This window comes from Sabethes cyaneus, chromosome 2, assembly GCF_943734655.1.
Source record: "Sabethes cyaneus chromosome 2, idSabCyanKW18_F2, whole genome shotgun sequence".
In the NCBI taxonomy this organism is placed as follows: domain Eukaryota; kingdom Metazoa; phylum Arthropoda; class Insecta; order Diptera; family Culicidae; genus Sabethes; species Sabethes cyaneus.
The window spans coordinates 5352682-5641039 of record NC_071354.1 but is presented as its reverse complement, the minus strand read 5'-3'; the positions used below and the strand labels follow the sequence as shown (position 1 = coordinate 5641039).

The window sequence follows — 288358 nt, the reverse complement described above, 5'->3', positions numbered from 1 at the left end:
TTAGATCAACTCTCGTTCTGATTGAGTCGATAGTTGATCTTGCTGTATGCATATAAAAGTTAAATTGAGAATTGGTAAGTTCGCCTTGATGCTCTATTAATGTATCATTATTTGTTTTGTAAATAAATGTTCCATATTTCGTACACCTATTCAAAGATTTACGAATAGAGACTAAAAGTTCAATTTTAAAATCCAATTCTTTCATAATACATTATAAAAGGTCTCAATTATTCATAATATATGTAATTTGTTTATGATCATATGTTATATGTTTTAACTTATCTCTCTTGGGTGTTGCTGCTGGTGGCCTCTGTTAGCACGTTCGATAGCGAAACTGCGCGCTGGATGTCCCGTGATGTCCGTAAACGCTCATATCGGATGATTCCTCGGTAAATATAATACGCTGCTCCGACAGCTACTGCACCTACAGCCAGATATGCCAATATCTACGTTGCACTTGCCGCCTTATCCAAGTGCGATGTTTGTTGGACGTTCGCGTTGATGATCCTAATTACGTCTTCGTGAACTGCTGGCTTTTCTTTTGTCTCCTGGTTTCCCATTTCACTCGAACTATTGTTGTTTTTCACTGTTTACCTCTTCAATGGGCAAGGCAGTTGCCCTTCTTCTCTTCACACCACAGAGTTTCGTTGCATTTTGTTCATATACAGTCTGTTGGGTTCGTTTCTTTGGCAAAATTTTCGCACTTCACTATGTGGTTTGTTTATTTTTTTTTAGGTCGTCAGCCGTCCAATTGGCTCGTCGTGCTCATGCAGCAGGTGATTTATAAGCTCTTCTAGCTCTCGATATACGTCATCTAATGGTATATCCATGTTATATTCTTCGTCTGTTCCTCGCAACTTGATTTAGTTGCTGTTTGGTGCTGACAGTGGCACAGTTTAAACTATAGTATAGTAACTCAGTATTCTCCACAGGGTCCGGAGAGTCAACGCCACCAATATACGAGTATTATTTTCCTCGACTTAGTGTCTGTACGCTTGCGACAGGTCTTTTTACTTTCTTGACCTAGCGTGCGTCAAGAATTGTCACTTCCACCCCCAGTGGTAGAACTTGACGCAAAAAATCAACCAGACAGTTTGGTTGGATTGGAACCTTCCTTTGGTTTATACCTTTAGTTCGTGAGTTCAGTTATCTTGCTGTCCTCTCTGGATGGCCACCATTAAATGTTGCAGCGTGCAACATCCAGTTTGGCTATAGATGGTCTTAGCCGATGCTAGCTTGTTTGTTCTATCTCTAAAAGCGACAATGCCTCCAGCTAAGTTGTTTATTTTTAATTATTCCGCTCTAGCAGCGACAGTAACTAAACACGCGGCTATCACGTGTCACTGGCCCGCAATTGAAATTGTCGGTCACTTAGAGTACCTTAGACACTTAGCCTTTGGCTACCTGTCACGGTCGCCATGTAGGCAAGTCCTTTCGATCTGCTGATATCATCCGTTCTCATCTTGCCGAGCATGCTTTGCCATATGATTAGCGTCATTGTTAGTTCCATTTCACGCTGTCAGCATAGCTGTGCAATTGTCCTTCTTCCGTATTCACTGGGTTTTATTCTCTGTTTCTAAACAAGGTTTTGCACTTTTGGTTCTTATTGTTCTTACACAAGATTTTCACTTTTGGTTTTTATGGTTCATTTCGAGGTGCTACAGCGACTTTTAACTACAAAAGTGAAAACCTCCACTGTAGTTTACTATTAAGAAGTTCCCTGCGTTGCATACATTGACATTGTTAGAATAAGTTTCATTCACAGTATTTGTTGGTGGTTGGTTGTAAAGTGATTGTTACGTATTAAAACACTTGTGTTATTTTCGGTTGACTGTCACGTCAAGAATGATTATGATTTTATTGAACTGCTTCCAAACAGTTTTTATTTTATGGAAATACATAAAGTGGTTCGCTTATTTACATAATACTATGGGCGGTGCCCATCGTGGATTGATTTTGGGTCGGTGTGTGTGTGGAAGGAAAGAGACAAAGCGGACTAAACTGACTACACGTGACGCGCATTGTCACGTTGTCGTAGGTCGGCTTCGTTCTGTTATATATAGGTTAAAGTGGACTGTACTGAGTTTCGTAAAGGAAAGAACAAAATAAGGTGTCAGATTGCGCGTTGCGCAATCCGCTTGGATTGCTTATGGTTATTTATGATGTGTGGACGATTGTGGGTTCTGTTAAGCGATGTTGCAATGGATTTATTTAGGTTGGCAGGTGGTTAGCCTTTCGGTGATGCCACCCGGCTTGGCTTGGTATTGCTCAAGACTTATGGTGCTGAATCGGGTTGTGTGAACTGATATAGGATGATCTAGGTTTTGGAAAAGGTTGTTATTTGAGTATGCCAGATGAGTGGATGGGATTTTAGTTGTCTGAGATGGTTTAGCTAGCATCTGTGTAAAATCACATCACATGGTAAAAGGTATCTTTCCATGTACGAGATAAAAGTGACCCTGCCGATTAGAGATGTCGTAACGTCTGGTCCAGAAAGCAAATTTAAATTAAATGATATTCCATTCACCTTTGCTGCTGCGTCGAAAACCAATCTCGGTTTTAAAGGTACTAGTTTGTTTGGGTTTTGAACTATAAAATGTGGGAGATAAAACGTTCTCGATGCAGGTTTTACTAACTCAGAAGGAGTTAGTTTCCTCGCATACCCTTTCATCACATAATCTGCAAAGGTACCAATTGGCCACTGTTTCTACTCTGGAATTCTACTCTACCGCGAAATCCAATACATAGTCCATGCGGTGAGATGTCTTGCTTTATTCTTTCAGTCTTTTCCTTTTATAGGCACTGTTGTGCTTGTCCAAAATTTGTATTCTGAATTGGATGTCCCTGTTTACTGTGGATTTGGGCTGTTCATCAACTAGTTTAGAAATAGCTTACATGAAATACGACGTAGGTGTCCTGTCCTCTCGAAGACGCATTCCACTGTAGTTGCTATTAAAAATAAATCTCGGAACACGGCCTATTACCTTGATTACATATGTCAAGTTGTTAGCCTTGTAACTGTAAGCGAACTTACTCCAGACTTAGACGACAAGCTCTTAGAGAGAACTTGTCATTAGTAGGCGATGGCCCGAAGGTCAGTGGTATAATGGCTTATTTTATTTAGCAAAACTTTTCCTTTTATACTAATTTTGACTCTCGAAATAATCGTTACTATGAATCGATATTTTACTGATTCTAATATGTTATTAAGGCTAAAAAGAGATAGACCACTGGGACTGTATATAAAATCATTCTATGTTTAGTGTATTCGATGGTTAAGTTAAGTTAAGTTATTCAATGTTCACAAACATTGGCAGCTATTGTATCGATCCGTTATTCGGTCTTATTTTTAACTACGCTTCGCCTGTGTGGTGCCAGCGGCACGTGCCTGTTCGGAGCTGGAGCAAATGCGCACCGGCAGCGACGAGTCACATCGTCATCGCGGCGAGTGGCAACGTTCACTCCGCATCATAAACGCACATGCAGTATAACGCGGCTACATGCATCACACAGCAGCGGGCGTAAACCACTCGTAGGAAAAAGCGGTTTACCGTGTACTGTTTATAGTACACGGAGAGTGCGTATAGCACAAATTAACCAAATAGTCTGGGGAAGCTTTCACCGTTTGATTTATACCTTTGGTGTGGAGCTGGTCATCTCCGGCTTGCCACCAAGCAATAAGCCTGCTCGAACCAATGTTCCCAACAATGGGTTAGAAGTTTTTGCTCGAGTTGAACGGACGAAACCCGGGACTGAATGCGTAAACCATGTTAAATTCGTTTCAAAACGAACTGAAATTGCCTAAAGGTAGTCTACGATCGATTACAATTGGTGCCCCACCTCTGGGCTATTGTCAGTGGCGACTGGTGATCAATTTTCGCCAATTGAACAAAAAGATAATCGCGGACAAATTTCCTTTGCCGCGTATTGACGACATACACGATAATTATGTACTTAACAATTATTGTTAAAATTTCTATAATTATTATAATTTTTTCCGTCAAAATTATCTGATTATTATTAACAGATGATCTAAAAATAGATGCATTTGTTGAATCGTTATAATTTTCGTTTTCCAAAACAATATCTATTGCTTCGGAGAGGTTGTCGAATTTTCCGACTTTAAGAATCATTTTGGTATCGTCCTTTTTAGTTGCTTTGAGGAGAGGTTGTACTCCCGCCTTTTTTGACAAAGTTTTGGCTACCTGTTCCGGAATTTCATCGCGAAAACATGCTTGCGTTAATTTGCTGCATAAATCGTCGATATCTTCCGTGATTTCGTTGGGCTCACTTTTGGTTTTTAAATTTTTTAACTTAGATAAAATCAGATCTGTGTTGGTTTTATCAACCCAGTTTTGTTTTATTTCATTAACAATAATTTCGAAATTTTCAGGAGTCTCAGAGAATAATTCTCTGGCTTTTCCTGTTAATTTGGATAGGATTAATTGAATTGCATCTGTGCGCTGATTTGCTGGTACAATCTGCTGGATTAAACCCACGGCGTCAACGAACGACTTCTGCCCAGTTGGTTCTCCACCGTAGGCTGGGACCAACAAAGATAACTTTGCTGCCGTTTTTATATCTAACGTCATATAGTTTTTATAAAGATTTCTTAATAATATAGCGATTTTTAAATCGGTATAGTCACTGTCTCTTAGGGTGCCTTAGACACTTAGCCTTATTGGCTACCTGTCACGGTCGCCATGTAGGAAAGTCCTTTAGACCTGGTGATATCATAAAAGACTTCTGTACAAGAAGATCCGTTCTCATCTTGTCGAACTTGCTTTGCCCTATGATTAGCGTCATTATTAGTTAAATTTCACGCTGTCAGCATAGCTTTGTAATTGGCCTGATTTCGGATGACCGTTACATCGTAGTCTTCTGCTGCTTCGGCGTTTTCGGATTTCTTCCTTCCCGTTTTTAGAGGGTTTTATTCTCTGTTCCTATACAAGGTTTCGCACTTTTGATTTTTATTGTTCTTACACAAGATTTTCACTTTTTGTTTTAATGGTTCATTTCGACGTGTGCCTAACAGCGACTTAGAACCATCAAAAGTGAAAGCCTCCACTGTAGTTTACTATTAAGAAGTTCCCTGCGTTGCCTACATTGACATTGTTAGAATTAAGTTTCATAGAAACGTAGTTGTTGCTCCGTGTTGCAGCGTGCAACAGCTAGTTGTATATAGCAGAATTTCCTATTATTGATAAAGGTTTTCTTTTCTTGTTTGAATAAACCCGTTGCTTTCTTTGAACTTCATAGACTGACTTTATTACTGCTCCAACAGGTTAGTTTTATCTGATCAACTTATTTCCTAGTGTTAGTAAGTTTACAGGGTATTGTTGGAGGTGTGGCTTAATCTATTCAACCATGATGCAAAGTCTGAGTCGTGTCAATATGATTGGTCGAGAATGTCGTGTTAAGTCGGATACGTGAGATAGAACGTAAGTTAGAATGAGCGAGTTTGAATGAGTGTAGAGAGGGAGAATTGAATGAGTGTCGAGAGAGAGAATTTGTGATAGCGCGTCGGTGGTGAATATATCGTGAGTTCTCTTGGGTGTATGACGTGTGTAAAGTAGTTCAAGATCGCACGATGCACTTGAGCTTGTTGTTTGTATAGAGGAAAAATGTCGTGTCTGTTTCGTTTATTTTGATGAGGTGTGATCGTACATGGATCTGAGGCTGAGCTTTGTCTTGTAGGTTGTTTATGAGATTTGTACTTGATGTTTTCTAAGGAATCTTGTTTTAACGGTGTTTTGGTTCTGGTTTCGTTGTAAGGTGTCGGGTTATTCCGTGAATCTGATATGGGTTTCTTGTAAGGATTTAGAGTGGGTTTGGTATGAGTTATGTTCGTGGGAATTGTGGTTCGTAACATCTGTGGAATGTTGGTCGGTCATGTTTTTGGGAAAAGTCTGGTCTTTGTCATGTGTCATTGTAAATTCTAAAACATCGCTTAATGCGTATAGCATACCTTCCCTTTGAAGAGTAAGGTATGGGGTAGTAAAAAAAGGATGGGGTTTTTTCGTAACCTATATTGTTGTCATATAAAATTTTTGGTAAATTTGAAAAAGGTTGTTGATTAGTCGTTGGGTGTTGGATACTTATTCTAATGATAATTGTAAACTGTTACATAATATGTGATTGTTGTTTTGTTGCGTTTTTATCAATCTATTTTTGTGTACTATTGTCGATTTATTGGTTCTAATACATTTGATTTTGCAATTTGGATCTAGTAATTCTTCGACTATATATGGACCTTCATACCATGGGTCTAGTTTTCGTCTATTTTCTATTTTCAAATAAACTGTTTCGTTGATATTGAGTTGTATAGGATTAATATCGTTTTCTGCTGACTCTGTTCTTTTGATTTTTTGTGTGATTAATCTATTTCTAGCTATCTCGTTTGATTTTTGTAATTTAAATTTTAATTCTTTGCTGTATTGGTCAAAATTATAAATTGGTTCCGTTCCATGTTCGAAGATTTCCTGGGGTAACTTTGCTTTGGTTCCGAAAACTAATTCATGTGGTGTAAATCCGTGGTCTGAGTGTGGTGTTGTGTTGTAATTGAATGCATAAAATTTTAACCAATCATCCCAGTCAGATTGATGTTCATTGACGAAAGATCTCAGATACTCGTTTAGACATCTGTGATTTCTCTCCAATGAGCCAATTGTCTGTGGATGATAGGCGGTGCTAAATTTCTGTTTTACTTGTAGGGTTTTGCATATTTGTTCGAAGATTTCATTGTTGTATTCTGTTCCTTGGTCTGAACGTAAAATTAAAAATGAACCGTATGTGAGAAGAAAATCATTGACTAATGCTTTAGCAATGACGTTGGCCTCTTTTGTGGGTACTGGTATCAATACGATATATTTTGTTAAATCGCATTGGATACTGACTGCGTATTGGTTGTTATTATTGCTTTTCGGTAATGGTCCGATAGTGTCTATGGATATAATTTCAAATGGGTATGATGGTGTTGTAGTTACTATTTGTTTCTCCTTTGTGTGTTTTATGACCTTGTTTCGCTTACAAGATTCACATGCTTGAATATATTCTGCTATTGATCGTTTCATGTTATTCCAATTGTATAATTCTCTAATTTGTAGGTATAGTCTATGTTGTCCAACATGTCCTCCTGTTGGTGTGTTGTGGAAATCGTGTAATATTTTCTGTATAATTTCCTTTTGCGTCGTCACCGTTGTTGGTGGTTTGTATATAATAATTTGTATTGAATGCACTTGTGCATTTGAGATTGCTTTAAAGTTCTCGAGTGATATCATGTTGAATAATTCGTCTTTTATTGACAATGCTAATTTGCTTTGATAAATTTTTCTTGCTTCTTCCTCTAATTTTAGAAGAGCAGACTCTAAAGCCTGACTTCCATTTATATTTTGATGCACTTGTGCAACAATTTTGTTATTTTTCTTTATGATAAACTTCAATTCGTTTCCTTTATAAATTTTTGTCTCGAGTTTTGGTAATTTGTTTGTTTCAGAAGGGTTGTTAGTCATGTACGTCGAGAGGTGATCAGTTTCTCTAGGTACACTATTCTGAATTTTGTTTGTAGTTTCCTTCACGTTATTTTGCAAATTTCTGGTCATGGACCTTGTATTTACTCTTAAAATGTTTAATTGTTTTAGTTCGTCTGACGTTGTAATTATTCGTGACAATGCGTCAGCTCCTACGTTTCCTTTGCCTGGTATAAATTCCACTGTAAAATCGTATTCTTCCAAATCTAACCGTATTCTCGTTAGTTTTGAAGTGGGGTTTTTCATGCCGAACAGATACACTAAAGGTCTGTGATCTGTTTTAACAACAAATTTTCTTCCATACAGATATGGTTTAAAGTAGTTAATGGCCCAATGGATTGCCGTTAACTCTTTCAAAATTGTAGGTTTGTTTTTCTCACCTGGTGTAAATGATTTGCTTGCGAATGCGATTGGTAAGTTTCCGTTTTGGGTCTCTTGAGACAGAACTGCTCCACATCCAATGTCTGATGCATCAGTTGTAACTATGAAGTCTTTTGCAAAATCTGGGTATTGGAGTAGTTTCGGGGAAATTAGAGCATTTCTTAAGGTATCGAAAGCTCTTTGACAGTTAGCTGTCCAAATGAAATTTGTGTTTTTCTTTAGTAATTGATTTAGGGGGTGTGCTATTATTGCGAAATTTGGTACAAATTTCCTATAATAGTTGCAAAATGCTACAAATCGTCTGACTTCGTCAGCGTTTGTTGGAATTGGGTATTTTAAAATTGCATTAAATTTTGAATCATCGGGTAACATACCTTGGTCGGTAATTTTATGACCGAGATAAGTCACTTGTGTGCTGAAGAATTTGCACTTTTGGGCGTTGAGTTTTAGGTTATAAAATCTCAAACGTTCAAACACTTGTGTTAGATTTGATAAGTGGTGATTGACTGAGCATCCTATTACTACGATGTCGTCAATGTAAATGAAGGCTAATTCTGGCGTTAAACCTGCCATTGCTATAGTCATCATTCGTTGAAAACTGTTTGGGCTGATGTTTAATCCAAACGGTAATCGAGTAAATTGATAATGACCGTTTTTGGTTGAAAATGCTGTAAATTTTCTGGATTCCATATCGAGTGGGATTTGGTGGAATCCAGACATCAAATCTAATGTGGTGAAGAATTTGGCTCTTCCTAATTGGTCAAGTATATCATCTATCCGGGGTAGTGGGAATCGGTCTGCTAGTATCCTTTTGTTTAGTTGTCGGAAGTCTACAACTAAACGCCATTTTTTTGTGTTATCAAGTGATTTTTTCGGTACTAGTAGGATTGGTGAGTTATAAGGGGATACTGAAGGTTCAATTATGTTTCCTTCTAGCATTTTGTTTACTTGACGGTCAATTTCGTCATATTGGGAATGAATCGTTTTGTAGTTAGGAATATATACTGGGACGTTGTCACTAGCCGCTATATTTTGCGTATAGAAGTTGTTTTGACTGACTTCCTCTTCTGGAAGACAAAATATGTCTTGATATTGACTGATTAAGTTTTTGAATTTTTCTACAGCATATTTTGGAATTTGTTCAGTATTTATATTTTTGAGAATTTGCTCGTATCTGCTATTCTCATTTGTCTTATTTTTTATTGGTATAATATAATCTTTTAAATTACTTAATGTCGGCTTAAATTGCGTATATGCTATAAATGATGGGTTGTCGTTCGTATTTACAAATTTTACATAAGGTTTTTGTGGGGAAACTATGGTATTTCCACAAAAAATTCCTGGGTAGATCTCTTCGGAATGGACTACCATATCCTCTGAGATGCCCAAGTAAGGTATTCTTCTGATAACTTCGCTTCGGCTTGGTAACATGAAGCCTTCTTGCAAATTGTCTTCTATTGGTATTGCTATCTGTACATTTTGTATATTAAATGTAAGTAGCCAATATTCGTAATCTATTACGCATTTGTAATTTGTTAAAAAATCGCGACCTAAAATGCCGTCTGCTTTAATTGGTAAATTAGGTGTTACTAAATGAAATTGGTGATTTAATGTTAAACTATCATTAAAGCATAGTATTGTATTAACTATTCCTAAAGTTTCTATTGTATTCTCCGTTATTCCGGTTAATTTAATTTTATTTGCTTTATTTACAGATTGGTCAGGGCGTATATTTTGTGCTTTGAATAGTGAAATATCTGCTCCTGTATCGATAATTAAATTGCAAATTTTATTTCCAGTCATGTGCACTTTGACTCGAATAAAATTTGATGTATTTAAATTTATTGTTAATATGGGTGTGCCTGTCGGTAACAAGTGACCAGAGTGTCGACTTCTCTGGTCAATTGTTACTGTTGGGCGAAAAAATAGTTTTGGTCAGGTGGTGATAATGATGGTCGGTGGATTTGTTCCACTTGTTGATTGAAGGGTAGCATGTCTACGCCTTGATTAAGTGTTGGTTGTTGTACATTTGGTTCAACTTGCGTTACTTGCTGTTGGTTTGCTAAGTACGCTCGAGCGAATCTTTGTCCATTATTTTGTGGTTGTGTAAATCGTTGTCCGTTATTTTGGTATCCGCGTGCGTTACTGTGTTGATATCCGCGTCCGCGTTGTTGATAATTAGGTCTTTGATTTTGGTAATTGTTGTTTTGGAATCTTCGAGGTTCTTGACCTCTGAAATTCCTGTTATTCATTTCGAAGGGACGTCTGAAATTTGTTTGTTGATAATATCCTCTTCCTTGTCCTTGTCCTGAGACTTGCTGGTTGTTATATCGTCTGTTAATTTGTAAAACTGATGATGAGTGGCTTTCGCGTTTTTTCTGTTCGTTTTCCATCGCTACGTTGATGGCTTCTTCTATAGTCTCAAATTTTCCAATTCTAAGCATCATCTCAGTGGTACTGTTGCTGGTATTGTCGATCATGGCAGAGATGGCTGCTTTTCTGGCCATCTTTTGTGCTACTTCGTTCGGGATTTGTTCTCGAACGTAAGTTTGTTGGAGTTTTTCTGTGAGGATTTCTATTTGTTTGAAATCGTCAACTGTTTTGCATTTAATTCCCTTCAGACTGGTCAGTGCCAGGTCTGAGGTGCATTTGTCTGCACAATGTAGTTTGAGTTTGTTTATTATATCATCGATTTCCTGTGGGGGGCCTGCGAAAAGGTTTCTGGCTTTCCCACTTAGCTTAGTCATTATCAGTTGGATTGCGGAAACTTTGTTCTCGGCTGGTATTATTGTTTTTACTAACACCAAGGCATCCGTAAATGAATTTAAATTTTCACTATTTCCGTTGTAAGCCGGTAATAAACCTGCTAACTCGGAAGCTGTTTTTATGTTTAGGGCCATATTGCTTTTTCTTTGGCACCAGATAATGATTTTTGTAATAGTTTTCAATTTTAACTTCCTTTGTCTGAGGTTGATGGAACTATCAGCTCTCAGTAGGGAGTCTTCGGTTAGGAGTCTTCGTCTTAAGGTTTGCGGTTTGATTCTATGTTGCGTGGTTTCAGGATCGCTGTCGTATGCTCTTTTGGATATAACGGTATTATTTAATATTTTAATGCACTTTTCGTAAATTGTTTTTAGTGCGTTATAAGATTCGACCGCTTTATTCCAGTTCGAGGTGGACAACCTGTATTCGTAAGACCTTATAATTGTTTTGTATTCAGAGAAGCTATCTTGTAACTGAAGTTTCTTGGTTTCTATCCCTTGTAAAGTTCGTGTTCGAAGTTTACTTTTTTCTAGGTTCAAGTGTTCTCGTCTTATAAACGTTTCAATTATTTGTAATCTGTCCATTCGGACATGGTTGGTGTTACGGAAGGGTTAAAATTCGCACAAAGCACAAGAATTTCAAATTTAAATTACAAATGTCTATTTATTTTTAATAATTTCGTCGATTTCTATCCACATTTCCGGTGGTATGTCTTCTATCGTTATAAATATTTTCATCTCTCTCTTTTTTTTTGTTTTTTTTTTTTTTTGTTAATTACTATTACATTAATTGAATGACGTATAAATTTATAAAGGTAAGAATAAAATAAAAATGTTTTTCTTCTCCACTTGCCTTTGCTGCTGTCGTCGTTCGATGCCGATCGATTTGTTCCAATTTCCGCTGCTTCTCGTCGTTGCTGTTGATCGATTTATTCCAATTTCTGCTGCTTCTCGTCGTTGCTGTTGATCGATTTATTCCAATTTCTGCTGCTTCTCGTCGTTGCTGTTGATCGATTTATTCCAATTTCCATTGCTTCTCGTCGTTCTTTACTCGTTTTACGCTGGGCTTAATGCTGCTAGCGTTTTCGCTGCCTTTAGGGCTTGTCGCCTTAGGTGGCTCGTTACTAGTTTCACCAGTGTTACAGTTAATTGGATCACTGTTAATACCAAAATGATGTTTAATTTGATATTATTTTCTTCGAGTATCGACGTATGTACGGTTTGGGTTTGCACTACCGTCACGTCGTTATTTCCATTTATACGTGCACTGCGGTTTCCCATAGTTTTTTTTTTTTGACTTCAGTCCATAATTTGGTTTACTTCATTCGGTTTAAAGAACTAATCTTTTTCGGGTTCACACTTTGGAGTTACTTCATTCGGTTTAAGAACTAATCTTTTTCGGGTTCACACTTTGGAGTTACTTCATTCGGTTTAAGAACTAATCTATTTCGGGTTCGCACAAGACACAAATTTTACACTTCAGACAACTACCCACGTTTAGTCACTGCACTGTGCTTTTTCTCTTTTTATTCGCATCCGCGGATTGCACGCTCGAAGTCTACGGTCGCCATTTCCTATTATTGCTAAAAGGTTTTCTTTTCTTGTTTGAATAAACCCGTTGCTTTCTTTGAACATCATAAAACTGACTTTATTACTGCTCCAACAGGTTAGTTTTATCTGATCAACTTATTTCCTAGTGTTAGTAAGTTTACAGGGTATTGTTGGAGGTGTGGCTTAATCTATTCAACCATGATGCAAAGTCTGAGTCGTGTCAATATGATTGGTCGAGAATGTCGTGTTAAGTCGGATACGTGAGATAGAACGTAAGTTAGAATGAGCGAGTTTGAATGAGTGTAGAGAGGGAGAATTGAATGAGTGTCGAGAGAGAGAATTTGTGATAGCGCGTCGGTGGTGAATATATCGTGAGTTCTCTTGGGTGCATGACGTGTGTAAAGTAGTTCAAGATCGCACGATGCACTTGAGCTTGTTGTTTGTATAGAGGAAAAATGTCGTGTCTGTTTCGTTTATTTTGATGAGGTGTGATCGTACATGGGTCTGAGGCTGAGCTTTGTCTTGTAGGTTGTTTATGAGATTTGTACTTGATGTTTTCTAAGGAATCTTGTTTTAACGGTGTTTTGGTTCTGGTTTCGTTGTAAGGTGTCGGGTTATTCCGTGAATCTGATATGGGTTTCTTGTAAGGATTTAGAGTGGGTTTGGTATGAGTTATGTTCGTGGGAATTGTGGTTCGTAACCTCTGTGGAATGTTGGTCGGTCATGTTTTTGGGAAAAGTCTGGTCTTTGTCATGTGTCATTGTAAATTCTAAAACATCGCTTAATGCGTATAGCATAATGCTAAGAAATCTCTCCCTAAAATGCCATCTGTCATAATTGGAAAGTTGCTATCTACAATATGAAATCAAGGTTCATATTCAATAGATGTTTGATAGGTCACGGGTATACTCATTGTCTGCCTCCATCTCCAACCCCCTCTCTATTTTCTGTATTGCGATTTTCCGTGCTATCGGAGCCAAGCGATTGTTTGGATCCTCAGCAAAGTTTATGGGATCTATTTGATCACGGAGCTCAAACCACTTATCCACCAATCTACTCATTTTTTCCGTAAATTCACTGTCCGTGTTGCTTGTGTTGTAATGTCTGAACGAGGGCTCACACTTCTTGGCTATGAGAATTGCGGTTATAATGGAACGATTGGGTAATGATCTGTGGATCGGATGACATATTCATCTTGTGGCTTGAGTAATTTCACATAATAGCCACTTCCTTCCTGAGACTCCATAAACTCTAACATAGTGGCAACCATTTATTTCTTCATAAAGCTGTGTAAAATTTCTTAGTTTATTAGCAGTAGATTTGTATTGTTATTCATTGTTCTGAACACGATTACACAACTATTTTTATGTATTTTTGTCAATTGTCTATTACATTGAATGTTCTTCCTTTTTCCATATCTGGATTAACGCTGCCAGGGACCTTGCTGCTTTGAGCGCTTGGGCTCTTAAGTGTCCTCGTATAATTCGTACTATTTTGATAATTAGATGCACGATTATAATCACCAAAATAATGTTTAACTTGGTGCTGCCTTCCGATAGCATGGACGTATGTGTCTCTTGATTTTGGACAACTGTTACGTCGTGGTCCCCTGCCACTTTGGTGTTCTTAATTCCCATTTTGATTTACTTAGCACTTGCGAGTGTGGGGTCCATAGTTCTCAGTCTCTCCTTTCAAGTCCAGATTAGCAACTGTCACAGACAGAAGAGTAAGAACTCATTTAGCAGTCTTAATTTGGATTTGGAACATGCCCATCTGGTGCCAAATGCACCTTGATTATTCTTCCCTTTAGCCAGGTACTGCAGAATCTCGTATCAGTGCGGATCTTAGCGTTTCTGGTTTCGGAGTTCTGGCTCCAATGCAGTTAAGCAATACCTTTGAACAGTCTTTGACTGTTTTAATGAACCTTTCCCACGCTCCTCCAAATTGCTATGCAGCAGGTGGATTGAACGTCCAATAAATTCTCATTTTAGCAGCTTTTCCGGTATCGCTTTCAAATGACTTCTCGCTGATTGGTTTTGAGGTTAAAAAGCAATTCTCCTCTGGGAAAGCTTCTCATCCCTGTCAATACGGGCTACATACATATAACTAGTACCCTCATTAGTTTGCCGGGATATGGCTGTTTTCTGCCACTGAGCTGGATCCGGAGGGGGAATCACTCTATCAGCAGGAAACTCGACTTTTGGGATGAACCGCTGTCCTGAGACTCGTGTCAGGCCCTGTAAGGATTCGTAAGCAGCTCTTGAAAACATGTACTAACTGCAAGACTTTCGGTAATCGTGGCGCTTTCTGCCCAATTTTTATTGTTTTTAAACCAAACTTACCTAAACTTACTAATTAGTGGTTAAATATCTTATGATATACTTAGATTAAAACCTACGAATAGTAATGAATATTATTAGAGTTATTGTCTTACATCTTATCTGTTAAAGTGGGATATAAAGATGAAGGCGCTGAAGGTGTAGTATAACAGGACTCTCCACAACTGTTTCTTGGAGCATTGTATCATCCTCTTGAGTTCGTTTCTGGTCTTGTTTATTACCACGTTGAACTAAGAGGGTGCAAGCATCCCAGAACATTCCCATCATATACCAAGTACAGCCGTAAACCTCCATACTCTCTGACTAACAGATTTAGCGATGTGTTCCAAGGTATTCTGGTCTATTAAACTTTGTATACTGACTCCTTGAATGTTTGTGTTGATAGATGCTGATCCTCGTGAAATTATGTTTGTTATAGCGCTTCTCTCTGATGGAAACATGATTTCCTGTCGTAATCTATCAATAGATTCTTGATTGTAAATCCCTGCCTTAATCAATGCCCCTGGGTCAGTGTATTTCCATGTATCTCTTGCTTTAGGATTGAGACTTTGTGGTGATTTAGTTATATGAGGTCCGTCTTTTATTTTGTACCATTCATCTCCTACATAATAAGTGGGATACATTAGTTTATTACACTCTACTTGGGTTCCGTATTGCTGGATTAATCGAGATCGAGGGGGTGACATATAAGGATTTGTTCAGATATGTTATAGGTAATTCTTGATAACACTCCTTTGCCTCTCTCAAAACGACATCCACGGGTTGACATTGGATGATATATACCACTTCGCCCATTTGTAGCGCGCTGTAATCTGGGCCCCCCATTACTAGATATGCAAATTCTATGGGATTAATGCTTGCTAAACTTAGTCTGGTCTCTAGTACTGTCTTCTCAATGTCACATCTATGGGTTATATCTTTATAAAGCTCCGTCAAACTATTTTTGAAATGTTTTTCTATGTGTACGAATTTACTATTCATGTATGTGAACATATCTAAGTTCTTTACTGTTTTTACAGATCGAGAAAACGGGTATTCCTGTCCGGATGATATATAGATGAATGGGTTGGGATGTTCCGTAGCATAGCCTTCTAGATAACATAAGTTTATTTTATTTGTGACGACTAAGCTGAAGATGACATCACCGCTCTTGACTGTATACATAGTATTCGAGGTAGAGTTTGTGATTGTTTCTACTGTTGTTGATCTACCAGAATAAAGCACTTCGTATTGTCCTGTCAAGCAATTAGGTTCTGGTTTATATTCCCAATATGTGTTCCCTCCTTCAGAGTCCATGCATCCCTCATCCTTATACTTACAATTGTAACCTCCTCTTAAATTGACCATAGCTGAGTCCATCTCGACAGTCGTATCATAATCATAAAGGGTCAGCCCTATATTTACCTCTACTACTACATCAGTGTATGAGGCCCCATCTACTGTATATGCTCCTCCGGAACACCATCCATTAAAATTCGAGTCACCTGCTAACAAAACATGGAAGTTCTTAGTTGAGTTTGACTTCAGTCTGTCTATAAGACGCCCATGTATATTCCATGAAGACATGAAGTGGGTGATAACTGCTTAATTGGAGTAATTGGATAGTCTCTTCTTTTGTGATAAGATCCTCATTTAAGTCTGGACAGTCACCTATTACACGGATAGATAACGCCGTATAGTTAGACCTAGTGTGCGCACAGTCATAAGCTATCATTGCCATCCCAGTGGATGTTAAAATAGGTACAAGGTACCATAAACTCCATATTATGGTATTCCGTGATATGATCGTCATGAAATATTACTCGAGTATCTAGTATCTGTAGTGTGCCTTCTGTTATAGGTAAGGAAGCTACTCGTCGTGCGAACAATCTCCTCAATTGCAGACTCGACCTTGACCTCTACCTCAACTGGTGGTTTTCCAAGCTACTCAGATAGCTTCAACGACGCTAGAAATTCATCCAAATCGTCAAATCGACAATAGCTATCTCGTAGGGCGGCGTTCTTCGCTTTTATTTCGTCATATACATCTTGGTTCTTCTTTCCGCGAAAACGTTCAGCCTGCCTCTTCTTTGCACCAATGCCTTTACGGCCCGGTTGCTTACGCCTGATATCCTCTTCAGCTGGGGGAGCGGGTCTCTGCTTCTTGCTTTGGTTGTTTTGTCTCGTATTGAATAACACGAATTCGATAACACGACATAGTATGAGGATATGACCTGTCGCAGGGGGCATGGGCGTTGCAGAAGTCGACACAAAAAATCAACCAGATAGTCTGGGGAAGCTTTAATCGTTTGATTTATAACTTTATTATAAGTGCGAGCAGGTCCTTTCTGGCTTGTCACCATGCAGTAAGCCTGCTCGAAAGTGTTCCCAAAAATGGAATAGAAATTTGCCTTAACTGAAATTGCTTAAAGGTAGTCAACGAACGGTTTCAACTGGTGCCCCTCTCTGAGCATACCAGCGGCGACTGGAGATTGATTTTCGACAGTTGAACGAAAAGATAATTGCGGACAAATTTCCTTTATCGCGTATCGACGATATACTCGATAATTTGGGAAAAGCAAAATATTTTGTATCTGTAATTTTATGACCGAATTAAGTAATTAGATTGAAAGAGCCAAAGTATGGGAGGTATTAGTCAACTTTGTCTACCTCGTTGTTTAGCTGAGTGATTCTGACAATATCCTTTCCTCCGTTGTGGGTCCAGACCCATTTCACTGCAGCTAAATCGTGCGTTCACCGTTAATAACCGGATCTGGAAATACTCGTTCTGTTTTAACTTCCAGCTGTTGCATAACTGAGGTCTTGTGCCCACCCAGCCATTCTACTAGAAAATCCACTTGCTCTTGTCGTGCAAGTTTTTGGTAAAAAGTTTCCGAGGATCGAATCGAATTTCTGCCCAAGGGTAGTCCAATAGTCAACTCTCAGAGAGCTGTTGATCCTGTGTGGACTGAACAACAGCAGAATCAATCTTAGCCTCTCATTCGCATCCAACCCTGGGACATCACTAACAGGAGGGATTGTTTGTTTTGGGGAGATACCTCATACCCGGCCTTACCGATCCTAATCCGGAAACTGGTCCAATCCTCATCGAGCGCTTCTCTATCAATAGTCTAGCAGTATCCCCCAGGTGGCTGCACGCCATAGGGAGAGAGTGCAAACCCCTTTCTGATATTTTGACGACGCCGACGGGTTTGGAGGTGTTTGTCAAGAAGTAGGTCTCAGGGTACGTAACTGGGTATCCAATCCAACCCAATCCTCGACTTTGTGTCCGTCCGCTCACCGTCTGGGCGGGTGTCAGCATGACACTAAATTTCTGTTTTAGCGCCTCGATGGTGATAGCTTCCTGGCAGGATCGCCATAAATTGTGATATGATCTTGCATAACCGCTCACTACAACCCCAAAAACTTTTGTTGCGAAGCTTCCTTTCTCTAATTGACTTTTCCTCTTCTATAACTTCATCTATGGAGAACAAGTTTTTGGTGATAGTATTAAGGACCGCATGTTGGTATTCAGGGCCGCATATGCCCGGTTTTCGCGAGCTCTCAGTGTGTTATGAGTGTTGTCTGCCCTTTCTCGAGGAGGTTTTGCTGTAGCCTGACCGCTTCCGGATGATCAGCTTGTTCCCATAAGGATCGGATTCTGTTATAATGGACAATATGCATCCAGCCTTCCAGCCACTGGCGGTGTAACTTTCAATGGCGAGTGTCACCATCTGTATTTCCATTTCAGAGTTTTTCGTTATTGGGGATACTCTTTCAAAAAAGATTGATGAGGTTGAGGGAAGACCTCGATGAACCGACCTTCCCGAATAAACTTTGGACTCGGTATACTTACATACCATTTCCGGGTCCTTCGTTACGAGACGTAACATGTTCATGGCTAGAAAGGCTATACACTTTGAGGTATAGATTTTAATCTTTTCATTAGGACTATCAAGATTGTTAATTAGGTGCTTGATCCACTCGTGGGCCTGAGCTGTTAATATGGCAATACTGGTTGAGCGTCTCAGGACTTTACGAGACCCACCAGTGCCAAGGTGAATCTGCCTAAACTGCATAAATTTCCAATCCCAGATATAAAATCGACTACCGTTTTAGGCAGTTTGAGTCGTGGAGCGCTGACTAACTCGTTACATTTTCTTTAAGACTTTTTTGCAACCTGTAAATCTCTAAATCAGAGAAATTACCTTCATTCAAAAAATGGGGTAGCTCGATCTTCGATTGTTTCATCAAGAAACTATCGGTTGTTGAGTGCTTTTCACTGGAATTTCTACTAAATTTAAATCCAGGTCGACAAGTCCGTATAAAAGTTTTAATTCGGGCAATGTATTCCAATCCATCGATTCACGCTGTGCTCGGTGCTAGACTTTGTCCAAATCTAGTTTGCGCTAAGAATGATTAAACGATGTCAAACTGATGGCCAACAGTATAATCTTGGTACAATCGACCCCGCAGAACAGTAAACGCCAGCCGAAACCGGCACCGTATAATCAATCAGATTGGTATGTTCTGCTACCCCGATTTGAATCAGCAGTAGGGCGAGCGGCTGACCAAAAATTTCTGTGCGTTTCTAACCAAATACGGTCGCATCTCGACGAACTTCAGTTCAAGGGTCACGTGTCGCCATCAAATATGTTTCGGTTTGTAACAGATATGAAACGCACGATTCCGAGTTCACTTCATAATGAATGTATTTTTCTATTTCCTCGACAGTTTTGTTTGACTTAATTCTACGATCGATTTTTGGCCAACTGAACAAAAAGATAGTCGCGGACAAATTTCCTTTATCGTGTATCGACGATATACTCGATAATTTGGGTAGAGCAGTATCTGTAATTTTATGACCGAGATAAGTCACTTGCGTGCTGAAGAATTTGCACTTTTGAGCGTTGAGTTTCAAGTTATAGAATCGCAGGCGTTCGATTACTTGTTTTGAATTTGATAAATTACCATCCTACTACTACAATGTCGTCGATGTAAGAGGATGCTGATTCTGGCGTTAGGTCTGCCATTGCGATGGTCATCATTCGCTTGGAAACTGTTTGGATTGATATTGAATCCAAACGGCAATCTAGTGAATTGGTAATGCCGTTTTTTTTTGTAGAAAATGCTGTAAATTTTCTAGATTCCATATCAAGGGAGATTGGATGAAATTCAGACATCAAATCTAATATTGTGGAAAATTTGGTCTACCTAATTGGTCTAAAATATCATCAATTCTTGGTAACGCGAATTTGTCGGCTAGAATCTGGCTTATGTTAAGAATGATGGCTTATTTTAAAGTAGTAAAGTAAGATTAATTTTAGAATGATGGCTTATTTTAAAGTATCAAGCTTGCCAATTCTAAGCATCATCTTTGTGTCGCTGTTATTGGAATTGTTGATAATTGTTTGGAAGGTGGCTTTTCTTGCCTTTTTGGTAGCTACTTCGTTCGGGATTTGCTCTCGAACGTAAGTTTATTGAAGTTTACGCATTTAAGCTTTCTGAATTCCCATCACAGGCTGGGAGCAAACCTGCTAATTCAGATGCCGTTTTTATACTTAGAGCCACCTGTTTGGTTTTGGTTTTCTGAAACCAAATTAAAATTTTAACTAGCAGCTTAAGTCTGAATTTAAACCACCACCCTCTATCAGCTCGTATCCCTCTAGAACCGGCGGCGGAGGAGGTTCGAACTCGTCGTTTAGCTGGGTTTTTGAACTGTGCTTCGAACTCCGCACTCCGCAGGTAAGAGTCTACTTGTCTACTTAGTTGTTTGGCTTAGTGATTCTGACAATACTCTCTTCTCCGTTATTGGTCCAGTCCCATTTCACAGCAGCTGAGAGAGGTGATGCTGTGAGTATTTTCAACAGATCCAAGTTTCCAATACCTGCACTAATCGTGCATTCACCGTTCCTATCCGGAACCGGGAATACTCGCTCTGTTTAAACTTGTATAAAAACATATCGTACGCACAAACCAGTCTTGTGCTCACCCAGCCATTCTACTAGAAAATCCATTTGCTGTTGTCGTGCATGTTTTGGCTAAAAAGCTTCCGAGGAACGAATCGAATTCCTGCCCAAGGGTAGTCCGATAGTCAGCTCTCAGAGAGCTATAGATCCTGTATGGGCGTCTGTCGTACCCGTTTTATGTACGGCAATCAATATGGCATTTCTCTCTTTGCTTTCCTTCTTGTGCTTGTCAAAACACTTTCGCTGCCTCAGGAAATCAGCAAAAAAATTAGAATAAGACAAATAACCTGCTAGAAGCAAGAAGATTTTGCAACTCAAATCACTAAACATTACGTCCTTGCATTGCTGCTTGGGTCACGAATTTCACCAAATACTGAGATTTGTGCTCAATTAAAATTTTGATCTATTTTTTTTTGTATTCCATTTATCGAAGAGGCACTCACGTCAGACACAAGTGTCTGACTTACCGCGAGTGCTGTTTTTTTTAGAAAGAAATAATACAGATTTTGTTTATGGGGTGCATCTGGTTTTATGGAAAAAACTTCAATTCATTCTGTTCAACAGCGAACATTAAAATGCGACTGAAATTCTTTAAAGGTAGTTTACGAACAATTACAATTGGTGCCCATGCCTCTGGGCACACCAGTGGCGATTGGCGATCGATTTTCGACAGGTAGAACAAAAAGATAATTGCGGACAAATTTCCTTTATCACGTGTCGATGATATACTCGATAATTTGGGACGAGCAACATATTTTGTATCTAATTTTATGACGGAATTAAGTCACTAAATTGAAAGAGCCAAAGTATGGGAGGTAAAGGTCTACTTTGTCCACCTTGTTGTTTGGCTGAGTGATTCTGGCAAAATCGTCTCCTCCGTTATGGGTCCACACCCATTTCACTGCAGCTGGGAGAGGTAATGCTGTGAGTATTTTCAACAGATCCAAGTTTTCAATACCTGCACAGTTCACCGTTCCTAACCGGATCTGGGAGTACTCGTTCTGTTTTAACTTCCTTTTTCTGTTGGATACTTGAAAAAGCTTACGCGAAATCAACTGTGCATCTGCCGTACCAGTTTATGTACGGCAATCAGTATGGCATTTCTCTTTTTTCTTTCCTTCTGGTGCTTGCCAAAACACTTTCGTTGTCTCAGGAAATCAGCAAAAAAAATCAGAATAAGACAACTAACCTGCTAGAAGTAGGAAGATTTTGCAACTCAAATCACTAAACATTACGTCCTTGCATTGCTGCTTGAGTCACGAATTTCACCAAATACTGAGATTTGTGCTCAATTAAAATTCTGATCTATTTTTTTTTTTTTTGGTCTTCCGTTTACCGACACATGAGTGTCTGACTTACCGTGTGCTGTTTTTTAGACAGAAATAATACAAATTTTGTCTATGGGGTGCATCTGGTTTTATGGGAAAAACTTCAATTCATTGCGACGGCAGTCGTGAATCCATGGCGACAAGACTAGTTAGTTTACACGTAACCAAGGCTAAAGCGTTGTAGATATGAAGTGGTGCCAAACCCATGATATTTTTGCTGTGAAATTTACAAATCAGTTCAATAGCGAAAATTAAAATGCGATTCTATAAATCTGTTTTTAAAATTTTCTTTTGTTAATCTTCCTTCTTGTGTTCGGCTTTTATACATATACGTACTCCTAAAACGGGTATCAAAACAATGTGCCGTGCTGAATATCTTAATTCTAATCACCTGATAGTCCGTTATTTTTCCGTGTTTTAGCACGACCAGGTTCAGTTACTGACTTAGTTTAAACTCTAGTAACCTTGTGGTCTTGGAGTCTCATTGATTAGATCCCAGCTTATCGTCAGCTGTTTCTCTATGAGAAATATACCTATTACATACTACCACGCCTTCGCAGCTATTTTGAATTTCAATATAAAATACGCATGCACCTTGTTCATCCTTTACATGCCGGATCTACATCGTTTCATTCAGTTTGCATTCACTCGCAAGCAACTTTCCTTACCTAATCTGAATAACATCAATTCATGAATTTGTACTGAAACCACTTCTGCCAAAATAAGCTTTATGAATAAGAGTTTTATGCAATCTACGCCACACTGCTCTCGTATCGTTTTTTTTTATTTTATTTTTTCGCGAAAAAAAAATCATCATCAAGGCAAGCCGTGATTATCCGCTCCGATCCGATACCGAACCGAAAAACAAACGATAACAGAAATGTCATAAACCTCAAACAATTCGTCGTTCGAGCTAATTAAGACCCATACAAGAGGCTTCCGCCAGTACCGATTAGTAGTTTCCGGCTGGGATGGTTGTTGATCCCTTCTATAATCCCATTCGTGTAACACAAACCAGTGACAAAAAAAATTTTCGTCCGTACGTGCAAATATAAGCCGCCTGTAAATATCATATAATAGAGCATTCTTTCCAAGCCCACCCTATTTGTAAAAAAAAGAGAAAATAAAGTTGTACATTTGTAAATTGCTGTACAGTGTAAATAAGCGCTAAGTTCGGCGGCGATTCAAACCTTTACTTATGTAAAAAAAAAAAGCATAAATAACATGAAATGCTCCTTTCTGTAAATAATGCAACAAAAACTTGAAATAACACAAAATCAAACGACATGAAACATGGTGTAAAATAGTACAAATAGCTAATATAAATGAAAAATAAGAGAAATTTATTCTAAGCAAACAGCAGTGGAATATTGCAAGTAATATATTCAAAACACTTAAAGTGTAATAAAATATAACTACATTAATTAAATGCTAGCTCATATTTGTAAAGATAAAAGAAAAATTAAGCAAAAAAAAACTCAACATGGCTAATAATTAGCGAGTAGGAAACTAGTAAGCTATAAACACAAGTTTTAAAATGCGAAAGATCAAACCGTTCGTTCAAGTTGATTGGGGTAGCCCTTCTTGGCTTTGGGACGAATTGCGGCGAACACAGAAGAATAACCATTAATAAGTCGGCCCACAGCCGACACGAACTAAGCTATTGTTGTAAGTTAGTATAGTAAAAAAAAGAAGATAAAGAAGACCACAACATCCAGCTTGAACGAAGGTGCGAGTAGCAACGATTACAATTACTGATACAATGAATCGTAAAAAAAAAAAAGAAATAAAAACCAGAACTACTTGTTTAATTTTTGTTTTGACTTACGTTCTATCTTACCTGATCGATAGATTGCTACTGCTCGCAGCGTAATGTATAATATTTTTTAACCCTACACCTACTTCTAGATAGAAATCTTGATGCAGTGCGTTATAGAGATCTGCTAAGCTCCAAAATTGTGTACATAGAGTATAGTGACTAGAGATAAACTTCTAGCAAGTAAGATTAATTCAAGCAACAAACTCATCTGCATCCACAACTAGACAGACAGACACACAGAACCATGCATACACAAGAGGTAAACCATAGAGTATATTATGTTTAAATGTTCTTTTTTGTATATTTATAACATTTTTTAAAACAAAACGTGGTTATTGAAAAAACGACGAAAAAATACAGAAAAATAAAAAAAACTTGTACTATACAGAATGACGAATCGATCAAGATTAAAATAAAGAAATAATTAAAACAAATTTCTGTCTGCTGATTACTGTGCCGTCCGTCGATGACAATTTTTCCATGCCTTATCGGAACGAAGGTAGGTACTACGTTATTACAACTTGTTTTGCAGAAAAAGTACAATTTCATGCATTTTATACCCGGCAGGCAACTGGACGTGGTTCGTCAGAATCGCCATTAAGTAACAAGAAACTTGTGCAAATATTCAAAATGTCTGCAGGTAAATGTATTTATTTTAAATTGTTTTTATTTGCAGTGTCCAAGAAGCTTTATTCGTTTCAGATTTAATTGGTACCCTGGTCGTAGTGTCCCTTCAACCTTCATAGAAGCCTTCATACAGCACTCCCGAAGCATGCAGAAAGGTTAAAGATCCTAGTAATCCATGAATTCAATTAGTCTCTAAACTTTAACATTTGTTGTACCGTTGCTAGCCGACGTACATATTTCTATCAGGTTATAGACCCATAGTGACGTGCTAAACAAAGTGAAAAATTTTCCGGGAGCTTGCAGGTGGTTTGCAGTTTGTCGCATAAGGGACCAGGTTACATATATCGTATTCTGTCAAGGTGTTTCACCTTGAAGAATTTTCACCTAAGTAAGTTCAGTCCTTATCAAACTACTAGCTGAGGTGCAACTACGTTACTTTTGCTCGTCTTGAATGTAATCTGGTTTGATTGGTTTGAGTCTTTGCTTAATGTGGGCGATTATTACCGCGAAAATACATATCGCGCCCCTCGTTTTGGCGACAGACATAGGCCTCTTATATTTATGATGATTGTCGAAGCAACTTCGTTTTTTTTTAAATAAACCAATTCAACATTTGCTTAGTCCAGGTTTTCACTCTGCAACTTATAAGAGGTTATGGGCGCCCGCAGGAAACTGCACACGGAATTCCCCAATATTCCGGTGGATTAGGACTTGAGAATTGGAGTTTTCGGGTCCAGATGTTTCTAGACGCCGCGTCAGTGTTACAAGTGCTAACGGAAGATGTTCCTGCAGCGGAAGCGGAAAGAAAAATATTTCTAGATGCGGACCGAAAGGCGAAGAGTTTGATTGTTGGATTCCTGGCTGATGAGGTTCTGGAAGTAGTCCGAAATAAGCGTACCGCGAAGGAAATGTGGTCAAGCCTGTGTGAAGTTTTTGCTAAAAAGTCGGTGGCTAGCCAAACGCTACTGAGAAAGCAAATTGGACGACTGCGACTGAAGGAAGGAGACCCAATGCGACCGCACATTTTGGCCTTTGGTAATTTGGTGAGGCAGTTGAAAACGGCTGGTGCAGAGCTGGCTAATGCAGATCTCGTGGCACAGTTGTACCTGACGTTGCCAGATTCTTATGACACGGTAGTTACGGCGCTCGAAAATATGAAGGAGGATGATCTTACATTGGATGTAGTGAAACAACGACCCCTGGCCGAAGAGCAGAAACGTGCTGATCGTGTGCAAGATTCAACTGAAGAGACTCCGGCGGCATTTGCAGGTAATCAGCAGAACCAGTGTAGTGGCAAATTCAAGGGAAAATGCCACAAGTGTCACATGAGAAAGGACTGCAAACAAAAGGCGGCGCATGCTACTGAAAAGGAAAATGCAGTCAGTTTCATGGTGAGTCGTGATAGTGCAGCAAAGTCCGACGGAAGAATGATACACTTCAAACTAGATTCCGGAACATTTTTTGATTCCTGCGAAAGTCTGAGTACCCCGGTAGTGATCAACGTTGCAAAGGATGGCCAAAATCTACTGTGTTACCTGACTCATAACGCACCCCTATTTCCGAAATTCTAAAATTTCATGCTTTTATTTTTGGAATAAACATGTAATTTCTTATGTTATATAGTTATTATTTGTATGCTCTATTCGAATTTATGACCAATTAAACGAAAAACCACAAAGTTAGTGAGTTACGAGACCCTCCCTCGCATATAACGTATGTTCGTTATGAGTCAGGTAACACAGTAGTGGCAAAAGAAGGTGTGATCAACGGATACAGCAACCACGGCGTGTTACTGAATATACGGAAAGTGCTGTACGTGCCGAATCTTCGTGATAATTCATTATCAGTCAAGAAGCTGGCGGCAGTTGGTGTAGAAGTAACCTTCAAGCAAAACAAGGCTGTTTTAAGGAAAAAAAAACTATGATTTACCTCATGAAGCGGAAGTCGAAAGTTTACCAAAAGTTTTTGGAGTACGAATCATTAGTAACCGCCCAGTTCGGGACGCGTATTTCAAAGCTAACAGTGGACCAAGGCAGGGAGTATTTTCGGCGGTGCAGAAAAAGTTCTACAAGGCTAATGGAATTCAAGTTGAAACTATTGTAGCCTATATGCCTCAACAGAACGGCGTGGTAGAGCGATTCAACAGAACGTTGGTGGAAAAGTAAGAACAATGCTGATCGATTCGTCAATTCCGAAGCAAATGTGGAATGAAGTAGCTCTCGCAGCAGTGTATTTGATCAACCGCAGGTTATCGACAGCCGCGGCGGAAACGGCAACACTGGCTGAATGCTGGATGGGAATAAAGTCAGATCTATCAAAACTTCGTACTTTCGGATGCAAGGCGTATGCATGGGTTCCGGTCCAACTTCGTAAGAAGCTGGATGCCAAAAGTCAAGAAGCGATAATGGTTGGCTATGCTCCGAACGAATATCGTCTCTGGAACAGGAGAGGCAGGAAGGTTTTTATTGCTCGTGACGTTCGTTTCGATGAAATTTGTTTTCCATACGCAACTGAATCTAGAAAAGAGGAAAAACCGTTGTTAGTGTTACCATCGTACGAGTAAGAGGGGGAAGTGGAACCAGTGCAAGAACCTGTAATATAAAACTATGCTGACGAAGAAGACTCAGACCAAGAAAATTTCGAGGATCCAGTGGAAGCTGATCCAGCTGAGCAGTCATCCGGTGCGCTCCCTTCACACGAAACCAGTGGTGAGTCGTCGAGGCATAGTGAACGGAAGCGCAAGTTTCCGGATAAGTTGCTCGATTATATAACCGGTTACCAAGCAAATTCTGCTGCGTTATCTTCTATCACAGATGTTCCTGAAACCTACCAAGATGTCCTGAATCGGGAGGATCGAGACGAGTGGTTGAAAGCTATCGAAGATGAGCTGCATTCGATGGAAAGCAACCAGGTTTGGAGGCTGATGCCTTGCCCCGCGAACGTTAAACCATTGAAAACAAAATGGATGTTTCGGGTCAAGGAGGGCGATCGGTGCGGTACAAAGCTCGGCTTGTCGCAAAAGGGTTTCTGCAGAAACATGGGCTGGATTATGAACAAACCTACGCTCCAGTGGCCAGGCTTGCAACGATTAGGATATTGTAGGCGGTAGGTGTCCACGAAGGATTCTTCTTCCACCAGATGGATGTGAAGACAGCCTTTCTTCACGGTGACTTGAAGGAAAAGATTTACATCTGTGTACCAGAAGGTGTTAGCTCATCGCCGGGAATGACATGCATGCTGCAAGTCGCTTTACAGGCTTAAGAAACCGCCTCGATGTTTGAACCAGAAGTTCACTAGCGAGATTGAAAAGCTGAGTTTCATCAGGTCAAAGCGAGACTACTGCCTGTATGTCAGGTACTTTGAAGGTGACGAATTATATGTCATCCTTTATGTTGATGATCTTTTGATTTCTGGAAGAAAGTTGGAATCCATCAACAAATTGAAGATAAAGCTTTCTTCAGTGTTCGCAATGACCGATTGCGGAAAGCTAAGGCATTTTCTCGGAATTCGAATCGATAACCATAGTGAAGGCTTTCCATTTTTCGTACCGATTAAACCGTCATTTCAAATTTGGGCTTAGTCGGGAATGTCTCCGTTTTGGTCAAAGTGGCGCTTTTTGGCGAAAAAAGGGGAAATTTCCATAAAAAATACTTGCTACTTCGAGGGATACCCATGTTGCTATTTGATATTTGGGAATGTCGATCATAGATGGTGCTGGGATCAGGCTAAATGTGAGGTACGATAGTTTTTGTAGATTTTTCTTCAAAGAGTTATGTCTGTTTGTCTGCGGATGCACAGTATCCTGAACAGGGCTTGAAAAGGGATCGCAAGTTGAATGTGACTGCCGTGAATGCGAACTTTCCGCATTCAAACTCCGCTTTTTGAACGATCATTTGACTGTTTTTCTTATCCAGTCAATTTGCCGCTTGCGCTGCTGCCGTCTTACAATTCATGCGGCATGTCAGCAAAAGCAAACAGTCAATCTCCCGTTTTGCTTTGCGCTTTGAGAATATAACAGCAAACTGACTGGAAGCATACGGTGACGTATTTTTTCGTTTCTCTTTTTGTCTCCAAATCGGCTGCTCACAGTAATAGTTTGTCACCCAGACGTCGGTCCGACGCAAGCAAAATATTCGTTTGTATTGGACGGAGTCCGACCGACTTCTTCCATGCACATGTAGTGGTTGTTTTTTTGTAGTATTGAATCATACGATTGTGCGGTTGCTTTTCGTTAGCGTGGTGATTACCAGTCATTTGACTGTTTTCGCGTTGACGGCATTAAACGATCTCTTGCACACTCATAAAAATGCCCGTATGTACGTGTGGGTGAAAATCTGCCAAAATGTTTCGATCTCTTGCGCTCTTTAAGAAATTCTTATTCCGCTTCACCCCCACAGTAAACTTTTGGAGGTGGCAGCAGCTTACGTTCGTCAACGCGATTTGCAGTCATTCGCTGTTCCAAACGGTAAAGGCAACTTGATCGAAACGAAAATGTCAAAAAGCTTTAGAACACGTTCATTCTGTTGCGTGCATTCGGCGTTTGACTGAGCAAACTGCCAGTTGTGTTATGCATAGCGTTCGTATTCCACTTCTAAACGAACGGTGTGAACTTGAATGCGCGTTGGTGTGCCTGCGGTAGAAAAAAAGGATCGGTCGAAGCCCTGATCCTGAAGCAGTAAAAAGCAAACAACCGTTTCATTGTCATCAAGTGAAGCCGAATATGTCGCTTTAAGTGCAGCAGCAACGGAGGCCGTTTGGATAAATGGAATTCTGGACGATCTTCATATAGCTGTCAAGCCTGTAAAAATTTACGAGGACAATCAGGGTTGTGTCTTCATGGCAAATAATCTCGAAAGCAAGAGGACAAACATATAACATATAAACATAAGTGAAACATCACTTTATTAGGGATCTAGCGTCAAATGGTACCCTGGAAATCAAGCCCATCGGAACCCGTGATCAGCTGGCAGATTTGTTCACAAAGCCTCTGGAAGCCACCCGGTTCAAACTGCTGACGTCATACTTAGGATTGTCGGATTGAGTGGGGGTGTTGAACATTGTAACTCAGATTCATCGTAGCTAGCGTGACGCGTCGCTGTTATGTGATACCATACCCAGTAAACCATTTGGTTTGTATGTCTCGATTGCAACTGATGTATACGAAATCATATCTGAACGAAAAAGTTATATTTCACGCCATATAAGAACATATATGTACCAAAGTGGAGGCGATATACGTGCGAAAATTTTGACAACTATTTGTAATTCTATGTTGCGCAGTTTTTATAACACGCAACTAAATACTCCTGAATATAAGATTAAGGTATAATCAAATATTGCAAATGTCTATCCTGCTTTATAATTCACAGTCATGAATTGTATTTGAAGACACGCACGACTGCAAAACAACTTATTGTTCACTTCGATTTGACATGCTCTAATCATTATACAATTCCAATGTGAAATTGACATGAAAACGATTTAATGTGAACTTTCTATTACGATTTTGTGTTATCTGGGTAGCAACCAGTAAATAACGATGTCGAACATTGTCCCACAGTTACCGTTATATTAGCAACCAGTAAGAAGCGATGTTGTACATAGTGCCATGGTCACCGTTAGAAAGCATAGCAACGAGTATACAACGTAGAGAGTACAAATTAAGAATTTTCACCCAAGTAAGTTCAATCCTTATCAAACTATTGTCGAAGCAACTTCGTTTTTTTTTTAAATAAACCAATTCAACATTTGCTTAATCCAGGTTTTCACCCTGCAACTTATAAGAACCTTGGATAAATAGCCATATATATCGAGCTTTTTTCGAGCCATAACGGCGGACTGCATAATCCGTGTTCGTGATATACGAACAGCATTTTTCACAGTTTTTAAATACATCGCATATTTTCTTTCCGCGCGTTCACCGTAAAACTAAAGAAACGTGCGGAAAGAAAACGTACGATGTATTTATTAAATGTCAAAAAAGCTGTCCAAATATTACGGGCATCGTCCACCATTATGGGTCGTAAAAAGCTGGATAGAGCTTTCCAATTATGTGTGTGTTGGTGCTTCGTCTTCCGCTAGCTTAAATGCCAGCAAATTTTCAAAATGTGTGCTTGAATTTGAAACAAGATAAAAAAAAATAAAAAAAATGTGAATACATAGACAGGTGAGGAAGAAGACACAGTTTCTTGGTACTGGAGAAGTTTAAAATGAATGGTGGTTATCCAACTTTTTACGAGCCATAATGGCGGACATGTTCGTCATATTTGAACAGCATTTTGGACATTTTCCTAATACATCGCACGTTTTCTTTTCGTACCTTCCGTTTAGTTTTACCGTCACGGTAAAACCGTGAACGCTTGGAAAGAAAACGTGCGATGTATTAAGGAAAAGTCACATATTATGGCTCGTAAAAAGCTGGATAAGTTTTGAAACAAAAAGAAAGAAGCAACTAAATTGCTTGTGCCATTTTTGAAATATTTATGGTATCGACTGTGAAAACTTGGTTTAGAAAAAAACGGCGTTGAAGTTTTAATTCGCTGTGTCAGCGCGTTCCAGACATGCGCAGTAACTTTGTCAAATATTAGAATTCATTCAAACGGCTTCAAAATATACTTGCTCAAAATGTTAAACCACAGACAAACAGACGAGACACTCGCGTTAATTTCATCGTCCAATCAAAAATCACTCATTTTTCAAAAAAGCATGTTTCGCAACATGGTCACATGGTGACAAGCGAGTGATACTCCGAGTTTTCATCTAGTATAAAACCATATACAAAATGTAAAAACCCTACAGTATAAAACCCTACTAATCCAAGCTGCTCCGCAACGTGCATAACAGAGGGTGCTAGTGTGCAAGCAAAATGTGTAGGACGATGGTTTTTAAAGGGTTTTCTTCTAAGTGTCATGTCAGTTCGTTAGTGGTTAAACTTAAATGCTAATAAAAAAAATGATTTTAAGAATTGAACAAGTCTATGCCGCGCCTCTTTAAGCTCTTTTGAAAAAGTATCCGAGATTTTGCTGTCATGTTTAGAGTGACTATATACAGAGTGGCGCCAAGTCATCCCAAATGTATGCAATGCGGCTTATCCTAGGTTTTTCTTTCTCTTTCCTGCATACGCGTTGGATAGGTTGTCTGCTCGATTGGAATGACACTGACAGATAATTATCATTCCAATTTTGACATTGTCGCCACTCTGTATATAGTCACTCTAGTCATGTCAATCTTTTGAAAAAAAAAAGACTGGCATCCCGACCCACGAGCCCGCGATAAGAAGTTGTGTTTGTGTTGATATTTTGTCTGGTTTTTGTGCGAGAAAAAAAGAGAGCGAAGTAGTTTTGCTTTTGACATCACGTTTCTTCTGGGCATTTGTAAAAGTTCGAGCAGGCTTCAAAATCGTTTAGCTTCGTACTTCCGCTCCGCACCGCACCGAGTCCGACCGCGTTGTATTCCTGCCTGCGCCTCAGCTGTGTACGATTTAGTCAGAAACTTCCCCGGGTTCTCGTTCGCTCGCAGTGCAAAACATTAACTTGGTAACGTGGTTGTCTAGTGCTCACAGGAGGCTCGACTAGTAACCACCCGGAGGGTGGAGTTGTTTATTATCAAAAACGCACGCGTTGAATATTGTTGATTGTGGCTGCTAATTCTGTAAAGTGGAGCTTGAAGTATGGCTAAGTTGAGGTAAGCTACTATTTCATAATCAATTCCGAACAATGTACGGTACAGCTACAAGATAACACAAAGTAGTTGTCGAATAGTTAGTTGAGCTAATTGAGCGGAAGCTGCTAAATCATTTTTACTGCGGGTATTTTTGTTATGTTAATTTGCTCGAGAGATAACTCATGCGTCAGTCAGTCCGTTAGAAGAAAGGTCAAAGCGATAATCTTTGCTTCCCGGTGCGTTGCTGATTTTTTTTTTTGACTTCTAATTCTAGAGATGGTCTTCTGTTGGGTTGCGGAAATCCGCTGCTGGACATCTCAGCCACTGTGGATGAGACCTTTCTAGCCAAATATGACATGCTGCCGAACAACGCAATCTTAGCCGAGGAGAAGCACATGCCGATGTGAGTTGTCATGAAAATGTTTTGAAAATTTGGTATTGGTTAAGGAGCTACTTCTAATTTGCAGTTATAAGGAACTAATAGACAACTTCAAGGCGGATTTCATTGCCGGGGGCAGTGTCCAAAACTCCTTCCGTGTGGCGCAATGGATTTTGCAGCGACCTAAGGTTTCCGTTTTCTTCGGTTGCGTCGGTCGGGATCAATATTCGGAGATCCTTTCGCAGAAAGCAATCACCGATGGGGTGGACGTCCAGTATCAGTTCTGTCCGGATACTCCGACCGGCACGTGTGCTGTCTTGATTACCAACACGCAGCGCAGTTTGTGCGCTAATCTGGCAGCCGCCAACAAGTTTACGATCGATCACTTGAAATCGTCGGCCAGCGAGTCGCTACTGCAGAATGCAGAATATTTCTACATATCGGGGTTCTTCCTAACGGTTAGCGTCGAAAGCATTCTGACCGTGGCAAAGCATGCTTTGTCACGCAATCGACCGTTTATGATGAACCTTAGCGCTCCCTTCATTCCGCAGTTTTTTAGCGATAACCTTGCTCAAGCATTGCCATATATCGATATTTTGTTTGGGAACGAAACGGTAAGATGGAATTTTGAAAATTTTGTTATTTTCGTTAAATGCATGACTTGCGTTCCGTAGGAAGCGTTAGCCTTTGCCGAGCAGCAGAAAATGGGCACCGAAGATCTGAAACAAATTGGCCTTAACATTTCCAATTTACCGAAGCTGAACGCGGCTCGCCGCCGTGTGGTTATCATCACCCAGGGAAGCGATCCGGTTTTGCTAATACAGGACGATAAAGTGACCGAGTTTCCGGTGGAAAAGCTCGAACGCGAGCAAATCGTGGATACGAATGGAGCCGGAGACGCGTTCGTCGGTGGTTTCCTGGCTCAGCTGGTCCAGGAGGAAAGCTACGAAACGTGCATAAAGTGCGGCATCTGGACTGCTCGCCAAATTATCCAAAGATCTGGTTGCACATTCGAGGGCGTGCCTGACTTTAAGGCGTAGGAAAATTTCTCTAACGCTTGGTTTTTCTAGCAACGATTGTTTCAATAAATTTTGTTTATTTTTACTACTTACTTACCAATTTGTCCTACTGTGACACGGTGTACAGACTAGCAATGGCTGGATCTTCCGTTTCGTAGATGATCAGAACCCCGCGGAATTTGTCCACCAACTGAAGAAGTTGCGATCGTCTCAGATTTTCAAAGTACATAATTTCCTCCAGATGATGATCTCCCTTAAAGTAGCCCGCTTGCCAAAGCCGAACCATCAGAGCCAGATCGTCCGGGTTGGAAGCAGCGGGTATCTTTACAATTGTCTTTCGGTCACATTCGTCGAAAACCGACAGTAGTCGTTTGATTTTGTCCTCATCTTCCATGGATGCTATGCTCTCATCGTTATCCGTACTGGACGCTGTTTGACCAACGCTCGAGTGGCTAATGTTCGACCGGTGACTAGCGGACGACGGACGGGTGTTCGATGTTGTCGAAGCAAGCGTTAAACTGTCTGGGAACATGTCCTCAGTAAGAGAAATTTTGCGCTGTACCGGAACAGCTAGCGGTTGGCTTGACGTGCTCGGGGGAGAACTAGAAAGAAAAAAAAACGCAATATTGAAAAGTGGTAAAATTTCTAGCTTGCAGTAAAACCCTTACACCGTAAGCTTTCCTTGATTTGATGTGGATTCTTCCGCGGCGTCGCCGTTCGCCGGAACTTCGCAGTCTTCCTCTTCGTAGGAGGCAATGAACTGAACGTAAGTGTGCAGTTGCATGAGCAGATGATGCTGCAGCATCCAGAGAACCATCTGAGCTAGCCGCCCCTGGCGGGCGGGGTGCTGCAACGGTGTGGTCAGATGTCCAATGGAAGTTGGCAGTGAAAAGTCACTGATTACCTCAAACAGCGACATACCGGGGAATTTGGTGGCGAACTTATCGGGCAGGTTGGAATGTATGTTAAGTTGCGCGTCGGGGGCAATAACGTACACGTTTGTTTCACACAGGGGATAAATAATAGTGGCTTTAGCCCAATATACCAGATGACCGACTAACTGGTAAACGTGATCAATTACGAGATCTGCATCTGATGCCATATTTTGCAAACTTTTCAACGGATTGTAAGCTTCGATGAGCTGCAAAAGCATGCGGGCACCGGACGGCGGGACACAATCTAACAGCTCCGAAGGATCCACTAGCAGCAACATGCCGTGATAGGGTTTTAGTGCGTGGAGACACCTATCAATGGCTTCCGGTTCAACGATGACTCCCTTCTTATGAAACTGGTGTGCCTTTTGGGGCAAACAAAAGCTTAACGTAACCGACTGATTAAGGGTGACATTAAGCAAACCAGTAGTGCACAGATCCTGATAAATTGTTCTAATGAACTGTGCCAAACTGCTTTCCCTTAGGATGGCTTCAAACGCAATTGCATTGACGGTCGTTCCAGAGTCGTGCTCTTGAGCTGCTGCAGCAACCTCATCTATGCAGGCAACCATCATTTTCATCTCGTTTGACAGATAACTAGCCCGGCGTTCTTCATAGAGCAGGCCTACTCCGATTCGTTTACTCAGCTCGTAGTAACATTTTACGATAGAATAACTTGCCTGAGCATGCAATGCAAATACGATGTTAATCCGGTAAAAAACGGCATTCTTCTGATCCTCGCCGTCTATTTTAACTAATGTCGGGTGGGACACAAAGCGTACATCGTTAACTTTCAGTTCAAACTTCTGATTGCACAGTTCCGATTTAACGGCAAAAAGCGTCGCCAAAACGTCGTCGGGTATCCCATAAAGCTGATCTAACGGTCACACAAAAATATTAGAATTTTATCCTTGTTTTTTGAGTTTTTTGGAACTCACCGTAGCAAATGTTGGAGACTACAGGAGGAGCATTTTGAAGGATGTCGTCACTGCTGTTCATAATCGAGTAGGGAGTCTTCCGCACGAGGGCCACACTGGCTTGAAATTGCTGAGGAACATGGAATGGATAGCGGAACAGCAATCGATCACCCTTACTGTCCGATTTCACCATAATGATGCTCAGTGGATTTACCTCCATTGAGTGGCCGTTTCGACTAGTTATTCACGTACAAAAGGTCATTATTTTAACAAAACAAAGAGGGAAAATATGCTTTAAAATAATATTCCGTACAAACGAAACGACCGTGTGTTTATCATTATCACTTGACTTATCAGTAAAAATGGGCGACGTTAAAAATCAATATCGATACTTTAATCAAAAGTATCGATTACTTTAGTGCCAGACTCATTTTACGCCGATATGCAATTAAGTCAACATTTTTTCGATAAACCTGTTTAACACTCTATTAAATAAACCGATTTTATATAATTCACATCTTTAAAACCCAAAGAAGTAAATTTAGAGAGTAACCGTTTCATTTGGCATTCTTCACATTCTGCAGTTACGCCTTTTCGCAAGGTTGGTGATGATCCATCCCCAAATTTCAGATTATCAGAGCTCGCACGAGCCCAGAGGTTAAGAAACAAAACAATTTTTACCTTAAAAAACATTCTGAACGCATGTTGATTTACAAACTAGGTTTAATAAAAACCACACCGTATTATTTGCTTAGACTTTCTTTAATGGTTTCGAAATGAGTGTTTTTAAGCCTTCCAGCATTCGATAGATTAGAGTGACATTCGATTCCCCTCGGATAAACGACCCACACCCTGTCCCTTAAGGTTTCGTAAGCGCAATCTGGCTCTGGTACTGTCGCTGTAGTTTCTGCAGATTAGCTCGATATTTGTCCTGCTTCTGTTCGAGACTAGCGATGTTGTCGGTGCATTTTTTCAGCTCCTTATTGATGTACTCGATACGTTTGGTTACGTTTTGCTTGCTTTCCTCCAACTCCTGCTTTACCAGCACCGGTCCGTACAGTTTATAAACCTAGAAGAGAGTAAAAATGGAAAATTAGTTCCATATGGCATATGGCAATCGCCTATATGATAGGGAACATTTTCTTACCGTGTTGGTTGGCTTCAGCAGTTGGAGCTCCTCCAAAACATTCTTGTTCTCATTGTACTGGCCATCGAGAAGCTGCTGCTGTTGAACCAGTTTGTTGAAGTCTAAAAAATCGCATAAATTAAAACGAACCGTAGAGCAGAAAACGGGACAGTACTAACCTTTTTGGGCATCCTTGTAGTTTTTCAATTCGGATTCAAGTTTGCGCTGCAGCACGACTGTTTCTTTATCCATCTTGACTGGTATTTTTTAACGGATCGATTAGCCTTTGTAGGTGAAACAAATAATAATCTCAGTTCCTATGACGATGACCGCAATAATTCGCCAGACAATCTTGTCTTTTTCAGCAGTCGCAGTGCTCGTGGTCCTCGCCGAATTTGTAAAACTCACCGAAAAAGAAAACAAACCATCGAATGCCAAACTAGACAGATAAAGATGAACTAAACATTTTTAAAGACTGGCGAACACCTGGTGGGGCACGCAAGGGGTTTCCAGTAGGTGCAAAGTAATCAGAGATTACTTTTGTAATCTCTTAACAAGTCTTTTACGTCTTTTACGCTATTGCAGATTGCAAGAAAAATCCTCACATCGCGGTTATCTTGACAGTTGAACCAAACCATCAAAAGATCACCGCAGAGCAGATTTCTGCAATTTAATACATGAAAATTTACGGAATCAATCGTTTTTCATCAAAACCATGCTACAAAACTGTAATTTTGTAGAACTGCAAACCATAAAACCTAAATTATTATATTGCGTTTATCTCGCGGTTATCTCCTGAGCGCGTTATCACCGCCGCTGCATGCGGATTTTTCATAACCGCCGCAATATAATTCTGGCCAGTTTTTAGAATGTCGCAAAATGCATGCAATAGGTTTGATTATGCGACCCTTTGAAAACTAATGCCAGAATTAAGTAATCAATAGTATAACCGAAAATTCCGTTAAAGGACAGAGCTGGTCAGTTACTGAATGACCGTACAGAACAGCTCAAGCGATGGACTGAGCATTTTGAACACGTCTTCCGTGTTTCAAATGTCAGAGACCAACAAAATCAGCAGCGTATGACGCCAACAGTTCGTCGAATTAATCGTCAACTCTGAGACGCCATCACTGGATGAAATTGAAGCAGCCATCAAGAGTATAAAATACAATACAGCGCCAAAAATAGGCTCCCAATTTTTTTGAATAGTAGCTTGTTCAACCATTTGTACAGCCAATTACTAAGTAACAAACGTTTGACAAGCTGTTATTCAACTGTTAACCGAGATGCTCTGAGCTGAGCCATCTTTGTTAGCCCAGATGATGCATCAGCTTTTCAGCAATATATGGGAAACTGCAACTTTTCCGGACTGGATGCAGATTGGATGATCAAAGTCCCTAAAAAAGGAAACCTAACTGAATGCGGTAACTGGCTTCATGTTGCTTTATATTACTCTAAAAGTACTCTGTAAGGTTAGCTGTGAGGTAATCCTCAACAGGATCCAGGATAATATCGACGCTACACTCCAGCGATAGCCAACTGGATTCCGTGCAGTAACCGATCATGTGTAGACCATATCACAACGCTTCATAATATATTGGAGTAGATCAACGGAATAAAAGACTCTCTTCTGCTGATGTTCGTTGACTACGAATAGGCGTTCGATGTGGGATGCACTTAGGCGTAGAGGAGTTCCAGATAAGCTAGTCCATCTCATCGAGCCTTAGTACGAGGCGTTTACGGGCAAGGTTTTGTACAACGGCGTCTTATCCGACCCTATAAGGCTTACTGCTGGCGTGAGACAGAGATGTAATTTCTCACCGGTTCTGTTTCGCATTGTTATGGAGATATTAGTTGGAGCAATTAACAGAAGATCAAATCGAGGATCGCCCTCTGGAATTCTCTAACAAGCAGCTAAATGACCTCGACCGATCTAGCCGACGACATTGTCTTGCAAGCACAACGCCGAAACGATATGCAGAACACGTTAGACGACCTCTTCGAGAGCTCCCAGGCCGCAGGTCTCACTGATAATCCCACCAACTTGACAATAGCGGTACAAGTTGAGCAGGTGGAAGCCTTTGAATATCTTGGTAGCTAGATAACGCCCGATGGTGATACCAAGACTGATATAGCCACACGGATCAGGAAGGTCAGGGGGCCTTTGCAGGACTGTGAAACATTTGGCGCTCAAACCAGATTACTCTACATACGAAACCCCGAAGTTTCAATTCAAACGTTAAATCCGTACCTGTGTCCGTACTGATGCTGTATGCCTGCGAGACAACGCAAAAGCTGCAGGTATTTTGAATCGGTGCCTGGTGGTCTGACAACTGGATATCAAATGAGGAACTCCATCGTCGATTACATCAACAGCCGATAGCAACAGAAATACGTATCGACCTTTTCGCATGCATAATGGCGGCTAGTGGGCACAACTTTCGGAAAACGTTAGCATGGCTTTGGTAACTTTATTCACGTCAAGTTGATATTTCCAGTCTTGATTGTTGTTGTATAACTTTCAAGCGTACGCGAGCGGGGTTCCCGAAAGCAAATAAACGTTGTCGAAAAGTGTACCCACTAGCCGCCATTAAGCACGCGAAAAGGTGGATAGGTACGTAGGTGGAAGTGGATCGGGCACATCTTTTGGAAAGGAGCGAACGAGATCTGCAGAGAACGCAGAGAAGCACTCGACTGGAATCCGCAAGGACAGCATAGAAGAGGCAGACCCAGAGGCTCTTGGCGACGCAGCTTAGCCAACGATTGTAGACGAGAACTTATATATCCTGGCGACAGGTAAAAGCCACGGCGAGTAACTGTCGGCAGTGGATATCTCTGATTTCATTCCTTTTTACTGATGCGAGACCGGCTGACATGGACACATCAAAGGTAACTTTTTTCCCTTTCATCAAATGTGCGTAGTAATCATTACTGTTGGAGACCCCTTGCATGAAACCAGCGCAAAACATCCCCAGAAGCCAGAACAACCACCACCACCACCAGCCATCAGCGTTAAGTTCAAGTTACCGCGAAACTATTTTGTAGTTTTTTGAGAAAGTGCCTGAAAATGTATGATTTTCTTAACAAATGAAATGAAATGTTAATTACGAATAGTTTAAAAATATGCGAACATTTACAAAAATTCCTTAAGTAATAGGTAGTTCTAATAAGATGCAGAAAATGCAGTGATCTTGATGATTGGATTGCTAACCTATACAATAAACAATGGATTGTGACCCGAAATCAAATTGGCCAAATTTATTATTAAGTTATGGCTAAATTGCGTTTTAAAACTGCAACGTGATTAGTACTCAGTATGTTATGTTTATTCAATGGTCTGAATTTTCTTAACTTTTAACAAAGTTATCAACTAAGTGGGTGACATACGTTACAATGCAATTTAAAAGTTTGTTCTAAGCACGATTCCGTTGAGCGCGAAATAATATAAAAAAATATGTTGACTTTAAACTTGTTTGAACACTCATATTATTGTTACAGTTGCATGTCAAATTGGTGAAAAATTATTAAACTGCAAATCATTCTAAATTTCCAGAAAGAATTTGATAGACAGACTTAGAAAAAACCCACACACGAAACATTTTTAGTCTAAAACGTTAACATTCAAATCAAATTAAACGCTGTAATCCAAAGCAAAAGTACCTATAAGTGCTGATTCCATCAGGTAACGTTTTTACAGTATTGTCAATTGAAGAAAATGAATTTTTGGATCTTTTGCTTACATAAAATCAATCTTTGGCCAATACAAACATTACATACATCAATCTAGCTATCGCATTTAATCTTCTAAATGCGGGGCTCTTTCTGATTATCGTTGCAGTTAATCGTGAAAAATATTTGCTTATTCAGCAAATAGTTTCTTGCAGTTTTTATACCGTATACGATTTGTGCATTTTGCTTGTATGAAGTTCGACAAAATCTGATAACACATCTAGCCGGTATGGCGAAATTCGCTATCTCAGCTGGGCGCCGATCGAACGCGCATTTAGCATATGGATGGCATACAAGCGCAACATTCGGTCTATGACATTCAAAAGTTGCCGGTAGTTGAGAGAGAGCAAAATCGTGTTCAATTCTCAACTAGAAAATATGTTTTTCCTATGAGAATGTCAATAGTGTTGAATGTGTTAGATTCACGCTGGTTTTCTATGCAATACCAGTGGAAAAACACGCAGTTAGGTAATCGGAAGATTCTCTTTCGTAGAGCTCAATCTGCTTATATTTTTTTTTCTTTTCACCGGAGCACATCATACAGGAGCAAACGGACTAGAGAGCGCAAATAACGGGAAAATGAGTAGAATGCTACGCGAGGACATACTGACATTTCAGCGAGAGGAAATTTACGAAAAAAATAGACAACGACGAATGAGCAGTGAAACGGTGGTACTGAAATAGCACTTCAGTATCGAACATGCTAAGCCAGAGAATATTGTGGTTTTTACCGCTGTTGGGACGAACTCTTAGTTGTCGCCATCACCGTGGACAGAAGATTGTCAGAAAAAGTGTTGTATAATCATTCACTGACAGCAGTAGCAAGCACGGTCATTGTGGTGCATGCTTCCAGAAGATCTATTAGTGCATACTTGCCACCTACCGTGGAAAGCCGGGCCTGCTGGTATCGATTTTCCCCCTAGCTACGAACAATCCCAGTTATTTTGTACATGTTCGACCGGAATTCCGGAATCCAGTGCTCGTAAGTTCCGCTACCAGTAGTCAGTACTCAGTAGCAGGTACTATCGCTGCAGAAGAATAAAAATATAGTGTATAGTGTAACCTTCACTGACTCCAATCGCGAGCTTTTAATCCATTTCGAATTTATAAAAAAATATATTATCAACGAGTCCAGTCGGTTGTGTGTGGAGCGATAGGAAACTTAACAATACAGTGTAAAAATCGTCGACCGGAGTACGGCACCTATCGGCAAACAGAGGTCGAAAGTAGAACATTCTATTGTATTGATTATCGTGGATATCTCTTTGAAATTGTGTTAATAGATTGTTCCGATTAGAAGCTGCTGTCAAACGTTTAAGATTTGTTAGTGCGAAGTATTTCGGAGCGAGTAAGAGCACAGCTTTTGGAGCACGAGATTGCAGTTTTTAAATTACATAACACAGCTGATTGTGTCGATATAGTGTAGAAGCAAGGAAAGAGCTAGAAATTTCTCCACAATTTTGCCCGATCATTGCATTTGATGAATTAAATCCGCCGGTTTAGGTTCGCACGGACAAACTAGCAGCCGGTGAATCACCAAAGCAAGCCCGAAATTTACAAGGCCTAAGCATAGTTGATCTGAAGAAAAAAAGAATCACAGTGCAGTGGCCCTGTGTGCAAATTCATGTGAGGAGAGTGTATACATTTTGGCAGCGATTAGATTTTAGAGTATAGCATAGCCGACATCATCAGAGGCACGTGAGTCTCGTAGTCTAATTTATAGCCACACGCGGTGCGGCAGCGCAAGAGGCAACCACGACGGTTATGCAACAGCGAAGACGACAATGATGGCGATGATTATAGAAGTGTACGTTGGTTTCTGCTGATAGTTTACGAGAAAATATTTGCATACTCGTCAAAATAACAGTGTGTCCCTAAGTTGTGCCCTTGCTAAGTCAATCTATCTCACTTTTAGCTTATATTTATAGAGAAGACAGTTTATATATTTTGTGTGCACTGACCAAGTGAAAAAAAAAGAAAAAGTTTTGAAAACCCTTCAAACGTTCTGCACGAAGGAAACGACAGTGAATTGATTAAGTTTGCTGGTGCATTGCAACATTCACAACGGCGGGATCCGTTGAAGTAGCAGCATCAACAACAGCATCAGTTCCCTCAGGCCGCACTCAATGGCGAAGGGTGCCAGGAAAAAAACGAAATGGGTGTCTCTGTCATTAGCCAGTGCCACAGCAACAACGGATCCACCAGCAGTCGCTGACAACGAAGCCGGTAAGCTAAAGATACTGACTGAGATTTAAATTTACCCTCACTAGGTATTTTCTTCCAAACGTCAATCATGTCAATGCTCTTCCGAGGTCCATTTTGTGTTGAAAGCACATGTGTGTCGCGGTCGCCACACGAGAATTTAAAATCACATGGGTCCTGCCCGGTTTCGATTTGACAGGAAAGCGTGCTCGCATTTCACTTCTATGCATACGCTGCGCTGGACGAAAAAGTGATATCTTTACCTACACTTAAACACACTTTAGGTGCGAGGCGTGTTTGTATGCAGATGTAGGTACAAACGGACGAGCTAACCCGCAGGGGTGAGGCATTCAGCACGTTTTGTTGATTTTTCTAATTATTCGTGGCTTTTGATACACGATGTATGCTCTTCTTTAAGAACTGCGCGACTGCTTAATTTGAAGTGAACTGGATAACTTTAAAAATAACGCATTCGATTGTTAAGCCGAGGCCGCTCCCTTTCTGTGAAACATCTAGAAAAACTCAACATGAATCGATAATTTTATCTTTTGGCTGCGATTGGGTTAAAACAAAACCAACAATGTAACAACATTTAGTTCAATGATAGTCATTCTGTACCCATATAAATTCATCAGAAAAAAAGCATATGAAAAATTTTAGCCTGCTTGGATTTGAAGTGTCAAATCGCTGATGGACACTAGCGTGCCCAGACATAAACAAAAGGTGGGTCCCCCGACCTTTCAAAAGCATGTTTTGGGCTGGAAAACCGAAGTAATCGCAGGATGGCCAATCTACACTCAAAATATTCTGCAGTAAATTTCCATATGAAATCCCATATGATTTTCATGTGCCGCATATAAACACAATCCTCCCAGAACTACACATACAAATTATACCCATATGAATAGTATGTGCAATTATACACATAAAAATTATACGCATATGAAAAGTATGTGCAAGTTTTTCGATGATAACTGTTTGGCACATAAAGATCATTTACTGGGCACATTGCAAAAATCTATATGTGGGACACATAGAAACTATACGAAAAATTTTCTCAGTGTACTATTACTTATCTCAAAACTCCGGACTTTCAGGTGCAATTAGATTTAAAATCAAAGTTGAAATTAGACTTGACATAGAATATTAAACCAGACTTGAATTTGAACTAGTTTGGGCTTGAAACTTTACTTCATAGGTATTAAACTGGAAATTTGATTTGAAATTGGAGTTCATTTTGAAGTTTTTCGGGCTGCCAGTTTTACTAGGACATACAAATTGTCTTAAAACAGAACTAAAAGTTTTTATTTGAAATTAAACTCAAAATTTTATTATAAATTGAACTGGATTCGATTTAGAATTGAAACCGAACATGGACACAAAATCAAACACGAAGTTTTATTTACAATTAGAATTTACATTTTTCGTCTTATTCTGTCACAAGTTTTATCTCTTTTTATTCTGTTTATTTCCTTCTCCTTTTTAGTCCTTTTTTCACTTCTTGTTCCGTTTGTTTTTCTCCCCTCCTGTACCGTTTCCTTGGTTTTTGCTCTAACTTTTTTCCGTTTTTCCTCTTTATCTCTTGTTATCCTTTCTTCTATGCCATCTTTCCTTTCCTGTCATTATTCGTGTTTTACCGTTTCCTGTCCTATTTTTTCTAATTTTCCGTTCAGTTTTCCGTCATGTTTTTCACTCATTTTTTTAAATTCTTTCCGGTTTTCCGTCTTTTTCTCCCTTTACCGTTTTCTTTAGTCCGTTTTTCTCTTATTTTCTATATCTGTCCCATTATCTCGATTTTTGTTCCATTTTTCTCCTTTTATATCTCGTTGGATCACCGAGTTCTCCGTTTTCCTCGTTTCCTTTTGTAACCAATTATTAAAAACAACGTTTATTCGTGAACTTTTCGAATTCTACTAATCATTTTACAGTGAATGTCAATCTTATATATACTTCTACTCTACGCCATGCCTACTATATCTCCTACACTTTATCGGGTTTCTTTTTCGCTGTTGTGTTCTGTAAAATATTCCCTTTCCCCTTATCTCTCTTGTTCTTTTCCCTCGTTTCCTTCTTTTCCGCTTTTTTCTTTTTGTGTTGCATTTTCTTCCCAGTCTGTCACGTTTTTTCTTTCACTTTTTATTCGTGCCAGTTTTTATATTATTTGATTATTACCTCCTCTTCCTCTGTTCCGTTTCTCTTCTCTTCGTGTCCCGTTTTCGCCTTTTTCCTGAGTTCTGATTTTCCTCAGTTCCGTTCATCTTTTTTCGTTTTTTCTCGTTTTCAACCCAGTTTTTCTTCATTTTTTGTCATTGCCTGTCCGGGTTCTCGTCTTGTTTTCGCTTTTTAACTCATTTCCTATCCCGTTTATCGTTGTCTGTTCTGTGCTTCCTCTTATTATGTACTGCTGACCTTGGTCGCAAGCATGAAGTGTAATTTTCAAAAAGGTATGTATTCCAAACCAAAGTATACCAAGTTTTTGGAGCGTCTTAGTAGAATACGAAACCTGAAATTAAATAAAAAAAAGAAAACTTTTCCAATCAAATTCTACTAGTTATATTTATTCGCGACAGATACGTATTTCGCCTACGGCTTGCAGGTTTTTCATGAGTGTCTGTTTTCGAACTGTTTAACAAGGTTTCTCCGATCTACTCGTACCTGGCTAGCGCTCTCCAATTCCTCGGGCATCGTGTACTTTCCGCCAGATCTCGCTCCACCTGGTCTAACCATCTTGCTCGCTGCGCTCCTGGTCGTCTTGTCCCTACCAGACTTGGGGCAAACACCATCTTTGCAGCGTAGTTGTCTGGCATTCTTGCAACATGCCCTGCCCATCGATCGAATCCGTCCAGCTTTAGCTGCTTTTTAGATACTGGGTTCGCCATAGAGCTGTGCGAGTTCATGATTCATCGCGCGCCTCTATACTTCGTTCTCCTGTACGGCACGGGAGACCGTTCTTAGCACTCGTCTTTCGAAAACTCCAAGCACTCGCAGGTCCTCCTAGTGCATTGTCCATGTTTAATGCCCGTAGAGAACAACCGGTTTAATGAGCGTCTTGTACAGAATACACTGTGTACGGGGACTTAGTCTGCTCGACCACAATTGCTTGCAAGCACAACTTCCGCTGACAATACGCCTCCGAATCTCACGGTTGGTGTCATTGTTCATCGTTACCAGTGAGCCAAGGTAGATAACTACCTCAAACTCATCGCCGTCGATCGTACTACTGCCCAAGCGGCATCGGTCGGCCTCGGTTTCACTGGCCAGCATGTTCTTTGTTTTAGATGTATTTACCTGTAACCAATTCTTTTCTGCTTCGCGTTTTAGTGTGGTGTACTGTTCAGCTGATACTCTCAGATGATACTCTCTGTTTGATTCGAATGAATTTCCACCCGAAATCCGGCCACAGCACTAAGTACCATCCACCGTAGATTGAATCAGGTTGATGTGCTTGCTGGGGAAACTGTTTTCGTCCATGAATTTCCATAGCTTTGTCCGGTCGATGGTATCATATGCGGGTTTGAAGTCAACGAACAAATAGTGCGTAGCCACTTTGTATTCACGGCCCTTTTCAAGAATTTACCGCAATGTAAATATTTGATCCGTTGTAGACCGACCTTCGACGAAGCCGGCTTGATAAGTTCCCACAAATCTATTCGCAATATGTGATAGACGGCGGAAAATGATTTGGGACAGCACTTTATAGGCGGCATTGAGAACGGTGATCGCTCGATAGTTCTCACAGTCCAACTTGTCGCCCTTTTTATAGATCGGGCAGATAACGCCATCTTTCCAGCTGTTCCGTGTCCCAAATTCTAACAATTAGTCAATACAAAGTTTTAATAAGCTCCGCTCCGATGCCATCTTTTCCAGCTGACTTGTTGTTCTTTAGCTGCATGATGGCCTCCTTAACTTCGCCTATCGTTGGGGCTGGCACCTCTTCCCCGTTTGTTGTACCGCCGAAATTGTTTTCCCGGCCGCCATGGTTTTCCGGTCACCTTACGATCGTCGGTCAGAATACTGCCACTCTTATCCCGACACATTTCGTCTCGCGGCACAAAGCCTTTGCGAGATTCGTTCAGTTTCTGGTAGAACTTTCGCGTTTCCTAAGAACGATCCAGCCGCTCCAACATATTCATATGCATATTCCTACTCTTCCAGGTGGCGCTTTTCCAACCCCGGTGGAATAAACAAGCTTACTAGACTAGAATCTCTTTTTACTTCTATTGATATTAACGTCCTCTGTTTTTACGATCCTTTAACATATAACTCTGAGAGGGGTGGCTCCCATACAAATAACATTGTGAGAACTCCTGACCCCCCCGCCGTAGTCGCGCCTTTCATGCCTGCGTTCAACAGTCGTCCTGGTCCTACGTGCAGTTGCGGGGAACGAAGTTTCCAACATTGCATTCATGGCAAGTACCAACTTTCAAGCCTGCATCCCACCACTGATCCGCTCTGCGCTTCTAGGCCACTAAACCCCAACGAGCGAGGTGGACGATAACCGTCCAATGCGTTGTTACTATCAGAACGTGCGAGGATTACGGACAAAGGTAGACCCTTTCTTTTTGGCTGCTAGCGAGTGCGACTACGCACACATGGCTGGACGAATGTTTGTACAGTGCGCAACAGTTCGGCAATGGCTTTGCTGTCCATCGCACCGATCGTAACCCCTCGAAAAGTAGAAAAACCCGTGGCGGGGGTGTTCTGATTGCTGTTTCAACTCGATGGAACAGTTATATCGATCCAACGCCTGTGTCCAATGCTATAGAGCAGCTATGGGTCAGAATCGCTACACCTCGTCGAGTTGTGAGTGTGGGTGTCATCTATTTGCCCCCGGATCGTCGTAACGATATTAACAGCATTCATGAGCACGTGGACTCTATCGGTGCTGTTTTCTCCAACTTGGAACTCAGTGACTATGCTCTGCAGTTTGAGGACTATAATCAACCTCAGCTCCGGTGGTGCAAGTCGAGCGACGGGTCTTTCCAGGTCGACTCCCTAATGGCTTTATCTGCTGCCAGTTCTACACTTATCGACGGTTTTGCCCTACATGGGTTGATGCAAGTCAATGGTATTGCCTACAAAAACGTCAGATTTCTTGATTTAGTCTTGACTAACGAAGCCGCAACGCCAGTCTGCACCGTTTCGGATGGAATTGAGCCTTTGATCACTCTCGACGCAGACCATCCTGCTTTGGACGTTCGGTTGAATCTCCCACCCAACGCCGATCATTCTTGAGGATGCCTTCGGGTATGATGGTACACCGGACTTTCGCCGAGCTGATCATAATGGAATCAAATCCGCTATCTCTCGCGTTGACTGGCAGACAATAAACTCTGCTACATGTATTGACGACGCCGTCGATTATTTCCAGCGAACAATCTTAAACCTAATTAGTGAATTTGTACCCGACGCCCACCCGCCTTTATAACCTCCTTGGTCTAACAATCACCTACGCAGACTAAAACGGCTGAGGGCTAGAGCTCTACGAAGATACTGCCGGAATCGATCTCACCTTACAAAACAGGAATTCAACCGTGCGAGTAACGACTACAAGAAACTGAATAGATTTCTGTACCAACGATATGTTCTCCGTACACAGGCATCTCTGTGCAGGAATCCAAAGCGTAAATTCCAAGAAGAAAGAGGCTGGTCTGCCAGTGTCAGTTCATCTTGGGGAACAAGTTGCCAACTCTGAACTTGAGAAGTGCGATCTTTTCGTCCAACACTTTAGGAATTCGTTCAACTAACGCTCAGCCTCACCTGCACAAGTCGCCATTGCCATCAACGACTGTCCTAGTGATACTTTTGAGTTCCGTCCATTTCACATTAGTGAACAAATCGTAATGTCTGCACTCCAAAAGTTAAAGCTTTCTTATGCTGCTGGTCCCGTTCCGATGGCATTCCAGCGTCTATTCTAAAGTTGTGCTCGGAGGTGTTAATTACTCCACTTACAAAACTGTTTAACAGGTCACTGCAAGAGAACAAATTTCCTGAACTATGGAAATCCTCATTTATGTTCCCTGTTCTCAAGAAAGGTGATGAGAGAGACGTTCGGTATTACAGAGGCATCACCTCCTTATGCTGCTGTTCTAAAGTTTTTGAGATTATAATCAATGAGGCGCTTTTCTGCTCATGTAAGAATTACATTTCAACTGCTCAGCGTGGATTCTATCCCAAGCGGTCTGTTGCGACAAACTTGACCGAATTTGCATCACTATGCGTTCGCACAATGGACAACGGTGGACAAGTTGATGCTGTCTACATTGATCTCAAGGCAGCATTTGATCGAGCGGATCACGAAATACTGTTAAGGAAACTAGAAAAACTTGGAGTCAAAGATCCTTAGTCGCCTGATTCAGATCCTATCTGATAAACCGATCGCTTCGCGTTAAGATCGGAACTGCTAGTTCCGAAGTGTTTACGAATGTTTCGGGTGTTCCCCAGGGTAGTAACCTTGGGCCACTTTTGTTCTCGTTATTTATCAACGAACTTTCTGTCATACTGCCATCTGGATGCCGCCTGTTTTACGCCGACGACGTCAAAATATATAACACCATCAACAGTAGTAATAATTGCGGCTACTTGCAACTAAGTGTAGATCGTATGCAGTGTTGGTGCTCCCGGAATTTTTGGACACTTAGTATCAACAAATGCAATGTGATAACCTTTCACCGTAGACAGAAACCGATCATGTTTACTTATTCAATTGCTGGACACAGACTTCAACGGGTCTACCAAATTAAAAACTTGGGAGTTACTCTTGACTGTGAGTTGACCTTCAAACCTCACTCCAACGACATTCTGACCAAAGCTAGCAGACAACTTGGCTTTATATTCAAAATCTCCGAAGACTTTCGCGACCCGCTGTGCCTACTGGCGTTGTATTGCGCACTAGTCCGCTCAGTTCATGAGTTTAGTAGTGTGGTATGGTGTCCATACCAAGCGTGTTGGATTGCTAGATTCGAGAGAGTACAAAAAAAGGTTGTTCGCTACTCACTTCGTTGGCTACCATGGCGTGATGCTACGAACCTGCCTTCCTACGCTGATCGCTGCCGGCTACTTGAAATTGATACCCTAGAACGGAGAAGATTCATCTCACAAGCTGTCTTTGCTGCTAAGATCATCACTTCGGAAGGCGATTCGCCTGAACTACTCCGGCAGTTTTACTTCTATGCTCCAGAGAGAGTTATAAGTCAACGCAAGTTTTTACACCTCGTAGTCGACAATACGGACAAAATGTTTTTATGAGAAGACTGTCATGATCCTGTGTTCGTTTTATTTTTCATTAAGACAATATTTTGTCAGATGAATTTTATTCAATAAATAAAAATATCCGCATAACTCGAGAACTAATCAAGGAAATGGAACTAAATTTAGGAAATGTTCTCTAAGAAGGGGGGGGGGCTCCCATACAAATGAAACACAAACTTGCTCATAACTTGAGAACTAATCAACCAAATGGAACAAAATTGGGCATGTGGGGGTTTTTTGGAGGCAGAATTTTTCCATGGTGGTTTGAGACCCCTCCAGCCCCCGCTCCCGCAGAAACTACTTCTGTCTAGGTTTATTTGTTTTGCTAGATCTACTGATCTCTATTATTATTTCCTTCAGTTGGGTCCGAACGAGCAACAGCGAGACCCGCGAGATGTTTTCAGTGTAATGGTACTTTCTGTAACTAGGTTATACGGGAAATGGTATTCCGCGTTATGGTCAACCGAGATTTGGTTTTTTGCGGAATGGTATTCGGCGAAATGTTATACAATCACGGGAGCGTAGCAGTACGGAGATTTGTTTTCTGCGAAGAAAAATTTAAATTAATTTAAATTTAATTTAAACTTCCCATGTTTCATAGTTACGTAACTGTCAAAATGAATCATAAGGTTAAAGTCTCAGGGTCAGAGTTAAAGTACTCAGAAACTTACAAAACTCGAGATCGTGACAAAGATTATCCGAGATTTACAATTTATATACAGCACAGTTTAATTGCCACAGTTTAGTTTGCCGGGTCAGTTAGTAACAAATATAATTAATAAGATTTAATATATTTTCATAGTTTTATTGTGGCACAGTTGAGCAACCTTCTCGTTTCATTCACATTTCAGCAAGGTCATTTATGTTTAACATTAAAATGTAACGTAATTGTTGATTATGCAATTTGCTACAATTGCTGGCTTGCATAACGAAAAAAACTGAATTCGTCCCAAAAATAATTCCGATAATAATTAAAAAATACAGGCCACTTGAAATTTGCCCTGATGTGACCGGGTTGCATTTGCCAATCATCATGACTTGCACTAGTGTATAGTTCTCTCGTTCACCAAAGCAGGCCTTGCTAATTTCATTATATCATTGCAGATGAAAAACTCAAATCAGCATCTCGAGGGAGAAAAACTTACACGGCAGTTGTCAGCTCGGACGGCACTCGAAATTACCTTACGGTCGATGGATCGAACTCACACTATGACAGTGCCCCAAAGGAGGATGCCGGTGAGCACGGAGCAAACGTGAGCATAAATCGAGAAAGGCTAAACGACGAAGAACGAGGCCACTCTCCACATTCGAACGGTCGACTTCCCTACTCGCACAGGAATCACATGCGCTTTCCCAAAAATCACTTCAGTAGTCACAACAGCCACTATCACAACAGTAGTAGTAACGCTAACGGAAAGTCTCATTATAGTCATCATAATGGAGGCGGCAGCTATAGCAATAGAACTAGTGCACACTCCACCCATTATACTGCCGAAGCCAAGAACGAACAAAACGAAACCATCACTATAAACGAAGGTAATGTGGCTAATTGGTCAAACTCTAAAAAACAACTATTAATGTTTTAATTCTACAGAAGAATACACGAAAATAACCACCCCACGACAGGACGTCCTGTTCAAGAAAGGCTACCTGTCGCGACCGAAAAGACGCACAACGACGGCGACCGACAGCAGTGTTCTAAGTTCCTCTGCCAACGGTGGCACTCCGATCGATGGCAGTGACACCGCTACCGGCAGCGGAAGCGTTTCTACCGCCGAATCGGTCATGTCCGATTCGACTTACCTGACTGAAGGACACTTTCTAGAATATCCCACCCCATACTTTGGCTATTTCGACCAAAGTGGTGTGCTTGTGATGAATGGTAAGTGAAAGTTTCTTCTACTTAGTTTTTAGGATAATGTATTCAAATTAGACTATGGTTTCAGGGTTCGCAATCGATAACAATGGATTCTCATACATGAACGGTGGTCAAACATATATCTATCCTCCCAACTACAACTGCCAGGCATCGACCGTGTTCGACCAGGAGGAGCCAGCAGATCTCGAGCATGTGGACGAGCTACACGCTTGCAATCAGACCCAGATGCCGGACATGGTCAATACCGAGGATAATCCTGTTGAAAGTGCAATCAATCAGCCCGCCGCCGATGCGGCGGACAATGTAGACAGCAGCATGTTGTTTCCCGATAGTACTGCTTCCTATCCTGCGACGGAAGAATCTGCTCATCCAGCGTACGAGCAGGCTGGTGCGATTTGCGACGACGCTGTCGCAGCCGAACAGCAGCAGACTGTCGAGGAAGTGGAAGAAATCCTACCTGCGGGGGCTGACATGGAGCAATTCGTCCCGCAGCAGCCAATCTTATCGCCTTACGTAAACGCTTATGATTATGCTCAATTTTATAATGCTTACTACTATCCTGGCTGTGTGATGGCTCCATTTCCGGTGGCCGAAGACGGTACGTTTATTTTTTTCTAAATGGGAGTTACTAACTATAGAAAATAATTTGCTTCTAGCAGTCTATTATAACCAAGTCGGGTTCTTGAGTGAAGAAGAATACGCAAAACAGTTTAGTTTTAAAAAACGCAAGAAGTGGAACAGAGGCTGGGAGGAGGTAAGTGATTCGTTAGGTTAGTTCCTATGCCCTTAATAATTAGAAACAAATAATTTGTCTGTTCACAGTACTACATGGAAGTTCCTGTTGATGTACCTCCGGAGGAGGTAAGTCTGTCTTTAACTTGCATGTGACCTGACAATAATGGTTCCGTTTCCGTAGGTTGCTTTTGCTGAGCCTCACGAATTCGTGGCGTCCGAAGTACCCACCGAAGATACTGCTTCGCAAATTAATCACCAAACGCAAGCGCTTTCCAATCAATCACCCAACGTGGAGGATATCTCAAATATTCCTTCGCCATCCGCCGCAAAGCCAACCACCACTCCTACTTCACGAGCAGCACAAAGCTTAGACAGCATCCGATCTCAACCACCGAAGCCGGCGTCGGTGCCGTCGCAGGGTGGCAGGAAACTGCAGAAATCGCAGAACCGTAAGAAGGATCTTATCGAATCTACACTGGCGTTTGCCGAGCAGAACATCGATCTCACCAAAACGGGAAGCGTGAATGCACAGCAAGCCGAAAGCGCCAACGTTTGGCGAACGGTACGCCATGGTAAGGAGATAGTGGACGAGGATCGCGAGCTGCGCCACATTGACACACGCACCATGACCAAAATGGAAGCCATCCGCGAGGAAATATCGGAAGCATCTTCCGGGGAAAATGTGCTGTGCCTAACGCCGCAGCCATTGGAGGAACCTACTTTGTGTGGCAGTGCCAATTTTGCGACCAAGCAAGCTAAAAAAGACGAACGGATCTCGAAGAAGGGGAAAAAGACTGCCAAAAGCAAGGGAAAGAAACCGAAGAGAGGCAACCTCGGTCAGCAGCAGACAGGCTTTGAGGTAATTGAGCCGGAGTTTGTTGTTTCAGTCTCGAAATATGAGAAGGTGATAGAAGACGTCGACGAGGATGAAGATGAGGATTTGCCAAAAGCTTCTCCGCTTGAGGAACGTGAGGCTCACCAAGATGATGTGGAAGACATGCCGGAAAAATTGGAAACCTCATCACTTGAACAGGACGATTCCCAGCAGGAGTCTTGCCCCCTAGAAGAAAATACAAATGTGCTTGAAGATCCCGTTGAGTTTCCTGCTGAATTGTTGGAGAACCAAACGGATAATGGTGCTCTGTTGATGCTAGAATCGACCTTAAAAGATGTTCAGAATGACGACCCACCGCATGCTAGTGAGGTCTGTGATATGCTAATAAACAATATTCAATACAATTTGAATTTAGAATCCGTTGACATTAGTACTGGTACTGATTTCGCTACGACCAATGAAAGCACATGTTATGAGGGCTTGAAACAGGACAACCGAGAACAGTGTGATATCCTATTGACTGATGTAGTTTCTATTGAAAAAACAGAAGCAGCATCAAAAAGCGAACCGAAGTTAAACGGCTGCTTAGAGAAGCTAGCAGACAATAACGATCTATCGGAAGAATTTCCCGTTGCCCAAATCTCTGATGGCTGTCTAACGCCGCAGTCTAGCAAGCGGGACTCGCACTGTTCGGAAAATAAATCAGAGGAAGACAGCGAATGTAAGCATTTTAGCGAGAAGGAGTATTCCGAAGCCTACGATTCTGGTGTGCAGAGCCCGGCGGCCTGTACCGTTTCAACCGTCAGCTTTGGTGGAGAGGAACGAAAATCCTCCGCCAGTAGTTCCTACGCTGATAACGATTCGAATAATCTAACCGAAGCGGTAACCAGTTGGTTGTCGGAGACCTTGCGCAGCAAGCGACTGGATGAAATGTTCATTCTACCGGAGGATCCCAATCTACTCGGGCGGATTCATCAGTTTGCTGTTACGAGTTTTGATGACATTCTAGCCCTGTCTTCCGATACGTTTAGCAGCAGTGGCGAGGATGCCGAAGATGCTGACAGCGATTATATGAGCGATGTTCAGGTTAGAAATCGTCGAATCGATAACCAGCAGGCACAAGGGCACAATAATCGAAAGACAGAAAACGAGAATGATGAAAATTTTCTTGATAAGCAGACTGCGAATGGCCATCTCCATCATCATGGGGCGAACGGCGATGGCCATTCTAATCCTAAGCAAAAACGCTGTATTATTATGTAAAGACATATTAGGAGATTCGATCCTAACTTAATTGTTACTTAATATGAAACAATACACAAATAAGAAGAAAAAAAAACAAACTCGCGCAAACAATAACCAAAAAAAAAGTCATGCATCGTTAATCTACTTACGGAATATAACACATAACTTACGCCATAAACTACATCAAGTGCCGTTCTGTTTTTGTTTAAAATATTTGCATTCACTTGGATTTGACTGTGAAAAGCAAAGCGAAAATAAATATTGAACATTAAAGTTAAATAATTGTCCGATTCCGTCGGTTTTACGCGTCAAAAAAGAAAGCCCCTAAAATCTGTATGATTTGACACTTGAAAACGGATCCAAGTAACCATGTTTCGTGTTTCAAACAGAATATTTTCCATTTCGTAAACAAATAATTTTGAACTGTGTTTCCTCTTCTTTTGGGTACTTGTACCACTTACTTATGTGTCCATGTCCACCGGTTCGGCAGAACAAAGGGTTGAAATCAGCGATCTCCACTGCCGACGGTTACCTGTCTACAGTTCGGATGTTGTTTGCTAAATTGCGTCGCAATGAGCCTCTGGGTCTGCTTCTTCTAGGCTATTCACGCGCGTTCCAGTCGAGTGCGTCTCTGCAGATCTCGTTCGTTTCTTCTCTCAAGGTGTGTCCGATCGAGTCTTGAGATTTTCTGTTCGAATTGCTTGCGCTCTCCATTCCTGTCTAAGTCAATTGCGCGACGTGTTCCGTTCTGTCGCCCGCTGATCAGAATTCCGTACTTTGTTCAGCTCCTTCAAAGTGAGAGGCATCTCATTTTCCATTCTTCTTAAGGAACTTTGATTCCGTTTAAGCATGATCGAGACCTCTAGTCCATACGTCATCTCTGGCGTGACGTGGTAATGATACAGTCACTTTACCACATTCCACTCTAGAGTATGCTTTTTCAGGAACCCGCATAGGTGAAAGAAAGTCTTGTACGCTTCTTTATTCTCTCTACTTGAGGTGGTTGTCTGCCTTAGTAAGCTGCTCGTATTTGGCGAACTTTCTTGATGTATCTGGCGCTGCATTTGCGCTGTACTATTATAGGGATCCCTAAATAGGACCTTTGTTTTTTTCTCATTTATTTCCAGACCTACTAATGCTAACAAGTGGATCAGGTGAATTGGGAATGGAGCCATTTGGTTAATTAGTCGATTTAGCAGAATTTTTGCATATATTTGGTACGCCGTTAGGCATATGGTGATGTATCTGTACTCGTTTTTCGCTATAGCGATTTTCGGGATTGGAACCTGTATAAAGAAGTGGGGAGTGGAATCTAATTTTTGAGTTTTCACGCCGTTTCTAGCATGATCTATAACAATACTCTCCATCCAACCTAATTATCCTGGATTCACGCTGGATCTACGCCCATCACAAGGCACGTCCCGCGAAAGATATCCACAATAAAAGCCCCACACCTACGTTCCACTATTCATCTTGGTGTCTCGGCGACATTCGCCAGAGTACTGGAATAGGCCTCGGCAGCCCAACATCCTGCCCAACAAAGTATCCCACCTTTTACAACCACGCACGGAGATCCCCCCGGTAATAAAGCTGGACGGAAATCTACACCTCCGCCAGCATATACCTGTACAGTTGTCCATTTCTCAGGCATCTTGTTTAGTCTGAATGCTTGCTTTATCATTTCGGTTAGTTCCCTGCATGTTCTCTGTGCCATACTTCAACAGTTCATTGTTTATGTTGTCGGTTCCAGGCGTACTATTGCAAATTTTCCACATGATTTCTCCCCAAGCTGGTGCTGGTCTGTCTCTCTGCCATCGTCTTCCGGGAGAAGCGTTGCCTGAGTTTCTTTTTGCCACTGCTGTACACTTACATACAGGCTTCATTCTCGGTTTTTTGCTCAGTAGATGCTCATTTAACTGCAGCGCGTCAACTAAACAGAATTCGAAAAAGTAGTGTAAAGGGCATTTGTAGAGCTAATTATTATCTACATTATTGTTGAAGAAAGTATAGTTCTATCTTTCGTATTTATGGGGCTGCTACCCCGTTGGTAGCAAAAGGAGTGCTCATTTGGCTACCAACGGGGTAGCAGCCCCATAGCGCCGTAAGTACGAAAGATAAAATTATACATACTTTGTTCAACAATATCGTAGATAATAATTAGCTCTACAATTGCCCTTTACACTATGTTGCTGCAGAAAGCCGCATTGTAATATTCCCTGGCAGTTAGCTTCTATTGTCCTGCTGAATCTAGTCACACAAGACTATTATCCGTTGGATCGAACGTGAACGTGATATGCAGGAGCTATTGTTCTGAACGTGGAGAAATCTATTTACTTACACTTGTAGTAAAAGGCGATCAATAAATAGCAATCATATTCAGTGCACTAGCAGCCACCGCCATTGGCGGATGGTTGCCGTCAGACAATCTAGCGTTTTATTTTACTGTGAAGAATCCAGTCCCGTTGGTAACCGGCCTACTCTAACGACGATCACGAACACACTACTTTTTCAAATTCTGTTTAGTTGAGGCACAGTTGTCAAATTAGCATCTACTGAGCAAAAAACCGAGAATGAAGCCTGCTTACATATCGCTTCTTTTTCGTTTCTCTTTGTCGCTTATAGGTTTTGATGAATCTGAATGTTTTTGCCAATTGTGTACTAGGTCATTCTCGTTTTTCACATCCTCTAGAAATTTTTAGACCTTTTCTGCAAAGTACACTTCATAAGGCTCGAGTTTGTTAATGCTCGCCACCCTGGCTATCCTTTTCGGCTAAGAAAGCTGCTTAGCACGCACTTGTTCTGCGAGGAGTCGGTGACGAGTTATTCTTTTGCAGTATTGTTGCGGTTGATCCTGATATGGCTGTCTGTAAGTCGACTGTTTCTTGCTCTATCTCATTTCTGTCTAGCAACTGGTCTATCATCTTCTGGTATTTATCCCTTACTTGTTGGTCTTTCAGTTTCTCCAGGTCTAGTTTAACCCTCTTCGTACCGCATTGGCTCTTGTTTTCTTTGTTGGTACTTTGCTCTACATTTAGATGGATAGATTGAAGTATGATTTCTGTGTTTGCCTTGTGTTTGAAAACGCATTCCACCAGCCTGTAGTCGCTGATCGGTGCCGACTTGAAGTGAGCCCTCATACGTTAGTTTAAAAAAAATCAGTTGCCATGAATATTTGGTCTACTTGCGATGCGCTTTTTTCCATTTGACCAAGTTGTTTTAATCGAAGAGAAGGAGCTGAAAATAAGGCAATCTTTCATGCTGTAACTGGATATGAAGTTCTTTAGATCTATTTCGTTTGAGTTGAAGCTGTGGTGAAGATTGTTTCCAATGACGCCCTTTTCCCTCTCAGTAAGGCCTTGTGTTCACACGTTCATATCGCCAGTTATGATAATGTTTTTGATTAATACCTTGGGTAGCGACAGTATGTTTCTGGACAGGTTAACCAATTCATTGGTACTTATTCCTGTTATGCTTCGGATGTATGTTGAGATGAATATCGTTTTTGTGGTGAGAATTTCCACTACCATAGCGTATGAATCATGATCATTACTCACTTTTTTGAATCGGTTTGTGGCTACGATATGTTTGGCAACCGTAATCGCTGTCCCTCCGCCAATACTACTCTTGGCCTGTTCTAGGTTGACATTATACCAAATATAATTGAGGATCATGATGATGCATTGGGCAAGTCGAGTTTCCTTGGTGAGTTGGCGAGTCTTTTTAGAAAACTCTTTGTTTTGTCTCTGTCCGCGGTACCCACGGTATCGGTATATGTTTCACCACTTGCAAGCGAAGATTGCTTTTGCTTACCCTTTCTCTATGTTGTTCTGAACCCGGTTCCGTATGATGGAATTGACATATCAGGGCCGAGAAAAGACAGTGGCCGAACGTCTTTGCCGACTCAAGTGGTTGAACCGACCTAATTCTTGTAGTGTGGCTTTTCGATTCAAGCTCTAAATTCTAGAAGACACTCACCTCGATCGCTAATGTCGGTGCTTCCCCGCAAGGTGTGATGTGCCGATGATAGAGTTTTTATTGGCTTCTTTGCAGTATCTGACAAACGCCGCCGACTTCTTCAGTGGGAACTTCAAGAACACGACCGACGATATCTTGTTTGGTGAACTCTGTAATAGGAAAGCAATTACTGCTTGCGTTGACTAAAACAGCAGCTCTCGGAGAGTCATGCTTGCCATCATAGAATAACTTATATGTGCTTGTTTGAATACCTTGTATTTTTTCTTTGTAGACGCAGGGTTCAGGTCTACAGCGTCTTTGATAAACCTCCTGGAAAGTAGGCCCGATGCTGCTTGGGCTTGGGAGACTCACCTCGAGCCATGAGTGGCTTAGTACCATTGGACCCCTGATTCGCTTTTGATTTCGCTAGTACTGGTTCCACAGCTGAGTTGCGCCAAAATGAAAGTTAATGATGAAGTTTCTGCCAGCGAGCTGACGAATGGAAATTTCATCTACTGTTAGCGACCATTCCGTATTCGATTCGGATCAGATCGCTGCAGAATTCGTCATTTGTCGGTAACGAGACTATCATTTTTGACTTTCTATGAGTCTTCTGAGTCTCTCGTCATCGAATGACGCGCTTTGTACATGGAGAATTTCTGGACGGGGAATATTCTTTGCATTCAGAGCAACGAGTCTTGCTCCTTTCCATAGTGAAAAGCTTTACAGGAAAGAAACAGGTTCCAAGACATGCATGAATAGCCTTTACGTGACACAAAATCACACTGAGTCAGTACTTGCCCCCGTGCCTCCTGTGCAGGAAGTCCTGATGCAAGCAGACTCTTTAGTTTCCTTTTCTGTGCTTTTGTCAGGTTGCGTTTCCACGGAAAGTCACCCTCAGCTGGACCTTCTATTTTAGGTTCAGATCTAATTATGACGTTTATTCCGTAACTGCAAAGTTCTGCGTTTCATGTAAACCAGTTTTCTTGAGTTTTATAACAATGTTTACGTTTGCAATTTAGAATTGGTTGCGTTAATATAGTAGATACCCTGGTGAGTACTGCCCGATCAATGCTGAGAATTCTTAGACTAATGATAGGGAGACATTAAGAAAAAAATCACTGTTTCTTGTTTACTCTAGCACACCGGTTCAAGTTCTTTATTCAGATTGTTCAGTTTGATCATCAATCTCTTTTCGACAAACAACCGAATGATGTCGACACCCATTTTCGGATGTCGCCTTGCGATGGAATTTACCACATTTTCGATCACGTTTTCGTTTCTGTAGAAGGTAATATCGGTGACGTACTTTTCTAGTTTTTTTGCCTGCTCCGTCCACAGGCCGGACGGCTCGACCTGTCCCGTCGGCAACTCGGGCATCACGACATAGTTGTTATCTTTGCGTTCTATGACGAACGTTTGAAAGCCCAGGTATTCATACTTGCTCAGCAATTTCCCCGCAACGTAGTTGGTTAGGAATGAGCACGCTTCCTTCTCCGTAACATTAGCTATTTCGTCGTCCACTTTTACGCTGGCCCTGGACTGAGCCCGGAGTCCGGCATGCAAGCAGGCTCTGCTGAGTACCTTATTGGTCACCGACAGCGGATCGTGGTTTGCTATAGCTATGCTTAGCTGTTGTAGTATTGTATTTACAGGACAAAGTTGCTGTAGGTGCACTTTTTGGAAATGGCAAAAGATCCTTGTAAGGGTTTGGGACGTTAATCTAACGGTTGCTATTGATTCCAGGTCAGACGACTTCCTCACATCTGCCAGCAGCTTTCGCAGAGAGTTTATCGACACTAAAACAGCGTGCTGTAAATAATCACTTTGTGTGTTGATGCACTTCAAGGACTCCATGGTGTCGAACATTCCGTCCAATACAAGGTTTTGCTCATCGATGTTTCTTCCGTAGGGTTGGTGAGTGATAGACACATCCTTTTCTGTTTCTTGTTCCATAAATGGCACTTTAAACTGTTCATACCAATCACGAAACACTTCAAACATAGTCGCCATTACCGAGACAGATTCCTCGCCCTCCTCCGAAAGGATCTTGAGTGCACGGGTTGTTTCGTTCGATATTAATTGCTCAGACAGTTCAATGTTATCATCTTGAACAGCCTAGAATATAAAATACAAAAATTTAAACTACCTATCCTTACAATTACTTTCTCCGAACGAACAATACTAACCCCACTCGACAGATGGTGTTTCGTTATTTTTAAATTCTGCAGAATTTCCGGATGTTCGGAGTATAAAAGTTTTTCCAGCACATTTTTCTTAACGATCACATCATCCTGTACCAGAAAACCCCCTCGCAGGAGAACCTGATGAATAACGGCCAATGTGGTGATACTGCAGGCGAAAAGGTAGACCGGCTGCTCGGTTTTTGGGTGAGCGAAATAGTGATGGTCGACAGTTACGTCAAATTCAGCCCACAAATCTACCGTCTCTTGATCGCACGGTCCACTGATAGCCACCACGTTAAAACCAATCTCGTACAGCTGGTTTACTAGCGCAACCATTAGTTCAGCGGAATATATCAGATCAAAATCCACATAGATAATCTGGTGCCAGTCTGCAAACAGCCCCTGCACGCAGATGCAGTAGAAATAGCCATCATTGTCGATTATCTGATCCCGTGCTGAGTCGTAGGTATACTTTGGAGTGGCCTTTGTTCGTCCGAGCAATAGGACACATTCCTTGTCACGTTGCTCGAGATTACGCCCGAAAGCTTGCAGTACAGTGAGCACTGGTATCAGCAGGCCAGTCTGCAGATAACTATCATGAATCCACTGTTCCATCTCCGTCGTCGTAGGAAGCGGATACCGGAGCTGATCGGTCACATAGCTATACACATCCAAACCATATAAACGCAGCACGAGGGCACGCATCATTTCTTCACTACTCCACTCAATATCATCGGCAGTCTTCAGCATCCTTTGAATTTGATTTTGCGTAAAAATGTCTTTCAACCATTCTCTCACTCGTATGTTTAGGTTTCGGTTTTCTATATCTTTTAGTTCTTGCAAAGCAACTGTTATATTGACCATTTCTGTCTTAGCAAGATTAATTTTTTCGTTCTTTTTCTCGACCAATTGCTCCAGTGCGGTCACCTTTGACTTCAGTAATTGGTTTTCCCTTTCCAATGCCGTGACTCGATCGATTTTCTTGGGAGAAATGCATATCAGCGGTTTGCCGGTTTTGGGAGATCCAGTGGAAATGAACACTTGCTCCACCTCTGCTGGTTCTGTGGTTTCCGTTTCCGTATCCGTTTCGGAAGATCCGTCTTGTATCCTCCGAATCGAAGACGTTTTTAACTTTTTGTTTGGTTGAAGAGTTTTGGCAGACTTTATACTTCGCTTTTGTGTATTTTGCTCTGTACTAGCGGCGTCAAATTGTTTCTGCCGGAATGGGTTCTGTATCGGTTTCGGTACTATTCCACTTAGTAACTTTTCTACCTCTTTCTGGCGTTCCTTTCGCTGCTCCTCTTCAAGCTGAAGTTGGGTACGTTTCGTTTGTCTGGGTTTTTTAATAGTTGGAATAGCTAGAATAAAAACATTATTCTAAAATAAATTTACTCGGTTCGGAGGTTACTAGTTATATTACCATCTTTACTCAGAATCATTCGTTTAACCCCGTCCAACAGTTCCGATCTAAGATCACGCTCTAAATATTTTGTCTCAAAGTGGTCACTGCAAACAAACTTGTTATGATTGTTGGGCTTCGCTGTTAGTCCGCAAAACGAGAGCCATTTTTTGCATCGTTCTGGATTCATGGGAATTTTATGATAAGACACTTTTTTTAGCGGATCTATAACTTCTCTATCCGTTTTAGAAGACTTATTTCCACAAACTATGCAGACTTTGGACATTTTTACCGATAGTGCGGTAAGCAACCCAACTAAACCGTATCCAATCTAACTGGCTGAGGCCCGAAATCCGGCGTCGGCGTCCAATTTGCAATCCTTTGCAGTCACCAAACCAAATACCAAACACGGCGGCAAAAAATAAACATTTAGACAAGATAGCTTTTGCCAGGTGAGGGTGAACAATTAATCCGCTATTCGCAAGGGACTGGCAGCCCAATGAGGTTTAAAAAGGTGTGGCAACTTAAGACATTTGATGGTATTAGTAGCGAAAAATCAGAAAACAACGTCAAACTACAAAAACAAACCGCGTCGGACGATGGGGTTTGTTTTTGGAGTTTGACGTCACGCTTCATCGTGATTGGTCGATTTACGATTCCACCCACACCATGATGAAATTTCTTCATTGCACTAACACCACTTAACTAACATTGCCACACCTGTATATATCACATTGCTGGCAGCCCTCCTATAACTCTACACACATTAGAGCACATCAAGGGGCAAGTCAAGGGGTTTCCAACAAAACAAGGCGTACAAGCTAAAAATACTCACAGTGAGAGATACGCGTCATTTATCGACATTATCGACTGCTTCACGCTAGGCGGGCTAGGCTTCAGGTGTAAAGATATTCTCACTGTCTGTTCTACAGATGCAAATGGGGCGGATCATACGGTGAGTGCTTATGGATTAAAAGATGGCGGGCTCAATTCCCGGAAAGGAAGGCATGCAATTTTAATTAGCTAGCTTAATTATACGAATTAAAGTTATTCGAAATTAAAAATATCGCGTTCGAAACATGTTCACAGCAAAATAAAAAAGGCCGTGTTCCATTTTTTTTAATTTTAAAATAGGTTTGTTTTGGCTGCATAAAGGTTGATGAAGCGTTGATTAAGCGACTGGAAAAGCAGATTGCAAAACTATTTCTCGTTCTAAAAATAGAATTGACAGTATTGCGCAAATTGGCTATTTAAAAGCGCAAAAAAGTTTCTATTAAGTTTCATTGCAGCTTCGAAAGCAGCTATTAATTCGCCTGAAGCTTGATAAAATCATCAGATTTAGATGTTTAAGAGCTGAAAAAAAGGTTTTTATTTCTAAACCTAAACCATAGATCAGCCACAGGTTGAATAAAATCAGCTATAAAAGCGTTTGATCAGCCTGAAATTGTTACTTGGGACATGTCTAAATTATGTACAGCTGTTGATGGGATTCAAAATACGTTGGTTACTTTAGCACTTTTATGAGCGATATCGCACTTTGGATGGTACAATTTTCCTTGCAATTGACAATAGCGAATTCATAAATTAACCTGGCTTAGGTCGATAATATAGTTTTAATTGAAGTGCTGTCAAAGCATTCATAAATTAACCGAGATTGCATCTCGATTAAACTGACAGCATTCAGTTTGAAGCGCAGGTTAAAACTGTCTATCATTACGGTTTACGGGTCGATCTGTCAAACTGCACGTAGGGTAACCAACGTATTTTGGACCCCATCAGCAACTGTACATAATTTGGACACTTACAGCAAAATCAAATGGAAGTGTCCAAATTATGAACAGCTGCTGATGGGGTCCAAAATAGGTTGGTTACCCTATCGTTCATAAATTTCGGGTTCGAGTTAGCACGAACCCATGTTAATTTATGAATTCGCTATTGAGCTTGCTGACGTTTACCGTACGCACACATCGACGCGCGATTTGTTGTTGCTGTTGTTAGATTTTACATTGATTTTACACGTTTGTTTTTGTTTTCCCCCAGTTATACCCTGGTAAAAAAACATACGTTTGAGTGATAAACGATAAGTTTTTGTATCCTTTTGCACTGGGCTTAGCAAGCTCTATAAGTTGGACCTAAGCAAAAACAAAAACGCTAATAGCACAGACAAACAGACGAGACACTCGCGTTAATTCTATCGTCCAAACAAAAACCACTCATTTTTCAAAAAAGCATGTTTCGCAACATGGCTACACCGCGGCGCGCGAGTGTTGCTTCGAGTTTTCAGTATAAAACCATTCAAATGTAAAAACCCTACAGCCCTAAAACCCTGCAAATGCAAGCTACTCCGCGACATGCATAACAGAGGGTGCTAGTGCAGAGCTGCCACAAATACAGATATTTGTGCACACATAAATTTGGGACCGATCAATTATTTCAGTTGCTATGATTTCTGGCTCTACTGATGTTGCTAAATATTAAAGTAGTCCATTAACTATTTATGTTATTTAAAAGATTAGATCGAGAAAATTAAATACTCCGGAGAAAACGGTAGGGTCCCAAATTTATGCATGCACAAATATCTGTATTTATGGCAGCTCTGTGCTAGTGTGCAAGCAAAATGTGTAGACGATGGTTTTTAAAGGATTTTCTTCTATGTCATGTCAGTTCGTCAGTGCTAATCAAGGTGCTAATCCCTATACCTATGCGTGGGACATCGAAAATGTATGAATTTGACAGCCACTTCACCCCGTAGGGTGCTAATAGGTTAGACAGGTTAGACCCTTTTCAAATGCTAAGTCGAGTTAGCTTACTGACAGCGTGACAGCTGCACTGAAACTGCAACTTTGGTGTTTGGTTGCTTTGGTTATTTTTATTACTTTGTTGATATGCTAAATAAACGATAAAACTATAAACAGATTCATATTACTCTCTAAACTAAAAAATCTCAACTTTGAAAATAAGTTTTTATTGCTCGAAAAATATAGCCAATGCAAGAGCACTGACAGTATAAGGTTTGTAATACTGTTAAACACTTGTAAAAGACTAAAAATGACACTTTTTAGATGCCTTCCTTTTGTGCGGTATCGGGATGCAACAACAAAGCTTCCCGTAATCCGGACGTTGTTTACCATAACTTCCCACGGAACCCAGAACGGTTGAAGCATTGGGTAAAATTTTGCGGTCGTAAAGAAGGCTGGATTCCGCAGAAGAATCAAGGAATCTGTTCGTCCCATTTCACCGACGACAGCTATGACAATGGCTATAAGCTTCGACCTATACTGATTGGGGCCAAAGTACGCCGAACACTAAGAACAAATGGTAGTATTGGGGAAGATTATTGGGAAAAATAATTGTTAATTAAAGCTGGTTCTAGCACTACCGGGTGAGGCCAATAGTTCTGATTTGGTGGAAGAAAAAGCACAAGAAGTACATTTTGTAGACATCAATGAGATGGCCAAGGAAATTTCTTACGGTTTGTAAACATTTTATAGAAGATGATCTCAATTGTGTATACGCACTATAGACTGGAATCTATAAACTATTTTCATTCCAAAATTCATATTTTTAGATGCAAATTCGAAAGCTTTTGAAGTTACGGATTATGCAGCGATTGATCAAACTAGTAGGGCAGAAAAAAGACCACGGGTAGAACGAACGCCGCAGATGGTCTCGCCAGAATCCGAGCTCGAATCAGTACGTCGCACTATGGAGATTCAGGCTCAGCAGATTATGGACCTTAAAGAAGCAAACGTAAGCTTACAATTGCAGTTGGAGAAAGAGAATCCGGATGAAAAACTAACGAAAGAGCTTGCCTTGGCTAAACTTGAAATTCAAGAACAACAGCAATATATCACGGATTTAAAAGTGGCGAATTCTAAGTTAGCTAGTCAATGCACATCTGAAGGGAAAGCGTTAAGGAAACGGGTCTATGACATGGAAAAGCAAGTACGAGTTTGTGAAGAGGAGCATATGGATCGTATGCAATTTATTAAACAAATGAAACTATCGTTGAAAGAAGTCCTTTCGGAAAATCAAATGGACGTTATCCTTGGAAGGAAGCAATTTGTTCACTGGACCACTGAGGAAATATCGAAAGCACTTGCTATTTACTCCATGAGCAAAAGCTGTTATGTATACTTGAGAGACGAATTAAATTTTCCTTTGCCGGGTATTTCTACGCTTCAGTATTATGCCAGACAGAAGGATTCACTCGATCCAGTGGTTAGTATCAAACGATCGCATTGACTCCTAAGCTCCTATTTTCAAGTTTCATTTTATTTAAAGGTGAATAAGAAATCCACGGGCAATCAGGAAAATGACATTAGTAGTGACCAGCATTCGACATCTTCAGAGTAAATCAAATAAACATAACTTTGGTCGCTTCTGTTGCTAAATCTACCAAACCCTTCAGCGAACGGAGTCAACTGAATTGACTAACAACACCACAAGCTAAAGAAGATAGTCAAAAGCCAAGACCAATCCAACTATCAACCATGAGTCTTAATCTTGACCTGCAGTGCAGATTATTTTAAACATTAAAAAGCAACAATATACGTACCAATGTACGTGCTGTTATGTTAACAGTTTGTAAATTAATAGCTAATCTATTCAGCAGGTTGGTGATAAACATATCATAAAACATCAAAATACTAACTTATTATTTATTTTAGATAGCTCACTTCCTTACACTATACAAAGCTGTAATTTATTTTACACTCGTAGACGAGGGCAAACTGTACCTTGAATTCACGATTTTGAGTGAGCATTTCGCAGGCTTCCATAAACTTTGTTTGCCGGGGAACCGAGTATCAGATGACTAATCGCACGTTTGGCAAACTGAATATTCTTGTAGTTTCCAAGAATGTGAATTTTCGAGTCCTGCAGAACTATGCGCGTTTTCGTAGAATTTTCCAGCGTAAACTTTGTTCTTCCTCCTTTGCCGGCCAATCGCCCTATTGCGCGACTGAGGTGGTCACCTTTCAGGGATTTTACATCATTGACTTCAAACGATTCAATGAAAAGGTCGTCCAGCCGCAGCAGAGCCAGTGCATCATCAACTTCAAAACCAAGAATAAACGCTCGTACGAAGTCGGCTCCCTTTTGAAGATTTGCCCGGTCCTTTGTTTCAGGGCCGGCTCGAATCTCAACCTGATTGCTTTTAACATTGTATCTGATTTGGAGCAAAAGTTGTTCGACAATTGGTGTAAATATATTCAACCATTGAGTTTTCAGCGCCGATTTTCTGCTACGAGGGACGAAAATTTTTCTGACATCATTGTTCTCTTTCGGAGTTTTACTTTTATTTTCTCTGGTAGAAACGCCAATTTCATCAACTTGAAAAGAATCTGTTTCCATCATGTTTCCTGTTGTCCGAGATTATCAGTGAATTTGATTATTTAAATTTTTGGAACTTGCTGAACAGGATCGAGTGCAGGCAGGAAAACTCCGACGGCCGTTTCCTCCACAGGTTTCGATAACTGCGCGGACAGTCTACAAGCTGCCAAGGTAAGTATATACACTTTTAGGTTACGGGCTGGCTACAGGGAAACGGCAAGTATTTTAATTTGATCAACGTACCTTTTCAGCACAGAATGTTCTATTGCAGCTCTACTGCAGTCCGAGCACTTATTACAAGTTCAGAACTTTATATTTCAACTATTATTTTCTAATTTAAGCAAATTTCCGATGTAGGGATGCATACACTGATCAACGTGGTATCCTATCAAATCAATGTTCAGTTCGTTTTGTTTTGTTTACGTACTATAGGTGCTACTGTCATTTCGTTCGCTCGGCCTGATTTCGCTCGAGAGAATCACTTCCTTTTCGCCGCGGCGAGGGGCTCGTTCACATCGATTTATCGCATATCGATAATTCTCATAATTCTCGATAAACATTTGAAAAGGGCCAATCAACGAAACGTAAGCAAATCGAGTGAGTTTTTTTTCTGGAGAAGCATCCAGCTTTCCACGAGCGATAAAGGCAGTTTATTGAGCACAAGTGGGCACAATCTTTTGACATTCATTGCAGGAGCGTCGAGTTCGCCCTGACGGAGTTACTAAGGAAACATTCTTGATTGTTTGTTATTCGAGTGTAAAAATGAAAACATTGTTAATTTTGCAGATCAGCTGAAGAGGAACATAATTGAACGGATAAGAAGTTTTATGGATTGTAGCTTCACAGTCTTCGGGCATTTCAGGGAGAATGGCCAAATACGCAACGGAAAGTTTCTTATCAAAACGAGACGCTGTTCGAGAGAAAACTTGGCAACGGCTCGACCAATTGGAAGTTAATGTTTGCCTCTGAGTGCACTCGAATGTTTCATTCGCACGATTGTAAAAAGTATCCTGAGCCGGTGCTTTCAGGAAATTAGGGCCGCAAACCATTACAAAAGTTCGAACCCGTTCAGTTATGTTCCCCTTCAGCTGATCTGCAAAATGAAAGAATGTTTACATTTTTACACTCGAACAACAAACAATCATGGATGTTTCCATAGTAACTCCGTAAGGGCAAACTCGACGCTCCTGCAAGGAATGTCAAAAGATTGTGCCCACTTGTGCTCAATAGCCGCCATTATCGCTCGTGGAAAGCGGGATATTAATATAAGATAATATTGAGAAGTGTCTTTTCCACCGAGTTTATTAAAATGGAACCAGAAAAACCAGCCGTTTGTACGCATCGGCTAATTGTTAGGGTGCCGCCAGAGTGCAAGCGACGTGCGACGCGACGCGACATTTCTTGCTGTAGTTATACGCGCAACCCTTTTTCGCCAGAAGCAGGACTGTGCATTTTGCAACATGATTGCGAAGTCGAGTCGCGTCGCTGTCGCGTTTACTCTGTACGGGGCCTTAGAATTTGAGATATGGAACAGCTACCAGAGGAGTGGAAAGATGGGTTACCCATTTATAAAAAGAGGAACAAGTTGGACTGTGCGAACTATTGAGCGATCACCGTTCTCAATGCCGTCTACAAAGTGCTGTTCCAAATTAGTTTCCGCCGACTGTCACCAATGGATTATTAAAAAAGCTGAAAAATCTCACAGGTGGCTCCAGCATAGACATGTTCTATCAGATATACTTGTCGAACGTTTGTAAACGACTGTCAAACTGCATTTCAATCTGATTGGTCCACCCAAAAAGGCCGATTCTGATTAACCGTTAGCAACTGTAACAACAACGGAACGGAAAGAAATTATGACGTGAAATCTGTATCAGCCAAAAAGTTTACTCTAAATATGGCACGTGGTGTTGTAGTACCCATCTAGCGGCAAGCATGAGCAAAAGCTATCTAAAATGATCCATTGCGAACAGATTTGTGTCAGGATATGCGAGAACTTGTCAAGCCGGTTTCGTCGAAGGTCGGTTTACAATGGATCAAAAATTTACATTGCGGCAGATGCTCCAAAAGCGCACCGTTTGTTCGTTGACTTCAAAGCCGCATGTGATACCATCGACCGAAAAGATCTACGTTCGAAGATCTATGGACAAGAATAGCTTCTTCAGGAAGCTCATCAAACTGATTCAATCTACAATGGATGGTACACAGTGCTGTATTCGGATTTCGGGTGGATTGTCAATTTCATTCGAAAGAGGACTTCGATTGCGATTGCGTGCTTTCGAAAAGCATATATTTTCTTGAAATCAGTAATAATTTACAGTGAATAGAATTAGCGTACACATTATACCGATTAAATGACCGATATAAAATGGCGCATCGTAAAAAGAGTTGTGCTGCATGGGCGCATATCGTATAAGCGGTTTCTCTTGTTAGATTCTCTTTGTCTTGACTGCGGAGTGGTTGCTGCTTAATTTGCTGTCCGAATTGTTCTTAAAGAATTTTGCACAATTTTGTAACTTTACGTACCAACTGGTGAACAGTTAAATCCGACAATTAAAGCTTCAATTAAAATGCCCAGCCTTAAAGTGCTAGAAAGTAGCAAAAACAGTGAATCTGAGTTGCTCCAAAACTCCGTCGAAATTGCAGCAGGAAGCGATGGATGCAGTAATTCGGCAAAGGAACCTCAGCAGTCGCAATCCGCGCCGAGTGTCCTGGCCAGCAGTATCAACGGCAGCGTCAAGGAACAGCCGGCGAGTCCTTTACAGCAGATTGTCCTTATAATCGAGCACAAAATTCGCAACCTCGAAAAGCGAAAGGTAAGTTTTTTTTCCACGAATATGGTATTTTAGATTAAAACAAATTTTTTAAAACATGAGGGAAAAATTTTATGAGGAACGTTACACAAGTTTTGATTTAGTTATTCCTTTCATTAGTTTTTTTTCTCCTGGAGAAAATTTATTCGCTTTTTGCGTTCTGTTGTGTGTCGCCATATTTGAGTTTAGTGTTACGTTGTATGAGTGAAAGTGGCAAATCGATGGCTCGCCTTTGGCCAATATTGTATCGCATTTTATCTAATCCAGCCGATTTTGTTTTCTTTTGTTTTTCCTTGTGCCTGTTGCAGAACAAGCTGGAGTCCTACAAGGCAATTGAAAAATCTGGAAAAAAGCTCACCGTGGATCAGAAGAATGCCGTTTCGAAATACGACGAATGCCTAACATCGCTGGAACTGGCACGGGAGCTCTGCAAACAGTTCCAATCCATTGCAACCACGGCTAACAAGGAAGCGAAGAAGGAGGCGAAGCGGGTAAGTGGGAGTATAAAAGAAACAACAGGTCCTTGGATTTTTTCATGGTATTTTTTTGTAAAAGGGGATTGTTAAATGGCTATCAAGTCACACTGGAAGTGTTCTTTGCAGTTTTAAGTAGTTTTGCGTTTTACGTGAAATCGGTATATTTTTACGCAATTTGATTTATTGTGGCATCATGCATATATCTTTCCCGTCTTTGCCATTTTTGCTTAGGGGGAAGTCCTGTATGGCCGGACAAGCCTTTATGCTAGGACACTAGCGAATTCTCAAAAACAAGGAAAGATAAAATTATTTGCAAAGAATAGGACAATAGTACCATTAAAGTACTATTGTTTCATTCTTTCCAAATGTTTTTATCATTTTTTGTTTTTGAGAAATCGCCATTGGTCGGGCATCGAGTGCCTGTCCGGCCACACAGGACTTCCTTCTACATCAAACAGCATCAAACATATGAATCTAAGATTAAAGCCCCTGGTGACTTGAGAAATATTTTCAATGGAAGTTAATATCATACGGTCATCCGTGAAAACAACTATGTTCTTTCCATTGTTCTAAGAGACATGACTATTGAAAGTGCTGAAATTAAAGCATCGTGCAATTTCAATCTCGGCAAGTTGTCATACATGGGGTTTCTAATGTTATCACTATGCCAAGTCTAGAATCTGGTCGTTCCACGAAACCAATTTGCGTCATACGTTTTGATCTAGCATTTTTGCATAGATGCCGATCACGGAGGCTCGAGTATACTCATAATTGCCATCAAAAATTGCCTTTTGCTTATGTCATGATGAACACTTCGCAGGCCCTTCCGTCCATATATCTGTCGATTTTCCGGTTTTTTAAATTTGGCAGAATATTTTTGCGAAATACCAACACATTTGTCGCTCTTGTTTGTAAGATAAGAGTTATTCAGGACGTGTTACTTACGTCGTAAAGGCATAAGTTAATTGCGTTGTTTTGGTTGTAGAACGTTCAGTGGAAGAGTTCTGCCAGTAGCAGCATATAGCAAACCTAGGTAGGTACACGTGAATGTACCTGTTCTAGCCAATATTCGTATATATTGGGTCAACCATGAACGCCTTTGTTGTTTGGAGCGTCTAGCTGGTAGTAGATCTAGGTTGATTATCCGATGTCAAGCTAAATAATGAGGAATATTGATTGGTCCGTTGTAAGGCATATTGGGCAAAGCTAAACATATAATTTTTGCTGCCCTGTACGTGATCATATCTTTTGTTTTGAGCATAAAAACTGCTTTCGATATCCCAGAAATCAATGACGCGTTTTCGAACCCTAACAAACCTAGCGAGCATATGCGCTCCATGTTCTGAGCAGCTGACAACAGCGTCTGACCCGGAGAGGGTGGCTGAATTAAGAATCGTGTTGTTTCGAACACCTCCCAGTTGGCCTCCAGTTGATCTAATAAGTCAGTCGTCGTATGTTAAAATATCGGTTGGGAGAGTCTGTTAGAGTTAACTCTCTCTGTCCCAGGGGTATTTGGGTGGTTTACAACTTTTCGTCATCTAAAACAGTTACTAATAAGCAATTCGTAAAGCGAAACTATGCAGCTTATACCACAATGTTTCTTCTACGTTCTAAGATAGAAACAACCATATTTAAAAACCTTTAAAATTTTATCGGCTGATTTTGGTGTCGCAAGTCATGGATCACCTGTGCTACCATGGGGCAGAGAGGGTTAATAGAATCGTAGCACTTGCTCAGTAATTGCCGCTGGCTGCGATGTTTTTCGTATAAAAACAGAAGGTTAAGCTTGATAACGGAATGTAGCAAGCTTTGCATTGCTTTGTTGTTTCGAATGCTAAACCATTTTTTATTAGTTTGTACTTGTCTCCAACTGATACGCAGTCGAACGTAAAACTCATTTTTTTTTGAGAACTAAAGAAGCGTATGGTGCGAAGAGTGATAAATTGGATGAACTGGAAAATTCAATATATGGAATGATAGAATTGGGGGAACAAAAAAGTATATTGGACTACCAATACTAACGGGTGGCGGTAGTTTAACGCAAAAAGCCTTCGGGTACCAACCGAAAGATTGTGGGTTGGTATTCCACCTGTCACTTCACTCCCTGATTTCTGAGACGATTGGGTAATTAGCGACGAGTGGTCAAAGGTTGAGTTGAATGGAGACTACTGCTGACGAAACAGCACGAGCCACCCCTGGCTTTAGGTTGCTGTCGACGATGACGATGACCTAGGCCACGAAGTAAGGCTATGGAATGGAAGTTTGGTGCCCGGAATTGCAGACCGCTGATGTTCATATCAAGTATGTTTGAGACAGCCAGCTCACGAAAACTACAGCTCGTGAGCTCTCAATAGCCCGCGAGCGTAAGTAGGATGTATGGCTATAGATTTTGCCCTACTTCTTTTCTTCTTAATCTCACCTCCTCAGTAACACACGCGGGCCCTCGTGAGTTTTCAGTTTCAACTGCTCGGGTTGCAATGATGAGTAAGTGCGGCGGAGCCCAAATTTGTTAACACAGTGGACCCTGCACGAATGGGATTTCATGTTTGCTGTTCAACATCGCTTTGAAGGGTTTGATAAGAAGAGCGGGGTTAGACGCGAGTGGCATGATATTCAAGAAGTCCGTCCAGCTTCTTGACTTCGCTGACGACGTTGACAGTATTACACGTACCTTTGAGAGGACGGCGGAAACGTACATCGGACTGTAAGCTGAAGCCAAACAGATTGGACTTGTCATTAGTGTATCGAAAACAAAACACATGAAAGGAAGAGGTTCTAGAGAAGTCAATGCTGACCTCCGTCCCCGGATTCAATTAGATGGTGATGAAATCGAGATGGTAGAAGAATTCGTGTATCGGGGCTCACTGGTTACCGCAGACAACGATGCAAGCAGAGAAATACAAAGACGCATTATGGCAGGAAATCGTGCCTACTTTGGACTCCGTAGGACGCTGCGAACGAACAAAATTCGCCACCGTACGAAATTAACAATCTACAAGACGCTGATTAGACCGGTAGTCCTTTACGGCCATGAGACATGGATTATGCTCGTGGAGGACCAACGCGCCCTTAGTGTTTGCGAACGGAAGGTGTTGCGCACCATCTACGGCGGAGTGCAGATGGAAGACGGAACGTCTTCCAGACTACGTGGCTGGCGAATTGTGGCCATAGGTGCGGCCACTCGGTGAATGGAGACGACTTCGTACAGCAGAGGAGCAAAGCAAAAGCAACCTGCAAGAATCAGGGAACGGATTTTTGGTGCTGGGTAGAATACAGGATCAACGAGAATGTGTCTGTTATAAATAGAATTTCTTTAACTACAACTCTATACAATGGGATGTGGCACGAACGATGACGGTTTGCGATACTGGCCGGCTAAACGGATGCGACAGGATATGCTCGAAAAACTATCTAAGTATTGCCACGAGAGAGAGTTATATCGATATCGACGAATGCTAATCAGTTGATAAGGATAGATTCTGATTCTGATGATTCTGATAAGGAAGAATCGGCAGAGCGAGGATGGTAGAGATAGATGGTAGAGAATTAGAACAACTGTTCCGGGTTAATGACACGCGAGTTCTACGACAAGGTGAACCAATATCGTAATTGCTGCATTCCCAAACCTCACATGTGCTGGCTAAACTGCTCTCAACACAACATGCACATTTCAGGCCTTGCTCTGTAATAAAGATTGTCATTCATTAGTCAACCGCCAAGCAAGATACCGTGAACACAGTTAATTTCGATCAGCTGCTAATTCCGATCACTCAATTTAAGTAGTCGACCGGTGTACACTCCCGAAGCCAGACGATATCTTTACGAAACTAGCTGGACCACGTTAGTTCCCGCATCTCGACTTGTCAGATGCCTACCTGAGGCCGAGGTTGAAGAAGAACCCCTCAAGTTGCTCACCGTGAACACACATCGTGGGCTCTTCTGATACAACCGAATTCCCCCTGGAGTCGAGTCAGCACCAGACGTATCCCAACGTATCATCGATAACATGGTGGCCGGCATTCCTGATGTCAAACATCCTCATCATTGGTCCAGGCAGGAGCACGATTGAAGCCACTATGCTGTTCTTGAACATGTGCGTGAGTATGAATTCCACTCAAAAGCAAAGCAAAGTCTAGGTGCTACATTCCGTTATCGAAACTTGACCTTCTGTTTTTATACGACAGACTTCGCAGTCAGCTGTTAGAGTACAATCGCAGGGCCAGTTATTACGATCCTATTGACTCTAACAGCCTCTCCCAGCCGAGATTCGAACATACGACGACTGGCTTATTAGGCCAGCGTCTTACCTCGAAGGAACGTGCTGCTCGAGCCAAAGATGCTGATACCTGATACCTCGAAGCCAACTAGGAGTACCATAAGGTACCATAATTCCGTACGGCTAATGTTGGCCGCATGATTCCGTGCGCTTGGCTTCAAATCATTCGTTAGTCAACCGCTAAGCAAGAACACGTGAATACAGTTAATTTCGATCAGCTCCCAATTCCGATCACTCAACTTTAGTAGCATTGGCATACGAAACTGGCTGGACCACGTTATTTCACGCATCTCGACTTGTCAGATGCCTACCTGAGGTCGAGGTTGCAGAAGAATCCCTCAAGTTGCTCACCGTGAACACACATCGTACACTCTTCTGATACAACTGAATTCCCTCTGGAGTCGAGTCAGCACCAGACGTGATTGCCTCCGTTCACGTAGAATCTGGAGTAGCGAAACCAGTTCTCGATGGCACCATCAGCAGCCTACCAATTACGTACCAGATAATCGTGGCTGAATCGAAGAAGAATGCAAGTGGTCAATTTCATCAACAACGGTTGGCCATCAAATGCGAAGCAGAATACCGACCCTGATGCCAAGAAATTGTTTGCCGGACGACTTCAAGTTGTCGTCGAATGCGTTTTGTTCGGTGATTGAATCGTCAAATCATCGTCAAGTTTCGCAAGCTAATTTTTTGTCAGTTGCATCGTGGACATCCTGGGATGGACTGTAAGAAATCTGGCGCCCAGTTACATCTATACTGGCCCGACGTCGACGACGATGTGGTGCAGTTTGTCCGGCCGTGGCAACGTTATATGAATACGTTGGCCTTATTAACGGATATTACTGTTTCGTCATCGTGGATGTTTTTTTTTTCAAGTGGCCCGAAATGTTCGGCACTCCCTACGATAAAACTGAACCTTGTCGTGGTGTAGGGCTTTTTAACTAATCAGTAAATGAACAGCGGTCACGTTTACTTCTGAATGTGGGTATATATCAAAATACTTTTGTGATTTCAAGTGGGACTCGGGGTAAAAATTTACCAAATGTGATTGTTGCGTTGTTCAGAAAGTGCTTTTATTCCGTTTAAGAATAAGGCCAGTATGGGGATCTCTGACAATAGATGAAGTTTTCTGGGATTCATCCTTATTTATCACAACTGTCACAAATATCTCCGAAAAATGTCGGATTGATTGAGTTGGTCGGGGGCTTAGGGTTAGTAAGGGGATGTAAGCGGTATACCAGATCCGATTGGATGCCGAAGGACCACTCTGTAATGATTACGGGTAATAGCACTTCTTAGGTAGCAGATGGGAAAATTAGGTCAATTCGTGTCGCGTGTTCGAGTTTCGGCTAGGCGGTGCTGCTAGATAGAGTAGGATTTTTGCACTGGCCCCGTGGCTGTCCTGAGCTCTGATGGCCGCCCGCGGGCTCTGTCGATGGGAAGGGGTCGAGTCTTAAAGAGACGTTTAAGCCCAGAGCTTTACAGCACTTTGGTCTCGAGGGTTGGAAGGCGGGCGAGTCTATATTTTGAAGCTTCTGTCGACTACCGCGAACGTCCAGCTTGTGCTGCGCTCAATTTACTTTGTATCGTGGGAATGCACTGTGAATACTAAGGGGATGAAAGATTAAATTTGCCCTGATAAGTTGATAACCACTAATGCTCCGAAATTTGTCTTACCTATTGGTTCATTTGTGGTTGTTTGTGTTGGAAAACTGAAAGCGGGCGCGCTGTTGAAGACCGGTGTCAGGCGTGGCTGACGAATTCTCCACTTCTTCACTATACCACATATTGCAACTCGAGTGGTACAAAAAGTCCAAAGCACATTTACAAATTCGATCTATTATTTTTCTTCTCATCATCATAATTATCATCATCATCGTCATCATCATCATTATATTTAAAATATGACATTCCGGCCTTTGGCAGAGAGATCTTAGAGTCAGTTCGTGGAGTCCGCGCAGGGCCGAAACGCCTCCGCCTGCGGGTATAGGCGTGACGGCTATGCTTGGGGCTCTACCTGTGTTTTAGTGGGCGCCAGTGCCTGTCTCGTCAGGTAGAACTGATGTTTGAGGTCTCCCTGACACTTTGTTGACAACACAAAAGGGCCCAGCGCAGAGTTTTATACGCTATTAAGCGACCAGTTGGATAACCCGAAAAAAAGGAAAAAAAAAGTGGCCCGAAATGTTCGGCACTCAATCCAGCAACACCACTGCAACCATGGACGTATATTTTATGTATTTATTTATTCATTCGTCAAGCATACGTAGACTACTACTACATACAATAGTAATGGTGTTACAATATTTGCTTATATACTATACATTATTCCTACGGCCAAGTCGCTTTTCAATTTGGATTCTGGACATAGTGTGGTCAATTTCTTTGTAATTTTGGTTATAAAGACGCATCATGCTATTAACTGGTTTCGAACAACGGAACGCAATTTACCAGCGAGCGATTCCAGAAATTTTGAAGTGCTCCGATTATTGAAGAGGCAGAGGAGGTTGTTTCATCCACTCCAACACCGAAGTCATCAGATTAAGATGAAATTATCCACCCGTGAATCAAAACTTCCAAAATGGCTAACCTACTTTTAAGGGGGAGCGGGAGGTGTAGCCGGCCAATGCTATGAGTTTAATTCGTTCAATAAAGATTGTCGTTCGTTCAACCACCAGTCAACCAGTCAACCACCAAGCAAGATAGGTTGTTACTCCGGACTACTCCGGCTAGCGAAAGAGTATGCTTTCAAAAACCTATTTTGTTTTTTCGATAATTTTATGCATTTTTACCTAACCTTAGTCCAAGCGCACAGAATTAGGTCATCTTACGGTACCTATTATGCGGTGAGGATTACTCAAAATATTTTTAGTTCGTTTGTGAACGATATTGCAGGAAACAATTTAAGTTGCAGCTAAGTCATTTACGAGAATATTGAAGAATACTAATCCAAGTTCACCCAAATGCATGCGGAGTGTTCCGTTTCCGTCAGATATGAAATAAAGCTATTCTGTGACAAAATCTAGGTCATGTAATTCATCAACTTGTTTCCATTTCAAACAATTATCAGAATGTGGGGTACAGTCAGAGTTTCCAACTGCTTTTTTTTATTTTACGAAATTTGGGTTGGGTTATCCAACTGGTCGCTTAATAGCGTATAAAACTCTGCGCTGGGCCCTTTTGTGACGTCAACAAAGTGTCAGGAAGACCTTAAACATCAGTTCTACCTGACGAGACAGGCAATGTCGCCCTGTAAAACACAGGTAGAGCCCCAAGCATAGCCGTCACGCCTATACCCGCAGGGTTACCCCTGTAGCCGCAAGGTTACCGAGTCTGCTTTGACAAGCGAATGGTCGTGGGTTCGAATCTTAGTAGAATCAGGCCATTCGATGTCATGGGTTTATTCTCTGGTCCCTCAACACCCTTCCTTCATGCTGAGTTCTACATTATCCCGAAGACGCTTCTTATGGTTAGTATAGTATGAGGACCTATTGAGGTAATGGTTTTGAACCTCATGAGGAATCACCAGTGCTAACTATAATGAGACGAAACAGGCTTGGTATAGTAGGACATGCATCGAAGCATGGGTAAAACCCTCAACACAGAAGCACGCATAAAAAATATAAGCTTATCGTTTACTCAATAACGATAAAGCACAAAAATGCAGTGCAGAATACAGCATACACCCGGGAAACATTACAATAGATCAATAATGTTGTGGTCAAAGTGATAAGCCCATACAAAAAAAAAATACCCGCAGGCGGAGGCGTTCCGGCCCTGCGCGGGCTTTACGAACTGACTCTAAGATCTCTCTGCCAAAGGCCGGAATGTCGTATTTTAAAAATAATGATGATGATGACGAGGATGATGATAATGATGATGATGAATATGAATATATGGTACTACCCCGCCTCAGCAGAACATCCGTTCATAGCAATGAGCCTATCATGTCAAAAAGAGTTGTACGAAGGGCCAAAAGGGAATTGGTCGGTAAGCAACATCACTTACACGTACCAGGGATTTAGAGAATCTCCATCCAAGAGCTAAGTCGCCTGAGTCAATCGTTAAATAAGCCGTCTTAATGCAGAATGACTCCAGCAGGTGGGGAGAAGAGCCCGCTCATTATCCGCTATGTGTTGTTAATCGGGCCAAGATTAACCCTAGAAAGTTGATTGTTTCACTCTCCTTAGGCACACCGCTTCAAACAAGTGCTCTGATGGTCCCTCCCTCTTCCCGATTCTAGTTTATTTATCTAATACAGGTATTATATTTAAGTGTATTTTATTGTATTAAGTAAATAAGTAACATTACCTTTTTAAGTCTGTACCTGCACATTTGTTTTGTTATGTGATACAACATCTACATCCAATACCTTTTAACCTGTTCATACTTGATCCTAAAAAGAAAGAGAAAAACCAAGGAGACCAGAAAAGCAGGAGAATGCACAGAGATCTTGACTTCATATCCCCGTGACGATTCCAGCAGTGTGACTCATAAACAGCGTAATTCATATCGAAAAATACTATGCTCATGCGAGATTTACGGTGGCTCAAAAACCACGTAACAACTCGCTATGTCATCGCTATGCTCCTAAACGGGGAAGCGCCCATATGGTAGAAAGAGAATGAAAATATTTACTGCTTGCTGACGTATCGCCACTCTGTATATCAATAAGTACTTTAGAATTTGCGCATTCGGGATAACCGGGATCGATTTGAAAGGAATGAAGCGAATTGAAACGGAACGCAAACAAACAAAACTCCTTTGCCTGAACGATCGATCACAGACTATTAATAACGTTAACGTTAATTGTTGCACATTCCTAGTATTTTCTTTTTATGATATAACGGTTTTACCCGCCTAAAATTGAAAACTGAAATATTCAAAAGCACTACCGTTAGGACTTCCACACTGACGCAACGGTCAGCGACGCCCGGATGAAAAAATTCACATAGATAAAACGAATAAAACACATAAATCAATAGAATACACTACAAACATTATTAGACTTAGCTTAGTCAAATGAATCATTGATGCAATTTTGCCATTTATCCTGAATGCTGCATTTTTCATGCAAACTTGCAATCGCGTGTATTTCGCCTTCATCTTTTTGCTAGTAAGCTAATTATGGCACGAACTGAACACACTACACGACGGTTCTGTATTTTGACATATACCCACATTCAGAAGTAATCGTGACCGCTGTTCATTTACTGATTAGTTAAACAGCCCTACACCACGACAAGGTTCAGTTTTATCGTAGGGCTTTACGAAAATCTGGCAAACCAGTATAAAAATATTTGCAGACGACTAGCCGTCATTTGGTTTGATAGAGGCAGTTTTTGGGAGGAGGAGCTTGGAGGTTTCGCTCACCGCATATGGCACATTGCCAAAAATCTGGCGGATTTTGAGAGTTGTCTCTTTGACTAGGCATTGAAAAGTCTGAAATCCAGACAAATCTGCAAGGTTGACAAAGGTGGCTTACTCCGACATTTGCATACAAGCAAAACTAATTGACTAGATTATAAATTTCGTCATCCAACGTTCGTGGATGGATGCGGAAATGTAAGTGGGTTTCTCGTTTTGTTTCACTTTGAAGCTTTTCAACAACCTACTTAATCTGGATTTCACGGTATGCGGCCTGTCTTTTCCATCCTCTTGAAGTCTCAGCACAACCGTTAAGCGGATACTGTCCAAGCCATTTAAAGCAGCGTATTGGATCGAGAACCAATTACGAAGACGTTAAAGCATAATGGCCCCAGTATGCTGCCTTGAAGTACGCCATATGGAATACCAAACGTAAAAAACTAAAGCGAGTTTACTGCAACATATGCGAAGCAAGCGTTCCGTCAGATATGAGGTTAGTCATTCTGTGATTCAATCGTGCCAATGTACTTCAATTTGTTGATGAACCGGAATGTTAGGTCCAGTCATGTGGCCTGATAGAGGGGCAGTTTTTGGGAAACACATTGGAGATCTTTCCACTGAGGAACACAAATTTTACTTAAAATGAATTGAAAACCTATTGGCGACCCGCAGGAATGGAAATCTGACAAAAACCTAGCAAATCGCCAAAAATCCGGAACGTGTGTACAGGAAGAATGTAATTCTTCACCGTGTGAACTCCTTGTTGCTCGTATTGAATTCTACTCTAGCCCTTCTATATCATTTGTTCGTTGCAAACAGAGCGTGCGTTTTGTTTTGCTAAATTTCTTGCTTGCTTTCTTTTCTTTCTAGACCGCATTTGTAAAGGCACAACAGGAGACTGCAAAAGTGCGCGAGGTGTTGGTGATCCAGGACGTTCTGAAGCGACTAACGGAGGATACAACTGTTCGATCTGACTTTCGCAATGGGGAAAACGGCGCATGTAAGATCTCAGCGGAGGATTTAAGCTTGCTGGAAAAGTTGCACGAGGAAACGCGACCGCAGCGTCCCAGGACGAGCCGGGAACCGGCGTTTGTGGTGACGGTAAAAACTGCTGCCGACCATTTGTCTGCCGTGGTCGACGGCAGAAATAAGGCGTACGGTGACAGTACCTACGTGCACCTGAAGAACATTATTTCCGAAGTTCAAGATTGCGGATACTTCGAGCGCAACGTTGTAACAGTTGACGAAGAAAACGAGGATCATGTTGCAGAAGAGACAAATTCGATCGAGAATGAAAACATTGACACAGCGGAAGAGGCTATTGCGGAGGAAGTACGTACTAATGCTGACGTGGCTGTTGATCCCACAGCACCGGACCTGGAGAAACGCGAGAAGGATAATCCCGTAACCCATTTGATCCAACCCAGTGAACCCAAAAGTTTCGGAGAAGCACCAGCTGCAGCAGCGGTGCCGACTCCATCGTTCCCAATGCACTCCCATGTCATTCGCCAAAATCCAGTTTCTTCGCCTGCGATGCCGGTTATCGTGGATAATCAAAACGGTCCCCTAATTGCACCTTCGATCCCAATTCCTACCCCGGTCATTGCTTCGAATGCTGCAATCATTCCACGAAATGCGACACATGTTCAGTCGACTGCCACTGTTGCTGTTGTTCCACCGGTGCCAGTGACAGTTCCCGTAATACACGCGGCAGCCGTTCCTCTCCAACCAATTACTGGCCAACAGCTCGCAGCCACTACAGTTCAAGCGGTTGAGCACGCGTACTTTAAACAGCATTACATCCAGCAGCAAATGCGACCCATTCATGAAGTTATCGGAACGGGAAATTTCTTCTTCTTGCAAGATTCGGAGCTGGACAAACCGGAAGTTGTTTCGTTCGCCGGTAATGTACATCATTTGACAACTAACGCTGCCCCTCAGAGTCCTGCTAATCTGCAACCTGCGACCCTGCAAATAACGCCAACGCCACAGCCATCTACAGCTGCTTCCGTACAGCCACAGCCACCGATGGCTTCGGCACAAACGACTGCATTCAGTAGTCAACCTTTCCAGAATATGGTAGCGCCGTCGAAAGTGTATAATAATCCGTTGCACCAGCAGCAACCTGTCGAACAACCACTTCAATCTGCTATTGTTAATATGACGCAGGGAACCCCGTTGGTTCCGAAAGTAGCTGACATTTCCGGTAAGCCGGCACATATTCCAGCAGATATCAATATACAGCATGTGCTGCCCAAGCAGCAACCGCAAGAGCACATTCAACTTGAGCACCAGTCTAACCAAAAGAATCCGTTGCCTCAACCGAAACCGTCTCCTTTCAGTGCGGTCGGGCCGCAAACGGCCGTCATTAATCCAATGCAAGAATCCAGCACCCAGCAATTCCCAGCATTAATACAAAGTTTGCACGATACTTCGCAGCAAATTTCGACTAATCATATCTCGCAGAAACTCTCCAATCTAATGGTTGATTCGACGGCGGCAGAGAAGCTCAAATCTTTGAATATGACTGACAAATTAGCCATGAACTCGAATCATGCTACGCAACAGCCTAAACCTAGACACGATGAATGGAGCAGCAGGGGACAAAACTTTGTGAACCTAGTGAAAGGTGAAGACCAATGGGTTACCAATACGTCTCAGATGAATAAGTCCATCGAGGAAAGCTCCCACGACAAGGCGTCCTTTAATCTCCCGAGACAGCCGCAACATCAGCTGCTAACATCTTCCAGCAGTCCGCCGAGCAACAGTGGGCCAGCGAACAGTGGCGCTCCAAACCGCATTCAGCACAATGGTAATTCTGCTTCAAACTATGGCATAGGTAATCTGACTGATACATCCAGCTCGCACGGCGGCCAGTCTCAGCAATCACTGCCAAGCTCGACCGTTCAACAGCTGCACCAAGGTGGACACCGTAATCCCCGTAATGGTCCCGGCCACCAATATAATCAAAACACCGGATCGAATTGTAAGTTTCCCTCGAGTTGCTCACCTGAAACGCCAATTGACACTTATCTTTTGTAATTTTCAGCTCGTTTTTCCAATGACAGTGGCGTAAACAATCCGCCCTCGACCTTCTTCAAAAACAACGAGCGATTCTACCAGCAGAACCAGCAAAGCAACAACTTCGGCTCGAACAAAGCCGACTCAAGCTACCATCAGCGTGGTTCGATGTACAAGGGCCGCCAGGACAATGGCGGCAGTGAATCGACATCGATCGTAACCGGGTACGGGTCGATTGCGGGCAGTAATGCATCGGGAGGCACAAACAACGGTAACAACAACGGTAACAACAACGGCAACAACAATGGCAGCAGCAGCATGGACTATCGATCGAATGCTCGTCCAATCAACAGTACAAGGAATACCGGGCCCCCATCATCGCGGCCTCAGCAACGAAACCATTCCGGCAACAGCAATTACGGAGGCCCTCGCGGATCGTCCAACACTAGAGGCCAACACATTGTCAATGCATAAGCAGAATCAATAATTTAACAATATTGCTACTGATATATTATAACCCACAATGTATCTTTCGCGGAATCATAATCTACACTGGTTGCTATATTTGTAGTGTAGATGAGACACTTTCTAACTGATTGATAGTATGGCATTATATAATTTTAGCAGTAAAAAAGGAAAGCGATCAATTTAAATGAAATAAACACAAAACATACGGAATAATAATAATAATAAGTAAGTACACCTATCTTGCTTTTCATCAAGCTTTACACTTAAGCTAGGATCGGAATGTTTAGGCAATTATAAACAGTAATCCCCAACGATGGTATTGGTATGTCTGCCCTCTGGCTACACTCTATAATGGCCAGCCACACTCGAAGGCAGCCATCCAATGCAGAATTGAACGCAGAGAGACAGCCTGATCTTAGCCTTAGTAATCCTAAAAGTCGTTGATAATAAACACTTTGAGTGTATTAAACGAAAAACTGACGCGGTGGCTGCGTAATAGTTTTGAAGAAGTTCTGTTAAAATCATTCCTACCGAGGAGAGTCGGTATCGGAAGTACAAACGCGGGCTATAACTGAAGTCACAAATCTAGATTGGAGTTTGTGCTTGTGTTTTGAACGTAACTAATTAGAGTTTCGGATAAAACACACTAGAAGAGGTTAAATGGAAAACGCATTGTACATGAACATAATTTAATTTTCATTAATACTATTTACTTAGCAAAGGGATGAAATCAGAGATCTCCACTGCCGATGGTTATCCCCCATGGCTGTCGCCGGTCGCCAGGACAGGTCCTCGTTAACAGCCCGGATGTCGTTACCAAAGCTGCGTTGCCATTTAATTATTTTTCAGGTATGTCACTTTCTGATGGGAATCGGAAAGCAGTACAGAGTGCTGAGTATTGATGAATTCTACATTTCTTGAAAAGAACTGTAGCCCGGCTTCCCGACTTTGGCCAGGTCTCCGATGAGAATCTCTCCAAGCAGTGTGTCTGCAGCTCGTGTTCATACGGCAGAGCAACTCTCCGCTTTCCATTTGTACTCTGTCAAAAATACAGCCTTATTCTGTATTCCGACGGACCATTTGTCGAAAGTGGATGGTATTTTGCATTCCGCCAGCAAAATCAGGAGAGATAATTAAAATTAAGTCGAACGAAATTAAGATCCGTCGAAATACAGAATAAGGGCGATAGTCCGCTACATCTTTCGTTCAAATATGGCAAGTGCCCGTACATATTCTACACGCAAAGTTATCGTCTGTCTGTAAAGGATTTATACATCGTCAGATTTATGTGGCGTGTACGTTCTTATATCGAAATGTCAGGGAGGAAAAAGTAGACCCAAAGACGCGTTTCTAAAGATCTCAAGAGTACCCTTGAAATGGAAATTGTTTGTGTGGAAAACCATAGTCGAGAATTATCTGCCATAGCCCTTCGCGTTCGACTGCATCGTATGCTGCCCTGAAATCCACGAAAATATGATGCATATGCATGTTGTACTCCGGATATTTCTGGGAGAAGATCGTAGTGTGAAAATTTGATCCGCAGTAGCAAGGGCTCCCATATAGTCCGCCTGATACTATCCTACAAAATCTTTTGCTATTGGGGATAGACGACGTAACAAGATCTGATAGAGCACCTTGCTGGCGGTGTTGATCAGCGTAATGCAGCGGTAATTACAGCAATCGAGCCAATTGCCCTTTTTGTAGATGGGACAAACCAAACCTTCCATTCATCGACTGCTCCGGTGTCGACTTATCGTCCTTCTCCTAAATTCAAGAAATTGTCCACTGAAGTGCCGTTGCTAGTAGATCCTTATCATATTCTGCCGGGAGTTTGTCCTCCCGGCGGTTCTAGTAGTCTTCAGCTGTCCGATTTCTTGCCGGATCTCCTCGAGATCAGGAGTCAGAATGCTGTTATCGTTTGTAGGCAGTTCTACGCTAACTTCCGTTCCGCCTCTTTCTGTTATATCCCCATTAAGATGATTATCGAAGAGTTGCTTCCATCTGTCGACCACCTCGCGCTCATTTCTGATCAGGTTTTATTCTTCTTTTGTACAGTACACATACAGGGATACCTCGATATAAGACAGCCTCGTTATAAAACAACCTCGATATAAGACAAATCCCTTTGACATAGCTGGTAACGATACCAAAGCCAATTTTCCATTCCAAAATCGGTGCCACAAAGATGTTCATTATTTCAAAAAAACCTCAAAAATAGTAAAAAAATATAGTTCAAACAATAATAAATAGAGCAAGAAGCGTAATTCTCAACACAGTGCAAAATTGGCGACCGCCAATTGCTAATGCAAATTTTTTTGAAAAAAATCATGTTTCGATATAAAACAATATCGATATAAGACAACTTATTGAAATTATAGTCTTATATCGAGGTATCCCTGTATCAGGTTTCTGTGTGCACCCTTTACAAGATTGGTTCACCTTCTCATAGAACTTGCGCGTGTCATTAACCCGTAACAGTTGCTAAACCTCTGCACGACCTTGGGGGGCTTTTTCCTTCTCAGGATCGTAGTCAACTAATTACGCGCTCGGTGATAATTGGCCGAATTCTTCCTCATCGTGGCAACGCTTAGATATTTTTTTCAAGCTCTTTTTTCCTTTCTGGCGCTTGCTGGAATTCTCTGTCAAACCAATTATTTCATTCACTCGGGGCCAGGTCTAATCGTTCCTTTTTTCAACCGCAGCCACACAGTCGTGCATTGAGATTCTCATTGTCTGTTTAGTGCTGGAATACGAACGCGATGCATGACGCAATCAGCAGTTCGCTCAGTCATACCTCAGATTGTACAGGAAAACGAATGCATTCTGATAGCTTTTTTTACATTTACGTTTCGGTCAAGTTTCCTTTACCGTTTCGAGCACCGAATGAGTGCAACACAGTCAATTGAATGGCAGACATAATACACGAAAAACGTCGGTCGGATGCCGGCGACAAACCTTAAACCTTCGCATAGTCACCTCACTTCTCTGACGGGCGTATTGACCTTACAGGCCCCATTTGATTTGTGACTGTACAGTCACCTAAGTGAGCGGAGTCACCTGGGTGACTTTGAGAATGGCAAACGGTGCTTTCACCTAAAAAAAATTACGTGAGGTGACTGTGAGAATAGGGCGCTTTTACTGTGGGTAGCCGATTTAGAAACAAAAAGAGAGATGAAAAATACTTCGCCTTATACTTCCAGTCAGTTTGCAATTCACACTCTTCAATATTTATTTATTTCTACAGAACATCCATCTGAATTTTTAAAGTTTTAATAAATGTGCGTCAAAGTTATAAAATATTCGATCCTTTTAGTTTCGCGACGAATTTCTGCGTTGTTTCATTAAAATTAAACAATTGTACAACCATTTCGAAGGCCCTAATGCACGCGGTAATCGGTTCCTGATAACCAAATGATGTGCGGTGGTAAGTGGTTTGTAGCAAGCCAGTTGAACGGAGAGTACGTTGAGAAGCGCGGAAGTTCAGGAGAGACAGAAGTATCGGTGAATCAACATTACCATTGATCAGTTTCGCTATAAACATTGCTTGTTGCCATTTTCGACGGCGCTCGAGTGTATCGATTCCGAGTAGATGGCAGCGATCCGGATACGGTGGCAGGTTAACGGGGTCACGCCAGGGAAGCTCACGTAGTGCAAGTCGGACAAATCTTTTTTGAATACGCTCAACCCGCAAATTCCAGATCAACTGATGTGGAAACCAAACTAAATTGCAGTTTTCCAGTATTGGACGAACTAAAGAGCAATAGACAGCTTTCAGGCAATGTGGATCTTTGAAATCGCGGGCGATTTTGGAGATAAAACCAAGCTGGTGTGTGGCTCTTGATATCAATGCGGCATGATGTAAGTGAAAAGTGAGCTTCGCATCAAGAAGAACCCCGAGATCACTTACACGGTCGACTCTCCTCAGTTGCAAACCGTCGACGTGATAATCAAACAAAACTGGCTTTAAAATGCGGTGAAACGTCATGATCTCACACTTGCCAATACTGATTACGAGCCAGTTTCTTCGACACCAGCCAACGAAATCATTCAGCATGTGCTGCAGACGGAGGCAATCATCTATGGTTCGAACTACCAGAACAATTTAAGGTCGTCGGCATACACCAATTTGCAGCCAGATGCGAGTAACAAGGTCACGTCGTTGAAAAGCAGCATGAATGACAGGGGTCCCATATGGCTTCCCTGCGGAACTCCTGAATTATTAGTAAATTCCGAAGACATGCATGCGCCGAGCTTAACGCGTAAGATTCTACCTCAGAGGTACGAACTAAACCATTGAACGAATCGACGAGAACCACCAAGTCGCGATATTTTACACAGAAGGATTTTGTGATCAATACGATCGAAAGCTGCTTTTAGATCAGTGTAAATGACATCGATTTGTGCCTTCTGCTCCATATGCGATATACACGACGAAGTAAATTCCAGCAAGTTAGTACAAACGGAGCGACCTGGGACAAATCCATGTTGAGAGGTAGAAATGTAATTCTTTGTACGGGAGCGAACCACGCCACTCACTATAATCTCGAATAGCTTGGAGCCAGCCGACAGACTAGTGATGCCACGGTAATTTCTACCGTTCTGCCGGTCCCCAGCTTTTAACACCGGAAACATAAAAGGTTGCTTCCATATTCCGGGAAATTTCCCTTGCGCAAAAGACTTGTTGAAGATATAGCATAGTGGGATTGCTAGCATCTCAGTGTATTTAATAAAAACGACAGCAGAAATTCCATTGTCAAGTCGATTAAACTAGCTGAAACACTCTCAACCGTGATCTCGGCTTCGGCTTCGATTTCGGAAGCAATTCGATCGGCAAACACAGAGGCGAAAAATTTTGCAAACAGCTCGCATGAATCAAGCTCTGATGTTGCCTCAACATCGTCCAGACAAACATTCAATGGAACGGAAGAGCATTTCCTTTTAGAGTTAACGAAGTTCCAAATGTTCTTAGGATTTCGACGAAGATCGGTCTGCACTCGCAGAACATAAGATTTGTACAGAGCACTGTTCAGCCGACGGTATGCATCACTACAATATTTAAAGTTCAGCTTCGACAAGTTGGTTTAAAAACGGCGATATTTGCGCTGAGATTGTTTTTTAGTCGCTTTAGTTCACACAAGCGAACAGTGCTCCACGAAGATGAGCACGGCGCTTCACAGTAGGTAGATTTGAATTCAGCCATTCCACAACAATATTAGAAGCACGCAGTCATGTCATCAACGTCAATGAAATCACGCAGGAACTCTCAATCAAAGTTCGACAAGTGATTTGTCAAAGCATCAAAGTCTATCTTTCGATAGTTTAACGATCTCGTTTCGTTATCCACACATACACGAGCAGCGCTGTTACAATTGGCAGTTGCAAGAGGAATTGAAAGAGGCGGGTGGTGAGGATCGACAGGAAGTAGCGGGGCGATGCTACCCTCAACTAACAATCGATTATCAGAGGAACAAAACACTAAGTCCAGCGTACGCCAACAGAAGAGATATGTTCTTCAATTACGTCGATGATCTGGCTGCGATCGGGAGTTATATATACGCCACACAGTAGCACGGTCGTGCCTCTAACACTAGCCTTCACACAAATTTGCTCCAGATTTTTTCCACTCACTGTTTCGATGACTGAGCTGGGATGACACTGCGCTACAGCAACCAACACACCTCCAAAGCTGGATTTATTGCTATTGCAGGGACTACGTTCGCAACGGAATACAGTGAACGGTGACCCAAATAGTTGGAGGAGGTTGATTCGGTCGTCGAGGCCAGTTTCAGTCAAAATGATGATGTCTAGATTACATTCGCAGGTCGTCAAGAAAAGCTCATCGATTTTCGTCCGTAAGGCCGCGCACATTCTGATAGAGGATTCGGATACCATATTCGTAGGTGACATCACGCTGCAACATAGGGTCATTCAGTACGGGAGGAGCAAAACTGTCAGAAAAATACTCGCCTCTGGTGGAAACCCGAAGGTTTCCACAGTCCACAGAAGAACGCATTGAATTTAAAGCTCCATTTGCTCCATTCTCGACTGACGGTATACGTTTTTTGGCAATATGAACGCAAAGCGGGAGAACTACTCTTGGTTTCTCTTGAGCGGCCACATGGGTTGTAGGGGCTCAGTCTTCGTAAGTGGCTGATTGACTGGATACTAAAAAAAAAATAAAATACGGCTACGTTTTCACGCAGTCACAGTCAACTTGCGATCCCTTTTCAAGCCCTGCTCGGACATTCTTCACCTTGCATCACGGTTGCGGTGTCATTGATGGGCGATCATGTCCTGCTCTATTCGTCTACGAGGGTCGAAGCCAAGGGCTTGCGATGGGTGCCATGTTTTTGTTGCCAACATCTCAGCACATCTCGACAAGGTTGGCAGCAAATCTACCTGTCAGACGGGCGCTATTTCTTGCATTTCTTGAAATAGCGCCCTTCGTTAAGTCGACTGTCAAACACCGTTCGTTAAGATAGGGACAGCACCCCGCTGGTCGAAGCACCTAGCTCCACATAGGAATACATAGAGCTTCATCCAGTAGGGCGCGTAGTTCTCGGCAACTTGCGGGTTGTCTAATTCCCGAAAGTTTAAACGACGAGAGCGGCTTTGTCGCGAGGTGAATACCGTCTACTAGGTAATGATCTGTGTCGATATCCGAATCTTGAAGGGAGCGTATGTTGGCGAGTTTCGAGATAAACCGGCCATCGATGAGAATATAGTCGATTTGGGTCAATGTTCGTTGGTCAGGTGATTTTCTAGAGATTCTTTCCAGCAGGCTTGGCAAACACTTTTCGCTTCGATTTTACTCTTTTGATTACTGCACCTCAGCGAAACAGAATTTGAAAAAGTGATGTATGGGGCATTTGTAGAGCTAGTAATTATCTATGATATTGCAGACGAAAGTAAAGCCTTATCTTTAGTATTTACGGTGCTATAAGGCTGCCACCCTGTTGGTAGCAAAAAGAGCGCTTTTTTGCTACCAACGACTTTGCAGCTCTACACCTAACTGGGTGATGCAGACGAAAGAGCGCGGCACATTGTGCCAACCTTATGACCTATTTGCTATCCTAATCGCACAGTGCTAAAGTTGTTTTGGACGATATTTTACATGATGTAATACAAATAAAAGCTATTGACTGCTCCTCTTTGTGGGTTGTTGTTCTACTGACTTCTAGTATGTCGTTGAGAAAAAAATATACCTCACAGTAGGCTCTTTACAAACCGACTATGGAATTTTTATATAGAAGGAACACGAACCATTCATCCATGTCGCCGATTCCCCAATCCATCCGCCTAAATAGCAAGAACGTACTGTAGAACACAAAGTAACTAAAACCGTTGCCTCGTTGCATAAATGCATAGCTAATAATGACCGGCCGAATCCAATCGACAGTTTGGTGCTATTGTGCTGAAATTAAAATGCTGGAAACAAATGCAACTCTAACCTACTATCAAGATGTACTAGCGGTCGTCGTCACACCGTCCCGTCCGAGCGACGTGTGGCGCTGGCAGTTGTCACAATGACGCGACATTTTAATTTTCTTCAGTACCGCACTTGCAGGCCCGTAGGAGTTAGTGTCCAGTTGTACACGTGATTCGAGTCGATGCGGATGCATCAAACCGTTAAGGTCTATAGACTAGAGGTTGTTGGCGAAGATGTTGGTTCTACGGTATTTAGCTTCTTTCTATCACTATGTGAACTACGAAGTCAGCGGTAATTATTTGTTGTGAATTGCGATTTGAGTGGCTTTAATTCTAATGCATCCACAGATTCACGTGTGAGCAATTGGTTGTTAATGGAAACCCCATGGCCCGGTCTGGCACTGCTAGGTTTCTATCTGATGTTCGTCCTCAAGTGGGGTCCGAAGTGGATGGAGAACCGGAAACCCTTGAAGATTGACCTCGTGATCCGTGTGTATAATTTGGTGCAGGTGTTCATTTGCTTTTTCCTGTTTGTGGAGGTAGGGCTTTGATACTGTGAAAATAATTCTTTATTTCTAACGGTGATATGTCGAAGGGCTGGCGATTGGGATACATGCGAGATTACAACGTGCTCTGCCAGCCGGTGAATTATTCCAACGATGAGGTGCCCCTGACGATTGCCCGACGGTGTCACATATATTTTCTGGTTAAAGTAATGGATCTTCTCGATACCGTATTTTTCGTGGTGCGGAAGAAACAGAATCAGGTTAGCTTTCTGCACGTTTATCACCACACGGGAATGGTGATGCTTTCCTGGAGTGGAGTAAAATGGTTCCCAGGTTTGTAGCTCGTGATGAACGATAAGCCTCTTGATTAACCGCCAAAATGTTTCAGGCGGCCACGCGGTGTTCATGGGATTCCTCAACAGCTTCGTCCACGTTGTCATGTATTATTATTATTTCCTCACATCCGTCAGTCCAAAATATAAGGGAAATGTTTGGTGGAAGAAACACATAACTCAACTACAGATTGTAAGCATCGAATTTTATTAAATTATGCATTTATAAGACGTTACATAATCTATTTCTTTCAGATCCAGTTTGGACTCATCTTTCTGCAGTGGTTCGCGCTGATTTTTCAACCGAACTGCGAATTCCCTAAGTGGCCGCTATTTGTGCTTCTACCGCAAAATCTGTTCATGTTTGCACTGTTCCTAGATTTTTACTATCAAGCATACATTAAAAAGAAACCTACCACGAAGGTTACAGAACAGAAAACAATCGAAACGAAGACCGCTCTTCAAACAATGCATGTCGAAAAAGCTATGATTAGCATTCACACAGATTAGCAGTTCAACGTTTCATCGTAACTATAAGGAAGTGCCGTAGCTGCTAAGTCTGATTAGCAATTAATATAGCGATATTCTATGTTAGAAAACGATGTTGTGTAATTTATTTTGAAGCATTAAAAAGTGTTCATGTTATAATTTCGTAACTCCAGAAAGTTGTATTTGGATTTATTTTTGCACTCTCGACCACGACCTGCGGCTTGACCCAGACCTTACAGAATTAAAATAGGAGTTTCAGTAATGTCACCAACCGAACGCGACTGCTCATTTGCAATTCGAATGCAACACGTGAATATAGCTTTTTATTTGCTTTTGCGCAATGAATTAAATTGATAAACAGAACATAAATCGATTCATTTGGTATTTGAACTTATAAACCTCATTTATTATTCGATCAGCGGTATCGGCAAAAAAACATTTAAATTTCATCAGCATTTATTTCTCTGCATTTGAGTTTGTACCACTTCCAGGTTACTGGAAGTACCCCTCTAATTGATTTATGCATTGACATTGAGTTTTTCGAACTGACTATACGATTGACTATTGGAACATCAACTCTTCAGGAGGGACTTAGGAAATATTTCTAATTTTATTATCATCCAAAGTGTTTCCCGAAAAGTGCAATGATTGGTTACAAAAACTTCTACCAATTGCCTCAAAACTATACATAGTCTAGTCTGTCGTGTTAAAGGCTCCGAAAATGGAATGAATCGTTCGACCAAACCCGCTCTGATCGGAGTCGCTATTGTGAATTTCACATCTTAAGGGGTTTGATCTGAATGTAGAATCGAGGCGAATATTTCTCTGCTAAACGTTTCAGTAGAATTTGTAGGTAAACGGTAAGAAACCAAAACTGTTCGTTTCTACTAATTATTTATTAAATTACATACACGTTTATCGGTTTCCACTGGCGAACTCCATGCTCGTGCCAGCTTCCAATCAGTGAAATGTCCAAACTTATGATCTTTCTAGTGTATTCTCGTGGTCTGAAAGACGTATCACGAATGACAACCTCCAACACTTTTGCCAGACATAGTAATTAATCAAGAAGCTATATTTCTAAGATATCTATCTTGGGGAGCAAGCCGTAGAATGGGACGATCAGGTAATGCACAATGTATATGTGAAGGACACTAGGTGAACAGCCCCGGAGAATACAAAATGATTGGTTTGATGGGGATTGCCAATAAGCCAACAAGGTGGAGAGAAAGACAGTTGCTTGGAAAAATTATCTGAGCTTTACCATTAGGGGGAGAACTTGACGAAATACCGACGAGCTAGGAATCAGTTGGCCACGATCTTGAGTAGTAAAGAGCACCAAAAGGAGGACAGAGATCGTGAAGAATTAGAGTTGTGCACGTGCAAGTTTTACGAGAAGATGAAGTAATCTCGTAAGGTCTACACACTGACACCTGACATGTGTAGGGACGAGGGAGGGAATCTAACCACAAACGAGCGCGAGGTGGTCGACAGGTGGAAGCAGTTCTTTGATGAACACCGCAATGGCGAAGTTACACAAGGAGGCGAAACGGAAGTTAACCTAGGAGTGCCCATGGAAGATAGTAATGTCTCAGCACCTGATCTCCAAGAAGTCAAACAAGAAATCGGGTTGCTGAAGACCAACAAAGCCACTGCTAAGAATCGCCTATCGTCATAGCTTTCTACTGGGTTATTTCCAAGATTTGTGAGAAAGGTACCAAAGAAATTGGTTGGTAAATGGTTGGATAATGCGTAAACCAGACCCCACTGTGGTCCCTAGCCTTTTATCTAACAACTCCTACCCCTACCTCCACGTGGTACCAGCCGGAATACGAGCAACCTTAGCGAAGATCGGGTGACCAACCCCGGTTCAAACTAACCCAAGTAACAACGGTAGCTGAATTGCAAGAGCAATGGCTGTTTACGGGTTGGTTTAAGGCGATCAAAGCTGCATAAAGTAAGCACTTAAATAGTGTTTAAATAAGCGATGTTTAAGCTACTTTAAGTTTTTCAAACCAGTTCTCTCCCAAAAGTTGATAGACAAGCTTAATAGCGGATTTTTCTACTAAAAAATCTGCTACTAAACAGCCATAAACATCAAACCGTTTTACGGCTGCTTAAAGGTGTTAAAGTGTAGAGTGGAAGTTTTCATTAGGCTCACAGCTTTCAAACTACTGTAAGGTTGCTTAAAGGTGTTAAAGTGGCTTTACAAACTTCTTCTAAGTTTTCTTTCGACTCACAGCACACATACTGTCAGAGCGTAGAATTTCGCAATTCGGCTGACAGCAAAAGTTTGGCAGTTATCGGCATTATCGACTGCTTCACGCTAGGCGGGCTAGGCTTCAGGTGTAAAGCTATTCTTACTGTCTGTTCTGCAGATGCAAATGGGGCGGATCATACGGTGAGTGCTTATGGATCAAAAGATGGCGGGTTCAATTCCCGGAAAAAGACATGCATTTTTATAATTAGCTAGCTCCTTAATTATACGAATTAAAGTTATTCGAAATTAAAAATATCGCGTTCGAAACATGTTTACAGCAAAAAAAAGGCTGCGTTCCATTTTTTTTAATTTAAAAATAGATTTTTTTTGGCTGCATAAAGGTTGCCGAAGCGTTGATTAAGCGACTGGCAAAGCAGATTGCAAAACTATTCTCGTTCTAAAAATAGAATTGACAGCATTGCGCAAATTGGCTATTTAAAAGCGCAAAACAGTTTCTATTAAGCTTCATTGCAGCTTCGAAAGCAGCCATCAATTAGCCTGAAGCTTGATAAAATCACCAGATTTAGATGTTTAAGAGCTGAAAAAAGGTTTTTATTTCTAAACCTAAACCATAGATCAGCCACAGGTTGAATAAAATCAGCTATAAAAGCGTTTGATCAGCCTGAAATTGTTACTTGGGAAGGTCGTATATCAACAGGGGAAGAGGCACAGTGTTGTGTCGATACTGTAAGATGGCAGCCCCATCCCGAGACTCGGTAGCGTAAGTCTTAATACGGCTACCTATCTAAACCCAAAAAAAAACTAGCAAGAGTCAAGAAATATCTTCTCGGAACATTCGGCATGGACCAAGGCGACGAAATAAGGACATGGAATGGAGACTTGGTACCTGGAACTACAGATCGCTAAATGAAAGTTTGGCATCTGCAGGAGATCTGTCGCAAAGTCGAGAAAGTGTGGAGGATCCGTGGCGGTAAAGCCCAATTTTTCCAGAGTGGTGGAGCGAGCTGGGAACGGACTTCGTAGTGCTGGGCAAAATGCAGGATCGCGTAATGGACTGGAAAGCGATCAACGAGAGGATGTGCGTGTTGAGGATAAAAGGCCGTTTCTTCAACTACACCATCATAAACGTGCATTGTCCACACGAAGGTGATCGGCCCCATAGTCTGCACACCGACACGAACGATAACGGCCAGCGATGCATCAACTTTGCAGCTTCCCGAGGCTTGGTGATCAAAAGCACCTTCTTTCCCCGCAAAGATATCCACAAGGCCACCTGGAGATCACCTGACCAACGAACCTCGAATCAAATCGACCATATTCTCATCGAGGGCCGGTTTTTCTCGAACATCACCAACGTACGCTCTCTACGGAGTGCGGATGATGACTCGGACCGCTAGCTAGTAGCAGTACATGTGCGCTCGAAACTATCGACGGTTTATATCTCGCGACAAAGTTGCCCTCCTCGGCTAAACATTCGGCAACTAGACAACCCGCGAACTACCGAAAACTACGCGCGCGTACTGGATGAAGCTCTGCCTCCCTCTGTGGAGCTAGATGCTTCAATCCTCGAAAACGGATGGACTAAGATACGCTCGGCCGTCAACGAGGCCGCAACCGCGGTGCTAGGTGTGGAAACCTCGAGTGCATGAAATGATTGGTTCGACGGGGAATGCCAAGAAGTGATAGAGAGGAAATAAAGAGCTTGGAAAAACTATCTGAGCATATCCACGAGAGAGAATTTGGGCAAGTATCGACAACAGCAATTCCGGGCTAAAGACACCCGCAAGTTTTACTAGAAGATAAACCAAACTCGCAAGGCCCCCACACCAAAACCTGACATGTGTAAGGACGACGGAGGGTATCTAATCACAAACGAGCGCGAGGTGGTCGACAGGTGGAAGCAGTTCTTCGATGCGCACCTCAACGGCGATATAGCAGCAGGAGACGCAATGGAAGTTAACCTCGGAGTACCTACAAACGACAACAGCGTACCGGCTTCCGATTCCGATCTCGAAGAGATCCGGCGAGAAATCCCCAGATAACACAAAATCGTAATAGAAAGTTCACATTAAATCGTTTTCATGTCAATTTCACATTGGAATTGTATAATGATTAGAGTATGTCAAATCGAAGTGAACAATAACTTGTTTTGCAGTCGTGCGTGTCTTCATATACAATTCATGACTGTGAATTATAAAGCAGGATAGACAATTGCAATATTTGATTATCTCTTAATAATATATTCAGGAGTATTTAGTTGCGTGTTATAAAAACTGCGCAAAATAGAATTACAAATAGTTGTCAAAATTTTCGCACGTATATCGCCTCCACTTTGGTACAGATATGATTTCGTATACCTCAGTTGCAATCGAGATATACAAACCAAATGGTTTACTGGGTCGGTCTGCTGAAGAATAATAGAGCCACCGGAAAGGACCGACTCCCGGCAGAACTCTTCAAAATGGCCAAGAACAGCTAGCAACGGTACTTCACTTGCTGATTTCAAGGATTTGGGAAGAAGAGAGTGGATGGAAGGCGTAGCCTGTCCCATCGACAAAAGGGTGACCGGCTAGACTGCTGTAACTACCGCGGCATTACACGACTGCGACGCGACGCGACTTCGCTCACAGGTTGCTAAATGCACACTCCTAAATCAGGCGAAAAAGGGCGCCCGTTTAACTACAGAGAACAGACATTTAAGTTCATGTAAAGATTTACGCAAATGATGTGTAAACTTTTGAACAAGACGGGCAAGGTTTGGCTGGGTAGGTTGTCATTCCAAAAAATTTTTCTCGAAAAGTGGCCAGATTTTGCCAGATAGTATCCATATAGGTATTGACAAGAATTTGTTCGAAACTGTTGTTTTGCAATTGTGCATGTAACGTGACGCAGAATTCTTAAAGCGAGAAAAATCAGCGACTCTCTTATCCGAGAATAGTTTTGAACGTTTCAGTTGCTACGTTGCATCAGTTAGTTGCTGGCAATTCTTTGCATAGTTTCTATAGTCAAGCATTACATTTAGATTAATTTCTCTCGAAAATAATGGGCAAGACAAGGCAGGAGGGACCCGTAGTGATGCTAATGTTTATTTGACTGTCAACACAGTATAAGGCAGTGAGGTACAAAACATTTTGATACACTAAGCCGGTTTAGTGGTGTAATTGGTTAAACAACACGCTCAACTGCAGATTGGGAACTGTGAGTTCGACTCTCACCTTCGCTAAGTGTATATTTTTGGCCTAATATCAAGAGTTTTCAGTTTGCCTGAATCTACATTTTTCACATTAAGCATTTATTCTTCCCCAACATTAAATGCACAGTTCTACTTTGGGCGAAAAAGGGCTGAACATATAAATAGTTGCAGCAAAAAAAGTCGCCTCGCGTCGCAGGTCGCTTGCACTCTGGCGGCACCCTAAGGCTCCGTACAGAGTAAACGCGACAACGACGCGACACGACTTCGCTCTCATGTTGCTATTTCTTGCTGTAGTTATACGCGCAGCCCTTTTTCGCCCGAAGCAGGATTGTGCATTTAGCACAATGAGAGCGAAGTCGGGTCGCGTTTACTCTGTACGGGGCCTAAAACTGGAGCAACAAAAGTCGCGTCGCGTCGCAAGTCGTTTGAACTTTGGCGGTTACCTTCGAGTAGGGCCTATACAGTCAAAAATGATGATGTTCACCTTAAGCGTACCGCCCGGAGTGCAAACGACCAGCTACGCCACGCGACTTTTGTTGCTGCAGTTTTAGGCCCCGTACAGAGTAAACGCGACACGACTTCGCTCACATTCGTTTAAATACGCAGCCCTGCTTCCGGCGAAAAAGTGCTGTGTATTTAAATGATTGTAAACGACGTCGCGTCGCGTCGCTGTCGCGTTTACTCTGGCGGTACCCTTATGCTTTGCGCTTTTTCACGCGAAATATATGTTCAGCCCTTTTTCGCCCGAAGTGGAACTGTGCATTTAGTTGTAGCGACATGTGAGCCAAGTCGTAAAAAGTTATATTGGTCTCAAATGTTTCGAAAAGGAACAAAAACCTATACCTACAAATTCTGAAATTTACGAAGCAGCTAAAAGTTTGTATATTTAAACAAAATAAAATTCAATGCTGACATTCAGGACAGTGGGAGACAAAACAGGAAAATATTTATATTTAACGGCTTATATTTACCTTAAATATTTTCAAACACATCCACGCCGTACAAAAGCACTGCTCTGGAATTTTCAGAACTACATAACTATTTAAACTTGCTAAAGTTTCAAAAAAGATTTTCAAAAACTGGCTACCTATTTGATTTACAACATTCACAATTAAAACCATTAAGAGATTAAAACCTCAGAGAGATTCGCGAAGAGGAAAAATTCTAACGTCAAATGCAGCCAGTACGATCTGTCAAATGCAGCCAGTCGTTATCGTTGTCCCAAAATGGAAAAGTATTGTTAATTCTCATAAGTTTTCTGCCGGTGTTTTTGTGAAAAACACATTCGGAATTGAATGTCTTGTTTGTCTCAATTGTAAATTAACATTTTTGCAAAAACTGAAATGCCCGTGTGACAATTAACACCAAAATATGTTATTATAAAATGCACACTACACACGTCCAATGAGATGTTCACGCACAAGTTTCATTTATTTGCCCGAAAATGAAAGCAAACGTAATAGGAAGAAGAAGAACAGCCAAAGCATAAGAAAAAGAAGACCGTCTCCGCGACTCTCTCTCAGATTAAAACCAATCGTGCAAAAATGATCAACATAACCGATGCGTACTGTTATAGCTGTCCAGCTGTCAAAAATTGCTTCAACCGCAGCGCTGCCAACTGCTGAAGCCGGGAGATTTTTGTGTTGTTTCTTCAGCACCTCCTTTTCTCACTTTCAATGCTTTCAATCGATCCGGCAATGGGGGGTCCTCTGATGCTGGACAAGCAATGCATGTAACTGTTTGTAAATTACACTGTATACGGTATACCTAACATTGAGCGAGTTATGCGGCACAACTGCAGCGCAGTCAGTTCGATTGAATCGAATTGTTTCCTTCAAGTGCACATTTTAAAGCTTGTTGTAAAGTTGGTGAATAGAATCAATGAATGATTTGCAATTTTCTTTTAAGTTTGTGTCGGTCATCAAATACACTATAGCAGCGCATTGAGGTACCCTTCGGGCGAAGCAACATTCAAAGTAGCCGAACGGACAAGAAGAGTATCGTCCACTGTTGTGTGCGTTCGAACGTTCGAAGTTAGTAAAAGTTTCGCGTACGGGAAAATTGGCGTGCTAAAAAGTGTGGATAAAGTGTATTTTTCATTCTAAAAGTAACATTAATTTCTAGTGCAAAAAGTGCTAAATCGAATGCTGTACGCAGAATGTAAGTGTAGCATGATTTTGCCGTCGAATATTACCGTCAAAAGTTTGTCTGTTTTGTATAACGCTCCGCCGTAGCATTTACGGCCATTAGTTTTTTTTGCCTTCCTCTGTTCGATCGTTTCGCTGTGCATTTTTGCAGTGGTGTGCCTGTGAAAGAATGAAAACTGAATGCAGAAAATAAATAAAATATATACAAACACGAGAAGTTTCTAATAGGTGTGCTATATTTTCGATCGGATTACAGCTGCTGTCCGTCGTGGAATTGATTGGTGTGTCCAGGCAGCAGAGTGAGCAAGTTTTCGCAGGCTAAACGGGAAGAGTAGGCAACCAAAATGAGTGACATAGTCTACCCGCCGGGCTGTCGGCCTATAAACGAAGATCTCGGGCCGGACGAATTGATCCGGCGGCTAAAGACGTTGACGCATACGTTACAGGCCATGGGCCAGGACGAGGGCATGTACACGCAGTACATTCCGCTGGCGGTCCACCTGGCGGACGACTATTTCCTGCAGCATCCGTCGAAGGATGTGCAACTGCTGATCGCCTGCTGCATTGCCGACGTGCTGCGTGTGTACGCTCCGGAGGCTCCCTACAAGGACCAGGAGCAGATCAAAGGCATCTTTTTGTTCCTCATCAAGCAACTGAACGGACTGAAGGATCCCAAGGATCCGGCTTTCAAGCGCTACTTCTATCTGTTGGAAAATTTAGCCTACGTTAAATCCTTCAATATGTGTTTCGAACTTGAAGACTGCCAGGAGATTTTTTGCACTCTCTTCAGCTTGATGTTTAAGATTGTTAAGTAAGCGGAAATTAAAAATTTATTGACTATTTTAACGAAGATACTAATGGTACAAATTTTGTTTTAGTGACGAACACAGTAGCAAGGTGAAGTCTTTTATGCTGGACGTATTATGTCCACTGATAACGGAGTCGGACTCTGTTTCGTATGACTTACTGGATTTGGTATTTATTAATATCGTGGAACCACTGCGATCGCAGAAGAAAAATGCTTATCATTTGGCCAAAGACTTGATAGTGAAAACGAGCGACACTCTAGAATCTTACACGCAGGCTTTCTTCAATCAGATACTGATTTTGGACAAATACGAAAAGCAGTACCAGATTATGCCGAAAATCTACGACGTCATCTACGAGCTGAACGTGATCAGTCCAAGCATCCTGCTTTCGGTACTGCCTCAACTGGAATGTAAGCTTAAATCGGCACAGGAAAGCGAACGACTGAAAGCGGTCTCGTTGCTGGCGCGTATGTTCTCCGAGAAGGACTCCAACATGGCCAAGCAGTACGGTCCTCTGTGGCGTCATTTCTTGGGCCGATTCTACGACATAGCCGTTCCTATTCGTATTAAATGTGTTCAAAGCACAATGCACTTTCTGCTCAATCATCCGCCGCTAAGAAAGGATATCATTGATATTTTAAAGGTAAGCAGTTCTTTAAATAATCGACTTTTGATGATATTAAACGGTTTCGGATCAATTACAGGTACGTCAGCACGACTCGGACGAAACGGTTCGCTACGAAGTTGTAATGGCAATTGTGGAGACCGCCAAGCGGGACTTTCAGATTGTGTCCGAATCGGAAGATTTGCTCGAGTTTGTGAAGGAACGCACGCTGGACAAGAAGTACAAGATTCGCAAGGAAGCGATGAACGGTCTAGCGATGATCTACAAAAAGTATCTCAGCGATAGCAACGTTCCGGAAGCAACCAAGAAAGCCGTCAACTGGATTAAGGACAAAATTTTACATGGCTACTATATGACCGGGATCGAGGATAGACTGCTGGTGGAGCGTCTGCTAATCACCTGTCTAGTTCCGTATCAGCTACCCGCAGAGGACCGAATGAAGAAACTGTATCAACTGCTGGGAACAATAGACGAGAATGCTACGAAGGCTTTTATCGAGCTGCAAAAGAATCAGCTGAAAGTGAGACGGAGCGTAGCCGAGTGGATCAAGCTGCACCGAATTAAGGAGATTACACCGAGCATTCAGAAGGACATGAACGCCAAATGTACTAATATAGCCAAACAACTTCCTGATCCGGTTAAAGCACAGGAGTTTCTTCTCAAATTTAGCGCACAGATGCGCAAGGACGCAAAGTTGATCAATGAAATGGAGACCATTTTAAAGCGTGACGTAACTTGCAGGGAATGTGCCGATACAATGGCAATTGTTTTGAAAAAACTGGGTCCTCCAATCACTACGAACACGTACTACAATACGGTTAAGATGCTGCTGGAGCGAATCGCTTCCGTCATGGTAGACAAACAATCGATCGGTATACTGATCGAATTGATACAGGAATGTATGAACGGTTCGGAGGTGATAGATGAGGTCAGTCTACCATCGGAATCGGCAGGTGAACGGGGCTTGAAGTTGCTCACCGTGTTGGCGTACGTATTTTCCGCCCACTTTCAGCACGACGAGATTCTACGACACATGATTGGTTTGCTGAATTTCGACGAAGAATACGTAGCCCCGTACGTACTGAAGGCCTTCACCTATTTGGGTCGTTATAAACCACTGGTTGAGTCTCACATAGAAATCGCAAAAGAGCTTGCTCCGATTTGCAAAGAGTTCGCGGTGGCCGGTACGCCGAAGCAGGCTAAACATGCCATCAGATGCATGTACGTGAACAGCCAAATCAACGACCCCAACGTCGATCCCAGCATAGACATTTTCCCGGAAATTGTAGAATCCTTCAAACTCACCCTCAATCCAGAGAACGAACACTATCGGACCGCCATCGTCAGTCTCGGCCACATTGCGTACAACCTGCCGGAAAAATTCCACGTACAAATCAAAAACATAATCTCTCGCAAGATAGTCAAGGAGCTGCTGGTAAAGGAAACCACCGAAGGTCGAACCGACGTACCGACCGCGGACTGGTGCGACGAGGACGAACTGCCGGAGGAAACTCGCTGCAAGGTCGAGGGCCTAAAGACGATGGCCCGCTGGCTGCTGGGGCTGAAGAAGGACGTCCTGTCGGCACAGAAAACGTTCCGCATGCTGAATGCGTTCATCAGCAAGAAGGGAGATTTGCTGGAACAGGGAACCCTTTCCTCGGCGGAGAAATCCTGGCTGCGGCTGTCGGCCGGCAAGGCAATGCTCAAGATATGCGAACAGAAAGGCGTCGGCGATCAGTTCATCGTCGAGCAGTTCTACAACCTGTCGCAGCTGATGGTAAGTCGAAAGGCGCTGCATTTGGCTTCAGCTTAGAATGATTTTTGTATCCTTACAGTGCGATCCGGTGATAGAAGTTCGTGACACTTTCGTAAAGAAACTCCACAAGGGCCTGAACAAGGGAATTCCTCACAAGTGTCTTCCACTGGACTTCATGGGTTACTACGTACTGTGCGGGCGGGAAACTGACAGAAGGTAAGTTCTACAGTTGCTTCTGCCCCGTGTGCCCTAATGGATTATTATTAACATTCCGAAATTCTGTCCATTTTTTTAGATTACAACAGCAAGTCAAGTCGAACATAGAAACCGATGTTAATCGGCGACGGGAATATGTGAAAACATTTGCCACCGGTAAGTAAAATTAATCCTAATGTAAGACATTATTCATAAATTTTTGTACGTGGGTATTATAGTTGTTGGACTTGTGAACGAAAGCGATATTTGATAATTCAAGGTCCTTTATATCCCAGGCAAACTCCAATGAAAATCTTCGGATTTTTTGGGATACATACCGCTTGTTTTAAAAATTCATAACTCAGTTTCGGAGAACTACTAGAAGAGATTTTTTGTATATTATTTCCCCAAAAGCCCGTTCCTAGTGCCCGAGTGCCCCATTCCTCTAAAAGTCAGACTCTAAAGCATCACTTCCAAGAAAGCCACTTCCCAGAACCAATGTTGTAAGTCGTGCGAGAAACCAACGATGCCTACTCTCACGCGTGTGCGTATGGGAAGCATAGCAGTCAACGCTTGCACCACACACGCAAGCGTAAGAAAAACAACCGCCTTTTTTTCTTTTTTATCTTCGACTTCGATTCTACTCATGAACAGGAGTGCGAGCCCTCGCGGGTAATCGATATCAGCTGTGCTTATGCCGGTGTATTCGTTAGAACGAGTTAATGCTTTTTTGGCAACCCTGCTTGTCCAGTGCAACTGTGATATTGTTTACTTAATTTTTATTTTCGATTATATTTGTGTTTTTGTATTTAATTTATTCGAATTGTACATCAACGAGTTAAGCAAGTGAATTAAACCATCCTGAACGTTTAGTGCAATCGAAAGCGATATTGTATTCAATATAGTGAAGAGTGAAAATGCTCGCTTGGAACTATTGTTTTGTTTGTGTGGTTGACATCGCCGGTGGTGCGATAGGCTCGAATCCACCCCATTGGCAGGCAGCCATGTTTTCGTCGCCAACATCTCGTATGTGCGAAAATGGGATAGCATGTCAGTACTGCGTTTCACTCAACTGCCAGCAGTCTGATTTGGGCCCGCTGTCAAATTTTGAGCCCAGGACATGCTGTCGCTGACGTTTACTGCAGCTCGATATAGAGATGTCGATGGGGTGCTCGAATCAGATAAACCGTCACTGAAACGCTAACGTAAAAAGTTAAGAGCATCCATATCGTTAGTCTCAACATGGAAAACATCTGCGATCAGTGTGCTAAGCCGGTTCGTCCTAATACTGACCAAATTACGTGCATGGGTTTCTGCAATCATATTGTGCATGCCAAATACGTTAAAATGAATGCGTCGTTTTTAAAATGTTTACACGAACGACCAAATTTATTTTATTATTATTATTATTTATTGAATAAAATTCATCTGACAAAATATTGTCTTAATGAAAAATAAAACGAACACAAGATCATGATAGTCTTCTCATAAAAACATGCAATGGAATGTTGAAGTCAAAAATGCTGTAAGCGAGATTGAATGCACTGGCTATGGCACGGATTGGCTCATTTTGTCCGTATTGTCGACTACGAGCTGCGAGGTGTAAAAAGTTGCGTTGACGTATAACTCTCTCTGGAGCATAGAAGTAAAACTGCCGGAGTAGTTCAGGCGAATCGACTTCCGAAGTGATGATCTTAGCAGCAAAGAGAGCTTGTGCAGTGAATCTTCTCCGTTCTAGGGTATCAATTCCAAGTAGCCGACAGCGATCAGTGTAGGAAGGCAGGTTCGTAGCATCACGCCATGGTAGCCAACGAAGTGCGTAGCGAACAAACCTTTTTTGTACTCGCTCGAATCTAGCAATCCAACACGCTTGGTATGGACACCATACCACACTACTAAACTCAAGAACTGAGCGGACTAGTGCACAATACAACGCCCATAGGCACAGCGGGTCGCGAAAGTCTTCGGAGATTTTGAATATAAAACCAAGTTGTCTGTTGGCTTTCGTCAGAATGTCGTTGTAGTGAGGTTTGAAGGTCAACTCACAGTCAAGAGTAACTCCCAAGTCTCTAATTTGGTAGACCCGTTGAAGTCTGTGTCCAGCAATTGAATAAGTAAACATGATCGGTTTCTGTCTACGGTGAAAGGTTATCACATTGCATTTGTTGATACTAAGTGTCAAAAAATTCCGGGAGCACCAACTCTGCATACGATCTACACTTAGTTGCAAGTAGCCGCAATCATTAGTACTGTTGATGATGTTATATATTTTGACGTCGTCGGCGTAAAACAGGCGGCAACCAGATGGCAGTATGACAGAAAGTTCGTTGATAAATAACGAGAACAAAAGTGGCCCAAGGTTACTGCCCTGGGGGACACCCGAAACATTCGTAAACACTTCGGAACTAGAAGCTCCGATCTTAACGCGAAGCGATCGGTTTATCAGATAGGATCTGAACCAGGCGACTAAGGATCTGTTGACTCCAAGTTTTTCTAGTTTCCTTAACAGTATTTCGTGATCCACTCGATCAAATGCTGCCTTGAGATCAGTGTAGACAGCATCAACTTGTCCACCGTTGTCTATTGTGCGAAAGCATAGTGATGCAAATTCGGTCAAATTTGTCGCAACAGACCGCTTGGGATAGAATCCATGCTGAGCAGTTGAAATGTAGTTCTTACATGAGCAGAAAAGCGCCTCATTGATAATAATCTCAAAAACTTTAGAACAGCAGCATAAGGAGGTGATGCCTCTGTAATTCCGAACGTCTCTCTTATCACCTTTCTTGTGAACAGGAGGATTTCCATAGTTCAGGAAATTTGTTCTCTTGCAGTGACCTGTTAAACAGTTTTGTAAGTGGAGTAACTAACACCTCCGAGCACAACTTTAGAATGGACGCTGGAATGCCATCGGGACCAGCAGCATAAGAAAGCTTTAACTTTTGGAGTGCAGACATTACGATTTGTTCACTAATGTGAAATGGAATTCCTGAAGTGTTGGACGAAAAGATCGCACTTCTCAAGTTCAGAGTTAGCAACTTGTTCCCCAAGGTGAACCGACATTGGCAGACCAGCCTCTTTTTTCTTGGAATTTACGAAATGCCAAAATCGCTTTGGATTCCTGCACAGAGATGCCTGTGTGCGGAGAACATAGCGTTGGTACAGAAATCTATTCAGTTTCTTGTAGTCGTTACTCGCACGGTTGAATTCCTGTTTTGTAAGGTGAGAACGATTCCGGCAGTATCTTCGTAGCTCTAGCCCTCAGCCGTTTTAGTCTGCGTAGGCGATTGTTCGACCAAGGAGGTTTTAAAGGCGGGTGGGCGTCGGGTACAAATTCACTAATTAGGTTTACGATTGTTCGCTGGAAATAATCGACGGCGTCGTCAATACATGTAGCAGAGTTTATTGTCTGCCAGTCAACGCGAGAGATAGCGGATCTGATTCCATCATGATCAGCTCGGCGAAAGTCCGGTGTACCCTCATTCCCGAAGGCAGACTCAAAAATGATCGGCGTTGGGAGATTCAACAGGACGTCCAAAGCAGGATGGTCTGCGTCGAGCGTGATCAAAGGCTCAATTGCTTCCGAAACGGTGCAGACTTGCGTTGCGGCCTCGTTACTCAAGACTAAATCAAGAAATCTGGCGTTTTTGTTGGCAATACCATTGACTTGCATCAACCCATGTAGGGCAAAACCGTCGATAAGTGTAGAGCTGGCCGCAGATAAAGCCATTAGGGAGTCGACCTGGAAAGACCCGTCGCTCGACTTGCACCATCGGAGCTGAGGTTGATTATAGTCCCCAAACTGCAGAGCATAGTCACTGAGGTCCAAGTTGGAGAAAACAGCACCGATAGAGTCCACGTGCTCATGAATGCTGTTAATATCGTTACGTCGATCCGGGGGTAAATAGATGACACCCACACTTACAACTCGACGAGACGTAGCGATTCTGACCCATAGCTGCTCTATAACATTGGACACAGGTGTTGGATCGATATAACTGTTCCATCGAGTTGAAACAGCAATCAGAACACCCCCGCCACGGGTTTTTCTACTGTTCAAGGGGTTACGATCGGTGCGATGGACAGCAAAGCCATTGCCGAACAGTTGCGCACTGTACAAACATTCGTCCAGCCATGTCTCGGTCAACACAATACAATAACATCGTAGTCGCACTTGGTTATGCGACGAGTGCGTGAAACTCATGAGAATGATACGTTTCAAGGAGACAATGTCATCGGTAAGCTCAGCCATCTCATCGATTCATGACAAGCATGCTGAGAAGTTTGAGTGAGCTGAAGCAGGCGATCAAAGCGAATGGCGAACAACCGGTGAAGCTTTCTACCGTCGCTGAATCTACGCCAATAACCCCTAGAACCGCTATCAGTGAACCACCGAGGAAACGTCGCCGCGAGGAAGGCTTGAAGGCAAACTTACCACTTCAAGCCGGTACCAAAGCTACTACGTCACATACCATATGTACCGTCTCACCTCCGGTTGATTTATTCTGGCTATACTTGTCTCGTATCCACCCCAGTGTGAAAACGGAGGCTGTGTCCGAACTAGTTATGGACAGTCTGCACTGTGATTATCCCAAAGTGATTCCTTTGTTAAAAAAAGATGCCGACTTGAACGCGATGCATTTCTTTTCGTTTAAAGTAGAGATCGATAAAAAATTTCGAGACATAGCACTTGACACGGGCACATGGCCACATGGCATACTATTTCGCGAGTCTGAAGGCACTAGCACAAAAAACTATTGGGCTTCACCCTTAGGCCGGAGATCACCAATCACTCCTCGTATCGAGCTAACCCCAGCGAGCGAAACTCTATCCCCGGAACAGACCCTACAACAAATGGAGTCTTAGCTCAACTAGTCGGCACTGATACCTGTGCAATACTATCTTCGGATAGGGACACTGGGACGCAACGACTTAAGTATTATGGAAGCCTCTGACTCCTCCACTGCAGTCGTGCCACCGCCGCCAGCGCTCAACAGTCGTCCTGGTCCTACGTGTGTGCACGGAGAACGAGGCTTCCAGCACACTTCCCGGCAAGTATAATTACGCTTACCTCATTCCTCTCACTCACCCCTGCCGTGTTCTCAGTACTATGGATGCCGCGGACCAGCACTCAAGATATTGCAACAACGACGACTCTGCAATAGTTGCGCCACCCTCTAATCGTATCATCAGCTCAATTTCAACAATGGAACGCACTGTAGATAGCATGTTGGAAACCCTCAGCCCGCCCGTCACAGTCGAGCGCTGCTTAAACTTCGATCATGCAATTAGTTCCTGCCATCAGAGCCGTTCCGTTCCTGAGCTCGGTGCCGGTGATGGGGGTTTCCAACTTGCTTCCTGGGGCAAGTACCAGCATAATACCAGTACATCTTCGTTTTTTGAAAGTTTGCCCGTTCGTAGTAACGATTCTTGTGACGATGGTTTACCGTGCACTTCTCACCCGCAACCGAACAACTCCATCGATGCTAAACACCCGTTTTACCGCCCGAGTTACCCTTGTTCATCTCCGGGACGCTCATCAGATTGCATTTTGGAAGCTCCTGGTTCCTCTAACGCAGTCCTGCCATTTCCCGCCAGTATTCAGCCAAGTCGTCCCGGAACTGTGGCTAGATGTGGATCAGGAGTCTTCCAACTTGCTTCCTCTGCAAGTATACTCGAGAATCAGTTCATTCGCTGTCTGATGTCAATCCAATTCACAGCACTGCGGGCAACGTTTATGTCAGCGTAGACAGCTCCGTCTCGGCCCGACCTTCTCCTGACGCGAGAATCACCCAGCCTAACGACGGCGATGGGGGCTCCTCCAGCTCCGCTAATGGACAGCATTCTTCCGACACATTCGTAATTATCGAGGAAAATGGTACTCCGACCCCAAGTCGCAAGCAAGATGTTCTAGTCTTCTATCAAAACGCCGGTGGAATGAATTCCGATATTGAAGACTACCGACTAATCGTATCGGATTGCTGCTATGATATCATTGTCATTTGCGAAAGGTGGCTTAACTCTCAGACGATTTCCAGGCAAGTCTTTGGATCCGATTACGAAGTTTTCCGTTGTGATCGAAACTCTAACAACAGTCGCAAATCCACTGGCGGTGGTGTCCTGATAGCTGTTCGATGTGGATTGAAAGCAAGAGCAATTGAGAAGGACTCGTGAAACTGCGTAGAAGAGGTTTGGACGGCCATCAAGCTGAGTGATCGCTTCCTCTTTTTGTGTGCCTCATACATTCCACCTGATCGTGTCCGGGATAACGATCTAATTGACGCTCATTGCCAGTCACTTTACTCAGTTATGAGGGACGCTACGCCGCTCGATGAGATAGTTATTTTGGGCGACTTCAATTTGCCAGATATCTCGTGGAAACCTGCCCATAGCGGTTTCCTCTACCCTGATTATGAAAATTCTGCGAACCATGCCGGTGCAATTAATCTTCTTGACAACTATGGTGCTGCAATGCTTTATCAAGTTAATCATGTCGTCAACGAAAACAACCGTTCGTTAGACCTCTGCTTCGTGAGCTCACAGGACAAGACCCCATTTGTCTCAGCGGCTCCATGTCTGTTAATCAAGAGACCATCCTTCTCTGAGCGTCTGTGTAGAAGATAAACTCTTTCAGGACTTCGATCTCATATAATTTCCGTAAAGCTGATCAACATAGCATCAATGATTTGTTGTCTAGTATTGACTGGGCAAACACACTAGATCCCGACGACGTCGAAGCCGCTACGCAGACCTTCACTCATGTCCTGATATATGCTATCGATCGACACGTACCGAAAACTAGTCTTCGCAGTACATCTCATCCCTCTTGGCACACGAATGAGCTACGCAGGCTGAAGTCATACAAAAGAGCAGCATTAAGACGATTCACGAAATTTCGTACGCTTTCACTAAAACTCCACTATACGAGGATAAACAATTTATACAGGCAAGTCAGTCGCCAATGATTTAAGCATCACCCGAAGTCTTTCTGAAATTACGTAAACGAGCAACGCAAAGAGTCCGGGCTCCCATCATTAATGGAATACAATGGGGTAGTTGCTGCCAAAGTTTGCAAGTGTTTTCCACAATGAGGTATTGAGCGCGGACCGTGTTGCTCTAGCAGCCAACAACGTTCCAATATATGGTCAAACGCTGGGTGCCATCGACATCAATGTCGAGATGATTTCGAAGGCTGCGAACATGCTCAAGTTGTCCTTCAACCCTGGACCCGATGGTGTACCTTCCGTATTCCTGAAGAGACACATGGACTGCTTGCTGACACCGTTGCATCACTTATTTCAAATGTCCATTTCCAGTGGGATTTTCCCGTCGTGTTGGAAATTTGCACATATGTTCCCTGTACACAAAAAAGGAAGTAAACGAGATGTAGACAACTATCGAGGCATCACATCGTTGAGCGCAGTCTCGAAACTATTCGAGCTGGTGGTCATGGAACCTCTGCTTTCCCACTGTAAGCAATATCTAAGTGCTGATCAACATGGCTTCACGTTTCAGCGTTCTACCACTACTAATCTGCTGTGTCTTACATCATACATAACAGAGGGTATGGCACAACGCTCAAACAGATGTTTTGTACACCAACCTGTCGGCAGCCTTTGACAAGATAAACCACGCCATCACAATTGCAAAACTACATAGACTGGGTATTAGCGGTAACCCTTTGCAATGGTTTCGCTCGTATCTCACTGATCGACAGCTGGTGGTTGCCGTTGGAGATTGTCGATCCGATAGCTATCCAGCCTCATCAGGTATACCTCAAGGAAGCCAACTAGGTCCTCTGATTTTTCTGCTTTATTTCAACGACGTTAATTTGGTCATTAAGGGCCCACGACTCTCGTATGCAGATGATCTTAAAATGTACATCCGGATCCGCTCGACTGACGACTGTCACTTTCTTCAAAATCAACTCGAGGCCTTTGCCACCTGGTGCGGCGTGAACTGTATGATAGTGAACCCGGAGAAGTGCTCAGCAATCACATTTTTCCGTAAGAAAGATCCGATCCTGTTTCGTTATACGCTCGAGGGCACAGTATTGCTGTTGCAGTTGAAAACTGTAATAATCGACTCGCGACATTCGGTTTCATTCTTGTTCTGTGTGTCGCAACTACGTCGCACGTGGTGCGCTGTATAGCGCATCAATGTGCGATCACAGCGCACCACGTGCGATGTAGTTGCGACACACAGAACAAGAATAAAAGCGAATGTCGCGAGTCGATTATTACGGTTTTCAACTGCAACAGCAATAATTGAACGTGTTTCGCATATTAAAAACTTGGGCGTTATCTTAGATTCGCAGTTAACGTACAAGCATCATATCTCGTATGTTGTCGCTAAAGCCTCAAGGTCATTAGGCTTTATCTTAAGGATCGCGAAAAATTTTTCTGACATATACTGCCTCAAATCGCTATACTGTTCGCTGGTGCGGTCAGTTCTGGAATACTGTTCGTCTGTTTGGAATCCTAACTACAACAACAGCGCTGAAAGAATCGAGTTCGTTCAGCGTCGATTTCTTAGATTCTTGCGAAAATTGCCATTGAGACACCCGTTCCGTCTTCCCAGTTATGAAAGCCGCTGTCAACTGATCGAACTAGAACCTCTCCGTGTTATTTGGGCTAGCTCCAGAGCACTGTTGATCGCGGATAGTTTACAAGGAAGAATTGACTGCCCCGCGCTGCTGGGACAGATTAACATAAATGTTCAACCACGAGCGTTGCGGAACAATGCAATGTTGAGATTGTCACCTCGTCGCACTAACTACAGTATGAACGGCGCTATCGGCGGTCTGCAGCGGGCCTTTAATCAAGTATCGTCGTTATTCGACTTTCATCTGCCACGACGGATACTACAGGGTAGATTCACTCGCTTTTTTCAGGAGAGGTAAACCTCGAAGAAGATACAGTTATTTTAAGATTTGTTTGTATACGTTTGATAGAATTTTACTCAATTTGACTTGACTATTTTTATGTTAACCTGACAATCATTGGGGCCAAATCGAGCCCGTTGATTAATAATAATAAATAAATTAACACTAGCTCGGCTGTAACTCTAGCGGTTTAAAGAATCTCAGCTTTCCAGTTTTTTGATTAGAATGGTTTTAACCCAGAGGGTCATTCACCAAAGCTTTCCAGTTGTAAATCATTACGAGGACCAAGGGTTTGTAACTAAAGGTTAGTAAATGAACAAACCTAAGAAGAGGTGTTTTCTATCTAAAAAACAAATAATTGTCACAGTGTAGTGGTACCAGGCTTCATTTCCTTCCGGACGATCCCTGAATACTGTTTTCTCTTACGGCCACTGAGTGGCGAATGAACTCCTAGGTTTAAAACCACTCTAATAAAAATCAATACCAATACCAATCTTACGGCCACTCATCTTGCGCAGAAGGAGCACAACGACAAGCAGAGCTAATATTTTCCTCGCACACTGGAGACACGAGACTATTCGCTGCGTGTCACAAAGTGAATATGCGATAGGTAACTATATGGACTGGAACGAATTGCTCCGTGATCTTGAGAGCATGCATTCGGTAGCGCTCCGACAGAAAAAGAAAGATGAAACCAAACAGATGCTCACTCGCCGGCAGAGCAAAGGAGCAAAGCACTGCAAAAGCAAAACAAAACTCGTCGCTTTGGAGAAGGTAACATCCTACTGAGAGAGAGCCAATCGATTCGTCCTCTGTGCTTCGTCAATAAAATGCCGAGAATTGAGACATTTTGCAGAGCACGACAGAAGCCTGTGTGGTACAGCTGCAAGTGAAACTTGCCTCGAGGTATCGTTCCCGTTGACGAACAAATCCACAAGGCAGTAACTTGTGATTCGTTTTGTTCACTTTCTTCTTTAGCGACGTTACTTTTGTCCTTGAAAGAGGCTGCAGGTATTAGGAGGATAATCGTGCAAGAGGTTCCAGCCCCAACGATAGGCGAAGTTAAGAATCTTTTACATGATCACTGTAATACTGCCAATGGGATCACGCTTAAGGCTATGCTGCACAGTTTAAGATTGAAGGATCACTCTGAGTAGGTCGCCAACAGTGAATTTGACTTGAAACAGCAGATAATTTCGTCAGCTAACAGTAAAAATCGGGGATAATTGTTGTGGGGAATTTGCTGCTCCTTTTGGGATCCCTCAAGATAGCCACCTCGGACCATTGATCTTCCTTATATACTTCAACGATGCGAATTTCAAACTGAGAGATTCTCCGTTTGTCTTTCACCGATATTAAAATCTTCAGCCAGATTAGTTTTATAGCTAATGCCGTTTTGCAGATTCCAAGCAAGTGTGCCATCATTCCTTTTTCAAGAAAGAAAGAACTATGATAATTTCGAATACAAGCTTTTGGAAACTGTTATTGGAAGAACAAATTGTATCAAAGATTTAGGTTGCTGAATAGTAAATTATCATTCCACCAGCATATATCTTACGTAGTCAGTAAGTTTGAAATCCACACTATCACAATGGAGTTGACAGAATCAAACCTGTACGGCGGAGATTTGTATGCTATGCCCTTCGACGCCTTCCACGGAGAGATCCGTTCCGGTTACCCTCCTACGTAGGTCACAGTCAAATCGTGAATTCCGACACTCTAGCTGTCCGTTGCCCGTGCTATTTTCGTGTCTGACGTGCTTACTGCTAGAACGGAATGCCCAGATTTACTCCCCAGACTACAGGTCCAGCGAAGAATTTTGCTAAGCCGTGGATGTTTGTAAATTCCAGCCAGACAAACGAATTACGAGACCTACCACAGTAGTAGGTAGTAGCCTTGACGTTAATTGTCAATGGACAGAAGCAGTCGGCAGATCAGTGACTCAGGTTCTACGTAGAACTGCGGCATCTATAAAACGTACTTTCTTACTCGGCAGAAATTAGTAGCAGCAGACATATTCTTGAATTGTTCAGTGGAAATTTTTCTGGGAAAATAGAGTCTCTAAGTCATGGGCTGAGACTCTTCAAGTTCCTATTACCAAAGTTCCACAAATCCGCAAGGGGTTGAGGACAACCGGAGGATCGTTCTGTGCAACACCGCATATAATATTTATTCTATTTTTTGGTTAAGCCGGTTACGAAGTCTGCTCCCATCAATGATGCCATATTAGATGGTCTCCTGCCTTAATTAACAGAATTATAGATTAATAAAATTAATTATGTCTGTACCCGGAACTTGAAGTAGAATTTGCTTGCCAAGAAACGTACTAGGCGTTTGTACGGACAAGTTTTGACGAAATTCGGCGGAAACGTTCGTGGAAATGGATTTCAAGCAACTTTCCGGTTAAAACCAAAACAGTTAAATCATAGAGAGAATAAGACTTCGACTTTTTGTTTGTCTACGTTCATTAGGCCATAAACTATGCCCGTGTACATAATGCCATAAAATTCTGGGGTTCTCAGCCCAAACCAAAGTGTGATGATTTTGACAAATGATCCTATCCCCGTAAAATTGGCTAACTCTAACTCTAATTTTTTTTGCCAGTGGAACGTGCAATGAGCCAACTGCCGCACATTCTGCCCGACTACATGTTGGTCTTCGCCGTACCAGTATTGACACATGACCCTCGATTCACTCGACACACCGATCCGGTCCAGCTGCGACAGATCGAACGCTGCCTGTGGTTGATTCTCGAGCCGCTGGTCACCAACAAGGAATTCTTTTGCTATGGCTTCTACAAAAATCTGATCGAGCGAATGAAGAACCACAAAGACGCCCTGAAGCCCGACGACGAGGACATAAATTGTGTAAGTATCGCCACAGTTACCTTCATTTTTGATGGAATAAAATGACTTATCTATTTATGTTTGTATTCTCTTAAGAAATTGTGGGCCATTTGCGACATTGCACTGGGGCTGATCCTCACCAAGGTGACCACTTTCGACGCGCGGGAATTCCCGGTGGACGCTCGAATTCCCTCGATGTACTTCCAGGCACAGTCGGAAAACTTTCACAATGCTCGGATGTACATTCCGGAGGACATGTACAACCTGACCGGCTCGTGTTCGACGAGTTCGAAAAAGAATTTGCTGGCGCTAAACGTAAGTGATGATAATGTTGCCTCTGCAAGCATGCAAACCATTATTAAATATCTTTTTCATCATTACAGGATCGGAAGAAGGCGGCTTCCAGCTCGAAATCAGCTCAACACCACGACGGCAACGGTGAAGGTAACGATAACACTGGAAATGAATCCGCCGCAGAGGATGACGAGCCACCGGCGAAAAAGATGCACAGTAGTAGTAACGAGGACGACTAATTGTAGTGCAGATTAGCCCGCTAGCCCGAGGCATAGGGTTAAGAATTTTTTTTAGCTGTTAGTGACTTATATGTATATCTTATAGTAATTAAGAAGAAAGTTGATCTTTTTCTAAAAAAGTAATTGAAAATAGTGGATAGTTTTATCTTTTTCGCATTACGCAAAGTTTAAATCTTCATGAGAGCGATTGGGAAACAAAAAGATTACACTTCCTACGATGTTAAGTTATTATTTATGCACTAACGCCGATGCGCGACCAGTCTGCCGGTGCCGTGCAACTTATCGAACTGGCGCAGTTCAGTTAGGAATATGATTTATTGTGCACACCGTTTAGGTTTATGCTGAACATAACATTCATCGAATTTCTTTTCCTGATTGTCACGAACGTGAAGTTCATGGAACGTGATAAGGATGTGACTATTACTAGGCGAACCACGATTCAAATAAAGCCAATAAATCAAGTTCAATTGCTTTTTATTTTGCTTTAGTGTTCTGCCCAAAGTCCAAAGGAACATGATTTCGCTTTTCGTGGATGTTTTTCTCATGCGTGCGCATTCCCCATTTGTTGTTGAACCTGTGTGGGATGTTAGTTTTTAATATTGGACCACATTTAAAATTGTTTTTCGGAGGCTTACTCACTTCTTATGGCAGTACCCGCATTTGTGCGGGAACTCTCCCGAATGCACAACGGAATGCTGCGCTAGATAGCGTTGAAGGGCGAAACCTTTTCCGCATATCTGACAGAGGAAGGCCTTCTCGGCCCGCTGGTTTTGCTCGTGCCGTTGCAGGTGGTACTTTAGCGCCCGCCTTGGGCCACGAATGGTCTTACCGCACAGGTGACAGGCGTGCACTTCGACTCCCGTCTCGCCATGCATTCGTTTGACGTGACGCAATCGGTTGTAGCGGCCGTGAAACACAAGACTGCATCCGGCCACCGGACACGGGTATGGCCGTATTCCCAAATGTTGGTTTTTGTGACCTTCGGCGGCTTCGCCGCACACCCGTTTGCCGCAGAAGTCGCAAAGTTGCGGCATAAACTCCGGCTGATCTTTGGGTTTTCGTCCACGTCGGTGTGCGGTTTCGGTGGATGTGTCCTTCGGCGCGAAGCCTGTCAACGGCGGATCATCTTCGCTGATACTGGATGCGGTAATTTCATTTTCATTTTTAATGTCAGTCTTAATCACGTTCAATACGGTTAGTGAATCATATTCTTTACCCAAGGCAGCGTGGTCCTGTTTTGCTCGTTGCTCCTTAAAGATTGTTTTAATTTGTTTGAGATGAGCCCGAACCATGTCTCTGCAACGTGAGGCAATCAAAAGTTGATCGGACGGCCAGTTGTTTGTACAATCAATTTTATTGTTTCCTGCCCGCAGGACATCGTTAGCTTGTAACGCAGCGGTTCTGAAGTCCAGTATTATGTCTAAAATGTTATTACAAATTGAGCAAACTTCATCCCACGTCTCATTGCGACCAATTAGCGGATATAGGATGGCTCGTAGATTAAATTCACGCTCCACCGTAGGAGGTGCTGAGGCCTTAGGGATACTCCGTAGGCAAAGCTTGCACCTGCTTGCAGGCTCCATATCACTCGCCACCTGAGAATGTTTTCGTTTTTGCATTTGCTCTGTTGTGAGGAATGCTGAAACACCACCAGCCTTTTCCAAGGTTCAAGAATTTTCAAAATTATTATTTTATCTACATTTTTATAGTTCTTACAAGACGGAAAGTTCACCGTTTACACCGACCGGTTTCGGGGAATATGTTTCCCATCAATGGGCTGATGCCCAACTAATTATAACCATTGAATAGACAGAGCAGTAACTGTTAGCCTTTTTTATGATTTCCCAGATTTGTACTACATTTAGAATACAAAAAATAACACAACAAACTTCTGGTCTTGGCTCGTAGTCGTTTTAATCGTCCTTCCTGCCTTCCTGTGCGTTCTGTACTGAGTCTGAGAATGGTGCTAGCCCTCCCCAATTGGATAATAATTTTAAGTTGGTGCTAATGGTTTACATCCCTTTCATCGCGGCTGTCAAAATAATACGTCAAATCAACGCCAAAATAAACAGAAAAATTTACAATTTTTGCTCTGTGTACTGTGTCCCAGTTATGTTTCTAAAATATTTCTAAAATTCCGATGGAAGCGGCACGCCAAATGCGAAGAAACGCACGGAAAATAAAAGACGAACCACCGTTCGAACTGGTGGCCATAAAGGACGATCCCGATGGCGATATTTCGCTTACGCTGATCCAGGAAGATTCGCCGGATCGAAACAGGTATTTGATTGGTTGAAATCTATAGCATTAAATCAACGCTGCAGCACGGAACTCACTTTCAGCAGTGGAGCATCGTCGAAGCGCAAGTATTTACGATCTCGAGCAGTCCAGGTGAAATCGGAAGATATCGATGTCAGCGTCCCGACGGTACCGGGCGAGAATGAACCCATTAATCCCGTAGTGGGCGAGTCCACCGTTGCGCAGTGTAGGTTTTGTCTACGCAGAGTGTTGCGTAGCAACTTGAAAATTATCCTTACAAAGCATAAGCAGAAGGCTCACGCGGCTTTTAAGATCAAAATATTCCCTGGAGATGCGTATCCATTTGCCTGCTGCAATTGTCTGAATCTGCTGGACATCATGTTGGACTTTAAAGAAGCGGTAATGAAGGCAAAAAACCTACTTTTGAGCGAAAGGGCCTTCCTGGAAAGCGAAGGATGGGACGATACTGATTGCATGGACGCTATTTCCAAATGCAGGTCCGTAGTGGAACAGCACAAGAATCAGATCGACTGCTCTTATCAAGAGTACACGCGGCGCAAGCAGGCAGAAGAAACGAAGAAAGAAACTATGGAAATTGTTGAACCACCTAATCCGGCGGATGTCAATAGTGATGGTCTGGATACGCCCATAACACTTGAACATTCAGCTGAGTACGTATCGATAAACAAATCGGAATTAGATATTTGCGATACGCTCGAAACGGGCCTGGAAGCGGAACCGGACATACTTTTGGCGGACGACGCGGAGGATAAAGACGCGAATTCAGACCTGTTGAGTGCGACCGAATCGGAGGAAGAGGATTTCGTACAGTTGAAAAAGGTAAAACGCAGCAGAAAGTCGAAAGTCAAATCCGCCAAGCAAAGCAAGTCAGCTGGTAAAGCGTCGTCTAGCACCCAGGAACTGTGCGATCTGTGCGGACAGCGTGTTTGCGCCCAAGCAGCGGAATCACACAAAAATCGCCATCTAGGTAAGAAAAGTTTTGTCTACGTGCTTAGGTTGTGAAAAAATCATAAACTTTAACCGTAGGAATTAAACCGTACTCCTGTCCAGCCGAAGGCTGCGATTTAACGTTCTACAGTAGATTTAATCAAACGTTGCACGTCAGGCGCATTCATCGGGAGAACGGTGTACCGTCGCATAAATGCGACATCTGCGGACGGTACATCCGTGGGGCGTTGGGTGTGCTGAACTACCACAAACGCAAGCATCAGCAAACGAAGAAACATGAGTGTCAATTTTGCGGTAAAGGATTCACGATGATGCAGTATCTCAAGCAGCATCTGACGGTCGTTCATTCCGAAGTGTTTCCGTACGAGTGCAGCTACTGCGGGAAAAAGTATGTTTTGCGCACTCAATGAGCTGAAATGTGCCAAATGTTTCTTTGCTTTATTACGTTTCTGTTTTTTAGGTTCAAACTCAAATGGAGCATGATAACGCATGAGAAAAATGTGCACGAAAAGAAGCACCAGGCTGCGTTGGCGCAGGAGCAAACCGACACTAATTGTACCATAACGGGAGACACCGGGTATGAATACGTTTGAAGCACGTGTGCAGCTGTTGATCAGCGCTAAGCATTCGCATGGGGAAAAGATACTGCTGGTGTTATTATTACTAAATCTGTCATAATTTGTATCAATGCAGCTAACAATATAAACATTCAAACCCTTATTAGTCGATAGATTTCAATTTTGCTTTCTATTGAAAAATGAATCTGCCTCAAACAAGGGAAAGAACTGAGTTTTGAAAAGGTGGTTGACTCAGTTAGTTTTCTGCTGACAGATAGAAACATCAAAGTAGGCCTTTGTTCCATTTTTCACGTGGACTAATAGGTAAGTAAGTACTGAACGATTTACTCAACAATATTTTAATTGTATTGACAATCATTACAGAAGTAAATAAATTTAGTTGTAAATACATTCCGTTTTTGGTTGTGCCTCACAACTGGCCGCCTGCGGCTCCGCCGGCATCGAGACAGGCTGCTGTTTCTTTTCATGGACATTCTTTTCGTGTGCCCACATACTCCATTTCAGTTTAAACCTGTAAAATGAAAGATAGTTCAAATTTTTAAACTGTCCAGAGCAGCCCAGCATATGTCGTTTACTTTTTACCGCAATAGCGACATTCGTGCGGAAACACCTCCGTGTGCACTACGGTAACGTGCTGTCGCAGGTACTGGCGTATGGTGAAAGCCTTGCCGCAAAACTGACAAACGTGTTGCTTCACTTCGTCGTGCTTACGCTTGTGCCAGTTCAGTACGTTCAGCGCTCCTCGGATGTGCGTTCCGCAGATATCGCACTTGTGCGTTGGAACCCCATTTTCACCGTGAATTCGTTTCACGTGCTTGACCTGATTGAATCGGCTGTAAAAACTCAAACCACAACCCTCGGCTGGGCACGTGTAGGGCTTAATTCCTAGATGACGGTTTTTGTGTGATTCCACCGCCTGAAAGCACACGCGCTGTCCGCATAGATCGCACAATTCCGAGCGCGACAACTGTTCCTTAACAGATGAATCTTTTTTCAGAGATTTTCTGCTGCTCCCCGTTTTCTTCGCCTTTTTTTCTTTTTTGATTCTTTTAGGTTTCTGTAAGCTCACCGTAAAATCCAGATCGTTCATTTCCATCGATGGTAAAAGGTTTGAATCGTCACCCTCATCTTTGATGTCAATTTGAAAAGGACTCGAAGACTGTTTTACTTCTTTGTCGTTTGGAATGGGCTCGACGGTCTGTACGATTTCTTCCGTTAGTGATTCTGGGCATTCGAAGTGGTTTTCAGATTCCACAAGGAATGGCTCACTCGGTGGGTCACCATAACTCTCGTCTTCTGCCATTACTTCAGTAGCTGTCTTTCTCTTCATGACCTCTTGGTATGTGCAATCAATTTCCTTTTTGTGCTGCTCTACGACCGTCTTACATTTGGCAATTGCCTCCACGCAATCGGGATCATCCCAACCGTTGCTGTCGAGGTACATTCGTTCGCTCAGCAGTAAATTTTTCGCTTTCAACACGGCTTCCTTGAAATCTAGCATTATCTCCAGCAGATTGAGACAATTGCAGCAGGCAAGCGGATACGCATCGCCAGGGAATATTTTTATCTTGAATGCTGCCAGAACTTTGGGCTTGTGCTTCGTGAGGATTATTTTCAAGTTACCCCGCAGTACGCGACGCAAGCAGAACCGACATTGTGGAGCAACAGTTTCTCCCACCACCGGAACGATTGTTTCGTTTTCACCCTCAACCCTAGGGATACAATCGCTTTTGTCGATGTCTTCGGGATTAGCTTGAACGGCACGGGTTCTCACGTACCTGCGTTTGGCTTTTTCAGAGCTGCTGGAAACATATGACCTGTTGGATTAATATGCAAACAAGAAGATTGGTATAATTACCTACCTTTTCAATTGCAATTCCGTAGAACCCGTGAGTGACACATCAGTAAGTTCATTTATTTGGTGTTTTATGTTTTTCACTTTAATATTTTGTTCTTTCGCAATCTTTTGCGAACTGCGCTTTGAATGTTTTTTATTCATAATTGTAGCTAATGTGAATGTTCAATATCGTCCAGTGTAATTTGTTGAAATTTAAGTATAATTTGCGGTATTTTTGTTAATTCAAAACATAAAAAACAGCAATTTTGTCCGATCCGATATTATTATTTTTTGTTGTTTATCAACTTGAGGTTCGTGCTGACGGTGCTAATTCAAACGATTCAAACCCGTACCAGTACGAATTCCGATATCCGAAGTTTGACAGAACACCTTCGGTCTTGAGGTCGTTTACTCTGCTATAAAAGCTAAAAAAATCAGGTTTGTACGAAATACTTTCGAATAGGAGCCGATAACACAATTTAGTTGTAAACCAGGTTGAACCTGAGGGGTTGTGCAAATTAATTCAGTATTCGAATTCGATTTGTGTTGTGATTGTGGTTGTCCTGATTGTCCTCAACAAAAAATACATAGTTTTCAGCTTAATATCTACATATTACAAGAAATATAGTAATAGATTGGAGATATTAATATAAAGAGTCATTGCAATGGAAAACTCGCGGCGTTTTCGCCGCGGTGCACGCAAAATAAAGGATGAACCGTCCTTTGAATTGGTAAACATTAAGGCAGAACCGGACGACGATAGCAATGACGATACGGTGGATTCTAGCCTAGCGAGCAGGTAAGTAAATATAACTTAATATAGCGTTAAGACTATTTACTATCGACACATGAACCTGGTTACGATTGTAGCACTGCTGGGAAAGCGAAACGACGACACACACGGTCACGAGCCGTGCAGGTCAAACCGGAGGATATCGATGAAGCAGCTACCCCGAAGCTAATCGTACCGTCGATTCCCGGCGAAAACGAACCGATCGACCCGGCACACAGTAAAACTGAGGTTCCACAGTGTCGGCTCTGTTTGCGACGAGTGTCGCGGGCTAATCTCAATATAATTCTTACCAAACACAAGTCCAAAACGCTTGCAGCGCTAAAAATCAAAATTTTTCCGAACGATGCATATCCCTTGGCATGCAGTAATTGCCTAAATCTACTGGATATTATTTTGGACTTTAGGGAAGCCGTGACTAAAGCCAAAAATCTACTGCTAAGTGAGGGAACGTTTTTAGAGAGTGACGGATGGGATGATTCCGATTGTGTGGAAGCTATCGCTAAATGTCGGACGGTCGTGGAGCAGCACAGAAATCAAATTAACTGTATCTATCAGAAATTTATAAAGCGTGAAAATGGGGAATTGGAAACCGATAATGCTGAATATGTGCAAGACAATTCTACACACTTGAGTTTGAGTGATGATCATTCGATAATAGCTGCTGCAGCTGAAGCAGAAGAAAGCAGTGAATATACGGATTCTGTCAAACCAGAACCTATTGGTGAGCACGTTGGTATGACCAACGTCGAGTCAGAACCGGAGTTCGAAATAGATTTTATCGATGAAGCTGATGAGTCCGACTTTTCTCCGTCGTCAGATTCTAACGACAAAGATTTTGCATGTGAAAAACCAGCAACAAAAAGCAAAAAGTTAAAAGAAAGTAAAGTGCACACCCCGAAGGTGAAAAAATCTAATGAATCTACGAAAAAATCGAAGTCTTACCCCAAAAGCAAACAAAAACAGGAGCTTTGCGACCTGTGTGGACAACAGGTATTTCCACTAGCAGCCGAAGCACATAAAAATAGACATTTAGGTGATTTTCTACACCTGCAAACCTATTATCACTAGCTGGACGATTTTTTGACCATTGAATCTTTTTCAAGGCATCAAACCATACTCGTGTCCTGCGGAGGGCTGTGAGCTGACGTTCTACAGCAGAATTAATCAGACGGATCACGTGCGACGGATTCACAGTGCAAATGGTGTGCCATCGTACAAGTGCGACATATGTGGACGAACCATACGGGGCGGTAAAAGTGTGTTTAACTACCATAAGCGCAAGCACCAGCATAGCAAATCACACGTGTGCCAATTTTGCGGGAAGGGGTTCACGTTGCGCCAATATCTGAAGCAGCACGTAACCGTGGTGCACACTGAAGTGTTTCCACATGAGTGCAAATATTGTGGGAAAAAGTTTGTTAATGTAATTTCTTTCAAGACCTGTTTTTTTTTAAATTTGTATATTACTTTCAGGTTTAAACTAAAGTGGAGTATGTTAGCACACGAAAAAAATGTTCATGAAAAGAAAAATCAAACATTCGTAACAGTAGATCAACAAATTCCATCAAATGATCTGCTGCCAGATACTGCATTGGATTATGCTTAATATGCAGTTTATCATCAGGGTTTCTTAGACTGCAAAAGTACAGTGTTCCCCAAATGAGCCATGCGGTAAAACTTCCGGTTTCTTACGTACATCAATTAATGGGTTTAAGAGAAATCAGTAGTTATGAAATTAAAGTTTTGTTAATGTCTAAATATTGCCTATATTAATGTTTACGTGAAACGTAGCATTGTTTTAATCTTAACTACCGTTTTTGATTATTCTGTAGCGCTAACCTACCCCCTATCCGAAATAGTAAAACGAAGGAAAACTACGGACATCTGACCCTACATTACCGAGGACAAAAAGACAACCCAAAATACACAAACCAGAAACCGAAATGCGAGAAAAAATCACGGCAAACGGTAACCGAGTTCCAACAAATGCCCATAAAATTCCCGAGCTGGTTCATCAGCAGCACACAAGAATTCGTTGAGCACCTCGAAACATCGGAAGAACTAACAAAAGACGAGGCAATGGTCTCTTTTGATGTTACATTCAAGGGTATCTACTACAAACAGTTAACAGTTAACGCTTTCCAGTAGAGCTTTATAACATGCCCGAGAAACGCTGGCAAAGGCAACTTACTTATGTGTCCATGTCCGCCGGTCCATGTGTCCACGTCCGCCGGTCTTATATGTCCATGTCCGCCGGCAGAACAAAGGGATAAAATCAGATATGTCCACTGCTGACGGTTGCCCGCCATGGCTTTTACCTGTTTTCTCGTCTACAGCCCGGATGTCGTTTACTAAGCTGCGTCGCCATGAGCCTCTGAGTCTGCCTCCTCTACGCTATCCTTGTGGATTCCAGTCGAGTGCTTCTCTGCAGATCTCGTTGGCTCCTTCCTGGTCCGTGTGGCTATATCAGCCTTGGTACCACCATCGGACGTTGTATGGCTACCAAGATATTGAAATGGATCTACCTATTCAACTTGTCCCGCATCTGTGAAGTTGGTGGAATTGTCAGTGTTCACACTCATAGACTTAGTTTTTGCTACATTGGCTGTGAGACTCTCGGAGAGGCCATCTAACTTGCTCTGCATATCGTTTCGGCGTTGAGCGAGCAAGACAGTGTCGTCGGCTAGGTCGAGGTCATTTAGCTGCTTCATCGTTAGAGGATTCCAAGGCAATCCTCGATTTGGTCTACTGTCGATTGCTCCAACTAATATCTCATCCAGAACGATGAGAAACAGAACACGCCAGCAGTAATCCTTATAGGGTCGGACAAGGCGCCGTCGTGCAAAACCTTCCACGAGTACGCTACGTACTGAGCCTCGATGAGATGGACTAGCTTATCTGGAACTCCTCCATGCCTAAATGCGCCCCGGATGTATTCGTGGTTGAGTCGGTCGAACGCCTTTTCGAAGTCAACGAACACCAGCAGAAGAGAGGCCTGGAATTCGTTGTTTTGCTCCAACATATGACCGGCCGGCATGGAATGAAGCTTGCTGCCGCCAGAGAGCTGCGTCGATCTTCTGGATCCGGGTGAGGATTACCTTGCAGAGAACTTTGAGAGTAATACAGAGCAACGTGATGCCACGCCCCTTACCGCATTCAGTTAGGTCTCCTTTCTTAGGAACTTTGACCAATATGCCCTGCATTCAGTCCACCGGAAAAGTTGCGGTTTCCCATTTATTACCGAAAAGCTGATGCATCATCTGGGCTGACAAAGATGGGTCAGCTTTGAGCATTTCGGCTGAAATACAGTCTATCCCTGGCGCTCTATTGGATTTCAAACGCTTGATGGCTGCTACAATTTCATCCAGCGATGGTGCTTCCGAGTAGACGCGATTAATTTGACGAACTGTACTGCCCATAAATGCATAACAGTCCCATCTGACTTTTCACCACTTTTGAGATAAACCTGGAAATCATCTTTAAATTAACTATTCTTTCAATATGTCAAACAAAAAAGTTATGTTTGTTCCCAAGATGTTGAAAAAAATATCAAACTATGTCAGTCCCATATTACAAATAAACGCATAACAGTCACAGTAGTGAAAATATATCAATAAGTATCTGTTTTTTGGAAATGCCTGGACCGATTCGACTGCAGCAACTACTAAACGGAAGATTTTATGGCCTAGAAGAACACTATTGAGGAGAATTTGGATCGGATGTACGATTCCGAAGTTACAGTAGGAACAAGTTCCGGAATATGTGGGACTTCAACATAGAAGCACCTTGAATCACAACAGACCCATCATGTGACATCTATAAATACTCGGCAAATCTAGACTATTGGTAGTCGTATAAAGTGTTCAAGATGACATTGGCCACATCTAAACATGTCCGTGAATGTTCCAGATACCTCTACGGGGATCAGTTTCTGAATTTAACTAAAATGCAACATGTGACTGACTCTAAGTCGGTACTCGAAATTGCAAAACTAGTTTTAAATAGTTCATTTGTTGTCACATATAGTGTCCAGGATCACATTGGTCATACTCGGACACGTTATGGGACCTCACTGTAAACTCAAGATAACAAATTACAATAAAAAGGAGAAAATGCCAGGAAGAGATTTTGAACAATTTAATTGAACGAGCGCGTGAATTATCAAAACAACACGTGGTCTTGAAAGTACTGCCGAGCCACCGACAACGCAAGGATCAAGGCATGCTGTGGCTGTGACTGTTATGCGTTTATTCTTGCTTATTCAAGCACAAATAAACGCATATCAGTAACTTCGGCTGTTTTTCTAAATTTTGGAACAAATTTTAGGTCACTTGTGAACCAATTGCTTGTAAAAGTATTCTGTTATGTACATTCAAGTGATTTTATGACGATTTGGACGATTTGTTTCCAAAATCGATTCAATATTAAAGAAAAATTGTCGTGGCTTCAACAGCGTTTTTCGTAGTTGCACGATTTTGCAGATGTGACTGTCTTCCATTTATGGGCAGTGTAGGCGTCATACGCTGCTGGTTTTGTTGGTCTCTGACATTTGAAACTCGGAAGAGTTGTTCAAAATGTTCAGTCTATCGCTTACGCTGTTCTTTACGGTCAGTCAGTAGCTGACCAACTGTGTCCTTTAGCGGCATCTTTGTATTCATCCTAGCACCACTAAGGCGATGAGAAATATCGTACACCACAAGGATATCACTATTGGCGGCGGCGGTTTCTCCTTGTTTGGCTAGGGAGTTAGTCCAGGCTCTCTTGTTCCGCCTAGAAGCACGTTTAACAGCCATCTCCAGTTCGGCGAATCGTTCACGGACAGCTGTCTTAGCCGATCTGGTCCGCGCTCGCTCAATGCTGGCTTTCGCCTCTCTCCGCCCGACGATCTTCCTCCAGGTTTCCTCCGAAATCCACTCCCTCCGCCCGCTGCGCGCTTTGCCGAGGGTTTCATCACTGGTCGTGATGAAGGCGTTCTTGATACCGGTCCATTGCTCTTCGACGTCCATGGATTGCTATAAGGTTCCTAACCTGTGTTCTGAATTTGGCAACGATTATTCCCTCATTTATCGGTTCCCATTTCATCAGGGCCGCATGTGCCCCGGGGCTCAGTAGGAATCCAACTTCTCTTTCTCGAGTAGCATTTTCACTTCGTATGCCAGAGTAGAGCAAGACTTGTCCGGATGATGTCTTTTGTTCGCCAGTATCCGGCCAGCGGACCTCGCTCAGCCCCAGGATTTCATGCTTCAGGCGGCCAGCTTCCCTTGGAAGTTAAACCAACTTGCCCTGCTAGGCAAGGATCAGTATATTCCAAGTTCCGATTTGTGTCCGTGTTTTCACGCTAAAGGTCGTTGCCAATAATCCAGAGAGATTTCTTTCATTTGCATTAACTTTTTGTGTTCCGGTACAGTAGGCTGTTAAGGTCCTTATCTTAATAATGGTGGGAGTCACTGTGTCCCTTTTCCTGTTAGCGTACGACAAACGAAGTTGCGTACCCCAGCCGGCGTCACGTGGAGGTGGGAATAGGAGTTAGTGAATAGAGGTTATGGAATGCACATGTTCACCCTTTGCCAGCCTGGCAAAGGCAACACACCGGTTTATTTCCAAGTTTTGGTAGGAGGAAATGCTACCGGAGGAATGCATAGAAGCAGTGATTTGTCTCATATATAAAAAAGATGGTTGGTGCAACTATCGCGGTATATAATACTGCTGTCACCAGTAGTAAATATCGCCTACAACGTTCCATTCGACAGATCTTGCAGAAATGTTGGGAGTAGAACATTCCCGCACATCACATCTTTATTGATTTCAAAGCAGCATACGATACAGTCGAAAGAGTCAAGATGACGGTTTAATCTGCATTCTGTTCAACTCGCAGTTGGCCGCCTTTGCAGATGACTTGGTTATCATAGCCAGGAACTTTGCGATGAAAGAGGCAATTTAGGCCAGACTGAAGGCAGAGTCTAGAATGATTGGACTAAAGGTAAATGCGTCGAAGATCAAATACATGAAAGGAACAGATTCAAACGCGTGCTTCCCACGGACGGTAAACGTTGACCATTGACGTTGGCGCAAACAACAACACTAGTTAGGAAATCCAGCGGCGCATTCAAGCAGGATATCGGGTCTACTTTGCCCTTCGCAAAACGCTATGCATATGCCGCCGTACGAAGTGGAGAATGTACAAAATACGTACCCTTGCCGTCTTCGAGCGGAAGGTGCTGGGGACGATATATGATGGCGGAGTACAAACTGAAAGGGGAGAGTGACCCTACCCGTGCGACGAAAAAAGTTTTGTTCAACTCCACCGGCACCAGGAACAGGTGGCTCAACGTGCATGATGGCTCGACCAGGTTGAAAGTGATTTGTAGGTTCTGAGCTTCTGAGACTTGCTTATTTATGTGTCCATGTCCGCCGGTCCAGGAAAACAAAGGGATGAGATCAGAGATCTCCACTGCCAACGGTTACAAGCTATGGTTTTTACCGGCCGTCGGGACAGGTTTTCGTCAACAGCCCAGATGTCGTTGGCTAAGTTGCGTCGCCAATGAGCTCCTGGGTCTTCTGCCCCTCCTACGCTGTCCTTGAGAAATCGAAGCGAGTACTGCTCTGCAGATCTTGTTCGCCTCGCCCTTTTTCTCAAAGTGTGTTTGATCCACTTCCGCCGCCAACATTCATGAATTTCTTTTGCTAATTCTGCTATTGGCACTTGTCAGGCCACCAGGCACGAATGAGATATCGCAGGTATATAATAAAGCTGAAACTTCAGGGAGGTTCTTCTTATAGGTCCGAATAAGCACACGCGTTTGTACTTCGAGTTGTAACATAAAACTAAACTGCTGAGTTCGATCAGCAGGCTTTATTTACTATTCTGTTTATCCAGACTATGCTCGTAACACGACAGTGCTACCAGAGATTATTTAATTCTATCTGTTCACATTACAAAGTACTGTGCACGAAGGTGTACAGTTTAATTATTTTTATGGATACAACAACTCTTTACCCTTTTAGATATAATGTTAGCTAAATCTATGTTTACAATTATAATTTGAAAAAATATTAAATTCGATAGTAATCATTTACAAGCATTTCCATATATAAAATTTCGTTCGATTTTAGCTTTTTTCAAACGCTTCGATCTCCTTAAAGTAGGAGTTGTAATGCCTGCTGCTTCTCTTCGATCTTCATTAGACGACTCCATTCTCCGATTCTTGATGGCGGGTTCTTCGAACCCTCGAAACACTTCCTCGTTGCAAAAACTTGTTGAGCGAAAACTTCGCTTGCGGTTGGTACCTTCGACACGCACCTCCTTATCGCTGCTAGCGCCAGGGAAAACTATTCCGCACGCCTTAGCAGGTGAATATTTCGCTGGTTTAAGTTGACTACGATGCGCCGTGATGACGACGTTTCCAACCGACACCTGAAAAATGTTTTTAGAAAGTTTCCGTAAATAGGATGCTTTTAACCATCTACTAAAATCTTTGGGATTGTGATTTTTATAGTAAACCACATCACCGATCGTCAGTTTATCTAATGGTTCCTTGAGCTGTACTTTATCTTGCTCAATGATCTTTGGTTTAGTTACATCATTGGATGGGGTTGGTTCAGCTAACTGATATTTATAACTGTGAATAGGATTTAGCAAATCTATTAACATTTTGGGCTTATACCTAAATATCCTTTCTGATGGGAAATCCCCTTCAGACGCTAAACATGTATTTCTGTAGTTCATCAGAAACAAACTAATTTGATCCTCAACATCTAATCTTTTGACTTCCTGTTCTAACATAAATTTCTTTAAAACCTCCTTTACAATTCTCACTGATCGCTCCGCCTGACCGTTACTAGAAGGATTGTAAGGAGGACTTTTCAAAACCTTAATTCCCTGCCTTTCCAAAAATGTTATGAAATCACAAGAATTAAATGGAGGACCACCATCAGTCACCACTACATCTGGCAACCCAAATCTAGCAAATACTCCCACAAATTTTCTTAAAACTTTTTTTGCATCGGTTCCATGTTTCATATACTCAACTTCGATCCATTTTGAATAACTGTCCACAATCAATAAAAATATTTTGTGGTCAAAATGGAAGAAATCAGCATGAATTCTGCTAAATGGTTTCTTAGTAGGAATCCAAGAAGAACTGGTTTTTTGTTTGGGAACCACAGCCATTCTGCTGCAAGATTCGCAAGCCCCGACATATTTTTCAATATCTGAGTTAATCCCGAACCAGAAAACTGCTCTACGAGCTAACTTTTTCATTTTTACAACCCCTGAATGATTGGCATGCAATAATTTCAAAATTCCATTCTGCATGCTTTTAGGTATTATAACTCTATCCTGAAATAATACACAATTGTTTAAAATTTCCAAATCTATACCATTAGAGAAAACATGAGCATAACGCTTGTCCACTCTTTCTGGCCAACCATTCTGCATATAATATATAACTTGTTGCAAAAATTCGTCCCTGCTTGTTTCATTGGCAACTTGGGAGAAATCAACAGGAAAATCTTGGCTAAAATTGATGCTTTTCACGATTTCTTTATCAAATTGTTCTGGAACAGCCTGATTCAATGGAAAACGTGAGCAGAAATCAGCATTTGCCATTTTCTCAGACGGTCTATATCTGATTTCAAAATCGTAAATAGCCATCTCTAAAACATATCTCTGCAACCGAGTAACAAAGATCGCATTCTTTCCTGCTTTGCCAAAGATTCCTACTAAAGGTTTGTGATCTGTGTATATTACAAACTTTTGACCATATAAATATTTGTGAAATTTCTTCACCGTACAAACCAAGGCTAAAGCTTCTAAATGGAGTATAGGATACTTCATTTGAGCACTGTTAAGAGAAAAGGATGTGAATGAAATAGGCTTTTCAATTCCGTTAATGTCATGCGCAATCACTCCTCCTAAACCATATCCTGAAGCGTCCGAAACAACAACTATTGGTTTTATAGGGTCATAAAATTCTAGAATATTAGCATTAAGTAGCTCATCTTTACACCTAACGAAAGCCTTGTTTATGTTCTCATCCCACACATACTTTACGTCCTTTTTTAATAACCTGTATAAACTACTAAGCTTCGAAGATAAGTGGGGTACAAATTTGCCGTAATAATTCACGAGCCCTAAAAACGCCTTCAGTTCAGTCACATTCTTTGGAACAGCTGCTTCCCTAATTGTTGCCAGTTTTTCCGGACAAGGAAGCAAACCCTTTTCAGAAATAATGTGACCTAGATATGGAAGAGAATTCATAAAAAATTTACATTTACTCCAATTGACCTTGATATTAGCTTGAGACAACTTCTCCATAACCGCAAAAACCTTTCTCCGACAGTCGTGTATGTCCCTTCCTGCAATAAGTACATCATCTAAATAACAGCGAACATTCTCTAACCCAGTCAAAACTTGATCCATGACCTGTTGAAATATTGCTGCACTTGATGAAGCGCCTTGTGGTAACCTGTTGTAAGTGTAAAGTCCCTTGATCGTGTTAATAACTACAAATTTTCTTGATTTTTCTGACAATCTCAGTTGAGTATATGCACCTTCCAAATCAAGGGCACAAAAAACCTTACAACCCGCTAGATTTGCAAAAATATCCTGCGCTAATGGTAAGGGATAGCTATTCGCAATTATCACCTTGTTAATTGAAACCTTACAATCTATCACCATCCTAATCTCACCATTCTTTTTAGGTACAACAACGACTGGAGAAGCCCACTCACTTGTTTGGATAGGAGTTATAACATTTTCCTTCTCCAACTTTTCCAAATGTTCGACCACCTTTTCTCTAAGCCTATATGGGACCTCGTAAGCTTTTCTAAAAATAGGAGTATTTTCCTTCAAAACAATATCCGCTTCAAACCCTACAATCGGTGAAGACAGATCTTTAGTAAAAACATTTGAGTATTGCTTTTTGATATCCATCAAAAAATTATCAACCAGATTTAACAATTCAATATTGTTGACCTGTGAAGTATTCATAAAATATTCCCTCCATTTGGGAAAAAATACATCCAACCACGTACGTCCTAGTAACGGAATGAATTCATGATCACATTTCAATACAAATAACGGTAGCATACATTTAATGGAATTCAACTGTACCATTACGTCAATTTTTCCCAAAATATCAAGCTTAGAACCATTAATCACAACCAAATCCTTTTTTGTTTTCTGTAAAGGTATGCTAAATATTTTTTTATAAAGATCTGAACCGATTACTGACACTGCAGACCCGCAGTCAACTTCCATTTTTAATCGTTTACCTTGCACAAATACTTGCAAAAAACATGCACTGCTAAATCTATTTACGGAAGACACCTGCATGCATCTATAGTCACCTGAGTCACTGTCGCTGTCCGTATCGTTCATGTCCGCATTCAACTGGTTGAACATGTCGGCTATTTTATCGTCACCAAAAGTCACGTCCGCCCTGCCGTCAACAAATTTCACCGATTGCCTCTGCATTTTCCTCCTTTTAAAGCAAGAACGCTTGATGTGGCCCTTCAAGCCACAAAAATCGCAGATCATATTCGCATAGCGCCCCGTTTGTCTTCCTTCCGTACTTCTACTCTGCCATCGCCGCTTATAACCGTTATCGCGGCTTCTACTTCTGCTACGGCCATTATCGTGTAAGTCCCTTCGACCTAAACGCCCTCTAATCGACGCAACTTGGCCACCGTTACGATCATTGATCATTCTTGCACGAGCACCGGCCAGCTCCCAGTTTACAATCATCTTCTCCGCCGTTGATAAACTGAGAGTGTCTTCATTCAATAGTTTTTGTTGGAGGGACTGATCATAAACCCCCATTACTAATTTGTCGCGGATAGCCGTTTCCCTAAACTCTCCAAAAGCGCAGAACTCGGCTTGCAGTTTCACTGCAAGCACAAAATCCTCCGCTTTTTCGTTAGGACCTTGTACCCGGTTATAAAATTTATACCTTTGGATAAGATCAGACTCAACACGATCAAAACGCTCTCTAAGTTTTTTAGAAATGTCTGCATACGTAACTTGCTTAAGATCTTCCGAAGATGGGTAAAGAAGCTTAAGCTCATCGTAAACCGCAGAACCGCTTAACGTAACAAAAAGGGCTTTTTGTTTAGCAACGTCAGTAATTCCATTTACTTGAAATAAATAATCAAGCCTTTCAGAGTAGTTAACGAAAGACGATCCTACTACATATGGCTCTATTGAGCCAATTAAAATGCTGCCACTCTGGCGAGAACTTTCACCGCTATAAGCCATTATCTATTAAGATATATCACTTAATTGAACCAATAAAAAAGAATTGAAAACGCTTACCAGATACCGGTATACTCTTGACCGCAAAAGTCTGTCAAAGAAATATTCTGACCAGACTCGCTGGCTCAATCCTCTTTTTTTTAACGCTGCAAAAACTATTCAGGCTGCACCCGGTTGATTCAAAATGTCCAGAAGATCTATCCAGTAGCCGTCTTTAAACGTTTCATGGAGCTTGGTCCGCTCTGAATTAAAATAATCCGGTCGTTTGTCCTACTGGATGATTTGTCGGCAATTTTCCAAAGAACCAGTGAGATTTAAAAACCTATTGGTAAATAGAAAAAGGAAAACAATGAAACAAAGCTGTCAAAATTATTTGTTTTAAACAAAAAAGCAACTGCAGCCTTTGTTAACACAAAATGGCAAGAAAAAATTTCTTTATTTGGCAAATAATTATATTAAATAATGGCGGTATCCGAAATAAAAGAATCACAAAATAATCTATTCTTCCCCTAGCATAAAAATATGGCGCAACACAGCGGACGCAAAAGCGGTTTTTTACCACTTACGCAGACACCAGCTGAATACAAAACAGCTGCAAACTAAATCTGTACACTGTCCGGCTGCGAAAACGCAATCAAAGCCACGGACTTTTGCACTTTTGCTGTTTTTCTCGCACACTAAATTGCCTAAATCCACTAGGTGCAGTACGCCGCTGCAACAATGGTTTCTGCTTTCCGAAGCAAACACTACCGGTTACACTTTTAATTTTCCACTTTTCTCGTCGCCACTTAATAAAGCTGAAACTTCAGGGAGGTTCTTCTTATAGGTCCGAATAAGCACACGCGTTTGTACTTCGAGTTGTAACATAAAACTAAACTGCTGAGTTCGATCAGCAGGCTTTATTTACTATTCTGTTTATCCAGACTATGCTCGTAACACGACAGTGCTACCAGAGATTATTTAATTCTATCTGTTCACATTACAAAGTACTGTGCACGAAGGTGTACAGTTTAATTATTTTTATGGATACAACAGTATATAATTCCATTGCTTTATTTCAACAGCTTTTAACGGGAAATTAGCAGTCATTACCGTTTCGTCGGAGAGCCCATCAATTTCGGAAGCAGTTTTTAGGCCCAAAAGCGGGGTTCTGTTTATAAAAATGTATTTATTGCATTCTTCTTGTCAATCTGAACAAAGCAAAGATATTTTCATGAACAAAATTTTCGTTTCAAACAAAAAAAAACTGCTTTTAAAATAGGCAGAATCGATTAAGCTAACGTAAAAATAATTGAAGTAAAGTTTTAAATATGTGAATATGTCATTTTCTCCTGAGTGTTGCTCTGTCCATGAAACACAAGCTATAATTTTTTATAGCATGCTTTCTTGACTCCGCAAGTCCGCAGTTTATGATAATGTTGTCATCATGGTTGTCATTCATGTTCATGTATTCATGTTTGTGTCCGTCACTGTTATCGCTCCTATACAAAAATACTGTCGTTTCTCCACTAAACAAGCAAAATAAAACAAAATTTTCAATAAACTAAACTAATAATTTTCGTAGTATTAGCTCAGTCTAAGTGGGCAAAGTGCAATGGAAAACTCGCGGCGCTTCCGCCGAGGCGCACGGAAAGTTAAGGAAGAGCTGTCCTTTGAGTTGGTCGACATCAAAACGGAGCCGGACAACGCTAGCAGCAGGAGCAGCAGCAGTGATGAAAATATGTTCAATTCTAATACTGACATGGGCAGGTATTTATCGGTCTTACCCTTGATTACAATGTATCTATTTTCCGATCGACTGACTCGATCGAATCTCTGATACCAAGTATTCAATACGAGCGAAAATAGATTTTCACGATCTGTCGTGCTATTAATAACGCACCTAAACTATTTCAGCATTGCGGGTAAAGTCAAACGGCGATACACTAGGACGCGGGCCGTTCAAGTGAAACCGGAGGATATCGACGATAATGTTGCCACGAGAGTGAATGTGCCATCGATTGCGGGTGAAAACGAACCGATCGATCCGGTTTACGGTGAGACTGTCGTTCCACAATGTCGATTCTGTTTGAGGAGAGTTGCACGAAGTAATCTGAAAATAATCCTTACAAAACATAAATCCAAGGCGCTTGCAGCGTTTAGAATCAAGATCTTCCCGGGCGACGCGTACCCGTTAGCATGCTGTAACTGTTTAAACTTGTTGGATATTATGTTGGATTTCAAGGAAGCAGTAGCGAAAGCGAAAAATTTGTTGCTGGGTGAGAGAATGTACTTGGAAAGTGAAGGATGGGATGATTCCGATTGCGTGGAAGCTATTGCTAAATGCCGGACCGTAGTGGAGCAGCACAAAAATCAGGTTGATTGCATCTATCAAGAGTTTTCGAAAAGACGAAGTGCTGCTGATTCGAAGAAAGATAATTCTACTGAAAATGTCGAACTATCACAAATGACATCTACAAATCTGGTAGATGATGTTCATCAAATAGTTTCTGCAGTAATTGATGCGGGAGAAACCAGTGAGTGTATGGATTCCATTAAGGCAGAAGTTTTTTCTAGTGAACCTATTACTACCCTCATAAGTAATAGTCAACCAGAACCGGAATCTGAAATGGATTTTCTACTAGACGGTGATGTTTCGAGATTTTCGTCATCATCAGATTCTGAGAACGAAGATTATATAACTCAAAAGAAAACCAAGAAAAGAAGCAAGCGAAGGAACGATGATTTTGAAAAGCCGGTGAAAGCACCAAGAAAAAATAGGAAATCGAAAAACAATGAATCTTTGAGCCCCAAACCGAAAAGAACGCGGAAGTCTTCGAAGGAAAAGGCTACGCCGTCGGCATCCAGCAAAGAACACGATCCCCGCCAAGAGCTGTGCGACCTCTGCGGACAGCGGGTGTGTCCCCAAGCAGCCGAATCGCACAAAAATCGCCATTTAGGTATTTTTCAATCGCACGGTTGTAAGATTTTCTTTACAACTAAGCTTCTTTTCAGGCATAAAACCGTACTCGTGCCCTGCCGAAGGATGTGAACTAACATTCTACAGCAGGGTCAACCAAATATCGCATGTGAAAAGAATTCACAGTGAAAACGGCGTGCCAACGTACAAATGTGATATCTGTGGCCGAAATATTCGGGGTGCCATCAAGGTGATCAACTACCACAAGCGCAAGCATATGCACACCAAGTCGCACATTTGCCAATTTTGCGGGAAAGGATTCACGATGCGCCAGTATCTGAAGCAACATGTCACCGTTGTGCATACGGAAGTGTTTCCCCACGAGTGCAAATATTGCGGGAAAAAGTGTGTTGAATTTTATTCTTTAAAATAAAAGAATTTGAAAGGAATAATTTGAAATATTATTTTCTTTCAGATTTAAGCTGAAGTGGAGTATGCTGGCGCACGAAAAAAATGTTCACGAAAAGAAGAACCACACAACCGTGGCGGTAGAACAGCAAATTCCAACATGTGATGTGCCGCCACAAGGCCCCGGATTTGAATATGTTTAATTCATCGCGTTAGTAATACGTTCGAGTTTACGTATTTGGTAAATGAGCTGCTCAAAAGTGCTTTTAGAATAACGAAAATTTTTTTCGAAGACCGTACTTATAATTTAATGGCTTACTATTCCTAAAAGTACTCACAGTTTTTTTACATTTGAATAGTTTGGAATTGTCTATTTCTTAATATGTTTAATTGTGATAACCTTTTTATTATTTACTCGTTTTCTTATCAATTGGCGGCATAGAATTAAAATACTCTGCTCATTAACCAATCTATATTATACAGCTGACTGAAATATGAATAAAGCAAAAGAAGCGATTGTGCAAAATTCATAGACGTGGTTTTTGTAATGCCCTTTCCGAAATTTTCTGCGGTTCATGCTGTTTCAAGAGCTCGTCCCACTTCACTTGGTTCTGGACTTTTCGTCTAGCATCTTGTCCGGCATCCTCGCGACGTGACCGGCTCAGTACTGTAACCGAGTCCCGAATTCCGTCAACAAACATTTTATTTGAATAGTAGATTATACAACCGTTATATAGTCAATATTCTAAAAACTAACCCTTAATAAGCAATCATACAGGAGAAATGCTTGTTGGATTACCAAGGAGTGCTGGTCGCTTTCCGCTTTTACTCCGCTCAAAATACTCCGCAACATCTTCCGTTAGAATGCGGCAAGTGTACGTACGTCTTCCGTACGCAAATTTTATAGGCACGGGTTTTTAAAGGACTTTTGGTTTGATAGAAGGCACTTCTTGGATATGATCGATGTCGCCTATCATCGCGCAAACAATGATTCTGACCACTACTCTTTGATGGTTAAAGTGCACCAACGACTTTCCGTTGTTACCAACATTCGATACCGTCACCCGTCACGGTACAATCTGGAACAACTTAAGTTACCTGAGGTCGCTACTGAGTACGCACAAGTAAGGGAGGGAGAGCTAAGCGAAGCCCCTTTCGAGGACTGCTGGGATAGTGTTAAAGCAACCATCAACGGCGCAGCGAAAGCTGCCATTGCGTTCGTTGAGCGGAGTCGACGTAACGACTGGTTCGACGAGGAATGTCAGAGGATGTTAGATGAGAAGAATGCGGACGTTGATACTTTAGCAGGGCACCTGTCAAAACGTGGAACAATAAAGACAGAAACGAAGACAGCAAACCCACTTTATCCGGGATAAGAAGCGCCGCCCTGAAAAATGGAGTGCGAGGACATAGAACAGCTGTATCACTCTCAGGAAACGCGTAAATTCTACAAGAAACTGAACGTATCTCGCAAAGGATTCGTGCCGCGAGCCGAAACGTGTCGATATAAAGACGGAGGGATCTTGTCGGATGAACGTGAGGTGATCGAAAGGTGGAAGCCTGAATGGCAAAACAACAAGGCAGCTGGCAAGGATGGCATCGCAGCGGAGCTTATCAAGATGAGCCAGGAAAGGTTGGCTACCTGCCTGTACCGGCTGATATTCCGAATCTGCGAAATAGAACAGCTACCGGAAGAGTGAAAGGAGGGAGTAATATGTCGAATATATACAAGAAAAGCTAAGAGTTGAAATGCGAGGACTATCGGACGTCCACCATTCTCAACGCCGCCTATGAAGTGCTTTCTCAGATCATATTTAGCCGTCTAACGCCCCTAGCAAGTAAATTCGTGGAAAGTTACCAAGCCGGTTTGGAGACGGGCGATCGACAACGGACCAAATTTTTGTGCTGCGATAAATTCTCCAAAAATGTCGCGAATACCAAGTTCCTACGCACCATGGATTTATCCATAGATGTCATGGCCGTCTACGATACTATCGACCGTGAAGAGTTATGGAAAATTATGGATAAAACGGTTTTCCCGGGAAGTTGACAAAACTGATTAAGGCTACGATGGATGGTGTACAGGTCTGTGTGAGGATATCGGGCGCGATATTAAGCCCGTGTGAAACACGCAGATAACTTCGACAAGACGAAAATATTTCCTATCGCCTGTTCAACAACGCTAGAAGGTGTTATGATACGTGCGGGTCTTAACATGCGGTACACGATCTTCAACGAATCTAGCCAATTTATCTGTTCCGCTGACGATGTGGAAATCGGAAGAACGTTCCAAGTGAGTAATATACTAAGCTGAAACGTGAAGCAGTGAAGGTGGGATTAGTGGAGAATACGTCTAAAACCAAGTAGGTACCTGTTAGCAGAACGAACCGAGCGCGATCGACCTCGCATAGGCAATAGTGTGGTAAGCGATGGGGACGAGTTCGAGGTGGTGGAGGAATTTGTATACATCGAGTCGTATATGACGTCGGATAACAACTGACTGCAGCAGAGAAATACGCAGACGTATTCTTGCCGGAAGTCGTACTTAGTACGGACTCCACAAGACTTACTAGGTACACACCATCAAACTAAGTGTGTCATGTAGAAAACGCCAATAAGACCGGTAGTCCGGCGTTCAGTGTTTAGGACCATCTTTGGTGGGGTATGTGAGAACGGTATATGAACGAGAACGATGAACCACGAGCTCTTCTCCGAGCTCTGTATTTCAGAAATAGACGGGACATGTTGTAACTTATACAGGGTGTTCAATAAGTTCGAATACACTTTAAAAATGTGTTTAAAATATGAAAATACAAGATATTCTTTTCTGAGTCAATTTTTATTGAAGTAGTGTATATTGAGAACCTTTACGACATATTTAGTGGAAGCCCTCCCCCTATGTGCTTTATGATGAGCTTGAGACGATTCTCCAAAGAATCACGCGGCACGCACCCTGGTCCATGGGCATCCCGTCCCAGATCTTGGAAATGGGGATTAGGGGATTAAGATCCAGGGAGCTGAGAAGCCACAAAGTCTCATCGAGAAAATCAGTCAAATTCTCCTGACACCACGCTTGGACGATATTCGCCGTGTGTGCCGGTGCGCCGTCCTGTTGAAAGGCGTAATCATCTTTTCCGTAGAGGTCACGAAGTGATGGGGCCACAACCTTCTCCAGAACCTCGATCACATAGTACGCGGCGTTGATTTTCACGTTTTTCTCGATAAACATCAGTGAAAGCTTCCCACACTTCGATACGACCCCCCATTACCGACCATTACCGACGCGGCGCTCTGTAACCGCGGGATGTTTATGTGGGAATCCTCAATTAAAAATAGAATAATCTCACCAGCAGTCCTTCGAATGGAATAGAGTTGCGTTCTTTGAGGTTCCATTGAGGATTCGTCTGATATCCATGTGCAGTATTAAAGTTCGTTTTGGTCAAAGTTTTTACTATATAGCAGAAGATGCTTCATAAGCTAAAACAAAAAAAAATAATTGAAATAACCTACCTATTAGCAAGGCCGTATGGCTCCGCCGTCTGCCCAAAACCGCGGTTTTGAGATCAGGCAGCCGTGAATCACCCAACATCGCACCTCCCAGCTTGGCTACTCAATATAGAGCATTACCAGGTATGGCCACGTGGAGGCGCTAGGTAGGGGCTTGCGATGGCTAGAGCTATATTGGACACCCCTCATTTGACTTCTCCATTTCATACACGGTAGTAACTTGTAAATATAAAAACACTAAATTCTTTTTTTACACGGGGGATGCGTGCCGTGTAAAAAACCGTGCAAAAATAATGTTACACTCAAAGCCCCCGCTAAAATGGAAAACACCTCGTTCAGATCAGGCGAATTCATTTTTAATCTGAATATTTGGTAACTCTATTCATTTTCACATACGCGCAAGGCGCGCACTCTATGACCTTGCTGTTTTGATTTGACGAAAACAAACGTTTTGAAAACATGTCGAATATGCGCGAATTTTGAACATCTAGATCGTAAAGAGGAAATTGGCTCGACAGTATCAACTAAAATGGTCTATTTTGAGTGCTGGAGAGAGATAAGTTGCATATGACCCAAGATATGAGCTATATTACCAAAGCTACTGTGCAAGAGGAGACGTATTAAGTTTTTTTTGTTTTATTTCAATTTGCCCGGTCAACTTAACCGTCAATTGTGTATGACGCTTGATCAGTTTTTAATGTGAACGCATTCATACCTGAGAGTGAGAGAGAGGAGTCAGCTCAGTGACAGATTGATTGCTTTTGTTTTCTTCTTATTCTTATATTTGTTGCAGAAAATTTAAATAGTTCCATTTAAATCAAGTCAGCATTGTCGGGTTTGCGAAGGGTTTGAAATTTCATCGCGAATAAATACTTCCCCTGTTTTATTCAATCAAGGAAGCCTGGTTGACAGTGACAGTTCTTACCCGGTTTCCACTGACAGTTCGATGCACAAAATCAATCCCAGCTGGCTCCTCTCTCTCAGATTCATACCAACGGGTTTCAGATTAAAAATGTAACCCTGTATTTAATTCCAACTTCCTTAACAGTGTCAACATCTATTTTGCCCAAACTTTTCTCTGGCGACAAGTACTACGTCCTTGGCGTAAGCAATATATTTATACCCAAGATGGGATGCTTGTGAAAGAATGCGTCGGCCACCAGTGACCAAATCAAGGGTAAGAGAGCTCCTTGTGGTCTTTCTTTCATCGCCGAAATCGTGACCGATGTATCTCCTAATGAGGCGGTGATTTTGCTGCTTGAAAGCATTGCTAGAATCTAGCTTATTGTAATCGATTCCGTTTTGAAAGAGAGCCATACAATTTGAAGCGAAGGACACGTTATCGAAAGCGCCTTCAACATCAAGGAAAATCAAAAGTGTCGTCTCTTGATATTTGAGGGATTTCTCAATTGCGTCACAACGCAGAGCAATGCAGTTTCCGTAGATTTACCGTGTTGGTATGTATGGTCCATGCAATGGAGAGTATTTTGAAAATTCATGGTATATATATAGTTGTTCGCGATTTCCTCTACCAACTTCAGAAGTGTTGATGTTAAACTTTTTGGTCTGCAAGCTTTTTGTATGGTTTTCTCTTTTTTCATCTGCCTTAGATATGCCTTTAGGTATCTGCCTACTTTCCGCCAATTCTCCGGGATATGTCCCATAGTGAAAATGGCTCGAAAAATGTTGATAAGCTCGAACATTATAATGCTATCAATTTTATGTAAGAAAACGGGTAGAATGCCATCCGAATCTAGGGATTTCATTGGTTCAAAAGAGCTAAGTGCCGAATCCTCCGTAAACAATCTGCATGCAAGCAGAACGGAATCGTTTGGCACATTATGTAACGACACATTCCAAAGCAAACGCAAATCCTAGGTGCTACATTCCGTTATCGAAACTTGACCTTCTGTTTTTATACGACAGACTTCGCAGTCAGCTGTTAGAGTACTAGACAATTGCAGGGCCAGTTGCTACGATCCTATTGACTCTAACAGCCGCTCCCAGATTTGAACATACGATGACTGGCTTATTAGGCCAGCGTCATACTTCGAAGCCAATTGGGAGGCGACATTCCAAAGCAACGAGGTCTTATTGCGGAGTTTCCACCTATTTAGAGTCCCACGCGAAAATTATTAGCGTGGTTATTTTCTGCGTTTACCACACATGTTTGCAATTTAGCAATTTGAACCAACAGTTTTTCGTTATTGCCTCCCCACTGCACTCCTCCTTGCTTGACAAGCATAGTTTCAGTGTATTTAGTAAGCATAGGATCATTATCATTAAAAAACGGATTTGCGTAGGACTCGTAAAATTGCTGCAAGGTACAATATTTCATCGATTTTTTTTTGCTTAACACTGCACACTTTACATGTAAATAACAGAGGGAAGGAAACAATAAAAATCAGACAAATATTTCTGATCTTCCAATTGTATTGTATACAGCCAGGGATTGTTTACTATAATTTTTAACATTTTTCTCTAGTCATCATCAAGCGCAAGGCCCCCCTGAAGTGCGAGGCTCCGTTCCACCGCACGGGTTTGCCTCTGTTATCTTGCGGTTACAGAGCCCCTCACTAAAGGCCCCTGCTTTGCTTTGTATCGAGAAAAGGGGTTTCTTTTAAGATCTACTCATCTACAGACAGGACAAACTGTATGGTATCAAAAATAGGTACACCGTTCGATAGTTTGATTTATTTCTTCTAGCATTGTTTCATCTTCTACAATCCACATCTCGATTCTAAACTCTGATCGGGCCCGTTCTGATCAGTAACCATATACAGTTTGATTCTGATCTAAATGAAATTTCTGATCGAAACGGGTTTGATCGGTACATAGAATTGAGGATGGGCCTCAACTAAAAAAAAACTGTCGACTGCTTGAATTGGTACCGAAAATCAGTAAGTACATTTAAGCATAATCGGTAGTCAACACAACATTCTGCAATCTTTTTTTCGGTGCGCTTTATTTCATGAATGATAATGCAAAGGTGCGTCACATAGTGTGACGTAACGCGAAGTTTTGCCTGCATTATTTTCGGTTTTTGATGAGTGCTTTTTGAAACTGTCCGCTTCCTGGTGTGGAACCTCCTAACTCACTTGAGGTGTTCATTTTTTATTGACCAAGTCATCTCAAGTGAGTTAAGATCAAACATATTTTTTTCTGTATAATATTTATCTATTTATTATGTTAATGCTCCAAACGCGCTGGTTATTGAATATAAGAAATTGTTTTCTTTAATTATTTTCAGAAAAGAATTTGAAAGAAACCAGCATTAGATACGTTAGTTAACCCATTTCTGGCATCACTTGTCTTATTGATCACACCGCTTAGTGCTTTGCGCGGGAATGGGTTAATTAGTACGCATTGTATTTGTGTTTGATGGTTTTTAGTCACATCCGTTATTCTTTTATTAAGTGTTTTTGTTTCTTTTTGTGTTTGCTTTTTAAGTAGGCAATGTAAGTTTGTTCCTATCAAAGTAATCCGTTGCGTGCTGAAGTGGTTCTATTGTGCATTGATTTTTAGTCACCACAATGCAGTGATTTCTAACATCTAAAACGCATTTGAATTAGAAAATTGGGCTCGTAATTTCTCTTTCAAATGGTACTTTTCGGCATGTAGCTTAGTCTGCATTCTTTCCGCTTTCCGCTAAGGTGTTTTAACGGTGTGTTTCCTAGTTTATCACCAAAACATGCTGTGCATCACACACTAATGGTAATTATTGGGATTTTCCTATGTTGAATTTTTCTGGTCATAAATTTTCCTAGCTCTTGAAAAGTTAATAGTCGTAGCCTGGTGCACGATTCAGTTTGAGGAGTATAAGGTTGTTGGATTAGAATTTTATCTAAGCAAAGGTTGATCCTTTCTTTCTGTTCCTAACAATCGCTACAATTTAAATATGGCTTTACTCTCACAACCATTAACTTTATACCCTTTATCAATTATTCCTTTGCCTAACTAGCATCGTGAAGAGCTGAAACCATGGTAGGTTTCTCTTATAGTTAAAGCACCGTTTCGTTGGTAAACGTTCTCGGACCGTTGACTAGTGAGTATCGCGAGGATCCGCAATCTTTTTTGCTACCCGGTATTTGTTTGGCCTTTGGTACGAAAATTTCCTTAAATGTTTCCCTAAACTGGCGTGACATTCCACAGTAGATGGCGAAGTTTATCGGATAACTAACAATGAGAAAAAAATTGGCAAACAGAATGAACATGTTGGCAATGTAATAGTCGAGGAAATCGTAGATAAGCGTAGAGATGATGTGCAAAGCCGTAATGACGGCAAGCGGTATTTCGACGATCAGGAAAACCGTTACCACCACGATAAGCATCAGCGTGGTGCAATTGGAGTCGCGAACACGTTTGCACTCGCGCTTCTTGACGTTATCCTTGAACAGGCGTTCGCGTTTTTTCTGCGCTTGTCGCATCGCTTTGAACAGCAGCACATTGAGCGCCACTAAACTGCCGCACGGTATCAGGTGTACGAACAGTATCCGGAACGAGTAGTAAAAGGTGTAGTACACATCCTCACCGACGTAGTCGTGCACCCAGCTGGAGGTCTCGGTGTGACACACTTCCGTCGGGTGGCCGTTCCAGTCGATAGTTATTAGGTTGTAGGATCTGCGAAGGAAACGAAATTGATTTGAAAGTTAGATAGACTCATTTGTTTTTCCGATTCTTTTGTTTTATTTAAATTTATATTAATAAATTTATATAATACATTAATATATTATGATTATGGAAAGTTACCTTGGTGCTAGTGCCGTATTTACATTAGATTAAAGTGCATTTCAATTTCTTATTATTTATTTTGTACATTCCCAATTTTTCAACAACATAGAATCATCTTTCTTCGTGACAATGCTCCATTTCATACCTTAAAGGGTGTCCCACATCAAATTGTATCACGTAAAAAACGCTGTAGAAAATTACCCATTGGGTATTGTCTTGAAAATTTTGGTAAAAGTAGTTTAGAGTGTATTGTTTGCAATGTATTTTTATCGCGGTCAGTTTTTCGCAAATTGGACAAAATGGCGTGACCCGAAAAGCAGCGTCGCGAACTTATTTTGCGCAACCACCTGGAAAATTTTTCAAATCTCTCATCATGGATGATGAGACTGACGTCAAGGTGGACTTCCGGCAGCTTCTGGGGCTACTGTACTTCACCGCCCCCAGCACAGGTTTGATGTTCTGGACAGAGCCGGCGTTTAGACCGGCAAACTGGTACGGTCGCACGGAGCCTCGCGCTTCGTGATGACTAGAGAAAATTTTTAAAAATTCTAATGAACAATGCCCGGCTGTATACAACACAATTGGCTTTTCAGAAATATTTGCATGATTTCCATTAGTTTCTTTTCTCTTTTATTTAAATGCAGAGTATAAAGTGTTAAGAATAAATCGATGAAATTAGGCGTCGCTGTTGTGCCAAACGACTCGACTCTGCTTGCACACCGATGGTTTACGGGGCCTTAGCTCTTTTGAAACAATGAAATCTCCAGATTCGGATTATTTTACCCATTTTTAGAGCTCATTCACATTTTTCGCGCCGGTTTCAGTTTAGGACATATCCCGAAGAATTGTCGGAAAGTAGGCAGATACCTAAACGCATACCTAAGGCAGATAAGCAAGAGAAAATCATACATAAGGCTATCAGATCTCAAACATGTTGCACGGAAATCGTCATGCATACCAACACGATAAATCTACGGATCCGCACTGCACTGTGTAGTAACGTTAATTGACAAATCGCTCAGATATCAAGAGACGGTATTTTGTGTTTTTCTTGATATTGCAGGCGCTTTCGACAACACGCCCTTTGCTTCAATTATCACGGCAGTAGTGTAAGCATGTCTGAAATCACGGCATTATTGGGTGAGACGTCGGTCACAATTTTGGCGATAAAAGGAAGTCTACAAGGAGTTCTCTGCCCTTTGCTTGCTTTGCTTTGGTCACTGGTGGCCGGCGCATTCCTTTACAAGCTATCACAGCCCCCACCATAGTACTTATCGTCAGAGGAAAGTTTAACGTAGTGCAGCTAGGAGCTATAAGCACCACCATGTTATGATGTATACAACGTGGCTGAGTATAAACCCCACAAAAATAGTCGTTATACCATTCACTAGGCGAAGAAAGCATATTTTTGCTCCCCCTATACTGATGCCTAACTGTCAGCTTCAGTAATGCAGACAAACTCCTCAGAATAATTCTGGATAAAAAACTGAACTGGGCTGCTTCCCTAGATTAAGCTGTTAAGAAAGCATCTAGTTAGATTCAAATACAGGGTTTTAGACTAAACAGTTAAACAGAGAACTACACATAATCAGGGGACTCCTAACTGGACACAGTTCCGCTCTTTATTATTTGAATAATATTGTATGATACCGACGCCGCTTTTGTAATTCTGAACTTCATCAATGGGTTTGAGCAGTCCGGTAATTGTGTACAGCAATGGAGGCCTGCCCCAAAAGACGATCTCTAAGACTGTCATAGTGGCAAACAGAGTGCGCCCTTCGTGAATGGAGTAGAACAGGCTGTTCAGGTCCAGAATGAACAGCAAAACAATTGATTTTATGATAAATAAAAACTATAAACATAAATAACTACCGTTATAGACAGCATTAGCAGCCAGCTTTCTACATCTGAATATTCGGAAATACACCTGGAGGCATCCAAATAGAGACTCAGATGAGTCTCAGATTGATCATCATATCTTGATTGACGGTGGACACTTTTCGCATGTCATCGATGTACGGTCTTTTCGGGGAAAAAATATCGACGCTAACCAACAAGGTTGCCGAACCCGGCGAAGCATCGCACTAAAAGGACGCTGCGTTCCAACATCCAGCGCTCGATGGCAAATGGCGTGACAGCGGAATACGCCAGATCGCTTGATTTGCAAAACAGCAGGAAGAAAAGGCAGAAAATATCCCAAGTAACAATTCTGAAGCTGATGCTTGTCAAACTGCTATGAAACACCCCGACCAACCAGATGTATTGCTGCTATTATGAAGAATATTAGAGTTCAACAGCGAAATCAATTTTTTGCCGTTGCCATACTGCCGGTTTCTACCATTTTTTTGGTCGCCAAACAACAATTCACTAGAACAAACTGTAAGTTGCAGAAAGCAAGTTATTATTAATCGGTTTTCAAGTCAGAATGCTAGAATTTTGCTAGAAACTAAGTTTGACTGATCGAATATATTTATTTTGTTTAAATGACTGGTTTTCAAAAATTACACAATTATGATGGTGCGTTAATTTAAGCCACTTGTCATTCCAATATGCACGATAAAATTTTAGGCGCATATGCTGCACAACTACGGAAACTGCTGAAAATTTATTGTATACTGTTTCGAATATTTTATTATGATCGCTGTAAATCAAATCGATCAGGATGATTTGACAGTAATATAACTTACCTTTTTCTGCCCACAGTTATAAATATTTTCAATTTATTGAAGCTGTCTAGCAAGCGTTGTAGAACAAAGCACAAAGCTTCATTAGATCATGTCATTGTCAAGCAGCAAAACAGCTGGTTAGTCTCCATATTGCAGAGTGACAGTCGCATGCTCCCTGCGTCTACACGTTAGAACAGAGAATGGTAGAGAGAGACTAGAATTGCGCAAAAAAGAACCCACCGTCTAAAGAAACACGAGAACGAAGAGCACGTGGAAGACATCGTAACAGCTGGTTAGAGGAAGCATGTCAGAAAGTGACAGATGAGAAGAATCAGCCCAGGAGTCGCATGCTCACTGCAGCTACACGTCAGAGCAGAGAAAGGAAGCTGCGGAAAAAACTCACCATCTAAAAACGAGTACGAGGAGCACTTGTTCGCTGGCGCAGAGGAGCGGTTCGCCAGCAACGATAAATGGCGTTTCTTCAAAACGGTGAGCTGCAGGACCCATGTAAGTTCTGGGAGTACAACTGGCAGACTCATCATCTGTTTGTGTACTTCAAGGCGACGTACGATTCAGTGGAACGAAATAAGCCGTGGGCAGATAATGCTAGAACATGGTTTTCCGACGAAACTAGTCACGCTGATTTGTGCGATGCTGGATGCGTCAGGATAGATCTCAGCCGTTGAATGAGCTGAAGCAAGGCGATATACTCTCTAACCTGCTATTCCACATAGACTTGGAAGGTGCAAGATAAAGTGCCAAAGTAGAAAGGAATGTGACTACAATCATGAACTCTCAAGTGCTTCTTGGTTTTGCGAGTGACGTCGATATAATCGAAATTAACCGTAAAATAGTGTAAGAGGTTTTTAGGCCTTTTAAATGGGAAGCAGCGAGATTGGGTCTTACCATTAACACCACCAAAACGAAGTAGCATGGTTGCTGGCAGGGATCGTGCGAGACCAAATGGTGTTGTTGCCGATGTGGATCTGGATAGGGAACGACATGAAGTAGTAGAGAAATTCATATACCTTGGTACGCTCGTGACATGTGACAACAATATAAGCCACGAAGTAAAACGACGATTTTCAGCCGCCAATCGGTCTTTTGACGAAATTGACGGAATAAACGAAACTGATCGAGGACGATGCTCTGCTACTGCAGCTGGTGTTCGAGGGGATTGGAGAACGGCAGCCCAGGACTGACAATACTGGAGAACAATAATTAATTCGGCGCAGCATCGATAACGGACCGTCACCACTAAAGTAAAGCAAGTGCATAGCTAGTACTTTTACCGAAAGAAATTCTCATAAATATTGAAGCGTCTTCAAACGGCGAGTGCAGCGAAATATGAGGCAGTAAAGCTAATTTTAGTTGGAACTAAATCATGATTTTATCTTGCTTTCCGCGCAATAAAAACTTCGCTCTTTGAATGCTCCGCACTCAAGCAGATATAGTTTGAAACTGTACAAAGCAATTCCATGAAAAAATAAAAACACTTATATAAGGTACTCGGAGAAAAAAGCACTAGTCGTCAAAAAGTTTTTTTTACAGTCGTGTTAAATTTTAAGAATTTTTTTCGGCGTTCACTCAGATGTTTGGTTTATGAATAAGATTGTATGAGTAGCTTCACTTTAAGTAAGTTCAAACTGAACAACTGGGCATGTAGTCATATTCCAATTTTATGAGCCTAATCGGAAAGTTAATTTTACGAATTAGTGCTACATTCGGTCGAATATACATCAGTTGAGCAGATTCAGTTTTGCGTTTGACCGATAGGTTAGAGTTTCGTGTGTTACGCCTCTTTGTTAGTTTGAATCGCGCCTCCATTAAATTGAACTGCACGATAAAAAAAGAGGACGCATGGTTGTTTTCATGACTCACAAAGTCCCAAAGTGTTCTCAAATTTTAATTTTTGATTTTTCCTATAAATTTGAGTAAATTGCTGGAGTCATTTTGTTGACCCGTGTAACTGACACGGCAGCGTTAGAAAAAAAAAATCCTTATTCACCTTCCGCTGTGCTTTTTTCGGGGATAAAATAAAGCGTCCAACATTTACGGGCTCCAAGCGCCGGCTGCCGGCACCGGTTGGGTAAAACAGGTGAGACATTTTCCGTTTTCATTCGAGCGGTGAAATTTTTCGGTCTTTCGTTGGAGATTGCGGCCAAGGAAAGCTACACTATATGTACGGGAGCCCGCTCTGGTTCCTTTTTTAAAATGGCACCAGCCGGCCCATTTGTTTCACCTTTAGCGGTTCATGTGAGATTTTCCAAGCGATGGAATAATGTTTAATGGTGCGCGCATAAGTTTGAATTGGGTGTAAAGTGTAATTATGATGGTGGATTACGAAAATAACAAAAAAAACGCGGCGCGTTTTTTAGCAACCGGCTTACAAATTTCAACAATTTTACATAGAGTATTCCACGTGATTTGTTTCGTTGTTAAAGGAGTCGGCTGATATTTCAACTGTTGGTTTATATTTTAACGTTTGGTTCCGTCGTAAATAACAGAGAAGGTAGTGCCGAACGAAACCATTGTTTATGTTCGGATTCGGATGAAACCATTCGGTGGCACTGCAAAAGTTTGTCGTTTTATGATTCGACCTTCCCGGTCTCGTTCGTCTGCTCTCTGTTCATCTGCGTGGCTTCGAATAGTTTCCTCGTGCATATGGTTTTTCTATAGCGTAATGTTACCCCTTTACGAAAGAGTTATGGCTGCAGCGGGTTGAGGGGTGAGTATCAACGCTGTTAAATTGAAATCAAATTGAGTTTTGTATGTTATATTCGTTCTTTATCGGTTACATCTGATTTCGTTTTATATCCGAAGAAAACTTCTAAACGCAATAAATAACGTATTAAGGTCAATCAGACAGTGCCAGAAAATAGGAACAATCGATTGCATAAGCTTCCTGGCGTAGGCTTTGGTCACCATGCTTTGTTTGTCGTTCCGGTTTAGGGCCTTCCGGCCCCTTGAAGACGTGGAGGCCTAGAGGAAAACATCCGTATTCTTCGTCGCAGTACGAATCAAAAGTTTCGGCCAAAGCCTCAACCCCTTTTTTGGATTTCACCAGGTCAGCTGTTTTCGGTTTTCTGCCGCTCGGTCATTTGGGTCTCCTTGAATGACTCCCAGGTGTTGCTCGATTCGTCTGTGGGACGCAGTCGAATTTTTTACGACGTCGCACATGATATTAAGCGGACCGACTTCATCTCGATAATTACTTAACAGATTGTGTTGATTCTAGTTGAAGCTGGTTTTGGTTAAAATTTCATCACTTATTTTCACATTCATACGCTGAAAAGCTACAAACTGACAATTTGACTCAATTTGACAATTATATTGGCTAGTAAGCCAATAAATAAAAATCAATGTTCGTCCCAAAATACTGAATATTAGGAAATAAACATGAAGTCAGACTTAAAAGAGAAGTTGAAGTTTTTCTTTAAATTTTGGATTTGACATTTTCCTTGAAAATGAAATTGAAAGACTTGGAATTGGACTTGAAATTGGATTTGAATTTAAAGTTGAAATTGGACATCAAATTGGATTTAATTGGATATTTGAAATAAGATTTAAAATTGGAATTCAAATTTAAGTAGATATTGGACTTGAAATCCAAGTTGAAGTGAGTGTTGGATTTGGATATGGACACGAAATTAGACATGAAATTTTACTTTACATACTTTATTTTACATACTTGGTCTTACTTTCTCATACGTTTTACCTCTTTTCTTTTCCTTTTTCTCTATAGGGGGAAGTTTTTACGCTCGAATGGTAATTCACACACAGCAATAGTAGCAACAAGACATCGAACCACCGCTGCAAAATAAGCCACACCTTTTTTTCATCGTCTTCCATTCTACGCGTTTCGAGCGGGACGAGCAGAAGAAATTCCATGCTATATATGCAGTGCGCAATTCATATTTTAGTGTTTTCCATGTGTTATTTTAAGCTTGAAGCACCAATATATGGAGTAGTTTTAACTTGAAACTAGTGCCTCCTTCACATCCTCTGAAGACGTCCTGGGAAGTAGCTGATGTGTGTAGAATCCACATCCACTCCACTGGCTTAATGTTGCTGCAACAGGCTCGCGGACCAAATCGTCCTTTTTAGGACAAGGTTTTCGAGGTTTTCTCTACACTGTTATCCGCCAGTGCACAAGCAGAATACAAATGCAGCACCCCACTGGTTGAGTGCTTACTGTCGACGGACTTGCGGACCAAACCCGTCCATTTAAGGATAACAATGAAGAGTGAAATTGTTATTCGCATGTGCCTGAACAGAACACTCTTTTCACGACGGCTTCTAACTTGAGCGGCACCGTTTCTGTTCGGTCTTGTACAGACAAGTTTGCTCATGCCGCAACAAGGCTAGGAAGTCATTTCGTTCCGTCCCGAGGAGTCAAGCACAGCTCCGACAGGAAGTCCTAAATGCTCAGACATTTTAGGTTTTCAGGTTATACCTTTGGTATTACCTTTGTTATACCATAACAAAGGTTTAAAAATTGGTCGAAAAACACGAAATTGATCCGAGGCCCGGAGGGCCAAGTCACATATACCAATCGATAGGGTTCGACGATTTGAGCAATGTCTGTGTGTGTGTGTGTGTGTGTGTGTGTGTGTGTGTGTGTGTGTGTGTGTGTGTGTGTGTGTGTGTGTGTGTGTGTGTGTGTGTGTGTGTGTGTGTGTGTGTGTGTGTGTGTGTGTGTGTGTGTGTGTGTGTGTGTGTGTGTGTGTGTGTGTGTGTGTGTGTGTGTGTGTGTGTGTGTGTGTGTGTGTGTGTGTGTGTGTGTGTGTGTGTGTGTGTGTGTGTGTGTGTGTGTGTGTGTGTGTGTGTGTGTGTGTGTGTGTGTGTGTGTGTGTGTGTGTGTGTGTGTGTGTGTGTGTGTGTGTGTGTGTGTGTGTGTGTGTGTGTGTGTGTGTGTGTGTGTGTGTGTGTGTGTGTGTGTGTGTGTGTGTGTGTGTGTGTGTGTGTGTGTGTGTGTGTGTGTGTGTGTGTGTGTGTGTGTGTGTGTGTGTGTGTGTGTGTGTGTGTGTGTGTGTGTGTGTGTGTGTGTGTGTGTGTGTATGTAATGATTTTTTCTATCGCCTGTTTCTTAGAGATGGCTGAACCGAATCGTTCGCTATTACTTTTGTTTGAAAGGTATTATTGTCTAGTAGATCACTATTGAGTTGCTTCGTGACACGACGTTTCGTTTAAAAGTTATAAGCAAAAATGTGAAAAACACGTGACACGGGTTTCTCCAGAATTACATGACCGATTTTAACGATCTTAGTATCAAATGAAAGCCCTTATTAAAGCTAAATTATTCAGCAATTTTTAATTGAAAACAAACAAGTAGTTTAAAAGTTATGCTTAAAAAACCTGTTTTGACAAGGTAATAATTATCGCCTGTTTCTTAGAGATGGCCAAACCGATTTCTGCGCTATTAGTCTCATTTTAAAGATAATGTATCCTAATAGATCACTATTGAATGATTTTTTGATTGGACGTTTAATTTGAAAGTTATGAGCAACCGTATACACCACACCAAAATTAACAATAAGTTATAAAGCTTTTAACCAAGATAATTTACCTAATTTCAAGATAATTTACCTAATTTCAATTATTTTAATATCAAACGAGAGGTTTTGACACTACGAATATATATGCAAAATTTTATAAGAATTGGTTGTACCGGTCAAAAGATATTAACCCTCGAACACTCGCGCCTACTTTTGTAACACAATTACTCGTGCGCACTATAACCCCAAACCAAAGAAAACGTGCGCACTAGAGGTTTGACTGGGAAAACTTGGTTTTAGGTTTATCAAACCTGTAGAATAGTTTCTTGAAATTAAAAGCTCTATCGTCTGGTGGAATCTAAATTTTGATTAATCCCCCTAAAAGTGAAATAAAAAAATTTTTTTTCTTCAGTAGCAATATAGCACATTGATGTGTTCTGCAAAGTTATAGAGCATATTATTACAAGAAATTTTGCTAGAGACAGTAACCTTCCATCTCTGCAGCTAAGATAGAAAAATCTTATTTATTGTATATGAATTTGTAAACTCAGTTTTTATATTTTTGCTCTTTTTGTAATTGTTGTATGACTTTTCCTTGTATTACAAAGTTGTACAAATGATAAAAATACACAGCTTTGCTGAATATAGTATACCTCTATGTTTGCTTGTTTAGGAACTGTAGAACATTGATTATAAAAAATACCTTAATTTTGACTACAAATTTCTCGACTACCAGCAGACGGATACATTTTAAACATTTTACATTGGCTAGTTTTGCTGCATACAGACACCATTTTTCCATATGAAGAAACGAGAGAAAATTCCACTTGGGGTAAATTGCGGTACACCTCGCATGCTGATTGTTTCGTTTCTGTGATGGCGGTTTATGGTGATCTATTTTCCCAACAATTTAAATTATTAATGCATTGAATAATTATGACATTTTGCTCAGAATAAGTTTATTGAAGCATATACGTTAGTTAATCAACGATTTGTAACTTTATAACAATATGGCGTTGAAAAACCTACACGTGTTGTACAAAATACAATAGCGTGAGTAACTGAAGGTTAATAAAAATTGATGAAAATTATTCAAGAAAACTCTATTGATGTGAACCAAATAGAATGGCATTACAGGACCTTTACTAGGCAATGTATATGTTAAATAATAAAATTTCCACTTACAAGTTACTTTTATTTGCACTTACTCAAATTAATAACAACTTACTTATCCTTACTCAGCAATTTTATGAAAAAAGGATCTATCAAAATTTAAAAGTATTTCTATTTTGTTCAAAATTTGTAAACTTATTCAATTTTCAAAAATTTTATGTAAACCAACGCATTACGCAACGTTAACCAATAGATGAATTATGTTCCGAAAACGTGTCGATTTCTATCTCAAATAACAAGTAAGACCGTATAACAAAGGTTCCTTTCACCACTAGGTGGATTAAATCGGGTTTTTTAATGTGGAGAAAGCCCTTCTTTTCCTACCGTTTTTCGTCTTTTTCTCATGTTTTTCTTTTTTTTGTCACGTGTTTTCTATTCTATTGCTTCGTTTTCTGTTCCATTTTTCTTTTTTCTGTACTGATTTTCGTTTTGTAGTAATTTTCTTTTCCGTTTTCCGTCACATTTTTATTCTGTTTTGGCTCTTTTCTCCCGGTTTTCCTTTTTTATGCCCCGTTTTTTGTCTTTTTTTCTGCAGATTAGTCAATTCGTTGTTTTTTTTTCTGTTTTTCTTCTCTTCTTTTTTGTCTCATCTTCCCCATGTTGTCCCATCTTTGTCTTTTTATATCCTTTTCGACCTATTTTTACCGTTACGAAGTGAACCTCTACCGGTTTTCGTTTCTCTCTCTCTCTCTCTCTCTCTCTCTCTCTCTCTCACACACACACACACACACACACACACACATACACACAGACTTATTTTCTCTTTTGGTTTTTCTTGATTTCTGTTTCGTTTTCCTTTTGTTGTTCCGTTTTCACTCTTTTTCTTTCCCGGTTTTTCCACCTTTTCTGCCATGTTTTTTTTTCTTTTTTTGTTCCGTTTTTTCACTATTGTTTCGTTTTCCCCTTCTTTTCTTTCTTGTTTTTCAATTTTTATGTTCGCTGTTCTCTCGTTCCTGTCCCGTTTGTTGCCCTTTTCGGTTGTAATTTTCTCCTTGTTTTTCTCGTTTCTGTTCCATTTTGTGTCTTTTTCTTTCATTTTCAGGCCCGTTTTTCTTCTTTTTTTTTGTTTTCGTCTGTTCCGTTCTTCCTCTCACCTTTTCTTTTTTCCGCCTTTTTTCCTTTTTTTCTGTTCTCGTTTCTGAACTTTCCTGCTCCCGTATTTTCTCTTTTTCTGTTCAGTTTCTTTCGTTTTTTTGTCGAAAGGTTTGAGTACTGCGACCATTATTTTGATGTATTGTGGTCTTTCTACTTTTTGTCTCCCAGTTAGCCTCGAGGTACGACGCCGGTTTAACAAGCTAGTTGTTGTACGTTCGAATTTCGGCTGGGAGAGGTTGCTAGAGTCAAAAGGATCCTAGTACTAGCCCTGCAATTGTCCTGTACTCCACACCTCACAGCTGTCAAGTCTGTCATATAAAAACTGAAGGTCAAGTTTCGATAACGGAATATAGCACCTTGGCTTTGCTTTTTTCCCTTCTTTGTTCCGTTTTTACTCTTATTCGGTCCAATTTGTCTTCATTTTCCTTTTCGTTTTCCTCGTTTTCTTTATCGCCTTTTCAACTTTTCTATCCAATCTCCTTTTTGTTTGCCTCATTTCTCCCTTTTTGTCTCCCGTTTAGCTTTTTTCTCTTTTTACGTCTCATTTTTTCTCCCATTGTGTCACAATTTTTTTGCAATGTCAGTTTTTCTTCTCTCTCTCTCTCTTCATTTTCGACCATCACTCAGGAACAACAAAAATGTTATCATGATTAGAAATTGACAAAGAATAAATAATATTTATTTTCATATGTACTTTTTCGACGACAATCCGCTTATCGAATCCATGCCGAATTCAGGAGCCGTCTTCACATTACTCGGTCTTAAGCTGTCACTCTCCAGTCGCCCCTAACACCCGCTGTTCTAGCATCCTCGTCAACAGCGCTCATCCAACGGGTACGGGGTCTGCCTCGAAGTCGTCGGCCTCTGTTGGGTTTTCTGTTAAATATTGTTTTCGCTGGTCTCTCATTCGGCATACTTGCTACATGGCCAGCCCATTGTAGCCTACCGTATTTTAGTCGCTTCACAATATCCGCATCTTCGTACACTTGGTATATTTCATGATTCATGCGCCTACGCCACACTCCTTCGTCTAATATGCCGCCAAGAATTAATTGCAGGATCTTACGCTCGAAAACGCCAAGAGCTCGTCGGTCACTTTCTTTCAACGTCCACGCTTCGTGGCCGTAGAGTACCACCGGGAGAATTAGCGTCTTATAGAGCGCGAGTTTTGTACGGAGTTGTAGGTTACGGGACCTCAGCTGGCTACGTAATCCGTAGAAGGCCCTGTTGGCAGCCGCTATCCGCCTTTTTACTTCACAGCTTACATCGTTGTCACATGTCACTAACGTACCAAGGTAAACAAATTCGTCGACCACTTCAAAAGTATCTCCATCTATCACCACCGCAGTTCCAACACCCGAAGGGCTACCACGCTCTCTACCAGCCACCATATACTTTGTTTTGGTAGAATTTATGATAAGCCCTATCCTCGCAGCTTCCTCCTTAACATGCGTGTACGCTTCTTCCACAGCTCTACGGTTAACACCGCTGATATCGATGTCGTCCGCGAACCCTACACGGAAAGAAATCTGTTTCTGTTTTCATGAATAAAAAGTCATGAAAACAAAATGCTTGAAATTTCATGAAATCATTACCATGACTCATGATTTCATGACTGTACCGACAAATGTCATGATCTATAACAAGCATATTTAGGAATATTATTCATAATTGCTTAAAGCGTTACACGAACTGTCAAATCGGGTGTTCGAAATCACAGCAGCCAATGTTAGTGATTTAGCAGCATGTGATGATTCTGTTGAATAAAGAAGTACAGTTTTTATGATGGTTTCCGTCGCTGATGAGCAAAAAAAGTGAACAGATTAGTAATTTTCAGTTTCATTGACGTGAGTTATGGTTAAAATGCTATTATAATGATGGATAGCGAAATTAAAAAATCCGCTGCCGTGAAAGTGGGGGAAGACGATAAAAGTGGAAAGGTTATGATATCCTATATTCTGGACATGGAAATTAAACCATCGATCCGTTTTAATGACTGCAGTTCCGTTGAGGCGACAGTGATGGCCGTTTTACACGACGCAGCAAGAGTTGTGGTGAAAGAACTTGCGGCCGCATCTAGTACCAGGAAATCTCGTAAAGAACCGGTAATAGCTTATGCACCAGAGATCAATCCGGTTTTAATATCGTTTGATGGGTTAGGAATACTTAGAGATCAACCTGTGCAGTAGATAGTATACCGACTGGTACTGAGCATAAGAATAACGAGGATTGATCCGACTCCGAGTACCTTTCAAGCAATTCCCAATCCATCCGTCGATCGATCCAGGCAACTCTGGTAACATTCCGCATTAATTTGAACCTCACTCTAACCGTAAATATTACACCTGTGTTTTTATCTAGAACCACTTTTGAAATGGGTACCGTATCCAAACTGTTGCCTGGTATAGGGCCTTATTTTATAAGTAACGTCGAGTGTCACTTTGCTCGACTGGTCTACTTCTGGTATTATATAGGGGGTAGTCCTGTATGGCCGGACAGCCTCCATGCACGGACAATAGCGAAACAAAGAATGATAAAATTATTTGGAAAGAATAGAACAATAGTACAATTAAAGTACCAAATATTTTTACTACTCTTTATTTTTGAGAAATCGCTAGTGTCCGGGCATACAGGACTTCCCCCTAAGTAACATGCGACACGCGTAACTCGACTGCGTCGACCGCTAAAAAGTTAGTAACTTGACCGTTAGCAACTGACGAGTGAGCTTGTTCTAATTTGGCGGTGCATTCAGCCGCTATGCCCGCGGTTCTTCCCGCAGTCGACACTCGACAGTCGAGTCGAGCTGCTCGGGGGGACAAAATAGGGCCAATAATATCAACTATATCAGTCATGATTATTCGTCAAGCAATCATAAAATCAATGAGTCGTTAAAAACGTTCATCACCATACAAAAACAAGTGATTTTCCATACCTATTTTTGAAGCGTAAGATATGTTAGATATAATGATGATGAGATCCGCATACTGTTTGAATATTTTCGTACCATTATAACTATGTTAGGTTTCATTATTTTAATATTATTCGTATTGTTCAATCATTACAATTAATACCTTACTTTACTTTAATTGGCCTAACGTCTTATGACAAGGCCTGCGCAGTATAATTTCTCCATCTGTTTCGGTCCATGGCAACTGATCTCCAGTTCCGCGGGCACCCAGTGCTCGCCAGATCTCGCTCCACCTGGTCTTGCCACCTCGCTCGTTGTGCCCCTCTTCGTCTTGTTCCTACCGGATTTGATGCGAAAACCATTTTTGCAGGATAGTTGTCCGGCATTCTAGCAACATGTCCTGCCCAACGTATCCGTCCAGCTTTAACCACTTTCTGAATACTTGGTTCGCCGTAGAGACGCGCGAGCTCGTGGTTCATTCTTCGCCTCCATACACCGTTCTCTTGCACTCCGCCAAAGATGGTTCTTAGCACCCGCCGTTCGAAAACTCCGAGTGCTCGTAGGTCCTCTTCTAGCAATGTCCACGTTTCGTGCCCGTAGAGGACAACCGGTCTAATTAGCGTTTTGTACAGTGTGCACTTTGTACGGGGGCTCAGATTGTTCGACCGCAAGTGTTTGTGGAGTCCGTAGTAGGCCCGACTTCCGCTGATAATACGTCTTTTAATCTCACGGCTGGTATTGTTGTCCTCTGTTGCCAGCGAGCCAAGGTATACGAACTCGTCGACTACCTCGAACTCATCCCCGTCGATTACCACGGTGCTGCCCAAGCGAGCCCTGTCGCGCTCGGTCCCGCCCGCCAGCATATACTTCGTTTTAGACGTATTTATCTGCAATCCAATCTTCTCTGCTTCGCGTTTCAGTCTGGTGTACTGATCTTCCACCGCCTCAAATGTTCTGCCGACAGCATCCACGTCGTCAGCAAAGCAGATAAATTGACTGGATTTATTGAAAATCGTGCCCCGCATTTCGATCGCCGCTCGCCTTATAACACCTTCAAGCGCAATGTTGAATAGCAGGCAGGAAAGACCATCTCCTTGTCGAAGTCCCCTGCGAGATTCGAATGGGTCCGACAATCCACCCGAGATTCTCACACAGCACTGGATCCCATCCATCGTAGCCATGATAAGTCTAGTAAGCTTACCCGGAAAGCCGTTTTCGTCCAAAATTTTCCATAGCTCTTGTCGGTTTACGCTATCATATGCGGCTTTGAAATCGATGAACAGGTGGTGCGTGGGGACTCGGAATTCGCGGCACTTCTGGAGGATCTGCCGCAGGGTGAAGATTTGGTCTGTTGTAGACCGACCCTCCATGAAGCCGGCCTGGTAACTTCCCACAAATCTATTGGCTATTGGCGATAGTCGATGAAAGAGGACTTGGGACAGCACTTTGTAGGCGGCATTCAGGATAGTGATGGCTCGGTAGTTCTCACAATCCAGCTTATCACCTTTCTTGTAGATAGGGCAGATAACCCCGTCTTTCCACTCCTCCGGCAGTCGTTCCGTATCCCAAATCTTGACAATCAATTGATGCAGACAGCCGGCGAACTTGTCCGGGCCCATTTTAATAAGTTCCGCTCCAATGCCATCCTTTCCCGCTGCTTTGTTGTTCTTCAGCCGCTGGATGGCTTCTTTAACTTCCCTTATCGATGGGGGTGGCACATCTTCATCGCTTGCTGCACCAATGTGGTCACTTCCTCCGCTATCATGGTCTTCCGCCTGCACGCCATTCAGGTGTTCATCGTAGTGCTGCTTCCACCTTTCGATCACCGCACGGTCATCAGTCAAGATACCTCCATCTTTATCTCTGCACATTTCGGCCCGCGGCACGAAGCCTTTGCGAGATCCGTTGAGTTTCTGATAGAATTTCCGTGTGTCGTGAAAGCGGTACAGCTGTTCAAGTTCTTCGCACTCCTTCTCCTCTTGGTGGCGCTTCTTTTCCTTGAAGAGTCGGGTTTGCTGTCTCCGCTTCTGTTTGTATCGCTCCACATTCTGACGGGTGGCTCTACGCAGCATTTGTACCCGCGCTGCGTTCTTCTCATCCAATATCTGCTGGCATTCCTCGTCAAACCATTCGTTACGTCGATTCGGTGCCACACTGCCTAGGACGTTCTCCGCTACGCTGTTAATGGCTGTTTTCACGGCATTCCAACAGTCTTCAAGAGGGGCTTCATCCAGCTCTCCCTCTTCCGGTAGCGCGATTTCGAGAGATAACGCGTAGTTTTCGGCGACCTCTGGTTGCTTCAGTCGCGCTAGATTATACCGTGGCGGGCGGCGGTATCGTATGTTGTTCACAACAGATAGTTTTTGGCGTATCCTTACCATCACTAGGTAGTGATCCGAATCAATGTTAGCGCCCGGATATGTTCTGACGTCGATAATGTCTGAGAAGTGCCGACCATCTATCAGAACGTGGTCGATTTGTGATTCTGTCTGGTTGGGTGATCTCCAGGTGTACCGATGGTAGAGGTTATGCTGGAAGAAGGTACTACGTATGGCCATGTTCTTGGAGGCGGCGAAGTCGACAAGTCTTAGGCCGTTTTCGTTCGTTTGCGGGTGAGCGCTGAACCGTCCAATCACCGGTTTGAATTCCTCCTCCTGACCAACCTGAGCATTACAGTCCCCGATGATAATTTTGACATCATGTCTTGGGCAGCGGTCGTATTCACGCTCCAACTGCGCGTAGAATTCGTCTTTGTCATCATCGGTACTTCCGAGGTGAGGGCTGTGCACGTTAATTATGCTTATATTGAAGAATCGGCCCTTGATTCTTAATCTGCACATTCGGGGGTTGATCGGCCACCACCCGATCACCCGCTTCTGCATCTCGCCCATCACTATAAAAGCTGTGCCCAGCTCATGTGTATTGCCGCAGCTCTGGTAGATGGTATGACCATCTCTATACGTACGTACCATCGTTCCTTTCCAGCATACCTCCTGCAGCGCTACGATGTCGAACTTGCGGCTCTTCACTTCTTTAGAAAGCACGTGGGTACTTCCGAGGAAATTTAGAGACCGACAGTTCCATGTTCCTAATTTCCAATCGTTAGTCCGTTTTCGTCGCCTGGGTCTTTGCCGATTGTTCCGATTAGAGTTATTATTATTACTTACGGAGTCCATTGCTTTGGTTTTTTTAGTGGTTCAGGCTTGCAAAGCCCGCAACCAACCCCACAGTATCGCCGGAGGGCCAACGTAGCTCGAAGGAGCCCTCCTCCCCTGTCAGCATACGACCTTGGTTTCCACCGGGGTTGGTTACCCGATCTCCACCCGAGGTTGCTCGTATCCCGGCTGGTACCACGAGGAGGTTGGGGTAGGAGTTGCTAGGTAAGAGGCTGTGAACCACTGCGGGGTCTATTTTATGCCCAGTGCACAAGGCACCGATGGTACGCATTACCAAGCCATTCACCAGCCACAATTAATACCATACTAGCTATAATTTAACGAAATGGTTGAATTATTTTCTTGACAGTACTACATATTGTTTTAATAATTGAAAAAACTAAAATAATAAAGTTTAGCTGACATTTTATTAAATTGCCTGGCCATACAATTGCTGAAGCTGTTGGACTCATTGTTTCTGTAGCTGTTGAGCCGGAAACACAGCGCTAGGATACACGATATTTGGTGACTGGAACTATTGTTGCTGCTGCTGCTGTTGGTGTTGTTAGTAATAGCAGCTAGTTGATCAAGCAAGGCGGGCGCCACATTGTTCTTCACTAGCTTCACTAGGAGTTGCTATTATTAGTCTTCTTCAATCGTTGACGATGTACCTGACGATGGGGTCAACTGAGTTTGGTTGCCTGTGCTGGGATTCAGTCTGATTAAATTTGCAATAGCATTAATATCTTGACAACTATGATTCGTAGCAATTTCGTGTTTTCAAAGTAAGAAAAGATAAAATCCCAAGAGTTGAATGTCTCCATCTCCAGTGACTCATTCAAATATGAATAAATTCCAGCTTCCGCTCGGACATGCCTTCATTTTTTGAATAGTCTATATTGAACATCCATCCATCTATGGTGTCCATCGGTATTATTTAGTTTGATTTTCTATAGGAGAAATAAAAGCAATTATTATCTTACATTAGCTATCAAAATGACTTACATTATTTTTCTGTTGGGGAAGAATAAATACTTAATGCGAGAAATGTAGATTATTATTAACCCTCCTGAATGCTGGATAATATTAATCACGTGCTGAAAAATAAATAAAAGTGGATGCACTTTGATGTACTTTGGTGTTGACAAATGGTACGAGCGAAAGTTGTGCATTACCTTACAGAAAATACGGGACAAATTGCCAGATCAGCATCTGAAAAGTGGAATTTGCAGTGATGTATTGGAACTGGCAGCAAATATCACTTACTTACCTAAATAAAAAGTTGAGCTAGTTTCTGTAGCAATTTCTCGTCTGGAACTGTGAGCACTTCTACTATCAGCCTTCACCTAATCTAACTTCGCTCGTACCAAGCACCACCGGCCATGCTATTGCTGCTAGTGGTGATGCTGTTACCACTGGAGTTCCACTGCTGCTACTGCAACTCGCACTACTAACACTTTGTCAAATCCAGCGGTTTCAATAAAAGTTTTCGTGAAAGATGACTGTGTCGATTACTTTAAAACGCACGTAAAGCACTTTTCCCTCAATAAAAACTAAACAATTTGATCATTATCTGCCGTGCGAAATCTCAACTCAAACTCTAACACCATGTAAACAAACTATCAATTGCTGTCAAAACAGTGAGGTTAAGAGCTCCGATACAATGGTTTACAGATCATGATTTTAGTCGAAAAATCAGGAATTTGATTCATGGTCCCAAGTTAAAAGATTCATGATTTCAGTATTTCGCGTGCAAAACGGTAACGCTCAGGCTGCGTTACGATAAAGAAAAGTATGAAATCATGAACATTATTCATGGTGTATATTCATAACATGAAAATACACTAGATTCTTGAAATCATGAGTCATTTTTCGCATTATTGAGATTAAATTTGTACCCGTGTAGGAGCAGATGAGATTTCGTGATGATGGCACCGCTTCTCTGCACACCGGCCCTTCGAATAGCACCTTCCAATGCAATGTTGAACAGCAAGTTGCTTCAAACCATCTAACGTCACAAACGAGTCCGGTGTCTCACCCGCTATCCTGACGCGGGATTTTGAACCATCAAGGGTAGCACGTATCAGCCTAATCAGTTTTGTTGGAAAACCATGTTCAAGCATAATCTGCCACAGCTCGTTTCGTATAACTGAATCGTACGCCGCCTTGACGTCTATAAACAAATGATGAGTCTGCAAGAATTCCCGGAATTTATCGAGGATCTGTCGCAAGGTGAACATTTGGTCCGCCGTGGACCGTCCCTCTCGATAATTGCTGCATTAGAGTCGATGGCCCTTTTTGTAAATTGGGCATATGAGACCTTCCATACAGTCCGTAGGTAATTCCTTCTCAGTTCATACCTTTAGTATAACCTGATGGATTGCACAATACAGCCGTGCGCCATGGACATGAAATTAGACTTGAAATGGACCTTAGAGAAAAGATTGAAATTGAAATGGAAATTAGGTATAAATTGGATTCAAATTGCTTGAACTTGAATTGTATTGAATTGAATGACTTGAATTGAATTGTATTTAGAATTGAACTTAAAATTAAGCTTTATTTGGGCTTGAAAAAAGTGCTGAAATTTGAACTTTGTGGACTGTGGACCTTATGATAAGCTTGACTTGAAGCTGAAACTATTTTTACGCAAATAAAATTTATATCTCGCAAAAAAGTGGCAGATCAAATTAAAAACTGCGCACTGAATTACAGAAAACATTCGGTTTTATAGTGAATTTTAAAGAGAAGGTGGGCACATGCCCCAGTGTGCCCCAGCCTAGACACGCCGGTGCGACTCACCCTGTAAAGTGGAAGAAATGAGGAAATACTTACTGTAACCGATATTTCTAAACAAAGAAAAATTCCAAAGTTATGCTGTAGTGAGGTGTAGGGGAATATTTTATAAACAAACCTTTAGCGGTGGCATGGGCACAAGTATTTCTTTTATTTATACAGAACTCTTCATACGGCTAAGCTTTAAAAACGACAATCTTTTTAGACAATATGGCGTAATGAAGGAACACTGACAGAATACATTGTAGACCAAAAATTTTGGACCGATACAATACTCCTGACTCTAATCACTTTGGGATAAGTTGCTTTTCATTCTATGCTCAGACTGGATAACATCCATCTCAGTCCAACTGATGTAATGAGTACGTTTTATAACAATTGTATATAAAATAATATGTATGTAATATAAAAAAATTTTAACTGAAAAGGTTGCTCTCAGATAATATGGTTTGCACATTGCCCGTTAAAATGGAAACGTACGCTTTAAGGTAATTAAAAACACAAAAATCCGCCTGATGAGTCCTCGGGCGTGTAAGAATGTCGGCCCTTGTTATTCAATAAAACATGCATAATTTGCACCATCACTTTTTTTTAAATGCAACAAAGAATTTCATAGCTATCCAGCTGAAAAGCATGTAAACTCAGCGAAATACAGCAGATTTTTTAATTAATTTTGTGCAGTCTGGCAGTGGTGAAATCTGCGTGTCAACCAATCAATCACCACAAGTCACACGGTCGTATTCGTATATGTTCTCACATGCACCTCGGTGAGATGTCCCGCAGTCTAGCAGTTACTCATTGGCGCATTTCGAAAACATAAGTCATATTATTGCAATGTCAAGCGTGCTGAAAGACCCGTCACCAACCCGGTGAGTGGAGACGGACAGGTTCATTTCGGAGATTTTATTCTCATTTTTTAATGATTTAATTGCAGTCGAGTTTTCATTTACATATTTGAAATAATGCTGAAGAGAAATAATCGAATTATTAATAAGTTCTTTTTAAAACATGCCACAATTCACTTAGAATTATTACAATATTATTTATTTTACTTAGTATTCACGAAAATAAAACGAAAAACAATTTCTTTTCACTTCCATGACGTTCATGTGAATAGATAAATTTCCGATAATTGATTGCTGTCAACAGCTCGATTTAATCAATCAAAATGCAATAACGCACAATGAGACCGAGTGCGTCGTTTGCTCTTGTTGCTTTTATTGCGTTCGGAAATTTGCCCCGCTTAGTAACTGCCAACAGATATAAACTATTTATTTGTTCAATTCTGCCCAGCGTGGACGTGGACTGTCTTATATCACAAACAAACATTATCGTCGTTGGAGCAATAAAATTATACCCGATTGACTGTGTCTTTTGTTGAACGGGGTAGAGGAAAAACAACCACACGACTCCATAAAACATTTCATTACCAGCTGCTGCTGCTAAAGGTTTATGCTGCTTTGCCTTATGGAAGATTTTAAATTATGTTAGTAATGTGAAACGCTTTCGCTGAGACAAATGAGCTGAAATTAAATGTGGCAAAGCCTAGCTGTCACGCACAATTGACAATTGACAATTGACCTCGTAAAGCAGACGAGGCAGTCATAATGTCGCTGAAAGCAAATGCAACGATCTCGGAACGGAGGCAATCAAATTGGATTCCATTTCGCGATGGATATTTTAAGCAGAAGACACGGGATTTGAGATGATGATTGCTCCGCAAAGCTTTGCGAAGTGGGATAAAGTCCCGTTTCGTATTTCCGCTCCTAATTTGCTACCGATCGCTAGTTCGGATATTGTTCCTGTCTGTGCGCGTAATTTAACGATGGTTGACGTAAGACGACATCGAGCTGTCAGCGATTTTGATGCGAATCGAAGCATGCGATTGGAAAATTGATGCTGCCACGATGGCATAAAGAAGTGTCATTTTCCGTTTCGAGAATGTTGACAGTGGCAATTTCACGTTATCAGTACGAATTTAAGTACATAATAAATGGGCTCAAAAAATATTAAATTATAGAGTAATACAGTTTGAAGATGCTATTATAAACAAAAAATTATGGGCCGGCATTGTCAAATAAAATTGTGAATTTCCGAGTCCGATAAGCTGTTAGTTAAGTTCAAAATATCTCATATGCTTTCCAAACAAAAAAGCACCTCAGAAAACCGGTCCGCAACGCAAACATGTGCCGAAAAACGCCGAAATGGGAAAAACCTTACTGTTTGCTGGAAGAAAATAAGGTTTTTTTTCGGGCGAGCTTTGCATTCGGTTGGTTCGCATTCCGTCTGATAAATAACAACACAATACCCTCGGAAGGGGGGCCCTTCCGCCTACCCCACCTGATGCTGTACGAGGGAAAAATTTCGACCATTTTTCCAAGAGCTCTCTTGTTAGTCGGTAGGCCCGCAATAGAGAAAATGTGAATGTAACTGGACAGTATCGTTTCAACCACTTCTGGATAAAATATGCCGTAAAACTGGAAATTTATTCTCAACGTCTGTGTCTATATTATCTTCCATTTTTATTTTTTGCTATTTCATGTATGCGTTTTTTGTTGTTGTCGGAAGGATCTTGCGTCCAATTCTTGAACGGGAAATGAGCAATTTCGGCATTGTATGTGATTGCTGCTGGTTTTGGGCTGCTGTGCGAAAGAAAACCACCGAAAGAGCAAACCCATCTATCATATGTTATCATCATCAGCGCAGCAAATATGCCGTTTCCTGCCTGTGCCGACAGTGTAGGGCTCGCTCGCCCGATTGTGGCTATCTGCAGGATTGCTCGTTTTCTCGGAAGGTGAACCGCATAAGCCGCAAGTGTTCGGTACGATGAACCTTGCAGTTCCGGAACTCTAGCGTGAAAGCATCACGGCTCGGTTGTGTTGAACAGAAGTTTACGTAACGTAACGTTATGAAGCAATTTTATGACAAATACGTGTTTCAAGGTTACAGGGCTACAAGGAAATTTACGATGAATTATTTCCAGCTGTTGAACTGCATGCTTTTGCGTTCTAACACGTTTGCGATAAGTTATGACCACAACTCGTTTACGCCTCCTTTATGCTCGGAACGATGGAGGCGCATGGTGGTAGATTGTTGAACAACATCAAGCATGTACCTACCTAACCTACCTACGAATTATGTAACATGGAAAAGTGACAAAGTGCATTCAGATTTTAACACGTGCAAAATAGTGAATTGTTTCCAGCAACTTGTAGACACTTCTGTGTTCAACCGGAGAAACAGCTGTCGTGACCCCATTTCGTTTCCGCCGTGAATCTTGATAACGTTTCCCGCTTTGTTGTGTGTGCACTTCAGTTAGCAAAGAAGCTATCGCTAACGTTTGTCTGTTTTTCTACTGTTCGTTCGTTTGCCCATCCGGTGCGGGAGTCATGCAATCTCACAATTATTTCTGCTATTTTCTGCTGTTCCTGTCTGCGGGGGAAAAGAAAAGTTTCTTTTATGTACTTGGCGTCCGGTACTTACTGATCAAAAAATCTCGTGCTCTGATGAATTAGTGCGGCTATACAGATGTAGGCTATACACTTCTTCACCCGCGGTATCGTACACCAGGTTCGGGCGATGGGTGCGTGACAGACGTAGACGTACCTGCGAAAGATGTTGGACGAAGAAGGAAAATAAATCAGATAAATGTTTTGGAAAAAAAACTGCGCGCTGTTATTCTGAGTAAAGTTTTTTAACAAGTTGTCTAAAGTTGTTGGTAAGAATTCATTTATCTCCAGGTTCATCGGCGCGGTTGCTTTCTTCAGAGTGACCGTTAGTAATTGGAAAGTTTCCCGCTTATAATTCTAGGCCAAGAAGCTGGTAATGTTTGCCGGCACCACGCAGTGGGGCGTTGAAACGTTTTAGTGATTTATCTTCACGAATGGATAGAGAAAATCTCGACAAACTTTTGAATAATGCGGACGGACGGGATGAAATGGCAATCGTTCGAATTGGCATTTGGAAATTAAAATTAAGAGCTAACACTTAGCGCAGGAAAAAGTTCCATCAATTTTTTGCAGATTATGCTGACTTTTCCGTTTACAACGAAAGTACATTTATAAAGTCTAAGTAAGAGATGTTTAATGAAAAAGAATAAATAACTTTAATGAGTAAGGTATGTACGGCTGTCTAACCCCCGTCGGGATATTTAGGCTAAACTTTGACAAAATTCTAACTTCTACTTCTATAAAATGAGAGATTTTTAGATATAACTAATAATAAACGTATTTTCTACAATTAAAACCGTTGGTTTTATTGATTCTCCTATGAGTACCACTGATTGGGACCATTTGATGAGCGTTGGTCTTATTATTTTATGCGTCACTGTAACTACATCCACTTGCCCATGAACACAATTCTATGAAATTCGAAGGCCCCTCGGCCCATTTTGTACGATCATTTTAGACGCAAAAAACGGATCTATCGGTTCCAAGATATATATATATATATATATATATATATATATATATATATATATATATATATATATATATATATATATATATATATATATATATATATATATATATATATATATATATATATATATATATATATATATATATATATATATATATATATATAATGAAATAAAAATGTTGAGTACTAAAGGTAATTTTATTGCACATAAGGATCATCCATTTTTTGTACTTCGTAAGGACCTCGTCGTACAAATTCCGGTCACAAATACGTGACTATTCTGATTCAGTGTTTGATTACCTACTGACCCAAAAAGATCGAAATGTTTCTCGCCGACGATTTCTTCTGACGATTCTTTGGCTGGCATTGAATTTCCTGCCGATATAATAATCCGACAATCCTGGATTTGCCCCAATCATTCTCCATACCTTCATATGCAGATCCTACCAATTGTTAGTAGGTGTGTCGTTCACGAAATGTTTGAGATGCACACGGTCGATTTAGTCAATTTCAGCGACTTCGCCATTTATCAACCACGTCGGATTTTCAAAGGGGCTCCAAAATTAATTTTCGGTTCGCGGCTTCCACCAAGTATAACTTCTATGAAACCAAATTAATCATGATGAACTTTTCAGCACTGCAAAAGGGAACAAAGAACACTAAAAGAGCAGTTTCAAAATAAACTGCTGTCAAAACATTCCAGATCCGACCACTAGAAGCGCTGTAGTAAAATAAACAATGCATCCAAATAGTAATATACTCGAGCATAAGTTCGAGATGCACAATAAAGCCTCTTGTCCAAGGGCCAATGACAGCTTGTTCCGGTGGCTGGTTCCAGGAGCGAAATTGATGCAAAGTAATATGTTCTAAGTGTAAAGCAAAACACACACACTCCTTCCCTTTTATGTTGACCTCTGCTTTAGGAAATAGTTGTGAAAACACCGATGGTCAAGCACGGAAAATAAATAGTTCGCTTACTCAAAAACGATATTGCAAAGAACGAAGTGTGGAATACCTTGGGTAAAACACCACAATATAATAAAATACTGATCGGAGTGTCAATAAGTAACATTTTTGTAACTTCTGGAATCATGAGTCAGCAAATTTACTAAAAATAATGTGCTTACAAGAGATTACTAGCAGCAAGGAGTTGATTGCCTTTTTTGGTCCGACTTGTTAACCTGTCTAAATTCAACCAAACAGCGATATGGCGTCACTGTAATTTCGAAACAGTAGACCCCGAAGCTAAGACCGATTGAGAAATACTGCTCGATCATAAAGATGAATTATGAATCTGAAGAAAAAGGGAAGAACAACAAATGATAAGATGAAATGATGTCAAATTAGTGGGAAAGCAGCTGTTCAAATTCTACTACCAAGTAAGTGTGACCGTATCACCCGGTCGGCCCACCACTCGGCAAACTGGAGGGATGATTTTCATCATTGAAAACAAATTTTCACACCAGAAAAATACAAATGAAGAAAAAAAAACAGTTTTTAACAATCCTTCTGATAGTCCGGAACTCCGCATCTCAAGTAACAATTCTAAAGCCGCATGAATTGCGGTATTAATCATTACCTTTGGTTTTATTATGGTATTACGCAATACCAAGATGACTTGTACCATAATAATCAACCAGTTTATTATGATTGCCTATATTATCATCATAAAATTAGTTGGCTGCGCCATTTTTCTTTTAAACTTACTATAAGTGGGTGATAGCAATACAATATGGCGTACCAACACAAAATTGATCTTATTGCGGTTACTTGTAAAACCTCAATAAATCTGATAGTTTTCTAGCGCTAGTATAATGGAAACACCATGACCAAACAGATTGCTTGCTATTGCTATTATGAAGAGTATTAGAGTTCAACACTGAAAGCGTTTTTTATGCAAGGCCGTTGTTATATATTAGTAATATTTTTAGCCTGCAAACAAAAAACCATCTAATCAAGGTATGAGTTGCAGAAAGAATTGTAAAAATTCGTTGGCATGTTGGTTTTATCCACCTATCATACCGATGTGCACATTAAAATTTAATGCGCTTATGCTACACAACTATGGAAACTGCCGAAAATTTATTATTTATTCTATCCGATATTTCATTATGGTCGCTAAAATTTTAACTTTTCTGCTTACTGATATTTTTCAAGTTATAAAGCTAGATATAGCTGGTTTAGTTTTTTACTAGAGCAACTTTTATGCTTTATGGCTTTCTCGAACAAAGCGAAAAATGGGTAAAAACGAGCTCGTAGTCCCAAGAATTAGATGCCGCTGCACTATGGGCAAAAACGAGAGAAAAAACGGACGCAATTAAGATACGGCCTGCAGGTTTATAAAATGTAGGTGATCTTATGTGAAATTTTCTGGAGAATCGCGTGGTGCCCACCCCTTGCCTGTTTATCATCGAGAAGTGCCCCATTTTGCACATTTTCTCCTATTTTTAACATTTTTCACCCTTATTGGTTTATTCCAAGCAAGGTTTTGACAAATCAAACCGCAAAAATTTACTAATTTTGTGTAAAAAAGTCCGCAGAATCGAATAGGGTTTATCTCATTTATTTTAGAGCACATTAATTTTTTTGGTTGAATTCCCGTTTGGTATGGTCGGTTTGAAAACGGGAGCTCAACAAAAAAATGTGCTTAAACTAAATGAGTTAAGCCCTATTTGATTCTGCGGACTTTTTTACACAAAATTATTAGGTTTTTAAGTTTTGTTTTCTCAAAGCCTTGCTTGGAACAGTCCAATAAGGGTGAAAAATATCAAAAATTGGGGAAAATGAGCAAAATGAGTCACTTTCCGACGATAAACAGGAAAGGGGTGGGCACCTCGCGATTCTCCGGAAAAGTTTACATAAGATCACCTACATTTTATAAGCCTGCAGGCCGTATCTTAATTGCGTCCGTTTTTTCTCTCGTTTTTGTCCACAGTGCGCTGGTTTGGAATCTTACAAAATACCTATTCCTATGTAAAAATGCAGGAAATCGGTGGTTTCATCCTGCGCAGACTTCGGGTTCATTTTGGCCTATTATCCCCGAAAATCATGATAAAAGCTAATTAGATAATATAGAAACTTCTTTGCCGCCCGTAAAATGAACTTAAATAGCTTTCAAAAGTTGTCAAAACATCAGAAGAATTCAATCCCATCCATTTTATACTGTACGAAATGCAAGAATAGTCCCTTGTACCAAATTCCCTCCCATATACATACATAATCTAATTAAAGCGATTAAAACTAATTCAAAGGCAAAACTAGTCTTCAGAAAAAATGTGAGTTTTATCCTACTGAATAACTTTGGAGAACAGTTAAAAGCAATAAATTAATTAGATGCAAAGTTATTGTGCAGAATTGATTTTTAAGTGTACTTTTTAAGCAAATCATTATATCTCGCAACTAGTGAAAGATATATAGTTACTATATTCAGCAAAGTTGCTCATTTTAGTGTGTTCTACATTCTTTCCGAAGACAAATTTTTTTTGGACGGATTCAAAAAAACAAAAGTTTGTATCACCCTGATAGATGACTATAAGATCACTCAAATAGTTAAAAAAGATGCACCGTATTTTATTGGAAAACTTCTCTAAAGACACCATCGTTGAAAATTTCCGAACTTTTTACGCAATAGCAAATGAACTGGTTTTTGTAGATCTAGGAGAGAATCAGGTAAAACGGACCGATTGTGAATTCATCACGGCACTAAATCGATTACATTCAACTCTCCTGATGTCTTTCGAATGTACTGGTTCTATTCGAGTTTATTCCCCTGTCTTTGAATTAGTTTTAATCGCTTTAATTAGGTTTTACTATGTATTTAGGGGTAAATTGGGCAAAATAGATTATTCTTGCATTTCGCACAGTATAAAATGGATGGAATTGGATTCTTCTGATGTTTTGACAACTTTTGGAAGCTATTTGAGTTCATTTTACGGGCGGCAAAGAAGTTTCTACATTATTTAATTATCTTTTATCATGCTGTTTGGAGATAATAGGGCAAAATGGACCACTGCCCGAAGTCTGCGCAGGATGAAACCATCACCAATCGATTTCCTGCATTTTTTTTACAAACCTGCTACTTCTAATTATTGGGATTACGAGCTCGTTTTTGACCATTGTGCCGTGGCTGTCAAACAGCGAAAAGCATTATCGGTTCTTTTGCTGTTTTCAGCAGAGCGTTATAAGACTACTTGACTTGATAACCTGATTATTAAAGAGGTTATGGGCCCTATTTTGTAAGTCACGTCGAACAACTCGACTCGACTCTTTGTCAGTCACTGTCGAGTGTCGAGTGCGGGGTGAACAGGCAGTATAGCGGCTTAATTCACCACTAAAATAATATAAGCTCACTCGTCATTTGCTGACGATTGAGTCGCTAACTTTTTAGCGGTCTGCTCGGTCGAGTTACGCGTCAAAATCGTGGCGCATGTGACTTACCTACCAGTCCAGCAAAGTGACACTCGACGTGACTTACAGAATAGGGCCCTATAAAACGTTCTGGAGAGTGGGCCACTTGGTCGGAAAATAGATTTACAACGGTCATCATAAAGTTCTAGTGGAGCTCATAGTTTTATCAGCGGTTTTATGAAAGTGGTCATGCAAACCACTAGAGGAACGTAATAAAAACAAATTGCTGCTTGAAATAGGTACTTTCCTTACGCTTCTACTGACGAGACGAGTTGGTTCTCAGCAAAAAAGCATTGGGCTTAAATGTCTCTCTAAGATTTGACCCTTCATTATCGACAGATTTTTCAATAAGTCGTCTCTGAATTTTTTGGAAAGGGAGCATATTTCAAAATCAGGTTCATCCTGACGCAATTTGAATCTACAAATGCAATGTATACTATGATCTTTATAAGCAATGATTTATCAACTGAAGGCTGCTTCCCGGATACCCTGTAAACAGCTAATTTAATAGACGTAAAAACCCAGTGATTGGTATCTGTTCTCCTCTCGTGGATTTACGATAAAACATTTAGGTTTTACAACTTTTTTATCATCTTGATATCGGCTTTTTTCTCCTGTATGGGTTCTTTACTGCAACCAGCATCTCTGGTGATATAGCCCGGCACGCTATGTCCGAAGGCACATATTATTTAACTTTGATGCACCTCAGATTTTTCTTCACAGGCTGTTAGTATTGATCAAAACAATGAATTTAAAAAAGGTCTTAAAATATTCTATTTTGGGTTTTTTGAAAAATTCAATTTTTAAGTTTATATAGGGGTCATTTCCTCTCAAGTGATATTACCCGTTGTAATCGACCACCTCCGATTTCAACCAAATTTGGCTTAATTGCTCATTTCAACCTCACATTCAATTTCCCAAAGTTTTGTACGGATTGATCAATCCCCCTTGCAGTACCGTTTCTCTATTTTTCTGAGATTTTCGAAAAAACTCATTTTTCACTGCATGTCACTGCAAGGGGGATTGATCAATCCGTACAAAACTTTGGGAAATTGAAGGTAAGGTTGAAATGAGCAATTATGCCAAATTTGGTTGAAATCGGAGGTGGTCGATTACAACGGGTAATATCACTTGAGAGGAAATGACCCCTATATAAACTTAAAAATTGAATTTTTCAAAAAACCCAAAATAGAATATTTTAAGACCTTTTTTAAATTCATTGTTTTGATCAATACTAACAGCCTGTGAAGAAAAATCTGAGGTGCATCAAAGTTAAATAATATGTGCCTTCGGACATAGCGTGCCCGGGTGTTTGCTGTATAACCCGCACTGCATTTATTTTTGCTATAATCGCTATTGAGTGAGCGATATGCTTACTGAATATTATGCGTGCTTGTGTGTAATTTGGTACCCTTCCTTCGATGCTTTTCTCTGCTTTGCCCACCTCGTTTCACATGACAGTGCGCTGTCCCCAATTATATTTATAGCCATCCCTGGTGCAGCTAAAACCACATACTGGTTAAGTTATTTTGTACTTCATATGAGGGAGTAAATATGTTTTTGTTAAAAACGAACATTGAAAAAACTAGGAAAAATGATATGCATACTGTGAAAAATAATGATGTAATGTGGTGGTGTAATTGGAAATGCACTCGACGCGAGATTGAGAGTTGTGGGTTCAAATCCGTCAATTATTTTTCGCAGTTTGCGTTTATGTTCTGCTTTGCTGAAAGGCAGAAGGAGCAGTTAGTTCGTTTATGTGCTCTAATTACTCTTAAATTTCTTCTAGGTTATAGAATCACAACATTCAGTTGAGTACGTCTTTTGTGTTAACTTTTTCAACCAGAATCTTGTTCGTTAATTAACATGTAGCTCAGTGTTATTCATTGAATATTGACTATACAAAGCGCTGGAAGCTTCACAGGTCTATATCGCCATTTTAAGACTAGTCAGTGAAGCTGCTGCGACTTGATTCAGAACTTGACGGATACTGCACTAAAATAGATCTTGTATTAAATCTATCAAAATATATTAAAAGGCTTATGTCTGTACCGAAAACCAGGTCTCTGACAGGACGTCACCAGAGGCTTATCGGTAACTAAAAACAGGTTACTGATAGGAAGTCATGCTTTCGTAGCAATGCACTATGGGCAAAAACGAGCGAAAAAATAGACGCAATTAAGATACGGCCTGCAGCCTGATAAAATATAGGTGATCTCATGTAAAATTTTCCGGAGAATCTCGTGGTGCCAACTCCTTTCCAGTTTGCCATCGGAAAGTGTCCCATTTTGCTCATTTTCCTCGACTCGATCATTGATTCAACTGCTCGACTCGACTGCTCGACCGGACTGCTTGATTGAACAGCTTGATTTAACTGCTCGATTTGACTGCTCGACTTGACTGTTTGACTCGACTGCTCGACCCAACTGCTTGACTCGATTGCTTGTTTTGACTGCACGACTCGCCTGCTCAACTCGATTGCTTGTCGCGATATCATATGGTCGGTGTTAAATCAGACCGAACCAAGCCGCAAAATTTTAAAAAATGAGCTAATGATAGCAAACGATCAAGAATTTTCTAGGTTTTATTCTGATTTTACTCTAATCAGACTACATAAATGTTGCAAACAGCCAGAAGTTTTTATTCAGTTAAATAAAATCCAATACGACCATAAAAACGATTTGTTTCAGTTTCCGGCTGACTCTTTTATGTACAACAACTTAGAGCTATATTATGCAATATAAGACCTCAAAGAACTAAGATTAAACATCTTCGCAAACACCGGCCAATGGAATGTATCCGCAGTTTTCTGATCGTAAGATTCGGGCTCAACTAGTTATAATTGAAAAACCGCAAATTTGACCGTCTTGAGCCAGGAACCCAGATATGACGCAGGGCGAATTGTGTTCTATCTTTTAAAAACTTTAAAGAGTGGAATTCAAAGTTGTTTGCAGATATTGAAGCATACACTTCGACTTAATAATGTTTAAATTTGAAATCTTTATATGAAATCTATAGAAAGATTGTAGCATCAACATTAAGGTGAGGAACTGTACCTATAGGTGATACATTCGTAGTCCTACGCCAACCCTGCATTTGCACAGTGCATTATTTATCTTCTTCACAAGTCTTATCTACTTCCTTCCTTATCTACTTGTTGAAATTCAGGTTCAAAAACTGGAATAATTTAATAGCAAAACAAAACCATTTTTCCCCGTTCCGTTCCGATGAATAAATATAGGATCAAATAAAATAATAATGAGTCTAGACTCCAGGATACTCCCGCTGGTCGACAAACTATCTTAATCCAGCAAAATTGAATTGAAAACAAACTTCTCCTATGAAACGATCTTACGCCATACACTATGCTGCTTAGTTCCTGCGTGTGGTTAGTAAATTTGTCCGTTTGATCGAATTGACGGCAAACTTGATAATGTTCTCAACTCTTCCCCTCTGACGGAACTCAAATGCAGCGCAGCGCAGCAACGTGTTTGTGCCTGCCACGTTCGTTGCCACGCAACACACTTCCTGTTTATTGCGCACTTCCTCGAGCCGGAGCTGCTGCAATAGATAGTGAACTGGCAACTGGGGATGGGGAGCCGGGCTGCCGAAGTACTTCTAGTCAATTAAGCACCACTTGATTTGTTGGTTTTCAACTAGTTCAGTTCCGAGCCCGAAGCGCCATTAGCTGTCTGGTCTGGTCTGGTGGTGTCGTGCCATACGGCAATCCGCACATATTTGCACTGCACAGTTCAGTGGGGTCTTGCCGTCGGTTCAATTAATTATCTCATCAACAGGCAGCCTATATTTCATTCCATCAGAAGCACCTCATCACGTTGTGGTGGCGGCCGGGCGGAAGCGAGCCGGGTTTTTGTTGGCGGAAGCGATTCTAGTAGTGAGTCTTCGTGGCACTTCGGAAATCGGTTTCAATTAGCTTGGATAGAATTACGCGTTAGTTGTGTTGGCTTTTATTAGGTTTTTAGATTGAAATTATTCCGCCGTTGAAGCATACTCTGGATATATCAAGTTTGATGCAGGACCCGTGCTTTATTAATGACTTTATTTATTACCTGGTGCATGACTCTGTAAATCTTTGAGAATTTGTTCAAAAATCGAGCTAGACTTGGTACGCTTTTTTAGTGATTTTTTCATGACTTCACTAAACTAATCATTTTATAATATTGATAATAAAATAGAATTTAGTGAAGAAAGTACACAACTCGGTGTGGGTAGCCTAGTTCATTACGCTCAATTAAAACCAATTTTGCAGAGTACCGTGAAAGCATATGGTAATTAACCCCGAACCGGAGTGACCATCATCAGCGTCGAGTCGAAAATCTACCCGTTCTACAAACAGTGCTTTCTGCATAATTAACTTACCTCTGTACTGCTAATGCTAGCGTTAGCCAAATCGATGCTGTGTGAAACATAGCCGGTATGATCTGAAAAGGCACGAAAGGACGAGAGAGGATTAGTTTCGTTGTCCAGTTTGGTAGTGCGGTAACTAATCGGTGAGGAGTTCGGGGCTAAACTGTAATGACTATGTATGTTATTCAAACAATGTTGAAGGCCTCACAAGTTCTGCAGAACTTTTTACCCTCTAGTCACCCTTCATTTCGACTGTAATAGAGTGGCACGTCAGTAGTCGATTTTGTTTATTAGCTTGAAATGAACCGTTCGCATCGTCGTCGCCACCAGATCATGGTAATCAATTCAATTTCTCCGGCCCATACCGGTAATCATGTATCATCATATCACCCACTTGTGTGTTTGCTGGCGCAGATCGGATTAGTATTACATTTCGGATACGTGACTACCTCTTCTCATACGTGTGTACGAGTTAGATTCAAGGCTTTCGGGTGGTTGAATCGTTGACTGATGGGCCTGCAGCTTGTGAAGGATAATGCTTCCTTGCTGGCTGACGAACCGAGCGCGCGAACTGTTGTAGCAAATTTCATCCTATAGTTATTAGGTTATTGGACATGCTCGCACACTTCTCATATAATGAACGTTGTAGATCATGAGAACGTACATCAACTATCCGTTTTCGTGCATAACCATTGTGTTACGATAATTTGTGTACCTTTATGCTATGCAAATGATGGTTAATCATCATTACTTGGAGGCGCCAGATGTGGCCTCAGAGCGAATCCACACTGAAGACATGTAATTCAATTAATTTTCATGTAGATGTGATGCGTGCTGAGGTCAGCTTCAAAATACAAAATTAATTGCTTTTTCGGCATCTGTTTTTATTACAAACAAGGATTGCCATTTGCAGCAAAGTACATATTTAACAGTATTTTTCTACAGAATAGGTCAGCGCTCGCTGCTGCTCGTCTACGATTTTCGTTGGGAAATTTCAATATTACTTTTCATCCGGATTACGTACATTCCCACCACCAACCACCGTACCATCTAGCACCTTCCTTACGACGGAGCTACGATCGGTAGCGCAGTCGATGATGACGACCGGCACGCCGGTGAAATACATATTAATGATGCAGCGAAAAGTAAACCTACCTTTTGCAGTACCACCTTCGAACAGATGGCCCTAAAGGTGTGACAGAAAAAATGTTGCTTGCTCACTTCTTCAATCGGGTGTTTTTTTTAAGTTTTTCTCCCTATTGGTCGGCGGGAGTGACACTCGAAAAGAAGTCTATTCGATGGTCGAGATTCCACTCAAATACTTTTTCATCAATTCGTTCTTTCGTGTTTTTTCTGTGAAGAACGCCTCTTTCCGTTGATTAAAGTTTTATGTCAGAGTGAAATCCAGAATTTGGAAACCTAATTCAAATACCATCGCTAATTTTGGAATCCTTGCTCAACACTTTTACTAATCTGTGGGTGTAGCTTTGCAATCAATTCTTTCTTAAAGCTTCACATTGATCTAATTTTGTAATCTCATAACGCACTTTTCCGTCGTTTTTTTGCGAATCCAGTCGACTGCTGTGAAAGCTTTAAAACGAACCAAAGTTTCGTCGTAGACAGGGGGTCTAAGGGCTAAAAAATTTGTTTGGTCGTGTCGGAAGGAACAAATTTCATGTCAACAGAGAGAAAGTTTCACTGTCGATCGGTTTGAAGTTTGCAACCGCGTGAGAGATTTTTACTAGGGGCGTACTTAAGTGTAGAACATATTCATATTACACATTCGTAGCATAGATTTTTTTTATTACGAAAGTTGTTATAATGAAAGGTTCGTATTTGGTACAGGAGTATTTCGTAGCACATTTTGCACCAGAACGCATTTGATGGATGGATTGTCTGCCATCGTTATCGACGAGATCGGGCTGCAAAGTTTGTTTGAATATATACTTGTGCAACATGACCTGCCTAATTTCCAGTGGTTTATCGTGGTTCTGTCTGTGGTTTGCGTCGGCATCGACTGTTCATACAATACGAGCTCAATTTCCCGAGCATGTCATTTTTTTCGGAGAATAAAGACATTTCGCTATTTTCCGATCGGTGTCGGTAATATACTATTTCTATCATTAGCTTTTATAACATTCGTATAATGCAGGAAGCATTTTTAAGAATATAACGATCCGTACGAATACACTGTCGTTTATATGTATGAAATATTCAGCATTGATTTTACGAATCTATTTTGTGATATAAAACAACAAAAGAATTAGTAAAATAAACGTTCGTTTTCGTACTATAAATCATGTTTATTCTTAGTGTATGATTGACTTGATTTGACTTAATTTAATTTGAGAAAAGCGGATTTTTTTTCACTTCCGATTGATAGCCTTCATCAGCGTCTTTGCTGATGAGATATGCAAATCCGAGATGAAATCTGTCAGAGTAAGAAATAATTAATAGAGCTGAAAGTAAAAGTTTTTCTTTATTTATACTGCTCTAAAGTAATTTCTAAAATATAGGATTTTCGCGACTTGACACTTCTTTATCGATGGACTTCGCAGCCGGTTATTAGTGTACATTACAGTGCTGGTGCAATGATCCCACTGACTCTAGCAGCCCCGCCCAGCCAAGATTCGAAATAAGACGTCTGTCTGGGCTTGTTAGAACAGCATCGTAACTGGAATCTAACTGGGCGGTGAAATTAACTATCTAGTTAAGTTCTCTTAACATAAATTGGATCACATTTTAAGAGGTTGCTTGATAAAATACTCGGCACTTTCGCCTAACACCGTCTCTAAGTATTTGTACAGTATCTTTTCAAATGAGAAAAGCAAACACTGTCAGCAGTTCAGTAGTCATGTGCATGGGCCGACAAATAAAAGAATACTACCAGGGGTATATATGTTAAAGGTAACAATATACACTACTTTTATCTGAAAGTTTTATTGCTGGCGAATGAAGGGCAAATAAGTTATAATATTTTGAAAATTTCATGTATTTTTAATTTTCACCAAAAATAATTTTTTACAGTGTATAACTTTTTCTAAAGATGAGAATTATAATAAGCATCATCTTTAAAAAAAGTTATACACTGTAAAAAAATATTTTTAGTGAAAAAGAAAACACATGAAATTTTCAAAATATTATAACTTATTTGCCCTTCATTCGCCAGCAATGAAACTTTCAGATAAAAGTAGTGTATATTGTTACCTTTAACATATCAAAAAATAAAATTTTTAAAAAATGCACTTTTTAGATATTTAACTTTTTAGTTTTATTTTTTTTTCAACAAAAAAAATTTTTTTTTTCAGTGCACATATTTTTTTTGGAAAGGCAATTTTATTATCTACCACTTTGCTGAAGACAATGTAAATTTTTTTTTGTTGAAAAGAAAAAAGAAAATAAAATTAAAAAGTTAAATATCTAAAAAAGCGCATTTTTCAAAAAATTTATTTTTTGACATGTTAAAGGTAACAATATACACTACTTTTTCTGAAAGTTTCATTGCTGGCGAATAAAGGGCAAAAAAGTTATAATATTTTGAAAATTTCATGTGTTTTCTTTTTCACTAAAAATAATTTTTTACAGTGTATAACTTTTTTTAAAGATGATGCTTATTATAATTCTCATCTTTAGAAAAAGTTATACACTGTAAAAAATTATTTTTGGTGAAAATTAAAAATACATGAAATTTTCAAAATATTATAACTTATTTGCCCTTCATTCGCCAGCAATGACACTTTTAGAAAAAGTAGTGTATATTGTTACCTTTAACATGTCGAAAAATAATTTTTTTTAAAAATGCGTTTTTTAGATATTTAACTTTTCAGATTTATTTTCGTTTTTTTTTCAACAAAAAATTTTTTTTATTATCTACAACTTTGCTGAAGACACTATGTCGATCAAATAAACCATTTTTCCAATATAAAATATTTAATGGATTAGCACCATTTTTGGTTAGGCCCTTTTGAAAAAGCAGTCGACATCTTAAAAAAATACCTGATATGGTCAAATGACACCATTTTTTAAGGAGAACAGCTATGCAAAGTTTCAGCTAAATCAAAAATGATAAATTAAAAAATATGTTATTTTTTCGTCACTCGGCGTGGAATTGCTCATGTGAGAAAACATAACTATCCATCCAAACTTGAAATTGAACTAAAATCGGACTTGAAATTGGATATAAATTGCACTGGAAATTATATTGGGAATTTTACTTGAAACTGGACATAAAATTGGTCTTGAAATTAGTGTGGAAATTGGAGATGGCATTAATATTAAATCTGGACTTGAAATTAGGCTGAGAAAAATAAGTGACCGATTAAATTACAAACTGCGAACTTCTGAATTACAGCAATTATTTTGTTTTATATTAAATTTTAAAGAGAGCAACAAATTCATCAAGAAAAATTATACACACAATCTAAAAGGCTCTAAACATTTCCGATATATTATAAAAACAAACAGACAAAAGAGAAAGCTAATTTTATTCACGATATGATACACAGGAATCCCATCGGATTTATCGAGGTTTGACGTGCAATTAGAATTAGTTTAATTTATTGAACATCGGTCACATTTACCTATTCAAGAGTTCGCTAAAATTGGTTTAGATTCTATTTACCATAGAAACACCACAGAACGTGCCTTGTACTTATCACTTTCCTCACTCACTGGTAACAATTTCGTAATTTTGTCCTTTCCTGCAGGGAAATATCAGTAGAACTACTATCCTAGTTAATAATATAAACATGTTGGACAACATCAGAATCCAATATAGAAATGGACCGGAAAAGTAACAAAAATAAATCAAATAATGATCGTAAAAGTATCCATCCAAAATATCCATCTTTGCAAATATTGGAATCTGAGTTTTTGGAATATTGGAATCTGAGAAACTTAAAACCCTGATTCTAGAAACATCTGCTTTGGACCCCTTGTACTGTATGTAAATATTTTCAGGTAAACATAAGCATGGAAACCACGGTGCGTTCCATCTAATCCATCTAATCGGAAGGTTCGCTTGATACCGCAAAGCTGCCGGAGAGCATTGAAACGATGCTGCCAGTGTTTGAAACAATATTTGTCAAGGGCTGAATGGTGGTTTGCTGCCGTATACGTCTACGAAACGAAAACAATAAAAGTTTCTGTTTTTTTTGCTTTCAATTTCAACGACAAAACCGCGCAGCGTAGAACCAAAAACCCCAAACCACATTCCTGTCATTTATCGTGACTGCAACCGTAAGGATCTCGATTGTGTTTGTTGCTGGTGTGAGAATATCTCGTCTCGAAACTTGCTGTTCTCGGTTTCCGTTCGGGCAGGATTTCGCAGCACACGCCACAGTTCATCTCCATCCAGTCTAATGGCTGGTGACAATAGCATTTCATCGTTGACAAATTGCGGTTGGATGGATACAGGGAAACCAGGATTCACCTGTAAATGCAACCAGTAACTGTCATCGGAAATGTCGCTCGCGAGGAAAGGTTTAACTCGGCAAGTCTACTCGGAGAAAAATATTTTTTTGAATTAAAATTGTTGTAACACCCTTGCCAATGCTCAAAGAAGTGTGATCGTGCTATTCTGATATCGTTTTATCGTACGTCACACAATGCGAGAAAGGCCACACATCGACTGCAAGGTGGTTTAAGGCTGTTTTTTCTGTTTATTTATTCCCTCGGTGCAACACTTGTGTGCTGTTGTATACTGGAATGCATTGTGGTTTGCATACTCGTACGGCTCGGCTCTGGTTGACTCACGGTCTGGCGTTTAGCAGGGCAATAAAATACATTAAAACTGAAGCTTATGCGGAATCAGGCAATGGAACGATTGTCGTAATACCGGAGGCACATCACTATTTTCATCAGCAGAAACTCTCGAGGCAAAGGAAAAAAGGAAACGCTGCGATGACTGGTCAGATATATCGGTAGAATTAGTCGTATGGCTTTGAGGTGTTCGCTTCCGGGAATGCAGAGTGTGGAGAATGGGATTGCTTCTCAGCTGGGATTAGGGGTAAGACCCACAGGAAGAAATGTATGCAGATCCCGGGAAAAGAAATGGTACAAAACGGTAAATTACGGTCGGTTCTATAGAGAGATATTGCTATTCTCGGGACAACACAACTCTTGTTTACTGTGCAAATTGTCCCAATGAAATTTTGTTTATTGCCGGAGCTACTACTCATTCAAAGTAAAACTGAGTAAGCTTTGGCTTTCTATCAAGCTAATGGGGCGGGGGGTAAGTAAAATGAATTGCGTTTTGTTGTTTCAAGCAATTAGGGTAGATGCTCCAGTAGTTGTGGTAGTACCAGTAGTGGTGGAAACGCGAAATATATCATAATTATGGCGGATTTCGAGATAATTTCAATTTTCTATTGTTAAATATATATTTGTTAACAGTTTTATCTAAGATACACAGTTAAAAGTGAAGATGTTGATGCAACAATTGCAAATTCCTTTTGAGAAGACCAATAAAGTGCAATTGCTTAAGAAATTCGTAACAATCCATAACATTTTAACAAGCCTACGCTGTTATCCACCTGCTTTCATGCTCACTGCAAGCGTTACTAAGGGCGGTAAACAAAATTCCACTATTATAGGCAAATTTTCCACTATTATAGGAACATTACCACTACTTTGGGAGCACAGACTAATGTCAGAAAAAGCAATATTTTAGATATATAAACCAGCAGAATAGTATAAGTTTGGTATGTATTCAAAGCCAACATTATGGTGCACCATATTATCATGTAGTTCAATTGGAAACTGATAAATTGAGCGTTCAAATTGTCTTTAAACACTATCCCCCGACATAATCCCTCCATTACTGGAGCATCTACCCTATGGTAGCGACGTACTGATTTGCAAGATACCTGAGTATCTAAAATAAACTGAGGCTGTTTTTTATAGCCGCACAATATTTACATTCTCAAAACGATGTTCATGCTGAAATCAATAAATTCAGCCCACATCTTTTCTTTTATGTACTGTGTTTTCCCAAATAAAAACTTTGCCGCTATATAACAATACTGAAACGAATATAACACGCACAGGCTTTAATGTGTTATAACTATTTCATAAAGATGTAAGCTTGTTAATTTGCTAATTTTTTCAATAAACATCAAAATCATTGCTTCTCCCCTAGCCGAATTAGGTAATTAGGGCGAAAAAATAGAAGCAATCGCTTACGTGTGTCCGCTCTCCATGATGGATTGGAAAATACATAAGGGTCCCACAATAGCCCCAAACCAAAGAAAACATGCGCACTAGAGTTTTGATTGAGAAAACTTGGTTTTAGGCTTATCAAACCTGTGGAAGAGTTTCTAGAAATTGAAAGCTACATCGTCTGGTGGAATTTAAATTTTGATTAATCCCCCTAAAAGTGAAATAAAAAAATATTTTTCTGCAGTGTCCATATAACACATTGATGTGTTCTGCAAAGTTATAGAGCATATTATTACAAGAAATTTTGCTAAAGACAATAACCTTCTATACCTGCAGCGAAGAGAGAAAAATCTTATTTATTGTGTATGATTTTGTAAAATCAGTTTTTATATTTTTGCTCTTTTTGTAATTGTTGTATGACTTTTTCATTTACTATAAAATTGTACAAATAGTAAAAATACACAACTTTGCTGAAATTAGTATACCTCTATGTTTGCTTGTTTAGGAACTGTGAAACTTTGATTATAAAAAATACCCAATTACTCGACTACCAGCAGACGGATACATTTTACATTTGCTGATAGTTTTGCTGCATACAGACACCATTTTTCCATATGAAGAAACAAGACAAAATTCCAGTTGGGGCCATGCTGATTGCTTCGTTTCTGTGATGGCGGTTTATGCTGATCTATTTTCCCAACAATTTAAATTATTAATGCATCGAATAATTATGATATTTTGCTCATAATAAGTTTATTGGAGAATATACGTTAGTTAAACAACGATTTGTAATTTTATAACAATATGGCGTAGGAAAACCTACACGTGTTGTACAAAATACAACAGCGTGAGTAACCGAAGGTTAATAAAAATTGATGAAAATTATTCAAGAAAACTCTATTGATGTGAATCAAATGGTATGGCATTACAGGAAATTATGCATAGTTCAAAAACCTATAAACAAGACCTTTACTAGGCAATGTATATGTTAAAGAATAAGATTTCCTCTCACAACTTACTTTTATTTGCACTTACTCAGATTAAAAACGACTTACTTATCCTTACTCAGCAATTTCATGAAAAAGGGATCTATCAAAATTTAAAAGTGTTCCTATTTTGTTCAAATTTGGTAAACTTATTCAATTTTCAAAAATTTTACGCAACGTTAACCCTGTAACGGGCAACATCGTAAAAACGATGCGATCAAGCTAAAGACTGTTTTATCATGAAAGTACACTCAAAAGAACCTTAAGTTCTGATTTTCATGCAAAAATAATTATCTGGAGGAGCGCCAGATTAGAAAAAGTCCAATTTCTCTTTTTCGTTTTTCATGTCTAACGCTCTACCCAGATATTTTTTCAATTCAAATACATTGCAAAATTGACATAAAGCATTAAATTAACACATAGAAAAATTTTAAGGTCAATCATTTCGTTCTAGATGTGCTTTTTCATCAAAAGTAAAAAAGGAAATATTCGTGCATTAATTATTTTTGAAATTTTCCGGAATTTTTGTTTTTGAAAAATGATAACTTTTGAATGCATAGTCAGAATGTTGTGATATTAATATCAAAATGTCAAGAAATCTGTTCTGAACACATTTTGCATATTGCCAATTTAAAACAAATTTCGTATGCGGCTCTGGAGCTCTAAAAGTGAAGGCCGTCTACAGACGGCCTTACCCGTTAAAGGGTTAACCAATAGACGAAGACGTCCCAGGTAACCAATAAGCATTAAAATAAGACGTTTATTAGCACCCCTGGCGTTTTATACTGCAGGTTGTTGTTTATCAGCTTTTTGACTGCATAACTGTTGTAAATTGGCATCCACAATTCTATTTAAATTCTTCTGGTTGGTAACTAGCTGCAAATAAGCATTGTCAGCACTATAAGAGGGCTAGCAGTAAATTAGCCGCATATTTTGCCAAAATAGCATTTAAGTAGCATTTAAGGCAACTTAAATGCTTATTGGCTTGCTTTTAAATTGCATTGGAAATGCTTATTGGTTACCTGGGGTGTCGATTTCTATCTCAAATAGCAAGTGAGACCGTATAACAAAGGTTCCTTTCACCACTAGGTGGATTAAATCGGGTTTTTCTTAACAGTGTTGCAAGCTTTTCAGTTTTTCGTTTGATTTATAGCGCTAGATGAGGAAATGTTACTTCAAAAAGGCGTAAAATATACGTTAGTTGTTTGATCATAGCCTTGTAAACTGTTTTTCATCTCGCTAATAGACATGAGCTCTTACCTTCCTTGTGTATTGCGTTTATTGTTGCTAGGAGACTAATATTCCCTTAATTAATGTAACTAATCATGCGGGAAACTGGCAACACTGTTAAGAAAAGCCTTTTATATACTGTATAAATGCTTTTCAGATATGCCAAAGTATTTTTACATTGCGTAGAGAATTACTGCTTAAACAAAAGTTATTTTACTCTTAGCTTTACATTAAAAATAGGGAATTGCATGCTTTAAAATGCTGTATCTCGGGATCGGCAAAGAATACCTCGGGGCGATGAGATTTCATGATTTCATATATCACCCGCCTAATCTTACAACTGAGCTCGTATCTAGTTGTAAGATTGAGCGGGCCATATTAGAAAGTATATACAATATCCTGAAAATCCGCCTTTTGATCCGAGGGTCCTAGGGCTAAATCAACAATAACAACACGAACGATTGCTGGAGGACATCGAGGGTCCCTGCGGCATCCCTTGCTTCGACAACGATCGCTGGATGACAACAAGAGTCTCAACGGAACCCGCTGATTCGAAAACGACCGCTGTAGGACGCTAAAGGCCCCGGCTGCACCCGCTTCTTTATCAACGAACCGGGAGAGTACCGGTGATGGTCCCAATCCCAACTGTAACGACCGACAGTAAAAGACTTTGAAAGTCCCAGCAGCGCTTTGTAGCATAGGAACGGTTGCTGGAGGACGTTGAGAGTCATTCTTAAGGTCACTTTAAAGACCCCTAAAGTGAGAAAAATTTCATTTTTTCAGTTAAATTTTATATTTAATAGAAAAAATCTCGTTTAACGTTTGTAGTATCATCGTGAACGTGTACATATCCAGAAAGCTTATCTTTTAAGCTATCCAAAAATGTATAAGAGACTTGAAATTGCTTGGAAAATGATTGAACTATTGATGATAGTATGTGGACATGTACCCAAAAACGTATTTTTTGCAATAACTTGAAATTGTGGGGGTGTTAGAAAGTTGTCAAATGTGTTTTCATGATGTATTAGGTGCGACTAACAACGTACACTAGGTCACTTGCAAAGTAGGGTACGGGTGGGTATTTCCAGCCCATTAAGCGGTAGCCTGAACAATATTCAGGAACTACGTTGAAACTATATTTATTCAAGACAAGATTTTTATACCAGTTGATAGAATAATATTTACTGAATATCGGCGTGTATTTTGGTCTTAATAAAACGCTACTGAATTTGAGTTATAGTCGCGAGAAATGATGAAGTCGCTGCGGCTAAATTGAGCCCATTTTCTATAGTGGTGTCTGTGTCTTTTAAATCCGGCTGGCCGAAATAGCTAGCACAGCGATTAAATGCTTTTCAAAAACAGATCAAAAGAGACAAGAAAAGAGAGACCGATGGATAACTTCTCGCTATTGCCTACATTACGGGCTCATTGAAGATAATTAGTTTTGCAGTGACAACAGCTTGCTGCTGGCGCTAGTGTGTCACTGAATCGTTCATATACACTAGCGCCAGTTGTCACTCAAATACCAGATATGTCAGCACATATATTGGTAGTAGTGTAAATAACGCGCCATGTGCTGGAATTAAAAACAAAATGCTGCTAATGTCTAGTGAATGAAAATTGATTTATATTTTCATATCAGAGGGGAATTTTTGTGTTTTTCCGTGATAAAAAGAAGTGGAATTGTTCTGTGATAGCATATTCACAGCTGTTTAGTTTCTAGAATAAGTAAACGTGATCTTAATTGTGTGTTTCCCAAACCATCATCAACAGCGGATACGCGTAAGCGATTGCTGCTAGTTTTATCAGCCTGGTTACGTGCTAGTGGAAAAACAGTGGTTTTGATGTTTATTGAATAAAATTAAGCAAACTACTTACATTTTTATGAAAATAGTTATAACACATTAAAGCCTATGAGTGCTATATTCGTTTCAGTATTGTTATATAGCGGCAAAGTTTTTATTTGGGAAAGTGTAGCCAAAAAAGGTAATGTATGCCGAAATTAGTAGCGTGATGGGAATGGGAAAAAGTTCGGGGCCCCAACAGTTGCATTTGAAGCTGAATTTTCAATCATCAAATCGGTTGATTTCATGAATCATGGGTCCCCGGCGATCGAACATTCGTGAGTCATAGAAAAAGTTTGATTGAAAGAGAAATTTTGGTTTGAAGTTCGGGGCCCCAACAGTTCCATTTGAAGCTGAATTTTCAATCATCAAATCGGTTCATTTCATGAATCATTGGGCCCCAGCGATCGAACATTCGTGAGTCATAGAAAAAGTTTGATTGAAAGAGAAATTTTGGTTTAAAGTTCGGGGCCCCAACAGTTCCATTTGAAGCTGAGTTTTCAATCATCAAATCGGTTGATTTCATAAATCATGGGGCCCCAGCAATTGAACATTCGTGAATCGTAGAAAGAGTTTAACTGAAATTAAAATTTTGGAAAATCTCATTTTGTGTAACGACGAAATTTTTACTGGGGCCACCGGGCATTTGCCCGGTTGCCCGGTGGGCCAGTCCGCCCCTGATCTAGCTTATCAATGCTGTGACGTTGCTTCTTGCTGGCATAGATCCGTCGCACACTGATTCCCTCTAAATGTTCTCCACTAGATTAAGATCCGAACTACGGGCTGGCCAACGTGTAATTGTTCAATTTTCCGGTTGTCGAATCAACATTTTGTTGCCGTGCTAGCATGAATACTAGCGCTCCTGGAATACAGTTTCTTTTTTGCGTGTCGGTGCTGCACTTTGTACGGAATCAAGCAGTCGTTCCGATGCTTCCAAGATGCAACAAAACTCAATCTAAACCATTAAAGACTCGCCCTCGAAGTTGTGGGTAGAAAAACTCTCTGCTCCGTTTGTATATCTCGCCAACACCCAGGAGTCTCCAAATTATTGTTTTTGTTCCGAAAATGAAACATTTTGAAACATTTTTAACCGTGTGATGTTTTAAAGAAGCTTAAGCCACTCTGAATAAACGAAAGATTCATCTTTGGTACCATCAAGCAACATAAAGAAACCTGTTCCAGGAAAATATTCTACAAACCTGACATTAAAGGCCAGAGAGAGAATTCGATGTAATTCAAATCTGTCTGGACGTCTGGATGGCCAAGGAGCTAGAAATTTCGCAGTCAACCATGGAGAATAATTTGAAATATCATCTTGGATTGATTCCATACAAAAATGCAACGAGTCCACGGTTTGACTGAAAAGCAGAAGGTTTCAAGAGTCCAGATAAGCTGCATCAACGCATCCGTCAGCGTCAATTTGACAGTAAGTAAACCCATGAGAAAACTGTCAGAATAACGCTGACGGACGCGTTGACACAGCATTCTGTTTGGCCCTTAAAGCAAATGCGTTTGACAGATGCAAGGATCACACGATCACAGTAACCCATGGTAAAATTAATAATAACACGGTGTGACAAAAAAAAACCAAAATTTCTCTTTCAATCAAACTTTTTCTATGACTCACGAATGTTCGATCGCTGGGGCCCCATGATCAAATGGGACTATTGGGGTCCCAAACTTTAAACCAAAGTTTCTCTTTCAATCAAACTTTTTCTATGACTCACGAATGTTCGATCGCTGGGGCCCCATGATTTATGAAATCACCCGATTTGATGATTGAAAATTCAGCTCCAAATGGGACTGTTGGGGCCCCGAACTTTAAACCAAAGTTTCTCTTTCAATTAAACTTTTTCTATGACTCACGAATGTTCGATCGCTGGGGCCCCATGATTTATGAAATCAACCGATTTGATGATTGAAAATTCAGCTTCAAATGGGACTATTGGGGCCCAGAACTTTAAACCAAAGTTTCTCTTTCAATTAAACTTTTTCTATGACTCACGAATGTTCGATCGCTGGGGCCCCATGATTTATGAAATCAACCGATTTGATGATTGAAAATTCAGCTTCAAATGCAACTGTTGGGGCCCCGAACTTTAAACCAAAGTTTCTCTTTCAATTAAACTTTTTCTATGACTCACGAATGTTCGATCGCTGGGGCCCCATGATTTATGAAATCAACCGATTTGATGATTGAAAATTCAGCTTCAAATGGGACTATTGGGGCCCAGAACTTTAAACCAAAGTTTCTCTTTCAATTAAACTTTTTCTATGACTCACGAATGTTCGATCGCTGGGGCCCCATGATTTATGAAATCAACCGATTTGATGATTGAAAATTCAGCTTCAAATGCAACTGTTGGGGCCCCGAACTTTAAACCAAAGTTTCTCTTTCAATTAAACTTTTTCTATGACTCACGAATGTTCGATCGCTGGGGCCCCATGATTTATGAAATCAACCGATTTGATGATTGAAAATTCAGCTTCAAATGGGACTATTGGGGCCCAGAACTTTAAACCAAAGTTTCTCTTTCAATTAAACTTTTTCTATGACTCACGAATGTTCGATCGCTGGGGCCCCATGATCAAATGGGACTATTGGGGCCCCGAACTTTAAACCAAAGTTTCTCTTTCAATTAAACTTTTTCTATGACTCACGAATGTTCGATTCTATGACTCACGAATGTTCGAATCAACCGATTTGATGATTGAAAATTCAGCTTCAAATGGGACTGTTGGGGACTCGAACTTGAAACCAAAATTTCTCTTTCAATTGAATTTTTTCTACGACTCACGAATGTTCAATTGCTGGGGCCCCGCGATTCATGAAACCATTTAAGTTGAGCTGTTGGGGTCCAAGCTCAGAAAATATTACTAGCTTCAATTCTGAGTATTTAAAAGTAGAATTAGTATTTCATCCGCAGTTATTTGACTACTTATAAATATCGAACTGTCGGGTTAAGCTCCATACTTAGTTTACTTCAGTGGCGATGTCTTCTCTGAAGTCTACGGTCTCTTCTTGATTCTATGATTAAAATAATTTTGGTTACTCTTTCGTCGGGCATTCTAGACACGTGACAATCCCAGCGCAGACTGTCACACTGTACTATCTTCATTATAATAGCATATTTACATTCTTAATACAGCTCGTGGTTTATGCATCTGCGCTACACGCCATTTTGGATTTTGCTAAACTTTACGCTAAAACCCCAAGCATTCGTCGATCAGCTTCTTTTAGCGTCCATGATTCATGTCCGTAAAGCGCCACCGAGAGGATTAGTGTTCTCTAGAGCATCAGTTTATGCGAATTTGCAAGCTACAGGACTTCAGCTACAAAATGTAATGCCTCCGTAAAGGCCAATTCGCAGCTGCAATTAGTCGTTTTATTTTGCGACTTACATCGTTGTCACATATCACGAGCATATCAAAATATATTCAGTTCCTCTTCGACACCAACACCATTTGGATTTCCACGCCATGTACTTCGTTTTGGCGGTGTTAATGGTAAGTCCCAATTTCTCAATAAATGACCTAAAGGCTTCTTTCGCTGCTGTACTTTTGATTTCGGTAATATCGACGTCATCCACAAAATCAAGAAGCACGTGAGGTCTCATCTGCTATTCTGACTTATAATTTTTACTCATCCAGCGTCACACGAATCAACGTAACTAGTTCTGTGGGAAAACCATGTCCTAGCGTTAACTGTCACAGCTCATTTCGTTTTACTGAATCGTATGCCGCCTTGAAATCCATAAAAATATGATGAATCTGCAAGTTGTATTCCCGGAACTCGTCAGTTACTAGACGCAGGGTAAATACCTGATCCATCGTGAAGCGACCCTCATGAAAACCAGCTTGAAACTCGCCGACGAAGAACTCAGCTAACGGACTCAGCCACACACGATAGGGAGAGCACCTTATAGGCAAAATTGAGCAACGTAATGTCTCGATAGTTTGTACTCTCAAGTCGATGTCCGTTTTTAAAATTATGGGAAATGAGGCCAATCAACCACTCCTCCGATATTTATTTTCGTCCCATATTCTATTCCTGACAATGAGGTGGCGAATTGTTTCGTACAGCTGCTCGCTCCTCGTTTTTAGAAGTACAGCCAGGATACCATCCTTTACAGCAACCTTACCGTTTTTCAGCTCACTGATTGCTTTTTTGACCTCCTCCTGTGTTAATGGCTCCACAGTTTGGCCGTCGCTCAAAATTCTTATCCTGTACCTGCTGATCTTCCTGTTTACTTCTCTATTCAACAGCGTCTGGAAATACTCTTCCACCTGGCTGCTACCGTCGTTTTGTCAGTAAGCAGGTTGCCAGCACTATCATTGCACATCACAGGCATGGCAAAATTCTTGCACCTGACCGCTTTGTAGAAACTCCGTGTGTTGTTGCTGGCGAACCTCTCCTCTGGACTGACGAGCACGTGCTCTTCGTACTGACATTTTTAGACGGTGGGTTCTTTTTTCCGCAGCTCTATCAGGACGAACCAAAAAGATTCGCGCAGAGTATCGGGCATTCCTCACATTGGAATCGTGAGAAGAAATTCTGCAGAGGATTCGCACAGAATACCTTACTTATAGAAGCAGAATTCTTATAGGAGAATCCAAGAGTTTAATCCCAGGGATAGCTATAACTCGGCACGGGAATCGCCTGCACTATGAACTGTTTTGTTCTGATGTGAAGACGCAGTAAGCTACTTATCTATATTGAACTGTTGACATCCTATCATTTATAAAATCCGCTTATTTGGTACTTTGATACTTAATTTGATTTGATACGCTTATTTGAAATATGAATGGGTGATAGATGAGGAAAACGTTGCATTGCTGGCAAAAATGCGCAGTGGCACTTATCAGAATTTGGAAAGTTCTCTTCCGGGTTCGCTGAAGCACGGTCAATAAAGAATCAAATATTCACGCTGCGGCAGATCCTCCAAGAAGTTCATGAATACAGAATTCTACGCACAATTATTTCATTGATTTCAAAGTTGCGTATGTTACCATCGACCGTAAAATCATGGCCATTCTAACCTCGCAGTGGACTTTATTAACGTGATGGTCCCTCAGGTGGGCTGTACAACATGTCGTTACAGGATGTTATGAAAGGAGCAACACACAGGCACAATCGTCAGCAAATCTAGTTAGTTCGTCTGCTTTGCCAATGAAATGGATATTGTTGATAGAACAACATCTGTGGTGGTGGCTGCAAAAACTAAAACTCAAAGTAGCGAAGATTGGGTTGAAGAAAAATGCGTCCAAACTAAAGTACCGTGAACCGCTAATATGACGCACACGCTAAAAGCTGATAACTCGGTCCTAATAACGACTGAGTTTGTTTTGTTGCGAGCATCGAGCCGCTATGCTGTCCGTTCTCCCGATACTCGACACTCGACGTGCCTGAGTCGAGTCAAGTTGCACGGGGCCCCTAATCTCAAAGGCCCGGTGGGCCCTTTGGCTCCCAGTCCGCTAGATGTGTCAATGCAGGAAGGATTTTTAACCGGGAAATTGATAGAGTGGTCAGACAAAACTGTCAAACAAAATCGGAATTGTCCTTCTGATTGTTTGTTCGACAGTTTTTTAGAGGCAAAAAACCCCCGGCTTTTTTTAAATACTGTGTTTGTACATCCATAAGCCCATGAACTATGCCGACGTATCAAATTGCATAAAATTCAGGGACCCTTGGTATGTGAATAATGCCGCGGCCATTAATTAGCTTCAATTTTAACTACATCCGACAAGGCCGCTCTGTTTCTAGCATTATCCGAGTGCTTTGCTTCGCTTCACTGTAATTTAGATGAACATGATTGTCAATGATTATCACTTGAAAGACAAGCTAGATCGTATATTTTGAAATTGAATTCCTGCTAATTAAATCCAGTGTTCAGCCTTCATTCGGCGAACACCGATTTTATTTACCATCATTAAACGAAAGCTCTGTTATTCATCGTCGTCAATTGTGTGTGACATCCAGTAAAAACACTACCTTCATAGATTATCCAGCGGCGGGGATATTTTTCGGATAGTGGAAGGCTACCGGCGGTGGCATTGATTTATGTTAGAACGGCAAATTGCTGCATCCATTTACAGCGGTTCATCGACAATGAAGCCACTCGATCGCATTAATAATGTTCATTTTCCGCTGCAAAATGCTGCCCTTGAGTGCAAAATCCATGCGAATTACTGTAAGGACGAATTGCATTTGGCCATTGCATCGACAGCATATTAATAATAATTATTATTTGCGGTTCAGGCCTTGTGCCGACGCCAGTATGGTGTTGGGGCAAATGCGAAATGCGATACAAGGCAACAACAACGGCCGGATTTGGCCATGCTGGCCCCGAGGTCCGCGATTGACCTCACTCATCGCAGCTTCCGACGGTCAACGTACGTGGATCGTTTGGAAGCGGCCGGCTTTCACATTTCACGTATCGCAGAGTGTGGTCATTCTCTCTGATTAGGAAGGCCTATGTGCTTTGAATATCCGATGCAAGAGTTGCCTTCGAAGCGAAGCAGCCAGCCGTCACGTCCTGTCCGGGTTTGGTTCGGTCGCTTGTGATACATAGCCGACGCCGCACGGCATGACCAAGGGTAGTGGTAATTGGGCGACATACTGATGGGGAATTTATCTCCGCCATAAATTTGACTCCGTTTGGGTGAAATTTATGGTATAATTTAATCAACGACCTGCGCCTCTGTCTGTTTGGGGACGGGATTTACGAGACGCTTTATTGCCGGGCTGGTCGGCACTTGTACGGGCATCTTTTTTCCTCTGCGTCAGATTTGGCGAATAATACGAGGGATTCAATTTGAAAATACTAGAATGGCGAAATTGAATTCGTAATTAAGTGCAGGGTATGGTTTTGTACCGACGACGCAGTTAGAGCGAATTAACAAGAAGATGAATTGCTAATTATGGATATCGTTAATTTAAAGTTCTAAATGAAGGACATTTTTATCCTGTACGGTCTTTGAACACACTAAATTAAAAAAGAAGAAATAAGACCCATCAAAAACTGTCGGGAGCTCTGCTATGCATAATTTAATTAAGATTTTACTATCTACGTCGAGTGATATAGAGCGTAACAGCAACGCTGTCAGTCACAGACAAGAATTGGAAACTTAATAAAACTCGAGTCATCGTCATGTGATATAGACTGTCATTGGGAATAAAAAACTTTTGCATCTTTCTCATTTTAGGAGTTCGACTACCGTCATATTTAAATGACTATATAATGTGACTTCAACTTAAGTTAACTAAATCAATGTTAGAGTGAGAGTGTTCAGTTTGATTTAAAAATCTTTCATTTTCAACTTCAAAGATGTTTCCAACAGTGACTGCAGATTTTTTCTACGAAAGAGATAATCAAGAATAAATTGTCGAGGGAATAAATAAAGACGACTGGCGCGAGCTCTAACTACATGAGAATTTATTTATCACTTGCGTTGTTCACTTCCCTTTGCATCGCAAAGGATGACATCGTTAAAGTTTATCATGAGCAAAAGTTGTTGCAAAAATTTGTGTGCGCTGGTTTCTGTGATAACAGTCCGTAATAAGCTTTGGTAACTAACTGGCAAATAAGTTATCATACAAAATAAATGAAAAGGCAAACAGAGGAGCTGTAGGTAAATGTTTACTAAATTTTAATTGATTGTGCAGCACACGACTTAAATATATTAGTCGTGGTGCAGCAGACAAATGATATTTTATTCAAACTAGAAGCTCTAACTAGGCATCAACTTTCTCGTATCGTGTAGTTAGTAATCCAAAATTCGCAAAAAAAAAGTTTTTTGATTGATCCATGGGTGGCTTCAACGTATTTTTGCTAATTTTAAGTGATCTACAGGTTTCCGTTGGTAAATGCTTTTTACTTCAGACTCTGAATTTCAGAGACTACAACCGTTAAGAAATGCACGTCGTGGAGCAAAGAAAAGAATAAATTAATAACAACATTTTATTCGGCTTGGCATAGAAGACTATACAGTGAGGAGTTTTTTACGAGGTTTGTTTTTTACGCGACTATTTTTATGCGAATTTTGAAATTTATGCGTTTTTTATGCGACCTTCGGAATTTACGCGGTTTTAATTTACACGAGACGTATCCTTCACGTAAAAAGCGACTTGAGTATATTACTTTTCAAACAAGACTAGTAGCGTATAAATCGGTTTGACTATCTCTGAGAAACGTTGGACTAATTGACCAAAAACACATTTTTAAGCGCAACTTTTGAAATGCTAGATTTTTTCTAAAAAACTCTCCCAAAACGTTTTATTTATGATTTCTTTAGATACTAAAGTGGTTGAAATCGATTTAGTGATTCTACGATTTAGCGAAAATTTGAGCACGAAATTTTTACAATTTTTGCAAACGCACACACACACACACATACACACCGATACACACACACACACACACACACCGACACACCGACACACACACCGACACACACACCGACACACACACCGACACACACACCGACACACACACCGACACACACACCGACACACACACCGACACACACACCGACACACACACCGACACACACACCGACACACACACCGACACACACACCGACACACACACCGACACACACACCGACACACACACCGACACACACACCGACACACACACCGACACACACACCGACACACACACCGACACACACACCGACACACACACCGACACACACACCGACACACACACCGACACACCGACACACACCGACACACACCGACACACACCGACTCACACCGACACACACACACACACACACACACACACACACACACACACACACACACACACACACACACACACACACACACACACACACACACACACACACACACACACACACACACACACACACACACACACACACACACACACACACACACACACACACACACACACACACACACACACACACACACACACACACACACACACACACACACACACACACACACACACACACACACACACACACACACACACACACACACACACACACACACACACACACACACACACACACACACACACACACACACACACACACACACACACACACACACACACACACACACACACACACACACACACACACACACACACACACACATTACGTCAAAATCATCATCGGGGATACGAATGCACAGGTCGGAAGGGAAGAGTTTCTGGAAAAGAGAGCCTTCATTCGACGACCAAGGATATGAAATGGGGAAGGCAACTAGAAAAAATCGCCCAACATAGCTCTAGCCATCCCAAGCCCCTACTTAGCGCCTCCACGTGGCCATACCTGGCTATACTTCAATTTGTATAATTGAGTAGCCAAGCTAGGGGGTGCGGGGTCGTGCGGTTTTCAGTTCCTAACATTACAAATGTAGTTTTGGGCAACCATTAAACCACACGAGATACGACTTTATTTTCAAGTATTACATGATTTAAACTAATATTTTAAACTAATCTATTTTCAGAGAGCGAAATAAGGCGCTATATCCTTGGCCAATTGCAGCCTGGCTTCTGGTCTAAATGCCATTAGTTTATCCCTGAGGGTCCGGAGTATCACTTAACCTTTATTAGCAAAGATACTCCCAACGACTGTAAATTAATCATTATCTATGTATATGGGAGTTAGCTGTATAGGTCCAGTTAGCTTCGAGGTACGATGCTGGTCTAACAAGCTAGTCGTCGTATGTTCGAATCTTGGCCAGGCGGTGCTTGCTAGTTAGAGTCAATAGAATCGTTGCACTGGCCCCGTAATTTTCCTGTACTCTAACAACCGGCTGCGAAGTCTGTCGATAAAGAAGGGTAATGTCTAAAGACGGTATAAACCCATGGCTTTGCTTTGCATGTATATGGGAAGCGTTTGGTACGGGAGGTTCACGCTTTCTTCCTTCCCCTTGATTTCAAGCAGTTTAATGGAATTAGGTATTTTTTCTGGTTCCACTTGATTCCTTGTAATTCTCTATGCGGTACATGCTGCGCAGTTGGCCTGGTCGTTGACAAGAAAAATGATTGATTCAAGTAATCGTCATTTTCCAGGATGCCTTCAAGAATTGGCTGCGTTAGTGTGAGATTAGATTAGATTAGAAGAGAGCCTTCACTCGACGACCAATGATAACGGATTGAGGTTGATAAACTTCGCTGCATCCAGAGGTATGGCAATCTGTAGCACCTACTTTGCTCGCCGAAATATCCGAAAGCACACCTGGAAACACCCGAATGGTGAAACGTGCTCCCAGATCGACCATGTTTTGATTGATAGCTGACACTTTCCTAACGTCATAGATGTCAGGTCCTTCAGAGGGCCCAATATCGACTCTGATCATAGTGGTATGTAAGATTCGCGCTGTCGAGCGTAACAAGTTCCAGAAGACAGAGAACTATGCGGCTGAACATCCAGCGACTATCGGCTCAGGGCGTGGCCACAAAATATACCCAGAAGCTTGGTGAGAAAATTCAACAACCAATGAGTGAAGATAGTAATAGTATCCCTGACTGACGAGGCTATGGTGGCTGCCAGGTGGAAAGAGCACTGCTTCTAAATGGTGCATGAAATGGAGAAAGCGTCAGACACCGAATATGAATTGAAAAAGATGGTCAAGCTGTGAAGTCACCCACGCTAGTTGAAGTTAAAAAGGTAATAAAAGAAAATGAAAAGTCTGCCGGGAAGAACGGAATTCCGATCGAACTTGTGAAAGTGGAGAGTGAACAACTGCACAAAGCAATCCATGCCACGATCGAAAAAATGCGTCAAATCCTTGACATATTTCGAGAATACAACTTGCACACTCACCATCTGCTTGTGGATTTTAAGGCAGCGTACGATTCAGTCAAAACATATGAATTATGGCAGATAATGCCCGAACACGGCTTTCCGATCAATCTAATAATACAGTGTCGTACAACGTAGGCAAATCGAAATCAAGCGTCAGAATAGCTGGTGAAATATCAGATGCATTCGTGACGTAAGACGGATTGCAACAAGGCGATGCATTCTCTAACCTACTGTTTAATATCTGGAAATTCTGGTAATATGCGGCAATGACGTACGAACTATTATTAGCTAAAATTGAACGTCTCGGAGCGTCAATACACTTTACTTAGTAGCTGAAATCTTATCTCGTTGATCGCTTGATTAGGCCACATTAAGTCAGACAGTTTCATTACATACCTTGTCTGGAGTTCCGCAGAGGAGTAACCTGGGACCGCTGCTGTTTTCTATATTCTGCTGCAATAACGTGTGCTTCACTATCCCGCTTACTTGATCTCATCTAGGTTGATGATCTGAAATTATTTCTAGTCATTGGAACTATGTCTGACGGCATTGAACTGCAACGATTCTTGAATATTTTCTCTCACTGGCGCTCTATTGACTATTAGAGTGTGTCGAAATGTTTTGTGATTTCTTTCACACGTAAGAAAAGCCCCATATTGTCTAACTAAACAGTATCTGGGGAAATACTAGAGAGGAATTTGGAGAAATCACATCGAAGCAGTACAGGCCAGGTTCCTTCGTTTCGCCCTTAGGTTTCTACCGTGTCTAAACCTCAACCATTTGCTAGCTAATGCCGACTGCTGGAAATCGACACACTGGCAAAGGGGCAAAATATTTTCCGAGCCATTTTCGTGGGAAAGCTACTAACAGAAGAAATGAATACTTCAAACATACTATCCCTAATAGATTTAAATGTGCCCTCCAGAAACCTAAGATTCTGTGATTTTCTGCGCCTTGCATTCCACCGCATTGATTATGATCAAAACTAGGGGCGATGTTTGACGTCTTTAACAACGTGTTTGAACTATTTGACTTTTTAGCACGATTTTGACGATTTAGCAAGTGATACTTTTAAGAATAGACTAATAATGAGTACGTTAGTAAAAAGGCTAATAGTGTAGGATGTTAAGTTAAGAATGTGTTAATGTTGAGCTAAATTTCTGCTATATTGATATTGCAATTGTATGTATGTAGTATGCTATAGGCCTATAGGCCAGATAATGATTTGTAATAGTGTCAAAGAGTCAAAAAATAGTGGGGATTTTATACGCACTTCAGTGTCGACCTCAAGTGGGCATTTTCCCACTCCCAAGTTTCTTTGAGACCTGTAAAGGTCAGATGAAGAAAAACGCAAACCTATTACAGTCACGAACTACTAATTCTGTTAATGTTAGCACTTTTCAAGCTAGCTGATAAATAACTAGATGTTCTTCTAAAGAACCCATTTAGAGTATACCGCCAAAAGACGGATTCGCATCTCATTTCGATCACGTTTCTACTCCGATTCAAAGCACCAATTGTGCAGAATTCAATCCCTCTTGCTGATTTTAATTGATTTCGATACGACTCACTGAAATCGAAATTCGGTTCGGTTCAACTTAATGCAGTTCGAATGCATTCAAAATAATCTGAGCAAATTACATTTCAATTATGCAACATTCGATAACCAGACATTTGGAAAGTCTTATTTTAACACCGAAATTAATCAGGTAAAATAGTCATGCCACAATATCCAAGGAGGAGATATACGAACACCAGAGAAGAATGCGAAAGACAATACTCTTCCACTGAGCGACAACCAAATTTAATACGACAATTAACAAAAGTTTGCACATAAATTTGGCAAAACAAAAGCGTACCGCGTATGTTACCAACCGAAAGGAGCCACAATACATAGCCAAACTTGTCGGTTGAATTTAAAAATTTCACTTATTCGGAGTATTTAAAGAATAAGTGAATTAACGAGTTCAAAGTTTTCAAAAAAAAAAGTCATTCCTCTGGGGAGCTAAAACGTTTCGCCGTGCACTTAAACTGGTATAAAGAGATTTCTAACTATACGGAAGCATCGTTAGTCGGCGATTCATCCGATGCAGAAGAAAAAGTTCTCTACCAAATGGCCATTCCTGTGGGATGCTGTCTGTCGTGATGAATGATGAACAGCATACAGCAGTTGCGTGAAAAAGAAAAAAATCTCCCGTACAGTTCCTTTCAGGCAGAGATTGCCAAGCGTGCCGTGGTCTGTTCTGCTGTCCGCGTCAACCATTCGTACCATCACGTACTTGCATGAGGACAAACCGCTGCTGTGCTGCTACCAGCCAGTGCAAACTTCCGGCTCGATTTAAGGCAATAATCTGCTTGGTACATATTTACGTGCACTCGTTAGTGGGGACCTGGCTGCTGCTGGGGTGGCTAGCTTTGTCCCATCCGCCGCGGATGTTCTTTTTCTATTCCTTTATCAGCCTCTGTAACCGACTGCTTTACACTATGTTGTTTCAATAAGGGATACCCATTATTTCGTTTATTTTATTTTTTTAACGCTGGCAAACGATTTACTACCCCCACCGAATGAGGAGGCGCAACTTTCGCGCTCGGTGTGCGGCCTCCATAAAAGCAAACAAAAAATAATCCTCCGTAAAGGCGTCGAAGAGTGCCGCCCAAGAAGCGGCTAATGCCAGTGTTATTTTTTCCGCAATTTGTATCGTCGCCGGCGCGCGGAAAGCTCCGTAAATGAAATAATTTATTATTCCATTTTATTGTTGGTAACACATAATGCTATTAACTTTATGGCCATTAACATTAATGATGTTTGTAACGGAGTAGGTCAGTGGATAAAATGAAACGAGATTGACTTTGGCAATCCCTTTCGTATACTGAAGGTAAGCTTTGAAGGATTGACCGTGACTGATGTGGAAAAACAACCAAAAGCCGTGAAAATCCTGGGATGAACCCCGGCAATATTGTTGTTGTTTTCGGATAACATCTAACTCGCAGTTGCAAAACTAGCGAAGCACTTTTGTTATGGGAAAAGCATTCCCTGATAGGAATGTTTACTTTCGTATCGTTTAATTGTTTTGGCAAAAACAATGTTGTGACATGCTGTTCTACGGACAGCTCATCAGTGCTTGCAAACATTAATTTCAATTTATAATTTCCCACTGCTATCTATGTCAGCTCATTCCTTACTTAGTTACACTCAGTAAGAAAAGATAAATAACGTTCCTCATTTGTTTGTACAGCTACAGAGTAGGGACAGGCAAACCGATCCTGAGAGAATCATTTGGATAAAAGAGTAGTAAAACAGGGGTAACGGGTAAAGCAATAAGAACGGACAATGTTGATTCAATTTCCTTAAAAAAAATGGGGAAAAATGGAAAACCTAAGACGACTATAATGGAATTATGTTTCTTTTTGTCACATTTATCGAGCGAAAGCAGAATGCAAAGTTTTAGCAGTGACAAATGTTTTCAATTAACACACAGTCGATGACGGTTTTGTCGTCTGGCAAAACAACCTTCGGTGATGTATCAGAAGACTAACCCCAATGCTGACTAAAATTGTCAATTTGTTCGATGACGAAAGGTTTATAACCTTTATATGATTTTATGGGGTCTCGTTAGGCCGACCGGATCAAAACATTTTTTAGTCCGACACAATGATAAATCATGCGAATTACGTTTTATGTCAATAGAGACAACAATGGGCAGTAATTTACGCTTGTTTTGATGGTTGGGACGCCTCTATAATCGGAAACAAATATTTTCCAGTTCAGTTTTACGAATTTTACGACTTATTTCTCTTTAAACTGGATTATGTTTAGCGTCGGTACGATGCACATCTGTAGGCATAAAATAGACTCTACAGTCCGGCACATACAGTCTAACCGGGATACGAGCAACCTTAGTGGAGATCGAGACACCAACATAAAACCATCTTCCAGCATAAACTTCTCACAAGTACATTTAGACGTCATCAAATCAAAAAGAAACACAGATCAACTACGTTTTTATTGGCAGGCGGCACTTCTCAGAAATCATTAACGCCAGATCCTACCGAAGCGTCTTGGCCCACAACCTGGTCATAGTTGGGATGCGCTCAAAACTCTCCACTGTGAACAACATTCCTTATTGGCGCAAGCCTCGCTTAAACCTTGCTTCAAAGCTGCATATGATACCATCGATCGAAACAGGCAATCGAAAATCATGGATAGCTTATCAGATTGATTCAACCAACTATGGTTGGTACACAGTTCTGTGTACGGATTTCGGGTGGATTCTGCCAATGTGATGGCCTTGTAAGTGCTACACAATGTTATGAACCAAGCGGATATCAACATACGGAACACTATCTTCTTCAAATCTAGTCAGTTCGTTTCACGCACAAGTTTGATTTGTCAACCCGAAAATGAAACCAAGAACAGCCAAAGCATGAGAAAAATCAGAGGGGTTGTGTACAAGACACGACCGCATATATAGGTGACGCAGGACTACGTAAGTCTCTTTGTAGTGATAGTAGCATGTATCCATGCTTGTAATCATTCGATTTTTCATGTATACATGCTATATGCAACATATATACATGCTACATGCGTTGTATGTAACATTTATCAAAGTAGTAACATTGCATACTGTCAATTCTCAAAAGATTGTGCATTTGAAAACAATTTAGCAAAATCAAGAACACAAACTATTACTTTCCTGCTTCCTGTTTTTATTACCCATGGTTCCCCACGTTGAAGGGATTTTACCAATTCAATCCTATTTTATCAACAGCGCATCTTTTCACTACATTTATAATGAAACGGCAAGCATGCGTATTCATACAGAGTCGTATTATAACCGAACACTACAGCTGTAGCACATTTTTCCAACACAGATATCAAATTCGCCGAGGTTTAATAGTCTCGCAGTAAAGAATTTGCGATCTATTGGGATGACGAACCTGTGTCATTTTTTCTATCACACTTCCCTAACACAGACATCAGATTGGACTAGGTTTAACCGCGTTCGTAATAAATCTGTTGGCACGAGGGGGCTTTGTCACTCTTTCTGGCGTACTTCCCAAGCAAGGACATCAAAATGGTCCGGGTTGAACCGCGGTGTTAAGAAATCTTACTGAAATGAGGGAATTTTGTCACTTGTCTTGGCTTACTTCTCAAGCACAGATAGCAAATTGGTATAGGTTTAGATCATCGTAAAGAATCTTCCAATAAATCACGAAGCGAGAATTCTGGTAAAACAAAGGTTCATTATTTTCAATTTTTCACTAGTTCAACATCAAGAATCCATACTTTTCTTCGTTTAGGTTAATTTTTAGAAGATTTTCCGATCGATTGGTGTAAGAATATTGAAAATCGATCGGAAAACCGCTGAGCTATTAGCGCTCAAAACCTTTCATTTTTCGTGACACTCGCATTTTTCGATTTTTTGGAATGACACCCTATCTCAAAACTTGCCGTAAGACGTAGTCCTACGTCAAAAGAGGACCGTCTTCGCAACTCTCTCTCAGGGTTTTCTCGCAAGAATAAGCTACACAGAAAGAAATTTCATGGTAGGGTATACTATATTAGAACGTTAAGGTGAAGGTCGTCAGAGGCCATCTGCTTTTCTACTGATTTCAGTACTTGTTTTCACCACCGTTTTGTTTATGCTAAGTTGCAAGTAGTAGGTAATAATCTGTTATGAACAATTATGAAACGTAGAATCGCGTATCTATTTTTGCTGTTGAACTAGATCCGACAGTAATTCTATCAAATAAAATGTTGTTTACGGTGAATTTTATTATCAGAGAATTTTATAAGCATTTTTTCGACACTTTACGACCGTTAATTCGTGAAAATTATTGGCCAATTTCACGCTCAGCGTAAATATGGCATCACTTCCGTCTCCTTGGTAACGTATCAACAACGACGGTCGCGGATTCAGAATTGCAATCGAAACGAAGTAAAGTTTTTCATATCAATTCAAGTGAACAGTTCGGGCAAAATCATTATAATATCTTACTAAATAACTGTTCGGGTGGTAAATTAGAGTTTTCTGTGTTTCAAGTTGAGTTTCGCGAGTGATGTGATGAATGGAACGGCCAAAAAAATTAAAGAAATATCGACGGCGAAAAAGTGAAAATATAGTGATGAATTTAAATTGCGCAGAAATCCCAGTATTTAGTGTAAGTTATGCCCCAAAAAGTAATAGACACTATAGAATGCAATGTTTAGTGCTTCGAGTTGCAAGATCTGATTACGGCTAGCAGGTTAGTTGGACTAATTTTATTTTTTTGTGGTGGTTTCCCGAGTCTATGGGAGCATGTTGATACACTGAAGAAGGGAAGGGAAGGGTGATATTCGGTGCCATATTGACTCTGACGACCTTGTCCTTAAAATGAAAGAACGCACCAGTAAATATTGGCTAAAAAGATTTCTGTTTAGCCCTAGCGTTGCTTAATCAAATTTATTATACGTTACTTTCGGCGTTATTTCAATGTATAACAAAAATAATAGATTCGTAGTAAAAATTTCTAGACATTACCATGAAAGGTTATAAAATTGTCTGAGAACATGTTGCTTATTCAAGAATCATAGTAAATCTAATTAACTTTTTCATGGTACTTTCAATAGCAATATTCAATATTTCTGTGTGAGACCCACAGAAATTGTATGGAAAGTTTTCTCAGTGTAGACCAAATTTAAAGGCAAAGATTTTGAGATTGAGGAAGTATTAGGATGCAAGTTTTTAGCAAAATTTGTAAGTTGAGAAACGCTTAACGAAATTCTATGAGATTTTGCTGCTAATATACGATTTCGTCGCTATGGATGATGAAGCAGTTAGGTCGTTTTAGGACCAATTCTACAAAAAAATAGACCTCGTTCGGTCGGCAGAGTTAGAGTCTCCGAAAGACTGTAAAATAATAAATAGGTCAAAGTTCCGAGAAATAATTCTCGTTTGGCAAGCACCCTGCAGGTGCGGACTAACTGTATAACTTTTGCAACCTTGAACCAGAAAAGTTATTAAACAAAGTGCTTTCAGAAAAAGTTGCTGCCTTTTTTGGAATTGCATGAGGTTGACCAATATTTTAGTCCGTTTTGGCAAGCTATCACTATTCATATTCGACCAAACAGTTGAACCACGTTGTATGGCAAGTGGGAAATGTAGAAAACTTAAATACATATCAATGCAATTACCTCAATGAATTGACCTCTTTTTCGGCCAACCAGACCATCAGTGAGGTAAGACGTGAAACAGATTGTCTGACAACGTCAAACGCAAAGTCGTCACCGTGGTGTCCAAGGAGAGGAATTCAGCCAATACCCCGGAGCTAAGGTCAACTGAAGCAGCAGCACTAATCGACTGTGAAGGGCAAACTAAAGAAGGATAGAATTTGGAAGACATTTTCAAACGAGAAACGTGCGAGAGATTTATCAAACCTTTGATCATAAAATTTGGTTCACTCAATCAAACTACAGTAAAAGCACGAAACATGCTGTCGTTTGATGTCTAATTGCGTGACTTCTCGAATTTGCTCCATCAGCTTAGATTTTGGTGATAATTATCGGGGAGAATTTCGCTTCAGTTAGTTCGACGTCTGGCAGACAATTTTTACCGAGTTGTGACAATAAAAAGACAGAAACAGAGATTCAAATTATGCCAAAAAGACTTGAAGCATCATCTAAAAGAAAATTGTAGACCTTGTCAACGTAAATAACAACATAGTTTGCATTCTGAGTAGACGTTGTCTATCGCACTCCTGGTAAAGTCACCATCAAGCACCGACCGACCGTTCCGTACCACAACAAAGTTGAGGGCAAAAAGTGGTCAACCTTACATCAGCAACAGCATTCACGTTCACCGTAATTGCATTTTCCCTTCGACACATCGACAATTATAAAGGTGACGAGAAAGTGGCAGTAGCACAAAAGCAAAGCGTAATCATATTTCCAATTAAGTTTACACTCTCGCAAGATGTGAATTCGAGAAGGGACAAATTGTCAGCCAGCATGCTAGAAAGATCTAATTCAACGAGTGGTACAATACCACTTATTACCCCCGATTTAAAGCTGAAACTCTACCTTTCTTTTGAATCATTTTTTGAAGTGTAATAGACAGGGATGCTGATATTTTTGTTCTGGCAAAAAGATCATTAGCGTTCAAACATTCAATCCCTAATTGCTAGTAAAACTTCTAGAAAATAAAAATCTTTTACCAAAACCCTTTTTAGTCAGCCAACCGTAGCTAATGCCGTTACAAATTTAATTAGAGGGACTTTCTCCCTCTGAAATAAATTATTCACAGACCGTATTCTCGACTTCGATGTCTTCAATGTCATTGTTAGATGCTAGACTGTTTTTTACGTTCTTCTAACCAGAACTTTTTTTAGACAGTGATAATACCGTCCCGTTATTAGTAGAAAACATCATGAATGAGAATTTGAAACAATGTACACAGGCAAAAAAGAACAAAACTGATCAACCTTCAACTTCTCACGTTCCACCCACAGGCAAATCAATCAGCACCGCATAAGCTTCGGTTTCCTGCAGTTGCACTTGACGGGTGGTTATTATGAAAACTATTCTCCCAATCTGCTTTGCATAATAGCTCACTTGAATATGAAAAAGTTCTGTACCGCACTCGCGATAGTCCAGTTACTGTACCGACCGCGAGGGCTGGGTTCACATCATCGCTCCTTTTTCGCTTGCAACTTTTACGGCGGATTTCATCAGCAAGTAAGCTTGACACTCGGCAAAAGAAAAGCAATAATAAAAATCCAAAAATCAGCACACGCGCCTATCAACTGTCACAACAGGAGCTGTGGCTGTGGCGGAATAAACAATAGATCGAAAGCCGCGTCGCACAGCTTGACGGAGCGGAAGAGGACGCTACCACCACCACCACCGCCCACTCCATATCCATATCCATGGATGGAACAGACAGGCTGCTCAAATATGTGCATAAATTATCATTGCATCACATGTAGCATACAATCACCCACACAGCAGCGGCATCGAACATCGCAATTCAATTATCGACCTACGAGGAACGGGCGAAGCGCGAAGCCTCCATTGTATCAGAAGGACGAAGTGAGGCTGCCAGGGTATCGGAAAGTCAGGGAAGAGTTACAGCATTAATTAATACCCGTTTGATGAGGCACACTTTCGCTGTGGGAAATTTGCGCCTGATTCTGAAAGCTGGCAGCAAAGAGCCGGCTCGTAAGAGAACGGACGAAAATAAAAGCGGAACAGAATTTCCTATCGAAAACAGCGCTGCGTGGGTAGCGAAAATCCGCCCCCTTGCGATTCCGCTAGCATGTTTAGCGCATTCGGCTAATCGAAAAGTTAATTCGTTCGTACCTCAAAATCAATCTGTTACCCTGTGGGGGAATCAGAATTTCGCTGACCACGCCGCTGCGCTGGATGGAATGAACTGAAATGCTCCTTTCATCGCCTGGAGAGCAGCGGAATTTAGATTAAATTTCTAGAGTTGGTGATAAAGGGTTTTTTTTCGAAGCACTTCCTTCAACTGTTGTATACCAGTTTTGGCGTAGTTTGCCACATACTTCAACTAATCTGGTTTTAATTCCATCGATCGGCGATCGACGGCGGAATTGAAATCGAATCAATACAACGTTCAACGGAGACTCTCTGTATTTAATTGGTGCTTTAGTGCATTTCTTCAAACTTTTCCCAAAAGAAAAGTTGAAAATTAAAAAGTACTCCTTCTAGCTTCGCATCCCCAATGGCGTTACTAGTTACTGTTACTCCTCGTAAGAAATTGTTGCACTTTATAGCCCAGGGAAATAAGTTTCAATTGAATGAACTAATCGCTCCCACGATCCTCCGATGTGTGGCGCTGAGGACGGATTGAAAAGTCATTTCTTGAAAGCTACCGACAGCTGTTGGTTGATCGGTTTCAACTGAATTTTAAGTTGCGCAGAGGGGATGGCAAGGGGATAGACAGTCCTGTATGTTATTGCTACCGAAGGTGCGATCCGTCGAGCGTACATCCAAATGAGAGGAACGCTCTTCGGCAAAAGTAACTAACTCCTAGCCTTCGCAGTTTGCAACGGTGGAGGTAATCTACACCAGATTAAAAACGGAGACTAGGAGGATTAAATTACAAAATCAATGCGTCAAAAACCAAATAATATGGTACAAAGAGGCTCCAGAGAAAGCAACATTTGCCTCCAGCGGACAGTGACTATTGACGGCGATTAGATGGAAGTGGTTGATGATTATACATACTTGGGATCTCTTGTCACCGCCTATAATAATGTGAAGAAGGAGATTCAGTGACGCACTCAAGCTGAAAGTCGAGCCTATATTTTCACCCGTTAGACGCTAATCAGACCGGTAGTCGGCTACGGACTTAAGATTTTTGGCGGAGTACAAACGCAAAGCGGAGATGGCGCAGGCGTATAAACCACGAGCTGCAGGCACTGCTTGGAGAGATTCTCATTGTACACTTGGCGAAAGTTGGGAGATTACGGTGGGCTGGGCACGTCGCAAGAATGCCGGACGACAGTGACTGAAATTTGTTCTCTTCGAGAAACCCATCGGCACCCGAAAAAGGGGTGTTCAATGTACTAGATGGCTCGATCAGATTGTAGCTGTAGGCACAGTTAGAGGCAGGATGAAGTATTCCCTTACCTGGGAGAGAAGCGCTAAAAATGAAGGCACAGTTAGCAGCAGGACGAAGTCTTCCCCTACCTGGGAGAGAAGGGCCAAAAATGTAGACACAGGACAGTTCTTCAGGCCAGCGACTTCAAGGTTTCTTTTTCACAAAACCACGATTTTGTATTTTTAGTACCGTCAAACGGGGTAACTTGCAACAGTTCTCAACTATGAGTGCAAGTGAAAACTTATCTGTAGTACATTTGAGGACATTTAATTAATACAAAGTTATTAGGGGTAACTTGCAACAAGCAAAATTTTTTGGAAATTGAACGAATTTAAAGATTCGCATGAGTTTCTTTTGACTTGTATATGCAAATAATAATCCGACTTGCGATTTTTAATGCTTTTGCTATGAATATATGCATAAATGTCCTATGTCACGTTGGTGAAAAAAATTTATGAGCTCCGTAACGGAAATTACAGAAATAACGTTTTATATTATTCATGCAGTTGATATTCCTTGTCTGAATCCGATAGAGCTGTCTTCTTTAAGGACTATTCACATATTACGTAACACACTTAGGGAAGCGAGAGTTGTGTAACAACGCATTACACGTCGTATATCCACTGCAAAATCGGGTCATGAAGTGAAGTAATATATGAATGTTCATGACGTTACGAGTGATCGTAATTAGACACTGTCATATTGCTGGTCGATTCTCTCAGTAAGATTATATTCGTTTTGGTCTCTTCTAAAGCCATTTTCAGTATATCCAGAGAAAAACTGGCATATTTCCGACTTACCGAAAGTATCTTACACTCTTCAGGTGTGCTTTAGTATTGTTTAATGAAAAATTAAATAATAACGTGTCTCTTGAAGGTAACGGAACACAGCTTTTTATATCTACCAGCTGTTGCAAGTTACCCCGTTTAAGTACTTGTTTTACGAATAACGTGGTAACAAGTAAGATAAACAAAACTAGTCATCGTAAATCAATTATTTTGTTTCCTTATTGTTTATTTTACTATAAAAAAATGTATGTTAGGCTTCTTTTATTTGAAGTGCCAGTGGGCGACACAAACGTTTTACTGACGAAAGATTGACAATGAATTTGACACCATCTTGTGGGATTTTTAAAAATCACCAACAGCAGAAAATCAACATAACAATATTTAAGGCTTCTTTGAACTGTTAACAACAAGATTCAGTGACTGATATAGATCAAAAATTGAAGTAACAGATCAAAAAGTATAGTAAATTGGATCGATATAGCGTTGTTGCATGTTACCCCGCTGTTGCAATTTATTTTAAAACAATCTTAAGCCGAGCAAATTTACAACAAACCTATGTCAATGAAAGTGTTTGAAAAAGTAACGAAAATTTTCACCCCCGATTGCTTTGATTTGTTATTTTCCAAATCAAGCGGTAACCAGGGTTGCGGGGTTTGGCACGTTTGTATTATTCGTGTGTAGGGTATTGTCGTTATCGTCGGGCCACTGTTATGGTCGGGCCATCACGATTTTACAGTTTTAGTAACTCATGATATCTATGATACAATCATTGCAAAATTTCTTACTGTGATAGCTAACTTTTCACAATATTGTGAGTTTCAATCGTGTATTCAAAACACCCGTACGGAATTCAGTGACTAAATCTTCCAAAAAAAAGTTTGCCACGCGCAATGAACTTTTCTTCAGGAAATGATTCATGAAATGCAATTATCGAGATAAATTTTGAAAATGTATGAAGTGTGTTGTGCTGCACACGTAGACTATAGAAAAATCCCCTCCAGTAAGGTTTTGGGAAGGCTAAGGTGAAATACTAGAAAAGCGCTATTTGTACAGGTCGGGTCACTTGAGTAGTCATGGTTAGGCCACCATAATTTTAAGCGCAGAAGCGCAATAATCGCTAGAGAATGTCAGTCACGTAAAATGTGATGAAATGAAGCAAAATTAATACGATAAATACTTAGATTTTTGTTGTTATTTCATTGTAGTTGTACAATTCGGAAAAGGCAATTGTAGCAATACTGATTTTACAAGATCGCCAAAATTTCGCAAAAATGCAATTAAAAATAGGGTATTTGTGCATATATGAGCCGTTGTTCACGGAATTCATTCTTTTCATGCCTCTGTATAGAATTTCAATACGTATGTCTTAGATTTTCTGCGGTGGCCCAAGCTGTACAACATGGCCCGACTATGACAACATTTTTTGTCTTCACGTAAATGCCTATAACTTTTTTATTTTTCAAGCAATCAATTCAAAACTTTCCGGAAATATACCTTATTCTTAGACCTTTGCCACGATGTATTTAGATTTCCAAAATTCCTTTTGAAACGAAAGTTATGGGCGAATTCCAAAACGTGGCCCAACCACGACGACACTCCCCTATAATATTGGCAACAGTAGCCGATTTGCGAGTGTCGACACCCAGGACCGAGTACAGTGGAGAAGAATCCTTGATACTGTAAGAGCCGCCCCGGCCTTATGCTGGTAAACATCAAGTCTTTTTTCTACGATTTTTTAATTAACGCGGTTTTTTTTGACGATTTTTGATTTAACGCCGTTTTTTACATTATTTTTCGAATGAACGCGGTTTTCAGCGATTTTTAAATTCGTGCGGTTTTTTCGACGACTTTTTGATTTTAAAAAACCTTTTCCGTGAATTTTTCAATTAACGCGGATTTTTATGACATTTTTAGAATTAACGTGGTTTCCTTTAACCCGCCACGTATTTTCTGTGTAAAAAAGACTTGAGCGTATGTGGGGAAACCTTATTAAACTGAGCCACTCATATATTACTTATAAAAATCGGTTATGTTTCCTGTGTTCAATAAAGGCGAAAAAACACGCTGAACATAGTTAATTATCGAAGAATTACTGCCCTCTCCGCTGGATCAAGATTATTTCAGTTATTAGTTGGAAACGTACTACTACGTGAGTTCAAGTCATATAGCTCCATGGATTAGCATGGCTTTTACCCTGGTAGATAAACTAAGACAAATTTACTGCGGTGCACATCGCACTGCATTACTCTCCATTTAAATTAAACATCTCGGAACCTCAACACACGTTACTGAGTGGCTGAAATCTTATCTCGTTGACCTCTGTTGAATTAGGTCACATTAAGTCAGATAGTTTCGTTACCTTGTTTGGTGTTCCGCAGGACAGTAACCTCCCAAGTCACAATGGAGGTTTTATTTCACTCTTAAGATGGTTTTTATGCCCAAAATTGGTCATATATACTAGTACAAGAGTATAATAATACTCAAAATGCTGTTCTCTTTATTCTTCAATAACGTGCGCTTCATTATCCAGCGTAAAATTGATGATCTGAAATTATTTCTAGTCTTTCGAACTACGGCGAATTGCATTGAATTGCAACGATTCTTTAGCTCTCCTCGGCCAGCGGCCCTTTTGTCTACAGCAACTTGTACGTCTCTCGAAAATAATTAAAGAGAAACAAAGCCTTTCTTATATTGTTCTACTCCCGAAGTTGTGACCCTCCCATCTTTTCACACGCTCTTAATCTTATCTCCAAGTCACTTGTACAACTTCTAACGGTCCAAATGCAAGATATTATTATTATTATTATTCTATATTGGAGAAGTTTTCAGCCTGTGGCTGGTTCGCCCCTTAATGCAAGTTAATCGCAGCCACTTTTACATATTTGGACCTCCCCCCTCCCCTTTTTAGCGAACACCCCCTTTTTGTCAACCCCCTTTGCTGATTCACTTGTATCAAGAAACACGTACGCCAAGTTTGCTGAATAACAGTCAAGGCGTTCCGGAGTTATGGCGCAACTCGTTTACTTTCATATACTTAAATCTGTTAAAACCCCACATATTCAAAGTTGATTTATTTGAGATAAACAAAAATCCACTCTCCAATTTTTTGATATTATGCACAAAAAATCACGATCTTTCAAACGCAATCAACTGATTTTAATTCTGCTTGCATCTTTCTAAGATACTAACATTTGAAAACGGCCTATTTTTATCACAAAATTTAATATAAGTGTAGAAGTAAAGTAGATAGCCAATTTATTTTTTCACCAAAAGTTGCGTCTTATTGAGCCTCAAAAGTCATCTAAAGAAGTGTTTTGCGAGAAATGCAAAATGAAAAAGTTATGGAGAAAAATCGCAAAATAGCAGGGTCACCCTAGCTTGACTCAGGAAAATCGCCCTAATATGGAAACGGTTTGAAACAGAGGGATTTTGTCTTCTGCAATAGTACTCAAAATACTTCAAGCTATAAAATTGCTGAAGTAAATATCGCTCTATCTTGTTTCGTTTTGAAGATAATTTCTGGATTTTGGTTCATTTAAGGGTCACCCTAAAATAGCTCATGCCAAAAAAAGCGGCATCCTAAATCAACATTTTGTTGTTAACACTTAAATAGTCTAAAATCAACGACTACTGAGTAAACAATTTATTCCACCTAATTTGGCTTTCTGGACCACAGTGCATTGGTCGAGGTGATGTTCCTAGCAGGTTCAATTTCGATTTTGCCGATAAATTCTCAAGAAAGCTGATACTGCTGATCTGATTTGGAGCAGATCTGGTGAGGTGCTTGCAGCTGCGGACAAAAAAAGTGAGTACTCAACATTGTTATTTCACTTCCATGGTTTCCGGATAGACCCTTTCTTGCGTCCAGATATTAAAAGGCTCAAGCTTTAGGCTTAGGATAGCCTTGTAATAGAGGCCAAAATGAATGAAGAGTTAATGTTCAAAATTTCTCAATTTAGTTTCGCAGAAAACAAACAACGGCTCTCGCATTACCTGTAGATGATCCACCCATGCCAAAGTTGGCAGTCCTAATTTGTACGATACGCGATTTAAGTTTTCAACCACATTAAAATCAGTGTCACCAGTTGAAATGTTAATTATTCATGTGTTATTCATTGTTTTTCATCTCAACTAGAAAGTGGTGCGTACATAAAGCGGATTATTTTAACGATACGATAATGTTTTTATTCAATTTTCTCTAAGAACACTAACAAATGAAAACAATAGGGGGTTTCAAAATAATTAATTTTACGTAAAACCACGGGAGTCGTCTGCACAGTGCATTTGCATAACCCAAACAAACAACCTTTGTGTGAAACGCGATAAAAAATCACTAGACAGATCAGGAAGAGAGAGATCGAAAAACAAACGAGTAGGTATCAACCGTTGCCCTCAGCGACCCTGTTATTTTTTCATTAAATTTATATTTGCTCCCTAAAGTATTACGATGGTATTGAAAAATTGATTTTATCACAGTCACAGCGGAAAATTGGCTCCAACAAGCCTGCCCTACCGGGAAAGCATCACACTGGTTCCGTGCATCGGTGAGGACTATATTACCATCAATAATACATTTGCTACAAAACATTAAGCAGCTTATCATTTCGACGTTGAGTTCCTCTCGTTATGGTGAATGTTCACGCCTACTTAGGTAATGAACTGTGAACATTTAATCCTTGTGGCAGGATTTTGCGTACTTACCTCGTTCAAAGCGTTCCAAACGTAGCAGGCAGCTATCGGTGATAGCGGTTTGTAATGGTTGCCGAATGTGTACATGTACAGTAGGCCGGGTGCCGGAAAAAGTAAAGTGAACATGTCACACAGTGCCATTGCTGCGGGGAAAAATAAGAGTTAAAAGTTTCACTAATTAGTCAAAGCTTGAAATAAGTGAGTCGTTGCCTTCCGCCGTTTGGATGTTGTTTGAAAGCCGGTGGCAGTTTATCTGCCGGATCTGCTTGCTAGTGAAAACACGTGTCGGCCTGCATGCCGCAAATGCAACCCGAGCTAACTGCATGGTGATTCCGACATCAAACCTGTATAATGTAGAACTCCTAACCACCGACCACCGACCGACCGGTAGCACTTTCCGGATGAAAAAGAGGATTCTCTGGAGCGAATCACAACGATGATTTCGCTCGCACTGCACTTTGGCTGGCGAAGCGTTCAGCCGGGCAACGGCTTCCCCCCTATCATTTGTTACGGTTGACCTATATTTTTGTAGAGCTCCCCGGAGGAGGAGGATAGTACCGGATGCACAGTTCGAGATGTACCTACTTCACAGCAGAAACTGGTGTGCCTAACGGAAGCGCGCATTTGTTTCATGCAATTGAAAGCTTTTGATAACTGACAGTTAGCCCAGAATATACCGACGTCAAGATGACTATCGAAGTTTATGGTTTTTCTCAAACACGAGTACCGAGAGAGTGAAGGTTGTAGACGGCGGTATATCCACCCTAGCGTTCGAAACCGTACTGACTCTGCGGGATTTGCAGTTTGACAGGATCGGAATTAACGTCGCCACAGCACAGAAATTCTATCTGCCAACCAGCGCTCAGCATGACTCAATTGAGTGCTGCCGCATCCAAGCGTTAAACGGATTACACCGGAAAGTTCAGGTTTTTGGGATCAACAAGTTCGTAATTATCTCGACAGTTGACCGGGAGGTCGAGCGTAAAAAAAATCATGCGAACCAAAACAGAACCGATCGTTTGTAACCCTGTTTCGATTATTAACTTAAATTGGTTAAAAAATTGCCTCCCAGGCAACGGCAGTCGTTTCATTGTTGTAGGACATGGTGCTCTGTTTCATTCTCTTGTTATTTTGAATTTCAGAAAACTGTATGTGCTATAAATATTGTATCATATTGCATTATCGATAATAATTGTTAATTTGTGCGTAAGAAGCATATTGTCATAATTTTAAATTCATGACTGCACAATTAATTGCCACCAGCCGAATAATTGTCAGATACTTTTTTTTACCAGGCCTTATTGTGGCAGTATAAATCAGTCTCAGGTGTCCGCCCCGTTTCGTTTCGTTTCGTTCCGTTCCGTAAGCGCGTGCACACATCTGGTGAGTCGCCCTGGAGATTATTCTTTCTGTGCTCTGCGAAATGTCCCGGAAACGGTCGTGCTGGAAAAAAACTCCCATGCTGCAATTAGAACCGACACGGCCCGTTGCCTTTGCCGTGGACCGTACAAGCGGATGGCGCTCGTTAACAAATTGCCCACCGGCTGGTTGGCTGGCTGGTCGGTTGGCTGTGGAAAGGCAGTCAACCAAAGCGGGACGCAAGCAGCACGGGCGAACGGGCGGAACCATTTCCGGCTGGCCGCAGAAGCGCAGTAGGGGCAAAGAGCGTAAGCCAGCCCCTTCGGGGTTGGTTTCGGGAGGGCTTTACATACGATGACGAAGGTGCTTGCCTTGTTGAAATGGGAATTAGTAATCTGGACCCGTACAGGAGCTGATGATGGTGGCGTTCCGGGACTCCCAGCGCTCGCGGTGTTATGATATGAGATTTCTGCACCGAAAAAGTGTGATCCGATTGAGGTGAAATAAAGCTTCTATCGTACGCGGTTGTTTTCTCTAGAGTGGAGGTGTACTGATTTGGGTTTAAGCTTAATTGCACTGACGACGGGTTGGTTTTGCTACCAGTAGAGTTGATTACTGGCTGTGAAAGCCGGCAACTAACACGCAGGAGTAACCTAAAAAGCGGGATGATCAAAGCATAGAGACTTTTCCAGGGTGCTATAACGTGTGATAAAAATTAAATGCAGCCGGTGTTTATAATTACGGGATTAGCGTGACCGCGTCACACTCCGAGAAAGTAAAACCAGCGATGCCGGTCCGTTGGTAACCTAGTTGTTAGGTTGAAGTGCTGGAACGTATCGTCTCTCTGGTGTTCGGTGATTGGTATCATTAAAAAATAACAAAAAAAGGGAAATAATAGTTCCAATTCTTGGTTCTCAGGCGGCTATTTGATATTGATCCACATATAACTACGCGTCCCCATTAATTTGCTTTTGATGGAACCGTTTTTTATTTTAAAACGCGGGACAATTATAAAGTGTTGAATTCTATTTTTCGAGTGATTACCTAGTATTAAACGCATTCGGTTTTAGTCGTTTATCGTTAAAAATCAATGCCTGCCAGAACGCTATCGATAGAGCAAAGTGGAATTAACCTATTATGGTTGCGTTACTTATACGGGATGTTTCTAGGTCAGCAGCCAATGATAGTAAAATTTATGAATAGAAATGAGAGCCACTTAAATATTTGAAGGCAAAGCTAAAAATATTGACAATTATCCCACTTTCAGAACATGAGCTGCATCTGTTTAATGTACACAGATTGTTAGTGAATGGGATAATATTGTGGAGCTCTAGCTCTGCTGACTTTGACTGGAATTTTCAGATTAAATTAGACACCGCATACTGGAAAAAATCGTAACTCAAGAAACAAACCTGATCAAATCAAATTATGTGGAGATTATTTTCCACACAAGTTTTTACAAAATCACGGTGCAGTTACCAAAATAATTTTTACCGCTTATGGATTTGAAACTTACAAGTAATTGAAACAAAAATTCGAGAAGCTTCTCCTTTTTAGCATTGTTCTACTGTAAACGAAAGGTTTAGAATCTGGTCGAAACAGGCGAAACCGAACGAAGGTCAGCCAAGTGCTAGATACCAAACGATAGGATTCGACGAATTCGGCAATGTCTGTATGAATGTGTGTATGAGTGCGTGTGACGCTTGGTATTAGTCATCTGTTTCTCGGAGTTGGCTGAACCGATTCGTTCACTATTACGTTTGTTTGAAAGGTGTTATTACCTTGTACTTTTGAATTGTATTGTAGACTGACGTTTCGCATAAAAGTTATAAACTAATAAATAATTACGTATGTAATTATGACACGATTTTTTCTGTATAAAATTTTTTCTAGTATAAAGTAAAAAGTTTTGCTACTGCATATTTTTTGGGAGAGCTTAGTTGAAATCAAACAAGCAGTTCAACATTTATGCTTAAAAATGTGTTATTACTGGGTGTCAATTAGTGGAACGTTTCTCACAGATGGCTGAACCGGTTTATGCATTATTAGTCGTTTGAAAGGTAATATAACCTCATCGTATTTTTGTTTAGCTTTTATCTCAGTTTAGTCTCTTTTCATCTTACTTTGCTCATTTATAACACATTTTTATGATCATGTTAGTCTCATTTTTATTTTGTTTTCGTTGGTAACCCTGGCTCGTACAGCAGCATGTTGTTGGATGGATCCTTAGATAGTCGGTAGGTAACAGCCCTTCATCGAGAAACTAAGCTACTTGCAGAAAGCAATTATTGCAACACACACACACACACACACACACACACACACACACACACACACACACACACACACACACACACACACACACACACACACACACACACAAGCGCGCGCAGACCGAGACCGCTGAGGGGCGTAAGACGATGAACATTACGTCTGGAGTTTCACAAAGCTCCATCCTTGGGCCAACGCTTTGGAGCGGGATGTACAATGGTGTACCGTCTTTGAAGCTGGCTAGAGGCGCGGTGATTGTCGGCTTTGCGGATGATATTGTGCTATCGGTGACAGGCGAGGCACTGGCGGAGATAGAAATGCTGGTGACAGAGGCATGACGACCGGTTGAACTTCAACTGCCACGTCGACTACGCTTGCAAGAAGGCGGCGAAGGCTATCAATGCGTTATCCAGAATCATGCCGAATAGTTACGGGCCGAGTACCCAAGCAACCAGAAGTACGAATATTACTTGACACGCGAACTCGAAAGTTCACAATTAGCTCAAATTCAGTTCCGTGGAACTTTCTTGCTGATTAGTAGTGCATATCAAGTATACGTGGAACTACATGCTTTAAGAAGTGCTGTGAGTACTTCAAAGATACTTCAGAGCTATTAAGATGCTACATGAAGTTCTTAAGCAACTTTAGTTGCTAACAAGTTCTGCGTGAATGCTTCTGGCCACATTTTTGTTTAAATTTCTGGTGATCAAACCAGCAGAATCTAAAACAATTTGAGATTAATTATTTTTATTGGCATAATTCACATCGACTGAAGTTTTGGAGCGTCTTAGTGGAATACGAAACCTAAAAATAAAAAAGAAGAAAACTTATCCAATTTAATTCTACTATGTGTATTTTATTCACGACAGATACGTATTTCGCCTACGACTTGCAGGCTTCCTCAGTGTCTGTCTGTTGAAGTTCGAAAACAGACACTGAGGAAACCTGCAAGTCGTAGGCGAAATACGTATCTGTCGTGAATAAAATACACATAGTAGAATTAATTCACATCGCTTGTATACGACAAAGGTGACGCAGTGGATCGGGATAGGTTTACAACGCGGAACACCCGGGTTCAAACCCAACAGCAGGCAAATGCAACGAATATAGAAGTTAGGTAGAAGTATAAAAATAGAACATAGAAGTGCTGCTAAATTTTAGTTTTTTCTAAATTTTTGACAGTTTATTTCGAAGCTGCTTAGCGTTCTATGCAGCGAACTCAAGACAGTTTGAAAGTTCGGTTAATTACTTAAAAGTGACGCTGCTTAGCAAGTTATAGATTAATATACATAAAGCTGTTTAATCCTCGTTAGACACCATTATTCGAACTCTTGGTTACTTGGGTAGTAGCAAGCGGAGGCTGCTGGCTAGTGTACCATAGTGTATTGCGGTATGAAGGTCCAGCCTGGATCATAGCACTACGATCGAAGCGGAATCGCGTGAAGCTGAATAGTACCTTCTGACTTATGGCTGTAAGAGTCGCCGGTGCGTATATAACAATTTCGTCGGAGGCAGTAATTGTTATCGCTGGAATGATCCCCACCCGATCCCGATGATAACGACTGCTACGGACGAAGAAACGACGACGAGGCGCCCGGAAGCTGGCGAGAGAAGAGTCGCTGAGCAAATGGCAGCAAGAGTGGGATACGACATACGGCTGAGAATGGTAGATGGACGTACCGACTCATATCGGTTCTGTCAACCTGGTTAAGCAGGAAGCATGAAGAAGTCAGGTTCCACCTGACGCAGTTACTCTTGGGTCACGGTTGCTTCAGGCAATACCTGGACCGTTTTGGGCAAGCCGCGACGTCAGCCTGCCAGGAATGCAGCGAAATGTGTCGGGAGGAGAATGTGTGGAATGCCGTCACCGGCGTTATAGCACAGATTATGTTGCAACTGCACCGACAGTGGAGAAACGACCAGCGAACTAACAATCCCGGTTAGCTTTGTCTCGACAGACGCATCAAAGGTGGAGTGACGAGCGCGACGGAGCAAACCAAGCTTTGACAGAAACCTTGCGAGGGTGGCAGTGCGGATATGGAAGTTGTGTAGTATAGAATTAGAATAAATATATTGAAAAATATCCAACCGTAGTAGGCATGCCTAGGAAAGTCGACATAAAACTTGACAGTTGTCGACTCAATACGTGGAAGGCAACCAAGCAACCGTTGCCTCAGAATAAGACTGTTTCCATTTTTTAAACGACCGGTTAACTCGTGTTTTCCGAAGTACAATTCTAAATACGCTGAATTCACCAATTCAATCCGTTAGCAGGAAAGGTCCGTTAGGTTTTTAGTGAGTTAGAGTCCCACACTGTGTCACGTGATGTAACAATTCATCATTAGTGTGCCTGGCATTGAGCGTTTCCTCGCGAAAAAAACATACACACGCAGCAGAAAACCAAGAACCGGTCGACATATTCAACGGGGAATTATTAAAATTGACTAAGGAGTTAAAGAAGAATAAGGCTCCCGGACTCGACAGGAATTCCTAACGTGGCTCTAAAGACAGCAATCCGGACATCTTTAGGAAGACGCTTTAGAAATGTCTACCCGACGGATATTTTCCTCGCCAATGGAAGAGGCCAAATCTGTTATCGAAACTAGGAAGGCCTCCATGAGATCCAGGAGATCAAAGTGTTGGCTTCGCAGGTGGTAAGGCTCGTGGAGACCTGGATGAGCAAAATGAAGCTGGAAATTGTACACCAGAAAATCGAAATGCTACTGATCAGGTTCTGGCAAGCGCACATTACAGTCGGAGAGTACAGCATACTCTCGAAACGCAAAGTGAAGCACCGATAGACGACAGACTTAATTTCAATAGCCACGTCGAAAACATCTGCGAGAAGTCTGCGAAGGCGATCACTGTACTGTGCAGGATCATGCCTAACAATTCTGTTATAACCAGTGATAAAAGACGGCTGTTAGCGTATCCATATCGATTCTCCGGTACGGAGGATGGAAACCTCGGGATAGAAACGCAAAAAATTAAACGGAACTTAACACGAATTAACAGATCAGTATTACAGTGGTTGAATAAAGCGAGTTCTGCGAGCAAAGAGGCGTCAGGGGAATATGTAAAGGAGCCAGAAGTGCTTCTATGGCCAGATGGTAGCAGGAAAGGGACAACGCGAAAAGGGGCAGATGGACACACAGATTAATACCGAATATCTCAACCTATGCTGACAGAAATCATGGTGATGTCAATTTCCACCTGACACTGTTTTTAGCTGGTTACGGTTGTTAGCTTTTTCTCGGGTAAGAAATGGGGAAGGCAACTAGGAAAAAGCGCCCTACGTAGCTCTAGCCACCCCAAGCCCCTACCTAGCGCCTCCACGTGGCCATACCTGGAAATACTTCAATTTGTATAATTGAGTAGCCAAGCTAGGAGGTGTCGGGTCGGTCGGTTTTCAGTTCCTAACCTTACAAATGTAATTTTAGGCAATCCTTAAAGCACACGGCTTTATTTTCAAGTATTATATGATTTAAACTAATATTTCTGGCAAACTAATCTATTTTCAGAGAGCAAAATAAGGCGCTATATCTTTGACCAATTGCAGTCTGGCTTCTGGTCTAAATGCGATTAGTTCATCCCTAAGGGTCCGGAGTATCACTTAACTAACCTTTATTAGCAAAGATGGTCCCAACGACTGTAAATAAATGTATATGGTAATGTATATGTAATGTATATGTATCGATGTATATGGGAAGCGTTTGGTACGGGAGGTCCACGCTTTCTTCCTTCCCCCTTGATATCAAGGAGTTTAATGGAATTAGGTATTTTTTCTGGTTCCACTTGATTCCTTGGAATTCTCTCTGCGGGACATGCTGCGCAGTTGGCCTGGCCGTTGACAAGAAAACTGATTGATTCAAGCAATCGTCATTTTCCAGGTTGCCTTCCAGAATTGGCTGCGTTAGTGTGAAATTAGATTAGATTAGATTAGTTACGGTTGTTAGCTTTTTCTCGACTTGTTCTCTGTTCGTCCTTCTTGAGATAGGCCTTTCAGAAGCGTTTCTTCATCCCTCTGTTTGTTCTTAATTGCTCGATCCTTGCTTTCTTGGTGTCTTCGATTTCTTCCTTCTACTAGTCCTTTTTATTATATCGCTGCAGCCACCTGTTACTGGTTGAAACAGAGGGCACATGCCCCTGTCCACGACGTTTGCAAACTAGAACTTCCTCAAATGGATCTTTAAAATTTGTATCGGATGCACCTGTAGTCTCCACTGTAACATTTTCCATTCAATCGTCTTCTGAGGCAGAGTTTAGAGAATCTAGAGTTTATAAAAATATTTTGAATAGCTATTCTGCTTCAGCAGGTTGAACAACACAGTCTTTCACAGCGTATGTCAAATTACCCTCGTTTAACGCTAAATCCGGCTCTGGCCATATAAACTGCCCACTGTTCGAAACGAGCTTCTACTTCTGGTCGCAGTATGGTCGAGGGTTCAGGTCGGACTTTTCTTGGAGGATGCGTAAGGTAGTGATGAACCGTTGCATATGAAACATCTTAGCGTTTGGCCGGCTTACGTCGATTTTCTGTCCAGCGTCTACTGCTATTGTTTACATTGCTGAAAGTTTGTAAACTAAGTCATTATTAAAAAAATTCGTTTACCATTGCAAAAGTTGCAGGCTCGTTATTTATTTACACAAAGTTAAACTCAATTCAACCCTTCATCACATCGCTCGATAAATGTTAAATTTTTGCAGAAAATAATCTAACCTTGGCTCAACGAATGCGAACATGCGATTGCTTAATTAAAGTGTGTCTGTCTAGTGCAGCAGCAGCAGCGGGCAAAGCCAGTAGAGCAATGGCAACAGCAGAGAGAAAGAACCATCCATCCATCCATTCTTCTCTCCTCCGGAAAAATGTGCTCTGAATGTCAATGAGTTGCAAGTTGTTGATTACCGCATCGTCGTTATTACGCGCATAAGGATTTATTTGTTTTTTTTTTTTATTTCAAACGGTTGAGCGGCTGATTTTCAACCAAACCATTTAGTTGCAAAAAATATTGCTAGTCATAAATTCACAATCGTTGCGGGTAATTGTACCAACGTATTGATCGCTTTCAGGATTAAATTGTGTTAGGCCGCAGGCCGGTTTGAGGTAAATTGAATGCTTCGATCGTGTTTTGTTCAGTTTGTTACATATGTGGTTAGTGGTTTATTACAAATAATCGACATAATTATTTTGTATGTTCTTAGTTATGTTCTGTTATTGAAATATGTGAATCCGTTCTGTCATGCATGACATGACATTGCACATGTGTTTTATGTTCACATTTTTGTTCTTGATTATATTTTTTGTTCTCGAGCAATATCCATAAAACTAACCATTTCTATGTCAATTACCTCCCGAATTGGGTAACGCGTGATTTTCGCTCCACAACGTAGCAAGAACCGGGTACCTGTTGCGATGAGTAAACATTCATTTACACTTAATGAACAAATACCAATTAAACTAAAATCCGCAATATATGTATGATTCGCTGTGCTCGAAATTGTGCAGATGGTCCTCACTGAATACAATTATTCATGTTTGGCGTCTCCTTCGTCGAGCGTACCGCAAACGGTGCAAAGTGGGTACGCTCCGTTTCTGCTACTGTTGTTTCCGGGAGCTAATTCTAGCTTGCATCGGTTCTCAGTAACAATCCGGTCGGGAAGTGCATAAGTTTACTAATTATCTCATTGTATCGTTGGTATTTTGCATGCTGCTGGGTGCCACAGCCGGGGTACCCTTTGTAGGTAATTTCTTTTGTCTTGCCTTTTCCCTAAAGCCACTTGCCGGTGGCGCCAATCTGAGCGGATGAAAGTAGTTTAATCGGTTGAGTGTTGCTTACATCGTTGGACTTTTTAATTGCGTCGGAAACTTATGGTTAATAATACTGCTGGAAGCTACGGCGCTAGCAACAGTTTATTATTCTTTTAAAATGAGATATTCTTTTACGACACAATTTTATGCTAAACATAATGCATTGTTCCATTGTTCAGAGGGAAAAATCTTATTAATCGAGCCTCCTGTACCTGTAATACGATATTCTCAACACAACAAAGTAAGAGTAATCTTGACATGTTTGTGCTTGTAAAACATGTTTGTCAAACATAACTTTTATGTATGCTCTCAATTCAAGCTCGCTGTAAATAATGAAACTGTAAAAAAATAAAGTCCTTACTCTGAAATTTGACCTAGCATTAGACTTGCGGCTTCCGTAAGTGCTATGACCGTTTTTTCTTCCCGAAGATCCTTCCTAAGCAGAACAAACATTTCTTAGAAATTGTCTCAACAAAGGCATTAATCATTGCCTTCATACTCTATCAACGAATATTATCTCACTCACAGCGATATTTTCGCACTCACGGCACATGTTCAGCAGAAATATTAATGTATCTTCATCTTGTCGGCAGCCAGCTCAGCGGTAGCAGGCCGGAACGGATAAAACGGTTTGGTAAACATTCCAAGTCCTCCTCGGCACCATCAGAACGAATCTTCCTAGAAAGCTGTGCTGTCGTCACAGGGTGATAGAAAGAGACAAAACCAAGGGTCGCCCCCCCTCCTGCTCGTCAACGAGGAAAAGCTTCTGATGCGTGCGTATGACTTTCGCATTTTCCGGATTCGTGGGCCATTTGTGGGTGAGATTGTGGAGAGCTTATTTTTGGCTCGAGATAAGCTCTATCGCAGTAGTGTCAGACCTTAGCGCTCAGCAGGGGCAAGGTAGAAAGAAAGAAAAAACTTAGGAGCACCGTGCACAGAACACATCGACGGCGCTGGCGGAGCCATCGTTCACTTCATTAATCATCGAATTCCTTACGTTGCTGAGCGCTGTATATTGCTCATTTTCACGTTCTTTATCCGGATTCCACGATCTATTCGGAGCGCTCTGGAGAGGCGACGATTGGACAGTAGTGTGGTGTAACAAAATCACTTCCGTCCAAGGATTTAAAATTCGATTCGCAGTGGTGTTCTGGAACATAGGTTTAATTTTCAGCTAAATCAATCAAAATTAAGCTGTGATTTAACGAAGATTGAAGTTACTATCACTTTTTCCTGCATCATGAGGTGATTTCACACGAGAAACCTTGAGGTTACTTTTCACCAAGCACTGTATGAAGACTGTAAGAAGTAGTCGCAATACATATATCTATGAAATATTTATGTGCAAGTGAATCATTTGTTCTACGAACTGTTTTAAAGTGAATAGTTTTTGTATGAATCATTCGCGTGTGAATATTTCGTGAATTAGCGATAATAGGTAGTAGGATAATTTAATTCAAACAAGCATTCCAGTAGTACAACGACAATGGCGTCATTATGGTTGCCAAGGAGTGGAATCCGGCCAATGCCCCGTAACTGAGGTCGAATAGAGAACAATAAACTCTCACGACTGCCTGCAAAGAGCAAACCACACGTCAGAATGGTACCCGTGATCGTCAATGGCTGTCATTGCTGGAAGGTCATTAGGAAAGTCAATGTTGGACCCAATATCTAGGGTTATGATTTGGTGAAAAAACTAGATGCTGACCACTATGATGTGCGGGTGCGCGACGAGGCATACGGCCGTTAGGGATATGAACTTTAGGTATGCGAACGTTAGGCATAATATCCTAGAGGCATAATGGACATTTGGCATAACTGACAAAACTTCGCTTTCTTTTAAATAGGCACTTGAGCCAATCCAATTAGCATAAATCACTTCAGATGCGTATAAGCCTCTTCCACAGGTCTACGATTAACACTGATAATACCGATGTCGTCCGCAAACCTTAGGAGCATGTGCGATTTCGTGATAATGGTACTGCTTCTCTGCACGCCTGCCCTTCGAATAGCACCTTCCAATGCAATGTTAACTGGCAAATTCGATAGTACGCCGCCTTGCTTCAAACCATCTAGCGTCATAAACGAGACAAACAAGTGTCCCACTCGCTATTCTGACGCTTGATTTTGAGTCATCACGGGTAGCACGTATCAGCCCAATCAGTTTTGATGGAAAGCTATATTCAAGCGTAATCTGCCGCAGCTCATTTAGTGTAACTGAAGCGTACACCGCCTTGAAGTCTATAAACAAATATTCAAACTCATGCCCTGGCATGTGTTGTGGGTTCGAATCCGGTTATAATCTCAGATTATAGCTTGGTTCGACCCATGCACCTTCCAGCATTGGACAAAAGGCAGGAGTCACAACGACTACTTGTTAAGCGAAGCTGCTAATAACCCCCCAAGTTTTTCATTACTTTCCCCTACCGTCCCTTCATCTATTGTAAAAGAACTACCATTTCAAAAATATTAAATATTCAAAGTTTGCAAGTTGAATTCCCGGCATTTATCGAGGATTTGTCGCAAGGTGAGCATTTGGTCCGTCGTAAATTCGATGAACGAAGTACGGGGCATCAACTTCGTTATTGAGAAGTTTGGCTACAAAAGTCGCTTGTTGAACCTTCCGACGACTCTCTAGTGTATCCAAATTCAAAATCTTGCTTCGGTTTTTGTAGCGGGAAAGATTATTAGGTAGACGCCACGGTAGATGTTTTGGAGCGACACGAACCAATCTTCGTTCAACACGTTCTATTCCAGTTTTCTAACACTAGTTACGAGGATTCCAGATGATACAGGTGTTTTCAAGTATTGGTCGTACTAATGCACAGTACAGTGCTTTCAAGTAATGCGGATAATTAAAGTCACGAGCGATTTTTGTGATGAGTCCCAGTTGCTGCGAAGCCCTAGAGATGACAGCACTGTTGGTTGAACGTTACCCAGATAACACAAGATCGTAATAGAAACGTCACATTAAATCGTATGCATGTCAATTTTATACATTGGAATTGATTAGAGTATGTCAAAACAAAGTGAACAATAAGTTGTTTTGCAGTCGTGCGTGTCCTCATATACATCTTAAAGCTTGTTCGCGACAAAATTTGGACACCCCTAATCACACACAACTTCGGAAATACATTAACAATAAGTGAAATATTTTGCAGAATGGTAGACGTATGTCTGTTCTTTCTGAAAATATAACACTTGTTTATATTACAAGCGCTCAGCGTAAAATGGCGTCGAAAGAAGAGCAGGTGCGAAAAGTAATTGTGTGCGGTCGTAATGAAAATCCGGATCTCTCGTTAAGAAAACTTGCCAAAAAGCTTGGATTTCCTCCAAGCACTATTCACAGTGTTTTAAAATCGTTCGATACTCGCTTGACAACAGCTAGGAAAAAGGGAAGGGGAACAAAAACGGATCTGAGGAACCACCACAAGGATGCGAAGGCAAAGGTAAAAAAATACGGCGGTGACCAGATCTTTCTATACGTACCATTGCTCGTAAAATAAAAATGTCGCCAACATTCGCGCACATTTCTAAGCAACGACAAGGCATGAAGTCTTTCAAGGTGAGGACTGTACAAAACTGTAATGATAAGCAAAATACGACGGCCAAAATACACGCTCGTGAGCTTTATCGCGAATAGTTAACGAAGTTTCCATGCGTTAATGGACGATGAAACATGTCCTAGAAGACTTTAAACAGCTTCCTGGTATGTCTTTTTACACTGCCATGAAACGGAAAGGCGTTGCAGAGCATTTTAGGACAAAGACGAAAGCCAAGTTCCCCAAAAAATATTTAGTATGACAGGCCATGTGCAGCTGTGGTCGAGCAAGCAATAGTTACATCACTACGGGAACGGTTAACAAGGAAATATACCGTGAAGAATGCCTGCAGAAACGATTGTTACCGTTCCTACACAGCCATGATGTACCCTTGCTGATTTGGCATCCTCTCACTACACCAAAGATGGATATGGAAGGAGGTGAATCCACCTAACTGTCCAGAGTTACACCCTGACGAGCGGTATTGGGCTTTAGTGAAGAGAGAGCTGTCCCAGCACAAACAACAAGCAACAACTATAGAAAAATTTCGAAAATCTTGGACAAACGCAGCTAAATTGCCAACAAGGAACAAGTCTGCACTGACCCTCATGGCAAGGGTAAACTCCAAAGTTCGCCAATTTTTCATGCAGACCATATAAGTAATGTTAATTTGTTTGATAATTATTAACGAAACACACATAAATGATATAAAATTGTTTCAAGGGTTAAACTTCTAGCAAATTTGTTTTTTTGCAAAATTTAAGTGTCCAGATTTTGTCGCGAACAAGCCTTATGACTATGAATTAAAAAGCAGAATAGAGAAATACGTATCCGTCACGAATGAATACACATAGAAGAATTTAATTGGAAAATTTTCTTTTTTATTTAATTTTTGCTTTCGTATCCTACTAAGACACTTCAAAAACTTCAGTACAAATTGTCAAAATTTTCGCACAAATATTGCCTCCACTTTGGTACTCATATTTTCTTATGAGGTGTGAAATATAACTTTTTCGTTCAGATATGATTTTGTTTTCCTCAGTTGCAAATGCCTCTGTACTTTCTTTCGTCTCGCTTTCCTGCCTCTTTGAATGCAGAAAACCTATAGGACAGTTTCCACAGCCTAGGAAACTAAAAATGACACGGGCAGGGCAAGAGCAGTAGCGCAGGGACAAAAAATAATAACTGAACCACCATCGGGACCAGGTGAGTAGGAGCTCTTGAATTTCTTGGCACCAGCAATAACCATATATGGAGTGATATAAAAAACCCAGATCAACAGCACTATCAGAGACATCCGACGCAGCTATTTGAGCATCAGATTGTGCAGTACACAGAAGAAAAATGATCGGCACAGTCGGATCCTGGACAGTCGAAGATTCCATTCCGTCCAGGATCACAGTAGAAGGATTGGAAGAGCTTTTTCTCTTGGAGTTTACGAATGTCCAAAAGCTTTTAGGATTATTTTGCAAACCAAACTGCACCCGCAGTAGGTACATGGGATATGAAGGAGTTTTAACTCTAGGTAGACTTCCGTTCAGTCAAGTGCAGTTAGCATCGCAAAACTGCAATGTATTTACTTTAGTTTCTTTGAGTCTATTACACGGGTAGAAATTTGATCTCCAAAACGAGCAAAATGACTCATGATTCCCGGTTTCTAGCTCATGATTTATGAAAATACACCATGAATAAAAATCATGATATCACTAGCTTCTTGCAGTACAACACAACGCAAAATCATGAACTATTATTCATGATTTTGTGCTGTCATGATTTGACATGAACTCACATTTTATGATTTTATGATTACATTCATGGCATCGGAATCAAATTTCTTTCCGTGTAGTCTGTTCTTTGGGTTTATAATAAGCGTAACTCATTTGCGGGGACTCTCTCGAGTCCTTTCGAATCGCGCAGAGGGTTTCGGCAAGGGGATGGGCTGTCCTGTATGTTATTCAATATCGGAACGATCTTCAGCAAGAGTAGCCAGTTTCTAGCCTTCGCAGATGACCTCCACATCATTACTAGAAACCTTAGGACGGCGGATGCAATCTACGCCGGACTAAAAACGGAGGCTAGGAGGATAGGGTTACAAATCAATGAGTCGAAAACCAAGTATATGGTAGGAGGAGGCTCCAGAGAAAGCAACCTATGCCTCCCACGGACAGTGACTATTGACGGCGATGAACTGGAAGTGGTTGATGAGTTCGTCTATTTGGGATCTCTGGTTACCGCTGGCAATAATACGAGTAAGGAGATCCAACGACGCATTCAGGCTGAAAATTGAGCCTACATTTACCTCCCCAAGACGCTTCGATCGAGGATCATAAGCCGCCGCACAAAGTTGACGATGTACAAAACGCTAATCAGACCTGTAGTCCTCTACGGACTTGAGACAGTTACCCTTATTTTGCGAGGCGAGTGACGTGACTATGTTGCAGTCATCGCGAATCAGGTGACAATTGTCACCTAGGTGACTCGCCTTGTCACTTAGGTGACAAGGGTTTCTTACCTAGGTGACACGATTGTCACTTAGGTGACTCGACTCGCCGTGGCGAGTCACCTAAGTGACAATTGTCGTATTGAGTCATGTGACTCGCAGAATAAGGGTGAGTAACAATTCTTACGGAAGACATACGTGCACTAACCGTATTTGAACGAAAGGCGTTGCGGATTATTTTTGGCGGAGTACAAAAGGAAAACGGAGAGTGGCGGAAGCGTATGAATCACTAGCTACAGGCACTGCTTGGAGAGATTCTCATTGTACACCTGGCGAAAGTTGGGAGACTATGGTGGGCCGGCCATACCGGACGACTGTGCGGTGAAATTCGTTCTCTTCAAGAACCCCACCGGCACCAGGAATAGAGGGGCTCAACGTGCTAGATGGCTCGACCAGGTTGAAACCGACTTGCGTGTGTCGAGACGCGTATCGAATTGGTGACGAGTAGCTCAGGACCGAGTACAATGGAGAAGAATTCCTGATACGGTTGGAGCCAACCCTTGTGAAGCGACCCTCATTCCCTGTAACGTTGCATGCACGCATTTTTATCTGGCTGAACCCGGATGAATCAACCCCGGTCGGCTCAGAACATAAATTTAACGTTCAATTTGATCACCCGCGCCGGTCAGTGACTCGATCGAGCGACGGCGCCGGTGGGGCGAAGTACCTACTTACATTAAAACGTCGCGTTTGCACCACATTCTAGGTGAACGACCGCGCATGATTCTTAACCTGCGGCAACGAACAGTTTCCAAAACAAATGCGCTGTTGCATTTTGCCGACTAAGGCCAACAAAGAAGCGCGGGATTGCTCGAGGTGCTAAAGCCACGTGACTTAAGCAGTGGCGTATTGACATGAAAGGGTTGGCCGCTCAGCGAGGCTATATGCTCGGAGCGTGCCAGGCTCGCTCATAAGAATATGTCATTTGTTGACAAAACAAAGTCCCCGCGCGAGGGGTCAAAATGTATGCGCGAGAGGGAAGCTCGACGGACAGCGTGAGGTCTGCTGCTAGGCAGAATAGGACGGAACTACCTCAAGAAGGAGGAGTTTCCTTAGGGAGAGTAATACTTTTAGCGAGTAAGGAATAACCTTGTAGATTAAGTTTTAAGAAATGATAATCGATTCGGTTTTGACACGCCGACCCGTCTGGTCGGTGATAGGAAAACGTGCTCGTGGTTAATTTTCCTAGAAAAAGAAAAGTAGTCCCTGATCGACGGGCTACACACTTGTCTCGGTTGCTAATCAGAATTTAGAACTCATTTGCGTTTAAGGCACACAAAGAAATATGCTGTACTGTTTGTTTTAAAAATAATTACTAAAGTAAAAATAAGGTGCGGAGTGTGCCTTATTTTTCTGAAAAAGACTAAAGTGTCAGAATTTACGAAATGCTTTAAAACGCACGGAAATATCTTTTGATTATTTTGATGATTGCTCAACCAGCTTAATATTAACCATACAAACATTATTTTTATCAATATCTGACATCTGACCAAACATCCACTACTAGCCACTCACTTAACTGCCTTTTCCACTGCACGCTCGACCACACTCTGTCAACCGACGAATTACACGCTACCGCATATTTCCCAAGTATCGTGTCAAACATACCTTTAAACACTTCAGGCGAAACCTTACGATATAGTATAAATGACAGGATGCCACAAATATCATTGTGAAAAAAACAAGTAGGGGTTCGGCCTTCTGTGACAGTTGTTCAAATTCGGCCATTTGGATTTCGGCTCTTTGTTATTCGGCCATTTGTGTTTCAGTCACTCGGTGCCAGCCCTTAACGTTTATTATGCATAATCTATACCTATAAAGAAGGATTTCTGTCTGTCTGTCTGTCTGTCTGTCTGTCTGTCTGTCTGTCTGTCTGTCTGTCTGTCTGTCTGTCTGTCTGTCTGTCTGTCTGTCTGTCTGTCTGTCTGTCTGTCTGTCTGTCTGTCTGTCTGTCTGTCTGTCTGTCTGTCTGTCTGTCTGTCTGTCTGTCTGTCTGTCTGTCTGTCTGTCTGTCTGTCTGTCTGTCTGTCTGTCTGTCTGTCTGTCTGTCTGTCTGTCTGTCTGTCTGTCTGTCTGTCTGTCTGTCTGTCTGTCTGTCTGTCTGTCTGTCTGTCTGTCTGTCTGTCTGTCTGTCTGTCTGTCTGTCTGTCTGTCTGTCTGTCTGTCTGTCTGTCTGTCTGTCTGTCTGTCTGTCTGTCTGTCTGTCTGTCTGTCTGTCTGTCTGTCTGTCTGTCTGTCTGTCTGTCTGTCTGTCTGTCTGTCTGTCTGTCTGTCTGTCTGTCTGTCTGTCTGTCTGTCTGTCTGTCTGTCTGTCTGTCTGTCTGTCTGTCTGTCTGTCTGTCTGTCTGTCTGTCTGTCTGTCTGTCTGTCTGTCTGTCTGTCTGTCTGTCTGTCTGTCTGTCTGTCTGTCTGTCTGTCTGTCTGTCTGTCTGTCTGTCTGTCTGTCTGTCTGTCTGTCTGTCTGTCTGTCTGTCTGTCTGTCTGTCTGTCTGTCTGTCTGTCTGTCTGTCTGTCTGTCTGTCTGTCTGTCTGTCTGTCTGTCTGTCTGTCTGTCTGTCTGTCTGTCTGTCTGTCTGTCTGTCTGTCTGTCTGTCTGTCTGTCTGTCTGTCTGTCTGTCTGTCTGTCTGTCTGTCTGTCTGTCTGTCTGTCTGTCTGTCTGTCTGTCTGTCTGTCTGTCTGTCTGTCTGTCTGTCTGTCTGTCTGTCTGTCTGTCTGTCTGTCTGTCTGTCTGTCTGTCTGTCTGTCTGTCTGTCTGTCTGTCTGTCTGTCTGTCTGTCTGTCTGTCTGTCTGTCTGTCTGTCTGTCTGTCTGTCTGTCTGTCTGTCTGTCTGTCTGTCTGTCTGTCTGTCTGTCTGTCTGTCTGTCTGTCTGTCTGTCTGTCTGTCTGTCTGTCTGTCTGTCTGTCTGTCTGTCTGTCTGTCTGTCTGTCTGTCTGTCTGTCTGTCTGTCTGTCTGTCTGTCTGTCTGTCTGTCTGTCTGTCTGTCTGTCTGTCTGTCTGTCTGTCTGTCTGTCTGTCTGTCTGTCTGTCTGTCTGTCTGTCTGTCTGTCTGTCTGTCTGTCTGTCTGTCTGTCTGTCTGTCTGTCTGTCTGTCTGTCTGTCTGTCTGTCTGTCTGTCTGTCTGTCTGTCTGTCTGTCTGTCTGTCTGTCTGTCTGTCTGTCTGTCTGTCTGTCTGTCTGTCTGTCTGTCTGTCTGTCTGTCTGTCTGTCTGTCTGTCTGTCTGTCTGTCTGTCTGTCTGTCTGTCTGTCTGTCTGTCTGTCTGTCTGTCTGTCTGTCTGTCTGTCTGTCTGTCTGTCTGTCTGTCTGTCTGTCTGTCTGTCTGTCTGTCTGTCTGTCTGTCTGTCTGTCTGTCTGTCTGTCTGTCTGTCTGTCTGTCTGTCTGTCTGTCTGTCTGTCTGTCTGTCTGTCTGTCTGTCTGTCTGTCTGTCTGTCTGTCTGTCTGTCTGTCTGTCTGTCTGTCTGTCTGTCTGTCTGTCTGTCTGTCTGTCTGTCTGTCTGTCTGTCTGTCTGTCTGTCTGTCTGTCTGTCTGTCTGTCTGTCTGTCTGTCTGTCTGTCTGTCTGTCTGTCTGTCTGTCTGTCTGTCTGTCTGTCTGTCTGTCTGTCTGTCTGTCTGTCTGTCTGTCTGTCTGTCTGTCTGTCTGTCTGTCTGTCTGTCTGTCTGTCTGTCTGTCTGTCTGTCTGTCTGTCTGTCTGTCTGTCTGTCTGTCTGTCTGTCTGTCTGTCTGTCTGTCTGTCTGTCTGTCTGTCTGTCTGTCTGTCTGTCTGTCTGTCTGTCTGTCTGTCTGTCTGTCTGTCTGTCTGTCTGTCTGTCTGTCTGTCTGTCTGTCTGTCTGTCTGTCTGTCTGTCTGTCTGTCTGTCTGTCTGTCTGTCTGTCTGTCTGTCTGTCTGTCTGTCTGTCTGTCTGTCTGTCTGTCTGTCTGTCTGTCTGTCTGTCTGTCTGTCTGTCTGTCTGTCTGTCTGTCTGTCTGTCTGTCTGTCTGTCTGTCTGTCTGTCTGTCTGTCTGTCTGTCTGTCTGTCTGTCTGTCTGTCTGTCTGTCTGTCTGTCTGTCTGTCTGTCTGTCTGTCTGTCTGTCTGTCTGTCTGTCTGTCTGTCTGTCTGTCTGTCTGTCTGTCTGTCTGTCTGTCTGTCTGTCTGTCTGTCTGTCTGTCTGTCTGTCTGTCTGTCTGTCTGTCTGTCTGTCTGTCTGTCTGTCTGTCTGTCTGTCTGTCTGTCTGTCTGTCTGTCTGTCTGTCTGTCTGTCTGTCTGTCTGTCTGTCTGTCTGTCTGTCTGTCTGTCTGTCTGTCTGTCTGTCTGTCTGTCTGTCTGTCTGTCTGTCTGTCTGTCTGTCTGTCTGTCTGTCTGTCTGTCTGTCTGTCTGTCTGTCTGTCTGTCTGTCTGTCTGTCTGTCTGTCTGTCTGTCTGTCTGTCTGTCTGTCTGTCTGTCTGTCTGTCTGTCTGTCTGTCTGTCTGTCTGTCTGTCTGTCTGTCTGTCTGTCTGTCCTGTGTTCCTTATAGAATCAAAAACTACTAAACCAATCGGCGTGAAAATTTGCATGTAGAGGTTTTTGGGGCCAGGAAAGGTTTTAGTGATGGTTAGAGACCCCTCCCCCCACTAAGAGGGGGGGCTCCCATACAAATGAAACACAAATTTCTGCATAACTCGAGAACTAATCAAGCAAATAGAACCAAATTTGGCATGTGGGTGTTTTCGGTGACAAGAATTTATTCTAGGGTAATTTGAGACCCCTCCCCTCTTTATAAGGGGAATTATAACTCCTCTCCCCTTTAAGAGGGGGGACTTCCATACAAATTTCCTCATAACTCGAGAACTAATCAAGCAAATAGAACAACATTTGGCATGTGGGTGTTTTTGGTGACAAGAATTTATTCTATGGTGAATTGAGACCCCTCCCCTCTTTATAAGAGGAATTATAACTCCTCTCCCCTTTAAGAGGGGGGACTTCCATACAAATTTCCTCATAACTCGAGAACTAATCAAGCAAATGCAACCAAATTTGGCATGTGAAGGTTTTCGAGAGCAAGAAAATTTTCTATGGTGAATTAGGACCCCTCCCCACTTTAAGAGGAGGGGCTCCTGTACAAATGAAATACAAATTTCCTCATAACTCGAGAACTAATCAAGCGAATTGAACCAAATTTGGCATGTGTGTGTTTTTGGAGACAATTTTTTTTTCAATGATAAATTGGGACCCCTCCCCACTTTAGGAGGGGGGGTCCTATACAAACGAAATACAAATTTCCTCATAACTCGAGAACTAATCCAGCAATTGGAACCAAATTTGGCGTGTAGGTGTTTTTGGATGCAAGAATTTTTTCTGTGATGAATTAGGACCTCTTCCCACATTAGGAGGGGGGGCTCCAATACAAATGAAATACAAATTTCCCCATAACTCGAGAACCAATCAAGCAAATAGAACCAAATTCGGCATGTGGAGGTTTTTGGAGGCAAAAATATTTTCTACGGTGAATTAGGATCCTTCCACACTTCAAGAGGGGGGTTTCTACACAAATGAAATACAAATTTCCTCATAATTCGAGAACTAATCAAGCAAATGGAACCATATTTGGCATGTGGGTGTTTTTGGAGGCAACCATTTTTCCCATGATGAATTAGGACTTCTTACCTTTTTAGGAGGGGGGGGGGGCTCCCATTCAAACGAAATACAAATTTGCTCATAACTTTAGAACTAATCAAGCAAATGGAACCAAATTTGGCATGTGAGAGTTTTAGATGGCAGAATTATTTTTCTGTGGTGTATTACGACCCCTTTCCCTTTTAAGAGGGTGGGCTCCTATACAAATGAAATACAAATTTCCTTATAATTTGAGTACTAATCAAGCAAATGGAACCAAATTTAGCATGTAGGAGATTTTTGAGTCTTGAATTTATTTTATGATAGTTAGAGACCTCTCACCCCTGTGGTAGGGGGATATGGACTCTCATACAAATAAAACAGAAATTTTTGCGAAACTCAAAAACTAATCCAACTCGAGAAATTCGAGACTCTTCCATAAAACATTAATCAATAACAAGACCACAAAAACTATCTATAGTAACACTAGATCATTCAGGACGAGCCGGTCGCGAGTGTTGCCGGTGACCCGCCGTCGGAAGCGCCGCCCACTGGGGGGCTTGCAAAACTCGAGAAGTGACAAAGATCATCCGAGATTCATGATTTATGTACAACACAGGTTAATTTGTGGCAATACGAAGTTTGTCGGGTCAGCTAGTCTATACCTATAAAGAAGGATTTCTGTCTGTCTGTCTGTCTGTCCCATGTTCCTTATAGAATCGAAAACTACTGAACCAATCGGCGTGAAAATTTGCATGTAGAGGTTTTTGGGGCCAGGAAAGGTTTTAGTGATGGTTAGAGACCCCTCCCCTCACTAAGAGGGGGGCTCCCATACAAATGAAACACAAATTTCTGCAAAACTCGAGAACTAATCAAGCAAATAGAACCAAATTTGGCATGTGGGTGTTTTCGGTAACAAGAATTTATTCTAGGGTAATTTGAGACCCCTCCCCTATTTATAAAGGGAATTATAACTCCTCTCCCCTTTAAGAGGGGGGGCTTCCATACAAATTTCCTCATAACTCGAGAACTAATCAAGCAAATGGAACCAAATTTGGCATGTGAAGGTATTCGAGGGCAAGAAAATTTTCTATGTTGAATTAGGACCCCTCCTCACTTTAAGAGGGGGGGCTCCTGTACAAATGAAATACCAATTTCCTCATAACTCGAGAAATAATCAAGCAAATGCAACCAAATTTGGCATGTGTGTGTTTTTGGAGACAAAATTTTTTTCTATGATGAATTGGGACCCCTCTCCACTTTAGAAGGGGGGGCTCCTATACAAACGAAATACAAATTTTCTCATAACTCGAGAGCTAATCCAGCAAATGGAACCAAATTTGGTATGTAGGTGTTTTTGGAGGCAAGAATTTTTTCTATGAGGAATAAGAACCTCTCCCCACTTTAGGAGGGGGGCTCCTATACAAATGAAATACAAATTTCCTCCTAACTCGAGAACTAATCAAGCAAATAGAACCAAATTTGGCATGTGGGTGTTTTCGGTGACAAGAATTTATTCTATGGTAAATTGAGACCCCTCCCTCTTTATAAGGGGAATTATAACTCCTCTCCCCTTTAAGAGGGGGGGCTTCCATACAAATTACCTCATAATTCGAGAACTAATCAAGCAAATGGAACCAAATTTGGCATGTGAAGGTTTTCGAGGGCAAGAAAATTTTCTACGGTGAATTAGGACCCCTCCCCACTTTTAGAGGGGGGGCTCCTGTACAAATGAAATACAAATTTCCTCCTAACTCGAGAACTAATCAAGCAAATAGAACAACATTTGGCATGTGGGTGTTTTCGGTGACAAGAATTTATTCTATGGTGAATTGAGACCCCTCGCTCTTTATAAGGGGAATTATAACTCCTCTCCCCTTTAAGAGGGGGGCTTCCATACAAATTTCCTCATAACTCGAGAACTAAATCAGCAAATGGAACAACATTTGGCATGTGAAGGTTTTCGAGGGCAAGAAAATTTTCTATGTTGAATTAGGACCCCTTCCCACTTTAAGAGGAGGGGCTCCTGTACAAATGAAATACCAATTTCCTCATAACTCGAGAAATAATCAAGCGAATTGAACCAAATTTGGCATGTGTGTGTTTTTGGAGACAACTTTTTTTTCCAATGATGAATTGGGACCTCTCCCCACTTTAGGAGGGGGGTCCTATACAAACGAAATACAAATTTCCTCATAACTCGAGAACTAATCAAGCAAATGGAACCAAATTTGGCGTGTAGGTGTTTTTGGAGGCAAGAATTTTTTCTGTGATGAATTAGGACCTCTTCCCACATTAGGAGAGGGGGCTCCTATACAAATGAAATACAAATTTTCCCATAACTCGAGAATTAATTAAGCAAATAGAACCAAATTTGGCATGTGGGGGTTTTTGGAGGCAAAAATATTTTCTATGGTGAATTAGGATCCCTCCACACTTCAAGAGGGGGGGCTTCTACACAAATGAAATACAAATTTCCTCATAATTCGAGAACTAATCAAGCAAATGGAACCATATTTGGCATGTGGGTGTTTTTGGAGGCAACCATTTTTTCCATGAGGAATTAGAACTTCTTACCTTTTTAGGAGGGGGGGGGGAGCTCCCATACAAACGAAATACAAATTTCCTCATAACTTTAGAACTAATCAAGCAAATGGAACCAAATTTGGCATGTGAGAGTTTTAGATGGCAGAATTTTTTTCTGTGGTGTATTACGACCCCTTCCCCTTTTAAGAGGGTGGGCTCTCATATAAATGAAATACAAATTTCCTTATAATTTGAGTACTATTCAAGCAAATGGAACCAAATTTAGCATGTAGAAGATTTTTGAGTCTTGAGTTTATTTTATGATAGTTAGAGACCTCTCACCCCTGTGGTAGGGGCATATGGACTCTCATACAAATAAAACAGAAATTTTTGCGAAACTCAAAAACTAATCCAACTCGAGAAATTCGAGACTCTTCCATAAAACATTAATCAATAACAAGACCACAAAAACTATCTATAGTAACACTAGATCATTCAGGACGAGCCGGTCGCGAGTGTTGCCGGTGACCCGCCGTCGGAAGCGCCGCCCACTGGGGGGCTTGCAAAACTCGAGATTATGACAAAGATCATCCGAGATTCATGATTTATGTACAACACAGGTTAATTTGTGGCAATACGAAGTTTGTCGGGTCAGCTAGTGTATTTATATCTAAAGACCACCATGCCTAGCATTCGTATGCTTAACGCCCGTATGCATAATGCCATCCACGAATCCGTCTCTTTGAGCTACAACTGCTATCGAGCAAATGGACAACCCAACCAGAACCTCAAACAACAGTGGCTAAAGTCTGGGTTCGTAAACTGTGAGTCCAGGTGTTGACGAAACGCGATGTCTTGCTCTCGACGATGGAACTTATGCAATTATTCGGACGTATTCGGGAATGCCTTGACAAACGGATTTTACCTTTCAGTAAGTTCCATTATGGTCTAACTAACATTTTGGCTAAATCTAGATCTAGTTGTCATAACAGCAAGAACGTGCTGTTATGATGTAATGACGACAATGGAATCCAGTTAATTCTAGAAAAAGTTGAATCCAGCAAAATTGTCCCCAGTTCTGTCCAATAGAGAAACATTGGGCAATTAAGAACAGGAATAGCTGTAGGAAGCAGTCACCAGTGGCATCGGTCCGATGAAGAATTAAGGAAACCTGCTGGCCTAGACCGGAACTGTGCGCCGGCTGATGTGCGGTATCAACAGTAAAGTGAGAGAATGTCTGCGAAAAAACGATGAATTAGGCGGAAGTTACTTTACTACTTTATATTATACCTTCAGTCGAATTTATTGACGTATTGACGTATTACCTGTATTTTATCCTTAGAAATTATCTAATCATATGAATGAGCAGAAATTTCATAGAGATGTTTTTTCTACAAGGGTCATTACAGTTTGTATTATAGATTGTGTCAAAACGTGATAGCACAGAAAAGTGGGAACTGTTATTCACAATTCCACTAATCTAACGGCAAAAAAGTTGAACCGCTTTCCGCTGGTAGGATAATTTAAAGCCACCATATCCAGCCGGCAGATTGACTATCCTCATATGAAATAACATTAAATTAACCCTAAAATAGGGGGTCTATCATGTGTAGAATTAGCTTGTAAAACAATATAATTCTAACGATAGATGATGTCTACTGCTTTTGCTACCAATGACAGCGCCTTTGATGTTGAGCATGTTGACGATGATACAGATGAAGAACATATGCCTACTAAATTTGATATCACTTGTTGCTGCTTCGTAGGAATGAGGACGAGTTATGATCGTAAATTAATAAAAACCTATTCAAGGACGAAATGTACAAAATGGTTTCAAAGTCCCGTGATTAATTTATTTCATTATACTCTTCATCCATTTACGGTCATAAACTTTTCCTCCTGCTGTTGGACGCACAATGACTGCAAGATAAATATTAAAGGCAAAAGTTTTCTCTAAGTCCCATTTAGTGGCCGGTTTAGTGTCTGTGACACTCGCATCATAGGTGAACCGGATAGTTTTGCTGCCGGCATTGAAAGGAGAAATGCAAATTGCTTTAATAATTAAGCACGTCTTTAGTTGGACCAAGATCTGCTCCGGCATCCGACAACGACGAGGTTCACTAACCGAAGCAGACCAGCACCAGAGTGCAGTGTTTAAATCCCAGAGGATAGAGCCATTCTGATGATTTGATTAAGCGAGATTTATTGCTTTTACTATGGTGGCGGAAGGCGGAACGTATTTGGGCGCTGGAAAGAATGGTAACCCATGAGGGAAAACTTACCCATCAGTACGAAATTGGTCGGTGAAGCCATGCTCCGTTTGCTGAGAACAATCACGATCAATGAGTTGGCAGTCAGTGTGATGAGGATGAAGAAGGGCGTGCAGTAACCGTACAGCGGGATGCCGTAGTTGAGGATCGTTTCGCAGGACACATTCAGATAGGATGCGTTACCGTCGTGCATGCCCATGCAGGTCTGGTAGTAGTCATCTGCAAATGGAAGCGTGCCATTGTGGTTGTTAACCCCCAAGGAATTCCCCACGCTGGAGATGCCATTCATGTAATAGAAATTGGTGTTATTGTCCGTTTCCACTGGATCGTAGATACCGGGGTCCATGCTGGAGTACATCGTGGATGCTGAGATATTTTCCCCCAGCAGCAGTGCCCGCTGTTGCTGATGATGGGGGCTGGCAAATTGCAGCCTCGTGGAGGCCCCGCTGTCATCTTCATGTTCGTCAAAGTAAAAACGCTTCCGCTCGCCCGTCGTGGCAGATGCCGTTCCGGCAGCTAGTGTGGATCCTGCTTCAGTGTTACCACCACTACCAACACCACCGCCACCAGTCAGTGACGCTGATAAGCGACTGAGAACATTGGAGGCTTCACCGGCACTGGCAGCAACGATTGCAGTATCAATTGACATATTGATTATTTCAGTTGTGGGACTTGACGGTAGCGTAAACTTTTCCGTTGCGATGAATCAAGCCGCGGGATATCTGCGGAAGGAAAGATGGAAAGAATAAAAATCATATGCGATGGGGATATATGCGCCCTGCAGGCGACAGCGTGGGCGGCACAATTGCAGCGAGGAACTTTTATTGCTAGCTCAACTTATGTGTATGATTGGAGAAATGATTGTTTTTAAATCCCGCAATGATATAAAATTACAGTTTAGATTTGTATTGATTATATATCCATCATTGCAAACAAAGAACAAATTCATATTCATTCATTTTAGCTGTGTATCAGTGATGTCATATCTACGGATTTATTCGTAGTTCTACGGATTTATGAATTTTCTACGGACCTACGAATCAAGTGCTCGTATCTATGGATTTTCATAAACTTCACAGAAATTATTGAAAATTTATTTTCAGTAACAAAATTCTTGTTCTGATCGAATTAATTTACCTTTAGTCTTTTTACGCGACAATCGAAAACTGTTGAACATTTAACCCTTCAGAAAAGACAACATCTTCTATCTTCTATCTTCTATCTTCTTCTATCTTCTATCTGCTATCTTCTATCTTCTATCTTCTATCTTCTATCTTCTATCTTCTATCTTCTATCTTCTATCTTCTATCTTCTATCTTCTATCTTCTATCTTCTATCTTCTATCTTCTATCTTCTATCTTCTATCTTCTATCTTCTATCTTCTATCTTCTATCTTCTATCTTCTATCTTCTATCTTCTATCTTCTATCTTCTATCTTCTATCTTCTATCTTCTATCTTCTATCTTCTATCTTCTATCTTCTATCTTCTATCTTCTATCTTCTATCTTCTATCTTCTATCTTCTATCTTCTATCTTCTATCTTCTATCTTCTATCTTCTATCTTCTATCTTCTATCTTCTATCTTCTATCTTCTATCTTCTATCTTCTATCTTCTATCTTCTATCTTCTATCTTCTATCTTCTATCTTCTATCTTCTATCTTCTATCTTCTATCTTCTATCTTCTATCTTCTATCTTCTATCTTCTATCTTCTATCTTCTATCTTCTATCTTCTATCTTCTATCTTCTATCTTCTATTCAGAAGCTTGTCTGTAGCCAAAACCAGGCCTCTGGCAGGATTTCATAAGAGGCTTATCGATAACTAAACACTCTCACTCTAAACTAAACACTGCTCTCGTAGCAATGGGTTGCATTCTCAGTCACTTCACTGGTCGACTGTTGGATTGCTCGATTGCTTAACTGGTCGACTAGACTGCTCGACTGGACTGGTCGACTAGACTGCTCGGTTTGATTGCTCGTCTGGACTGTCCAACTTAACTGCTCGACTGGGCTGTTCCACTCTATTGCTCGATTGGACGATCGACTTGACTGCTTGACTGAACAGCTCGACTGGTCCACCCGCCTCAACTGCTCGATTCAACTGCTCGACTTAGTCACGCGATCCGACTGCTCGACTTAGCTACTCGACTAGACTGTTCGCTTCGAAGTGCTCTGCTTGACAGTTAGAGTCAACTGCTCGACTCAACTGCTCGATTCAACTATTCGATTAAACTGCTTGGCTGGTCTACCCGACACAACTGCGCGACTAGACTACTCGACTCAACTGTTTTACTGAACTACTCGACTCAACCGCTCGATTCAACTGATCGACTCGACTACTCGATTCAACTGCTCCACTGGACTCCTAGACTCAACTGCTCGATTTAACTGTTCGGCTTAGTTATTCGACCCGTTTGCTCGACTTACTACTTGTTCGGTTCAACTGCTCGACTTGACTGCACGACTCGACTGCTCGACTGAACTAGTCGATCGAACTAATTGACTGGATGCTCGACTGGAGTACACGATTAAACTGCTCGACTGGACTGCTCGATTGAAATTTTCGACTTAGCTACTCGACCTGTTTGCCCGACTTACTACTCGACCCGACTGCTCGACTTACTACTCGACCGGACTGCTCGACTAGCCTACTTGATTTAACTGTTTGACTTGACCGCTCGACTTAGCAGCTTGATTCGACTGTTTGACTCGATTGCTCGTCGCGATATCAACGTGTCGCACATTTGAATCGGTTCGCGGAAGCAAATGGACGATTCAGAGCCACTGACACAAAAGAGCCATTTTACCCACCTGTAGAATCAGGACAGTGGAGATAATGTTTTTATTCCAATATAAGCAGAACGCTCGTTGCCAATGGCATAGCAGCTTTGACATGCGTTCGTGTGTTTTCGTGAAAAGAGTGACTCGCTACCGCCAGGTTCGCTAGTATCTGTAGAAAGTAGCATGTACGTGTTTGGATTTCTCCTTCCACTTCTGTTCTGTGCTTTTATAATGTTGAATCCTGTACGTCCTATTGTTTTGATACAGTACAGATAAAAATTACGCATATAAAACTATTTTTAATATAACACACTTTACAGAAGAATCGAATATGTTGCGATGGCAACATATTAAAAAGCTCATCCTTCCGCTGAATGCCTGTCACAAAAAAACTAGCCCAACCTTAGCTCTAAGGCAAAGGTTACTCCGATCTGAAATGGTTAATTCTCTGCCAATTTTTCCTGGAAACAGAAATTCTATATTTGCACATGGGAATCCCCTCAGTGCAGGTCACTGCGTAATTCATCAGAAATAGACCAAGACTCTATTAGACCGTAGTGATTTTTCAGATTTTGCTTTGCACTAACCACCGAGTGCCCGAAAAATTTTACGAGTGCCCTCAGTTTCAGCAGAAATTTGGCTACACCTTTATTGCGAAGAGTTCTTGTTCTGCTTTCATCTGTTCTGCTCGCAGGATTAGGATGTTGGCCAAATAGTAAACCTGAAAACACCAACATTTATACGTTAACCAATTTCGAGTGTCAGCAACCGGTGGCTAACAGATCACCCACCGTCCCAAACACCATAAATAATGCAACGAACGAACTAACGGGAGCGTTCGTTCGTTAGAGCACGGCACTGCAAGCAGTCACCGGTTTTTTGCTGGAAAAACTTGTCGGAATATTGGGTTCCTGGATTTTTGTGATGAGTTCGGATTCGCTGCACCTTAGCAACGTACCCGTACTCTGCCGCGCTGTGCTCTGCCTGCGCTGGGGTTGTAGGTTGGAGCATCGGCAAAGTTTTGACTTTATGCATCACTTTTCCACTTGCTGCTGCTGATTGCTATTGCAGACAATATATAGCTATTCGTATTCGCTTTGTAGGTGCTTTGTAGCTCCCGAGAAGCGGTGCAAAATTTTGTATGAAGAGAAAAGTCGGACATTACCAGTACTGCTGCTATAATTCGTCGCCGGAACGACCGACCGAGCATCGGCAGGCGTCTGTTTCGGCACGTGGTACCTTTCAGCAAAGGAAACACTCCATGTTTGGCAGCAAACAATGTGCCATTTGGGACGGAGATAAATTTCATACACTTTATATGTGTGTAAATGTTGTTAAAGCTGCCATCCGCAGGTCCGTCCTTTCCGGATAAACAAGTCTGAAGTGTCTGTCGTATACGGTTCGGATAGAAGCACTTCTTGCCCCGGAGCTTCCACAGCTGAAAAGTTCATTACACAATGGTATGTTTCAGTGGTTTTTCAATTCGGATGACAGTTTGGCAAAAAGGTTAAACAATCATCTAATGCAGCAAGTATGTGTTAAAAACTGAAAAAAAAAAATAATTTAAGAACTTTTTTTGGGGAATTTCACACTTTCTTCCTACGAATGTTTTCTGATGTGACCGACAAAAAAATGTTTCCGCAATACTACTCGTTACAGCGCATTCGTCGACTAGCACTTGCATGTTTTGCAATGCCATATAGCTTTTTGTGTCAATTCGCTACCTTTTGATCTCTCGAAGCACTTGAAGCCGCCCAGATTCAGCTACATCTGTTGCCGAAGAGATGTTGGTTGGCGCTCGGTGCATCAAAAAAATAAAAACAGTTTTCATCTGTTTTGAAGTTTTTGTACCTCTACATCGTATTGGATTGAGTTAAAACTGTGAATTCTGCAATTTAAAATTGACATTTTTTGCCTATACCACACCCATAAACCCGCAGCGTTGCCAGACTTTGTTGAAGAAAATCCATAGTTTTATCACCGAAAAAAGGGTTATTTTTTTTCTGTATGGACACATCACTGTGACCAGTATCGTTGATCTATTGTGATATCGCCCGGGTGTTTGCCATATCGGCATACTTTTCGACTTCATAATTTCTGAACCACTGAACTGATTTCAATGATTTTGGTTCCAAATAAAACATATTCAATCAACTTTCCAGTAAATATACTCGTTTGTAGCTCAAAACTTTCCGGACCACAGAAACGTTCAAACTTTAAAGAAAGAAGGAATGGCAAACTTGTTGATTTTTGTAGCCACCCTAATTCAGAAAGCGGCATGCTAAGCGGCCAATAAAAAAGTATGGGTCTAAGATATTTCGACTAGGAACAAACACAGCAAATTTGAACGAAATCGGATCACTTATACAGTTGCTCGATTTCCTTTCAATACTTTATCAGATTTCAGTACAAGTTGGCGGGTAAAACAAGGCAAAACATTCCCTCGTATGACATTTTTGTGAAAAGCTTGATCGTCGTTCGATCTTTTGGCTTTTTCAACCTTCCTAACAGGTATGCCTTCTTGAAAAGCTCTGGTAAAAGTTTCGAATTGGTATTTTGCCTGCAGTAAAAAAAATCTTGAGTACAATGGGGCAAAACAGACTTCTGGGCTATGTTGTATTAAAATAAAATTCTTTATATACCTTTTCCCTAACATTCTTCTTCTTTTCCTTACCATAAAATCTCAAATTAGAGAGAGTTTGTGTATGATCCTTTCTAAACTATTAAAAAATAGGGGAATGTGGCAAAATGGGCTACTTTCCGTCATTTTCGCGCGCTAGACCATCACCAATCGATTTCTCGTGATTTTTTACATAGGAAATCTCACTATTTTGTCCTTAAAAACAGCGGCAACAAAAAGTTCCGTTTTTTTTTGAAACGATGATTCTACAATTGATGAAGGGGGGACGGTAAGGGAAAGTAATTCATTACTTTCCCTTACCGTCCCTTCATCAATTGTAGATTCATCGTCTCAAAAAAAAAAAAAAAAAATATTAATATATTATGCCTGACCGCATTTCAAGGTCATGACTAAAGTCACGAAAAAGTTCCGTGTTTTCGGTCGATTTTGCCCACTATGCAGCGCCACGAAAGAATGAAAGATTTTGAACGCCAATAGCTGCTTCAATTTAGAATTGATTTTGATGGTTCGTGTACCATTCGAGTCATAAAAGATACAGTAATTGTATTGCTTTCTTTAAAAGACAGTTTTCTAATCGATAATTTTCTAATGTCTAATTTGATAATTGTCAGCGCGGACAAACGTACGATAAACATAGTATTGTTTGAGTTTTGATGAAGTCAGATCAAGAAATGACTCTTATTAATGCTAAAAACATATTATTTTGAAGATTTAATTTTTTTTCCTAGAATTTTGTTAACAGGGAGATTCTACGATTCGCTAATTGAGGGTTCGTTAATTGAGTGTTTGTTAGCTGGGCTAAGTTCCAACTTAAATATAAAAATTCTATTGAAATTTTAACTTTAGAAATTATTAACAACTGTCAGTCGGCCCAGTTAGCGAATTCGCTTCTATGCGAAAACCTTCCCAATGAAAAATAAAAACAAAAAAGACTCTGTTACCAGTTTTGATAGCCGAATCGTTCCGACTTCCACTTCTGTTCTGTGATAAAAGTCTAATTTATTAAATTTTACATCCCTTCGTTGCTTTAACTATACTACAGTGATCCATAACGAATAAAATTCAAACCGAATTCATTAACTTATTTATAGCTGAATGATTAGAAATATGCCTCTCAAACGAAAGATCATATCAATCGTTATTAAAAGGCGTGGAACAATTCCAATCAAATTTGTAATATCATAGACCATAGTCCAGCGCCTCTATGGTTAAAAGGTACAATAGTACCAGCGAGCCACATGCCCTGGCGGGTGTTGTGGGTTCGAATCCGGTTATAAACTCAGATTATAGCTTAGTTCGACCCATGCACCTTCCAGCATTGGACCACGACGACTACTTGTTAATCGTAGCAACTGATAGCCCCCGCCCCCCTCACATCTTTCTGCTCTTTCTACTTCACTCTAAATTTAGTTACTTTCATCTATGCATCGTCAATTGCAAAAGAACTACCGTTTCAAAATATATTAATTTACATGCCTGACCGCATTGCAAGGTCAAGACAAAAACACGAGGTTGGTCTAATCATGTTTTTTTCAATCACACCGCTTCAATAGCCCCAGCGTACACTGTATAAGCGTGGAGAGCGGCTCTTGATGTGGTAAAGTACGCAGCAAATTTATCATAATGCGTATGCGGCTGCCTTTTCTTGGAACGCGTAAAACACGAAAGAGCGTGTCCAGCAAAAGACACGCAGAACGGAATATTGGAAAAACGAACACCGCATGGTGTGCTTTGTGTTGTGTGAGAATTGGCGTCTCTCGGTCTGCGCTGCGGTGTATGCCAATCCTGCAGAGCGCGAGCATGTAGGAAATGCAAACTTGTCTTCTTTTATCAAATTTATAGGAATGCTTCAAAGCATTACAATACAGTAAATTAAAAATTTGCGTGACGAACATTTGCAAAATGCCATGCTTTGTTGAATAGAAACTGCATTCGTAGTTCTACGTGAGCCCCTCGTTCGTACCCCTAGGCACAGACCTTCATACTTTTTTATCATAAAATCAATTGTTTTGCTGTTCGTTTTGAACCTGGACAGCCTGTTCTACTCCATTTGGAACCGGCAGACCAGCGGACTGACCGGCTGGGTGACCCCATTTATCACTGCAAGTGATGAAAATTCGGTTCGTTTTGTTGTCGCGAGCAGCATATTTCCTGCTCCAATTCCAGAGCTTCAGCAACCAGATATTCCATCACGACAGCGAAACGAGTGCTCCAGCTCCAACACACGCTCAGCATACTTTCCTTTCCTCAACAGCCGATGAATACGATACGACTGACCGGGAAATATAGACGTGCCCGACTCGAGCGTGACTTTCGCTTGCCCTTGATGCTTTCTCCTTTGTCGCGTTCAGACATGCCAGTAAGATGTTGGCAGTAGCTCAGGTAACGTTTGAATAATGCTGTTCGCCGGCTTACTTCGTGTTATGTACCAGCGCAAGCGACAAGAATAGGTTCCGCCTATTTTTCGTGGTCCGTCATTCCATCATCTACGTTGAAGAAAATGGAGCATTTCAATTTCAGTCTGAACAAAAGAGCAAAGCTACCAGTGAGCCGTTCACCTTTTGCTGCCAAAGAAAAATTACGCTACGTATTACTGTAGCATTGGTGATGGATAGATTTGTGTTGCTAAAGAAAACCTGGTGAAAAGCCCTAAGTTCCAAGTTTCCTAAGTTTCATCAATTACCGAAAACTGTTCTTTTAAGAATGAACAAATTCTTATATGAAGATGCAAAAGATGTCACTAAAACTGCTGATAGTAATACTGTTTATGTGAAGATATAAAAGATTGTTGTTCTCCGCTGATCACAATATAGTTTATAGAGTTTAATTTGGTGTTATCTTGGTTTTAAAATTGCTGCGGCACCGCTCGTGTTGCCGTTGGTGGTACATCACAATAAGGAATTATCAAGCCAATTAGCAATCAACGAGAAAGGGTAGGATTACATTTAATTCTCTTGTAACTTTGTTATAGTAGAATTAAATGGAATTTTCCATCAACTTTCTCGTTGATTCCTGAATTGTATCAAAACTTTTTCGAAAATAATTGTAAATTATTCCAACCAATCACGCAGCGAGAATTTATACCTCGACGAAGAGTTGAACAAACTGCTGTCTAGCTACCGAGTTTGAGTTATTTTCAATTTTTTAATGGTGCGCATTAAAAACCACTAGTTTTCTATATTTTCCAGTTCGATTTTCCGATCTATTAGTGTAAATAGCTTGGAAATCCTAATAGATTGACTGAATTATAAGCCGAAGCGTGAAAACACACTACCACTTTGATAATGTCATTTCCAACAACCAATCACGAAGCTAGGATTTCTAGATGGACAAGGTTTCATTATTTCCAATTTTGCAATAGTGCGCACTTAAAAATCAATAACTTTCTTTATTCATGACCCCCTATACCAGCTACCTTCCTGAAAGACATAGTCATACGTCAAAAAAGTAATTTCATTTCTAAATAAACCCTTTTGAAAAGTAACTCTTGACGAAAAAAATCAAGTTTAGTGGAAAATGAATTGAAATGGAATCCAACACACCCGGGAAATTTCATTCCAATCAAAAATAGCTTCTTTTTCAGCGTTTTGAGCTGGAATTGCTCATTAAGATCATTGGCGGAACTAGGAAGGGGGGGCTAGGGGGGGCTAATCCAAGTAGCACAATATAGGTCCATTTAGTTGAAGCAACCGAATTACGACTGACATTAGTCATACTTCGGTTACCACAACAACTTTATAACAACCGTGCTAGTAGGGAAACCTCCCATAGGAGAGATTTAACCCTCCTAGAAAATGGACCAAATAAAACTGGTGAAAAAAATCCCGGCGGCTTTAGCCCCCCTAAAAATGAGCGCTAGTTTCGCCAATGATTAAGATCAATTTTGACTGAAGTTTTTCGAGCGTCTTAGTAGAATACGAAACCTGAAATTAAATTGAAATGAAAACTTTCCCATAAATTTCACCATGTATATTTATTCTTGATAGATACGTATTTCACCTACGACTTGCAGGCTTCATCGGTGTCTGTTTTCGAACTTTCAAAAGTTTTCTTTTTAATTTAATTTCAAGATCAATTTTGATTGGTGCGCCATATTGTATTGCTACGCGACTTGTAGGTTATAAGAAACGTGGTGCAGCCAACTGGTTTTATCGTGGTGATATAAGCAATCATAATAAATTTATTTTATTATCAGTTCTATTATGGTTTTATAGCTAGCTATCCTGCTTTACACGAGTGATAATGGCGGTTGATGGGTACAACTTTCTGAAGGACACCGTTCGGCATTGCAATTCAATGCAGGAGCAGTCACTGCGGTTACTATGGAAGCCACTACGGTTGTTTGCCGATTGAGTGGAAAAATGTAAACATTGTTTAGTTTTCGCAGACCAGCCGAAGAGGAATTTAGTTGAAGGGAAGCGAATTTTTGTGCTTTCTTAGCTATCATTTTGTGAAATCATCTTTGCATTGGGTCAATGTGACAATATTTCAGCAAAGAATAGCCACAAAACTGTGCTTCTGTATAATTAAATTGCTTTTTGGCTGGTCTATGAAAACTAAACAATGTTTACATTTTTCCACTCTACCAGTAAACAACCGCAGTGGCTTCCATAGTAACCGCAGTGACTGCTCCTGTATTGAATGTCAAAACCGAACTGTGCCCTTCAGAAAGTTGTACCCATCAGCCGCCATTATCGCTCGTGGAAAGCTGGATAAGTGTGGTTTGACTCGTATCCCCTTGGATTTGCGTAATATCATGGTAAAACCAGAGGTAATGTATCATAAATCAGGCATAAATCAAGAATAAAAAATAACATCATGAAATTACTATAAACTATGAAACTATAAATTGGCAAACAAGTTAGAAGTGTTGTAAAAACTTTCTATGATGTTAAAAAATTAGTGAATACTGAATTGCTGACAGTTTTCTTGCTTTTTCATGAAAAGTTTAAAGATTTTAACTCATGAAACGGGTGCTGGCGTTATTAGTTAGCTATTGACTACGAGAAATTGCATTGGAATGCATTTATGTTGTTGGATATAAAGAAGACACGAAAAGAATCTATCATTCGCACATCAGCTCTTTTCACATGTTGCGCAAAAGTTATGAACTTTTGAAAAAGTGATTCCCGAGTAAATTTAAAAATTTCTGTTAGAGTTTGGTAAAAAAAGGAAACCTCAAATTTACCTGAAAATTTTGCTTAAATTCTCACTTAAAATTATAGCCAAATTTGGCGGCTGGATCGTAAGGAGAGTGGACTGCTCGCATCAATATAACCGCAAATTTTGGCATCGAAATACTGCACGAAATTTGTGAGTAAAGGCCACGAAACAACCGTCCGTCGTGATGGAACCGGACTTAATCCTGACAGAATTCATGAATTTGTTTATTGACAACTCCATCCCAGCATCATAAACGTGTGCTAGCAGTCAGCTCAATTAGAACAACCGCTCTGGAGCACACACCAACAAAGCCATCATCGATTGTGTGTTTGTGTCAAATAGTAGTGCAAAGCAAACAGTAGTGCAATGGTCATTATTTGAAAGCGATTCCATCTGTTACGGTATTTCAGACGACAGATGCCGATTATACTGCAATTTGCTTGTTTAAAAACAATTTTAATGTGGAAACTAGAGAGATACGAAAAGAAAAACTCATAAAAACGGATGATTGATGATGAAAACACAAAAAAAAACTTTAAAATTGTTTTACTTGAACTATGCTATGTTCCAACGCGGGCGTATGAATAATTTTGTGCTCATAATCGTGATCATTCCACTCGCACGCTGGCTGTCGATTATCGTTGATGCTGATATAATATAATTTTGTTCTTCGATCGATAACGTATACAAACGATTCCACACGCTTGGAGCACTATAATCATCGAAAGCTTGCATTTGATACATGGTTAAATCTGTTTGCTCTCCTATAATCCTTTGAAATAGTGATGCATAATATCGATTTTCGAAAGAGCAAACTCGTTCGAGGCGTAACACGGCCGAAAAGGTATTTTGATGTTTACTGTAGAACCCTCATCAAAGGTTTTCTACCTCACATGAATCTTCTTTCCCATATGCCCATGTGTGTTTTAAGCTGGGTAATGAACTTTCGATCTCGATGAAATGTGTTATGCTAGTAGATAGGAAATGTATAAAACACCCGACACCCGCTTTCTGTAAAAAATGACACTTTTCTTTTGACGAAGGTAAAGAATAATTGACAACACTGTAAACTCACTTGCCGAACAGGTTGCCGTCAACGCCTTATCTTGAGTGAAATATCGTCCATTTTTGGGGTTCATATTTATCGTCACGCATGATTGGAAGTAAATACATGATCCGAAATTGTACCGGTTACCCCACGTCATAAGCTTAACATCAGGAAAAGAGATTTAATAAATTAAATTTACTTTCACAATGACGTGTATGTTAATGAGTTAAAAATTCGCTGTTCTTTCACATAAGGAAACATTTTTAGTCGAGAAAGAGGTTCACTTAAACAAATACAAAAACTTCTGCTGTTTAAATTTTCCAAATTATTTTATGTAGAGTAATTCGTTATCAAAACAAATGGCTGGTGACAATAAAACTAAATGCAAACATAATGGGGATGCCAAGTACCATCACATGCAATTCATATATATTTCATGGCATTTCGTGGCCCAAAGCAAAAATCTTCTCAACAAAAGCAGCACCATAAAGCGGACCGCAAAATAAAAAGATTATATAAACAAAACCGACGTGGCTTTCCCGATTGTGTGGCAGGAAAGTGGTCTGTTTATTCAACCATTTTCATGACAGACTCGCAAAGCACGTGCTCTTCCAGCGAGCGGCTCGGGGGGGAGGCAACCGGCACCCGGCAAGTCGCCGGAAATGTTCGGCCGATGAATATAAACTGGGTCCACATCCCATGCTGAGAAGAGGAAGATAAACACCGTAAATTTTGGCGAACAAAAAAATGGTATTCGAATGAAATTGACTTTGATTTAGAGAGTCGCATGTAAATCGTTAAAACGGTGTCACAGTCGGCGGTATGTCGTTATTGGCCTAAATTACAGGTATTGTTTTGCTAAATATTAATTAAACAGTCTTTAACAGAGCCCAGCCGATCGATGTGTTAATCGTACCGATCGGCGATGACTTCAATTGCGCTACCTACTGTTGTTATCATTTTGAAGAACTTAACACGGTTGATGCTAAATGTAAACTGATATTCAACCTATATTTTCTAGTAAACAATTGAAAAAACATTGTCAAAAATATCCAATACACAACTGTATAAAACACCTAAATGTCTAAAAACCGAAAACGGTCGTGAAAGGGCTAATTAACTTTCGTTACGGTCATCAGAATTCCGTTAAAAATAGCTTCATAGCACTATTCTGTATACAACTTTTAACGATGTTCCAAATGACGCTCTCTTTTCCTGCTTCCGTGAATCTGTCATGTGGCTGTGTGGTTGAAAATCTAATTTTTTCACACACGTGTTTCAAATTCGTCCGGCTAAACCACTGACCACCGACCGAAAAATAAAAGTTTTATATTGCCGCATGACGTACGCTACCTACTGGCTGAAAGCTGAAACGAATTCTGCCTGCATGGTTGCATTCCATATTGCACAGCCAGCTTTGTTTATTAGGAAATGGCGGTTTCCGACTAGTCGAGCTAAACACGAAATACCTCAATAAACTTCTGATAAAACCAATTATTAATGGCTCAAAAGCGGAATAATTCATGCACATCAACCGGCGTTGCTGTTCTGCTGAATTCTAATGTGCTTCGGGTTTTGGTGTTTCCTTGTCAGTATTCTAATTATGCCGGTTCTGTGAATTGAAATATTCAACTACTACGGTAAGAAAAACGGTGGACATGACATGCCCACTGACTTCATTTCATTCTTCGTTTCGTGCTTAGAAAACTTCCTGATCGGATCTAACAATGTATTTTAATAAATTGAAACTTCATGTTTTATACGAAATGTTATATTAGCTAATTGGGAAATAAATTAGGTCAAAATATAACATAATTTGTGCAGAACAATTGCAGTTGAAATGAGTGACTTTTTCAACGAAATCTTAAAGCTACGCAGTGCTTTTGCCTCCTATAAGCAATGTCTTTTTTAAATGTTCCCGAGCTAATTTTCAGAATATTTAAAAAATGGCTAAAATGAGAAAGTTATTATTATTATTAAAAGCGTCTTGATTCTAAATGTAACCGCCTAGTTAGTTACGAGGTACAATGCTGGTCTATCGAGCCAATCGTCGTGGGTTTGAATCCCGGCTGGACGGTGCTACTAGATAGAGTCAACAGGATTGTTGCAACTAGCCCCGTAATTATGCTGTACTCTAATAGCCTCCTGCGAAGTCTGTCGATAAAGAAGGGTCAAGTCTACATCAGGAGCTTTAACCTAAAGCTTTCTGTTTTTTTTATATTTTGTTTCGTCATAGAAAATGTTTCATTATATTTATTATTAGAGGATCCGGAAAATTAAGTACTGTTACTAACGAATTAAATCTGTTACTAACTTAAATTAGTTTGAGATAACACTCTATCGAAATCCATTTTATAGTAGATTGATTTGACCATTTAAGCATAAGCATAAGTATAAGAGTGCTGCAACTCCGTTATCGACCATGACTGATGAAAATAGCAAAATGATGGCTGGAAAAAGCATACTTGGGACAGCACGCTATTCCGAATTACGCAATCTTATCAGGACCCTGCATGCTGATCAATAACGACGCCGGCCTAGTCCGAATGCGGGTCCTGGTGGGATGAGAAAGAATATTAGTCCAATACTGTACTAAAGAACAGGGAATTCGCTGCATCTTCACAAGCATTTCGGGAAGTGAATTCTTGTTAGTAGAAGACGGGAGCTAGATAAAGATCCATCTTAATGGATAATGTAATCTGTCGAAAACTATGCGCGGTTTCGTTGTGGTTTTATTAAAACATGTTACACGTTACGGATATCGTAAACTGATAAATGAGGTACTTATTCATGCAGACATATTGGAATACTCGACTCTTCTTTCATAAGCCCTTCTTTCATTGGTAGCGAAAGTTATCAAGCATAGTTTATTCTTCACTGTTGTAACCGAGCGTTACAGGATCGTCTGTGTTTTTTAATATGTGCATGATGTTTGTTTACTTTCACGTTTCTAGGGTTATTGTTAGTAGGGTTAGTTAAATGTTAAAAATTGTCAAAATAGGTTAGTTAGGTTAGTAAAATTAATAAATAAATAAATAATTAAAATATTGTCAACACACTAAACAATAAACACGTGACACAGTGGGTACAAGTGGGTGGTGCAACGACAGTCACCACCAGACTAGTATAACAGAAAAGCTGACGGGGGGAGGAAAACTGTTATACGTGATATGACACATAAAACTACGCGAATATGCGGCCATATGCACGGAAAAATACCGCGAAAAAGCTTCTTCGTGTCAAAAATATCCACCATTTTTCAGATAGTATCTGGTTGTCGTGTGCAAAAGACTTACATTTTAAGTAAGAACAAGTGCTAGTAGTGAGTGGTGGAATTAAGTTTATTCAGGACCTTTTAATCCACGTTTTTATTCATACAACCGTTGAGACGGTTCGAGGAAAGGTCAGCACACGATCGGCCTAGCGAGCCCTGGATGCTCGCTACGTCTAACCCGTAAAGGACCAGCGGCAGTCCTCTGGCCTTGGGCCATAATTATTAAGGAGGACGTTCCCCTCTCGGCACGGTCATTCCGGTATCGTCCTGGGCCTGTCGATCTTCGTCAAAGAGGGAAGACCAGAACGAACGGACTAGCACCGGCCAGCGTCGCCTTAAGCCAAGCGGCGTCGTCAGCAGTATTTGCGAAGGCAGCAGCGAGTCGCGCAGAGCGTCCCCCAGCCTTCCCCAGCCTCACCCGAACAGTAAGTCAGCAGCGGAAAACTCGACCAGCAGCGGCAGCGACAGCGGTACGTACCGGTTTTCACCCATCACCCACACCCACACACACATACACACCCACAATAGAAAAGAATAAAATCAATAGTTTTTCCTAATTCCAATCTTTGCAACCTCCAAAAACCAAATTATCACAATATCCCAAGCCAAGCAAGGTGAAAGTCGGCTGCACGTTTGTTCGCGAAGCCCCTCTGATTACCCAGTAGTAAGCCGATCCTGGGACCATAGTCACAGGGTCTCTTGCTACTGAGCTTTACCGGTACAGACAGTAGAGACACACCAAGGTATCAGTTACACATGGCGCCCAACTACAACACACGAAAGGTAATCAGAGGACTCGAGTAGAATAAAAAAATCAGTCGATTTTTTCCCTAGGCGGCAGGAGAGTACACAACCAACATAAAGTGATTGTGTAGGATCCTTAAGCTACCACCAATAAAACCGGTATTTCTGTACACTACTTACTATCCAAATACTTACACTAGACTCTGACCATTCTGTTTAGATCGCGGTTGAGTGCGAAGTAATAGTGAAACGCACTGATAAAGCTGTTGAAAATTTAAATTTCAAAAAGAGTAGCAACGAATATAGTAAAATTCGGATATAGCAGCGAAAATAACTGCACTTCAGTGGAAAGGTCCTGAATAAATAAATAACTATGCACACAGACACAAAATTAACAAAATTTTATTTTTAAATTGTTTAATATTATATGTACATCATATTTCGGTTTAATTGATTCTCTACGGCAATTATAATTTGCTATATATTTATTTAACTATTAACATTTGAAATGAATTCTGAGTTTGAGTTGCAATATCGTTCAATGAATGTGGAGCATCTGCTCGCAGATGAGATTGAACACGAGTTGTTAATCAGGAAGGTTGTGTTTAAGACTGGTGAATCCAGCGATGCAAAGAAACGGAAATTGAGGAACAAGTTGAGAGAGCAACGTGAAACCAATGTTGTCACGCTTGCGTATTTCGAAAACCCTGCGGAGTGTGAAGATGAACTAAATCGCGTAGATGAAAAACTTACTAAAATTCGTGACCAGCTAGAAAACAGGAAACCCAAGAAAGCAGAACTTCCCGTACTGAAAACTAGACTGATCCATCTGTTATTCAGACTGGACAGATTAAAAAAGAACTTTGATACAGCAGGACTCGAATGTATAGCAATGAAAATGTTGAATGATCAATTTAGCTTGTTATCCGTAGATCCGGATGCAAGAAAGCGAACTGAAGAACAGATTAGGGCCGAATTAAGCAACGCTAGTATCAGGGATGTGGAATCTGAACCCGAAGAGCCAGACGACAGTGATGATGAAAGCATACTAGAGTCTGTGCCAAAACGAAACAAAAAGAGAAACAAACCAAGGAAAAGGATTTCTAGTACTCCTAAGCTGAGAAGAAAACGGCAAGTGAAAGCGAAATCAATAGAGGAAATTATGCAGAAAATGCTGAAACACGTAGAACAGTATCTTGAGTCGAAACTGAGCAGTCTCGATGTCAATGATAGAGAAAGTAAAGATAGAAATATAGAAACGAATGATTTAGAAGGAAATAATGAAAAGATGAAAAAAGTCGAAGAGGAACCGGAAAGCTACGCGGACTTTAAAATAGAAGAGGGCAAACTCTATAAGTTTGTATCCAATCTGTCTGATGCTCTGGATTATTCGTACGAGTGGAAGCTGTGTCTACCGGAAGGATTGCGAAAAATGGTAATGCAGCAGGAGCACGATGATTGTTTACATCCAGGGTATGAAAAGACCTTGTATCGGCTCAAAACTCGGTATTATTGGCCGAGAATGGCAGCAGATACCAAACGATATGTCCAAGCTTGCGATACATGCAAGCAATGTAAACCGTCGACTGTATCGTCGGTTCCCCCTATGGAAAAACCAAAGATAACTGATCGCCCGTTTCAGATCATAGCTTTGGATTACATTCAAAATTTGCCAAGAAGTCGAACCGGAAATTGCCATTTACTAGTTGTTATGGATTGCTTCTCTAAATGGTCAATGATCATACCGGTGAAGAAGATTGAGGCTAAATTGGTTTGCAGGCTTTTGGAGGATCAATGGATGAGACGTTATGGAACCCCAGAGGTGGTGATTAGCGACAATGCTACCACATTCCAGGGAAAAGAGTTCCAAGCGCTCCTCTCCCAGCGAGGGGTCCAACATTGGCCTAATGCAAGGCACCACAGTCAGGCTAATCCAGTAGAGCGGACCAACCGGACGATAAATGCCTGTCTGAGAACGTACATGCAGACAGACCAACGAGTGTGGGACACTAGAGTAGCAGAAGTTGAGGAAATGATAAACACTACTATCCATGCCTCAACTGGTTACACCCCATACCGTATTCTGTACGGGCATGAGAAAGTTGTGAAAGGCGAGGAACATCGTTTGGAGCGTGATGAAGGTGAAAGATCCGTTGAAACGAGGGATCAGTATCGAAGGCAAGTTGGGGGAAATATATTGAGCACGGTCGCCAAGAACTTGCAAAAGAGCAACGAAAAGCACCGTAGAATCTATAATCTTAGACACAGAAAGTTTGCACCAACTTACCGAGTGGGCCAAAGAGTTTATAAGCGGAATTTCCGCCTCTCTTCAGCGGCGGATCATTATAACGCGAAATATGGACCTCTTTTCACCCCATGCACTATCGTTGCCCGACGCGGCTGCAGTTCTTATGAACTGGCCGACGATCAAGGTAAGAATCTCGGGATTTTTTCAGCAAAAGATCTTAAACCTGGCGACGAATAAATTCCTAATACCTAGAAAAAAAAGGGAAATGTAAAATACATTATTATCTGTTTGAAGTTGTCTGATAATGAAACAGAAACAACAAACCAATAACAAGCTGCATCGTAGCTGCATTATAGTTGCATCATCGATCATCAGAGTTGATTGACCTCTGAACTCTAATGAGATGATCCGTGTGTTCTGCTTATCTCATCGTCTGTCTATCTCATGAGATGCATATCGTGAGTGATAGATATAGATGATAAATATCCGAGCGGATGAACACTCCAACGTGGGTGAGAAGCTTTACCGAAGTGTAGAGATTTCGCCATGCTAGAAGTTGTTCATAACCTGAAATGAGATGTGACGTCACAAATAAAATTAAGATTATGGAATTCCTTTAGTTAATATTAAACAAACCATAATGATTGAATATACAGAACGAATATAAAACATTCCCCTACAAGAAATGTGATCGCTACTTACCTGAAATCTTGAAACCAGAAACCGAATTGTTGCAGGAGTTATTCCTGAAATCCCCAGGTGGCCAACTGGGGGAATGAATCCTGGAACAACAGTTTCAATCAGCCTAACAAAAATATGGACACATAGAATAAAACTTTCCTGGAATCACTAAATCCACCGAATGATTGCATCCAAATTAGAGTTTCTATTCTAAATTATTTAACTGCAGATGATCATAATTCACAAGAACACGTTTTTATTCCGTACGCGATCGCGATTGTAGGTAGACTGAATTGTTTAGTATTTCGTCGATTGTATTGCCCAATCAGAGAATCGATTAAACAGTAAAATGAAGTAGCAGAGCCTCACAATGGTGTTCACAGTGATGCCTAAGCATAGGAGTAAAATCACACGTGACAGATTATGGCAAATTTAAATTAAATTTAGCTTTTAGTTGTGCACGAATTTTAATATGTTTAGTTGCTCACTCAAATGTGATTGAATATTCAAAAGCTACGAGTAAATGTAAATGTTTTTATGTTTATGAATGGTTAAGTCTATTAAGTTTTAGAGTAATTAGTGTTTGTAAAAATAAATGTTTAGAATGTAATTCCAACATTTATTTTACCGAGGTGGAGGGATAGTGTAACCGAGCGTTACAGGATCGTCTGTGTTTTTTAATATGTGCATGATGTTTGTTTACTTTCACGTTTCTAGGGTTATTGTTAGTAGGGTTAGTTAAATGTTAAAAATTGTCAAAATAGGTTAGTTAGGTTAGTAAAATTAATAAATAAATAAATAATTAAAATATTGTCAACACACTAAACAATAAACACGTGACACAGTGGGTACAAGTGGGTGGTGCAACGACAGTCACCACCAGACTAGTATAACAGAAAAGCTGACGGGGGGAGGAAAACTGTTATACGTGATATGACACATAAAACTACGCGAATATGCGGCCATATGCACGGAAAAATACCGCGAAAAAGCTTCTTCGTGTCAAAAATATCCACCATTTTTCAGATAGTATCTGGTTGTCGTGTGCAAAAGACTTACATTTTAAGTAAGAACAAGTGCTAGTAGTGAGTGGTGGAATTAAGTTTATTCAGGACCTTTTAATCCACGTTTTTATTCATACAACCGTTGAGACGGTTCGAGGAAAGGTCAGCACACGATCGGCCTAGCGAGCCCTGGATGCTCGCTACGTCTAACCCGTAAAGGACCAGCGGCAGTCCTCTGGCCTTGGGCCATAATTATTAAGGAGGACGTTCCCCTCTCGGCACGGTCATTCCGGTATCGTCCTGGGCCTGTCGATCTTCGTCAAAGAGGGAAGACCAGAACGAACGGACTAGCACCGGCCAGCGTCGCCTTAAGCCAAGCGGCGTCGTCAGCAGTATTTGCGAAGGCAGCAGCGAGTCGCGCAGAGCGTCCCCCAGCCTTCCCCAGCCTCACCCGAACAGTAAGTCAGCAGCGGAAAACTCGACCAGCAGCGGCAGCGACAGCGGTACGTACCGGTTTTCACCCATCACCCACACCCACACACACATACACACCCACAATAGAAAAGAATAAAATCAATAGTTTTTCCTAATTCCAATCTTTGCAACCTCCAAAAACCAAATTATCACAATATCCCAAGCCAAGCAAGGTGAAAGTCGGCTGCACGTTTGTTCGCGAAGCCCCTCTGATTACCCAGTAGTAAGCCGATCCTGGGACCATAGTCACAGGGTCTCTTGCTACTGAGCTTTACCGGTACAGACAGTAGAGACACACCAAGGTATCAGTTACACTGTAAAGAACAGTACAATATCACTAAACGCGCGCGAAACTGTGTTATTATCTTGAGTTTAATGAACTGCGAAACTGTGTTATTATCTTGAGTTTAGTGCATCGACAACAAGAACTATCCGAGAACGAAAACGAATTCGAAGGCCTCCGGAAAATTTTACATAAGATCACCTATATTTTATCAACCTACAAGTCGTATCTTAATTGCGTCCGTTTTGTGGTTCGTTTTTGCCCATAGTGCATCGGCTTGATACAATAAGGCGGATTGAAGTAAAATAAGGTCATTTAGAAGCCAAATGACCGCTTTGCCATCGGTTCCGCAACATCCGGTATCTGATTCCAGGGGACATTTTTGAATTTTGAAATAATTCATCTTGCGGCAAATCAAATCACATCGCGTTGATAAAATAACTATAATGGAAGTACAATGTGGCGTCAGTCGCATATAAGCCGGTACCCGGTATTTATAATGAACCGTAAAATTTCGTAATTCCGGCTGATGAATTGCCCTGCAATCCAAAAATGTCTTAAAAACCGGGTACCGGATAGTCCGGAACCGAAGATGCTGCAATTCTTTCAGATGAAAGTTTTAAAAGAAATACTGATTGTAATAATTTGAAAAATAGTTATTTTTTAAGTAAAACGCAATCATGTTAGCGCACTGATATAGACCACGCGAGAGTAAGCGATGAACAAATTTCTACAAATAATTCAGGAATATAAGAATAGCCAGCTTATTTCAAGAATACTTAACTGTGTTGAAGTGTTCACAACACAAATCTATATATAAATAAAAGTGAGCGTGAATATGTTTGTTTATATGTTCCACCATAATTCCAGAACGCCTTAACCGTTCTCCACCAAATTCGGCACACATCTTCTCCTTCTTCAGCATAGAGCCGGGAGGGCTCGTGCTGTTTCAAGCACTCGTCTCCATTCAACTCGGTCTTGGGCCACTTGTCGCCAATTTCCTAGTCGTCTCAGAAGTCCCAAATCGCTTTCGACTTGGTCGAGCCATCGTGCACGTTGGGCCCCGTGTTCCTGGTGCCGGTGGGGTTGTTGAAGAGGACTATTTTCGTCGCACTGTCGTCCGGCATCCTTACGACGTGTCCGGCCCACCGTAGCCTGCCAACTTTCGCCAGATGTACGATGGGAGTCTCCCCAAGCAGTGCCTGTAGCTCGTGATTCATACGCCTCCGCCACTCTCCGCTTTCAGTTTGTACTCCGCCAAATGCCGGTCGCAGCACTTTCCGCTCGAATACGGCAAGCAGCGTCACGGCTTCAAGTCCATAAATAACTGCCGGTGGGCAAAGTAGGCCCGATTTCCAGCGATCCCAAATACTCCTCTACCACTTCTAGTTCGTCGCCGTCAACGGTTAGCGTCCGTGGGAGATGCGTGTTTGTTTCCTTTGAGCCTCTTCATTTCATGTATTTGGTCTTCGACGCATTTATTTTTAACCCAATTCTCCTAGACTCAGCTTTCAGTCTGGCGTAGATTGCCTCCGTCGTCGCAAAGTTCATGGCTATGACATCGAAGTCATCTGCAAAGCCTAGAAGTTGGCTACCCTTGGTAAAAATAGTGCCTCTGGTTTCGATGCCCGCTCGTCGGATAACCCCCTCACGAGCGATGTTAAACAGCATGCAGGATAAACCGTCACCTTGATCAACCCTCGCCGCGTCTCGAAGGGACTCGAGAGTGTCCCAGAGATGCGTACGAAACCCATCACTCGATCCAATGTAGCTCTGATCAGTTGCGTCAGTTTGTCCGGAAAACCGTGTTCGTGCATTGCCTGCCATAGCTTGTTTCGATCGACTGTTTCGTCGATCGACGCTGCTTTGAAATCAATAAAGATGTGATTCGTGGGCACGTTGTACTCCCGACATTTCTGCAAGATCTGTCGGATAGTAAAAATTTGGTCCGTAGTTGCGCGAGCCCTCATGAAACCCGCTTGATAATTCCCTACGAAACCTTGTGCTATCGCACATATGTTCCGTGATAAAAAGTAATCAGCACTGGGGGGTTGACAAAAAGGGTGGGAAGGTGATACTAACCGGGGGGAAGCCAAAACTCAGAAAAGGGGAATCAGAAAAGGGAGCCAGAACTGAAGTGGTTGACAAAAGGGGAGGGGGTTCGTAACAGGGGGAGACCTTAACTCAGAAATACCTGGACGGTTCTTCATCAAACTTGGCACACATGTTCCTTGCATTATGAGAACTTTCGTTACAATAACAGTTGTACAATAGACTGTGAGACAAGGAGGCACCGAATAAGATCGGGCAATCGGCTTGATGAATATTATCAATTATTAAATCTAAAATGTACATAAGTCTACCTACACTAAATAATCCTAATTGATCTTAAATCTAACTAAACTACAATTGATCTTAATTCTACTTAAACTATAATTATACTAAATTTGAGTTAAATAATGATAAACTTAAACCTATTTATAATGATTATCAAAATTAATTATCTACATTAAAATTGATATGTTACTGTAACATCCCTAACGAGGTGATAAGAATGAAGAGAGGAGAGATTTGATAGAGCGCACTCGCAAACCAATTCGATATCCACTGATAGTGATGATTGTAGATAATAGTCGATAGAATTGTACATAATAGTCAGTACGAAATATACCATCCAAGCGTGTACATATAGTAATCGCATCCCGTGTTATCCAATTTATTGAATCTGAAATTAATCCAGTACCGTGACTGGAAAAGGGGTTAATCGTGTGCTAATCCTGATCTTAAGTTAAGTTACTTAATTCCTAGTGGCGAAATACGGTCGATACGTGTGCATTAAGTGCAAATTAATCTCCGCAAAGTGCATTTTACACCCGCACAGAGCCGTGCAAGTGGCAGTGAATAGAACCATTGACGGAGGCATTGTGCTCCGTATTCCCCGGTGGACTCATCGTGCTGATCAGACTTTCTGGGCCGTCGATTTCGCGACGGTGGAAAATCCTTCGAGGACGGAACGGGTAAGCCCCCCAACATATGGTCCTTCGAGCCGGATCGAAGGTTGCCCCGACCAGAAGGGAACGTACAGCAGGTACGGTGAGTACGCCATTTCGTTGTTCGGCCACGTGCAATAGCTTTGTGCTGACCAAGCCAAGCTATTTTACGCCATTGTGATTGCGCGTAAAGTGAATAAAGGCCACAATAGGCAGCTTTTCGATACGTTGCTTTGATGCAGCAACGGTGTGCTGGACCAGAGAGATTTTGGCGAATAAAATAAATCGAAAAGCTGCTACTGAAAATTGATTTGCGTTTTATTTCATTATATTTGGTGGTGGTGGGTGGTAAGTTGACTCGCGTGAGTGGTACGCCGCGTCGGGAAGGAGCTTTACGTACGATTTACGTACCATTCTCGGGTTTTCGTTCGCGTTAAATTGGCACACCGCGACGGGAAGGATTTTTGACGATCGATTTGTGTCAATTTCGTTATCCGCGTCGTGTAGAAGACGGTACGACGCGCCGGGAAGGAGTCCGTTATCCGATTTACGTACCGTTTTCCGTATTTTCCGATTTGTGGTGGTAGTGAAAAGTGGTTGAAGTGTAGTGAGCCAAGATGTCTACGAAACCGGAGAAGAGGTTGGCTGATTGCCTTACAAAGCGAAAGGCGTTGCTGGTTATCCAAGAGTCCGTAGAGAAGTTCATAAAGCAGTATGACAACGAGAATGACGTGTACCAAATTCCGATTCGACTTGAGGCGTTAGACAGAATTTATACCGAATTCCAAGATCTGCAGGCGGACATTGAGAAGTACGATGACGCTGAAAAATTGGAGGAGCGTATGGAAGAGCGAGCAGTTTTCGAATCGAGATTTTGCTCCGCAAAGGGGTTTCTACTGATGAAGCGTTCCACAGATCCGAACCAGTCAACAGTGTTGAATACATCACTAACAGCCAACAATCAACCAGCATCGACTAGTTTCCATCTACGGTTGCCAAAAATTGATCTTCCAAGATTTGACGGTGATTTCTCTCGATGGCTTTCCTTCCGTGACACGTTCACTTCCATGGTCCATTCCAATGCGGACATTCCGACAGTAGCAAAGCTACAGTACCTTCTACAATCCTTGGAAGGAGAAGCTCATAAGCCGTTTGAGTCAATCAATATAGAAGCGGACAACTATGCACTCACCTGGGATACTTTACTGAAGCGCTACGACAATAAACGGTATTTGAAGCGACAATTATTCCGAGCCCTTTATGATATCCCACCACTGAAGAGAGAATCCCCAAAGGAGTTACACGATTTAGTAGACGATTATCAGCGACATGTCAAGGCATTGGCGAAGCTTAAGGAACCTGTCGGCTATTGGGACACTCCGTTGATCAATCTGTTGATTTATAAGCTGGATCCTACAACCCTCCGAGCCTGGGAGGAAAAGACTAGCAGTAGTGACGACGTCACGTACGAGCAGCTAGTAGACTTCCTGTATCAACGGGTCCGAATGTTGAAGTCCGTCGTCACTGATTTGAATCATCGTTCTACTCAACCCGGCCAAGTGAAGGTGGCCGGTCCCACACAAACCCAGAAGAAACCATTCAAGATGGTATCCAATTCCGCCACGGCTGAAAGCAAATCCTATACTCCGAATTGTATTGCGTGTCCGGAGAGCCATTTCCTTTTCCAATGTCCAGCATTTTCCAAGATGTCCGTTCACCAGCGTCGAGAGCTGGTATCCCAGAAGCGCCTATGCTGGAACTGTTTCCGCTCTGGACACCAAAGTCGGAATTGTACATCCAAGTATAACTGCCGTAATTGCCACCAGAAACATCATACCTTACTGCACGAAACTGTAGAACCGAAGGTTCAATCCACATCAGTTGTCGTTTCTGGTCATCCAACCCAACAACCGATTCCATCCACGTCTAGTGCCGCTAAGACCCCCAGATCAGAGAATTCCAACACCCAAATAAGCTTGTCGGTACAATCGTGTCAATCCACTGTCCTGTTGGAAACTGTCAACCTCCTAGTTATGGACCAGAACGGAAGGGAGCATTCCGCTCGCGCCCTTTTAGATTCGGGCTCCATGTGCAGTTTCATTACGAAGAAATTGGCCAATACACTCAACCTCCGTCGTACGAAAGTAGACATCGCCGTGTCAGGAATCGGAGAAACGTCGAAGCAGATCAAACGCAAATTGACAGCTACTATCAAATCCAAGCTGCTTTCGTACAGTACCACACTCGATTTCCTAATCCTGAAAAAACCTACAGTTTGCCTACCAACTACAGCAATTGATGTGTCATCGTGGAAGTTTCCTGAAGTTACGTTAGCCGATCCATACTTCCACATTCCAGCCGACATTGACATGATTGTCGGTGGGGAAATCTACCACGACTTGCACACTGGCAACAAGGTATTGTTCGGCGAAGGACAACCTGTATTCGTCGAGACCGCTTTCGGATGGACTGTCACAGGAAAGGTATCAATCCAATCATCCGAAATCCCCCGAGTATGTCACCTCACCACTGTGGACCGAAACTTGGAACAAGCTCTCCAGAAATTCTGGGAGTTAGAAGCTGTCGAACCGTGTTCTAAGTTCACAACCGAAGAAAATCTCTGTGAAGAACTGTATGCCACTACCACCACTCGCGATTCGTCGGGTCGTTACGTTGTATCCTTGCCACTCACCCGCGATCCGCTCGTCACTCTCGGTAATTCACGTACCATTGCCGAACGTTGCTTGTTAAACCTCGAAAGACGTTTTAAGCGAGATCCAACCACCAAAGAGGCCTACTGTCGCTTCATGGAAGAATACGAACGCCTAAACCACATGGTGAAACTCGTGGATCCAGTAGACGAAACCCAGCCACACTGCTACCTGCCTCACCATCCGGTGTTCAAAGAGTCCAGCACTACCACGAAGATTCGAGTCGTCTACAACGCGTCTTGCAAGACCTCGTCTGGATTCTCTGTGAACGACTTACAGTTAGTTGGACCCGTCGTTCAAGAAGATCTACTGTCGATCCACATCCGATTCCGCATCCACCAGATTGCATTCGTTGCCGACGTGGAGAAAATGTACCGGCAAATCCTGCTGAACCCCTCGTGTCGCCGGTATCAACTTATCCTCTGGCGTCCCAACCCAGATCAACCGATCGCAACGTACGAATTACAAACCGTAACGTACGGTTTCGCGTCAGCTCCATTCTTGGCAACCCGTACACTCCAACAAATTGCGCTGGACGCAGCCGTAACATATCCAGCCGCAGCCGCGGCAGCTCAGAGAGACTTCTATGTGGATGACTTCCTGTCTGGTGCCGACACTGTTGAATCCGCAATCCGCATCCGCCGTGAGATGTCCGCCATGCTATCAGCCGCAGGCTTTCCACTGAAGAAATGGGCTTCAAATTCTCCTGAAGTCCTAGCCGATATCCCCACAGAAGACCGTGCCTTTGCGGATTACCATGATCTTCAGGATGATCAATCCGTATCCACTCTCGGACTCATCTGGGACCCGAGATCCGATGTGATGAGCTTCAAGGTTCAACTTCCATTGCCAGCACCAACTCTAACAAAACGGAAGATTATGTCGTACGTAGCGCAGATATTTGACCCACTTGGCCTGGTGGGACCAGTAATAGTAATCGCGAAGCTCTTTATGCAGCGCTTATGGTCGCTGAAGACCGATGAAGGAGATTCCTACGAATGGGATCGTCCTCTACCTCCATCTCTCCAAACCGAGTGGAAAGAATTCCACGGAACACTTGATACCATCGCCACTCTCCGAATTCCACGTTGTGTATCCTTGGCTAACGCAACCTCATTCCAACTCCACTTCTTTTCCGATGCCTCACAGAGAGCATACGGAGTATGCTGCTACGTTCGCTCAGAATGCGCCGAGAGCGTTCATGTCCAGTTACTGACGTCCAAGTCCAAGGTTGCTCCGTTAGCTAAGTCACAAACAATCGCACGTCTGGAGTTGTGTGGGGCCGTATTAGCAGCCAATGTTTATAAGAAAGTAATCCAAGCTCTTCCACGACCCGCTGAAGTTTTCTGCTGGACAGACTCGTCCACTGTACTACACTGGTTAGACTCCCCGCCATCCCGATGGAAACCATTCGTAGCTAACCGGGTAGCTATGATCCAGGAAACTACCGAATCCTGTCATTGGAACCATGTTCTAGGAACCTCCAATCCAGCTGATCCTCTTTCCCGTGGTGTCAATCCGGTCGACATCGAACAACATTCGCTTTGGTGGAATGGTCCGGACTGGCTATCCCTGCCACCATCTCAGTGGCCCGTGAGCGAGTTGCCATCGCTCGACCCTTGCTGGATGTCAGAAGCCAAACCCAAAGTAGCTATGATCGCTACTGTCGACTCAACGTTCTCCGATCCACTATTCAGCCGATTTTCCAGCTTTAACAAGCTTCGTCGATGTATTGCATATTGGATGCGATATTTTCGTGCTTTGAAAGCAGCCTCCAAGAAGACCACCATCGTACCTTTTGAATATTTGACCACTGCTGACTTCCGTGAAGCAGATATCGCCCTTTGCCGACTAGCCCAGCGTGAATCGTTTCCAAAGGAAATTTCCAATCTTCTCTCCGGCGATAGAGTTGCAACGTCATCGCCATTGAAATGGTTGAAACCGAAGATCAGCGTAGAAGGCATCATCCGAGTCGGTGGGAGACTCGGCAACGCCGCTGTTTCCGAAGATGCCAAATTTCCAATTCTCCTTTCGTCAAAACATCCGCTAGCGATTCTGCTGGTCAAGTACTACCATCATACCCTGCTGCATGCTGGTCCCCAACTAATGCTTGCCACAATTGGCCAGAAGTTCTGGATCATTGGTGGCCGAAACTTAGTTCGTCGCATATACCACCAGTGCCATACGTGCTTCCGTAGTAAACCCGTCTTGGTGCAGCAGAGTATCGCCGATCTACCAACGTCAAGAGTCACACCAACAAGACCGTTCGCCGTATGCGGGATAGACTATTGTGGTCCCGTGTATATCAAGTCTCCGATACGCAACCGAGCCCCAACAAAGGCATACATCGCTATTTTTGTATGTTTTGCAGTCCGTGCCGTGCACATCGAGCTGGTTTCCGACCTATCTACGGCGGCTTTCTTAGCCGCACTCCGCCGTTTCGTCGCCCGACGTGGATGGATGAGTGAAATCCACAGCGACAACGGTACTGCCTTTAAAGGTGCAGCAAACGAGCTGCACAGAATCTACGAGATGCTGAAATCCAACGAAACGGATCGGAAACAAATCCTCGACTGGTGCGCGGAACATGAAATTGTTTGGCGTTTCATCCCTCCACGAGCACCGCACTTTGGCGGGCTGTGGGAGGCCGCCGTTAAATCAGCCAAGAACCACTTATTACGCGAAATTGGCACAGTCAACGTAACCTATGAGGACATGGTCACTCTATTAGCCCAAGTGGAAATGTGCCTGAATTCCAGGCCCCTGGTTCCAATTCCCACCGATCCGTCAGACCTGAAGGTATTAACGCCAGGACACTTCCTGATCGGAACCAGTTTCCAAGCCGTCCCAGATATCAACTTAAGCGACATCCAGGACAACCGTCTAACTCATTTCGAGCTCACACAGAAGCGATTCCAGCGAATCTGGTCCAGGTGGGCACCAGAATATCTCCAGCAACTACAGTCGCGAGCGACCAAGTCCAGCTCTCCCGTCACAATCACACCAGGCGCTGTTGTGGTGATAAAGGACGATAACCTGCCACCAATCCAGTGGCCGCTCGGAAGGATCACCAAGGTGCATCCGGGCAAGGACGGCGTGGTACGCGTCGTCACCCTAAGAACTGCAACCACCGAAGCTGTCGTCCGACCGGTTGCAAAGATTGCGCTGCTGCCGATGCAGGAGCATCTAGAATCCGTAAATGACCAGGTAGAGCACGCCAAAATTGCTCGAGGCCTTCGTGGGAATCAAGCAGGTAATTGCGGTTCCAATACCTTACAGTAACCTTGTCAAGGCTACCTGGTCTTTCTTTTCCCAGACGATCGACGATAAACAAAGGCATTGTTTATCAATATCCGCTTCAGTCGCTGACCCAAGCGTAGACGACAACCCAAACGTGGCCGACCGGCACGTGCTTCTCACATCGTTAGAAGAGATCTACAACTTGAACAACAAATAGATTTGAATTCGTAGTACCAGTGTTGAACTAGCTAGGCCAGTTCAAGGTGGCCGGAATGATGAATATTATCAATTATTAAATCTAAAATGTACATAATTCTACCTACACTAAATAATCCTAATTGATCTTAAATCTAACTAAACTACAATTGATCTTAATTCTACTTAAACTATAATTATACTAAATTTGAGTTAAATAATGATAAACTTAAACCTATTTATAATGATTATCAAAATTAATTATCTACATTAAAATTGATATGTTACTGTAACATCCCTAACGAGGTGATAAGAATGAAGAGAGGAGAGATTTGATAGAGCGCACTCGCAAACCAATTCGATATCCACTGATAGTGATGATTGTAGATAATAGTCGATAGAATTGTACATAATAGTCAGTACGAAATATACCATCCAAGCGTGTACATATAGTAATCGCATCCCGTGTTATCCAATTTATTGAATCTGAAATTAATCCAGTACCGTGACTGGAAAAGGGGTTAATCGTGTGCTAATCCTGATCTTAAGTTAAGTTACTTAATTCCTAGTGGCGAAATACGGTCGATACGTGTGCATTAAGTGCAAATTAATCTCCGCAAAGTGCATTTTACACCCGCACAGAGCCGTGCAAGTGGCAGTGAATAGAACCATTGACGGAGGCATTGTGCTCCGTATTCCCCGGTGGACTCATCGTGCTGATCAGACTTTCTGGGCCGTCGATTTCGCGACGGTGGAAAATCCTTCGAGGACGGAACGGGTAAGCCCCCCAACACGGCTAGTACACAATAATTTAACCATGACCATTTTGTTTTCGTACGAACCATTTTGTTTTCGTACGAGACTTCAGTTTTACTTAGATTTTACTGACTGATTGATAAAATTGGTCTAGAAGGCGGGGTGGTTGTGCACTTTTTCCATACGGTTTACTTTCAAGACATCAACTTCGTGTAGGTTCTATGGAAATAAATATTTGGGAGGGATGGTTTGGTTACTTTTGTCTGAAATACAAGTGAACGAAGTCGCAATTGTATAACTTCGTCGTCCGGGTCAAGGGAAGTAACAATCGTTCTTGCACGTGGCTGATTGTAAAATAAAAATGGAAAAACTTAAATAAAACTGTACATCAATTTTGACTGCTTACAAATTGCATAATGGTTACAATCATCACAAAACAAAACTGTTGAATATTTTTTCTTTCCAACGACATATTGATTATGGGCCCTATTCTCACAGTCACCTCACCTAATTTTTTTGAGTGAGGCGACAATTTGCGATTCAGAGAGTCACCTGAGGGACTCCGCTCCCCTGGGTGATCGATAAAATCTAAGCACATGCAAGATTTGTGCTTTCTACTACGTCAAGCTTATTGCGCAGATTTGAAGGAATGTAAATAACACCAATTATGACTACTGAATTCTCGACCTTGATTTTTAGCCTTATTTATTCGAGCGAATCCTCCATCAATAGCGTCAATTTGGACCTCTTAATTGTTTACTTTTAATGCACTCATATAAGTACAAATCATTGTGCGAGACATTAGCATGACAGCTCGTTTGTTTATTTTCTGATTTTCATTAACAGGAAATGCAGTGGAATGGAATTCACACCCAATATTAAGGTAAGTGTCTAATGAAATAAAGATTTATTAATCATTTTCTCTTTACTGTTTACTCTTTACGCCCATTTAGCTCCGGGGTACAATGGTCTGGTCAAACAAGCCTGTCGTCGTATGTTCGAATCTCGACTGGGCGGGACCGCTACAGAGTTAATCCAGCTTTCCACGAGCGATAATGGTGGATATTAGGCACAAATGGGCACAATCTTTTGACATTCATTGCGGGAGCGTCGAGTTCCCCCTGACGGAGTTGCTATGGAAACATCCATGATTGTTTGTTGTTGGAGTGTAAAAATGTAAACATTGTTTCATTTTGCAGATCAGCTGAAAAGGAACATAATTGAACGGATAAGAAGTTATATGTATTGTGGCTTTGCAGTTTTCGCAAACTTCAGAGAGAAAGTCCAAATACGCAACGGAAAGTTTCTTATCAAGTCGAGACACTGTTCGAAAGCAAACTTGGCAACGGCTCGACCAATATGAAGTTAATGTTTGCCTCTGAATGCACTCGAATGTTTAATTCACACGACTGTAAAAAGCATTCTGAGTCGGTGCTTTCAGGAAATTATGTCTGCAAACCACTACAAAAATTTGAGTCCGTTCTGTTATATTATGTTCAGTTATGATCAGCTGAAGATTTTCAAAATTAAACGACGTTTACATTTTTACACTCGAACAACAAACAATCATGGATGTTTCCATAGTAACTCCGTCAGGGCAAACTCGACGCTCCTGCAATGAATGTCAAAAGATTGTGCCCACTTGTGCTCAATAGCCGCCATTATCGCTCGTGGGAAGCTGGATTGAATCTTGTTGGTTTTTCTAACTTTGGAACGATCTCGTAGAAGTTTTTATGACCCCAATCCTGGACAGTCAGAGTTCTGTGCCACTTCTGTTACGGACTGTGGTGATGCGATGTCCGATTCATCACCAATTGCCGGTGGATGGAGACGGAAATTCGATGATGCCAAGACTTCCCATCCTGTAAATTTCTAGTGTATTTGGACTCGGCTGCGACTAAGACAACTTTTGCCCCTTCTCTGACCACCAGTACTTCAAATCGTTCGTCAGAAAATGTTGGATCCGAGTTTTCGATTTTCGTGGCCATGCCAAAAGAACTGTATCGCCGGTTTTTATTCTTGGCTTTTACAAATAACGTTGTATTTCTAAACAGTCAAAATTATTGGCTATTGTTCATGTTTATCATAAAACCATGGGTTTTCCTTTCCTTTAGAACAACGGGGAATGCCAAATTCTAAATCTCACTCCCGCTTTTGCTTTGTTTGTTTCGTTCCATTGCAGAAATAAACTCTACCAAGAAATTTCTAGAAAACTTCTGTACAGCTTCTGTTTTCGATCGACTGATGTAAAAATATAGAAAACCAATCAGGAAATTGTTGTTTGATCAGCTCTCAAAACCTTGCAACTATTCGTAACGGTCGCACTATTAGATGTTTTGAAATGAATAGAAAACTAAAATTCAGTTTGGTCTAATAATGAATAAATTTGACATGACAATAAAGAGCTACAGGAGTATGGCATACATTCACCAGTAGATGGACCGAAATTGGTTTCTGATTCATAAAAACAACTTACCAAACACAATTTACTGGTGACAACTGTTGCATTCTCTACCCGATTTCGTAACGATTGTTGTCTGCACAAACAGAGCGGGAAGAGAAAGTAGCAGTAAAAAACCAACATTCGAATCGAACTTGTATCGTACGACAAGGGAAACAATGTTATTGCTTGATTACATACCCACAGCTGGATGGGAAGGAACACCTCACCGCAGTTTCGTTTGCAGCAGACGTTGTTTGACTGCTCAGTCGATAAAATTGACTGCATAATTGATTAGATAATTCAATACTGAGCGAAAACTGGCGATCATGAATTCAGGGAAGAAATGGATCCTGTCTTCTGTTTGGAGAAAGCTGACGATTGCTGACACATACTGTGTCAGACAGGAACCAGGTGGATGATTGCCTGTATGGTGTCGGAAAAAAATTGGCACGTTTCCATACTCGGTGCAGCCGACACAGGGCACAGGGCTTTCGCTCGTTAGTCTCGGAAAAACAACAACCGACAAACTTTCCGAAGTGTTTTGCCTTGTTTCTGTATACATTTTTTATTACTTCGCAAACAAAGGCACAGACAACATGTTTGAACTTGGACGAGGGGATCGTCACGGGGAATTTATGAATGTAACAGAATTATTCTATTAAACTTGGACTAGCCAACTGGTCTGGATTGTTTGCTGGTTGGTGACAATGCTGCTGCTGCTGGTGCTGATGGTGATGACGAGTATGAATAATTGAACCAAACGAAATTGGGCGCACCTCGGTTGTGGCTTGCTTGACCGTTTCGGAGTTGAGTATTCCAATAAGAGGGATGATTGTTCCGACACGAAGCAATTCGGAAACAAGCCATGAATATAAAATAGAAACTACGGCTCAAACAATGCCTGATTTGAAGAGCATGCCTAACACTTCATTAGCACTGGAGTAATGTGTTTTTTTTTTGTCTACAGCTAATGAGCTTTCGTATTTCGCATGGAAGTAATTTTTCACAGCTGACCGAACACGCACAATGAAGCTATTGAATTAAATGGTTTTTCATAAAATGATTCCAACCGATGCAGAATTGTTTTAGCCTGTAACCATATTGTTGCCTATTTTTGCGTTTTAATCTGGCAAAATTTATGTCACCGCAACCTTTTCGAACCAACCAAGCGGATGATTCGGGCTTTGCTGTTATCATCAATAAATAATTTTCAATTAGCTTTCGCGCTAGTAACATTATGCGAATAAATTATGAGCATTAATTGTTCACCACAAGCTCATTGAACAGAAATTAAACCGGTAATCCATAATTTACATGTTTTTTTGATGTTATGCTATTAGAACATGGGAAGCCAATTATCCGCCGCAGAATATGTTACATCAGTATCGATATAGAAGACAATGTAAATTTAATATTATAGAATTGAATCAGAGCATTTGACTGTAACCAAATTTTTCCCACGATAGTCGATCATAATTGGGAGGCATTCTGAATTCATTTTGCAATATTAGGTACGACTTAAAACTTTGCGTAAAGTAACCAGTGTTTTGTGGAACTAAAACGGTGGGAATCAAAGCACAATGCAAAGAGACAGCTTATGTCTATCATCTCTCTAATGTTATACAGTGAACGCATCACATCGTCTACATCATTATCATTAGCTCCGATTATTTGTGTGCTGGCTCGGTACCCAGAGCTAACAAATTTAAATACCTTAACAATGCCATGCTCATTGAGTACAATGTGCAACCAGCAGCGCTAGGGTTTAAATGCGGTTTAGAGGGCAATTCCTTGCCTTGTTAGTGATGTGTTTGCTCATTAGTGTCCGCAACCCGGTACGGTTACCTTCCCCGGAACCTTCGCCGTGCCCGAAGAATACAGTAATAATTTAAATTATATTCATTGTATCGCTTGTTGAACGATCCAACCAGTTTGTACAATTTGAATGCTTACAAGAAAGCCTTTAGTCAGACGCTCTATAAGCAGCTAGTTGCAGTTCATAAAGTAAAGGAAACGACTCGGTTGAGTTACACTAGTCAACAAATTCCAAAAATAAGTCCCTCATTTCTAACAAGTTGAATAGAAAATAGAACTCTAATTACCAGGCGTCTCCATTTGTTCACCGCCGATGGAGACGCTCCGTCCTTTGATCTACCGGAGCTCGTCAGCTTGATTAAAAAGTGACAAAAATGGTCCAGACCAGAGCTCGATTACAGCTTGCAAATGTGCATTGCCTGTAATCTAAGCCCGGCCGGTTGCAATTGAACTCTGTCACGGTTGAGTGTGCTTTTCGTTTAGCTCGTCGTCGTCGTCGTCGTCCAAAGGAAAGAGGAAACCTCTGAAGGCGAGTTCCCATTGCTGGAGCTGGAACGACACAGCGCAGCGCAGCTAATTGTTGTTTGATGTTCGATCCCCCCCGGAGCGTAGCTGGTTTATGCTGTCATTCGATGGTTGGTTATGGCGGATGAAAAATTTATTGACTATTTTGCTGCAAGTAAATGCAATTAGTTTGGCATGTTTGTACACGAAACGATAGGTTGTTTAATTTCATCTACCACAAAACAGATTGGCCCCAACTTGGAACAATTGAATAATCACTAAATCGATAAAACTTTCAAATGATTTTATTGAAATAATGTTCTTTCTCAAGCAGAGAGCTTATACTGCTACTCGTTATCTATAAAATGCAAAGATGAATTGGAAAACCAATATCATTTTGCAGTTTCCATACTGAAGCCAGCAAACAATTCCTAGAACTCGGTTGAAGCTACCGTGATCGGAACAAATCGGTCACCGTTACGTGCTTTGCATAATAACAGCCTCATATTCTCCCATTTCCATTCCATGTCTGATTTTCATCAATGTATGCTACTATGTAACCAGTTTTGCTACATCGTATCTACTGATTTTGGGTGACAAACTCCTACCCACAATTCAAATCTTTCAAAGACCAAACACTACGTAACGTACCTCTCAAGAAGGTGCCATTCTACCAGTTTCCGTTTTCGCAAGTGGAACTCAAATTAGGGAAACATCACAACATTGTACGACACCCATAGTGTTCTCACTTCAGGAAGAAAAATTTACATGCCTGTGGGGTTTTCAATATTGAAATCGAGATCTTGCAAACTCATTTGGTGAAATGAATTTCCATTCATGTATCAGATGCTAGATTTAAAAAAAAATTCGCTTCCGATTAATGGAAGTCTGAGCGGCAGTCTCAAACCTTTGCTTCTTGCTATCGTTAGATGATAAATCACTCCTAGCGAAGAAGCATTTTAACTAAGCGAATTTACTCTAATGTTTAAAAAAATTCTAGCTACTATTTGAAGGTTACGAGAAAAACAAATGTCGCAAATTTCGTTTGATTATGTGGTTCAATGGCTTGTTGCTAACACAGTTGACTTTTTCACGAAGAACATTCTCTTAGAAGAAATGTCTGTAAATTCAGAGCAAGACAGTAGACTCTTGTATTTATCGGAACAAAACCCAATTTCTAGGCAAGTTTTATACATGTGTTGAGTTCAATTTACATAAATTAGATCCATTTGCTTCCTTAGCATGTTCTTTGCATTTTTCTTTTCCGGTTAAAAACTTCTGTTCTGTGATTTGTTGAAGATGTTGGCTTTGACGTATGTTCTAGCGCCAGTTTTGCCAACAGTTTTCTGGCGTCCATCGCGGTTTGGACAGTTTTGAACATTATATGCAGCTAATTCGGTTTTTGCTTTGACTTTTTGGACGTAGCTTGGTAAAACGCCAGACCTTCTTGTAGAAACATTTCTCTCCGTCTTTCTGCAAACTGCTCCTGGTTTCCTTCTAGCTACTGGTTTGTGATCCAATGTCAATCGATGCTTGAACCTTTACAACACTATTCAGATGGTTGAATTACAGATCTTCACCTGTTTTCCCAAACCACGATGGGATAGCCCCGGATTTGCGATATGAGCGAACAAATTTTTTTCACGCGTCTCCACCTGACACGCTTCCATCTTGGCCACAGAACCACAGAACGCAGCCACAGAAATCCCAGAATGTAATTAATTGGCTAATTTCTACTCAGCAGAAAAAAAGGTTATGGTCAGTTGTAAGCATTCGGCCTTTAGGGGAATGTCGGTGCCGTTGAGCCTCCTTTCAACACTTGACCATAATTTTCGTTTCAATAGGAATTGTGTTGCCCCCCGATTTTCTGTTCACCGTATTTCGGGGTGATGAGTGATTCTTATATTAAAAAATCTGGGGAAGTGATGAGCGTAAGAAAGGAGATAGAAAGAGAATCTCTCATTTGCACATAAGCCTTTTTTATATGTTACGTGAGATTTAAACAAAATTTGAGCAATTTTCGCTTTTAGTATATCTCTATTGTCATGAAATTGCCCATATCTCCTGACATCTCCATGACCTTTACGATGGTTTAGAAAATGAATAGCCGAACATTCGGGTGTGTCGGGCCGAGAACCAAGAACTCTTTATTCACATTACTCAGTCCAATTTTATACATTTTGTACCTTTCTTTTGGTTGGTTGGTGCACGTCTGGATAAATACAAACCCAAAGTAATCCTTAGTCTCTTATCCAGCAATTCCTATCCCTACTTCTTTGTGGTACCAGCAACACTAACGAAGATCGGGAATCTCGGTGGAAATTGAGGTCGTATACTGACAGGGAAGGTAGCATAGTGTTGTCTCGGCACTATTAGCTGGCGGCCCCTTCTCGAGACTTGGTAGCGGGGCCCTGGTAAGGAAACATACCTAATTCAAACTATTACGAGCATTCAAGCAACACTTGCTCTATATTGTAGTCAACCAAGTGGGAAGCAATAATAGTCACAGATACTTATAAACATACACATACCATTGTGCTATGTCACCCTTTGATACAACCTTTAGAGCTGTATACCTTGTAGTTTTATAAAGTGGCGGGGTTTCTGGTGCGAAGAACGATGAACTGGACGAAACTGGGAAATTTCGATATAAAGGGCAAAGATTTATTGGGCCGTTCAATGGCAGGTGTGACTCCAACCCACACTTCCTATGTTGGTACCGAAGTGTTTTTGCAATTAAACTACTGCCGCACCCTTGCTCCTTGCTAGTGTTGTTATCCGCGGTCGCCATCAATTCCTAATACATGAGCTCATCTACCCCTTTTAATTCGTCGCCGTCAACGGTTACCGTTCGTGGAAGGCACGCGATTGTTTCCTTTAAACCTCTTCCTTTCATGTGTTTGGTCTTCGACGCATTTATTTTTAGCATAATCACCTTAGAATCCACGTTCAATGTGGTGTATATTGCCGCCGCCGTCGTAAAGTTGCTGGTTATGATATCAAAGTCATCTGCGAAGCCTAGGCACGGTGCTCCAAATAGCGTTATTATAAAAAAAAATTCTCCATAAAATCCGAGTATACCAGTCGATTTGTATTACTTTCCACCATCTTCAGTCAAAATTTTAAAAAAATCGTAGGCACAGTTTTGGAGAAACGGCCATTTAATATCAAAAAGGCATAAATCTCGTAGAAAAATACAAAATACATATACAATTGTGCTTATTTTATCACACAATGATTTGCAATAATCATACTGCTGTCATTATCATAAAAAGAACATAGTAGGCCTTGTTCTGTACTACACAAAAGTTAATGTAAGATTTATTTTTTTTGAGATAGAGTAAGGTGGGGCAAAAGTCCGATTCAATGATTTATCAGTGCCGATTCCGCAAAATTTGACGACATTGATATGGACATACTTTAACAGCTTAAAGTTCATCGTATACATTTACTATTTACGAATCATAATTGCTGAGTTAAATGGAAATGTTCAATTAATCCGGTTTGGATGTTTTATTTCGCAATACAGGAAACGCAATATAAACATAGTTGAAGTAGCATTTCACATTACTCAAGCATCTCTTTTGAAAATGCGGTGAGAAAAATTTACAAAATATATTTCTATTTTACATAATTTAATCAAATCCTGCCAAGCACCAAATGGGACAAAAGTGCAATTCAATTGGTGTATTAGCAAGTGCACAAATTTCATAAATTCAAAGTTCGAACTTTTGCCTCGCGGTCAACGCACTTTTTCCTAATGCTAATTGCTAATTTGGCAAAAGTACAATTCGGCACCTGATCAGAAAAATGATGAATTTTAATACTATTACTCCAGATGATTTATAGCTGAATGTGAAGATGTTGAGTTGTTACATCAATATTAAATATAGTTTACTGTTGTGCTTCATTTCATGAAAATTGAAGACAACTTCAAATGTCGCACTTATGCCCCACCTTACTCTAATGGATATTCACGAAGAAAATCGTAGGAAAGTTTTACGAAAAATAAAAATGCCGTATAGCGTGGCAAAAGTTCGTTTGAATCCAATTCATAATTACAACGCATTATTTACTTGTCCATGAATCTCACTTTTGCTCCGCCCGTGAATCGCATTTTTGCCCTACAAGACTTTTTAAGGGGTTTGATCAAATTATGGAAATAGAAATATATTTTGAGAATTTCTCTCACCGCATTTTTAAAATAGGTGTTTGAGTGATGCGAAACGCTGCTGCAATGTTTCAACAAGCATATCAACAGGAGCCGTATTTGCCATATAACGAAATATTACATCAAAACCGCTCCAAAGTAACATTTACACTTAATTCAGCAATTATGCTTCATAAACAACAAATGTTTACGATAAATTCAAGTTATCTCAGTATTCGACCATTCATACTAATGTTGTCAAATTACGTGCAATCTGCACTGATAAACCATTGAATCACACTTTTGCCCCTCTTTACTCTACACATATTCACAAATATGCAGTTAATTAAAGCAAAATTCATTAATATACGAGAACAAATTGGAAAACTCCTTTTAATACTACAATATTTTATCACTAAAGCTTGCCACTCACTAAAGAAGGCTACAAGTCCTAGCCAAAACGGCTTGTAGCCTTCTTTAGTGAGTGGCAAGCGACTTTACATAATAATTTATTATTATTGTTATACAAAACTCATTAAGTCATTCATATTTCCGTTATGTTACATGCAGCATATCTCAAAAATATTAAAATACTTCTACCGATATTTGGTACTCTTGTGCGCACTAAACAGGCGTATTTGTATAGCTATTGCGTCAATTTTCTTCTGATTTTTGCTCTTTTCATTTTAAAAGGGCATACCTCCAAAACTATCTGGGGAGCACCGTGTAAGCACCATTGTATATGTATTTTGTCTTTTTCTACGAGATTTATGCCTTTTTAACTTTAAATGGCCGTTTCTCCAAAACTGTGCCTACGATTTTTTTTAAATTTTGACTGAAGATGGTGGAAAGTAATACAAATCGACTGGTATACTCGGATTTTATGGAGAATTTTTTTTGATAATAACGCTATTTGGAGCACCGTGCTAGGAATTGGTTACCCTTCGTGAAAATCATGCCCTTCGTTTTGAGGCGTTTGCCGCGTCTCGGAGGGAGAGTTTCACTAGATGCGCACGATACATATGATTCGATCCAATAATGTAGCTCTGATTTGTCATGCCACTTTATGGGGAAAACCGTGTTCGTGCATTATCTGCCATAGCTGGTCTCGATCGACTGTATCGTATGCTGCTTTGAAATCAATAAAGATGTGATGCATGGGCTTGCTGTAATCTCGACATTTCTACAAGATCTGTCGTATGGTAAAATCTGGTCCGTAGTTGCTCGAGCCCCCATAAAGCCCGCTTGTACACCTAGATCGATGTCGAATATTGCGATTCGTACGGAAACCGCGCGTGAGGTTCAGATATTCGTTTGTTTCTTGATGCAGAGTGAATTAGCCAAAATACCTCCGGGGGGCTCCGTAGCCGCAAGGTTACCGAGTCTGCTTTGACAAGCGAGTGGTCGTGGGTTCGAATCTTAGTAGGATCAAGCCATTCGAAGTCAAGTGTCTTTAGCATGGGTTTATTCTTAGGCCCCTCCATTTACCCTTCCTTCGTGCTGAATTCTATATTTACCCTCTGAAGCCTCTTGACAGTGCAAATGTTCCTCCTATAGTTATGTGTACTGGTTAGAGGTACGAATGAGTCCTCGCCAGGGACGGCTATAATATGGGATAGTGCTGGCAGCGAGGAATAAGTGGGTAAAGTAGATCAAGCTTTGAAGGAAGGGTAAACCCCAATACACGCAAGCACGCATAAAATTTAATAAGCATATCGCTCACTCAATAGCGATTACAGCAAAAAGAAATGCAGTGCAGGTGATAGAGCAAACACCCGGGCGATATAACAATAGATCAACTATATTGGTAGCAGTAATGAGCTCACACATGAAAAAAAGCCAAAATACCGTCTCAGAAGGCACATAACTATCATGGCATACAAGCCAAGTGATATTTCAGGCCAAATCTGAATATCCACCATCAATCGGCTTTTTTAAAGGCTACCAAGTAGGGTACATGTGGGTATTTTCGACCTATTAAGCACCTATTAACCTATTAACAACATTTTCTTGCCAATTAGTTCGAGAACATTTACTGAACATCTGAGCGTATTTTGGTATTAATTGAACGCTCCTAACTTTGAGTTGTGGTCGCAAGAAAAGATGAGGTTACTGTGGCTTATTTTGTTATGCGACACTATTGTGGTGTAAGTGTGGATTAAATTTCCAGTAGGTCGAATATAGTGCAAACCAGGGATGATTCCTCCTCAGAATAAAAAAGAGAAGAGAAAAATTCACACTTTACTCAGTCGCGATTTATGTTGATCCCGTTTTGTTTGAACTTTTCTCTTTTTTACTGATCGCGATTGCTCAGCAACCTGCTCATTGTTCTTCTCATTGAGGAATAAACTGAGCAACAAAGTGTTAATACACTTTTTGGCTGACCATGATATGGCACAAAAAAACTGTTTAGACTTCTCGCAGCGGCAACAGTGCAAAAAATGTGACATATGACGATGGTGGATGATAGATATGGCAACAATGTAATGCCCGGACCGTTGCTTGCTACAGTACGAGCGATTTCGAAAGTTTCTCATTTTCGCACAATGAGAATTTAAAGTTTCTCTTTATTTTTGGTCTGTTTCTTATTGCGTGGATGTATTTCTCATTTGTGGCAGCAGTTCTGCTCATTGTGTTGAATGAAAAAAGTTGCACTTTTGTCACAATGAGTGAGGAAATCGCATGATAAGTAGGGTTTATTTCTAATTCCCGTCATAGTAAGGCAAGCCACTCTAATTTTCATCATTTCTTAGGTAGATTTAATGAATACTCCAAAAGTTCTTGTGCTGATTTGACTCAGACACACTTACCTTCCGACCCGTGCACTTTCAATTCACTAAAAAGCGGTTATTAAAGCATTTTATTGAAATTACGCAACTGACTTCATTACTTAAATTCGTCGTACCGTTTTATAATCCGTCCATCAAAATTTTTCATCGTCCGAACTAAAAATCCTAATAATGTTTACGCGGCTTGCGGTCATGTATTTGTGTAGGACGGCATCACAAATGTTATTCTGCAAGATTTCTGCTGGTCATGCAAGTTTTCCCGGCTGGAGAATAACGACAATGCGTGGCGTAAGTTGTTTTCATTTTATGAATGACGGAAATTGAAACGATTAGTCTTTGTTGCACGAAAAAATGTAGAAAATTTGGCTGCGAGGAATTCTTTAATGAAAAAAGCATTTAAATAGATCTCAGCTCACTTTGATTGATCGCATATGATAGTCAATAAACTAAAATATTAGGAAATAACTAATTTTGCATTGTGTGTCATAAAAATCGCTAATATTTTTAATAATTTATGTTGGATAGGACGGGAATAGGCAATTACGACGAAGCAGCGACATACCCTATTTGTTCATGTTCAATACAGGCCATCTCCCACTGCGATAACTTAATTCGGAACGTTTCAGGTTAGTCCCAATACAGTGTAAAACTCCTGAAACGGTCGTCAAACGGCATATGTTGCATAAAAAAATCAATACCGGCTGTGATTTACGATCATTTTGGAAGTGTCATTGAAAATTTTTATTTACTTTACATGAGCAATCTACTCTTTAAAACTTCAAAAGGGCGTAATTCAAAAATTCGGTAATCGCGATGAAATTGTACGGGGAAATTTTACCTTAAAACTTTTCGTTAATTTTCACTATTTACTGTGATTGAAAATGAAAATTGTAAAAAACTACATAATGGATCATTTTAGGTAGCTTCTGCTCATGCTTGCCGCTAGATGGACACTAAAGCGCAACGTGCCATATTTAGAGTAAACTTAAAGGCTGATACAGATAATCCGTCATAATTGACGGTTGCTGACGGTTAACCCATTAAGCCCCACACTTTTCCCAGCAGGGATAGAAAGTTGAAACTTTCAGGAAAATTCTCTTCTAGGTCAACTAAGAAAAAGCCGCTGACATGTTATTTTTAATTTTGATGCTGTGTCTCGCAACGCTACGTTGCGAAAACGCAACGCTGGGAGTTAAGGGTATACCGTTTTTGTAGACCTTCATTATTATGCATATAAATACTTCATACTTTTTTACCGTTAAATCAAACTTGGGATTTTTTTGGGATTTTTAGTATTAATAAAGATTAAATGAACGAGTAAGAGTATTACATGTTCTGTTTTATGATAGATATCAAAACATTTGGGTTCCAGACCATCTTTGCACTAGACGCATAGTATGCAGTTTGCATGCTAAATGCATGTCCATCTGCCATCAGCGTTTGATGCTGTGAATTCCATGTTATCGAAACTTTTAGAATGTTTCCAGAATATTTTGAACAAGCGAAAGATAAGATTTACATTTATTTGTTTACTAAACAGCAACGACATCAAATGAAACACCGCAGCGAACGAACGAAAACAAACGTTCCCGTTGCAAATTTTGAATATCGTATCTTCCTAGCGTTGCGTTTTCGCAACGCAAATTTTAACACCTATCCTAAAATTACAAAAATAATCAAAATTGTGAAACAAAGTTTTTTTTGGCATGCAACCGATTCTTACTAACACTGATTAATAGGTCAGGCGTTAAATAGAGGTAAATTCGAGTTTTATGAGCATTTTTCCTGAACTGTCTGAAAAATAGCAAAACCTGTTGTTTTGTCACAGCTGTAATAATGTTACATGTAACATCTGACCTTTGAGTAAAAACAGGTCGATAAGATTTTTTTTCCAATCTTTCTTTGTTTCTCAAGGTCCAAGTTGGTATCTTAAACCGGGCTTCCTCTAGAATCGAATGAAACTGCGTTGCGTTTTCGGAACGCTGGAAGGAAATGAGTTAATCTGAACCGGTCTTTTTAGGTGAACCAATCAGATTGCAAGGCAGATTGACAGTCGTTCACAGACGTTCGTCGAGTGTATTTTGATAGAACATGTCTATGCTGGAGCCATCTGTTAGATTTTTCAGCTTTTTTAACGATCCATTGCTACATCTATTATGAATCGAATGGTACTCAAACCATCAAAATGCATTCTTAATTCAAAATCCTTCATTTTTTCGTGAGCTTCGCATTTTTTGGAATGACACAACGTCCACAGAAATATTTCAACTCAAAAACTAAAACTGTACTTGAAAATATTTTTTTACAAATGTGAAACTAAGTGAAAAGAATCCTCCTGAGTTTGTCGAAATGTTTGCTGTTTGGTGAACTTAAGAGCCGGTGGAATAAGCGCTAAATAAGCTGTTATAAAACAAAAGTGTTCTTACAAGTCGTAACGTAACAGTTAGTGATAATAGCTACAGTGCCATGATCTGTACAACAATTATATGCCATTAATGTGGAGTGACTAGTGTTGCAACAAGACGGCATAACATGCCCTACCGCGCAAGCAACAACTGATTAATTGAAATGTACGGTGAATGAAAAATTGCGCGTTATGAACCCGTAAGCTGGCCTCGCATAATCATGCGATTTAACGCAGTTAGACTATGGACCTAGCGCATCATAAAACGGAGGTTATCGTGGTGAACAACCGCAAGTCGGTGCAGCAAGCAAATATCAGCGTCGGGGACTGCACTATTTCGTCAACGCGGTCCTTAAAACTCCTTGGAGTCATGGTCGACGACAAGCTCAAGTTCGGGAGCCACGTCGACTATGCCTGCATGAAGGCTTCCACAGCTATTTCGGCATTGTCTCGTATGATGTCTAATAGCTCTGCGGTATATGGCAGCAAGCGAAGGCTTTTAGCCAACGTGGTCCAGTCCATACTCAGGTATGGCGGGCCGGTGTGGTCATCGGCGTTAGGTACCAAAAGCTATCTAGCCAAGCTGGAAAGCACCTATCGTCTCCTGTGCTTAAGAGTGGCGAGTGCGTACCGCACAGTTTCACATGACGCAATCTGCGTCTTAGCGGGTATGATGCCTATTGGTATCATCATCAGCGAGGACGTAGAGTGCTTCAACCAACGTGGAACTAGAGGCATACGGAGTACCACAAGATCGGCCTCGATGATCACATGGCAGCGGGCATGGTCTGATTCCACAAAAGGCCGGTGGACACATAGACTTATCCCGGAACTATCCGGATGGGTCAACAGGCGCCATGGCGAAGTCAACTTCCACCTGACACAGATTCTGTCAGGGCATGGTTGTTTTAGACAGTATCTGCACAAATTTGGGCATGCGGAGTCCCCCGAGTGTCCCGAATGCGCGGACGTTGAGGAAACTGCAGAACATGCTTTCTTCATATGCCCTCGTTTCGCGGGCGTGAGAAGCAACATGATGGCAGTTAGCGGACAGGACACTACTCCGGATAACTTAGTCCAAAGGATGTGTTCTAGCTCGGACGTCTGGGGTACGGTCAATGCGGCTGCTACCCAGATCGTACTTGAGCTACAAAACCGCTGGAAATCCGATCAACGGCGAATAAACAGCCTAACTACCATAGTCCAGTAGTTATCTAAGAGCGTGCGTTAAGCACAATAGCCCCTCCCTGAAGTAATACCGATAAGGTGGTTCCAGGGGGGATTGAGGCTGGAGACTCGAGTAGGGTTTTAGTGGGTCTGGATCCTCACGCCCCAGTAGGGGGGTCGGGATACCAAACCCCACTCCCTGAGTTGTCTTCTCAGGTGTCTGATAGCAGATTTCCCTACTCCTTAAAAAAAGACTATTTTTTATGACGCTAGGTCACTTACAATTGACGCTTTGGCAGACAGCATTTTCGTCACGTTTCCGTTGATTGTTGCAGGAAATGTTCCAACACTGGGCTTTCTCCATGCCAGCCGAGGTAGTCATATGTCAAAAATCATATTCGAATAAAAATCGATGGTTCTAAGTTAAGCGTGAGATGTCTGATTCGTTTGTGATGTTACACGGTGTGTGACGAGCTGTCGAATTTGCTGTTCAACATTGTATTGGAAGGGGCTATTCGAAGTAATCGGATTGTTGCACGTAGATAATTTCCAGAATCTCTTTCAATGCCAGAAAGGCACATAATTTGTAGTGCACTTAATCAACTCATAATGCTGCATACGAAAATTTCGATAGCACTCAAAATGTAAATTCGAAGCTGCTATGCATTCACCAGAACATAATTATGGTTGGCAGTATTCTGGAGACAAATGCGAGATATACCATAGAATTTAATTCAGCATTTAGGCTGTTAACGGGGTAGTGGGGATTGATAAGTTCATATCATCTTTCAAACGAAAATGATAGCATACAGATCGGTTAAGCAATCTTTGAGAAGCAGACGTAGGTTTGCGTGCGTTACACATAAACGTCTAGTGGCGTTGTTCAATTCGATGAACTGAGTCGAATGGTACAAGTGACTCTGCGGTCCTACCGGTTTAAGATTAAGACTGTTCTCTTACTTATTACCCTATAACAGCTCCGTTTAACATCATTCTGTTCCTCATTTTTGCTGGAATAAAACGCACAGTAAAACTTATCCTCCTGCAGTCAGGGCTTTGCCGCTCCGCTGCTGAGATTAACAGCTTATATTTCGTCTTAGAAACATCCACGAATGCCCTTTCAAGCAGTGCTGATGACGGCGGCGACGGCGTGGTTGGTGGTTTTATTACCGAGCATTAAACCTCCCACGTAATTCGATTAAATAACACCAGCCCGGCCCCGGTGGTGCTGTTTGTTAGTTCAGATCTTCCTGGCCTGGCAGAGTGAACTATTCGGTTTGAAAACATCGCCAGTTTACACACAATGTTGATGGATTCGCAAAACTATAAGCTAAGCTCATTAAACAGTTTTGAATTTATTATCGCATCAAATATTCCCGGTGCCGGTTTTCATCTCTTTGCGCATAAAATGATGTAAGTTTAATCAATTTGCAGCATGTTCTAATTTCACGCTATTGAACAACCGGTTGAAAGCCACCACCGGGTGTAATCCTAGCCGAGGGAAAGTTTTCGGTCGGAGTGCAGTTGAAAACTCTTCCGGTTTCTCTTTCGGCCCGCCAGCCCGGTAGTCCCGGTAGCCAACACAGTCCACATTGCATTGTGTAAATATGCTTGTGGCTCTGTCGACTGGTTTCTGTCCGGGAAGGAAGTTTCATCTTCGGATAGACCGATTCTGCTGCTGGCTGTTGCTCTTTGTGCACATTTTAAAATGTGTTTGTTAGCTATACATTGATG

The 288358-nt window shown here is 41.3% G+C and overlaps 16 protein-coding genes and 1 long non-coding RNA gene across 20 annotated transcripts; 10 read left to right on the top strand and 7 right to left on the bottom strand.

Moving 5' to 3' along the window:
• The first annotated feature begins 31791 nt into the window (after positions 1 to 31791).
• Positions 31792 to 33430, top strand: LOC128733850 (uncharacterized). The gene is made up of 4 exons (XM_053827677.1): positions 31792 to 31967; positions 32221 to 32349; positions 32414 to 32939; positions 33000 to 33430. The coding sequence occupies exons 1-4, from the start codon at positions 31954 to 31956 to the stop codon at positions 33363 to 33365; spliced, it is 1035 nt and encodes a 344-aa protein (XP_053683652.1). The 5' UTR covers positions 31792 to 31953; the 3' UTR covers positions 33366 to 33430.
• Positions 33431 to 33437: 7 nt separating this feature from the next.
• Positions 33438 to 35504, bottom strand: LOC128733849 (GATOR complex protein NPRL3). Its single transcript, XM_053827676.1, has 3 exons — positions 35215 to 35504; positions 34013 to 35153; positions 33438 to 33946 (listed from the first exon to the last, which is right to left on the bottom strand). The coding sequence occupies exons 1-3, from the start codon at positions 35411 to 35413 to the stop codon at positions 33451 to 33453; spliced, it is 1836 nt and encodes a 611-aa protein (XP_053683651.1). The 5' UTR covers positions 35414 to 35504; the 3' UTR covers positions 33438 to 33450.
• A 431-nt stretch (positions 35505 to 35935) lies between these two features.
• Positions 35936 to 36729, bottom strand: LOC128737564 (probable prefoldin subunit 6). The gene is made up of 3 exons (XM_053832234.1): positions 36499 to 36729; positions 36341 to 36441; positions 35936 to 36262 (listed from the first exon to the last, which is right to left on the bottom strand). The coding sequence occupies exons 1-3, from the start codon at positions 36569 to 36571 to the stop codon at positions 36053 to 36055; spliced, it is 384 nt and encodes a 127-aa protein (XP_053688209.1). The 5' UTR covers positions 36572 to 36729; the 3' UTR covers positions 35936 to 36052.
• A 4077-nt stretch (positions 36730 to 40806) lies between these two features.
• Positions 40807 to 54382, top strand: LOC128734805 (uncharacterized). Of its 3 annotated transcripts, none has more exons than XM_053829159.1 (8): positions 40807 to 41030; positions 41977 to 42274; positions 50606 to 51037; positions 51096 to 51383; positions 51448 to 51978; positions 52037 to 52134; positions 52203 to 52241; positions 52297 to 54382. In XM_053829159.1, the coding sequence occupies exons 2-8, from the start codon at positions 42175 to 42177 to the stop codon at positions 54211 to 54213; spliced, it is 3405 nt and encodes a 1134-aa protein (XP_053685134.1). In that variant the 5' UTR covers positions 40807 to 41030; positions 41977 to 42174; the 3' UTR covers positions 54214 to 54382. The 3 variants fall into 3 exon arrangements, with proteins under 3 accessions (XP_053685134.1, XP_053685135.1, XP_053685133.1); XM_053829160.1 differs by having other exon boundaries at positions 41964 to 42274; positions 52040 to 52134; XM_053829158.1 differs by having other exon boundaries at positions 41964 to 42274.
• A 10257-nt stretch (positions 54383 to 64639) lies between these two features.
• LOC128734702 (THAP domain-containing protein 1-like) lies at positions 64640 to 66982 on the top strand. The gene is made up of 6 exons (XM_053829012.1): positions 64640 to 64745; positions 64797 to 65052; positions 65108 to 65206; positions 65303 to 65955; positions 66019 to 66349; positions 66405 to 66982. Exons 2-5 carry the CDS (start codon positions 64797 to 64799, stop codon positions 66088 to 66090), a joined length of 1080 nt encoding a protein of 359 aa, XP_053684987.1. The 5' UTR covers positions 64640 to 64745; the 3' UTR covers positions 66091 to 66349; positions 66405 to 66982.
• LOC128734703 (RNA-binding protein pno1) lies at positions 66390 to 67440 on the bottom strand. Its single transcript, XM_053829013.1, has 2 exons — positions 67312 to 67440; positions 66390 to 67231 (listed from the first exon to the last, which is right to left on the bottom strand). The coding sequence occupies exon 2, from the start codon at positions 67090 to 67092 to the stop codon at positions 66481 to 66483; it is 612 nt and encodes a 203-aa protein (XP_053684988.1). The 5' UTR covers positions 67093 to 67231; positions 67312 to 67440; the 3' UTR covers positions 66390 to 66480.
• Positions 67441 to 69526: 2086 nt separating this feature from the next.
• LOC128734701 (caprin homolog) lies at positions 69527 to 83953 on the top strand. The gene is made up of 4 exons (XM_053829011.1): positions 69527 to 69884; positions 70190 to 70372; positions 80871 to 82986; positions 83050 to 83953. Exons 1-4 carry the CDS (start codon positions 69639 to 69641, stop codon positions 83493 to 83495), a joined length of 2991 nt encoding a protein of 996 aa, XP_053684986.1. The 5' UTR covers positions 69527 to 69638; the 3' UTR covers positions 83496 to 83953.
• Positions 83954 to 90988: 7035 nt separating this feature from the next.
• Positions 90989 to 92414, top strand: LOC128737029 (elongation of very long chain fatty acids protein 4-like). The gene is made up of 5 exons (XM_053831574.1): positions 90989 to 91209; positions 91266 to 91456; positions 91513 to 91756; positions 91812 to 91948; positions 92011 to 92414. Exons 1-5 carry the CDS (start codon positions 91152 to 91154, stop codon positions 92263 to 92265), a joined length of 885 nt encoding a protein of 294 aa, XP_053687549.1. The 5' UTR covers positions 90989 to 91151; the 3' UTR covers positions 92266 to 92414.
• Positions 92415 to 99697: 7283 nt separating this feature from the next.
• LOC128738601 (sister chromatid cohesion protein PDS5 homolog B) lies at positions 99698 to 115895 on the top strand. Its single transcript, XM_053833862.1, has 9 exons — positions 99698 to 99818; positions 100062 to 100616; positions 100684 to 101257; positions 101319 to 103016; positions 103075 to 103211; positions 103291 to 103367; positions 114676 to 114938; positions 115014 to 115232; positions 115301 to 115895. The coding sequence occupies exons 2-9, from the start codon at positions 100150 to 100152 to the stop codon at positions 115448 to 115450; spliced, it is 3585 nt and encodes a 1194-aa protein (XP_053689837.1). The 5' UTR covers positions 99698 to 99818; positions 100062 to 100149; the 3' UTR covers positions 115451 to 115895.
• Positions 115896 to 115924: 29 nt separating this feature from the next.
• On the bottom strand, positions 115925 to 116742 carry LOC128738950 (zinc finger protein 888-like). Its single transcript, XM_053834449.1, has 2 exons — positions 116090 to 116742; positions 115925 to 116024 (listed from the first exon to the last, which is right to left on the bottom strand). The coding sequence occupies exons 1-2, from the start codon at positions 116740 to 116742 to the stop codon at positions 115925 to 115927; spliced, it is 753 nt and encodes a 250-aa protein (XP_053690424.1).
• Positions 116743 to 117555: 813 nt separating this feature from the next.
• Positions 117556 to 119387, top strand: LOC128737515 (zinc finger protein 649-like). Of its 2 annotated transcripts, none has more exons than XM_053832170.1 (4): positions 117556 to 117730; positions 117796 to 118697; positions 118757 to 119066; positions 119139 to 119387. In XM_053832170.1, exons 1-4 carry the CDS (start codon positions 117591 to 117593, stop codon positions 119269 to 119271), a joined length of 1485 nt encoding a protein of 494 aa, XP_053688145.1. In that variant the 5' UTR covers positions 117556 to 117590; the 3' UTR covers positions 119272 to 119387. The 2 variants fall into 2 exon arrangements, with proteins under 2 accessions (XP_053688145.1, XP_053688144.1); XM_053832169.1 differs by having other exon boundaries at positions 117793 to 118697.
• A 244-nt stretch (positions 119388 to 119631) lies between these two features.
• Positions 119632 to 121380, bottom strand: LOC128738944 (zinc finger and SCAN domain-containing protein 12-like). The gene is made up of 3 exons (XM_053834442.1): positions 121119 to 121380; positions 119832 to 121055; positions 119632 to 119767 (listed from the first exon to the last, which is right to left on the bottom strand). Exons 1-3 carry the CDS (start codon positions 121253 to 121255, stop codon positions 119632 to 119634), a joined length of 1497 nt encoding a protein of 498 aa, XP_053690417.1. The 5' UTR covers positions 121256 to 121380.
• Positions 121381 to 121619: 239 nt separating this feature from the next.
• On the top strand, positions 121620 to 123586 carry LOC128737781 (zinc finger protein 37-like). Its single transcript, XM_053832488.1, has 4 exons — positions 121620 to 121892; positions 121964 to 122919; positions 122990 to 123299; positions 123360 to 123586. Exons 1-4 carry the CDS (start codon positions 121759 to 121761, stop codon positions 123490 to 123492), a joined length of 1533 nt encoding a protein of 510 aa, XP_053688463.1. The 5' UTR covers positions 121620 to 121758; the 3' UTR covers positions 123493 to 123586.
• Positions 123587 to 128921: 5335 nt separating this feature from the next.
• Positions 128922 to 133795, bottom strand: LOC128737891 (uncharacterized). Its single transcript, XR_008412055.1, has 3 exons — positions 133707 to 133795; positions 133201 to 133462; positions 128922 to 129300 (listed from the first exon to the last, which is right to left on the bottom strand). It is a non-coding gene; the product is annotated as an uncharacterized LOC128737891 (long non-coding RNA).
• Positions 133796 to 134699: 904 nt separating this feature from the next.
• LOC128738942 (zinc finger and BTB domain-containing protein 41-like) lies at positions 134700 to 136650 on the top strand. Its single transcript, XM_053834440.1, has 4 exons — positions 134700 to 134889; positions 135037 to 136079; positions 136135 to 136444; positions 136515 to 136650. Exons 1-4 carry the CDS (start codon positions 134735 to 134737, stop codon positions 136648 to 136650), a joined length of 1644 nt encoding a protein of 547 aa, XP_053690415.1. The 5' UTR covers positions 134700 to 134734.
• A 7305-nt stretch (positions 136651 to 143955) lies between these two features.
• On the bottom strand, positions 143956 to 241769 carry LOC128734526 (sex peptide receptor). The gene is made up of 5 exons (XM_053828768.1): positions 241133 to 241769; positions 215276 to 215406; positions 177186 to 177247; positions 167460 to 167582; positions 143956 to 144574 (listed from the first exon to the last, which is right to left on the bottom strand). The coding sequence occupies exons 1-5, from the start codon at positions 241767 to 241769 to the stop codon at positions 143956 to 143958; spliced, it is 1572 nt and encodes a 523-aa protein (XP_053684743.1).
• Positions 241770 to 265067: 23298 nt separating this feature from the next.
• On the top strand, positions 265068 to 270443 carry LOC128738934 (uncharacterized). The gene has a single exon (XM_053834428.1). The coding sequence runs from the start codon at positions 265068 to 265070 to the stop codon at positions 270441 to 270443; it is 5376 nt and encodes a 1791-aa protein (XP_053690403.1).
• Positions 270444 to 288358: the final 17915 nt, after the last annotated feature.

Bases quoted from the DNA above. Each gene is read 5' to 3' on its own strand.
- LOC128733850 (XM_053827677.1), top strand. The intron at 32,350-32,413 runs GTGAGTTGTCAT...TCTAATTTGCAG, and splicing joins GAGGAGAAGCACATGCCGAT to TTATAAGGAACTAATAGACA. The intron at 32,940-32,999 runs GTAAGATGGAAT...TGCGTTCCGTAG, and splicing joins TTTTGTTTGGGAACGAAACG to GAAGCGTTAGCCTTTGCCGA.
- LOC128733849 (XM_053827676.1), bottom strand. From the start codon at position 35,413: ATGGAGGTAAATCCACTGAGCATCATTATGGTGAAATCGGACAGTAAG. The intron at 35,154-35,214 runs GTGAGTTCCAAA...TGTGACCGTTAG, and splicing joins AGTCTCCAACATTTGCTACG to ATCAGCTTTATGGGATACCC. The intron at 33,947-34,012 runs GTAAGGGTTTTA...TTTTCTTTCTAG, and splicing joins AATCAAGGAAAGCTTACGGT to TTCTCCCCCGAGCACGTCAA.
- LOC128737564 (XM_053832234.1), bottom strand. From the start codon at position 36,571: ATGGATAAAGAAACAGTCGTGCTGCAGCGCAAACTTGAATCCGAATTG. The intron at 36,442-36,498 runs GTTAGTACTGTC...GCGATTTTTTAG, and splicing joins CTACAAGGATGCCCAAAAAG to ACTTCAACAAACTGGTTCAA. The intron at 36,263-36,340 runs GTAAGAAAATGT...ACTCTCTTCTAG, and splicing joins TGCTGAAGCCAACCAACACG to GTTTATAAACTGTACGGACC.
- LOC128734805 (XM_053829159.1), top strand. From the start codon at position 42,175: ATGGCGAAGGGTGCCAGGAAAAAAACGAAATGGGTGTCTCTGTCATTA. The intron at 42,275-50,605 runs GTAAGCTAAAGA...ATATCATTGCAG, and splicing joins AGTCGCTGACAACGAAGCCG to ATGAAAAACTCAAATCAGCA. The intron at 51,979-52,036 runs GTACGTTTATTT...ATTTGCTTCTAG, and splicing joins ATTTCCGGTGGCCGAAGACG to CAGTCTATTATAACCAAGTC.
- LOC128734702 (XM_053829012.1), top strand. From the start codon at position 64,797: ATGCCTTCCTTTTGTGCGGTATCGGGATGCAACAACAAAGCTTCCCGT. The intron at 65,207-65,302 runs GTTTGTAAACAT...TCATATTTTTAG, and splicing joins GGCCAAGGAAATTTCTTACG to ATGCAAATTCGAAAGCTTTT. The intron at 65,956-66,018 runs GTTAGTATCAAA...TTTTATTTAAAG, and splicing joins AGGATTCACTCGATCCAGTG to GTGAATAAGAAATCCACGGG.
- LOC128734703 (XM_053829013.1), bottom strand. From the start codon at position 67,092: ATGATGGAAACAGATTCTTTTCAAGTTGATGAAATTGGCGTTTCTACC.
- LOC128734701 (XM_053829011.1), top strand. From the start codon at position 69,639: ATGCCCAGCCTTAAAGTGCTAGAAAGTAGCAAAAACAGTGAATCTGAG. The intron at 69,885-70,189 runs GTAAGTTTTTTT...TGCCTGTTGCAG, and splicing joins GCAACCTCGAAAAGCGAAAG to AACAAGCTGGAGTCCTACAA. The intron at 70,373-80,870 runs GTAAGTGGGAGT...TTTTCTTTCTAG, and splicing joins CGAAGAAGGAGGCGAAGCGG to ACCGCATTTGTAAAGGCACA.
- LOC128737029 (XM_053831574.1), top strand. From the start codon at position 91,152: ATGTTGGTTCTACGGTATTTAGCTTCTTTCTATCACTATGTGAACTAC. The intron at 91,210-91,265 runs GTAATTATTTGT...ATGCATCCACAG, and splicing joins TGTGAACTACGAAGTCAGCG to ATTCACGTGTGAGCAATTGG. The intron at 91,949-92,010 runs GTAAGCATCGAA...TATTTCTTTCAG, and splicing joins ACATAACTCAACTACAGATT to ATCCAGTTTGGACTCATCTT.
- LOC128738601 (XM_053833862.1), top strand. From the start codon at position 100,150: ATGAGTGACATAGTCTACCCGCCGGGCTGTCGGCCTATAAACGAAGAT. The intron at 103,368-114,675 runs GTAAGTAAAATT...TTTTTTTGCCAG, and splicing joins TGTGAAAACATTTGCCACCG to TGGAACGTGCAATGAGCCAA. The intron at 115,233-115,300 runs GTAAGTGATGAT...TCATCATTACAG, and splicing joins AGAATTTGCTGGCGCTAAAC to GATCGGAAGAAGGCGGCTTC.
- LOC128738950 (XM_053834449.1), bottom strand. From the start codon at position 116,742: ATGGTTCGGGCTCATCTCAAACAAATTAAAACAATCTTTAAGGAGCAA. The intron at 116,025-116,089 runs GTGAGTAAGCCT...CATCCCACACAG, and splicing joins TGCGGGTACTGCCATAAGAA to GTTCAACAACAAATGGGGAA.
- LOC128737515 (XM_053832169.1), top strand. From the start codon at position 117,591: ATGGAAGCGGCACGCCAAATGCGAAGAAACGCACGGAAAATAAAAGAC. The intron at 117,731-117,792 runs GTATTTGATTGG...ACTCACTTTCAG, and splicing joins GATTCGCCGGATCGAAACAG to CAGTGGAGCATCGTCGAAGC. The intron at 119,067-119,138 runs GTATGTTTTGCG...TCTGTTTTTTAG, and splicing joins TGCAGCTACTGCGGGAAAAA to GTTCAAACTCAAATGGAGCA.
- LOC128738944 (XM_053834442.1), bottom strand. From the start codon at position 121,255: ATGAATAAAAAACATTCAAAGCGCAGTTCGCAAAAGATTGCGAAAGAA. The intron at 121,056-121,118 runs GTAGGTAATTAT...TGTTTCCAGCAG, and splicing joins ACGGAATTGCAATTGAAAAG to CTCTGAAAAAGCCAAACGCA. The intron at 119,768-119,831 runs GTAAACGACATA...TTCATTTTACAG, and splicing joins TGTCGCTATTGCGGTAAAAA to GTTTAAACTGAAATGGAGTA.
- LOC128737781 (XM_053832488.1), top strand. From the start codon at position 121,759: ATGGAAAACTCGCGGCGTTTTCGCCGCGGTGCACGCAAAATAAAGGAT. The intron at 121,893-121,963 runs GTAAGTAAATAT...TTACGATTGTAG, and splicing joins GATTCTAGCCTAGCGAGCAG to CACTGCTGGGAAAGCGAAAC. The intron at 122,920-122,989 runs GTGATTTTCTAC...ATCTTTTTCAAG, and splicing joins ACATAAAAATAGACATTTAG to GCATCAAACCATACTCGTGT.
- LOC128738942 (XM_053834440.1), top strand. From the start codon at position 134,735: ATGGAAAACTCGCGGCGCTTCCGCCGAGGCGCACGGAAAGTTAAGGAA. The intron at 134,890-135,036 runs GTATTTATCGGT...AAACTATTTCAG, and splicing joins TCTAATACTGACATGGGCAG to CATTGCGGGTAAAGTCAAAC. The intron at 136,080-136,134 runs GTATTTTTCAAT...GCTTCTTTTCAG, and splicing joins GCACAAAAATCGCCATTTAG to GCATAAAACCGTACTCGTGC.
- LOC128734526 (XM_053828768.1), bottom strand. From the start codon at position 241,769: ATGTCAATTGATACTGCAATCGTTGCTGCCAGTGCCGGTGAAGCCTCC. The intron at 215,407-241,132 runs GTAAGTTTTCCC...TTTTCCCCGCAG, and splicing joins GACCAATTTCGTACTGATGG to CAATGGCACTGTGTGACATG. The intron at 177,248-215,275 runs GTAAGTACGCAA...GTGCCTTTTCAG, and splicing joins TTTGGAACGCTTTGAACGAG to ATCATACCGGCTATGTTTCA.
- LOC128738934 (XM_053834428.1), top strand. From the start codon at position 265,068: ATGTCTACGAAACCGGAGAAGAGGTTGGCTGATTGCCTTACAAAGCGA.